At 33.9% G+C, this 232,166-nt stretch overlaps 5 protein-coding genes across 8 annotated transcripts; 2 read left to right on the plus strand and 3 right to left on the minus strand.

The window, feature by feature from the left end:
• Window positions 1-51,016: 51,016 nt before the first annotated feature.
• On the plus strand, window positions 51,017-113,598 carry LOC140450290 (LIM/homeobox protein LMX-1.2-like). Of its 3 annotated transcripts, none has more exons than XM_072543831.1 (6): window positions 51,017-51,228; window positions 77,231-77,293; window positions 83,421-83,619; window positions 90,246-90,491; window positions 93,216-93,610; window positions 101,735-113,598. In XM_072543831.1, exons 1-6 carry the CDS (start codon window positions 51,138-51,140, stop codon window positions 101,971-101,973), a joined length of 1,233 nt encoding a protein of 410 aa, XP_072399932.1. In that variant the 5' UTR covers window positions 51,017-51,137; the 3' UTR covers window positions 101,974-113,598. The 3 variants fall into 3 exon arrangements, with proteins under 3 accessions (XP_072399932.1, XP_072399934.1, XP_072399933.1); XM_072543833.1 differs by having other exon boundaries at window positions 93,216-93,469; XM_072543832.1 differs by having other exon boundaries at window positions 93,219-93,610.
• A 121-nt stretch (window positions 113,599-113,719) lies between these two features.
• Window positions 113,720-114,604, minus strand: LOC140450292 (U6 snRNA-associated Sm-like protein LSm2). Its single transcript, XM_072543835.1, has 4 exons — window positions 114,452-114,604; window positions 114,312-114,379; window positions 114,159-114,249; window positions 113,720-113,931 (listed from the first exon to the last, which is right to left on the minus strand). The coding sequence occupies exons 1-4, from the start codon at window positions 114,452-114,454 to the stop codon at window positions 113,806-113,808; spliced, it is 288 nt and encodes a 95-aa protein (XP_072399936.1). The 5' UTR covers window positions 114,455-114,604; the 3' UTR covers window positions 113,720-113,805.
• Window positions 114,605-114,853: 249 nt separating this feature from the next.
• On the plus strand, window positions 114,854-172,521 carry ida (anaphase promoting complex subunit 5 ida). 2 transcript variants are annotated; one of them, XM_072543817.1, is made up of 11 exons: window positions 114,854-115,186; window positions 118,121-118,423; window positions 123,635-123,782; window positions 123,994-124,153; window positions 134,355-134,536; window positions 138,299-138,542; window positions 141,783-142,063; window positions 146,715-146,969; window positions 147,076-147,307; window positions 158,939-159,139; window positions 164,235-164,484. In XM_072543817.1, the coding sequence occupies exons 1-11, from the start codon at window positions 115,072-115,074 to the stop codon at window positions 164,352-164,354; spliced, it is 2,241 nt and encodes a 746-aa protein (XP_072399918.1). In that variant the 5' UTR covers window positions 114,854-115,071; the 3' UTR covers window positions 164,355-164,484. The 2 variants fall into 2 exon arrangements, with proteins under 2 accessions (XP_072399918.1, XP_072399919.1); XM_072543818.1 differs by lacking the exon at window positions 164,235-164,484 and adding an exon at window positions 172,215-172,521 and having other exon boundaries at window positions 114,855-115,186.
• A 3,315-nt stretch (window positions 172,522-175,836) lies between these two features.
• Window positions 175,837-211,496, minus strand: LOC140450291 (uncharacterized). Its single transcript, XM_072543834.1, has 4 exons — window positions 211,282-211,496; window positions 193,752-193,979; window positions 184,666-184,936; window positions 175,837-176,142 (listed from the first exon to the last, which is right to left on the minus strand). The coding sequence occupies exons 1-4, from the start codon at window positions 211,392-211,394 to the stop codon at window positions 175,933-175,935; spliced, it is 822 nt and encodes a 273-aa protein (XP_072399935.1). The 5' UTR covers window positions 211,395-211,496; the 3' UTR covers window positions 175,837-175,932.
• Window positions 211,497-215,492: 3,996 nt separating this feature from the next.
• Window positions 215,493-216,614, minus strand: LOC140451230 (uncharacterized). Its single transcript, XM_072544964.1, has one exon. It carries the CDS (start codon window positions 216,612-216,614, stop codon window positions 215,493-215,495), a length of 1,122 nt encoding a protein of 373 aa, XP_072401065.1.
• Between the last annotated feature and the right edge of the window lie 15,552 nt (window positions 216,615-232,166).

Genomic DNA, 232,166 nt, shown 5'->3' on the forward strand with positions numbered 1-232,166 from the left:
TATTACGATTTAAGCCAACTTCCTCTAATAAAATGTTGATATTAAGAAAGATACAGGGGGTTAAAGTGGAAATTTAAAATTTTATTCTTAGCTATAACTTTTACGTTTGAAAATATTTTTGGACAAAAATTTATAATTGGATGGTCTTAAGTAGAATAAATTATAATTTCATACATACTTTAATGTAACTGATAGAGGGCGACACATGTGCCTCATAGGTGGCATAGATTTGCGCTTAACTTTTTTGCTCTTTAAGATAGCTCTATTTGTGTAAAAAAATATTAAAGATACATTATTTTTACAAAGAAAAGGTATACTTGTTAGTAACCACAAAATTTAACCGTTTTCGAGATAATGACATTTTATAAGTCAGCTGCATAATAATTCTTAGTTGTGATATTTGTGAAGTAAAGCACTGAATACCTGTAGATAAGCATAATTCATAGTTTATTCTTATTAAAACAACTCAAAGTTGATAATGTAACATTACAAAATTTTTGTTACGGCTGCTTAATGTCTTATTGGAGAAAATGTTCTTCATCTTCTTCTTTAGGTGCCGTGTCTGTATTCAGACGTTGACCGTCATCATGTTTACAATTTCCTTTTTCTATCGCTTCTTAAGTTTCTATATCTACTGGCGTTGTATTACCTTTTCCCTATTGTAAAATGCTGAAAATCCAAAATATGTGGTTTATGTAAGATGGTACACCACCACATTCTAGAGAGAAGGCAGTGAGAACATACTTAAATATAACTTTTCTGGACGTTAGATTGGTCGTGGCAGTCATATTCCTTGGCAATGTGGTGAGATATTAATATAATTATTTAATTTATAAAAAATCCCAAAAGAATACTTATTATTCATTACATAAATTGTTTAACCATTTTTATTAGGACAATTAGAAACTAAAGCGCAGGTATTGAATAACACATATGTGTCTTGTTTTATAATACTTTTGCTACAAATTTAACCTTAAAGACTCAGCATTTTTACAAAATCATCATCGTTGGCCTAATAACCGATATTGTTAAAAAAATAGTAAACACACAGGCAATTTAGTTCAGCATATTATTAGTTCATTAGTTAATCATGATAGTCCATTTGTTCGATATGTAATTACAGTTACTCGTAAGCTGTAACGTAATCATATAAATAAGTAATGTCATTGATAGGTTATTCCGTGTGTATATAACAAACCAATGAATGAGAACCTTTCTTTGTTGTCGGGATATAAGGTTAGAACTACGCCTAAGAATGCTTCGATGTTACGTGTTCTTTACTCTTCTTTATGGCTTGGAAGCGTGACACTAAAACAAGTCCATCTGAGTAAGTTGAGTACTTAGGACATGTGATGAGAAGGCAAAAATACGCATTATTACAACTTATTATGCAATGCAAAATCCGAGGAAAGCGAAATGTGGGTAGACGAAGAATATCCTGGCTTAAGAACTTAAGGGAATGGTTTGAATGCATCAGTGCAGAACTTTCTAGAGCGACAGTCAACAGAGTCCGCAGAGCCATGATGATTTCCAACCTTCGATAGAAGGGAAAGATCTTTTGGTGGTATTTCTGTTGTTCTCTGTTGCAAACATTGCTATCACATTCAGAGGTTAGACATCCAATTTAACTTATACACATACTATTCTTTCAGAGATATATTTACATTGGTGTAAAAATTTTCTGTGTACTCTGTCTGCAGTTTTGTTGGGTGGATCAAGTAGCTCAACAGAACTTCAGCCAGAACTATCTCAAGCCCGGATAACGGAAAAGGGCTCCACAGCCATGTTGGGAGCCTACTGATAGACTTTAAAACCATACAGCTCATAGAAACAAGATTATGCCTCGAAACAGGAGACTATCACGACGACATGAATTCTGAAAACTATATAAGAAGTGGTTGATAGAAAAATTACCTGTAAATTTATCACCCAATAGTGTTATCGTTGTTGGTAATGCATTATATTACAACTAACAGGCGCACAAACTTTCTACTTCAAGTAGTAAAAAAGAAGACATGAAAATATGGTTAAGAGATAGAAATGTTTCACTTGATGATAATATGCTCCGGCGTAACCTATAGCATCATAATAAATAAGCCCAAGTTTTGATCCTATCTCAAGACAATGTGGCATGAGGTATTAAGACTGCCACCTTATCATCCTCATCTCAATCCAACGTTACTGAATCAAATTAAAAATGGCGTTACAACTTAGTAACCCTAAACTCTTAACGGAAGAGAATAATTTGTGATAACTCGATTACGAATTGGACACACGAGTATTACTCACTCATATTTATTCTTTAAAAGTGACCCACCTATATATGAAACAAGTAATGTACAAGTTACAGCTAACTATTTTTTAATTGTATACACTCGTTTTGCTAATTCTGTTTGTTAGAAATGAAAGGGCGGGAGTCACTTTCACTTTGTTTTACAGTAGATCAAAATTAGTGCTTTTAATTTGTACACCATAATTTAAAATGCCTTTAAAATCATGAAATAATGATGTTGTAGATTTCGGTTTTTAAAGAAAGTGGTGAAGCATGCTTTGTATTTTATTTTACAGTAACATAATCGGAGTTAAGTTGTTTTATATTGAAATAACAGATAATTTAGAACTAGCACCTTTTTGTTTTGTGGTACTATTTTAATAAAAAAACAGTTGGTATGATTTTATTAGGAAAAGAACCTTATAATCAGAACTTAACATTATAAGAATAATATAAAACTTAAATTAAAAAGCAGTTAATCATTTCCGGTATATGAAGAATTGTCTTCGTTAACGACAACTTTATTTTTTGTTATTTCTAAAGATTTATAGAAGGAATGCTAAATAGAAGGTACCCATTAAAGCAATTCCATTAGGTGATTCCATTAGACTTTAAACTATCAATTGGAATTGATTTTTCAGTATTTATTTGGTCCAATATCTTTGGTAGACCATAGTGATAACTTCACATTTTCCTTTTAAAATGGACAGTTTTAAAATTTTCCTGGAAAAATGTTGTTTTATAAAAGTTAATGCCAGGGTGGTCTCTTTCGACTTAAAAGGGAGCAATTTTAGAGGATAGACAGGGTTCATTGTCCTGTGTTCCGTTTCCTATTAATAAACGGACTTGTCGATTCTTTGCCCATTTTTTTAAAGTTGAAAGTGACTTGTTTTCAGCTCATAAACAATAAGCGGTTTTAAAGAACTGCAGGTTCTTATTGGACCCATTCACAGTGTATATAAATACTCATAGTAGGCAGTCTTTTCTTCTTATTCTCAATCAGTGCATGTATTGGGTCTGCTTCGTGCTTCGTTGTGTGTATGCCCCTTGGGTAAATATTTATGACAAATTCTAACTACTGAGGTGTTATGGACATTCCTTATATACATACAACATTTAAAAAAAAATCGGTTTTGGCCAGAGCAATTATCTGACCAAAATGTTATCCTTTTTGTTGTAGAAAGTAAATTTTTTAACCACATTATTACAGCGTAAGCTATCTCGTTACCACCACTCTTTGCAATAGACTCGTCCCACATGAAGCATGAACCTTCGGCAGTACTATCATTATAGACAGTAAAATTAAATGTCCATAACTGCTTTAAATAAAACAATTTTCTATTAGTTAACATAGGTGTGGGAATGCATTTTTACAAATCCATCACTGCTACGACTTCTTTTAAATTCTGCTTGCATCTTATCTTATCCTGCTTTTTTTACTTGTATCTGTTTTTTGCGTCATTCAAATCATCTACTTTTTTCTTTAAAATATCTTTAACTCCATACTTTTCTTTACGGCAAGTTCTTTTGCATACTCCTTCTCATTAATCCACTCTAAATATTGTAAAACTTGTACATTATTGTTACGTTTAGTTCTGGATTTAAATATTCTGTTCCAGACCTATTGCGACAATAATGACTCTCAATTTTTGGAAATCAATGTATGTATTCCATAACCAATTGTTTTGCCTCTTCTGAAATTTGGTCGTTAGGTACATGGTGCCTGATTACAAACCCAGCGGCATCATTAATTTTCTTCTTTATTAAATTTCTGACTATTTTCTCAGAAATAGCAAGTGTAGTTAAAAAAATGACTTGCACACCCTTCTTTTAGATCCGTTTGGGAGGAAAATGTAAGTGTAAGAATGCTGTCTTCGGTCCTTTTGATTGTCATTTCTTGGACGTCTTCTGCTGACAGTACCCATATCTATTGCTGAATATTAGTAGTGCATGTAGACTTACTTCTTTAGCTTTTTCAATTTAGTTTTAAAACCTACCTATTCCTCTAGTAATCGTCTTTTTTCCTTCACGAAAAAAATTTCATTGGCATCGTCAGAATATCTACTACAAGAAGGTTTAGCAAATATGTTTTCACTCAGTTTCTTCATCCATGGAGAAATTTCCATTGGCAACATCAGGCTTTAACTGACAGTAGGTTTTATGGTTCTCATGAACAGAAACATGGTTATGTTCATAAGATGAATCAGATTCAGGTACATAAGTAGAGTACCTAAACATCAGGAATGTCTGAAAAATAACAATGCTTTAATTATTGCGATACTCCTTAAATAGTTTTATTAAAATTTCAGCTCTTGTTAGTAAGCATGGAAAAGTAGGTTAAACTCTGCAAGATATTACACTTCACAACAATTGTGTACCTATTTTAAGTTATGTGTAGAAAAGATAAGTACAAAATTTTCACAGTACATAGAAAAAAGTTCACTTACCTTCATTGTTTTCTTGTAAACACATTGTTACCATATTCAGTGCTCTTGATTCATACATTTCTGGTTGTTCTTTATTATCACATTAATCTCGATAAATAAAAAAGTTACTTTTATCTAGAAACCATACAAAAACATTATCTCATAACCTCAATTTTTACACAGCTGACAGGCGGTTGCCCATACAGATTGGACTACCGTCTTTTTAATAATCAGTGTGCCATGCAAAAAACACCTATGTACCACATAGGGCTTTTTGCAACAAATATCATAGTGGACATCCGATTTGCAATTTTAGTAATATTACCTGGACAACAGGACCCGGACTATAAAGCGCTCAACAGAAGCGTTAAATAATATTTGAACTACCTCAGAGTTTATAGAACAAACCAGGTTCTTGAAACCATACAGAATAATAAGAACATAAAAGTACTAAAAACATGTAAATCCACTGGCAGAAATAAAATCATAAAGATAAAACATGACCGTGGAACATTGTGCTCGCATAAGGAAGAGATCATTAGAGAAATCCGAAAATTTTATGAGAAGCTGTATACTTCTACTATTCCGAATCCCGGTATATCAACAAAACATATCTTAAATGTGGGCTCAGAGGATCTCCCTGAAATAATAACATCAGAAATTAGAGCCGCCCTAAAACAAATGAAAAATGGGAAAACACCAGGAAAAGATAAAATTACTTCAGAGATGCTAAAAATGGGAGGCAATGTATTAGAAGAGGTAATGAGAGCATTACTGAATAAATGCCTACTGGAAGGACAAATATCAAAAGCATGGAAAAATGCGGAAGTCATTCTCCTCCATAAAAAAGGGGACGTCGCAAATATAGAAAACTACCGACCAATAGGCTTATTGTCACACCTTTACAAACTACTAACCCAAATAATAACAAATAGATTGACAGCTAAGCTAGATGCATACCAACCAGTGAAGCAAGCAGACTTTCGTAAGGGTTTTAGCACTATCGATCACTTGCAAACAATCCGGACAGTTATTGAAAAAACAGTAGAGTACAACATACCACTACATCTGGCATTTGTCGATTATCACAAAGGATTCGACAGTATCGAAAAATGGGCTTTATTAACAGCATTGGACGACGCCAGAGTAGATTCAAGATATGCTGCCCTCCTTAAGAATATATACGATGATGCTACTTTTCACGTAAAAATAGATGATGATCTGGAAACTATGAAAATAGGCAAAGGTGTGAGACAAGGCGACACCATCTCACCCAAGTTATTTACTTTGGCATTAGAAAATGTCTTCAAAAAATTGGTCCGAAAAGGGATTAAAAATAGATGGAGTATATCTTAACCATTTGCGTTTCGCAGACGAGATAGTACTAATAAGCACAGATATCCATGAACTAAAATCCATGCTACAAGATTTAAATCAAAAATCGAATCAAATAGTATTAAAATTAATCTCGACAAAACAAAGATATTAAGCAACAGCCTAGAAAACATCACGATAAATAACATCAATATAGAAAAGGTAGAACACATGCAATTAAAAACGAAAAGGAAAATCAAACCCTAGAAATTAAAAGAAGGACACAATTTTGTCATGGGCTGCTTTTGGTAAGTTGAGCTTCATTTTAAAAGACAGAAAAATCCCAATACACTTAAAACGAAAAACCTATGACACTTGTATACTACCATTGCGATATGATGTGCCCTCCAAGTATAAAAACCTGGCAGGACCCTGGGCTACCTACCTTTCGATATACGCCCATAGTGAAACCTCTGCCCCTACGAGTCCGACACCAAAGTGAAGGTGCCACGCAACGTATACAAGACACGCCGCGTGGGGGCTTCACCCTCCCCGTAGTACCTGTGTTGCGAGTACCTCACCTACCCGTTATTCCACGGGCAGATAGGTTCGGCAGGCGGAGGAATTTCCACCTCGCACGTAGACAGGTCGCCGCCGAGGATCTCTCCTCTATCACTCTTGGATCTCCCGATGGGTACGTGCCGGGGCACCCACACCACGCCTGACACAAGGTCAGGAGAGGTATGTACGGGCCCAGCTCGTTCAACCTCACCAGGCTCTTTTGGAATGAGAGTAGAGTGGTCCCACGAGAGTCTCGTCTCGGATACTAGGAGTGTAGACCGGTGACCGTGTCGCCAAAGCGACCGTGTGCGTTTCTACAAACCCGACACCTCAAGCGACGGCTCTCCACCTCCCAATTCCTACCCATTAGTCGCCTCTTACGACAGGCAGGGCTTTCTGACCCCGGCCGTATTCTTATCTCCGCGAGCCGGACGGAGCTTGTATACTACCAGTTGCAACTTATGGATTGGAAACTATAGCAATAACAAGAAAAATGGCAGAACAATTAAGAGTAACTCAACGGGCCATGGAGAGGGCCATGTTAAATATAAGCCTCAGAGTCAAAATTCCTAACACCGAAATACGTCGAAGAACTAAAGTAACCGACATCATGGTAAAAGTAGCGACATTGAGATGGCAATGGGTAGCATATGTAGCAAGACAAGACACCAACAGATGGTCTCATAAAGTGACATTCTGGAGACCTCGAGAAACAAAAAGAAGCATGGGCAGACCCAAAAAGAGATGGATAGACGATATAACAGCTGTAGCTGGAAAGCAGTGGATGAGAATTGCAAAAGATAGAAACTGTGGAAGCAATTGGAGGAGGCCTATGTCCAACAATAGATAAATAAAGGCTGAATAAGAAGAAGAAGAAGACTTACACAACCAGCAATTAAGCACCATTCGAAAGATAATACCTTTAAGTGTATTATTGGCTGCACACCTCCATTACTATGAAAATGGACTTCTGCCCTTTCAATTCTAACGAACAGAATTATCGTTAACATACCTAACAGTATAAGTGATTTATTGTCCACTCATTTTATAACGGATAATATTGTAAATTTTTCTATCTATAGAATCTGTAGAAATATTTTATAAAATTTAGTTCTGTATTCTGTAGCCGCCATCAAATATACTTCTACTAGCCGCATTATGGTAAATGCGGCTGTATTTTCTCAATAAAAAATTAGTTTCTTATAAAGCACAAAAATGAATATTTTTTGGTAGTTATTTTTTATAAAAATGGACTCATATAAAAAAAATATTGACTCTATCAAAAATTATTAAGATTTTGTACACTCAGGAAAAGATTTTTAATTCGTCCCTGATCAGCTTCGAATTCGTACTTACCAATCGCGGGAGTCACCATGACAATTGATTCGTTCCGGAAAGCTTTAAGTTTGAGCTTTGATCTGAACAGTTTCAAATTTCAATAGCGAACGTTTTCTAATCAAATGTTTTTCAGCATTCGACTGTAGTTTTTTCAGCCGTTTTTCTGCATCATTCTACCTTTGAAATTAAATTTTAAATTGCCTTTATATGAGTTTTGTACGTATTACACTCCACTGTGATGTTTTTGGGGGGAACTCAAACTCTCGTTTGTTTGTTTATTAGCCATGTTTTAGGCAAAACTGATATTGATGTCAGCGGCGTCGACAAAAATTAAAAATATTTCATATTTTATGTCAAAATTTGTCAAGATTTTTTAAATTTTTTATTGGCTATGGATTGCTTGATGCATTCAGCCAGGATATATAAATAATACTGTTTGCTACAATATTAAATACAAGGATATTATATACATACGCGCACATATACACACTGGTGCACGCACATACATTTATAAAATAAATAAAATAAATAAATATAAATAAAAAGATAAAAATATAATAAATAAAAAAGATAAAAAAAATACAAAAAGGAAGTGGAAACATTAAATTAACCTGTGTGTTTAATCTTCATCCAAGGCCCTAACCAACTTAAATTAACTTACAAATAAGGAATAGACAAATAATACTAAATGCTAATACTAAATACTAATCATAATATTTGTCGATTTTCACAAAGCCTTTCACACAGTTGTGCTAAGTAAAATATTACGGGCGCTTAATGACTGCAGGGTAGACTATAAGTATACAAAATTATTATTATACAATATATACCTACAGGCAACAATCACTGTCAAATTACATACTAATAGTAATGGCATAAAAATAGAGCGGGAGGTTAGACAAGGAAACTCAATGTCACCTAAATTTTTTAACACTGTGCTAGAACATGCTTTTAAGAATTTGGATTGGCTGACAAAGGGAATAAAAATAGATGGAGAATATCTAAACAACCTACGTTTCGCCGATGACACAGTCATAACAGCTGAGGACTTAGGAATGGCAAGGGAGATGGTACAGGAACTCGTTGTGGTTAAAGAAAATGTAGGTTTAAATATAAACATCTCGAAAACAAAAATAATGACAAATTTGGTACCCAACCAGAACATCAGTATTGGTGAATAGGAAGTAGAACTCATAAATATAATTAGCAGGGATAATCAGATCTATGAACTGAAGAGAAGAATCGGTGTTGGGTGGGCAGCATATGGAAAACTAAGAGAAACTTTTAAAAGTGAACTGCTCACATGCCTGAAGAGACAACTATTTGATCAATGCGTCCTCCCAGTGTTGACAAATTATAAAACGAAGAGGTCAGGAGACGACCAAGGTAACTGACTTCATCGAAAGGATTTTTTTAAGCCCTTTTGTCTATTCCGATTGCCAAATATAGGCCTCTCCTAATTCTCGCCATTCATCTCTGTTGTTTGTAAGACGTTTCCACATTGGCCCTGCAGTTCTTTTAAAATCGTCGCTCCATCGCATTTGCTTCGTCGGAAAGGATAGCCAGACTAAAATGAAGATGTGCAAGATACATAGCTAGAATGATAGATGGACGATGGACAAAGAGGTTATTGAAATGGAGACCAAAAGAGGACAAGAGAAGCATCGATCGACTACCTACACGATGGGCTGACAATTTAAGCAGAAAAAATAAAAACTGGATGAGAGTGGCGTAAGATAGACGATGTTGGAAACATGAGGAAGAGGCCTATGTTTAACAGTGGACTTTTAAGGCTGAATGATGATGAATACTTCTTCTTCTTCTTCTTTCTTGTATGTAAGCTTTAAAGCCTGTTTCTTCTTTAATATTAGCCTACTAAATTGTTTAAGTTATCGCACCATCTTTTTCTTGGTCTGCCAATACTTCTTCGTCCATTTGATGACTTATCTCATGCTATTCGTACTATCTTATCCTCTGCCATTCTACTAATGTGTTCGCTCCACTCCTGTTTCCGTTTTGTCACCCATCCATTTATGTCCTCTCTATTGCATGCTCTTCTTATGTTTTCTTCTTGTTGTGTCTTGTCTTAGGTGTTTATTTTTCCAGATTGTATCATTAAGAGATCCCGCCGCTTTACTTGCTTTTAAGCTTTGTTGTCGCAATTCTTCTTCAACATCTCCGTAACTAGTTAAATGTATTCCCAGATATCTAAACCTTGATTCCTGCTTTATTATTTTCCCATCAATTTCGATTTTACATCGTAGTGGGTATTTAGATGCTGTCATACATTTGGTTTTTTCTTCTAATATTATCCTATTGTATTTTTTGGCTGTTGTATTGAAGAAGTGTGTTAATCTTTGGAGCTCATCTTCTATCTCGGCGATTAATGCGGCGTCGTCTACATAACATAAATGATGGATGCTAAATACTAATACTAAATCCTAATAAATATTAGGATTTTAAGTTTAACACCTTGGAGGCTTAGGCCCTCTTTGTGTATTTTATTTCCTTTTTTTTATTGTTTTTTGTTTGTTTTTTTTTTCTTTTATTTTTCTTTTTATTTTTTAAGATGAAGATCCATAGTGTATAGATTAAACAACAAGGGGCTAAGTCATAGAGCATTGTGGTACACCTTGATGCACTGCGCTCGAGCCAATCAATATATCATAATATCGAATGAATACCTGTCTATTAAGGATTAACTTTACTAACATATATGCATACAAAGGTGGAATACCTATGTGCTTTAGCTTTTCGAATAATAGATTTAATTCATGTAGTCATAAACTCCTGAAATGTCAAAGAATATGGCAGATATATTATAATTATTATTTGAGTAAGATAACTGAATATCAGTCGTTAATTGAGACACATAATTCATAGTTTCGTTATTCCTACGAAAGCAAATTTTGCTCTGCAAATTTTACTAATGTTAGATAATAGTTTGTTGGTAAATCAGGCGTATACCTATATCAAGTAAAGGATCGTTTTGAGAATACTACACTGAGGTACATTAGATAGGATGGAGTAGAGTTTTGTGAAGTATTCGCTATAAGGTAAACCGAGCTTATAATGACCCAGTTACGGAATATTTCACTTTATTTTTTGTACACAAATTTTTTTGTAAATATTTATTTTAATATTTTCAAATTAGGTATAGAAAATACAAAGGCATAAAAACATCATGTTTATATAGAAGAGTCATAGAAAAACTAAATAACATAAAACGATGTACATACGTAATACATTTTGAACCTAAATTAAATATTCTCGAAGTAAAAAAACAACAAAAAATACTTTCATAAGTTACTTAGCAACAGTATTTTTTTCCATTTATTGCATAATAGCAAAGAGCTATGAACGACCTACAAATTATTTATCTCAGGTTGTAGCGTTTTAAATTTTTTTTAACTACGAAATATTTATATGGTAAAAATTTGTAAAGACGCCCTGTTTGTTTGTTTGCAACGAAGTTAAAATTCCCCATTTCGTACATGTTATTTCGAACTATAATATTTCAAGATTTTTTTGTCGCTGAACTACGATTTGTTTACATTCAAATCCCCCAAATCTCTGAATACATTGTGAGGTAGAAAAATCAATTTAATACGTGTTATTTCTTCATATTTGGAAGTAGTTTGTTTGAGGGTCGCTTTGTAACATAGTTGAGGCCTGTTTTAAAAACAAGAAATTTATGTTGTGGACGTAAGAAGGGTCGCCCACACCAGTATTAGATTTAGGTCAAGAGGGGAATTTATTTTGCGTTGAATTTTGGAAAATGTAAGGCATTGAAGAGTGAAGCAATAGATCTGAGACAGAATAGATGTTTGGGCGATTTTGAATCGCGAGTCGATTCAATTTTTTTGTGTTATGTCTTAAGACCGGTTAAGGTGATAATACTCTTTGCATAATGGCAGTTTAGAACAGAGTAATCATCGTAAGATTTGTGCAGTACACCGGCACTGAAGAAATTTTGAAAATATATAATAATAATATATATAGGATGTCCCCGTCGTCAGCTTGCTTCCTCCACCGATCCTAATTTTACATCTCTTGATTGTTCGTGCCTGAGTATGGAAATGGTTGTTTTGTCCCTGTTGGAGAATATGTCCAGATAGATGTTCCATAGATGTTTAACAAGTTTTTTTGAAAGTTAAGTGCGAAACAGTGAAATCAAGGTAACAATTATCATTTTCATTTTTCCAAATCAAATAGACATTTTTTTGCTAAAAGTAATAATTGCTTTCGTTAAAATTTAAAAGGATTTGTAATAATTAATCAATTGTAAATTTTATGGTTTAACTTAGCTGTCATTTTAATTTTATTTATTTAATGTTACCATGACAGCTAACTTTATTATTTTCGATATTTATTTGTTTTGTTTGTTTCAAAAAAAGGTTAATCTCTGTGAGGTAACATTTGTAAGTTTTTGTAGTATCTCCAACCCCTTTGTAAACGGAGTTTGTAAACGGATACATGTAAGTTTTTTTATTCTGTATTTGGCAACTATTTATATAGTATATTTTTTGTGCCATTTATATGTTTGATAACTGTTTGTATGAGACAAAAATAAACGTTTGATTTGTTTCTCTGATCTATTTTTTTGTTTTTATTTAGAAAATCTCCTAACCCTTTATGTGTTTTTTATTTTAGGATTTTTCTTCTAAATCCAGCAAATTTAGGATTCTTCGAAGCGGCGTTGTTCCTTTAAAATAGCTAGAAGCCCTTTCTTGTTGTCTTAATCCAGTTGTCCAGGAGATTTATGTAAGTATCCCTTTGTTTCATATTTTGGTAGTTACTCCAATCCGACCCCCTTGTCGTTCACTTATCCACGACCCCAGCTCTCCAACAACCCCCTGAGTGCCGTTCGCACATATAACGATTGTTTTGCTTGCCCTATATTCGCCCCCATAGTTTCTGCCCCCTATTTCTACCCCTATGTTCTTACCCTGAGGTAGGCAAAATAATATCGTTACAAGGTACAGAAAAAGACCCATTTATGAATTGACTGAGGCGGTGCAATTAAGCAAACAATTTCCTCAGGATCATATCAAATATCATCTGTCTCTGGCGATCTCCAATAATATACTATTTTTTCAATAGCTTTAATTTTAAATTTATCTTCTGTTATTGCTTCTACTACTCCTGTAAAATGTTTCTTCTCATAAACTACAATAACGTAGTTACCTAGTTCGTAGTCGCCCACCTCTAAATAAATCCATAGAATTGTAAGCTTTCGGCTTTCTAGTTCTTTCACCTGTTTTTCTGCCAGAACCAACATTTTTGTTTGAAAATTCGTTTTCTTTTTTATCTGCTCTATCTATCTCTCCTCATTGTTTTTCTTCATTCTTAACGTTTAAGTTTAATTTGAGAGCTTTGTAAATTAAATTTTTTTTCTCAAGTTTTTGTTTTTTCATTGCTTCCTTTTCATTTTTTCAGCTTCTACTTTTCTCAGGTACTCCATGAAATCATCAGAAATCGTTACTACAGGTATTAATTTTTTATGAAAATGTGAAAATTAATCATGTGTCAGCTCTACTGTAGATGTTTTTGATGGTAAGTTTTTCTTAAATGGTGAGGTATTAAACTTCTTCTTCTTAACGTGCCCTATCAAGTCCCCTTGACGTTGGCGATTAACATGGCGAAACTGTCTCTGTCTTGAGCTATTCTAAAGAGTTGCTCAGCTTTCCTCATTCCTGTCCACTCCCTGATATTCTTCAACCAAGAGGCCTGCTTTCTACCAATTCCTCTGCGTCCTTTGATTTTACCCATCATAATAAATTGAAGAATATTATATCAGTCTCCCCTTACTACGTGTCCAAAATAGGTCATCTTTCTACATTTGATGTTATCAAGCAGCTATTAGCAGGTATTAAACATTTTGTCAAAATCTGGAGTTGAGAAAGGAACGTCATTTTCTTGCAAATGAGAATCTGTATCAATAATCTTTCCTCTAGTAGCTGCGAAATTGTAATTTTTTTCAAAATTGTTGAAAGTTGATGGGTAACTTCTAGCAGGAGATGATCATTCACCATATATGTATATCCTCGAAATAATATAGGTGTAGCATTTTTTATATAAAAATGCGTGCACGTCACAATTTATGTAAAGTGACGTCACTTATATTTAAAATTTCCAGAACGTCAACTTTAAAATTAAAATTTTCCTAACACAGCTAATAATACGAAACCCATACGGAACTGCTCGATCTTTCATAGGCGTCAACATAGTATAATAATCAGAAAAATGTAATCATCATTATATTGGGAATTTTAGAATTATATTGATTAAATAACCAAAAACATTTGTTATTATTAATAATATAAATTTTATGAAATAAGTCTTTAAGTCTAATACTCCACAAAATAATAATTTAAATTAAATAGATTAGACAATTGTACGCAACTGATACAGGAATACTTCAAATTTTATTGACAGTTTAGCGTGTGGCAAAAGTGTATAAAATGTTGCAGCTTTTTTAGAGTAAGAATTTTGTTTATGTTTGATTTCTTGCACAATCTGATCATAATATAATATATATTAATAAATTGTATTTATAAATACATATTAAATTTGGATTAATAGCTTTAAAAACTAATTATTGTTGTGTATTGTGATTGTGCTATACCAAAACAAATAAATAGGCTGTAGAAAACTGATAAGGTTTCATATAAGATAGATTATTTTAAACAAGAAATAATGGCGGGACGTTTTTACTATTAATGCTCGGAAAGAGGTAAGTTTAAAATTTAGAATATATAATTTTGTATTAAAATGCTTTCTAATGGATTTTAGTGTTTTGCGGTACTATTAAAACTAAGTCTATTTACTGTTAATATAATAGTTTGACAAATAGTTGACATTTTAAAAATTCCTCACTTACTAACTATTCTGATGTTTTGGCAACGCTGTGGGGTTCTGACGTCGTAAATCTTGAATGACGTGCACGCATTTATCCACGAGGATTCCTTTATTGCTAACTGCATCTTTTACATGCCTAGTTTTTAAGATTGAAATGTTCAATTTTCAAAATTTTCACGTTGCAAGTGTCTTCCGTCACAATACAACTTTTGTCAATATTTAATCTGTCTTTCTCATCTAAATCCAAGATAGTAAAATTTTCGTTTTCGGGGTAATTGTTCACAAATGATGAATCGCCCAACTTGTCACTGTCATCAATAAGTTCGTCTGATATGTCATTATTCTTCATTTGAAGTGAAAACACTCCCTGACTGCATATTAATTGGAATTGAATTCTTTTTTCAAATCTTTCAATCATGCATATTTTTTTCCAGAGATCATACAGTTTCTGATATTTTGAATCTTCTTGCCACGATGGAGCTGTATTAGATCTAAATGCTTTAATAGTCTCTGGAGAGAGTTTATCTTCAAATTCCTTCTCAAAAATGTCCTGAGTTTCTATTTCAGTTTCTGGTTGCATGTTTTTTTTTTGTTTTCACTAGTTTTTGAAATGGCAAGTTTTCCACAATATATGGAAACAGTCTACATTTAAAATTTTTTTATTGTTTTAATCTTAAGAGTGGAATCAAAGCATTCTTTGACTAATTGGGCAAAATCACTGCGCTTATCTTTTTCGTTATTTTTTTTTTTTTTGTTTTGAAATCATGAACTGTTTTGCGCCATGTAGCTTTAACAGATCAGAATACAGTAACATCAAGCGGCTGTATGATATGTCTGGAATTTGGAAGCAGTGCTTCCAAGACAATTCCATTTTCACGACAAAAGTCGCTTAATGCCAAGAGATATATGGCTAATACGTCCATCCAAAAATAGCAGGTCGCTTAATGATTTTATCGTTCAACCGTTTATTAAAGTAGTTTGCAACATACTTTTATGTATTCATCCATCCACTTTTATTGTATCCGATACCCCAATCTATTGCATAGTTGGAACTAAATGTTTTGGTAGCCTTGTCTAGGGAAACAAAACCATTGGTGGTGGTATATCTCCACTAACTGATATTGTTGCTAATACGGTCAGACATTTTTTTATCGGCGTTAGCAGTTTTGTTATATACAGTTTTAGATCCTCTTTTAACTTACACTTATTAAGTGGAGCCATGAAAAAGGCTGTCTCGTCACAGTTGAATATTCGGCTTGGATCTTCTAACACATCTGTGATGCAATTTTGACTGAAATAATATATACTTTCTTAAACCAATTTCTTATCATTTCCTCTGTAACGGAGAAATGGCTAGCTGTCAGATTTTGCGATATACGAGGTCTTATTTCCGGATGTCGGGTTAGAAAATGTCGGTACCATCTATTTCCAGAAATTCCATTCTTAAATGGATTGGCTCTCTTTAGATTTTTAATAAGCACTGCTACGGTGTTAATAAACTAATCCCGTGTCACGAGAAAACCGCGGCAGTCTAAAAAAGAAAAACATTAACAAAAAAATATCCATTTTACAATTACTTTCTCATCGCTAGTTAAAACTGGTTGTCTTCCAATATTTTCGTGCACGGACTTTTGCATTCTTTTATCTTTCAATGTACTTTTTGGTACATCATACGTTTTGCATGCTTTATTAGTATCATAGGCATAGACAGTAGCTCCAGTAAAGCCGCGTTTACATGATGACACTTGGCGAGACAATTGTCAGAAGACAACTGACTGGCATGAAATTATTGTCTTCGTCTAAACACTTCAGGCTAATTACCTTGCCAACTGCTCTCACAATTGGCCCAAAACTCAGTTGTCTCCGGGAGTAGACTAAGGACAATGAGTTGCGCCCAGTGAGCCCCCCCCCCCACCACTCGAAATCTCAATTGTCGCGATAATTGGCGCCGTGTGAACGGTGAGGCCAGTAGTGCTGTCTTGTTTTTTGCCAGTTCCCTCACCGGACACAACAGATGACGAGCAGTCGGCCATGTATTAACTGTCTACTACCATGGCAATAGTTGGCCCCGTATAAACATCTCGTTCAACTGGACTGGCCTCCGACAATCCGCAACCACGTGATGACAATTGTCCAATGACAATTTCTCGCCAATTGTCATCGTGTAAATGCAGCTTAATTTCTTTGAAGTTGTTTATTATGTTTTGTGTCATCAGTCAGAAGCGTAAACAAATGATTTGTAAAATAAATAAATAGAAAATAATATATCGACTAAAGTATCGAGTATAACATGTTGTTGTTAATTTTAATAGTTATTTAGAAATATTTACATCAATTTTACTTAAAAATTTGACTTTGTTCAATTCAATTTTTTTAATATTTACTAATTATCTAAAAATTGTCTACTATTGACAAAAATATTTAATTGACGCCACTGCATTATACCTAACCGTACATATTATAAATCGTATGGAGTTATGGAGGTCCACTTTACCGATATTGCGAAAACTTTTTTGTACCTAGTCCAAATTAAATTGAAAGAGAAGTTAATATTCTGTAAATTAGTTGAAATGTAATATGTAGACCCTCACAAGTGAAGTTGTAAACTTGAAAACAAAAAGGCAGGTAAATAGATTTGACTGCAAGCAATATTGCCGTATTTGCATCAAACGAAACAAAATTGCTGTTGTTGAAATGTTTGTCGGATATGTCAGGTTTATTGGAGTTGCCTAATTACGTTGCTGCGTATATTTTTATTTTGAGCTCGAACAGTAGTAAACTCATTTACAGACATGTCTAAATGTGGCCCACACTATATTTAACTTTTCTGTGATACTGCTTCCAGGAACTTAACACCCAGCGATTGTTCTTATTGGGTGATTATCGGACCAGACCAATAACAGATCAGAAATACTGCTATCAGAGTTGTAATGCACAATATGCAGATAAGCAGATCACAAAACGAGCAATAGTTTTGTAATATTAAATCAAATTAATTACTATTTTAATGCGAATAAGCCACAATTAAAGTTTAAAATAAGTTTATTAACGTTTCAATTTCCACTTCGGAAATCATTCTCAAAACACAAACATTAATAAATTAAACAAGTCTTGTTGTTTTTTAAACTTTAAAACTTATTTTAATCGCAGTTACGTTAATTACCAACATTAAGGGCTGAAATAAATCAAGCTTTTATGAGAAAAGTCAAAGTTTTTAACAAAACTTTTTACTTAAGTCGTCAGAGACGAAAATGCCACTGAACCTCTAAAAATCATACGAACGAGCTGAATTTTGCTGAGAATGTCAATTTTGGGACCTAAAAAATCATGCAGAAAATTTACTACTTTTACCCCACAGCTTTCCACTCAAACTCCCTATTAGGGGGATAAAAACACAAACAAATCGATTTACCAAGAATCTTCTTCTTCTTCTAGTGCCGTCTCCACTAATGAAGGTTGGCTATAACCATTGCAAATTCATCTCTATCTTCTGCTTTTCTTAAGAGCGTCTGTGTATTTAACCCTTTCCAGTCGGGAATGTTTTTCAGCCAGGATATTTTCGTCTACCAGGACCCCATTTTCCTTCGATTTTACCCTTCATAATCAGCTGCAACAACTCGTACTTATCATTTCTAAGTATGTGCCCTAAATATGCTGTCTTTCACCTTTTAATGGTGGTCGTAAGTTATCTGTCCCTTCCCATTCTGTGCAACACCATTTCGTTCGTAATATGATCGGTCCATGGTATCTTCAAAATTCTCCTAAAAAGCCACATCTCAAAAGCTTCCAGTTTTCTCATTAAGTCAACATTAACAATCCAGGCTTCGACACCATAAAGAAAAATAGAGTGAATATAACATTTTACCATCCGATATCGGATTTGCAGATTGAGTCTTTGGTTCCTCAGAAATTTCCTCATCTTCAAAAAGGCTGCTCTTGATTGCTCTATTCTTGAGCGAATTTCTGATTTCGGATTCAGATCTTCCGCAATCCAGACTCCTAAGTATTTCATTTTGTCCATTTGCTCAATATCTTCATTTTTTATCTGGATCCTTGTAATGACTTTGCCCCTCTTACTGATAACCATGGTTTTTGTTTTCTTTATGTTTATTGTTAAACCAAACTCTTCCCCAGTATCACAAATTGTGTTTACTAACATCTGCAGGTATGTCTCACTTTCAGCGATAATAACTGTATCGTCAGCATCACGGATGTTATTTATATTTTCACCATTTATCTTGATCCCTTCTGTACAGTTTTCACGTGCTTGCGAAAATAACTCTTCGGAATATAAATTAAATAGTAATAGTGAAAGTACACAGCCATGTGTCACTCCTCTACTTATTTGTTGTGCATCCGTGCTATTTCCATCTAATGTTATCACAGCCTGTTGGTTCCAATAGAGATTTCTCACTATGTTAATGTCATTTTTGTCGAGACCTTTTCTCTTTAAACATTCCATGAGAATGTTATATTTAACTTTGTAGAAAGCTTTCTCATAGTCTATAAACGCAACGAAAAGATCTTTTTGTTGGTCTCGTCATTTTTATGCAAGAGTTGTGAAGCCATACAGAGCTTACACTGTTCCGAAGCCGTTACGAAAGCCAAACTGTCTATTACTCATATCCGTTTCGCACTTTCTGAATATTCTTGCATGTATAATCTTTAAAAATGTTTTTAATAAGTGTGACATTAAGCTGATTAATCTATCGTCATTACAGTGTTTGAACTTCTTGGTTTTTGGTAGCGGAACAAAGGTCGATAGTAGCCATTCTGTAGGTATCTCACCAGATTTGTATATGTTGTTAAAGAGTATAGTTATTGCACTTAAATTGTCTTCGTCTATAAGTTTAATCAGCTCGATATGAACTTCATCTGGCCCATGGGCTCTGCCAGATTTTGAGTTGTTTATAGCATGTTGGACTTCAGATTTTAATATTATTGGAGCTTCCTCGTTATCAATTTGTGTTGGTTCCGTTCTTGTGTCTATGAAAAGATCTTCAATATATTTAGTCCATACTTGTTTTATTTGAATTGGGTTATTAAGAGGTTTATTGTTTTTGTCAATTAATCGGTTAGGTGTATTTGTTCGTGATTTTTTCACTTTTTTATGTAAATTATAATTATCATGCTTTATCTGCAATTCTTACACTTCAATGTATGTTTCCATTATCCACTTTTCCTTAGCCTCTTTTATTTTGTTTCTTATTAATTTATGTTTTTCTCTGTACTTATTTGGGTTTTGTTTTCGGTTTCGGCTTTCTGTTTTCTTTTGTAGAGTTTATTTCTGTGTTTTTGTAACAGAATCTTTTATTTTGCTTCACATAATGTTCACATTCTCAGTGTTTTTCATTTCTGATGTTAATTTCTTCATTTCTTGACTGATAGGAGTGTCACCTCGGGGGAACAAATAAAGGTCTAACCACCTTCTGATATCCTTGGGTGCTCTGTAGAGGGGTTCGAATATACTATCAAGAGCTCCTCTACTTAAGTCTATTTTCGGGTTCTGGACTTGGAAAATATTTATCTTCGGTGTCTTGCCTAGAAAAAGGCAAGATATTTCTTACATGAGAATTTCTTCGTCGAAATAAAACACCAAGTTAAGTTAAAACAATTCTCAACCACAGAGTATTGAAAATAAATGCAGGAAGCAGAGCCCCGAGAGCACTAAGCTCTCGGAGAGCCCGTGAGGGACTGACCTGAAAATCGCCAATATTTATATGCGCTGTTCGAGCGATAAATAGGGATTTCCAGGTCAAAAGCCAATGGAAAAATTCGAGGCGGGGCGATGCGCATCGAAATGCGTACTAGTCCACAGACTATTGCATTCGATGACATCCCCCCTCCTCTGGAGACTCTGCGGCTGGGAAAAATATGTATTGAATAAAAAATACAATAAAAATACATGTGAAAATACACAAAAAAATATGCATAAAAATACAAGTAAAAATGTTCAAAAGAATTCACAGAACACTGCACTACTTACAGGGGGAGGTCGGTGGTGATGACGGCATCTCAAGCTCCTACAGGTCCATCCTCGGTCGGTGTGCCAACTCCTCCAACGGGCTCGTCTTCTTCTCGGTCGTCCGGATCCCATCTGCCATATTAAACGGGGTTTCGTAGAGTACCAGTGTGCTGAAGCCTACGTGGTCGTCCAACCACTTTCGGTAGGGGGGCGATGACTGGGTCTACTCCGGGACTTCCATCGGCATCTGGGGTTCTAACTTCGAATAAGCCTGGCTCGTTAAAGGTATCTGCACGTCGAAGGCGTCAGGTCTGCAGAAGGCCTCGATGTCGGAGTGTTAGAGTATTGCTTTCTAACACTACGTGGTTCTCCCCATTCTTCTCTTGACTTCAACCTATGTTGAAGTCAATGGTGTGTTGCCTTCTGTGAATTCGAGCTGGGTCGTGGGTTCGGATTTTAACCACGTTCTCGGGCGCCATGTCGCCTCGGGGGAACAAATAAGGGTCTAACCACCTTCTGATATCCCCGGGTGCTCTGTAGAGGGCTTCGAATATACTGTCAAAAGCTCCTCTACTTAAGTCTATTTTCTGGTTCTGGACTTGGAAAATATTTATCTTCGGTGTCTTGCCTTGAAAAAGGCAAGATATTTCTTACATGACAATTTCTTCGTCGAAATAAAACACCAAGTTAAGTTAAAACAATTCTCAACCACAGAGTATTGAAAATAAATGCAGGAAGCAGAGCCCCGAGAGCACTAAGCTCTCGGAGAGCCCGTGAGGGACTGACCTGAAAATCGCCAATATTTATATGCGCTGTTCGAGCGATAAATAGGGATTTCCAGGTCAAGAGCCAATGGGAAAATTCGAGGCGGGGCGATGCGCATCGAAATGCGTACTAGTCCACAGACTATTGCATTCGATGACAGGAGTTGAAGCCTCAGCACGGATTTCATTTATCTTGAGTAACTGAGTATTCACTTTAGAACTTTTGGATTTTATTATCTTTTTTACCCTCAGTTTCATTTTTGAGATAAGAAGGTTATGGTCTGAGTGGACATCTGCTCCAGGAAAAGTCTTAACGCTCACAATGGAATTTCTAAATCTTAGATTGGTTAGAATAAAGTCGATCTGATTTCTAATGCAATTTTTTGTTCATTATCCCTTGGTGACCTCCATGTATACAGTCTACGAGGTGGTAATCTAAACCATGTGTTCATAATCGTTAAGTTTCCTTCTTGACAAAATTGATCCAATCTGTCGCCTCTAGCATTCCTTATTCCTAAACCATAATCACCTATTATATTGTCGACTCGGCCTTTTCCTATTTTTTCATTTAAATCATCCATTAATATAGTAATTTCTTCCTTTCTTGTATATTGTAGAAGTTGTTTGAGTTGTTCATAAAAATGTTTTATTTCAGCTTCTAATTTATCTGCAATTGGAGCATACACTTGTATTACATTAATGTTCACTGGCTTACTCTGTATTTGTAATAATAGCATTCTATCCGAAAAGGGAACAAAATTTACAACGGCTGCTTGGATTCTCCTGGAAATAACCATTCCAACTCCATATAGATGATCTTGGATGTCATTCCAAGACTAGTATATCGTTTTATCCATGACCAATGTTTTACCGGAACCAAGCCAGTGCATTTCGCTTATGCCTAATATTTCTAGGTTCAGTCTGTTCATTTCCTGAATCGTGTTGTACGTCTTTCCTTGTTCGAACAAACTCCTCACATTCCATGTCCCGAAATTTAAAAAGGATTTGTTCTCTATATAGTTAGTTGCCACATGCAAGTGGCTCCCCCTCGCGGAGATTATTAGCACCCCTCGACCATTAAAGGTCCGCCGAGGACTAGGGGTCATGTGATTGACCGTACTTTGCATGGTTATTGTAGAAAAAAATGTTTCAAATAAAAAATGTAGCTGAGATAATTTTAAACAAAAAGGTTTATTATCACTTTTTTGTGTAGAATGAACCGTTCTCTCAGAAGCAACGCTTGAAGCGACCGTCGATTTTGAATGTCATTTATGTGCGTGTTTGTATCAACTCAACGGTAAAAATTCGATATCTTTTGATCCAAGTGTCCCATCGACAAAAATCGAGATGTGTTTTAAAGGTAAGGAGTTTAGCTTTCGTATGCAGTTTTTGTATTTTGCCGCAACTAAAATTAGATTTTATAAAGTTGTTAAATAAATAAACGTGACGCGATTTTTGCCATTTTTTAACAAAAATGGATCAATACAATCTATCCCTTTTATTGACTGGCCACTATAAAGTTTCGATTACTAGTGCCTAACCTTCCAAAACCTTCAGCATGAAATTTTAGTTTTAAGTTTTGGCAACAAATGTGACGCATTTGAAATATGCTTAAGAAGCGCTGGATTTATACTTTCACATAACAAACAATCTTAACCGTTTAAAACTGTTTTTAATAAAACTAGTACATTTTTCAAAAGAACCAAACCTCTGCTATAAACTACACCCTAAACCGTCTTCTTGGAGGCATTTCCCGTGACGTGCGATCGTTTGAAATGTAAACAGTAAATTCTGCGTTTTCATTTGATATTTCAAATGTCTCACATTTGTTGCAACAACTCAAAATTGAAATGTCATGTCATAGGTTTTAAAGATCGATCTCTAAAAATGAAAATTTTGCTACGACTTGTTAATGAAAGTGATCAATTTTATTGATCTCCCAAAAATCTTAGAAAATAGTAAGCCTCCAGTCCTAATTAATAACCAAACAAACTGGAATATATTTCGAAGTGCACTTTCAGAACAAATATCAATGAACTTGCCACTCAAAAGAGAAACAGAAATTGAAAACGCTTTACAATATCTTCCTACTTTAAGAAAAAGCACGAAGCCTTCAACATGAGATCAAAGATGACCGGCGACCAAGCATTAATGAATTTATGTCAAATTACGCAGAGAGAAAGAGTGCTAGATTCGGCGTGACCACAGAAGTTCAGCAGGATCTTTTTAGTCTTCCGCATAACGTCTCTCTAGCCCACTGTGTTGCCCAAGATCTTGAAAGAACTAAATGAATCTCATCCGTATTTTATAAAATGTTCGGTCGTTTGGACGAGTTAAAAAATCAGCGGCCTAAAGTTGGAAGTATACTGAAATTAGAAGATAATCCTCGACCTTTGCTGTATATGGTGACCAGGAAGTCGTATACAAACAGGGCAAGCTATAAGGATATATGGCGTGCTCTAACTAATTTGAAGAAAATCGTGTGCAATTACGACATCAAGAAGTTGGCCTTACCCAAGATAGACCATGCACTAGATAATCTGGATTGGAAGATTGTCAAAAGCATGCTTGAAGTGATCTTCCGAGAAACCGGCGGACGAATTACTGTGTGTTGCATTAACCCGAAGAGATCGTGTCCTTCAAAGTCAGTAGACTGTTATTTCTTCTTGAGGGGATCATGCAGAGCTGGAGAGTCCTGTAGATTCTGCCATTCTGGGGTTACATATAGAGTTGCTGATCGGGACGCTCAGATTTAAAAGAGGAGCAGTGTTACGAACATGCATTCGACGTAGCCCATATAACGGTTGCATCTCGAGACGAGTATGATCTGTCCTTCTAGAAGCGACCGGAACTATCGACCGCGGGAGAGTTTGACCCGTCAAACAAACGAATTAGAGGTGGACTACTCCAGAATATTCTAGTACATAATAACTTGCATATATAAGTAGACCTTTTAGGAGTTAAAGATAGCTGATAAGATATTTTCGAGCTGTTAACTTATAAATAAATATATTTTTATAAATTAAAACCACTCGTTTTATTTAAAAACGGTACAATAATATTTATTTTGAATAAATAAATAAATATTTAAAAAATAACAATAAAAATCGACTTAAGAAAGGGTTTATCCATTCCGTAGTTATTAGCTGCTTTGTTTTGGATAATTTTGCAATGAAAATACGATAAATGTTATTATTTTAACGTTGTACCCCATTTAAAAAAAAAGCAGATTTAGTCCAGTAGAATCCTCGAATATCATTTTTCCGAGCGCTCTATCTTAAAACTGTGTTGAATTTTTTGAAGAGCACGGCTGGCCCGTCATTCGGCAGCCTCGCCTCTTTTACTCTAGTTTCGAAAAATATCGAGAAAATTGTTTTTCAAAAAAAAAATCGCGATAGGAGACCCATAAGGTCTCCTAGAGAGCTAAAAATTTGGCTAAATATGTTCCATCACTGAGAGCCCTCTCAAACAGTAAGTCTTTTCTCGCTTTGAAAACTCTACATCGTTGTCGGATGGTATTATTTTTTACGCATAGAGCGTAATAGTGACATTTACAATTATCGTTTTACCTTTTCAGTGTAATTGTTAAATAAAATTATTAATTTACTGAGCCGAACTAATTTAGCGTGTTTTTTCGGACATAGCTCACCAGTTCAAAAACCATAATTAGACGAGCAATATTGGCGGCAAAAATACAAATACAAATGTCGATGATTTGAATGCAACTATTCTAAATTTTCTTCAAAGAAAGTTGTTTTTGTTTAAATCAGTTAACACAGTTATAAATCAAGATGACATAGTCAACTATCCTATAGAGATATGGAATTCATTGGAATTTCCTGGACTCTTACCTAACAATTTACAATTAAAGTAGGATCAGTTATCATTATGCTGCGTAACATTAATCAACCTCGACTGTGCAATGTAAAGAAACTGACTGTGAAAAGGCTCATGAATAATATCATTGAGACAACGATCATCAAAGAAAAATACAGGAGGGCACATACTAATAATTCCAATGGACGTACCATTTGATTTTATAAGTTCACTTATGCGTTTGGCTTTTGCAATAAACAATAAACAAATTACAAAGCCAGCCGTTGGAAGTTTGCGAAATTAAATTAAATTAAATTCTTTATTTTCTTTCTGACAAACATAGTTTGTATAGAATTAGTCATAAATATACATTGCTAAAAACTAAACACTAAACTAGACTAAACAAGACATGAACTGAATTTAAAAGCTAAATGAAATACAGCTAATATCTAAGATCTAAAAAATTCTTCGACTGTATAAAACACTTTTTCACATAAAAATTGCCTAAGATTCCTCTTAAATACATTTATTGAACTAGTGGACTTTACAACTGTAGGTAAATGATTAAACACCTGTAGCCCGTATACTCTGGGCGATTTAAATTTAATGTTACCTTTTGAAAATGGCATATAAAGTTTATTACAATATCTAGTATTGAAATTATGCATATCACCACTCGTTTTAAACTGATGTAAGTTATTAAAAATAAAAACACATAATTCAAAAATGTATAGACACGCCAATGTTAAAATTTTATATTTTTTAAAATATTCTCTACAACTAGTTGGTCGGGAGACACCAGCGACACAACGCAATATCTTCTTTTGAATGACGAAAATACCATTTGCATAACCAGACATACCCCAAAAACATATCCCGTATCTTAGCCTGGACTCTACGAGTGCATAATAAATCATAATTAGCTGATTTTCCGTCAGAAAATATTTTAAATTTCTAATTAGATAGTTAATGGAACTCAACTTCGAAACAACCGCTCCACAATGCAACTTCCAATCCAAACTTTCGTCAATCGTTATTCCCAAAAACTTGCCTGACGACACCGTAGCTATTTGCGTGTTGTTAAAAATAAGCTGAAGATTTTCCAAGTATTTTTGTTTATTGTGGAAATGTATAACTTGCGTTTTTTCTGCATTAAGATGCAACGAGTTATCGCAAAACCAAGAATATAAAGATGAAAGAAAATCATTACATTGATGTTGTAGGATTACGTTGGATTTGTTAGATAGAATAATGGACGTATCATCCGCATATATAGTGAAATTTACCGCTCTGTTCACTTGTACGATGTCGTTAATGTAGACTACAAAGAGAATTGGTCCTATTATAGATCCTTGGGGAACACCCATGTTTGTAGTAACAAGACTAGATCTACAACTGGTCACACAATCCTCGATCCTCGTCTGCAGGCTCACATATTGTTGTCTATTGTTTAGAAATGACATAATCCACTGTAAAGAGTTTCCTGTAATACCTATCTGTTTTAGTTTTTTAAATAATATTTCATGGTTGACACAGTCAAATGCCCTACTAAGATCACAAAATATTCCAATAGGACATTCGCCTGCATCAATCAAACTGGTTAAATGAGCATAAAATGCATGGACTGCCGTATTAGTAGATTTATTTTCTTGAAATCCATGTTGATTTATAGTTATGATATTATTGTTTTTTAGATAACCATTTAATCTCTTTAAATATCCATACTCAAATACCTTTAAAAATATACTGGGAATTGTTATAGGCCTATAATTGCTGACCAGTTTTGGATCTCCTTTTTTAAAAATGGGAACTACTTTGCCTGTCTTTAAGTAATTAGGAAAATCCCCATTGCAAAAAGACAAATTGGTGAGATAAGTTAAAGGATTGATTATAAAAGGTAAAACTTTTTTCACCAAAAATGCAGGTATCTCGTCAAAACCACTAGAGGATTTGTTTTTAAGTTTACTTTGCAAGAGTTCGATCAGTTCCTGCCCAGTAAATGGGTACAATTGAAAGAAATTTTCATGATCTATAATAATTGACTGACTTTTGTCTACCATATTACCTGGAATTTTCGACACGATATCAATGGGTGCATTTTTAAAAAATGTGTTAAAAGTGCATGCTACCTCTTGAGGATCTGTTATTATATTATTGTCATCATACATTAAAAAAGTATTAGCATTGTTATTAGCACTTTTTGAAAAATCATTGACAATCTTCCACGTGATTTTATTGGGATTATCAGATTAAAAATTATTAAAATTAACTTTCCATGTTTCGCGAATGGACGATTATTCGTGCGCTGAAAAACCATTAGCATTTTATATTTATGCAAAGCAAAAAAAACTCATGCTGTTTATCAAAAAGTATCAAATTGGTTCAACTTTTTACATAATATCTTTGATTCTTTCATAATATCTTTGATATTTTTTTGTCTTTTTTTTTATTTTTAGTTTTTTAACCCGTATCATGATTAACCCGTACATTTTGATTTTATTTTAATTGATCAGGCTACAAATACCAATAATTCAAAATTCGTAATCAATAGGTATAAATAATATAAAACGGCTAAATTAGTACTTCCAATATAATGGTCTTCCAATAAGGACTTCCGAAGTTTGACAGTTAAAGCATCTATCAAATTAGCTGGAATTCATTTAATCTGTTTTGCCAAATCAACCATGGCTGGGTATAACATAAGTACAATACGTGCAAATGTTAAAATTGTTTGCTATTCGCGCAACGTTCGGCGTGCTTCGATCATTTTACCGGCGCCATCATCGTTCGTCACATTTTCCATGTGGTGGGCAAATTTGAGTAAAACCGTACGTCGAAGAAACGCTAGATCTGTCGAAAACATCAAACGAATGAGTCAATCGCACGTCGCTCACAATAACTCTACCCTTCACAGACCACATCTTGGTGAATTTTATTTACGTCTTGGGCCTGCATCTGACTGACCGAAACACAAATTAAAAGGTCCTCAGGAAAATAAAGAAAAACCAAGAAGTACTGGTCACCACCAAATCACGAAAGTTGCAATACTTATAAAATACTAATAAAACGGAAACATTATGAGAAACGAATCCAGATATGCCCTCCTACAAGCCATCCTGCAAGGAAAAATATTTAGAAAGCAAGGTCCAGAAATAAGAAGGACATCCTGGTTAAAGAACCTCAGAACCTGGTTTCAAGACAACATCTTTGCAGCTTTTCGGTGCTGCTGCAGATAAGATAAAGATTGCCATGATGATCCACATCAAGAAGCAGCATTGTAAACAGTTTTGAGATGTTATCAACTTTTCGTATTATCCGTTCCAAATTAAATGATGATATTACTGCAAAGTTTTACACTTGCTTTTTTTTCTTTTATATATTGTTATGATTCACAAATATGCATAAAGTTTTTAAAATCCAGAGAACAAGAAAATTTTGACAAAGATTGTATATCTGGAATTTTTAGATGTAAGCAAGTGACCAGTGCATATTAAAAGATTCTTTCCGGTGAAAGTGGTTTGCGTATATAAATTTCAGTGAACAAACATTAGAGTGTAATCTAAAATAGATATTAGGTAGAAATTTAAGGATAAATGGAATATGATTTCGTTTCAAAAATTCAAAGAATCGATTAAGATTTAACAATGTTTGGAAAGTCCAGGGCGACTTCTTCTTCTTCTTAGCCTTCTGTCGTCCATGTTTGGACATAGGCCTCTCCCAACTCCTTCCATCGGTCTCTATCCTGAGCAACATATTTCCAATTTGTTCCGGCTATTCTTTTAATATCATCAACCCATCTCATCTGTGGTCTTCCTCTTGGTCGTTTACTTTCGTAAGGTCTCCAATGTTGTATTGTAGTATTCCAACGTTGGTCTTTTTGTCTAGCAGTGTGGTCCGCGAAGCTCCATTTAAGTTTGGCAATTTTTGTTGCTATGTCCTCGACTTTTGTTTTGGATCTTACCCAGTCGTTTCTCTTTTTATCTGACAGTTGTATATCTAACATTGCTCTTTCCATTGTTCTTTCTGTTATGGCTAGTTTATTCATGTTTGCCTTGGTTAGGGTCCAGGTTTGACATCCATATGTTATGATAGGAAGGATGCATTGGTTGAACACTTTGCTCCTCAAGTATTGGGGTATTTTGCGGTTCTTAAGTATCCAACTAAGTTTTCCAAATCCTGCCATGCTAGTCTTGCTCTTCTAGTAATTTCCGCACTTTGGTTCTCTTTGTCAAGTCTCAGGATTTGGCCTAGGTAGATATATTCCTGGATTTGTTCTATCTCACTGCCATTTATAGTTATACGTCTGGGGTCATCTGTGTTTGTCGTTATTTTTGTTTTTTTCATATTTATTTTTAGACCGACGTATTGGGATCTGGCTGCTAGTTCCCCCATCATAATTTGCAGTCCCTCGAATGTGCTCGCTATAATCACTACGTCGTCAGCGAATCTGAGGTGGTTTAACTTGTTGCGATTAACGTTAATGCCATAGGTTGCCCAATTTGTAGTTTTGAAGACGTCTTCTAGGGCTAGGTTGAAAAGCTTTGGCGATATTACATCTCCTTGTCTCACTCCTCTTTTAATGGGGATGGGATTTGTATTTTCGTCTAGTTGTACGATCATAGTTGCATTTTCATATATATTATGTATTATTTGCCTATATCTCGAATCTATTCTAAAATTATTAATAGCTTGTTCTATGGCCCACATCTGGATACTATCAAACGCCTTTTCATAGTCGATGAAAGCAAGAAATACGGGTAGTTGGTATTCATTTGCCTTCTCTATCAATGTTCTCATTGTCAGCAGATGGTCTGATGTACTATATCCTTTGCTGAAGCCAGCCTGTTCAACCGGTTGGTAATTGTCCATTTTGTAGGTTAACCGGTTGTTAATAATTCTTATAAATAGTTTGTATACTTGACTGAGCAACGATATAGGTCTATAATTCTGTAGATCACATTTGTCCCCTTTTTTGTGTAAGAGTATTACTACACTCTCGTTCCAGTCTTTAGGGATCTTGCTATTATGGAGACATCTATTAAATAGCTCTGTTAGTACAGGGATTGTTAATGTCTTGCTTGTTTTCAAGAGCTCGGCAATTATACCGTCGTGTCCTGGAGCTTTATTATTTTTTAGCTCTGTTAAAGCTCTTTTTATTTCGAATCCCTTTATATTTGGTAGTACTTCTGAACCCACGTTTTTTATTTTTCTTTCGACGTTCTCCTTTGTTGTTTCAATAGGCTGGCCTTGCGAGCTGTACAAGGATGTGTAGAATTCTTCGACAATATTTGGTATTTTATATTTGTCCTTCTCTACCTTATTGTTGGCGTCTTTAATTTTGGTGATTTTTTGAACTCCCAGTGCGGGTCTTAGACATTTTAAGCCTGTTATTTTCAATGACTCACTCTATTAAGTTCTCGTTCCATTTTTGTATGTCGCGTTTTAGTTCTTTTCTAATTGTTTTATTAAGTTCTCTGTATTCTTGAGTATGGCGTTTGTTTTGCGCTAGTAGTTGTCTTCTTTCCGTCATTAGCTGTTTAGTTTCATTGCTTATTTTGTCTCCTTTAGTCCTTGTTTTCTTTGCGACCTGTAGTCCTGCTGCGGGAAGGTTTTTATTTAGGTTTTTATTAATCTCGTCAATTTGATCTTGATTATGTGAAGGATCAGATTCGAACTTATCCGCTAAGACCTCTCGGAATAGCTCTTCATTTGTTCTTATTTTAAAGGCATCTATCCTCGTTGTTTTTTTAAAAATCCTTTTTCTCTCTTCTTTCATGTTAATATTTATTTTTGCTCTAAATACTTTACGATCTTACGACGGCGAAGGGCGACTTACGATCTTTTATTGTCGGAATCCGATAGAAAGATAATCTATGCAATGTTGTTTGTTGGAGGCTTAATAGAAAAAACTAAAATAAAAAAAGTATAATATGGGCATTTAATACAAATTAAATAAATGAAATTTTAAATATTTGAAAATGCTAGAACGTGATTAGTAGAAAAAGAGAGAGTGGAAAGGGAATTGCTAGGAGAAGCTTATTTTGAAGAGGAGAGTTGGGTTATCTGTATCTGTACCATAAAACGAACAAAATCAAAGTCGAGAGAGTTATATACAGAAAGGTTCTTACCGTTTTTGTTTTAATTGTGCATTTAGAAAGAAAATAATCTTATTTTTGGAAGTGTTTAATTTAAAAGAAAAATGAAAGCAGTTTTGGTTTATTGTATGTTGACTAAGACGTGGATAGCAGGTTCGATAGTAACAGTATCTGTAAGTGGAACCAAATTTATACTTGCATTAGTATCCAGACGCTATAGGAGTTTTGTTTCGGTACGAGATATCTATGTTAGGTTTTGGTAGCAAATCAAGACAGGCGGTTAGCGAACGAGTTCTATCGTTCTATACAAAATCGTTAATAAAATGTTATAAAGTTTGTGTAATTCTTTAGAAGCTCAAACAGTTAGTAGGAAAATAATTCAGGGAAGTTAAATTTGAACTGCGCAGTATTGTTTTCAAGTTTATCAGTGTAGAGCATACCGATATCCATATTTGATATTATTTTTTTTTGTATGTAATGAAATAAAAGATATTTAATCAATATATTTAAATAATTTTTATATAACATTTCTTTTATTTTTCTTGTACTCCTGTTGCATATTTTTACACTATTAGAAGGTGAAGGTATTTCAGAACCTAGAAAAAACCCCGAGATAAAATTTAAACAATAGAATTAAAATTTGCCATGTATAATTAAAGCTTTTATAATATATTTGAGTATAAGTAACAACTGTTTATATTTCTTTAAATTAACTCAAAGTACAATATCATAATAATATATTTCTATATATTGATTATTTTATTATTAATAATTAAATTATATTATTATTATTACAATTATTTTATTCGTGGTATCAGCATAATTCATTATATTTCACGATATAATTGATGAGAGCGGAAACTAAATTGCTTCTAAATGATAATTTTACCGATTTGTTTTTTATAGTTTGGTGTACATATATATATATATATATATATATATATATATATATATATATATATATATATATATATATATATATATATATTGTTATGTTTCTTCTTTCCCAACCAAAGAAATATAAATAAAAAAATCCATCGAAATAAAATTTTAAGATATCAATAGAAACAAATTGTATATAGTAATTTAAGATAAGATTTAGTGTAGATAAGAATAGAAATTTGTTTGGCAAACGACCTTTTTCCGTTTCAAACAAAATTATCAAAAAACCTTTGTTTAGAATTAGAAGACATTTTACCTGTAAGTTAATCTTTTCATTGTTTGTATAATCGAGTATTAAATGACCATATTCTAATCTTTTTAAATATGTATAAATTGTGTATTGACAAAACCAATTTTAAAGTAAGCTATTGAGTTTTTCTCTGAAACCGAAATTAGGCTTTTCCAAAATCATGGTAAACACAATTTGAGCTTTTGATTGGACCGTCGTTTTTAAATGGGAATTTGTGAGCCGATCATGAGACGGGAGAAGTTAGTGATATTTTGGTCATCGAAAGTAAACAGTCGTTTGTCTCAAGATAGGGTGTGGTTCGTGAGTTTGGATACCGGCGTAACGAAAAGAAGTGAATAGTTTGCAGAAGGAGATAACAAGTAGATTAAAAGAGGTCCTTGTATCTACCGTGGGCATTTTATAAAGTATATGTGAAAGTATTCTTACGGCATCAAGTTGACAAAAGGAGGTCCTAGTGTCATAAATAAGTAGCTGAGTTTGGAGAAGTGAATCAGGTGTTTTTTGTGTAGTCTGCAGGAGGTTTGCAGAGACGTTAAGAAGGAGCCGAGGTGCCAAAGAGGAGAGATCACATCGTTGAGGAGACTGGACTTTTCTGGGTATGTTCCAACATACAACTCAAGAAGAAAATAAGCTGTAAGTGTTTGTACAATTGAATTTTATATCTGTGAAGGATCGGTTTGACATCATGGTCATTAGCATTCAAATTTAAGAACTGAGGTTTGTTAGGCTAATCAAAAGTTTAAAGTTTTGTTGTTTCTTGTTTCAAGTAAAGAAAATTTTAAGTAAAATTGGTTTTCACGTAATATAAATGTATGTAGCTTTATAATCTTATTGTTATAAAAATTTGATTTATTTTTTTTGTATGCTGATTGATAAGATAACTACAGAATTTAATAATTGTTTTATTCGTTCATAAAAAATAAAGAAACGTAAATCTTTGTAATATAATATATTTGTATTCTTATCCTTTCTTCTCTATCCCGATAAAAGACAACTAGAAAATCTTTTGAATCCATCGAACACAGGTAATATAAGGATTATTTTACTTTTGATAACAAATAAGTTATAATTCTTTTTTATTGGCTCAATAAACTAAGATTAAAGTCAAAATAAACAATCATAACAATATATATAGATTTGTTAACTGCGCTTTTATATGTCGTACTTATAAAGAAGTTCCAAAATGACCAATTTCGTTTAAATTCATTTTTCAATGATGATGCGCACTTAACTTGCAAAATAACACGAATTCATTAATTTGTTGATGCTATTGTGGAGGTACAAAGGTAAATAAAAGTTTTGAGTACAAAACCATGCGCAAACTTTTATGTCCCAATTTATCCACCAGCAAACTGTTCTTTTATGAGCTTTAGATAGGGTGTTTTATATAGGAGCTTAATTATCGCAAAAATAATTCTGGTTAATTTTACAACTAACTTTAATTAAAATATATTACGAAGATAAAAACGATATTATTTATCTGGATGGATCTAGTGCAACGTATTATAAACTAGTGATTTTGCCCGTCACTATGCAACGGGAGATCCAATCCATTGCCATCTACAGTTGTTGTACAGTACAGTATTTGTTCTGGTTTCCTCCTAATTAAGGCTAGGACGACAACTTTTAGTTTGTTGTACAACTTTTACAAAAAATAAGTCAATTTTTTAGAATCGCTGAACTTTTGCGTAAAGTCGTCTTATAAAATCGATCTACGTACAAAAACCAGTGTAATTCTAGTTTGGGATTTATTTGTTGAAAAGAGGACATAGATCAATGATAGATTATGTGGTCACAAACAGAAATATTCACCATAAACAGATAGTGGATGTGAAAAGTTTGACGTCACCCAATGTGGGAAGCGATCACTATTTGGTACTTGGTAAAATTAGATTCAATGAAAGATGGAAAGAGAAGCTTAAACAAACCAATGCAGAGGAAATAATAAAAATAGAGATGACTCCATAAAATCATTATATCAAAAAAGGCTAGAACCGAAAATACAAATGGAGAATATCGAAAATGAAAGTAATGTAGACACTAGCTGGAGAAAACTTAAGAAAAATATTCTAGATGCTGCCCGAGAAGCCCTTGGAACGAAAATAATAAACAAAAAGTGGTCAACGAAAACACCATGGTTTACACTAGAGGTTAAACAAAAATGTCACCAAAAAAAAAGAAAGCTTTCCTAAAATATAAGTCAGAAAAAACGAATGAATCATATGAAGAATATAAAAGAATAAGAACTGAAACTCATCAAATGGTAAGAAAAACAAAAACAGATTACTGCGAAAGATTCACAAAAGGACTAGAGATGGATTTCTTTGGACAACAGAAACAAGCATATCGCTTCATAAGACAACAAAGAAGCGAAATGAAAGAACTAGTTGAAATAGAACACATACAAGAGGATACATGGGTGGCCTCCCTGACAGAAATGTTTAAAAAACAAAACGAAGAACCTTTACCAGAAACGCCAAATATAATAACTGAGGAAAAGACCGAAATCTCCCAAAACGATGTAAAAGAAGGAATAAACAAATTAAAAAAACAGAAAGTCACCAGGAGAAGATTAAATACCAAATGAACTCTTAAAATGAAAATAAAATATGGAGGTGATCACCTTGTACAACAACTGCAACTTCTTATTAATAAAATAATAAATAATACAACACTCAAATTGACAACAAGAATAATACCGACAAAAATAAACGAACCAATATCTCTGCAAGAACAGCAAGGATTTCGGACAGGAAGATCATGCACGGATGCAGATTTTGTAATAAGACAAATTAAAGAAAAGTCGCTGGAATACAACAAACCAGCATATATGTGTCTGATAGATTTGAAGAAAGCGTTTGATAGAGTGAGAATTCGGGACGCGATACATTTATTATATGAAAAGGGAATATCACTGGATTTAGTAAAAACCATTGAGAATATATATAAAGATAACATAGCTATGGTAAGATGTACAGGAAAACTATCGCAACCTATCAAATATGAAACTGGCATTAGACAAGGAGATTCGCTAAGCCCATTAATATTTAATCTGATAATGGATGAAATCATAAAGAAAGTTAAAAAGAAAAGGATATAGAATGGAGAGAAAAGGAAATAAGGATAATATGCTACGCCGACGATGCCTTAATAACAGCCGAAAATGAAGATGACCTACAAAGATTAATTAAAGAATTCGAAGATACGGCGCTCATATACAACATGGAGATCTCAACAGAGAAAACTAAAACGATAGTGATATCAGCGGAACCTAGACGATGTAAACTAGTCGTAAATAACAAAATAATAGAGCAAGTGTTGGAAACTGAATACTTGGGAATAAAACTGTCAAGCTACGGAAAAGTGGAAGAAGAAGTACAAAAACAAGTGAACATGGCAAACAGAGCAGCAGGTTGTCTCAACAACACAATCTGGAGAAACAAATACCTCACGACGGAAACGAAAACCAGGATATATAAATCAACAACAAGACACGTACACAGCGGAAACAAGAGCAGATACGGCGAAAACACAAAGATTACTGGAAACAACAGAAATGAAAGTCTTACGAAAAATAACAAACCAAACTCTAAGAGACAGAGTAAGAAGTGAGGAAATACGAGCGAGATGTGATATAGAGGAAATAAACGCGTGGACCAAAAGAAGAAAAGTGGAATGGAATCAACACATCGAAAGAATGACAGAAAATAGAATAGTGCGAATAGCAAGAGACAAATCGCCAAATGGAAGATCATTGGGACGACCGAGGAAAAGATGGTCAGACAACGTCAATTGAGGCTAAAAACCGAAGTAAAACAGGCATTAAGCCTATTTATAAAGTAGGAAGAAGAAGAAGAAAAAGGATTTATTTGTTGGAAAAGCTCGAGTTTTGTATTATATTTTTTACCGATCACAAAATTTGCTCCGAATTCACAAAAAATTAAAAATTAAATTTTTAAAATAATAAACTTCTTGCATGAAAGGACCAGTCTTTTCACGTCCAGATAAATATTGTCCTATCTGACAGATAGTTATCTGAAGGATAGAAATTTATTAATAGAATACAATGTGCCCGCCTTTTCACATCAAATTATGTTGTGGCTATTTCCCTGTAAGACAAACGTAAAATTTATTTCGGAACTCATCCCTATTTAATTAATTGTCACAGAAATCACACTAATGTTTTAAAATCTCTTTTGATTATAAAAATTGTGGTGGCAGGAATAAATTAAATTATGTAAGAAAAATTTAATAACGAATAAAAAAATAATACATGTAGAGTAAGTCCGGGAGAGATGGCTCGTCGGGTGAGATAACTCAGTCAAATATATCACCGGTCATTGGTGGTAGAATAAATTGATTGTGAGTAAGTCTTATTCTTACTTCTTTTTACCTATTTGCAATGGACTCACATAGGCAACATATTCCAGATTATCTGATTTAGTTTTGGAATATTGTGTCGAGTACAGATACTAATACTTGATTTCTACAATTATCGTATTTTTTTGAGGACGAATACATAAGAAAGTCATTAGCATACTGTATTATTTTAAAACTGATATTTTTTTCAAAATCTCCTGAAAACTTTTTTAAAAATTATACATAAAAGAATATATAAAAAGTGTGAAGAACACATGACAAACACACAATTCGGTTTCAGGGAAGCATTGGGTACGCGAGAGGCACTTTTTGCAATACAAGTTCTCTTTCAAAGATGTAGAGACGTGAATTGTGATGTATATGTGTGTTTTGTTGATTACCAGAAAGCGTTTAATAGAATAAAACATGACGAACTGATGAAAATATTAAATTCAATTGGTCTAGACAGCAGAGATCGCCGTATAATAAACAATATCTATTACGAACAAACTGCAGCTGTTAGAGTTGGGGATCAGTTAACAGACGACATAAAGATAAAAAGAGGTGTGCGAAAGGGATGTATATTGTCTCCATTATTGTTCAATACATATTCAGAGCACATTATGAAACTAGCGCTAACGGACATAGACGAGAGAATTCTTATAAACGGAGAACGATTGAACAACATAAGATACGCTGATAATACTGTCATTTTTGCAGACAGTCTTGAAGGTCTGCAGACACTTGTCTCCAGGGTGGCAGAAGTAAGTAGCAGGTTTGGGCTTGATTTTAACATCAAAAACCCAAATACATGGTTATAACCAAAGATAGGATACCACCTGGTCAATTACTAGTTAACCAACAACCTATAACATAAATCACCAACTTTTGTTATCTGGGTGCAAACTTAAATGAACAATGGAACCAATCGACGGAAATTAAGATAAGGATCAAGAACTCAAGATCAGCTTTCGTCAAAATGAAAAAAATCTTTAACAGCTACGATATGAAATTGGAAATAAAAGTTCGTTTACTAAAATGCTACGTATTCTCCGTTCTTTTATATGGCGTGGAGTCATGGACCTTAACTGAAGCATCACTGAAGAGACTCGAAGCAATTGAGATGTGGTGCTATAGACTCATGTTGAGGATTTCTTGGATAGACAGAGTTGCCAACGAAGAAGTACTACATAGAATGGGTAAAGAGCGAGAACTAGTCGTAACCATAAAACGTCGCCAACTAGAATACCTGGGCTATGTAATGCGCAATGAACAACGATATGACCTACTTCGGACCATACTTCAAGGTAAAGTGCATGGGAAAAGAGGTCCAGGACGAAGAAGAACATCCTGGCTGCATAACCTGCGAAAATGGTTTAACTTAACCACTACCGGACTTTTCAGGGCAGTAGTCAACAAAGTCAGAATAGCCATGTTAGTGTCCAAGATCCGTAACGGATAGGCACCATAAGAAGAAGTTATGTAAATCTGCAGTACAGATATTAAATAATAGAGGGCTTAAAACCGATCCCTGTGGTAGTCCCTGTTTATTATAAAAATGACATAAGTTTATTATTGTTTGTTCTCAGATAAATTTTTCTGCAGGAAGAAAATTGAAAAATAGTATATAACCAATTGTGGTGGTATATGAAAATTGTTGATTAATTTTTTCATTAAAATATCGAGACGAACACTATCATAATATGTTTCTTCTATATCTAATACTATTGTCGGTAAATAAATATTACTTAAAAAGGAGTTTTAAATGTCCGTTAATAATGTGGCAAATGCGTCTATGATACCGTAACCTTTTCTGTATTCAAACTGTAAATTTGGAAGTAACTTCTTTTTATCTATTCACCAAAGTTTTCAGTATACAAGATATAAGTAAGATAGGTCTGCATGAATTAACGGAATTAGGATCTTTCCCTTGTTTGAGTATGGGATAATGATAATATCTTGAAATTGAGGTATTACTGAATTATTAATGATTATATCATTAAATATTTCCAATAGTAAAGTTTTGGCACTTTTGGGAAGACAATAACACTGGATATTTCATATATTATCTAAACCTGGACTAACACTACTTCGATTTTAAAAAAAATCCAAATCTGGAGGAATCAAAAGGTTACAACAAAAATGATATTGCTTATTGAAAGAATAAGTACGAGTTTTGCAATTTTTTACAGATGGTGAAGCAATTTGGTTAAAAAATTGTTATTCTAAGGAATCGTCAAAACATTTTATGGTAGAAATTGGTTTTCTTTTTATTTTTCTAGATTGATTCTATAAACTTGCTGATGGCTTATTTTTATTTAACTTTGAGCACAAATCAATTCAGCTCTTTTTGACTTTATTTTTTAGAAATATTTTGGCTTCTGATACAATTTTTTGTTAATTATTCTTATGAAAATAAAAAAAGAAAAAGAATTATCAAATCAATGACTTAATATTAAAAAAATCATTAATAAAAAATTTTAATGACTAAACTAGGATTTACGGCCTGAGCACCTGCATGAAAAAAATCCTAAACACACCTATGTTTGTACTTAATCTAGGTTAAATTAATAATGAAAATATTCAAAAGGTTTACAAAAGTTTTTTCAAGTCGTTTTCGGTCTTATCAATCATCATCAATAGGATAATACCTACTTGAACTTTTGCAAAAAGTCACTTTCAAAATTTTTGATTTACATAGGTATAAAATATTATTTGAACTTAAAATTTTATGACATAATGTCGGTGATTATGGATTTTAATTAAAATGGAACATACTTAACCCTTACTCAAAAATTATGACCACGTCTGGGTCATACCAAAGTTACCAGACAACTACAATTTTATATTAAAATAACACAACTAAATAGTTAAAAATTAAAAGTTTTTAAAAAGTGGACTTTTGCAAATGTTCAAGTATCACTGATAATGGTCTAATACAGGGATCCTCACTAGAATTTCTTTGAGAGCCTAATAGTTTGAATGAAATTTTCCTCAGGGCCGCAAGTACAAGTGGTGGTATCAAATAACTTTAAAACTAGTTGACTATAACATAAGTTTATTACAAGTTACGTAAAAACAATATAATTATAAATTATATGGACTATATAATTATAAATTCTATGGACTGTTTTGCATGTAAAAAGTAGGAAAATGTCTTTTACTTGACTCCAGGAATGTCAATTCCTGAAGTTGTTAATTCTTTGAAGTCGAGGGGTGAAATCTTTCACTTTTCTCTAGAATGGCATCTATGTTAGCAGGTTGGGAAGAAACTAAAATTCTCAAAATGTTTTCAACTTTCTCACTAGTTGGCCTAGATCTGTACTTGTTTTTTATAAACTTCAGCTTACTGAATGTAGATTCACAGACATATGTAGATGCAAAAATACACAAAATCTTCTGAGCACAGTCAATGAAGTTAGGAACTGTCATTTTCAACTGCTTCCCAAAACTTATAGTGAGCTTTTTCCTTCTTTTTTTCTTCAAAAATACTTTTGAGCTCTGTATCATTCTGAAGATCAATTAACTCATTTTTTAAATCCCTAGCTTCGTATCCAAAAATAGAAAGATGATCTACATTTGCTGTTGTTATTGCTCATGGATTTTCCACCAAGCGAAATGGTTCTTGGAACTTCCTGAAGTCACTAAACCTCACAGATATTTCATCCTTTAGGTCTGCTAATAGCTTCAGTAGGTCAGAAAGCTCTTGACTTTTATCTAGATTTTCATCAGACAGTGCTTTAACGGAAGGAAAGCTGGAATAATCTTCATTTGACAATTCTTCAATATATATATTCAACTTCTGCTCCAGTGAAAACACAATACTCATCATTTTCGTTACAATGTTATTGTAGTCTCCTTGCAATTTGGTCAATTTTTCGTCCATAATGCTCATTGTATCAGAGAGAAGCGCTACTTTAAGCCACCAACTAAAATGATGAATATCAGGAAACTCTTTATTCTTTGTAGCCAAAAACAGAGTAATCTCATGTCGAATACTGAAGAAACGTTCCAAAACTTTACCCTTACTCAGCCATCTCACTTCTGTGTGGTAAAGAATGTCCCCATAATATTGCGACATAAGTTCTTTCAAAAATTCTTGAAACTCTCTATGGTTTAGTTCATTTGATCTTATGACATTCACAATCTTTACAAGTGTTTTCATAACACAGCTGAAATTTTCACCAAATTTACCAAATGACTATTGTCATATATGTTTATTGGAAATACTCGACATCATTAGCACGTGCAAATCCTACCCTGTCGCCTAATTTCCTATGAAATTAAAATGGTAAATGTTTTTAGGGTCTATTTATTTGTGCCACTGTGCTGGGGGTAAAGATGACTAATACGAAATGCGGTTCAATGCATGGCACCGCTCTACACTAATGTAATCTGATTAAATACATAAATTGAAACATATTATAATTCGCAAATTTTGTTTTACTTCCTAGCAGTCTGAGGGCCGCGAAAAATCTCTACGAGGGCCGCATGCGGCCCACGGGCCGTGTAGTGAGTATGGCTGGTCTAATAGGTAAGACCGAAAACGTTTTGAAACAAAATTTTTAATCCTTTTGGATATCTTCATTATAAATTTACTATAGGTACCAATTTTACAAGAAATTTGACATCCTTGTAAGCTTTTTTTATATATATATATACATCGGTTTAGAACGTCTTTCGAAGTTGTCCGATACCTAAACACCATCTCTTCCTATCTTCGCAGTCGTTTGTTGTTAAATTTCTTTCGCTCATGGATTTGTTTACGCCGTGTTGCCATTCTAATCTGGGTCTTTCTCTTTTCCGTCGACCTATCGGTTGCCATTCTACTACTTTTTTGGGGAGTCTTGTTGCTGGCATCCTTTGAACATGCCCATACCACCTTAATTGTTTCTTCTCTATATCTTGAGTTATATTTCCTTCTATTCCCATACGTTGTTTTATTACATCATTTCTGATTCGGTCTCGTCTGGAAATACCTAAAGATCTTCTCATTGCATCCATCACTACTGCTTCTATTCGCTTTTTGTTCTTTTCATTAATTCTCCATGTTTCAGCGCCATAAAGAAGAGTAGTTTTAATCATGGTCTCATATATATTAAATTTTCTTCCTTTCGTTATCTCTTTACTCCACAGTATACAATTGAGACATCCTAAGACTTTCTTTGCTTGAGTGATTCGTTTTTCTATTTCCCATGTATCAGTTCCTGTATTGTCAAAGGCAACACCCAAGTAGTCATAGCTCTGACAGCAGGAAATATGTTGTCCGTTTTCGAGGTCTATGTTATCTGACTCGTTTCCAATACAAAGATATTTGGTTTTTGTTGTATTGACATTCATTCCCCAGTCGTTATATTCTTCAATCAGTTTTCTAAGCATGTACTGCATGTCTTCCCTGTCGGTCGCTAGCACTACCTGGTCATCAGCGAACTGGAGTGTATATATGCATTCATTGCTAAGCTCTATACCCATCCTATGCACCTTTCTTTTCCATCTTTCCAATGCCGCTGCAACATATATCTTGAATAAGGTTGGTGAGATACAGCATCCCTGTCGCAAGCCTTTTGTAACCAGGAATTCTTCCGTTAGATATTTTCCTGTTTTTATCCGGGCATTTGAGTCTCTATATAGTTCTTGTACAGCATTTATCAATGTGTGGTTGATGTTAGATCTTTTCAACGTTGTCCACAGTTTTGTTAAGGGGATGTTGTCATATGCTTTTTGCAGGTCTACAAAAGTAATATGAGTTTCTAGATTCTTAGCCGATCTTTTTTCTATTATTTGTTTAAGACAGAATACGTTATCGGTGCACGATTTTCCTGCACGGAACCCGCTTTGTTCTTCCTCTTCATTGTGCTTATATTCTTCCTCGATCATATTTCTCAAAATTCGTCCATACAGTCTGCTCAGGGGGCTGGTTACCGATATGCCTCTATAATTATTACAATTCCTTTTGTCCCCCTTTTTGTGTATTGAGGACATGTATGCCGTTCTCCATTGTTCTGGTACTGGGTGTCCATTTAGACACTGATTGATCAAATAAGTTAATTTTTCAAATAGTTTATGAGTTCCATTCTTAAGCATTTCAGCATAGATTCCCTCAGATCCAGCGGATTTACCATTCTTTAGGGTCATTACAGCCTTCCTTACTGTTTCGATGTCTACCCTCGCTTCCTCTCCTTGTATATGTACTGACTGTGGAATGGGAATTTTCACTTTTCACTAATATTTTATATATGGTAATATATCCAAATGAATTGTAAATTGTAATACAAATTACTTTTTTTAGAATATTTATTACAATTCATTGTAGTTTCTTCCATGTACCTACCTATATCTAAAATATTCACTGAAAAACATGCCACAAGAAAATAGTTTCAGAATTGATTAAACATGTGCGAATATATCGATAAGTATAATGAACTTTCGAATATTACCACAATTTTGAATCTAAGAATACTACGTTTATTATATACAAAATCTATTTCTTTAATAAGTATATAATATTGTATCTACCTATATCACGTTTAATGCATCACGTAAGCCGTGTCGGACTTACGCTAAAGCGGGCCCTAGGCAACATTGTAATTCTGGGCCTATTTTTCAGTCGTAACACATACTTTGCGTTTGGTATTTTGGTTTTAAACTAATAAAATTAAATAAACATAGTTTATTAAAACAAACAATAATCTTCTTCTTTGTCAACCATTTTCCATCCACTCCTGAATGTAGGTCTCCCCCAATTGCTTTCATCTTTCTCTATCTTGCGCCAATCTAATCCGCTGTTTGCCTGCCACTGTTCTTATGTCATCTACCCATCTTTTTTGAGGTCTTCCCATGCTTCTTGTTGTCGTCCTTGGTCTCCATTCTAGAATTCTCCGTGTCCACCTGTTAAACATTATATCGGGCTACGTGACCTGCCCAGCGCCATTTCATTTTTGTAATTTCTTCCATAATATCCCTAATCTTCGTTCTACGTCTTATCTCGGTGTTTCTAATCTTGTCTCTTAGTGATATTCCAACCATGATTCGTTCCATTGCTCTTTGCGTTGTTTCTAATTTTTTAGCAGATTTTTTGGTGAGGGCTACTGTCTCCAAGCCGTAAGTACAAACTGGTAGTATGCATGTGTTATACACCTTTTTCTTTAAGTCTACAGGAATGGAGGTGTTTTTCAAGATATATGCTAATTTGCCGAAAGCGCCCCATGCCAGTTGTGTTCTTCTTTTAATTTCAGCATCTTGATTTGGGTTACCTAGTTTGATAACATGACCTAGATATACATAATGTTCAACATTTTTTATGGTATGATTTTGTATTGTTATATTTGTCTGGTCTCGGCTCAGTATTTTTGTTTTGCTGCAGTTCATTTTTAAGCTTACCGCTCCTGAAACTGCATTTAATTGTTGTAACATATCATTTAGTTCTTGGATATTATCGGCTATTAAAACTATGTCATCTGCGAATCGCAAGTGGTTTAAGTATGATCCGTCGACGTTGATACCCTTATTGTTCCATTCTAGTTTCTTAAAAATGTCTTCTAGAGCAAGGGTAAATCAGTGGCGGCTGGTGTGGTAAAATTTTGGGTAGGCCAAGCCACCAAATTACATAGCTATGGTCACGGGGTCATGACCCCCCCCCCCCCCAACTAATTTTCATTTTAACTTCTGCGTTGTATCTAATTTTTGCGATTTTTGATTTTTCATCTAGCAAATCGCGAACAGAAAACGCCCTCTTCTGTACATCCTTAACGGACAGCAAATTACTGAAATGTTCCTTGCAACTGGAATGTTTTTTTAAGGAGGTAGACATATTTTTTAAATCAAAGTATCCTTCACAATTCTATACATATTTCTTATTAGAAAATAACAAACACGGCCAACAATATAGTCTGTTTTTCGTAATACTTCCAGACAACCATTTGTAGATATCATACCAAGAGCAATTAAAAGTACGCACCTTTTTCCCATCTTTTTGGTCAATTCGCAATGTTGGAGTAGGCCTTTCATTCATAATAATTTTTTTTTTCTATCAATTTCAGTTCTTCTAGATAATGACGATTCCAATAGTGAAACAACAATGTCCAAACACTCACTATCAACATTACTATTACTGCAACCTGGTAAAGCGTCATAAAAACTCATTTTTATGTATCAGTTATAAAACAATCTCACATATATAAGTTGCATACAATCAGGCGATATAGAAATCACGCAAATGTGATTTTTTTTCTTCGAATTTTACGAATTTTTTTAAATTTATTTGGGCAACCGTGCACTTGTTTGTAATTGTGTTGTTTGTTTAAAAATATGTTACAATTAAAGATTATGTTACATATTTTGTTATCATAATTTAAAAGAAAATTTATATTACAATTCGATAATTACGTTACAAGTGACAACGATGGTCATCGTAGGCCCGATCGTCTGGTGCCTAAACAGCAAGCGTAAACACGACAATATAATTCGTTGTCCGGCAAGCTGCTTAACTTCAAACGCTTTTTGAACGGGGATCTTATGTGAGCTGGATCGGCCAGTTCCGATAGGGCCTATTAATGATATTTAAAATGCCTGAATACGATTCGATGCTTACTGTGGTAATATAATAACTTGTTTTAACGGACGGTAATGTATTGAGTGATTTAGTACATTTAAAAGTTATTTACATGCATTAACATAATTTTTAAATATATGTTTTTCAATTTTAAAGCTCTTAAAATTATTGGGTAGGCCCGGCCTATCCTGCCTACCCCCAAAAGCCGCCACTGGGGTAAATAGTTTGGGAGAGATGGTGTCTCCTTGTCTTACTCCCCGTTGTAATCTTATGGGATTAGTTTTTGTGCTTTCGTCCAGCTTTATCTGCATGGTGGCATTTTCATAAATGTTTTTAATTATGTTAGTGTATCTTGAATCTATACGTGCATTTTCTAGAGATTCAAGCACTGCTCATAATTCGATGGAATCGAATGCTTTATGGAAATCGACGAACGCCATATGAATTGGAACATTATACTCGGTACATTTTTCTATTAGTGTTTTTACGGTGTGCAAGTGGTCTATAAAATAATATAAACAATAATACTTAAACAAATATACCCAGATTGATCGATAATTTTTGTTGGCCTAATGTGGATCCTTAATTTTTTTATTCATTCTGTTACTAACAGTGATCTTTCACTGCTTGAATTGCTTATTGAAAGGGTTAAATAAATGATTCGAATTGTTTTTAAATTTGGAAATGTTGCAATAATAATATTTTCCTGAATAAATGACTAAATGGATACAGGCGAAATAACATTTTCTTTACTTATAAAAGTCTTAAATTTGAATAGATACTTCAAGTACAACAACAAAAATATTAACTTTAAAATGATATTTGCCACTGAATCTTATTTCATGTTCTGAAATTTCTTCATGACATAGTTTTCGTACTTTCTGTCGTTGTTTATCATTAGTATAATGCAATATCTTATTTTTCTGCTTCTTTTTCCAAATTGTTAAAATCATCTCTAACAGTTTGTATAAAATCTATCAATGAATCATATATTTAAACTGCTGTATTTATGTATTCGACTTTTTGTTGAAGAGTCTTGTTTGAAGCATTTATCTATTATCTCTCAAATCTTATCCCATGTAGTAAGTCAGTACATACTCAAATTTATCAAGTTTTTTCTGTAAACCGGCAGCCTCGGACCTTGTTAACTGTTTTTCATCTTTGTTTAAGGAAAAATGACGTAAACAATGTTTAATTTCTTTATAATTTTCCTTTAAGGATTTCATAGCATCGGAACGAGCAGACTACCCTGGTAGCACAAATAGATTTAATACTCAAGTGTTTGCTCTTACAATTTTTTTAATGCATTCCACTTCCATAATTAATTATAAAAATTAAAAGAATTATAAAGTTAATTTTCAGGACCCAAAAATTACTGGCCCTAGGCACGTGCCTATGTTGCCTAGGCCTTAGTCCATTCCTGCACGCAGGCAGTGGCGGCCGGTCAGGGTCGGCAGGGTCGGCAGTGCCGACCCACAGCTTTATAGATATTATAGATTTTGACGTGACAACGTCTTAAATTAGGTTGTGGCTCGGAGTCATTCATGAAAAAGTGTAACGCCCGCTCACGTCTGTTACGATGAGTCACCGAACGAGAGAGAGGCCCGCCGGACCGGCGAATGCCTTGCGTCTCTCTCCCACTCAAACATGATCGGTCCGCTGCGCGCGCAGCACTAGAGAATTAGGCGCGTTGAATCGGTGCGTGTTTGTGTCTCTGTCTTTCTCGAGCGTTCTTGGCGTTCAAGACACATTACAGCAGAAACACTTCCTTTCATTTCATATTTCTCCTATCATCGTCCCATCCTCAACAAAATCACTCAAATAGAAATTAGTTAAGTTTAAGTTTACATGTACAATGTTTTAGTAAACAAAATATATTTCTATAGTTAAAATTTGTGCAATTCTTATTTTCATTCAATTCCTTGTTCCTATTGTGCAATTTAATAATATTCATATCAATAAATATTCTACCGAGAAAAAGACGTTGTCACGTAAAATCTTCGCCCGTAAAACCGACTTTACAGGCAACCGATTTTTTTTTTAATATTTAATTTAATCAGTATTTCAATAAATAATTGTGGCAAGTAATCAGTTGGTGTCATTTGTTTTTGTGAAATAAAAAAATATCTGTGAGATAATAAAGGCTAAATTTTATTCATGGTTTTTAAAAGAATTCGTCCAATCTGAGCGTTAAGTGATCCCTGCGTAGACACTTTTCAAATTGATGATCCGATATCGGAGACATCCATCCGCCTGTGATTTCTTAAAAGGCACATTTTGTTTTTTCGGCAAGCCGATCCCAACCTTGACGATTTACTTGTAAAAATCAACGGAATATTAGTTGATTAGCAACCAAATATACATTTCTTTCCATATGAACTTAATTACCAAGTACGGCAAATTTAAATTTGCCGATGCTTCATTTGGATTGGTGATTGGTAGCGAACTGTACATTGCGAGCGCGGGATGAAATGTTATTTCATATAAGAACGTAAGTAGTAAAGTAAAGTGATATTCAGTGCACGAACTAGCCTTTCTTTTTGTGATTTATTTTTACTTTCTAAAGTAATACTGTGATACGTTACGTCTGCCGTATAATAATAGTTAAAGGTTAAAGGGTTTTTTTACATAGAAGTTTTTTTTTAATTAAAGTGTAAACAAATTCAGGTAAATTAACCTAAAGAATGCAAGCCATGGGAGAAACTGTAAGTATTGATAAGTCTGATATTGTAAATTATATTTTGCATAATGGGTTTTCATCTATTCCATACGAAGAACAAATTGTTGTTAAAAATAAGGGGCGTCCTTTGCCTAAAATGTCCCAGCTTATAAATATTAGTGCGGGTAAGGGAAGTAATAGATCATTTTCAGATAATTGGTACAGCAAGTACTCATGGCTTACCGGGAGTGAAATAAAAAACAAACTTTTCTGTTGGCCTTGCATTTTATTTTCGACAAATAGGGGTAAACATCAAAATCCGTGGTGTGAATCTGGTTACGATAATTTAAAGGAATTATTTAGGGCTTTACATAAACATGATATTTCGAAAGATCATACTTACAGCCAGATTAAATTAGATTTTTTTGGAAAACAAAATATCTATGTTTCATTAGATAATGCCCAACGTGAAAATGCTATTAAACATAACGAAATTGTAAAAAATAATCACGCAGTTTTACGGCGTTTAATTGATATTGTAATTTTTTTTAAGTTGTCAGGAATTATCTTTTAGGGGACACGATGAATCGGAGTATTCGTTAAATCAAGGTAATTATAAAGAACTAATAAAAATGTTTAAGAAATACGATTTGAAATTTTCTAATTTACTTTCTGATTCGAAGACATTTAGCAGTGTATCTAAAATAATCCAGAATGAATTAATAGAATCAATTAGTTACATTTTGAGTAACGTTATTGAATCTGTGAGTAAAAGCCATAAGGCAGAATATATTTTTGGTGTTTTAAAGGACAGATTAAAATTTTTTGATATCAAAAATAAATTGGTAGGTCAAACTTATAACGGGGCTGCCGTGATGTCTGGTGAATTAAATGGTCTCCAGGTAAAAGTTAAAACTATTGCACCACAAGCTTTATTTACTCACTGTCATGCGCATAAAATGAATTTAGTTTTGCAGGATACAGGTAAAAAAATTAAAGAATGTCGTCTTTTTTTTGCCAGTTTAAGCGGATTTGCTTCATTTTTCTCAAGCTCGCCTAAACGGACTAATATTTTAGAACGGTTTGTTTCGAAAAAAATGCCAACAGTTTGTCAGACGCGATGGAATTTTAAATCTCGGTTAGTTTTCACTGTAGCAGATTTTCGTAAACAGCTTTTGGAAGTTTTTGATTTTATTATTGAATGTGACGATTTTGAAAGTGATGATATCTCGATCCGTGAAGCAATCGGTTTGAAAACTTTATTAAATGATTACTCTTTTAACATACTTTTAAATATTTTTAAAAAAGTGTTTACCCAAACCGATTTGATATTCAATGTTGTTCAAAATCAGTTAACTGACATTATTCATTCCAAAAATAGAATAACAAGACTGGTGCAAAATCTCAGAGATTTTCGTAATGATAGTAATTTCCAATATATACGCAGTGACGTTTTGGACTCGCTTGATATTTCCGAACCCAAAAAAAAAGACAAACGCATGACACAGAAACAGATCTCGAAAAACGAGTATATTTTGAAATTTTGGATACTATTATTATGCAAATAGATACTCGTTGTTCGAATTTTGAATATTTGCAAATTTTTGACCTCTTTGGCGGTTTAAAATTTAAAAGTTACGCCAAAGAATTTCCAAGATATTTATTAGACAGGTTAATTAAAAATTATCCATCATTCTTTAATAAAATAAAATTAGAAAATGAATTAAAAGTTTTATATGCTGATCCAAATATTTTCGGAAGATGGGATAAGTTACAAGATATGTATAATTTTATATACTGCAATTCATTACAACAAACTGTTGGCGAAATTAATAAATTATTGTCATTAATTCTCTCATTACTACCAACGTCTGCCTCAAATGAACGAGATTTCTCTTGCCTCAAAAGAATCAAAACGTATTGTCGAAATACCATGAAACAAGAGAGAATGTCAAGCTTGTCTTAAATGTCAATAGACAAAAAAACTTTTAAAATCTCTCCAAAACTCTAATAAATTTTACGATGACGTTATTACCCATTTTGCTACTTCCCAACAACGTAGAGTAGAGTTAATTTATAAACATGTTTAGGTTCTAAATTTATAGTAAAAACAAAAAAAAACAAATAACAAAAAAACAAAAAATCTCCTATGATGATTGAAGTCTTTATTAGACGGTATACCTATCTGAGGAGACAAAAAATATCTTGCCGACCTTGTCTCTCAAGCCACGAGTCGCCACTGCACGCAGGTACCTACCTAAATATCTTAATTAACATTTTTTTAAGTTTTTACTACAAAAACTAGATATACAATTCTCCTTTTTAAAAAATAACAACCTATTTCACTTCACAAGAAATGAATTGGAAATTGTAATAGAAATTATTTTTTTACAATACACAATTCATTGTGGTTTCTTCTATCTACCTACCTATATCTAATATATTCATTGAAAAATATGCTATAAGAAAATAGTTTCAGAATCGATTAAACATGTAAGTACGAATATATCGATATTTATACATCACGTAGGTAGGTACCTACCTAAATGTCATATTTAATATTTTTTAAGTTTTTACTACAAAGACTAAAAATATACTTTTCTCCTTTTTAAAAAATAATAACCTCTTTCAAAGACTTCACCATATAAATACCCATTCTTAAGATAACAACTTCACATGTCCGTGACTCATTCTCTTACACCAAAGTGGTAGGGAAACCGGCGAGGGTCCCACCCCGCGCAATCGCATCACCGACGGGAGGAGCCAATTCTCTGATTCTTCGAGTGGGCGGGACATATTGACTGGCTCACAAACTGTCAGCAACTACAAACAACAGTAGCAAGCTTAACCTAGTAGAAAAAGCTCATGGCATGTAGGGTTGGTGCTTGTGCGTAGCTGAAAACGTGTCTTGTGATCTCGCTAATTCTTATGTGACAGTTTTTTGAGTTTGTTTGTATCGACAAGATGTTGGAGTTTTATCCCAATTTGAATTTGAACCCGGCGATGATGCAGGAGAGGAACGGGATTGGAGGTCCGGATTGCAATGGACGACCAGGTTGGTTACCAATAGATTAGATACTGTAGTTACTCTAATATAGTAGAGTTAATGTGGTTTTATTTAGTCATTTTAATGCGGTGATAAAAGCGCACATGTTTCCTTTACTGATACCTAGTTAATACCTATAAGACTTCTAAATAGTTCAAACTGTACACTGTTTAACTATCACGTGGAATCTCTGAGTTTGATTTCTGACACCGGTAAAAAAATCGAGGTAATAAAAATATATTTAAAGACATCAGGTCTACTGAGGCTGAATAAAATGGGTACATTTGTATTAATACGTGGTTAATCCATAACTGACCCTTTAGCTTCAAAGCTTACCGTAGGTCCAAGAAATAACGGATTGTGTATAGGTCTACGAAGTATAGATACTCCTAAGCTAATCCGGTGATGTTGAAGGTAAAACGTTAGATACTTTATTAATATAATATTTCCATCACGTGCAATAAACGTGGCAGATACTTATATCATTTCTGTTTTTTGACACTTAAAATCTGGACATGATGTCTGCTTTCTCAGCAATTAGGTGTAGGTATATTCACTGTAAAATCGTATTGAAAAAATTTGTAATAATTCGTAGATTGCAGTGGCGGTTTAATACTAAAGGGGGCAACATTGTAATTTCGGGTCTATTTTTCAGTCCTGACACATACTTTGCGTTTGGTAGTTTCGTTTTAAAGCATTTCGATGTAGTCCAATTTAATTATCGGATTTCAAGGAAACAAATAATATACGTGTACAAAAATTAAATAAATATAATGTATTAAAACAAACAAAAAATATAAGTACCCAGATTGATTAGTTATATTGCCTTTTTTCTCACGTTTAATTCTGCAAACTACTTAATTAGTTTGTCATAATTAATAGAGTTATTTAATAACTCTTGTTCTATATGAAGAAATGATAAACTACCTATTTATTTTTGGTGACCTAATGAGTTCCATATATTTTTTTTTGTTCTGGCCTTTAGGCCAGACTAAGGTTTAAATAAATTCTCATAATTGTATTTAAATTTGGAAATGATGCAATTATATTATTTTTCGAAATAAATGACCACACAGATACATGCGAACTAATATTTTATATATTTATAAAAGTCTTAACTTTTAATACTTCATTTTTCAGTGCTACTAGGTTTAAATCTTATTCATAACATTTTAATTCCTCTATTAAAGAATTACCATTTAAATGGGAATAAGCCACAATTAAAGGTTAAAGTTAGTTTATTGACGTTTCAATTTCCACTTCGGAAATCGTTCTCAAAATACAAACGTTAGTAAATTAAACAAATTTTGTTTTTTTTTTGTTACTTAGTGAAAAATTCTTCTAATAATTTAATTTTATCTGACTCACTTGTATTGTCAATTCAGACATACATTATACATTTTAAAGTAGATGACTTTAAAATGATATTGCCAATATTGTTGAGTTGCGTTCCTGGGACGACTTTACTTGTAAGATAGCTCACTCAACTTAACTTGAGAATATCCGTCAGAATAAATGATAGCATGTAATTCGTCTTTAAAAAGACAAACACATGCCATGATGACAGTAAAAATCTCCTGTTAGTGATTCCATAGTTAATTATGAGGGAAAAAACTTAATAATACTATACCGACATGGAAAGTATTTGATCGTGCATTTAGTTTACTTTCAATAAACACCAAATTCTGATTTTATATGTTTGTTATTTAAAAAACATAAATAATGTATCCTCTATATGTTACTGACTTAACTAATACTGGTATTTTCCTTTTAATAACTTCCTCTTTTAATATGGGTAACCAGATCCGACTACATTCTGCCGAGGAATTCGCGACACTATTGATCTCATTTAGCATAATTAGAGCCGCTTCTTTGATTTTTCTCTTTTTACCATCAGTTTCTTTTAGGACTATATTTGAATCACTCCGTTGAACCCTATGTTCATTATCCCATGCGTGTTTACATATTTGAGATCTATCAAATTCTCTATTTTTAATATAAGATTGATGTTCACTTATTCTAACATTTAATGGCCTTGATGTTCCACCTAAATAAAACTGATCGCATTCACAAGGTATTTTATAAATGCAATTTTTTGTCCTTTCTTATTCATTGTTAGGTTTGGTTTTAGACAAAATAGATCTCAATGTTTTGAAATTTTGAATTTATTTCCTATCCTTTTTAAGTTTTTCTGATAATCCTTTTATGTATGGTATTGTTATTTTCCTCGTATTATTTCTTGTGTATGCTGTAGGATACACGTTCCAAGTTGTTCTGTTCTATTCAGTCGATTGTTGAAAATTCCTTATTTATAAACGATAAAGGATAATCATTTTTTAATAAAACAGATGTTAACAAATGTTTTTCCTCCAAGAACGAATTTTCGTTAGAACCAGTAACTTTGGCTCTATCATATAAGGATTTAATGATTCCCATTTTAATAATAATATTGTTTTGATTTGAAATTTAAATATCTGTTGGTGTGTGTTGGTTTTCTATACACATGAATCTCACATCCAGTATTGTTCTTAGAGATTAAAACATCCAGGAAAGGTAGTGTGTTATTATATTCCTTTTCCATGGTAAATGTTATGTCTCTTCTTTATCGTTTATATCATTCAAGAATGTGTCCGACAACTCTGATCCATGAGGCCGTATTGAGAATACGTCATATCTCCACCATACTGTGGGTTTTAAATTTTGTTTAGAAATAATATTTGTTTCAAAATTTTCCATAAATATATCGGCTAATAATGGAGATAACTTAGAACCCATTGCTATACCAAAATTTTGTTTAGGTGTATAATTCATTATTTAGTTAAAAATATGTATTATCAGTTGATAAATATGCATGGTAAAAAGAGAAAAATCAAAGAACCGGCTCTAATTATGCTAAATGAGACCAATTGTGTCGCAAATTCCTCGGCAGAATGTAGTAGTATCTAGTTACCCATATTAAAAGAGGAAGTTATTAAAAGGAAAATACCAGTATTAGTAAGTCGGTAACATATAAAGGATACGTCATTAATGTTTTTTAAATAACAAAAATATAAAATCAGAATTTGGTGTTTATTGAAAATAAACTAAATGCACGACCAAATACTTACCATGTCGGGATAGTATTATGAGGTTTTTTTCCTGGTTTTTCCCTCAGAATTTACTATGGAATCACTAACAGGACATTTTTACTGTCATAATGGCATGTGTTTGTCTTTTTAAAGACGAATTACATGCTATGCTTTTTTCTGACGGATATTCTCAAGTTAAAGTTGATTTCATGTAATCGAATGAACTATCTTACAAGTAAAGTCGTCCCAAGAACGCAACTCAACAATATTGGCTATATCATTTTAAAGTCGTCTACTTTAAAATGTATACCTAATGTATGTCTGAATTGTCAATATAAATAAGTCAGACAAAATTAAATTATTAGAAGAATTTTTCACCAAGTAACAAAAAAACAAAATTTGTTTAATTTACTAATGTTTGTATTTTGAGAACGATTTCCGAAGTGGAAATTGAAACGCCAATAAACGTACTTTAACCTTAATTGTGGCTTATTCCCATTTAAATAGTAATTACTTTAACATGCCACCAGAAAATAGCTTCAGAACTCTATTAAAGAGTCAATAACATCAGTATAATGAAAAATTGTTTTGAATTTATTGTTAATAGTTTTATATCCCTCAGATCTTTTTAATGTTGATAATTAAAGAATCGTATAAAACAAAACAAAAATTAGCTTTCGCGACTGAATCTTATTTCATGTTTTGGAATTTCATCATGAAATAGTTTTCTTATTATCTGCCGTTTTTTATCATTAGTATATGCAATATATTTAACTTTTTCTGCTTCGTTTTCTAATTTGTCAAAATCATCTGTAACAGTTTGTATAAAATCCATCAATGGACCATATATTAAAACTGATGTATTTAGGGATTCGTCTTTTTGTTGAGTTGTCTTTTCTTAACAGCATTTATTCTCTCTAAAATCTTTTCCCGTATATAGCACATTTGAAAATGATTAATAGCACAAATTTTATAGCAAAGGTCTAAATGCAAGGTTTATCAATGCAGAAAACCCGCAATAATTGATATCTTATCTGAATTTTTACTCGATTTTAATATGACCACTCCGGCAAAACAAAAATATAATACATCATAAATTTTAATAAGCAAACCCTAAAGGATTAAGCAATAACTGAACGCATCAGTGGCTAAGAACATAAAATTACTTTAATATAAAAAAAATAAAATATCAATATTACGTACCAAATAAAATATAAAATATCAATATTAACAGCGTGGAGAGATTCTATTATAATACCAATTGTAAAACCGAAATGTCCCAAAACAGATCCTGAGTCTTTTAGACCAATTGCACTAACATGTACTGCATGCAAACTGTTAGAAAAAATGGTCAATCGTCGTCTTCTCTGGACACTTAAAGATCGAAATATTATTATTTGAGAACAAAGTGGTTTCCGACAAAATAGATCAACTCTAGACAATATTATAGACCTAAAAACAGTGTACATGAAGCCTTCTCTCTTAATAAAAAATATATTGGAAAATTCTTCGACATTGAAAGAGCCTTTGATACAGCTCGGCACCACCGTATTATCATATTACTGTACGATTTAGAAATTAAAGGACACTGCCTTGCATTTATAAAAAAACTTCTTATATAAAAGGTATATGCAAGTTAGAGTAAATGGTAACTTGTCGTCAAAAGTGGAATTAGAAAACGGAATTCCTCAGGGATCTGTTTTACGAAATTTAAAACTTCCACTTAAAGGCCGCTTATATGCTGACGATCTCATAATATTTCGTCAAAGCAAAAACTTAAACAACCTCTCACAACTTGCACAGAGTTTCTTGTTTAATATTGAAAAATGGTCACAGGAAACTGGATATAACAACCAAAACTAAATATATGGTATTTTCTAAAAACAAAATCAGTACACCAATCCCATTATATCTATACAACCAATCCCTACAACAAAAAGATTCGCTAAAATTGCTAGGAGTTACTTTTGACAGAAAATTGAATTGGAAAGAACATATCAATAATCTAACATGTAAATCTTACAGAAGATTTAACTTACTAAAAATTCTAGCACACAAGAATTGGGGTTCAGACAGGAGTACATTGTTAATTATATACAGAACTATTATACGATCGCAACTAGACTACGCGGCTATAGCTTACGACTCAGCATCGAAATCAGTACTTAAAAATCTCGACACTATTCACACTCAGAATATGTCTGGGAGCCTTTTGTACAACACCGATTGAAAGTTTACTTTGCGAAGCAAATGTCGTTAATTGTCGTTAAATAATAGAAGAGCTTACCTTAGTCTAACGTATGCAACAAAAATTAAGGATAGTGCAAAAAATCCTGTCTATAGAAATACTTTTCTATAGCGCACCTAGAAAAAACTACAGGGGGTGGTTTTGGGGGTTAACCCCCCCCCCCCAGGACCCTATTCCAACACTGTTACTCACACATTTTAAAGACTCAAAATGGAGGTAACATCATAAAAAAAGATTTCGGTGACCAACCGAACCCCAACCCCCAGGGGGAAATTCAAGGTGCGCTATTGCGTTTCCGAAATCTTAAACACATCGGTATCAACGGATATAAAAGCTTACATAAAAAAAAATCGGTTGCCTGTAAAGTCGGTTTTACGGGCGAAGATTTTACGTGACAACGTCTTTTTCTCGGTAGAATATTTATTGATATGAATATTATTAAATTGCACAATAGGAACAAGGAATTGAATGAAAATAAGAATTGCACAAATTTTAACTATAGAAATATATTTTGTTTACTAAAACATTGTACATGTAAACTTAAACTTAACTAATTTCTATTTGAGTGATTTTGTTGAGGATAGGACGATGATAGGAGAAATATGAAATCTAATTCTCTAGTGCTGCGCGCGCAGCGGACCGATCATGTTTGAGTGGGAGAGAGACGCAAGGCATTCGCCGGTCCGGCGGGCCTCTCTCTCGTTCGGTGACTCATCGTAACAGACGTGAGCGGGCGTTACACTTTTTCATGAGTGACTCCGAGCCACAACCTAATTTAAGACGTTGTCACGTCAAAAAGTCAATATTAAGTGCGTGGAAAAATAAATGGAATGTGCCGAATTCAAAATTAAGACAAGTGAAACCCAGCATAGAGATATGGAATGTGTTACCTACGTCAAGAAGCCAAGAAATAATAGTAACGCGCCTCAGACTTGGACATACTAGGTTAACGCATGATTACTTAATTAAAAAGTGCGAACCGCCGCGATGTGAAACGTGTAATACGACACTAAAGATAATGCACATACTATGTGAATGTCCCCTCTACAATCAACAACGAAGTAACAACAAGATACCAGGAGCAGTTCTAGAAGCTCTAGGTGCAGACTGTAACTTTAACAATACTCTGAATTTCTTGAAAGACATTAATAAGTACCACAATATTAATAAACCAAATTGTAATGCAGTAATTGTACCTAATGTAATCCATTAATTTTTCGCTAATGGCCATTTGATCGATGATATTTTCTAAATAAAAAAAAATATTACGTACCCACGTTAATTTTTATAAAAATACTAAATATTGGTTTAGGACATCTTACAATTTAATAATAAATATATTTAGGGTACTAGCGTCATATAAACTTATAATTAATAATATAATTACATACATAATGTCTACATTGTCTCCAGAATGTTTCTTACTCTGATATATCACAGTGATATAGTTCACAGTAGTATTGCCCAAAATCAGTCTTGGTCTTGCAGTCTTGGTCTTGTTCTTGCGTTTTTTGCCAGACCAAGACCGCCTAATTTTAGCAAGACCAAGACTGACCGTGCAAAATTTAAGCAAGAACAAAACTAAGCCTGCGATACTCCTGCGTCTTGCAGTTAGGACTGAGTGTCGTTTTAGCGAGTATAGTAGTTCGGGTATTATGCTTAAAGACTCTATGAGACGTAAAATAATATGTAATAAAAATTTGAAAAACTGTATTTAAGCGCATTACGAACAACACCATAAATATACATACCGAATCATTCATTATAATATATAAATATTCATTACAAGAACACATTTGACACGTGGTCAGAGGTCATAATTACAATGTAAAAATAAAATTTTTTGTATATTATGAGACACCCTGAAAAATATGATCTTTTATATCTGATCATTCAGGGAAAGATCCAAGGTAATCGTGGTCCTGGTAGAAGAAGAACATCATGGCTGAAAAATCTAAGGCAATGGTATGGAAAATCAACTACATCGTTATTTAGAGCTGTCAATAAAGTCACGATAGCGAATATGTTAGCCAACATGATATCCAGCGATCGATAACGGTCATGGAACTAGAAGAAGAAGACTCATAAAATAATCTTCTTGCATTGCCGACAGTAATATCGTATCGAAATTTTTTAAAAATATGTCACCTTAGCTAATAAAAAAATATAATACTTATTGTTAAGAACACCCACCTAATAGTTCATTTTTTTTTTCATTATAATTTATAAAAGTTACGAGGAATCTAAATAAACAAATCTTATCGGCCTAAGACTAAACATCGTTTCTGCTGAGTGTGCGATGAGATCATTCGGTTAAACATTCGCTCAAACAAAATTTGCTGAAATAGCGCGGCTAATATTCAAAAGTACCGAGACAAATTAATAACAGATAATGTCGGCTACCGTGTAAACAAAATACCGAAATATTTAGAATAACGATTCTCTGTTTGTTATTCGGTACTTAGGGTATTGGAAAGTAAAGAACATAAAGTATAGTTTGGTTCAAGATATAAAAAATTTGGCCTGAGGCTGGTGGCATGACCCAGTCGACTGCTGTATTATAATAAAAAACAACACCGATTGATGTTACTAACCCCTCAATTGTCTTTGCGACGGGTAGCAGTAGTTTTGGAACAGTTTATATTATTTACAGAACTGACTTGTCACCTATCAGTGCAAATAAATTGTTCAAATTAAAATTTCTACACAATGCTTCGTATTGAAAAAAAAATTTGCTATACACGAATTAGTCATCTTTGCTTACTCATCTGATTTTAAGTTGCTTGGAATCAATTATTATTAACGATCACAAACCATTTTCATGTTCAACGGGCTTATTACTTGAATTTTATGGAGTTAGAATATTATGTTTTATGTCGTTTTCACTTTAAATAAAATGGACTTTCGATAATGAAGCTTTCTTCTTCTTCTTCTTCTGGTTCCTATCCGTTTCGGATGTTGGAAATCATATTGGCAATCATGACCTTGCTCGCTGCGGCTCGAAACAGCTCCGTTGAGGTTTTCTTAAACCATGTTCTTAAATTCCGCAGCCATGATATTCTCCTTCTACCGGGTCCTCGCTTACCTTTGACTTTACCTTGCAATATAGACTGCAGCAGGGAGTAACGGTGCTGATTTCTCATAACGTGTCCAGGATATTGCAATTTTATGCATTTGATCGTAAACACAATCTCTGGTTCCTTCTTCATTTTTTCTAGAACTTCCTTGTTCGTGATCCTTGCTGTCCATGATATTCTCAGCATTCTTCTATAAAGACACATCTCAAATGCTTCAAGTTTTTTAATAGTGGTGTCTGTAAGCGTCCATGCCTCCGCCCCGTACAACAACACAGAGAAAACATAGCATCTCAAGCTTTCTATCTTTAAATAAAAGAAAATTAAAAAATCATTAGCAAGTATATTAGTTAAAGATAAAGTATACTCTTATTATTATCCTATAGCTTTGCACATTATAATTCTCATGCTAATAGGTATTTAGGTATCATTTATTTATCTAGACAACATAATTAATGAAACATTATGAAAGGGGGCAAACATATTTAAGTTTGACATTTGGTGTTAGTTTTTGGTCGAATATCATTCCGAGAAAATTAATTTTGTCTGAGAATGATCGTCATACAGTTTTAAAGGTGTTCTTTGTGGCCGGTGCCTTCTCGGAAACCAGGCATCTTGTTTTTAGTGGATAGAATTGCACGCCTACTGACGGCAGTCCCAGTTTGGAGTTCAATAGCGGAGACCAACTGGAGGAGACTTGAAGCCACAGAGACATCATGCTACCGAATCATAGACGGATCAACATGGGAAGAAAGAATATCCAATGCAACTATCAAAGAAAGGCTCCAGTACACACCACTGAGGGAGGTGGCTGAGAAAAGGACAAGATACTTGTTCCACCAGGCCACAAGAAGACCCCGAAAGACCAGGGACATCCTCGAGAAAAACAGGAACCAGAGGATATACAGAAGCACCCATAAGCTGATCGACCACCTGATCAGGGTCTAGCCGGATGGTTGCCGAAGAACAGCCAACCAGGGAAGTAGGTACGATGCCACAAAAAGTACCTACAGAAGAAGACGTCAGGATGCCACCAGCAGAAGTCCAGGAATCCGAGAGGAAAAATGACCAATATCAGGCGGTGCAAGAGCGGGACGTCGTGAAGAAGAAAATGAAATATAAACAATTTGAAATGTAGACTAATAATGGCAATAAACGTTTTTATTTTATATTTTTATTTTTATTTTATAGCCTACTGACGTGGTCCATATCCTTGCCCTTTGCAAATAGAACCAGATCGTCGGCATGCAGTCTTACCTTAACGAGCGGTTAGGATGTACACCTTTGAATATATTAATTAGCGTCAAAAATATGATTTTTGGAAACAGAAACGCATATTTTCAATACACATATGAACTAATTTCACTAAATTTGAAATTTAATTAACATTTTTTATTAGTGGTATCGATTTAATCAAAATTAATTTGTATACCTGATATTTATTTAATTATATCTAATGTTGGTTAAATGATTAATTTTGAGGTAACAAAAATATTGAATTTATTTAATTTTAATTACAGATATAATACAATGCCCGCCTTATAAATTACTCTATGATGGTTGATAAAGTTTGAGACAGATAAATATATACGTATCTTGACAAATAGAAGCAAATCAAAAAAAGTATTTTTTTGAGCTAATCTCTGTGAAGAGAAGACCTCCACTTTATTCGCAAAAAACATTTATTCTTCATTTCAAGAACTTGATTCTATAGCCAACCAAAGCATTAATAAATTTATTAATGTTTTTATAACTGCTACGCACAACTATCCAGATGACAATAATGACAATACAATATATAATGATAAAAACTTCTTGTAGTATTCTACTTATTATGCGACACTTGCGATTCACGTTGTAACGTATAACTTGCGCGAATATTGGGGATAGAATTCGAAATTATATGGCCTGCTTCACAGACCCTGTTTGTTAACTCCATCATATATGGTCCTGAATACTTTTCTTTTAAACATTGGTAGTAACTCTTCATCTTGGGTCGTCATCGCCCATGTTTCCGATTCGTAAGTGAGCACTGGGTGTATTATTGTTTTATCAAGTTTGCACTTTGTTGCTCTTGACGTTCTTCTCGCTCTTAGTTGAGGACTTAGGTTAAAATAACAGCGGTTATCTGCACATATTTTTTTTCTTATTGAAATGGGTGGACCGTTTCGATAGTTTCGTGTTGCACCTCTTAAGTTATTTTGTTGCACATTTTTGATAGAGCCGACATAGATTTAGTTTTCTGGGTGTTAATCAGAATTTCGATGTTTTCTGTGGTGTTTTAGTATGTTTAAAGGCTTCAACTGCTTCATTTCGGGTTCTTCCAATGACCACGATATCATCAGCATATGCCATTATTTGTATAGGTACGGGTATATAGCGCATTTTTCTGGCCCAGTCCACTGTTAGTTGTAAATGATTCTGAAAGATCCCCTTGTACCCGCACTTTACATTCAACTTTCCTCATTGCCATGTTAATTAGCTCTACCAATTCTTTTGGTATTCCCAATTTGATGATAGGCGAATATAATTGGGGCTTGTTAACAGTAGAGTACGCTGCCTTAAAATCTAAGAAGATGTAATGGCAGTTTATGTCGTACTTCGTCTCTTTTTTCTAATATTTGTCTGATGGATGATATGTGAACAATGGTAGATCTGTTTTTCAAAAAGCCTCTTTGGTAGGATTCTATTATATTGTCAGTATACTGTGCCAGTCGTTCGTTAAGTATCAAGGACAAAATTTTGTACGCCGGATTAAGAAGGAAAATCACTCTAAAGTTGGAACAGTCTTTCCCCATTACGTAGCGTACTAAAGTATTCCTGTCACTTTTTCAGTACTTTTACTCTAACGTTCAAATAAATTCCACTATGAGCCTTGACTTGGTTCGCTTGTTGCTTAAAAACTTATTTTTGTGTTAACGTATTTGTAAAATTTTCTGTATTCCTGATCTCTATTTAATTTTTGCGTTTCTTTGAACACTTTATTGATTTGTTGCTGCTTTTGTTTTTCCTCTCTTTTCTTTACTCGATATTCTCCAATATTCCTCCTAGTCCTTCTGTTGATCATCTTCAGACCCGCGTCATTCTTCTCTTTTGTTACGCGTTTGTAACTGTCATTCCTCATCAAACCAGTTGTTTCGCTGCCCTTTGGGTACCTCACCTGATACTTCATCTGCGGTCTTGTGTAGCGTGGTTTTTATAGACTTCAAATTTGTTAATTTCAGTGGGATCTACTTCACTTCTGGAATGTTCTGATAGTTTACGATCAAAGCATATTTGAAAGTTTCTTACGACGTCAGTACACTTTAATTTATCAGTGTTATATTTGAATGTTTTTAGCTTATTCTTATCGTTTGATATACGTGTTGCCATCACAGATAACGAAATTGCACTAAATCTAATTAAAAAAAAAAAAGTTATTATTAGATAGGTATTATTTTTATCATTAACAACAAAAAACCGTATTTAATAAATTTAATAACCAGAGATAGGGTTCAGCTAATATCCAAAATATTTGAAGGATCTTTAAACCTAGATTATTGGCACAGGGAACATTGGAATGCATCTACTGTCTATCTACCTAATTTTTTTTTTCAATTACCTACCGAACACGAACTGTATTTTGTATCAATAAGTTTAGTCACAGGCCAACTACCAAGATTAATTTATTATTTATTATATGAACGATAACATTAACAAAAACTAACATTATACTTTATCCTACGTAGATTATAAAGTGACAGTTACAATCCAATACCTCACTGTAATGTTTTATTATAATAATTTAAAGTTATGTCTAGGTTATGTCAAAACACAAATCAAGGTATGAGTACTTAATTGAGTTAATGAAAAATTACAAAATTAATATGAGAATTTTTTAGGATGCATGTTTAAACAAATTTAATGTGACTGACTGATCGAGAATGCTCGATGTTTTAGTTTTTAGAATACTCAAAACTGGCGGTCTGTCACACAGTCCTGCTTTTAGCTGATTTCATATAATATTTTCGTTGAACTGGCAACAGTGCCCTAGAAATTAGAATGACACATGTGACAAGATCAACTTACACAACTTAAAAAACATGATTTTCGGTAATACGAGTTGTACCAGTTTTTTATGACGCGAACGGTACGTGGTTTATCTGATTTTGGGTATGTTGATCTAGGGATGTCCACGTTACTTTATGTATTCGCTTATATTGGAAGTGTATGCTACTGATTGTCATAATCTGAGATGCTGCAAAATTAACGTTACGTTAATTCTCCTTACATTATCATTACATTCTTCGTGTATGCTTTGAGTTCCTATGGTTGGTCTGTAGATCTCTTCTTATCCTATCGTAGCCTTTATGTCCCCAAAATTCAACTTAACGTCATTATTGAGACATTGTTTATATGTTTGTTTTCATTGCTCACTACGACTACTACTACACCAAAGATATGTTGCATTTAATGGCAGCTACAGTGTATTGTATTCAAATTCTTCTGGATAGTACCGGTCCCTTTCCGTCGTACCTCCTGTATAACTGCTATATCCATATTATATTTGTTAAGAGTATCTAAGAGGCATCTCATCGCTCCTGCATCATTTTTTCGTTTGCCAGATCGTCTACATAAGGTCCATCCGATTTTGTTTTTTCAGATCAATTTTTTTTTAAGGTAGCCATACCTTAGTCTGTTTTAGTTCGGGAGTGGCATTTTATTACCTACCTACCCACCAGTCCTAGAACCGGTTAGGGCATCCACCTATCCACCACCTGGGGACGGGTCCGATGGGAGACAGACAACTAAACACGGCTTCCAATTTTTCTTATTTTCAAAAATTACGCAAATAAGTTGTTCATATGTTATGGCACATAGTTATAAATATCGAAACAGCTAAACGGCTCAGGTCTCCCCTACCGTTTATATGATAACGGAGAATCCGCCAAAAATGTAAGTAATCGTCCGTTGGTTATTAAAAACTTATTTTTCATAATTCTGTATATAAATATCGCTCCAAAAAGAAAAAAGGGATTGAAACTTACTTTTATTGATTTTTTCGACTTTCCTATGATTAGTCGCATCCACAATTTCTTTTGTTTTATTTTATTAGTCTTTATTACTTCATATTTGATAGTTTAATGTAATATTGGATGTTTACCAATTGTCATAAATTGTGTCTTTTTATGTTAAGGTCATATCTGTTCCTGACTTCAGTTACCTAGTTCATTAGTGTTTGTAAATCGTCCAAATTATCTACAAAAATCTATGGTGTAATCTGTATATCTGATGTTGTTCATCTATTCATCATTTTTTGGTTTATCGTACTCTTCCGAAACTGCCTTAAAGATGCATTCAGAATAAATGTTCAATAGTAATGGAGATAATATACATCCTTGTATTAATGTTCGTCTTATTGTGATTTTAACAGTTAGCTGATCTATTTTGAATTTGGTCGTTTGATTGTAATAAAAGTGTTTGCAGGTCAACTGGTCTTTTCGTTCTATTCCAATTTCCCTCATTTTCAAAAATTACGCTAACAACTTATTCATATTCATAAAATGCAAATATTTTACACCAATAATTGTTTTACAATATTTATAAATATTGCACATATTTATAAATCTCGAAACTCTAAACGACCCAAGTCTATAAAACCGTTTATGCGACAAGGGAGACTCCGCCAAAATTTTAAAAAATCGCCGTTGGTTATCAAAAATTTATTTTTTGATAATTGTACACAAATATCACTATAAAAAAAAATAAAACTAAGTGAAACGTAATTTTACCGATTTCTTAGACTTCTCTATATTACGTCACATCCACAATTTCTGTTGTTTTATTTTATTAATCTTAATAACTATATTAATCTAAATAAAAATTATTTTTCGTTTTAATAATTACATTCGTTTGTCCAAGATATGTTTAACAATTTTCATAAAGCCACATTTTAAATGCTTTAATCCCAATATGTTTATTTTGTACAAGCTCCAAGATATATGATTACAATTTAAACACAAAATATATTAGATATATTTTACTACATTTGTACTAAAAGCTATATAGTATCTGTTATACTTGATATTTTTATTTAATATCTGTTAACTCATTCCATTCTTTGGTTAATTAAGAAAGGATCAAAATATTTTTGGTTTTATTGTTTTTTTATAGATTTTAGTTTTACTTCCTACGAAGAAGAAAATATTTACAGATTGTCTCAAATAACTATCATATCATCAAAATTATAGTATATTTAAGGATTATCTCCTAATTTTTATGTTTTGTTTAATGGATTGTTTTTTATTTAGATCTAAGTTTACCTGATATATCTCTTTAGTGGTATAAGTGAACTCTTGTGATTAGTTTACAAGCGTTTATAGTGAGAGTTTTAAGTTTTCATGGATCTTTCATTAAACTTTCGACAAATCATCTTATGTTGTTTATTGTCTCTTTGTGGATTCTAATTTCTTTATTCTATTCTGACAAATTTTCTTTGGCAGTCTCAAAACTAAAAGACAAGAGGAATAACACAAAAAGAATACTTTAAATTTAGTAATTACAAATGGAACAAAACGCAAAAATACATACTTTTATACTAAATATTGAAAAAGAAGTTCGTAGGCTCCAAGGGAATTCTAAACTGTGTAATTATGAAGTATTAAAGAAATAAAAACATAAAGAACTTATCAAAAATGTTAATATCGCATGTAGTTCTATGGTTCGAATACGCAGAAACGTTTCTGCAAACCGAAGAAATAAAAATATATACTAAATCAAACAATGATAGGAAAGAAGTGTTGAAGAACAAAAAATAGGTCACTAAAGTTTGCAGAGGAACTAATACTACTAAATGTCGGAAATAGAGAAGCAAAGCTCAAACTGCTTTGCTTTTGAAAAAAGTGGAGAATTTTTTTGACCACAACCTTGAACTTAAAAGGTCTCTTGAATTCTACCGCAAAGAGGTTATAGATTAAGTAGGAAAACAATTTACCAATACATTATTTTAATACGAACAGTTTTGTTTAGATATCGTATTATTTTTTCCAGATAAGAGGATATCCAGATTTAAGGGTGTATTTTATCACCCTTGTTATTCAATTTATACAGTGAAGCCATCTCAGAATTAGCGCTTGCCAAGGTCAGTGTGGGAAGTGTGGGAAGAAGAAAAATATCGTGGCTTCGTAATCTACGTGAATGGTTCGGGTGTAGTTCGATTGAACTTTTTAGGCGCGCTGCTAACAAAGTCGCAGTGGCCATGATGATTTCCAATCTCCGCTAGGAGTGGCACGAGAAGAAGAAGGTCAGTGAGGGTCTTATAATAAACGGTGAGCCACTTAATAACATAAGATATGTTGACGACACCGTCCTTCTGGCAGGAACACTAGAAGAACTGCAACACCTTGCTGAACAACTAAATATATATTGCAACGATTATGGACTAAAAATAAATTTGAAGAAAACCAAGTTCATGGTATTTACAAAAGCACAAAACATTAAAGTTAAGCTAGTACTAGATAATACAGAAATTGAACAAATATCTTCGTACAAATACCTTGGAGCGTGGATCACAGAAGATACTGATCAGACAAAAGAAATAAGATGCCGCATTGAAATTGCACGGTTAACTTTTAATAGAATGAGAAAACTATTTGTAATCGCGATATCAATATATCGCTCCGAATAAGAATGCTTCGATGTTATATTTTCTCTTCACTTTTGTATGAGGTTGAAGCTTAGACACTTAAAAAATCCAACATTAAAAACCGAGAAGCATTCGAAATGTGGTGTTACCGACGTATTTTGAAAATATCATGGATGGATCGCAAAACAAACGAACAAGTTCTCGAACAACTAGAAAAACAATGCGAAGTTTTAAATTCTATAAAAATCAGGAAATTGGAATACTTAGGGCACATCATGAGAGGTGAAAAATACGAACTACTAACGAATATAATGCAGGGTAAAATCAAAGGCAGAAGAAGCGTAGGAAGACGTAAAATCTCGTGGCTACCCAATCTCCGTGAATGGTTTGGATACAGTTCAATTAAACTATTCAGGCGCGTAACCAACAAAATTACAATTGCCAGAATAATTTCAAATCTCTGATAGGAGCGAAACTTGAAGAAGAAGAATTATTTTTTGATTTTACACGAATTGTTTAAAAACTATAGTTATAAGAGATATACCAATTAAACCAAATAATGGTAAAAAAAATTAAATTTTCATAAAAAGAGATCACACAAATGCACACAAGAGATTTCTTTATTAAAAAAGGTTTGTACTAAGTTAGTGACATTTAAGGAGGACAAGAAAGAAGTCTTTCGTAAAGAGTAATGTAAGTAGGTCATTTTCGGTCATCCTCTGTAAGCGATTTTTTCTTATCGGCTAATCTTTTCATATACAAAAGCATCAGTAAGCATAGAAATGCCTAGCGAAATCTCAATCAGATTCTTTTCAGAGCCGACCCTGACAATAATATCTGTGAATATAGAACGTCTTTCATCTAAATAACAGTTACTGCATAATCTATTTTAAACGACTAAATGCAACGTGCCCTGTATACAAGAAACCCACAGGGACACAAATTATCGACGTCCATATTCCAGAATAATTGTAGATAGACTGGACCTTTCCAGTATGCTCGGCAGCCTTTGAGAAGATAAATGCAGGGAAACCCTCACGCTGGAACTAACAGATTAAACAGTAACTTTAAATATCACTTTAAATTTATCACTCCACAAAAACTAAATGGCCATAAGGTATGTGGCATTATAGTAGACTTCAATAGTTACAGTCATGTATGGGGATGTATACAGGATGACAGAAATGTAGACGATGTCTTAAGCTGAGCTGAAAATCACCATATATCGTTCAATTATGACAGTAAGATACCTCATACTTATACAGTAGAAGACAGTAACGTGAATATAACTTAGACTCACTCTTTGTGAGCAATATTATAGCAAATCAAAGTAACAAATCAGTATGTACACCCATCCCAAATACACAACATCGACCTATAATATACTAAACACCCAGCTATTTGACTACAGAAAATAAATTGTCGCTGCAGATAAATTTTAAGAAAGCAGACTGACCTAGTTTTATAAAGCTGTTAGAAGAAAAAGTGCAATATATAAGACCTGTGCCAGAGGAATATGAATACTTTGTAAAAGCTGCTTTCCCAGAAAATACTGTGCAACTTGAGAAATATTACAGTGTCTTTAAAAACTAAAAAGCGAAAGGAGAACAAATAACCTTTCAGATCATAGAAACCAATAGGGAGCGATGAAAAACATTAATGTACATGGAGAGAAATGACCAAAAGACCTGGTCACTTTTAAGGTGCTGACCTAATTGGTCACCAACTGCTTTAAAAGTGAAAAAATCATGGGCTCAACAAATTCTGGAAAGACAAAATCAAAGGTCAGTGGGGAGAGCAGACTGAGCAACTGTCAAGATCCTTTACCTTGGTGGAGACCAACAACGCTATCAATCTCTGTAAAAATGACAAAGCAGCTGACTTTGATGATATAAGAATGGAGCAAATAAAGAAATTTGGCACAATAAGGAGGTAATGGCTAGCAGAACTAATGAAAAATTACTCTAAATCTGATAAACTGACAAAAATTTGGAAAAAAGCCAAAGTCATAGCCTTATTGAAACCTGGAAAGAACATAGATGATCCCAAGGGGTGTAGACTAATATCGCTGCAGTGCCACCCATATATGGCCCTTGAACGAATGATCCAGAATAGGCTGACAGCTTCTATTAAATCTCTTATCACCCAAAAAGATGAATTTAGGCCTGAGAAAAGCAGCAACTCGCAAATACTTAAACTAATTTAATACAAAACATGGTTTAAAAAATCGTCAAATCACTGGGGCCGTTTTAATAGATCTTACAGCTAACTATGACATGGTTAACTATAAACTGCTTTTCGAGAAACTTTATAGCATTACCAAAGAGTTCAATCTTATGTGTTTAATAAATTATTTGTTCCAAAATCGCAGATTTTTCGTAGAAATACAAGGAAATAAGACACAAAAGAATGGGTTACCTTAACTCTATAAGCAAAATCACCTAAAACCAATCACCAAAACAAGTTTTTTATCTAAAATCCAGATAGCGTGAAAGAGAACACTTTTGAAACATTGCCCTACACCAAAATATTTGGGCGTAACTGTAGACTGAGACCCTACTTACATAAAATACTGTCATAACACAAAACAGAAAGTTGCTTTCAGAAACAATTTAATACGGAAACTAATAGATACTTCTTGAGAGGCGCAACTACAGACACTGAAAACTAGCTCTATGGCTTTATGTTACTCAGCAGCGGATTATGCTTACCCGGTATGTTACAGATCATGCCACGTCGGTCAGGTAGATAAATTTCTAAATGAAACTAATCTGAAACTGACTGTAATCAACAAGATCTACTGTTTGACCGGCATAGTACTGCCCAACATTAGACCGAAAGTAGCAGCTCGGAAGCAAAAACATAAAGCATCTACCTCACTACCGAAGATCTCACTAAACTAGTCCCAGAGAGTAGACTAAGTTTGTGGAGAGTTCAAGGTGACAACAGTAATAAGTGGGTAATGCCCTCTGAGAACCTTCAACCTGGACACAAAAAAGGAATGGAAGGTCCTCAATAGACTTCGTGCTGGGCTGACCAGATCCAGAGCCATCCAAATAAAATGGGGTTTCTTCAGTAAGTCGGCCCTATGCGACTGTAGATAACAGCAAACTACAGAACATCTGCTAGTCTGTCCTGTATGCCTAGCTACATGCTTAATGGAGGACCTGATTTGGGTGTACTAAATGCTTTTGATGTCGCCAATTTTTGCTAACAAATGTGTAGCAGTGCTATTTTTATTTTTGTCTTATCCTAATTTTATATATTGAAATAAATAAATAAAGTGACATTTAAGAAAATCAGATATTATTCTGATGTTGCTAAAAAGTAGGTTTTCATTTGTTTTTTATGTAAACTACAAGATGGTTTCATATTTAAAATAGCGAGTCTTAACTATCTTTTCTTGTTGACAAAAAAGTATATGAAATATAGTATACATCGGTTAAAGATATCTTTTGTTTTACGAAACTCTTTAATGCCAATTTTGATCAGATCCGTCTTTTAAACGAAAGAAGGGAGATTAAAATGTCGATTGGTATTCAAAATCGAGAAACTGTATTTACGTGATCCGTCAATTAGGCAAGTGAGCCGCTGTGTGTTTAAACATCAGCCACCAGCTCAGAAAGCACTGAAGCACTTAACTCCGTCTGTAGCTCTAAAAGCTTGTACCGGCCGAAGATTAGGCAGAGTCGGAAACTGAGCGACGACAGATCTGGCTGGGAACACGGAAAACGTTTTCTGGCTGCCTATAATTCTGGTGATTAGCGGTGCAGTGAAGATTACATTAGCAACCGCTACCATGGCATGCTCGATTTGGCAAGTCCTCGAGAACACGGCGTCTCCATTTTCTATTGAGGAGCTTTTAAACGCTCGACAGATTTTTGCAAGTGGTTTTGTCGAATAGAGTGCGGGTTTTTTAATATGACAGGAATCGCTGAAGGAACTTAATGGGATGGAGTTTTATACAGCGTGAGTCATGAGGAACTGTACATACTCACACTTCGTATGGGAGCCACTAAGGGGAATAACAAATGAAGATTAAAAAGTGTCTGATCCCATTGTTTAATAATATGGGGGGTGAGTTATGAATTTTGACTTAAATTTAACTAATCAACTGATTTACTTAATCTTGAAAAAATCAGGTAGAAAATCGTTGAAAAGTAGCTATTATTTTCAAAGTCTCTATAACTCTATGTATCTGTTGTTTTATGAACCCAAATTGGTGTGATAGATCTTATTTTTTGTTTTCTAGTATAGGCAATGGCCTAGTAAGTGTAAACTTTTCAAAGACTTCGGAAACCACTGAAAGACGACTAATTTTAGACGATTTTCTGGTTTTTTTCCTGGCTTAGGTATCATTGTTATCTGTGCTAATTTCCATTGTAATGAAAAATGAGCTAATCTCATTATACAGTTAAATAACTGTGTCAAGAATTAACAGCATTTCTCTGAGAGTTGCTGAAGTGTGTTTCCAGTAATAAGATCGTGTCCTGGACCACTTTTAGATCGATGCTGTGTTGTTTAATATTTTTTACCTCATATTTTGTGAATTTTTTTTCAGGAAGTTCTAGTTGAGTAGATTTTGCGAGTATTGAAATAATCTTTTATTCAGTTTGTAGTGAGTACTTTCCATTATTTGGCGCATAAACTCTTTTAAGGTCTGTCGCAATTGTGTCAGCTCTTTCTAGTGGACTTTTAGCCTTGTAGCCTTCCGTAACGAGTAGTCAGAGGCTTGGGTTTATCTATTTTTTGTATTACTAAAAAATTGCATCTTTTTTGCTATTATTAATTTTTTAGTTCTTTTTGTGCTTTATGAGGTATGTTTTACTCTGAGTAGATCTTGTTAATCGTCATTGTTTCTGATCCATCTTTTCTCAAATATTTTTTCATGTTTTTTATTTTAACAGTTTTATTCGTATGTGAATTTGTACGTAATGGTTGTGTTCGGTGCTGCTTACTGTACAAGTGTATTAAAATTTTCTACTACATGTTCGATCTGTTTATCCCTCTTTACTGGAATGTGTAAATTAATTTAATTGTTTACTTGACGTCTAAAATAACTCCAATTTAGTTTATTGTTGTGTAATATATAGCTACTTTCGGTTGTTGATATATTTTTAGATACGGTTATGATAATCGTATATGAAAATTTAGCCATATCTGTACTAGCGTCATCTAGCGAAAAAACTGTAAAGAAAGCAATCCCGAGCAGCTCAAGTTCTACCAGTCAAGATTCCATAAAATTCTCATTAAACAAAAATACAAGTCTACCTCATTTACACATGAGTGATAAACAGAACGAAAATACAAACAATCTAAAAACAAGACACTCAACTTGGAATACCCAATCGAAAAAAAAAAACAAATACAAACCCATTATTGAAAGCAACAAATCGTCTACTGCAAACACTATTTCTAGACAAGGTGTGAATATGTCACGCATAGGTGTTGATGTGAAACTCGATGATCTTCTAAAACTTTTGGGTGAGACGGTACCCGAAATTACTTTTAACTAAGTGGAATGGCATAGAACTGACATATACTCTACATATAAGATATCTTTTCTTTTCTATAAAACTAACGAAGTCTACAGACCTCATACCTGGATCAAAAAAACCGCAGCAGCTAGGAGATTTAACTTCAAAACAAATTTTCAGCACATAAAGAAGACGAAAGAAGAAATCTAGAAACTTCTACAAATTTTAATTAAAATAACCTAATTCGACAAGTATGTTTCTTGTAAATTTGCAGTGTATTTCAAATAGGTCAATGTGATCAATGCTTTTATGATATGAAGTTATATGTTTTCTAAGCACTATTAAACTGAAGAAAATGTAAAATTAATTAGCATCTCTGACTATCTTAGCTAATCTGTTTTGTAGAGTAAAGAAGAAACAAAGTGGAGTTGCAATTTATGTGAAAGAAAATCTTATATATTCTTCTCTTAATCTAAATGAATAATTATAATGTAGAGCAAAGTTCAGAGTTTTGTTCAATGTATTACCTTCAATAAAAACCAATATTTTAACTGTATACAGATCAGGTAAGGGTGACTTTGACTTATTTTTGGTGAATTTTGAGAATGTTATAACGTCCTTGCTTAGTAAAGCAGACAAACTGATTATAATTGCTGATTTTAATATGAATTTTAAAATTGAATATGACCCATCTTTTGATATCCACAACCTATTAATATCTTTTGGTCAAAAAGTAATTATAAACTTCTACAATTTTTTCTGAAAATATCTACAGGGCGTATTTGAACTAGTTTATAATTAATTATAATGCATACAACTCATGTATGTGTTAAGACATTAACATTTCATAGTTCAAATTTTAGTGTGTTAGTCATTAGTTTATTTTTGAGACAAGTTTTGTGAGTAAATTTAACATGGTGCTCATTTTTTCCATAAGTCCTTTCATCATATATTCTGTAACTCCGATAAGTCATTTGTCTGAGTGACCGTTGGAATATCTTGTTGGTTGGTATTTACTATTTGAGCGTATGCAGGTCTTTGTGTTGTACTTTTATTTGTTACAGACACTGGTAGTTATTGGTTTTGTAATTGATTCAGCGACTCTTTCTTTCTTTTAAAGTTGGAAATCTTGCTTCCTGCAGTTGTTTATGTACACTGCATTCTCTGTAATTCGGTGGGTAATTATTACAATCTTGTTTCATTGATTACAACAAGGCGTTTGATAACGTCAAGCATGACCAACTTTTAGAGATCTTGGAAGCTAAACAGTTAGACTCTTGCGATATAATAATAATATCTACTCTGTATTATGATCAGAAGCCAGTCGTACGCATCGAAAATAGCACAACAAATGAAATTCAAATTAAAAAAGGAGTTAGACAAGGTGTGTGCTGTCACCAATGCTATTTAATCTCTATTCGGAAGAAATTATGAAAAAAACATTGGAGGAAGAAGAGATTGGGATAAAAGTTAACGGCCAACCAACTAATAATATTAGATACGCAGATGATATGGTTTTGATGGCGGAGACAGTAGAAGAAGACCTGCAAGCCATTTTAAACAAGGTAGTCACAGCTAGTGAAGAGAAAGGGTTAACAATGAACGTCAAGAAGACGAAATTCATGATTATTTCAAAAAAAAAGATTGAATGCAAACCTGTACATTCACAATAACGAAATCGAATGGGTGCACAAATATAAATATTTGGGAACAAGCGTTAATAACAACAATGACATCACAGAAGAAATAAAAACTAGAATTGGAAAGGCTCGAGCTGCTTTTGTTAATATGAAGGACATTCTGGGAAGTCTTGACATTAACTTAAACCTGAAAATGAGATTGGTTAGATGCTACATCTTCTCGATACTGCTGTACGGAGTAGAGACTTGGACTTTAAACAAGAGCAATACCGAAAAACTAGAGGCCTTCGAAATGTGGATATACAGAAGAATTTTGAAAATACCTTGGACAGACAAAGTAACAAATAGTGTAGTTCTTCGAAGAATGAACAAAGAACGGGAGATGTTGATCACCATCAAGAGAAGAAAGTTGGAATATCTTGGTCATGTGATGAGAGGGAAAAGTACCGATTACTCCAGTTAATTATCCAAGGAAAGATTCAGGGCAAACGAAGCGTGGGGAGACAACGTATATCTTGGCTGCGCAATTTAAGACACTGGTTCCAGTGTACATCTAACCAATCATTTAGAGCAACAGCTTCAAAGATACGAATAGCAATGATGACTGCCAAACTCCGTAGCGGAGAGGGCACTTGAAGAAGAAAAACAATTTGTTTAAGTACAGTACACATTTTACTGGATCAGATCCAATTTTTCTAGGACATTCAGCTGTTAGGTGATTTAGAGAACGTTTTATTGATTTATATTGGTGATGGCAGAATTTTATTATCTTTGATATCTAGTAGATTGTCTTAATTATCTTTTTAGTCCTGGAGATTCGACAGAAATTTTTGCGATGAATAAATATTCTACATTGTAGATTTCTTTATTATTTTCTTGAATTGTTAAGTCCACAAAAGACAGTGGAAGGCACTGGTAGGAGTGTTTTTGTAGTTTCTTTTAGTGTATTAGTTATTTATAGAACGATATGTCCTTGGCTCCCTATTTTTTTTTAATTTCTTGTGTATCCATTGTGGGATGCATATATGATAAATCACTACTCTAAATGGTTTTTCTTACATTTTATAATATGTATGATATTCGGTTTTTTCTCATCAAGTGCTTTTACTATACTGACGTATATTTCATTTTTTGGACATGTACCTTTGACAGGGCGGAAAGAGGTTTAGACTCCTGACAGTCTTCTTCTTCTTAGGGTGCCTGTCCGTTCCGAACGTTGGCGATCATTCTGGCTATGATGACTTTGTTAGTTGCTATACCAAATAGCTGTGTTAAGATCTTTCTATACCATGCTCTCAGCAAGCCAGGATATTCTTCTTTGTCCTGGGGCCCTTTTTCCTTAAATTTTACCTTAAAAAATGCATTGAAGTAGCTCGTATCTGCCTTGATTTCTCATTATATGTCCCAAGTAGTGCAAGTTACGGCTCTTCACGATGTTGACCAAATCCGCAGTTGTGTTCATCCTCCCCAGTACTTCTTTATTGGTGACTTTGTCTGTCCATGGTATCTTCAGGATCCTTCTGTATAACCATAGCTCAAGGCAGTGCTAGCCGGTAAATTGGCAGGACGTCATCTAACACACTATTGCACACCTATAAAACATTCATTAGATCTATTATCGAATACAAGGCATGCATCTACGCCTCCCTTAAGCCATACGAAATCAATGCCATCACGGCTACTGAAAAAAATTCTCAGATTCTGCAGGAGGAAGAGCAGGCTCTATCCATCAGCACATATATACGTTCTGGCAAATATAACACCTATTTAGGACAGAATCCTATCCCTCAGCAGGAGGTATGTCCTTCGAACCATAGCAGGCTCGAATAACAGAGCAAAGCAAATATTAAAGACACCTTGCAATCGCCGAGGGCAAATACTAACCAGGTTTCCTCAAAGAAAAGTTCCGTTCCCTCCAGCTAAACTTCTTCACAACACTGGACACGAACTTCCTGATCAGTATTTTGAAATCTTAGAAACATTCCAAATTAAATATCGCAGTTAACAACTGCACGCCAAAAATGCTGATTAAGAGCAGTTTCTATTATATGGCTGGTAACCCCTGAAGTACCACCTTCGACATGTTTGGCATAGCTCACGTAAATTCCTCTTGTGCGTTTCTTAATATATTCACATCGTCCACATATACACCACCTTCTGAACCCCTGTTCCTTAGTAGTCCACTACTTCTCCACATTTAACTTCATTATCACGTTTTATCATACCTCCATTACTCCGAAAAAAAAAGGAGTACCCCTACCTTGAAGAAGCGAAAAGCTTAAACAAGGTTAAAACTCTGGTTCCTGTACCTTGACTTGCTCTTCATTCAGTGTTTAATGGTTGGTTTTAATGGTTGGGTTTTAACACGGGTAAGAAATATCGGTGGGGGTTTCTCTTCCTGTTTTTTGCCTCCTTGGTCTCTGCTTCTTCATTATTTAAGGCAATAAATTTATTTATTGTTGTGTCCAGCCAGCAGTACGGACTAGTTCTCGCACGTTTTTTATTTTGGACTATTCCTTGCGCCATTCTTCAAATAATTTCTTCAACGTAAAGTTATAGAATGACTACTAAATAGAACAATCTGTTTAGCTTAATATATTCACTATTTAAAAATTAATATTATGTTTTTATAGTATATGTTATTTTTATTGAGTGGCATCTCGCAGATACTACAGAGTAAGGGTAAGACTTGGCAGGAAGCAACACAGATGGCATCCAATAGGAAGGAATGGAGAAAGTTCGTTAAGAGCTAGGACACCTCAGAAGACCGTCAAATAGTGTAATGTAATGAATTGTAATTTAAACGGCCCAACACCGAAAGGTACAAATGGGTCTACTGATTAAGTAAGTAAGTAAGTTATTTTTATTTATTTGTTACAGATAATGGACTGATCAAATGTGAAAAGGCGTGGTGTGACAATAACAATTTACATAATCCTTTAGGTGAGTACAGACATTATATTCTTATAATGTTTTATCATTATTATTAATTTGATGTGAGCTAAACCAGCGGAAGAACTTTGATTAGTAATGAGTGTTAAGATTAAGTGAAGGATGAGCTTCAAAAGCTTGGGGATTTGAGGAAACGTTTAGTTTCTTCAAAGAGGGAAGGGGAACTCCTACCTTTGAGCGAGTTTTTAGTGAATAAGTTAATCGAATTATGTAAACTCTCCCTAGTGACCCAACAAGTAATATTCAAAATAAATCTAATGCCTTAATAAAACGCCTTTGGCAAAAGAAACAAATAAATTCAAACACTAAAAAGAAACTCTCATCCTATAAATGTGTTGTTGCAAAATTCTGCACCCTTCCTAAAATCCATTAATTTACCTTAAGTATGAGACCTATAGTTTCCTCCATAGGCTCACCAACTAAACATATTGCGAGCTTTCTCACTAATATTTTAATTGAAGCTTATGATTCGAATAATGATTACTACATCAGAGACTCTTTCCAAGTTGTCAAGTTGTTTAACAGAACTGTCTTACCACATAATTATGTTCTCGTCAGTCTGGATGTGGTCTCTGAAGTAATGTTTACTTAAATGCCATTCTATGGTCTACTCATAAACACTTGGATAAAATTTCTGCAGTATGTGACATTGATTATGGTATGTTTATTGAGATGATAGATTTCTTGTTTACTTCCACTTGTTTTTCTTTTAAGAACAAATATAAACAAATTTTTGCCACTCCTATAGGAACTAATATCTCCCCAATTCTGGCTACATATTAAGTAATGGGCGATCTGTTGGATATTGTTCTCCAGGTTGTTCCTTTAACGTTCCTTTTATAAAAAATATTATGTGCTGTCCACTAGGTTTAGAGACTGAGTTTTTAGACATTTTCAATAGGTATGACCCCACATTCAATTTATTCTTGAAAACGAGGATCAAAATTACAATGTTTACTAGAGAACTAGATAACATCAATAAAATTGATTGGTATAGAAAAACGTGTAACTCTGGGAGATACCTCAACGACCATTCTTACCACAAGTCAAGCATGAAAGTTAGTCTAGTGAAACAAATGACTACAAGAGTTTGTGAACTGGCTGACCCTGTTTTTGGAAAGAAGAATCTCAACATTCTTTTACAATTATTCCATTAATATAGATAATTCTTACCCGAAATCCTTACTCAGAAGAATTATCTTCAACACATCCTCTGTTATACTTAACACACAAGAAAACCCTTCCCAAAGTACGGGTGCTATAAAAGTTAGCTCTGAATCCCATTAACCCACATATGATTTTTTTAAAATCTTTTGTATCACTTTCATTTATTGAGGATGTCACTCATTTTTGATGTGATGTCACACCACAAAATTGTTGCTCGATACTTACCAATTGTAAAAATTGCTTATAAAAGCACTCTAGATGTGTAATCTTTGTACAAGTCATTGAAAGACAAAGTATCAAACTCAGATAAAAGTGATGTATACAAATTTAGTTGTTTAGGCTGTAAAGCTTCTTATAGAGGTCACAAATTCCAAAAAGTTTCCAGCTGTTTGACTCTTCACAAGAGTGACATTAGATTACACGCTGATAGATGTTGCCTAGCCACACAAGAGGGCACTCTTTCGGTTTTCCGAATGTAAAAATCCTATCCACGGAGAGTAATTATTCAAAAATATTGTTTCTCGAGATGACATTCATTTTTCAAGAGATAAACTATTAATAAAAAGACAGATACCTACAATTTAATCATCTAATACCTACTCATTATTGTTACCTTCAGATAACTACAAATCTATTAATAAAGACAATTCATCGTCAATTATATAAGTTTTATTATATATCGCTCCTTAAATACAAAAGCACCACAAGTCAAAATAAGCAAATTGTACAGGAGAGGCATTTACAAAAATAATTTGGATTACTTTATGATTTTTGTATAAACTATGTTTATTAGGTAGATTTTTTTGGTATCAAAAGATGCGTAATTAAATAGCCTATATATTAATAAAGCAATCTTAACCATAGCTCGAATGGACTGTCGAAAAAATGCAAATAAGTTAGTTTTGTATATAGACTTTGTCGTCGAGAACATTAAAATTTTAAAAATTAAACCACCATAATTAGGAAAATTTGAGTTTTATTTTCAGTTGTCAACCTTACAAAATGTCAATTTATTAAAAAAAAGGCACATACTAACTTACTACATACTAAACTTGCTAAGGGAAAACAAATAATTGTTAATTTTATCATGAGATCATCAATTAAGTCTTTAATATTACCTATAGTAGTAGATAAGAGGAATAAATTTACGTTAAAAACAAAATTTAACCTTTTAAGCAAAAACCTTTAAGAGAAACAGAGGTAACTTTATCTTAAAATAGTATTATTAGCAGTTATAGTCTTATAAAATAAGGCACTAAGGAGAAAGACACCTTCAAAATAATCATTTCCATGATCTACACTAATCACAACCGTATGAAGCACATAAACGTGGTTCTTACAAAAATATTTTTATAAAACGTTTTCTTAAAACTACATTGAGCGTAATGCTCGTAAAGAACAAAAAAAACTTAACGAAAACATTAAAAATCAGTTAACAACAGTAACTTGTGCACTAATTTAGAGATTATCATAAAAAGATTCATAAAATCTTGGCACTACGTTTTTTTGGATTAGCTTTAGAATGCCTTGCTTCTTTGCTTCAGGAACTGTAAATTTTTCAGTGTAAAGTTGGTTTAGAGTAAAATTATTATCAGGCACTGCCGTTGACTTCGTGCGGCGTGTTCTCAACGTAAATACCGACCTGAACTCTTCCTCTTCGTAGGAACTTTTAAAGAAAAATATGCCATTGCTTACTTTATCCGCCTTCAGAATCTTTATATCGGTCCATTTGAATTTATTGCCATCATCATCTATATTGTAGTTTCCTGTACACAGAGGTTTGAGGTCAAAAAAATTCTCATGTGTCAGTTCTTCAACAGTATAAGGCTTTCCAGTTTTCTTTGCTGTTTTAATCAGAGTGATATACTGGTCTGGAACGTAAATTGGAAATGATTTCAATGCTCTAGTAATGTTACGTTGGATGACAGAATGAACAGAGTCTCCTTCGTTTTGGGTGTGCCCTTTTATTAGGCACTTATGAGTAATACTCTTGATGTTTGGCAATTCTTGAGTTGCGTATTGGTACATTGCCAGCATGAATTTGTTCTTTTGTTGGCCACAGCAATTATCGCTATAGAAAGTGACATCACAAGGTTCCGTGACATTGTCATTCAATTTTCTAAGATACATTAGAACACAGGAGCCAATTTCATTAATACCTCGGGCTCCTTCTCCCTCGTGCCATACAAAACAAGTTGTGTCCTTTGTACCGAGCTCGGTTACTGTGAAATTAAGTAGATTTAATTTAGACGTATAATAGAAGCTCGACACATCACCCCGTGGACAAGGCATCGCCGCTTGGAGGTCGTACACAGCCACTACGAAGGTATTACTCACAAGCTCTTTATCTCTATCTTTTTCAGCTCTAGCGAGAGTCTTTTGCTTCAGGTGCTCGTCGTAAGTTTCTTATATTAACGATTTATCTTCAGCGTTTTGGTAAGCCATGCAATCTTCGCATTGATCCTTCTTGATGAAGTATCTGCCAGAAAGATAAGTTAAAATCATGTATAAATATGTTGTAGTATACTTGATATGAAACGTGTCGTCTACCTTCAGATTCACATTTGTCTACGTAATGTCGATGTAGTGCCGCGACTGTTAACCCGCCCTCAATATACTCCCGAGTCGATCGCGATTAACAGTAATGACTTTCTATGCGGGGTATTGAATTGATGTGTGCTTTGACACCATCGGTCAGCTCTGAGTCTAGTGTCTTATGGTTGTTATGTTTTCCCCTGTTATCTTTAAAGTGCACACCAGTTTCGGACTGTTTTTTGACAACGGTTCTGATCATAGTATCTGAGATTGCAAGGGTATTCATGAAGAATACTTTACATACCCAAGTTTTTTATTATTCCGAGTCAGATAAAATGAGTGATTGTAATTTTTGCGACTGCTACCTTCACGAACGTATCTATATTTTGGTTCTACCTTGGTCATGTGATCGTGAATAAACTGTCGTTGGATTTCCAGATCACCGCACTCCCAGAACCTTTCAAAGATGTGTATTCTTTCTTCAAACGTAAACTCTGTAGAACATTTTAATTTACATTTATCGAAACATACAGGACCCATTTTTTTGGCATCATAAACTTTCTTAGTGTGAATATCTTCGTTGTTTTCAACGGAGTTCAGAATTTCTAAAGATAACTGACTGTCCGGTAGAGAGCTAATGCCATTAGCATCATATTCATGATAAATAATATTGTCAGTCTGAATGTCAATTGAATCCAGTTCACTAGGTCGTATTGTTGAAGAAGATTGCTGTTCATCTCGAGGGTCATTTATTGGTGGTATCATGTCCAAAATACGTTGCGCTCTTCTTGCCATTCTGAAAATAAAAATTAATTATAAGTACCTACCTGTATCAAACAACTTACTTTCTCGTAAATAGGCGTTATAATGTATCTATATGGGTAAGTAAAATTTAATTGGTTTTAAAATTTCTAAATTATTTTGTTTAACCCATAAGATTACTCCAAAAACTACAAAAACTTTCCGATAAAACAACAGTAAAACTAAAAATTGCTTTTTAATATATAAAATAAAATCTATTTAGAGATCACTTTCAAATACAAAGATACCATATTTCGAAATATGTAACTTTAGAATAAAGAAATAAGAAAATAATTCCAATTATTTTTTGCAAAACTAACATAATTCAAAATATGGTAGTATTGCATACAAAAATAAGCGAGAATATGAAATTTATAAACGAAAAACTAACCTATTTTAAAATATTGTACTATTGCACATAAAAATGATAAGATACTTACGTGTATGTGATCTGCAATACGAATGTATTTTTGAATGTGGCACTTTTGAATATATAATTTCACCTGTCTTTTAGCAGTTTTTTGGAATGTGTTAGTTTTTCATAAAAAATGCGTGCACTCGTGCCGAATGTCTGATGGCAACTGAGGATGTGGTAGTTTTGCACGGAACTCAGTTACAGAAACGGTACAAAACAAAACTTAACGTATGTGGGTTTACGGGTGCTTTTGATCATAAAACGACGGCTGGTTGAGCGAAATATTAAAGTTTCATCGGTTAAGATGCATTTTATGCAAAAAAATCAGTTTTGATATTTTTTGGAATGTGTGACTTTTGTATTTAAGGAGCGATATGTGATATATAATATCGCTTTTACTTCATAAAATAAGTCTTCACTTCTTCTTTTTCAGAAAATCCAGCTCCTATTAGGTATACTATTATATTAATTTGATATATGTTATCATTTTAAGACTAACATCTAACGTTCTGCCGGTTTAAGTTAATAATTATGAATTCACAACCAATTGTTTTGTTTCTAGTTAAGTGTACGTATAACCTATAATTTTTATAGAAATGACTACATTTTCTGTGATGATTTTACAACATAATTTTACTTAAATGTTTGTTTGTTAAATTTTTTTTTTAAATACGTTTTTGTGAAAAAAACGTTTTTTAAAACAAACAATTTTTTGGATAGTTTTCGCTATTATTTGTAGGAACCACATAAGTTTCACTAAAATCCTAATCTTTACTAATCATATCTTCATAGGTAAAATCGCTTACAAATAAATTTTAATTTTAGGAAAAACCCAAAACCGTATTTTAATTTTCAATGGTAATTGTTTCGTAAAACTCTTATACCTATATTTGTCCTTTCAAATCTATGGAAGATTAACAGTTCTTGAAATCACTTTAAACAATATGACGCACTTTTCCTTTATATCCTTTAAAAGATTTTTCTAAATTTAATAATCCAGAATCATAACAATATATATATATATATATATATATATATATATATATATATATATATATATATATATATATATATATATTAACGTTTGTAGTTAACGTAAAGGGTACAAATGATGGTGATTTACATGGGTAAAATATATATTTTAATTATGTTATACTTACTGTCAGGTATATCCTAAACACTATTAATTTTTTGATGCAGATAGCAGTATAATAAAATGCGAAAAGACTTACGAAATGTGCGAAGGATGCGGCCACAAAATCCACGATAGGTACCTGATGCGAGTAGCAGAATCAAGCTGGCACGAACATTGTCTCTGCTGTTCGATATGTGGAGTACTGCTGTCCCATTCGTGTTACACTAGGAATACCAAACTTTATTGCAAGGCTGATTATGATAGGTAAGCATAGGCATAAGCAAGATATTTTTTAACCGGCTCTAATGTAGATAATCTACGACTGTTTTTGAGCAATTAGTAGTATCCATAAATCAACAGCGTGAGTCATAATAATCCACTAGTGAGATATTCTCTTAACTCTCCGGGTTCCTACTATAATTCGGTATAAAAATAGTGTGTATCAAATTCTTGAAAATTTGAATCCGATAAATACATTTAATTGACTTGGAAATGTTAAAAAGATTTTCGGAAAACTGGAAAGGAATATATCATTAAAATATTTTAGAATTATTAAATTGGCAAAGCACCACAGTCTACATTACGGAAAAGATTCTTGGAATTTACTGTACACTTTTTAGAAACCGGATATCAAGATGGTTCTATATAAGCCTCTTGTATATACAAATATGTATAACTCTGAAGGACGTTTTTAATTTGTAAGAAGTAACACATTACTGTTATTTCAAGTTGTTTTTCTTTATCTTATCTCGATGTGAATTTGAGACATTGAAGGATTAAAGGTAGTACAAGGGTATATAACTATATAAGGGATATATGCAGAAGTATATAAGAGATAGTAAAAAGGTTGTAGAATTGGATAAACCTTAATCAATAACCAAGCACCATGTTATAGAGAACATATTTCATTTATTTGCGAGAGTTATCTTTTAAATACCGATCAAACATTTAGGAACATTTTATCACAAAACAGACGATATATAAAGAGATTAAGTAGTTTACGTTCAAATTCATCATCAATATAATTGGCTCGATGATCCTCAGAGGATCTTGGCTTGCTCGTAGATAAATCTTAAGGTCTTCCTCTATATCGTAAATCCATCTTCTGCGCTGTTGTTCTCTACTTTTTCTGCCTTCTGAGTTTAAAAATATCAATCTTTTTGTGTCCTTGTTATTTGACATCCTAGCAATGTATCCAGCTCAGCTTGCTGTACTTGAAATATTTCACTGTATCTGGATATATTTATAGCTGGTATAATTAAGTTATATCTTCGACGTCATAGCCCATTTTCATTTGGGGCCCCAAAAATCCTTTGAAGTATTTTTCTTTCAAGGATACCAAGTAATCTGTCGTATTTTTGGACTCCATATATCAATATATATGCTTATTAAGGTTGATCACCCTTTTTATGGAGCGGGCATATTATTCCCTTTAGCCACTCCTCTGGTATCAATTAATTCTGCAGTATAAGTGCTAGATATATAAGATCTAAGATATATAGGATCTATACATCCTTAATGTCAGACAGCTAATCGAAAAAACTCGTGAATTCAATAATCCTATGCTTATGTGCTTTGTGGATTACACAAAGACCTTCGATAAAGTCAAATGGCAGCAGCTATGGTTCCTATTAGCGGAAATGGGAACACCCCACCACTTAATTCAACTAATCAGAAGTCTATATGAAAATAATAAGTGCACAGTAAAAATAAACAACACCTATTCCGATCATTTCAGAACAGAGGCAGGTGTCAGGCAGGGATGCATAATCTCGCCAACTCTGTTTAATATCTACAGCGAACATATTATGCGAAGATACTAGACGGATGGAAGGGCGGAATATCAGTAGGAGGTCAAAAAATCAATAACTTGAGATATGCAGATGACACTTTAATAATTGCGGCAAATCAAGAAGAAATGGAAGACATAATGAGACATCTGGAGGAAAAAAGCAAAACATATGGACTACAGCTAAATAGGAGTACGACAAAGATCATAGTAATGATAGTAAACAGAGCTCGGAATAATCTTCAACACATTAAAAAAATTGGGGGCTTTGAAGTAGTAAATAGTTTCATATACCTGGGTTCCTAATAACAAATGACGGAGGGTGTGACAGAGAGATACGTAGAAGGTTGACTATTGCCAGAACAGCTATGATGAAACTGGTAGCAATTTGGAAAAATTCTAGCATAACAATACATACAAAACTAAGGCTGGTAAGGGCGCTCATTTTTCCCATAGCGACATATGCATCCGAAACGTGGACCTTAAAGAAAGCGGATAAAAATAAACTGGACGCTTTTAAAATGTGGGTATACCGCCGCATGTTGAGAATATCCTGGATTGATCATCGCACTAACGTATCGATATTAGAACAACTTAATGTAAAGAATAGATTGCTTAAACAAATACAACAGAGATATTTGCAGTATTTTGGACACATTGCTAGAAGAACAGGCACGATGGAAAAACTGATAGTCGAGGGTAGAGTTGAAGGAAAGGGACCTAGGGGAAGATCTCCAAACCGTTGGGTAGATCAAACAAAAATACTGATTAACCAAGGGTTACACGAAGCCAAACAACTAGCCCAGGACAGAGAAGGATGGACAGAAATCGTGCAAAAACCGTAAAGGCCTGATGGTGTCACCATACCCCAAAAGGGATTAGGACCGAGGAAGAGGAGGAGAATAAGTGCTATTAGTTTATGAATTGTTGCCAAAAGTTTGTCACCACCTTCCTTGTACATTTTTGAACAGATTTTTTTGATTCACAAGGCTTTTATTTTTAAGTTTATTTATTATTTTTAAGTTTGTGAATGGCATTTGACACTTCTTCTCTTGCTGGTCTTCTTCTTCTTAGCCTTCTGTCGTCCATATTTGGACATAGGCCTCTCCCAACTTCTTCCATCGGTCTCTATCCTAACATATTTCCAATTTGTTCCGGCTATTCTTTTAATATCACCAACCCATCTCATCTGTGGTCTTCCTCTTGGTCGTTTACTTTCGTAAGGTCTCCAATGTTGTATTGTAGTATTCCAACGTTTGTCTTTTTGTCTAGCAGTGTGGCCCGCGAAGCTCCATTTAAGTTTGGCAATTTTTGTTGCTATGTTGCTCTCTTGCTGGTGCTTCAGTGCTTCAACTGTATATTATTTAACGTTTTCTGTTCATTACGGTTTTCCTCTCTTCTGAGGCGTCTTTACTCTCTTTTTTTCTCCGTACGTAACCTGCTTTAAGAGTTTTTTGATATTGTATCGTGTTTAAGATAAAACGAGTGGTTCTAATTATTAAGTCCTGTTCTGAAACTTTCAAGTAAAGAAATCCATCTTTCCTTGTTCTTATAAAGTTTGACAATTACAAGTAGTAGTGACAGTGCCTTCAATCAATTTACTTTATTGAAAAAGTTAGTGGATAAATTGAACAAGTACGGTTTGAAGATAAGAAAAACAAAGGAAAAGGCAAAAATAGCAGTAGGGTGTATAGAACAAGATTTACGCAAATATGGAAAGCTAAAACCTTTTCAAAATGTAGCCAGAAAGATTTGTTATATATACCCTACATATATGCTTTTGTCCAAAAGATCTGAACTTCTAAGAAAGAATATTATCCGTTTCGGAGCTACTTTTGTTAGCTAATCAGGTTCTAAAAAGACATGTTCCATGTATTTAGTGCGTTGACGAACAATTACTCTGATATGTTCAACCATTTTCTCTACATTTTCGCAGAATCTGCATGATGTTTTATCCACTTTGCCCGCCCATTTTACAGAGATAATAACCGAGTGAGCAGTGTTTAGTGAAAACGTCTGGCAATTACTCAAATTACCTATTGGGTTGTCACTTTTCTGAAGTACTGCGAGTATTTTTGCATTGCGAGGAAAAAGTTACAAGTTGTTTGTTTGCATTTGACCTGGAATGTTTTCCCAGCAGTCTGTACCAAGTTCATTTTCTTTTTTCTGATATTCTTTACATCAAGGCTCTTTTGGAATAAGGTAAAATAGTTTTGTAGGATAAAAGAAGCACTATAATATTTATAGTTATCTATGACCAATATATCATTTTAGGTTCCATACTTAATGTCTTGTCACACGGCCTATGGCAAGTCAAAAGAACCCTTGTTACGTGGATAGTGATATTTGCTAGGTGTACATTCCAAGTTATCTATCAAGGATAATTCTGAGATTCGTAACCATTTCTGAATTCTGAATCTGAATTAAGAAGATAATTTATGTTCTTTACTTTTTTACTATTAAAGTTATTTAGTTCTCAATAAATTATACTATAAATTTCATGTGTGTGAGGTAAATGCTAGATGATGGGACACCAATGAAAAATTAAAGTAAATGTCCAAAAGACAGAGAACATCTCTTCAACTGAAACTGTTACAAGAGAAAAATAAATTAAAGAATAGTTGTGACAAGTTAATAAATAAGGCATTACAATTGCGAAAAGGACAAATGAGCAGATGTGACAAATAAACGATCATCTGTTAGAGTAAAAAGCTCATCCTGAATACATTTTTCTCTGAATCTGCCACAAAAGCAATTTTTAATATCCGGCTACAAAATAACGCAGGAATTGAAGAAAAGAAAAAGCGAAAGAAAAATCATTTGCTATTTCCATAAAATACAACAAAAAGAGAAAATCGAAACGGCGAGGCTTTTTTGAAAAGAAAAACGCGGAAAACTCTATTCTTTATTACAATCGACTAGGGAGCTTTCTATATACACGCTACGCCGTTCGCTCTCCCCTTTACCCCCTTTTTGCTCGCGATATGAGTTCGGAAAAGCGTTGAAGCGGATCCAATAAAGGCCTTCTATGGCCTTTAAGGGATCTCCGAGATAAATCGGGGGATGCGGATGTTGCCTCGCGGTGTGTATATACATTGTATATATTGTATAGACTTTCTGGCATTATGGCTTGTTATAAAATGAAAAATTTTGTCCCGGTAGGTTTTTTTGGTGCTTCAATTCATCTAGTTACAATGTCAATGCTTGTTTTATTGCTAGATATTATATTTACAGAGTTTGTATGTATTGTTTGACAATGTATTAAAATACGTAAACAATTTGAGCACACTTATATTTATAATAATCATGAATAGAATAATTGGAAGAATTATGGGCAAAAACCAGATAAATATAGAAACAGTATCTGTGTACAAAAACAATGAATATGTTTAACAATTTATATAAAATACAGGGCACATCATGAAATTATGAATAAAGGTAATTGACAGACTAATACGTAAGTAAACGGAAATAGGTACTCGAAAACCAGTTTGAATTTATACAACCCAGATCAACAGTACAGCCAGATCAAGAGATGTAGTATTCATTAGGAATAAAAATTTTATTTTTACTAAATATTTAACAAAGTATCTAAAATGCTTATTTAAAGGAGTTACTTTTACATTCTTCTTCTTCTTTAAGTTCCATCTTCTATCGAAGGTTGGAATTTAAATCAGATCTACCCATATGCGTCAAAAGGAAAATCTTTAACCAATGTGTGTTACCAATACTCACATATGGAGCGGAAACATTAACACTCACAAAAAAGGTAGTTAATAAGATTCGCGTGACTCAGATGGCTATGAAGCGACAGATGTTGGGTGTCTCTCTGAGAGACCGAATCCCAAACGAAGAAATACGTCGTATAACAAAAACAACAAACGTCATCGAAAAAATCGCGCCGTTAAAATGGAAATGGGCAAGACACGTCGCCAGATTATCAGACAACTGATGGGCAAGACGTATCTTAGAGTGGAGACCAAGACAAGAAAGAATAGGGAGCAGAGGACGCCCACCAATTAGGTGGACTGACGACCTGAAGCGTGTTAGCTATAACTGGATGGAAGCCGCACAAGACACAGACAGGTGGAAAGATCTGGGGGAGACCTATGTCGAGTAGTGGACGGATACAGGTTGATAATGATGATGAATAATTATTTCTAGGTTTTCAGTGAGAATTTTACATGATTTACTCAAAAAGTTTTTACTTCATACTAAGTTTTTTAAAATAGAAAGTGTTCTAATTATTAATGATAAAATAATTTTTATTTTATCATTTTTTTTATTAGTTTTTCTTTATTTATTGCATGTCGTACATAATTGGACCATATTTTAGGTATGATGTTTGCATCATCTGCTTGAATCAGCTCTATTGTGCTAACACTGAATGTTTGCTTTTTATTGAGAGTTTTGGATACGTTGTATTGACACATTGCCTTTTATAATTCGCGAGGAACCGCAAAAAGGGCGATGCCTGGTGGTAGATTTCAAAAGCATTCACTTTGGGAAAACCTTGAAATTGTCATTAATTTGTATACATATTAGCGACCGGTTTATATTGTAATTAACAATGACTTCGTTTTCAAAAAACTATTGCAGTGTTCATCAATGTTCATCCTATTATAATTCACAAAAAAAAACTTCCATACATAAGTTTCCGCTGCACGAGAATATGAAAAAAGTTTGGCAATGCATTTTACGAATTGGCAAACCTATAACCAAGTACATGACTGTGTGCAGTTTACATTTTACTGAGAACGATTACTTTCCAAGTGTTGATTAAATATTTATATTACATTTACTTCTATTTGTATTCGGGTTTGGGAGACAATTGCCGTATGTATAAACTGGAATCACAAACAAATAAACTGTGAAGAACGTACTCCAACTTTTCGCCAACTTCGCCAAATGACAAAATGATTTGTTTTCCCGAAGTGATCGTCCATCTTTGAAATCTTGAGCGCCCCCTGTCAGAATTGGCTATCGCGAATACGAGTACAGTTTCAGTTGAAACACAATGAACAAATAATTAGAGATGACAGCCTGTAAACTCCGAAAATAATTTGGCGTTATATTTATTTTTTTCTTTTTTCTTTTCTAGGATATTTGGAGTGAAGTGTTCGAGATGTGGAGACCGATTACTTCCTCACGAAATGGTGATGAGGGCCCAACAGCACGTATTCCACTTACCTTGTTTCGCCTGTGTAGCTTGCGGTCAACCTCTCCAGAAAGGAGAACAGTTCGTTCTTAGAGCTGGGCAGCTATTTTGTAGAGGAGACTTTGAGAAGGAGCTGTATCTTTTACAACAGGCTAGTTCGGGAGACGATGATCTGCTGGATGAAAATAGGTAAGATATTTATCAATATAAGTATTATGCAAATTAGCAAATAAGGAAAACTCAGAATCCTAGATGTTGAAGTTGGTTTAATAAGAAAAAAAAAATAATAAATACGTTAAACCTTTTTCCAAATAATTATAATAACAAAAGGAAATAAAAACAATCACACTTACCTTATAGTCTTTTGGTAGACCTGTCAGAATGATTTATTCATTATCCAAGTGAAGGAAACCTTTAAGAAAAATAAGAAAATACAATGTTATTACTTACTTTTCTTCTTCTTATAGTGCCATGCACCTATAGTACGTTGGCGAATTATCTTAAGGCCAGACGTCTGTCTTTTGCGGCATGCAAAAGATCGCCAGTGTTATTTATGCCTGTCCAGTTCTTTATGTTCCGTAGCCACGACATTTGTTTGCGACCTACTCCCCTCTTGCCTTCAATCTTTCCCTGGATGATTAGTTGAGTGATTGCGTACTTTTTTCCTATCAGAATATGGCCGAAGTATCCAATTTTTCGTACCTTGACCAAATTGAGTAGTTCTCTCTCAGTATTTGCCTTTCTTAAGACTTTCTCGTTTCTCACCCTATCTGTCCATGATATGCGGAACACTATTCGCAACATTTCGAAGGCCTCCAACTTATTAATGGAAGGTACTATTAACGTTCATGTTTCCATGCCGTATAACAATATGGACCATACATAGCATTTAACCATCCTGTAGCGGAGATTGAAGGAAAGATTGCGGTTACATAGTAGCGGTTTAAATTTGATAAAAGCTTGTCTTGCTTGTTCGGTACGGCATTTTATTTCTTATTGAGGATCCCATTGGTCATTCATCATCATTCCCAAGTATTTAAATGTTTTCACTTGATCGATTGGAGCATTATCTACTTGCAGTTGTATTCTTAAAAGTGCGTTTTTTCTTATTGCCATGCATTTAGTTTTTCCAGCATTTATCTTCAAGCCATACATTTTTCCTATGGTGTTTATTTTATTTAACATCAACTGCATATCATGTTCGTTGTCTGTTATTATCGCGGTGTCGTCGGCGTAACGAATGTTATTTATCGGGAACTTGTTTACCTTTATTCCACATTATTTATTACTTACTACATATACATACTTATATTTATTACTGGTTAAATCAAAAGCTCATTTTAATAAGATGGACAGATTTTAAAATACATATTAGAAAAACAGAAATCTCAATTTAAAAAAATTCGATATTCAGTTAGATTTAAAAAATATATATATTTATATGATTTAATTTCCCTTAACAACCGGGTAAATACTGTATTTTAAAATTAGCTCTATAATAAATGTCATTCTAAACAAAATATGAAAATAAACAAATCTGGTATATCAATAAAACAATAGTGGTTATAGTTTGAATACTAAATTACTAGACATAAGAAAGTCCTACTATAATAATCCTGAAAGAAATGGTAATACATACATCAAAAACATACTACATCGAAGAAGTGGTTTCGTGTTTGAAACAAACTTTTGTAAAGGAGAAGACTGAGAGTTCTCATCAGTCCATCGACGAATCAATGACTAAGTTCAAAGGGAGATCTGCTCTGAAGCAGTATCTTCCTATGAAGCCAGTAAAAAGAGGTAAAAATGTGGCAGCGAAGTGATTTTTTCACAGGATATATATACGATTTCAATATTTACTCGGGAAAAAAATCCACATCAACTACTGTAACACTAGGAGAACAAGTTGTTGAAACTGTAGCCAACACCATACGGTCACCAGATGTGTGTCTATGCTTTAATAGATTTTTCACACTCTAATTTTTTGTGTTTAGGAACCTATATGTCCAATCGGGTAAACGTAGCCAAATTTAGAAAGATAGGAAATAAGTGATGCTGATGTCCAATTTGTCACAGTACAACTGTTGAAATTATCAACAAAAAGCTGAAAACTGAAGAAAAAGCTGAGTTCACTTGTCCAGAAGCAATTACTTTTTACAATAATTTTATGGACGAGTAGATTTCGCCGATCAAAACGTTAGCACATATGATATGGACCGAAAATCTGCGAAATCGTGGAGAAAAGTTTTTATAGATTAGTTATGTACGCTATTGTAAATTCTTGGATTATTTACAAGGATTTGCATAAAAGAAGTTTACAAGATAATACAAAATTTTCACTTTTGAATTTTCTAATGCCACTAACAACAGCACAGCTAATTGAATTAGGAAGATCGAAATCAAAAGTAAAAAGACGAATTAGTGGCCGTTCTGGAAGAATATCTAAACTACAGACACAGATGATCAACTTTGAAGACCATTTGCCACAACAAATATCTAATAGGATAAGGTGTTCACAAAATAAATCAGCAACTCGAACTACGGCTATTTGTACAGCGTGCAATGTGCCTTTATGCAAAAATTGATTTTTTACATCATTCATAAGAAGTAATGTTTTTTTTTGTGTAATGTATTTTTTTTATTTTGAATATAAGTTTGTTTCTTTACTGATGGGATTTATTTATCCCACCATTCAACACTAATGGCACATATATGTAAAATGTCCTTTCTAAGGATACAAGGACTCGCAACAATGTAAAAAAAATCAATCGCTTTGTTAGGTCTCTAGGTATCAACAAATACCATTAAAGTCATTTTAAACAGTTTTATTTAGCTACAATGAAATCAGTAATGAAAGCGTTAAGTAAAGTTTTTGAGTGTTCGGCTAAGTTAATATTAATTTTTTGCTTTCAGCAGACCCAGAGATGGCAGAAGAGGTCCCAAACGACCGAGAACAATCCTCACATCTGCTCAACGACGCCAGTTTAAAGCATCCTTCGAAGTCAGCCCCAAACCCTGCCGCAAAGTTCGAGAAGCGCTGGCGAAAGAAACCGGCCTCAGCGTACGGGTAGTACAGGTATGGTTCCAAAACCAGAGAGCCAAAATGAAGAAGATCCAAAGAAAAGCCAAACAGGACGACGGGAAATCGTCGAGTGATAAAGAAAAAGGTGATAAGGATGATAAAGTTATTAAGCAAGAATCGCCAAGTAGTGAGCACGGTCATTATATGAGTTTGGGCAATTTGGGTGATGGCCATTTTCAAACTTCTAGTCAACCCCTAAATCCCAACGTTCCGTACTCACCTGATGGTAAATAGTTTGATTTTTTATGGTAAATTCACAGTAGCTGGAGGATGAATTATCATTACCTTTAGAACTGTCATAGTTATTGTTTTAAAATTGGCTATTACTTTGAGTAGCATCACTTTTGGTCAGATAGACAAATAATTAAGGCGATTCTTTTAATTATACCTTAAAAATAGTAGTATACATAACTTTAATACTTTTTCGGTGCAAATTATGGTGTCCCAAAAATTACGTCTAATGGGAACTTGGTTCCAATTGTGTTGTGTTGTGACAAGCAACGCCATGGAGGCCATTTTCCCAATATGATAATCCATGTGTATTTCTAAAGCGTATATTTTATAACTCAATGAAACGTTTTTGCTGTTTAATGAAAGGAATGAAAAGCGTGTTATTTACGGAAATAACTTATTGCGTAATTTTTGCGATACCCCATATTTGTTTTTACCTTAAAAATTAGTTTTAAAAGAAGGTACAAGTGTTATATATTTTATATATTATACAGGGTGTGCCACGATAAGCTTACATTATTTATATCGGAAACTACTTAAACGATATTTATGAAAATTGGTTTGTGGGGATTACAAGTTATGACGAACTTAAAGAAAATATTTTTACAGATATGCCACTTTCGGTTATATCGGAAGTGTACAGCAACTTTACTATTTTAAATGAAACACGCTGTATATTGTTGCATTGTTAGATTTTGTATAAAATTATAGATAAAATTTGTATCAGGTATTATATGTTAAAACCTTATATTTCTTGAGTTATTCATCTTTTTTCAAAAATTTTGACAGCCAGAGACAAACTTTTTAAAGTTAGTATCTTATTAATTTGCAATTAAAATATCTTGAAATTCTTTGCACACTAAGAGTATGTAATCTACTTTCAGGAATTTATATCGAAATTTCTTTAAACTTCGAACCCAGTATGTCAATAAAACTGTCTTTCTAACTAAAAGGTAAAGGTTGGAAATAATCTGTCAAGTGGATTCCAAATAAATAAAGGCCTTAAGCAGGGCAGGTCTCTCCCCGACATTATTTAAAATTTTTCTAGAACAGGCTCTAAAACTGTGGAAGCGCAAATGTAGAAATATGGGAATGCCGATTAACAACAATAGCATATACACTTTGTCATTTGCAGATGATCAACTAGTGATAGCACAAGATTATGAAGATATTGAGTATATGACTCGAAAATTAATCGAGGAGTATAAAAAATGGGGACTTGAAATCAATATCCAAAAAACCGAGTATATGTATATCGGCGGGAAACAACAGGACCTCATATTGGAAGATGGAGAAGTTATCAAACATTGCAACACATATAAATATTTAGGTATGATCATCACAAAAGAAGGCAACGTAGACGACACAATCGAGGAGAAAAACAACCAAGCAAGAAAAGCAATTTCCCTTCTCAATAGTATCCTTTGGGATCAATCAATCTCTAATAATAACAAGCACAAGATATACAATACAATCATTAAAAGTATAATTACCTACAGTAGTGAAGTATGACAAATAAAGGAAAGATACAAGAGAAAACTTGAGACAACAGAAATGGATTTCTGGAGACGTTCAGCTGGAAAATCTAGACTAGAAAGAGTAACGAACGACAGAATAAGACAAATTATGAAAGTAAAACATACAATAGTAGACGATATTGGTACCCAACAACTCCGATGGTACGGTCATGTCCAGAGAATGTCTGAAGAACGTCTCCCAAAACAAGACTTGTGGACGCCTCACGGTAGAAAAAAAAAAGATGAAGACCCCGCCTTAGTTGGAGAGGAGGCATCAATAGAGAAATGAAAGACAGAGACATAGAAGAAGACTTATGGATGAATCGAGAGGAGTGGCAACTGGGTATCGGAAGACGTAGGAGAATGTTTTAAACCGATCTATATATAATAAATTGTCTTTCAAGTAGTTGAGGTTCTTTATACCTAAATCTAAAGTTAATACTTTTGGAGATAAACAAAGATTTCAAAAGCGAAAGACAAAAAATTATAGACTATGTTAAATATAAAGTAGATGTGGAAGATATACACTGGTTATTTATTTCATTTTAAATTAATTAATTATTTTATTATTTATAACATTTAAAAAAATAAAAGAAAACAACATAATGTATTAAAAAAATATATATTAACGGCGGGTCTGTAGAAGTGTGGGAAGAAATTTTTTGTTTTTTTTTAAATCCATTATGTTTTTATCTTTTTTAATTCTTATAAGTGATAAAACAATCAATTAAGTTAAAATGAAATAAGCAACAGGTGTATATCTTCGACATCTAATTTATATTTCACTTAGCCTGTAATTTTTTTGTCTTTCTCTTTTGAAGTATATGTTTATCATCAAAAGTATTAATTTTAGGTATAGGGAACCCTAATAGTATTTGAAAGATAATTTATTAATTTTTTCAATAAAGTTATAAAATACAGGGTGTTTCATTTAAAATTATTGACTTACTGGGCTTTGAAGTTTAAAGACATAGCGTATTATTTGTGAACACCCTGTATTTAGAAATTCGATTTCGATATAAATTCCTAAAAGTAAATTACATACTCTTTGTGTGCAACCAATTTCAAGACATTGTAACTATTAACGGATGAGATATTAAATTTGAAAATTTGTCTCTCTGTCAAAATTTTTGCAAAAAGATGAATAACTCAAAAAATATAAAGTTTTGACCTATGGTATTTTTTACAAATTTTATCTATAATCTTATGTAGAATCTAAAAATTCAATAATATACAGGGTGTTCCATTTAAAATAACAAAGTTGCTGTTCACTTCAGGTATAACCGGAAGTGCCATTGTCAAAATATTTTCTTTAAGTTTGTCATAACATGTAATACCTATAAACCAATTTTCATAAATATCGTATAAGTAGTTTCCGATATATAGATAGTGTAAGCTTGTTATGGCACATCCTGTATAATTTACAGTGTATTATTATACTCTTAAAAAAAGTCTGAAAGTGTGCCAGACGGAAGACGGGTAAATCGTTTATTTAGTCGTTGATGCAGATATGGATATCACGGGTTGACTGCTTTTTCGCCAATTCATATCTTTCATCCTTCATACACATTCTTATAATGGAGTGATGACTGTTGCAATAATAGTCGCAATGTCGCAAGGAAACCTATAAATGACGATTTTATAAAAAAATTTAAACATTATAAAAGAACAGTAAAAGCTAACAACATTAAGACAAGCCTACATGATCAAGAAACATAAGGCTGGATGATGACATTAACTTCATTTTTGGGGTTTATAACATTCTCTAAGGCCTTTTGTAAGGCCTTATTTTTATTTCTCTTTATCATCATCTATCAGTCGGTCAGATAGCCAAGCGGGCTGGGCGGCCGGTTCTCATTCGCTTCACTGCGAGTGGTTCAGTGGATGTGAGTTCGATCCCCAGCTCGGTGTACAGAAAACAAAAAGGCTAACGCAGCAGTTTAAAATTCTAAATGAATCTGCGGCTTAGACTAGAATATGCTGGTGTCTGATCAGCCTATGGTGGAGCAGTACGGCAAGAGATAAGGGCTTGCGGCTCGGTGATACTCCTCCATAGATCCCTACCGGAAGGGCGTACCACCTAAAATAGTGTATATGTGTATGTATATCATCTATCCTCAATCGTCTATTGCTGAGCATAGGGCTCCCTTCTTCTAACCCGATCTATCCTGAGTTACTTTTGCAATTTTTGTTAAGTTTGTTCAAGTCGTTCTTGCATCATGTTGGTGATCGTACCGCACTTCTATTGTCCTCAGCCGATCATCAGTCTAGTAACATTTTGGTCCATTGGTTGCTCTTCATTGCCCTGACAAAGGTATTCATTGGTAAATGAATAGCTTTTTCAAACTACCTAAACGGAGATTATATAACTCGAAATCTCCAGCAGATAACTACATAACCATCAGTGAGCGTTACAGAAATGAAGTAAAATATGTAAAAACTTTTCCTGGTGTCGATGTTTCATGTGCCACAGTCTGTTGTTGGCGAAAGCTTAAACGGATAAAACACCAGTGATCTTCTAACAAACTGTTTATGGATTGATTAGAAACAACAGTCAGGTGATTGTAACCATAATTTTGAGAACAACAAACAACAAGAATCCATGGATCATTGGAACCAAATCAAAACGATAATAAGCAGCTTAACTTAAGAAACAAAACGTCAAAATATATAAACGAATAAATAAGGAGATAAGGACTCAAAATAAGCAAAACAAATATACTTCGAAACCCAATGTTTGGAAATTGAAGAGTTAGGTACTTACAGGGAAAACATGATGCATTTATATATATAACAAAATTAATAAAGTAACAGGTCAGTACAAAAAACATATAAATTTGAAATTAAAGAAGTAGTGACAGGACCTGAAATAACTATGGATGAAATTGAACAAGCAATAAGATAAGCAAAGACTAGAAAAGCGACGGAAACGGTAGAAATAATAAAGCTCTTTGCAAGTTCAGGTAAAAGATCTCTCCTTAATCTTTTTAATAAAATTTGTGAAGCTGGTTATTATACTAACGGATTGGCTGTTGTCGAGTTTTGTGATGATATCTAAAAAAGCAAATGTGAAAAGATGTAGTTACTACCAAACCATCAGCTTGATGAACAATGTTTTAAAAATATTTCTTCCAATTTTGTACTCAAAAATGTACCAAAAATCGAAGAACAACTTAGTGACCCATTGTTTGGGTTTCGCAATAACCTTGGAACCAGAGAAGCACTATTTAGTATTCAGGTTATCGTACAGAGATGCAGAGATGTCGACCATCCAGTTTATATACGTTTTATTGACTTTCACAAGGCCTTTGATCCAGTAAAACATGCTGAAATGATAGCCACTCTTCAGCAGGCAGGTATTGATGATAAAGACCTACGTATGTATTAGAATTTCAGAAAATCCAACCGTTGGAAAACATGTAACACGTTATTAATCGGTTGGGCCTCCACGATGCCTTCCGTACTCAAAAATTTATCTGGGCTAACTCCTAATTGGATGATCGATTTTCTTTTAAGGTATGTCATCCCAGGATACTTTTTCTTCGTTTCGCTGGAATCTGAGGAGGATGAGGTAAACGGAGTACTCTTCTTCCCATAAAATACCAGATGTGTTCAATGGGTGAAAGATCGGGATAGCTAGGGGGCCAAGGCAACAAATCATGCAATGGGCCAACCTAACTCTGGCTGTATTTTGTTGCGTATTATCTTGCTGAAAATGTGGTTTTGGGAAGCGTCCATATATAAGGCAAAACATGTAGGTTTATCAATTCCTAGATGTAACGCATGGTGGTCATGTTGCCTTTGATGAACACCAAAGGTGACCGGCTTCCATAAACAATAGCCCCCATACCAAAACTGTAACAGTGTGCAATTTATTAGAAAATTGAGGATCTCATGTTTCACCACGTCGTCTTTTCATCCTCGCACGGCCATCATGTATGCTCCTCAAACAGAATATGAATTAATCACTAAATACAACGTTATTTCATTCGAGATTCCAGTTCATTCGTTCTCTGCAATATACCTGAATACTTCTGCAATATACTTCTGATCTAGCGATAAAAAGTTCACATTGTAATAGACCTTCTATGCCTATCTACATTGGTCAAACAATTGGTCTGATCAAAGCCACTTTATCGGTAAATTGATTGTTTTTGGTCCCAAATTAAACAAACATATTCCTAGAAATTAGTTGTAATAAATTCAGTCTTATTGGGTGTTCCTTTTTCTATATCACTTAGTATATGTTTCAATTAAACTCTTTATTGAATTTTGTGATAAGGATATGTCGGAAATATAGGGTATCATAGGCAATACATACGGTTTTAGTTGCTTAACAAAAGACTTACCTACTTTGATAACTGATATCTCAACCTAATGTCTTTACTTATATGACGCATATATTTTTCATCACATGCTTGTCCAAACTCACTTTTATTCACTACTATGTTACCCTTATTTACTAAAATAGATATGCCTTTAGCAGAAATTATACGCTATCAAGGTAATATTTTCCGAGAATCGATAAAAGCTCTATTGATATTCATATACTTTACAATAGTTGGATTTTAACGCTAGTACTAGTCACTTCATCAATTTTTGGTATCAATAATAAAAACTATACTTTTAATAGATTTATAGCTGATGCGTGGAAACCATACGTCATAATTTTCCACGGATCAAAAAACAGAAGCCTATTATCTTCCTGAAATGCTCCTTGTTGTCAAGTGAATTATGATTTAAACTAGATCAAATTAAAGCAAATGTTGAATCCTACCTTGAAGAAAACACGAATCTTAATCTGAAGATCAACTCCTCAACACACTTGTGCAAAAAGCGGCACGGCAATTTACGCCACGAACTGAACACAAACCAACACATACCAAAAATGTTCTCTTGCACATTCGCCAACTCATTGCTGAAAAACGCCATACGAGGAAGACCTGACAAAGATGTAGAAACAACAAAGATCTACAGTAAATTACCAGTGTTATGGAAGACGACTAAGAAGCTTAATAAACCATACACAACTATCCCTTCCATCCATAAACCAAATGACGAATGGGTACGTACAAGAAAGAAATAAACAAACTCAACTCACGAAAGGGTCCAGTTTATAATTTAATCTCGGCCCAAGTACTAAAATAACCTCTTCGCAAGACCATTACTATGCTAACAGTTATATTTAACCGCATGCTAAACTTATCATACTTTCCAAAAATATGAACATTCGCTGAAACCATTATGACCCTTAAGCAAGGAAAAGAGCCAAATGAAGTAACATATTATCGACCCATCAGCTACTCCCAACCGCAAGCAAAGTTTTTGAAAGATTGCTGTTACAAACGATATACGCCGATTATGAATTTCTACTACCGAAACATCAGATTGGTTTTCGAGAAAATCACGGCACTACCCAACAAGTCAATCAAATAATAAATGAAATATCAAAAAGTCTTGAAGAAAAGAACTACTGGAACGCTATATTCCTAGAAATCTCACAAGCGTTTGATAAATTCTGGCACAGAGGTCTGCTTTGAAAAGTTAAAATAGCACTATTTGGTAACTATTTCCTAATACTCAAATCCTACAAATCAAATAAATATTTCTCTGTAAAATTCAATGACCAACAATTCAACCTCTGTCCTCTCAACTCCCGAGTCCCGCAGGGTAGTGTTTTTCCCCCTACACAGCCGATATACCAGAGACTAATAACACTAAAATCGCTGTAAATGAAAATCCCATACAAAACCTGCAACATCATCTGGACATACTCAGCGATTAGAGCATAAAATGGCGAACAAAAGTAAACAAAATCAACTCAAATAACATTTACTAACCGCCACAACACATGCCCACTTGTAAAAATTGACAATGTAAGAATACCAACAGTAACAGACGCTAAATACCTTGGCCTTAATCTTGACCAACATCTCACTTGAAAGAAACATATCCAGACCAAAAGAAGAGAGCTGACTGAAAATTTCGGCATATGTATTGGCTCCTTGGACGTAAATCAAAACTCAACATCCAAAACAAAATTCTTCTATACAAAGCCATACTCAAACCTATCTGGTACTACGAACTACATCTATGAGGCTGTGCAAAGCCAACTTCGCTGAATATCATCCAAAGATTTCAGTCTAAAGTGCTAAGATCAATTGTAGATGCACCCTGGTACGTAAGTAATCAAACACTTCACTAAGACTCAAAGATTACTTTCATTAGAGAAGAAATCAAATAAGAGTCGCAAAATTAACGTACAATTAACCACGAAAATAAGCTAGTAAGGATATTATTCAACACTGGTCCAGTCACAAGGAGACTAGATAGAACCTGGCCCCAAGACCTACTTCAAAACTAAACCAAAATATAGTAAGGTGGGACATCATTGAATGTCTCTTCGTTACGCTCAAAACGAATAACATATTTACTTAATACTCTATAATGATGTAGATTGTAAATAAACATAGTTATAAAAAAAATTTAAGCAATCGCTTGAGGCTGATTTACCTATTATTATCAAAGTTAATGTATAAATTTTATTACACCTCATAAATTATTATAAAAATACTCTATTTACAACATTTATATTTTTACAGATAACTATCCAGCCCACTCTGGCGAAAGTTTCTGCAGTTCAGATATCTCTTTGGACGACAGTACAAACTTCGATCAGCTGGATGAAGCTACATCGGATACCATGTCTCTCCAAAACCTCGAACTTCAGTCACATTCCCACCACAACGAAGCAGGCTCGACGTCTACGTCGACCTCCATAGCTAATCCCATAGACAAACTCTACCTCATGCAGAACTCATACTTTAGCACAGAACAGTAGACAAGGAGGAGTAGATCACGGGTAAATTTTCTCAACAGGTTTTACACAAGTGTAATTAATTAAAGTTTTACTAATTTGGTCAAATTTTGAGTTCAAAATTACGAAGATAATTTTAAAAACTAGAGTCGTCTCTCGCCATCTTTACTAGTTTATTTGTTGTCATTCGGCTTATACGATCGATACATTCTACTCTTCTATTTCTTACCCAGTCCCTGATGTTCTCTAGCTTGAAATTACGCCGTGTATCTCTACTTCTAGCTCTTTCCCATAGTGTCTTACCATCAATCAAGAGTTTGCATCTGCTGTTTCTAACATTATTTGTGACCTCTCTGTGTCAGGTCGTGTCTCTGTCGCATATGCTATTATTGATCTGATGACTGTTTTGTACTTCTGCCTCGATATTTTTATATATATTCTCCATATCGTTTCATTCAGGAACCTGCGGCTCTATTTGCTCTATTTACTTGGGCGTTTTAGAAAGTTAATACATATTAAATAAAAGAAAAGATAATTAATACACATCCTAGTTTACACCTCGCTTAATATTTATAAAATTAATTGTCTCGTTTAGCAACTATAACGCAGGAAGATTTATTGACAAACTCTTTGTTGACTTATAAAAACTTTAATTAATAATTATTATATTTTATATGGAATAAGAATATTATTCCGTAAATAGAGGCTTAGATTTTATATAAAAGATAACCCACTGAGAAAGTTTATCTTAATCGTAAATATGTAAAAAGTACATATAGAGCGGAGAAAAGTTGAAAACATGAAAAAATGTATAAACTTCACTCGAATATTTTATTATTTACCAAAAGTATGTTAAATATTTATTTATTTTATATTTCCACACTTGACAATTTTCTATTATTTTCAAATTAAATAGGGTGAGACAAATTATGATACTATTTGGTACCTTTCTTATCTTAAGAAAAATGTTAACGCAAGATGTTTCTATTATAAATAATACATTAAGTATTTTAATGTTAAAGAAGTTTTCATTTATTAATAATAATTAATAAATCAAGAAAAGTTAATTTTAAACTAGTCCCGAGGATAAAAGAACTTGTATTTTTTCATTTTCTTCTTTATTTATTAGAGATATAGTCTAAAAATGAACTAGGTTTGTTATTTCAGCTACTGAAACAATTTTTAAATTCAATCATTTTAGTCTATATAAGTTTGATTGGAGAACATTTACAGTACGTCTGCTTCTTCTTACTGTGCCGTACCACTTCTAAGATTGGCGATTAAATCTAGCTATAGCTGCTCGCGCAACAGCGGCTCTGAAGATCTCGGTCGATATTTTACCGAGTCAACGTCGCAAGTCTTTGAGCTAAGAATTTTGTCTTCTTCCTATTGACCTTTTCCCCTGAATTTGTCATTCAATAATCACCCTAGGTATTTTGTATCCGTCTCTCTGTCAGTTATCTCTGTGAGGGCGAAATAGTGAACGCGGGTAGGAGTAACGTCCCGACCTAGTGCGTTGGACAGCTCACCGCCAAGGAGCCTACTCCTCTACAACTCATCATTAAAGTGAGTTTGTACTACAGGCGCACGTCCAGCTTGGGACTAGACGTTTATGAGCTTGCAGTCCTCCGCACAGAGTTATATGCTTACAGTCCTTCACACAGAGGATATATGGAATGAGAGCAGAGTGGTTCCACGTGAGCTCGTTTATGATACTAAGGGTGTTGACCAGTATGACTAATGGACTCATCTTGCTTTTAGCACCCCTATACAGACTACCGACACCTTAAACTACGACCAGGTTACTGTACTTACATTCATTGAAGTAAACCGACAGTTCGCGTCCTGCGTTCGTTTCCGCGGGAACAAGGCAGAGTTCAGGACCCTAGCAGTATTTGGTTAGTCCGTTTCTTTCGGTAAGGCAGATGCTTGGATACGGCCGCCGCTACACAACCGATCCACAGCTTTCTTGTTCTTCTGTATTCTGTTAAGAACTTCGATGTTTGTTATTTTTTGGCCCAGGGAATATCTAGTATTCTTATATATATGTTAAGGTTTTCTATTAAGAATCCAGCTCTCACAACCGTAGGGAAGAATTGGGAATACATAACAGCGCAGCATTCTCATTCGAAGACTTATGTCTAGATCCCACCTGATGCAGGTTTTCATTCCGATGAATGTCTTCCTAACCTGTTCAATTATCTTCCGTCCAATCGCATTTACTATTCATTATTGCACCCGGGTATCTAATGGATTACACCTATTCAACGATTCTGTCACGTATTCAGAGTACAGCTTATGTTTGTAATTTGGAGAAAAGAGTTTCGTTTTGGTGATGTTTATATATATTGCCATAACGTTCGCTATATTCTATAATGGACCATTAGTGGACCTATAATCTAGAATCTATAATCCTAGAACCTATAATCTATAGTGGACCATGTCACCAACGTTGAGGTCCTACAGCGCATGACAAAAGAAAAAGAAGTGCTTAATTTAATTAAACAACGTAAGCTTGAGTACCTCGGCCACGTGATGCGGAACGAAGAAAAATATCGAATTCTTCAACTTGTTATGCAGGGTAAAGTATTTGGCAGAAGAGGACCGGGACGCCGTCGTATCTCGTGGTTGAAAAATCTCCGACAATGGTTTGGGATGACCTCAGCGGAGCTGTTTCGCAGAGCAGTCAACAAAACCATGATAGCCTTGATGATCGCCAACATCCGGACCGGATAAGGCACTGAAGAAGAAGAAGATATTCTATAATGTCGTCTATAAGTTTCTGTAATTCCGGCAGGCTGCTGGCAAGAACAACTGTATCATCGGCATATCTTATATTATTGATTGGTTTGCCGTTGGTTATGATTCCTGCGCTATTACCTTTAGGAGCCTCTGCCAAGAAGTTTTCCGCATACAGATTAAAGAGAAATGAGTACAATATACATCCATGTCGTACACCTTTTCTTATGGCTATCTTCTCCACACTTACTTAATCTATCTTATGCCGATACAGTTCTGTGACGATTCGTAAGTCACTCTCATCTATGTCCGTTGCTCTGAATATCTCTGCTAGTTTCTAATGTTAAATTCAATCTAAAGCTTTGCGATAGTCTATAAAACAGCCGTATATTTGCACATTCATGCCACGGGCTCTATGAGCGAGAATAAAGCCTCACAAGTTCCCTCTCCGTTTCTGAAGTCGCTTGCACTTCTTGTATATATGCGTGTATAAGACGAATGGAGAAGTATCATTGATCAGCTTATAATAGCTGCTGAAGCTCAATGATGAACCACAACATATTTGCCAAGATGTTAATGACTATGATGATGAGGACTCTCAAGAACGTTTTTTAATATGTGAGACATCAAGTTTATCATGCAATAATCATATCATATTTAGATGCATTAGCTTTTTTGAACCTGATGCAACCTGAAGGTATTTTCCCAGTTCTATAGATAGTGTTGAACAAATCTGCCCAAAGACTTAACCGCAAACCTTTCTGTTTCAAAATCTTCGTGTTTCTGGAGCCGGTTTCGCGTACATCTGCTGTTCATTTGTTTGATTTTGTTGCTTCAAAACCAATTTTTCGTTGAACCACCTTATGCTGCTGCGAATGTAGATCGTGTAGCTTCTCGGTTGTTGTCAGCTGCTGAAACTGTTCCTTGACGAGTTTGTTCACATCTCTCTCATCCACCTCCAGACCCATGGACTTTCCCAGAGAAACAATCTCGTCTACCACTGACACTTTGGGTTCCAATTTTTCGAAGACCCTTTCAGCTACAGCCTCAGACCATAGCTTCTTCCATGCAGAGGTTAAGGTCCTTATTGTAACACCCAGCCAGGCATGATCAATTATTCTTAGGCACATCATGATGTTAGAGAAGTGGTCCTTCCAGAATTCTCGAAGGATAAGGTTTCTATTCCCCGTCAACTTAAAACAGCATCGAAAAATGTGTTTGGTGTACAAATTCTTAAAATTAGAAATCCCCTGCTGATTTGTCAGCAAGGTTCAACAAGGTTTGTCCACTCCAAAAAGGATTTCATAGTGACACAAGCCTTCAGATTCGCAAGACGCTTAGATGTAAACCTCAGCTGCCTTGACATTCAAACTTGCTGCCTCACCATACCTGATGACTAAGTGCATGATAATCCCTTTCCTAAAGTTGTCAAACCAGCTCCAACAAGCGAAAGTGCACAGACTGAGATCTAGTCTGAGATGCGAGAAACTGTTAGACGCTGCATATGACCTCAACATGCGGGGCGCATGTTAGGGTCGTGTGCAGCGGTGTAGTAAACCGCCGTGTCCAAAGTAAAACATGAATCGCTTAACTTGTTGTATCTCAAAACACTCGTAAATTAGGTCACCCATATATCTAGGTACTACTGTAGTTAAAAACAGTGATTAATATTTTTAGCAAAACAGTCACACCGTAAAGGTAGAAATACCTAGAAATTACAGGAACATTTCGTGTATCTCATTGGTATCCCCCCATTTCAATTTCTTTGTCTCTATTTTCCATGTTTGTTTCCTTATATAAAACATGTACATATTAAGATAAGGTACATATCAAATTTTATCAAAAATGTCTCACATACCTTATTTGAGAAACACTGACTGAAAAATTCTAGTCACATTTTTGTTATTGTTATATGTTTGTTTTTGTTTTTATTTATTTTTTTTAGAACTTTATGAATAGCATAGTGTATGTTAAAGACATGTTTAAGTAAATATATTTTCGAATCAAATTAATAGTCAATTCTCTAAAAATGTACAGTTCAAAAAATGTAACAATTATAAATTATATCTATTCATGAAGATCTTTTACTATATGTTGGTATTTTATTATAAATTAATAAGCTGATTTTAATATGTATGTTCATTTATTGCCAAGATTCTGTTATTGGGCGTTTTAAGACGTCCCTATCAAACACACAAGTAAAGAAATGAGTACGTTTCTTTTATGTGCCTGATCAACAGGTACTAGAACAGTTTTTCGGCGATAGATGAACATTCAAACGATCAAATGTAAACATACGAAGGGAGTTTTTAGAAGATTTGCCGGATATTTAAAAACCCTCAATTCTCATTTGTATATTTTGTGCTGCGTGTCAATGGATCCCTGAAAGATGTGACGTATTGATACTACTTTCTCTGACCAGATCAAAGAGGGAAAAATGGCATAGCCGGATCACGGGATAAATCGTTTAAAAACCCCTTCGTATATAACTACGCAACAAGATTGTTAAAAATATACTTTATTTTACACATTTTTATATTAAAGATAAGTTGGATATTCTTTTGGGTTTGCAAATTTTTTACTTTATATATATATCTATTTCTTCTTGGTCATAAATTTCAATGGTCCTTAGTATTTGCTCTCCACTTTGTAACATCCTTTATGTTAAAGATTATTTTTTGCTTCATCGGGTTATCATCACTTTCTCGACCAACTCTTTTTTTACTATCCATCCTTATAGTGTCAATATTTTCTTGAAAATGTATATATGTAATATATATATATATATATATATATATATATATATATATATATATATATATATATATATATATATATTCTTGCATGGTTTCTTTACTTACTCGGTAAGGCAAAATGCGTGCGTCGTTCGCACAGAGTGACGTTTCGTTGTGCCGTTCGTCGGTTACGTTTCTGAAAGGCAAGCTGATAGGGCTTGCTCGGCTAACGTTCGTGTGCTTCGTTTAGAGCGGTAACTTATCTCCAGCCTGATTCGATTCGAGGACACGGCCAGACGGAGAATTTGACTGGGCGGTACATCTGTCAAAGAATAACGCAAATGACCTGTCCTAAGGACAGAAATCTCGCGTAGAGTAAGAAATAAGTGGATCCTGATGTTCACAACAGTATAGATGCTATGTACGTTTGAGCACAACCCCTAAATCGCAACCACAACCCCTAGCCGTAAATGCCAAATGTCACGCGTCACGTCAAAATGTCACGTTTTCACGTCAAAACGTTACGTTTTTACGTCAAAATGTCACGCCTCACCCCAAATCGTCACATTTTCTTGTTAAATCATAATCAAAACGTAACATTTTCTCGTCAAAAACACTCGTAACACTTCAAGAGTCAAAACGTCACCTTTTACGTCAAAATGGGAATTTTTTCGTGATGCGAAAAACTTTGCCGTAAAAATGTGACGTTTTGATGAGAAAATGTGACGTTTTGACGTGCCGCGTGACATTTTGATGTGAAAACGTGATGTTTTGACGTGACACGTAACGCTTTGACGTGAAAATGTGACTTTTTGATGTGACGCGTGACGTTTGGCATTACCGATCGGGGGTAGGGGTTCATAGCATATCTACTCACAACCTATTTATAGGTACTAAGAAACGGCCTCTTGAACCTTTTGACTTGAAGAGGTTTCAGCAAGAGGTGTCAGAAAAGTTACTACAGAGATAACTGGCTTGTGGCAGCCAAGGGTTCAAAGCGGCATCGCTCTTTGATCCTCCCATGTCGGCTCCACCTATCATTGTAAAGCAGAATTCCCGTGGACTGCACTCAGAGCATCGTAAGACTGTTTGGTTTATCCCTAATAATGTCTCGTCGTTAAAATAGTAATCCTGCTCAGTGCAAGAGAAACCGCAGGTTCGGACATTTGGTCGACACACTTACTCGAGCGGGTAATGCTGCGAAGCTACCATCCGTTGAATTATGCCGGAATGCCTTTAAGGCCGTATCCTTTCTAGTCAAAGGTGACAATGGCAATCGCAGTTTGCTACGAATTTCGCACGACCCCTTATTTCCATTGAGATTATTGTTTTATGGTGTCATTTTGTGCCATAATTCTAGTAAAATATGTTTGTATAAATGTTTATCTTTAATGAGCGTTTTTACTACAAAACAATATCGAATAAAATAAAAATGTGTAAAAACAACACTTGCGAAAGAAATTTCCTTTAATTTTTTAAAAACATTGTAAAAACTTGTACAGAAAATTTATTTGTGCACTTAATTGAGAAAAAATGTATAATACATGAATTTACTTAGAAAATACAAATTGTAACTGTACATACATTATAATATAAAATTAGTCAACCTCAAATTACGAATAAAAATAGTAAATAATAGAAATGTAGTTGTATTGTTTACTATTTACATTCAAAATGAGTCGAATTATTACTTGTGATGAAATGTTTATGCCAAATATAGGGATTTAATATTGTCTAGATTTTATTATGTATATTTTAAATAAAAGAATATAATAAGTAAGATAATTTTTCTTTTGCCTCAACCTTATTCAGCTACTTATTTTTCTCAATAAAACGATTAAATATAATATTTCATTACTAGATTTCATATATGTATTGACTTATCAGTTTCACTCGATGAACTACTCCATACTTAATCCATCCAATATCAGTAAAGGCGAAATTTGCTATACATAACATAACACGCAACAATTATAGCGGAAACCGAGGACGACTTACAGAGACAATTTCTCGAAAAAGTAGTATAAGTATTGTAAACACATCAAACATGTTTAAGGAACACAAAGTTTTTTCCTATAGACACAAAATTTATTTATTTAACACTTATAGAAACTGACGTGAATTGCGACAAAATACAAAAATTACATAAGAAAGCTCTTCACTTTTAAAACGCTTTTTGATTTTTATCGATACGACACCCGGATAAAAAGTTATAGAATTTTTACCGTCGAATTTATATTAAAACAAAATGGCATTGTAAAAACCATATTTAAGAGTTTAATCAAAAACTGAATTCAGTATGTTATACTTTTCGTGTTTAAAAAACACTTATTATTAGAAATACTAAAATATTTAATTCATAAACACAAACATTGAATTACAAAATTCATATAAACTCATTAAGTTTGATATAGAAACTACCAACAATTGTCAGCATCACCAGTTTCTACCTGAGGAAGACATACTCATGCTAAAGTCAACCAGATCTATATAAGACAGCCAAGTTTTGTGAGAAATGTGAAGGTTGGGACATCTGCAGTGTATGCCTGAAGACACAAGTGCAAAAAAAGTTTAACAGTAAATACAAAAGGAAGGTGTCTGCTAGGTAGACTAAGAAGTAGCTGGTTAGATAAATACAAGCTGAAAGGACTAGAGCGCCATTGCATACTGATGTTGAAATATTTCTATGTAATAATGGAGTATTTGTGCTTTCTTCTTTCCTTTGGGAATAGAGCTAGTATCAAAATTAGACTTTAATCCGTGGAATAAGACAAATTTTGTCTGTGTGCGGAAGAAACAAGTTGAATTAGAGGACGATATTAAAACGGTAGAAAGTTTCACATATTTAGGAGTTGCATTAAACACGAATGGAACAGAAGAAACAGAAATCCAAAGAAGAATAGTAAAGGGAAACAAAGCTTATTTTTCACTCGATCATGTGTTTCGCTCCAAAAACACACACTGGAGATCGAAAATCAGGGTCTACAAAACTATTCTCAAACCAATAGTATGTTATACATGCGAGACATGGGTGATGACAGAATAGACAAAAAGAAAACTGGAAGTCTTCGAAAGAAAAGTCCTAAGAAAGATATTTGGACCTATTAACGAAAACGGAATATGGAGATCCAGGTATAACCATGAACTCTACCAACTGTTCAAAGAGACACCGATCTCAGAATTCGTTAAACTTCAGAGACTTCGCTGGGCTGGATGTAGTAAGAATGGAGACAGAAAGATTGCCGAAAAGAGCCCTAGATAGTAAAATGCAGGGCAAAAGACCAAAAGGAAGGCCACGGAAAAGATGGGAGGATGAAGTGGCACCGGACGCGCAAAATTTGCTAGACGTAAGAACCTGGAGAAGATCGGCGCGGGACCGACAATGTTGGAGGCATATTTTGGAGGAGGCCAAGGCCCGATTTGGGCTGTAGCGCCATTGGAGAGAGAGCGGAAGAAACAACTCAAACAACTTTTACAATTCATCAGGAAGGAAGAAATTACAATAATAATCAGCGATTTAAATGCAAAGATAGGAAAAGGTCGAGTGGACTATATACTAGGTGATTATGGTTTAAAAACAAGAAATGTTAGAGGCGACTGAATGGCTCAATTTTGTCAATAAGAAAACCTGGTTTATGAACACATGGTTTCGATTACCAACCCGTAGACTGTATACCTGGAGGTCACCATAGGATAATAAACAAAATTGCATTAGAAATCAGATCGACTTTATACTAACCAATCTAAGATTTGGAAATTCCATTATAAGCGTTAAAATTTACCCTGAAACAGATGTGCTCTCAAACCATAACCTCCTTGTCTCAAAAATAAAACTGAGGGTAAAAAAGATAATAAAATCCAAAAGTTCTAAGGTGAATACTCAGTTGCTTAAGATAAACGAAATATTATGTGCTGAGGCGTCAACTTGTATAAATCAAGAAATAAACACATTAACATTAGAAATGAAAAACACTGAGAATGTGAATATTATGTCAAGCAAAATCAAAGATTCTGTTATAAAGACACAAAACGAAACTCTACAAAAGAAAGAATAAAGCTGAAAACCTTGGATGACTCAAGAAATACTGGAAATCATGGAGCAAAGAAAATATAGAAACAAAAATCCATATAAATACAGAGAAAAACCATAAATAAGGAACAAAATAAAAGAGGCTAAGGAAAAGTGGATAATGGAAACATGCATTAAATAGAGGAATTGCAGAAAAAAACATGATCATTATAATTTACATAAAAAAGAGAATTTTCTGGAAAATCACGAACAAACACACCTAACTAATTAATTGACAAAAACAATAAACCTATTAATAATCCAATTCAAATAAAACAAGTAAGTATGGACTATATTATATTGAAGATCTTTTCATGGACACAAGAATGGAACCATCACAAATTGATAGCGAGGAAACAAAATCTGCCAGAACCCCTGGGCCAGGGCCAAGACAATTTAAGTGCAATAGCTCTTTAACAACATATACAAATCTGGTGAGATACCTCCTCCTCGTTCCTTGAGCTCTTGGCAGGGCGTGACTCAGTGATGGTAATTATTTTGACTTCATTCTTGACTTGAAAACCCAAGAATCTCAAACAATGTAATGGCCATAGATTAATCAGCTTAATGTCACAACTATTGAAAACATTTTTAAAGGTTATGCATGCAAGAATATTCAGATAGTGTGAAGTGGATATGAGTTAAGACAGTTTGGCTTTCTTAATAGCTTCAGAAGAGTAGAAGCTGTTTTTTTAGTTTTACAACTCTTGCTCAAAAATGTTGAAACCAACAAAATGATTTTTTTGTCGCATTTATAGACTATGAGAAAGCTTTCGACAAAGTTAAACATAACATTCTCGTGGAATGTCTAAAGGCAAAAGGACTAGACAAAAATGATATGATATTAGATGGAAATAGCATGGATGCGCAACAGATAAGTGGAGGTGTGAGACAAGGCTGTGTACTTTCACAATTACTATTTAATATATACTCCAAAGATTTATTATTACAAGCTATTGAAAACTATACAGAAGGGATCAAGATAAATGGTGAAAATATAAATAACATTTGTTATGCCAATGATACAGTCAGCATCGCTGAAAGTGAGAAAGACTTGTAGAAGCTACTAAATACAATTTGTGATATTGGGAAACAGTTTGGTTTAACAATAAACATAAAGAAAACAAAAGGTTATCAGTAGGAGGGATAAAGTCATAACTAGGATCCAGTTAAAAATGAAGATATTGAACAAGTGGACAAAATGAAGTACTTTGGATTCTGAATTACTCTAGATCTAAATCCAAAATAGAGCAATCAAGAGCAGCCTTTTTGAAGAAGAGTAAATTTCTCAGTAAACAAAGTTTCAATCTATAAATCTGATATTGTATGGTAAAATGTTATATCCACTAAATTCTTCTTTATGGTGTCGAAGCTTTGACTGTTAATGTTGACTTGATGAAAAAGCCGCAAGCTTTTGAGATGTGGATTTTTAGAATTATGAAAATACTATGGACCAATCATATATTACAAATGAAATGGTGTTGCACAAAATGGGAAGAGTGATGGAAACTTTTGACCAACATTAAATGAATAAAGACAGCATATTTGGGACACATACTTAGAAATGTGAAGTACGAGTTAGTGCAACTGATTATGAAAGGTAAAATAGACTGAAAAAAGGGACCTGGTAGACGACAAATATCCTGGCTGAAAAACATTCCCGACTAGACTGGTTTGAATACACAGATGTTTTTAAGAAAAGCAGAAGATAGAGACGAATTTGCAATGGTTATAGCCAACCTTCATTAGTAGAGTTGGCACTAGAAGAAGCTGAAGGAATAATTAATTAACATACCAGATGAATATCTATATAGATAATATGATTTTGTGTTTATGAAAGTAGTGATGTTAACTTCAACCACTGCTTTCCTAAACAGTCACAACTAATAGAGGACATATACTGTATTACATGATTCTTAACTTAAAACAGTGGTAGATTGCAACATTTATATTTGAAGCACAGATATGTAGCTACGTAGGGTAATGAATGATTATCAACTGATATTTGGAAACATTGATTGGTAAATTGTTTACTTTGTTAACATCAGTTTATTAGTTCTCTAGGGTGGCAAATTCCATCAACGTTGATATTTTGAAAACTTTAATTTATATTATTTGAAATCATCTCTAAGGTGAAAGTAGCAAGAACAGAAAGGAGACTGTATCTAACAGATATGTAAATATTGTATTAAATTTTATACCTCTATCACTCAAAAAATACAATATGAATTCTAAAATTAGTTTATTCTGTAAATGCAGTTCGCAGACACTTAAAAATACCTTAAAAGTAATGCTTAGGTACCCTAGTATAACTTATCTAGTAGGTGCAGAGGCTTCTTTTCGAGCTGCATCTTGCAATAGTTGTGTATCAACTTCATCTGCTGGTAATTGAACATATCGAACCACAGATCCTCTGATAAAACAATTTTTGACTGACAGCTAAAAAGGAAAATATAATTTGATAGCATCATATAATTGTCCTAAAATTGTTTTTAATGTATTTTAATTACTATTTTTATTGGGAATAATTTGGAATCAATGTTTTGTATTTTTCGAAAAGTCTTATTTTAAACTAAATTGTGGCTTATTCCTAATAAAAATATTTGCATTAAGATGCCACAAGAAAATAGCTTCAGAACAATACTATATTTTAGTAAATTACTTACCATGTGAGGATATTTATCTGTATCCGTTACACTTATATCTGTTAATTTTATATTTAGATATTGGTCTACAGAGTGTAATGTTCCACATATACTAAAACAAATAAAAATATTTACAATGCTCCAATTTGCAAAAAGCCGAAAGTATAGCTATACCTCAAATCGTTTTTTAGTTCAACAACAACGTCTTTTCCAACTAGAGATTTGAAGAATGAGTAAAACAGCTAAAACATAGAGAACATATTTATAATATGTTATAACAACTATTATATTATATTTTATCAAAAATATATTACCATTTTGAACGTTAATTTAACGAGCGAAAGCAAGGTTAGGAAAATATTTATCTGTCAATCTTTAGTTCTCTAGCCAATATTGCGGCGCGACCTGCTGGTTACAATCGTTACAAATTTATATTTGTAGAAGATTTCTTCTTACGAGATAATTGTATCATAGCATTCAATGATCATAGTATAAAAATTGTATTCCTAAAAAATTCATAATGTACAAAAATAATTTATATATAATTTATTAGAATCTACAATTATTTAATCTAGTCACAAGTCTTCTCAATTCGTAATATGTAAGAATTTTAAATATTATATTTATGTATTTATTTACATTTTTTCTTCTTGACTAGATCTTGACTTGAATACCCAAAAGAAAAAGAAGTGGAAGAAGGAATTTGAAAAATCATTCAGTTTAGAGGAATGTCGGCTAAAATGACAGGATGTTGTCAACATCATTTTTTTAAACAATAAAAAAGAAAAAGGTTATGTGTTGTTCTGTTATGCGCCAAAGTGAACAAAGATTATAATAACTAAACGATTTTAAAATTGCAAACACACTTAATTATCCGGGCTACTACAGCCACGGTTAGTTTTAAATGCTAATGATATAGTAAACAAAGAAAAAGATGGCTTCAAAAGAAACTACACCAACCACAAAAAAAGTGAATAATGATTTAATAACACCTCATAGACTAACAGTTTCAATATTGATCAAAGGTTTTTGTCTCTTCAGAGATGATGGTAAGTTCTTTTTTTATTTTTTGGGGGTTTTAATCAGGTAATAAATATATTCCTTTTCACATGCTTCATTTGAAATCATTATTATTTAATGCAACATTAACTGCCACATATAATCCAATGAAGTTTATAGTACCATTATTCTTATTCTAATTGTAATTCTTTACATGTTGAATTAATATGATTCCGAAACTGTTTCTGTGTTAGTCCAGCATTTGAGGCTTTGGCAAGCAATTCTAAAGAATATATTTTTATTATAGCCTATTAGCAGTTTTAAAGTTGTTTGTATTTTACTTTAAATTTTAACACTTAAGAATAGCTCGGCTACATTTGTAAAAAATCTAAAGTTTAAGGTTTTAGAAGTCTATGCTATATGAAGCCCTTAGAAGTCAAGGGATCTAAGTAACAAAATCAACATTTAGAGAAAACTCAAGCCAAAATCAGAAGATTATTGTAAGAGGGAAAATTAAAATTGCATCATTGTGACCATGTAAGAGGGATAATCAGATCTTTGTGTTTTATTGCCAATAGCGGAAAGTATTACAATATTGGGTTATTGTGAACATAGATCCTTTTATGTCTTATTAATTTTGTGAGAATGGAAATGCTCAATGTGCACAAAAATACATAAATGGTTTTATTATTATTTAAACAACTATTTTGTATGTTCTTTTTACACAACAGTATTAAAACAGAAAATATTAGATATTGGCACTTTAAAACTATTTGATTGCTGTCATCTGTGTCATAAATGTTGTTATCAAAGTGATTATCATCATTTTCATTGCCTACAAAAGTACATTTGTTTTGTGAGATAGGCTTAGGTAAAATTCATGGTATAGCAGTGGGACAAATTACAAGAGTTTCATCACATCTTCATACTTTGTGTATTTAAGCTTGGGCTTTTTAACTACCAATTGAAACATAGCTGATAAGGAACTCTACCTACTTACTCATTGTATCTTCATTGGCAATTTTTGATAAGGCATAATACCCTCTGCTGATGTTGTCTTATAAAAAAGAGTGTCTGGGTTTGCCTTTTCATAATGCAATATCCGCATTCCTGATATTCCTAGCATATTTTTCTGGAAGTACTGATTTAGTAATTGAAGATCAATAAAGTCTGCATCCATTAACTTAGTTACATTAAATTTTCTACTTGCTAAGACAGCCAGATTTATCCAGTCTTCTGGTACATAGATATCATGTTGGTTCTTCTTCTTTTTAAGTCCTATTATTCCAAAATCTTGATCACATTCTTTGTAAGAATGTCCAGAGACTGGAAAGTGATGATCAACAGTTTCAATTTGGGTATTTTTACCAATATAAAGCTAAAATTTGACAATTAGGTGACTTTTGTATTGCCTTTCACAGGCAAATTTTAACAAACAAGAAGCTTTCTCCTAGCAGCCTCTACCTGCCTGTCGTTCATACCACATATTTGTGTGGGCGGTTTCACTTGTTGTTAGGTTGTGAATATTGTATGTCCAGAGTTAGAGCAAATAATAGGCAAATCGGTAAGATAGTTTCGAAACAAATTCAGATTTCTGCTTTAATCTGGAGCCTTCTAAAAATTGCAAATTTGTTTCTCGTACTCATAATTAGTTTTCACGTTAAGAACGGCTATGAATAACTATTCTGATGAGACTTTTTAAGTCGAAATACGTATCAATAGATACATAGACGCTTTGAACGTGAAATCAAATCTTTTCTGTCTTTTTCATTTTATTCGGATCTACTCTGTATGAGTACGAGAAACAAATTCGTTAGGATTTCTGCCTAGATGAATAGACATGTCGTGGAATGCAAATTTTAGATTCCCCATGTCTCTTTTAACATCTTTATCATCGTCTGGTCATGCTTTGCAATTTTTAGAAGGCTCCAGATTAAAGCAGAAATCTGAATTTGTTTCGAAACTATCTTACCGATTTTTCTATCAGATGTCGCTATTGCGTCCATAACTAAGCCATGTTATTGTTGCTTCTAATAAGACAGAGATGATTAATTTTCACGCTAAGAACGGCTATGAATAACTATTGTGATGAGACTTTTTAAGTCGAAATACGTATCAATAGATACATAGACGCTTTGAACGTGAAATCAAATCTTTTCTGTCTTTTTCATCTTTTTCATCAAATAATAGGCCTTTGAATTTATCACATAAGGTGTTGGCATCATCTTTTGCAAATCAAAGCATATCACAACATGACTGTCATTCTTTAATAATTTGCACTTTATTTTAGCTTCTATAGCTGCCTCTGCCTTCTTTAAATAAAGTTCTTTTCAGCTGCTTACTTCTTACAAGGCTTGCAGTGGCTAATTTTCATCTGTAACTTGTCACAAGTGACACAGGTGTCAGTGTGAGGTCTGTGGAAGCTTAGATTGAATTTTGTTTTGAATATAAATCTGTTCAAGCTTTCGTAATAATGCAATTACCTGGGTCGCCTTCACTAGCGAAGTATCCATCTCTAAAAATATTCACTTACTGCACTTTGAAGTGTACACACACGTCAACATTTGAAAAGTGACTAGACGCCCACCAGCAAACTCATGTTGGTCCACGTTGCCAATTTGCATAAAACAATTATTTTTTGGAAGCTCTATAATAGACAATATTTTTTTGCATTAATTATTTTAATTCAAAGTAACACAACATAAAATTACTAAGTATAAAATCCAATTCATCAAGTGAGTCAATTTTTTTTGCTCGTAAGTGTAGTTAAAAGAAACTTGGAAAAAGACATTTATTCTTAAACTATAAATATTGTGATAGCTAGATCAATTTTGATAATCGTCATCATCTCTATGAAAAAACGCATCTAAATGATATACAATATTCAAATTTATGAGTTATCTATGTTGGGACAGACTTATTTTGATTGTTACACTTTTATTAAATTTAATATTGTCACCCTTATAGTTTTCTTTTATTTCTAGAAAAATTTAAGGAGATGGAAGATCAAGCACTCATGTGCAAATACAGAAGAGACTTCTGTGTTTTAACTCTAAGATTAATACAAAGCCCTGACCTACCATTATTTGATCTGAGGAAATTATTAACATCCAAAAAATATGTGATACCTGATAGTTTGATAGAGTCTTTTGACCAAACATTGGCCACATTAAATGAAGAGGGAATTGGCAATTTACTGGATATTGTGGATAGTTTACTGAAAATTATGGATAAATCTGATGATCCCCTAAACAGTAATAGTTCCATAGCTAAAACTAGTATTGCAGGTAAGAGTTTATTGTATTACTTATTACTGTTAGTAATAATTATCTGGTTTATAAGACAAATATCTCTGATTTTATTATCAGTGCAAAGCATGGTAAACCTTTTCCTGTCTCATTTTCCAATGCAACATGCTTCCAATGCCTGGTTTTTATCAATTTTTTTTTTAATTTAATAACTACAGACTTCCAAACTTCTACAACTGATATTGTTACTCTCTGGGTATGTTTGGTATAAATAATAAAGTTGTTATTTCTCTACATTTTCTTGGGGATAGTTCAAAAATGTTACCTGCATTAAAAAACCATTTTGAATTTGAATAATTATTTACTTAAAATCTTTGGATGAAATTAAGTATTAAGTCAATAACGAATGTCACTTACTTGTTCATTATATACAGTATGAACAGTAATAATGTTCAAAAAATGATCAAAAAATATGATGTGATCTTGACAACCAACTGTGTTTTACAACACATTTTTGAAAAATAATGCAGCACAACAGGTTTGTTATTCTTACAAGTTTTACTCCGGACAGATCAATTTAAAATTAGGAATACCACAAGGGAGCATCTTGGGCCTTTTGTTTTTGGTCTATTAAAGCAACCTTCCAAATGCGGTGGTTAGTGGTTCCTCAAACCTTGTAAATTTCACTAATGACTCAAATGTGTTGTTCTGAGGAAAACATTAGAAACACTCCTTACAGTGGCAGAGTAAACTCTAAGCAAGACTGAACAGTGGATCAGTGAAATAGGCTGTTGCTTAATACTGATAAGACAGTTTTTGATAATACTTTAGAACCAGCCAGTCACAAGAATAGTTCTCAGATACAGTCAATTTTATATCAAAAAACACAGAACCTGCTAGATCAGTTAATTTCTTGATCTTCATATCAACCAGAACCTGAATTGGGGGGAACAAATACAAAATATCACAAAAAACTGGATAGAGGCTACTAATTAAGGGTATTGAAGAGCTATCTAGACCAGGGGATTCTACTATCAGTATATTATGCAAACTTTTATTCTGTTATGTGATATGAAGTAATCTGCTAGAGTGCTGCAGTGGATAGCTGAACAACTGTTTTTACAGTTCAAAAAAAGGCTGTCGGGGTGATCTTAGGACTAAAGGCAGTAAAGTCAAGGGAGGCTGATTCAGATCACTCAATATTTCAAATCACTCACTTTCTCAGCCATCTATATATTTGAAAGTATTAACTTACTTAATCAGTAGATCCATTTGTACCTTTCGGTGTTGGGCCGTTTATAATACAATTCATTAAATTACTACTACCTTAAATATTTGACGTCTTCTGAGGTGTCCTAGCTCTTAACAAACTTTCTCCATTCCTTCCTATTGGATGCCATCTGTGTTGCTTCCTGCCAAGTCTTACCCTTACTCTGCAGTATCTGCGAGATGTCACTGTTCCATTCTTTAATGGGTCTTCCTCTTCTGTTCTTCCCTATTGGTTTGGCGTCCCACACTCTTTTTACTTGTCTATTATGGTCCATCCGGGTTAGATGTCCAAACCATGCCAATTTTTTCTCCTTGATTGAGTCGAGTATCGGTTTGATTTTGAGTCTTTCTCTTATTTCTTCATTTCTGATTCTATCAGTTCTTTTTACTCCGATCGTTCTTCTGAGGTATTTCATCTCTGCTGCCTGAATTCTGCTCTAATGTCTTTTGTTTAATATCCAATTTTCTGCTCCATATGTCACTGTAGGTCTATATATTGTCATCTTGGTCTAAAATAATTTTACATTTTCTGTGCTGTTTTCTTCCATTTTTTCCCCGAATTTTTCCCAACTCTTCTTTTTCTCTTTCTTAACTATCTGTTTAACTTTTGTTCTTTGTCTCTTATAATTTCCATATTTTTGTTGCGTTTTGTCTTGTATGTATTCTCTCCGTAATTTCTTCTTTTCTTTTATTTTTCTTTTCACTTCATCGTTCCACCAAGATGTTCGTTTCCCTCTGTTGTTATTTCTTGTAGTTCCACATATTGATATAGCTGTTTTTATCATTGCATTTTTAAATTTTCCCCATTCTTCTTCTATTGTTTCTGTTATTTCATGTTCATTGTCCATCTCTTTCTCTAGCCCTTCTAAGTATCTTATTTTCGTTGTTTCTTCCCTTAGTTTATAAATTTTTATTATTTCTTTGTGTTTTATGTTTATGTTCTCATTTCTTTTTATTTCTTTTCTTTTGGTTTCTTTTGGTTTTGAATGTGGTTTCTAGTAGATAGTGGTCACTACCAATTTCATAACTCCTTTTTACCCTTACGTCTCTTATCCAGTTTTTTGCACTATAGTATAGTCTATAATTGATTGTTCGTCTCTTGATTTGACTTCTCTTGTGATCTTGTGTATCCTTTTATGTTGGAAGTGTGTGTTCATAATCACCAGGTTATTGTCTAGACAGAATTCGAGTAGTAATTTTCCATTTTTGTTTATTTTTTGCCTCCCCATAAGGTCCGATGACATTGTTCCATTTTTCTGCTTCTTTCTCCACTCTACTGTTCATGTCTCCTGTGATCACAATTTTCCCTGTACAATCATTTACCACTTCTTGCAATTTGTCCCAGAATTCATTCTTTTCGTTTTTTTTTGCGTCTTTATCTGGTCAGTAGGATATTGAAATGATATTTATTTAACTGTTGTCTTTATTCAATGTATTATATTGTCCCTACTTTAATTTATTAAAAAGCACGATAATTTATATAAGTTTATTAATCACTAAAAATACATAATTTATTTAAAGGCGAGCGTAACAATTAAAATCGCGGCCGCGGGTCTTCAGAATTAACTAACTCCTTCAATGAAAAATCCATTATTATATATGAAACCACAACTGGCCTAGAATTCAGGAGAACCCCTCTGATTTATACTAGAAGGTCATCGTCTGACCGGTTTTCTTTCTGCCAGCTGGTAGAATTCTCTCGTACAATCTACAACATATTAGTGAATTAGTCATAATATTGAAATGAAATTAATTTATGTCTTTTGTGTCTTTATTTAATTTATAATGTCTTTATTAATTTATTATATTGTTCTTATTCTAGTTTATTAAAAAGCACGATAATTTATATAAGTTTATTAATCACTAAAACTACATAATTTATTTAAAAGCGAACGTGACAATTAAAAATCGCGGGCGCGGTCTTCGGATCTTAACTAACTGGTACTCTCCATATAAAATTTCTCCTTTATATAAACCTCCGTTAGTTCCGGAATTCCCTATAGCAGACTCGAATATTGTTGGTGGTGTTGACAAGAATAACGGGAACGTCATCGAATAAACTAGAAGGAGGTCAACAGCTAAAACTAGTTTTTCAACTGCTTGGAAACCCTCGAGTCGTGGCCCATGACTCATCATTTCAGGTAAATTTCTGCCGGTTAATCGAAGGCTCTCGTAAAATCTAAAACAGAAGTGAATAAACAAGATGTTTACATGCTTTTTAATATGACTCATAATGTTTTACGTAACAATATATGTACGGTTATTTTTAGGCCATGATATTTATCGTAACAATATGATTAGCTTTGTATTGGTTTCCTCTGTATCCATATCTATGTCTACTCTTAGTATATGTTAGTTGTAATATATCCAATTTTTTACTTTGTTGATACTCTCCTTCTTTACCATGCACGCTACTCCTGCCTGAGCTCTCTTCGTTTCTCCCACTCCACTGTATATTAGTAACATTCCGTTTTCTAATATTATTGATCCTTTTCCTTTTTTCTTTGTCTCTGTTATAGCTACTATTTCAATGTTCTTATCTCTAATTTCTTCCCCCAGTTCTATTTTCTTCCCATTTATACCTCTCATATTCCATGATGCCATTTTCCAAATTGTTTTGTTCTTTTCTGCGTTTAAGTTGTACTTCAATTTGTTTTTACTTCCGTTTGTGTTATTATCTTTAGATCTGCTCATGTCCCTGTTCTGTGCCTGTTTTGTTTCTCGGTCCGTCATTGTGTTTTTGAAAGTATTAAGTTCCTCTTTAAAAATTTGACTTTATTTTATCACCTGCTTCCAGTCATGAATATAATACAAGACGCCTTAATTTGAATTTTCCACTTCAGATTGTCTCTAACAGAGAGAAGTACTTTGTATGTTTTGTATGTTTGTGTTAAATTTTACAGTGGTCTACCATCTGACATTCAACAGGAAACACACTATAGAGCTTTTAAAAGAAAGGTTTTTCAATACCCAGTTAACATTGAGCCCTATACTGTGGTGAAGTGCCTGGCCTATCCGTTTCCCTGATCATCATATTTAATTTGTTAATAAATTTTAATCTGTGATGTTAATATATATTTTTTATCTGTGATTAATAATTGTGACATTGTTTGCTCAATTATGTTAAAACATTAAATGCAAATAAAAATTTACTCTGCTCTACTCTACTATTTTTAGGTCAACTGATTCATTCTTTTCTTCAATCTCAAACAGCATTTCTTATACAAGGTCTCAAATAATTTCTTCCACATAATTGCATGTCGCCTTTGATGTACATACTATGGTTTTACCTATTTTCAGTCCTTTTACTGCCACATGAAGTAAACATGTTAAGGTCACCAGACAGAGAATTCTCCTCCTGTATTTATTAAAAAGGGCTTCATTTGGTAGTCTCCCAATGTTCATTGTCACAAGCCTTATGAGTTTCATCAATACTACAAAGATTTACATTATGTATAGCAGTTGACTTCATATTATGCAATCAAATGCTTTAGGAAATGTATAAACAGCATGTGCAAGTCTGCATCATATTCCAAGCATATTTTCGTTGTATGACACATAAGAAAGATCTGATCTACAGTGTCTCTATCAGGACAATATCTACACTGGTACGCTTCTAATACCTCTTCTTTATATACAAACAATCTTATATTTAGTAGATCATTGAGCAGTGTAACTCTCCTGAAGTTTATATACTTTAATTCATCCTAATCTCTTTTTCTTATTTCCATCACTTATTTTAAATTCGGCGCACCTTGATAACCATTTCTATATGTATTATGAACACTTATTCCTCCTGAGACCTATTTTTACTCCTAACCACAACCAATGTTCGTTACATAACTAGTAACATAACTAGTTACATAATGATATGCCTGTATGTTTTATTTAAATTCTATTATTAATAAGCATATTTTTGAGGGCTTTTATTTGATTTTCTTATTAATTATAGATAATATATTGTGGGAATATATTTTTAAGGGTATTATTTAAGAAGATTTATAGTATTTTTTGAAAAACTAACCTTCTCAGAAGTTGCGAAAGTGTACGAGGACTTCCAAACATACTACAATGAATTAGAAAAAAGTGCTAAACATATACAAACGGATGAGGAACCTGCAGATAATTGGTAAGCTATATACCATCTTTTATATTAAATCTTTTCAAAATACAAATGGGCATAGTATATTTGTGATAATTAATTATTGGAATTATTGGAATATATTGAATATGCATATTTTCTGTCTTTTTTTGTCTGTTGTTATTTTCTGGGTTTATTGAGCAAAATACTGTCTTCATTTATGTGAGACTGTTGTAACATTAAGTATATTTTGTTTTAGGTTGAATACTAAAGAAAACTGGTCTAGAAGACAGGCAGAGCTATTTGTAGCTACCCAGGCTGCTTTGTTGTCTAATGACGAAGAAAAAGCTTTGCCTCCACCTGAATTACAGAAAAGAATTGTGAATATTTTGAAATCAAATCCAGATTTGTCAGGAGCAGTAAGTTTTTTAATTCACGGTGTCTATATTCCCTTCTATATTTAGTTCTTTTTTAGAATTTTTCCCTTTCATATAAATGTTATATATTTATAAATTATTTTTGTCTCTAGTGTTTTTCTATACATTTTAATTTATTTTCATTTTATCTTCTTTTTTTTTCATTTTTTAATTATTTTGGTCCGTTTTCTCTGTTCAGCATATTCTTTTTCTGTCTTCCTTGTTTTTTGAAACCACCCTTTATATTCATTATTTGTATTTATATTACTAGTTGATTTGAGAGATACATAGTCTTATAGTTGCCACATTCATTTTTATCCCATTTCTTATGTATTGGTATTAACATATTCAATAATCACTCTCTTGGTATAGTATATATTATCCATGCTTCTTTCATTGTCTAATTGACGTTTAACATTTTTTATCTATAGTTCGCGTCACGTTTTATATTCAGTACAGACTCTTATTGACTATGTGCCTCTTTTACTATTCTTTGAATTTTTCAATTATTCTCTCCTTATTTAATGTTGGTTTGCTGTCAGTCGTATTTTCTGTCAATCGTCTCAATCTTGTGTTGTGTGGTATCATCAGTTATTCAGTTAACTGAACTATTCTACTATTATACTACAAATCACAATGGGAGGTACTAGGTTTTCGGGATACAGTTTCATATTGAATCCGAATGTCACTTATGTATTAGTAAGGTCAATATAACTTGATACAAATCACAAAAGTTATTCCAAGCTTGGCTTGATACATTTAATGTTCAATACACTGTTACATATTCCAGTCATGACGATAGTTTTTGCTTTGCTGAATGAGTTTCATGAGCCTGAATAAATTTAAAATGTAAAATTTAAGTGGGGTGATTTTATTTGAATCAATAATAACAAATAACATAATATATAATTGCATTGACACGGTTATAATATAATAACATATAGATGCATTGACACAGAACATAAATACAGACAGAAGTGGTTAGTAATAGTTACATCAAGCAATTTTTCTATTTCCCCATTTAACCCATACTGAAATAAACCGTGAAACGGAGTTATATTTATAACCATATTATCATTTACAGAGCTATGTCTTCCATACAATCTGATATTCCTACGTTTATTCTTGCTATGCCTTCTTCAAGGTCTGTGATATTAATTTCCTGTTCATTTTCCTCTTCTCTGTCTTGTCATTATCAATTCTCCTTGTTGTTCTTTTTTGTACTCCCAAATTTTTATTTAGTGCTTATGCCGCAGTTTCCGTATGGAAACTTATATTGTATGTGTCATTAATTGATTTCTTTTGTTTCTAATTCCTAATCTCTTTTCTTTTTCTGCCCTTCAAATGACGTATTTTGTTCCAAGATTGTTCTTTTCTTAATTACTTCCAGTTATTATCTTTTGCTTCTTTTCGCATAAGTTTTGTGTTGTATAGTCGTTTATCATCTTTCGTTCTTCGTTCGTATTTATACAGTGTCATTCTTTGGTAGTTCTAATTAGACGTTTTAGAAAATGACAAAATAAATGACTTGAAATAATTAATATCTGGAAATTTAGGGCTCAGGGTGTGTGCATAAAATGTTTACAGTCTCCTACCCTACCTCCTTCCGGTTATACCGAAAGTTAAATAAAAAATATTTATTTTTAATATAACGTCCTGTATATTATTACTGATTTAGATAGACCAGTTCTTGCGAATTTTCTGAATATAAGCTTGTGCTGCCATATACCGAGTGTTTTACGAGATAAGACCAATTTTATTTTGAAACATTCCCCAATTTGACAACTTGTATCTTTATAAATAATAAAATTACAAAAATTTTGTTTAGTACAATTGTTTTAATATTGTATATTTTAATGAAACTTTATCATTAGATAATATGTAGATAAAATAGTATTCACTTTATCATCTAATATGTAGATAAAATAGTATTCAACGAACTTAAAAATTTCTCAACTTTCTTAAAGGAATCAACCTATATATGAGGCGGTTAAAGGAAAACTGGTGTAAGTCATCTGAGCATCATTTTACGATACAAAAGGTTTTATTAGAAATATTGTAATTAAATCTTCGTAACATTTATAAACATGCTTGTGGTATTTTTTATTTATTAACAACATATGTAACTCTACTAACATTTGTGTACAAATAAAACTATGTTAAGGGTAGTTTTTAAGGGGTGAAATGACTTACACCACTTTTCCTTTAAGAGTTTAAAGGGAATGTACAGAAAGCAAAACATGTTTATTGTTTTTACATTAGAAGATCAAAAATAAATTCACTAGTTTATTAGTCATCATTTTCTTTTACATCAGGAAGTGGTCCAGCTTCGTCATTGACTTCATCAGATGATATAAGATTTCTAAAATAAGAATGGTGGACTGGAGGAATGTATGGTAGTGAATCACACATAACCCGTTTTTTGGCTGGCATGACTGGTCGAGGTGCTGCGTACAGGCAATCCAGTTGAAGATTTTTTAACAATGTTGGTCTTCCCTTTTGCTTTCTTCGAAGGATATTAATTTGTGAAAAGTAAAAAATCTTCATTTAGCGTTTCTTTATAGAACAGTGAAAGTGGCTCATCTTTTTCTTTTTGTAATCGATTTATTGAGTTGTGTCAGATCTTTAAAGTCTTCTCTAAGCATTTTTGTGAAAGTTAAAGCTTTTTTCTTTCTACAACGAACTACGACTGAAAACCAATCTTCAGGCGCATAAATCTTTTTACCTTTAGAGTGAGTTTCAATTGAACCGAAGTCTGATCCGTTTGGTAAGTAAGAGTGTTGTGATAAACTATTTCGATACTATTATTTTCACTTTGAACTAACTGTAACAAGGCAAAATTCCAGTTTCTATTTTGGCCAGTGCAGCTGTCACTGTACAACATGTTTTGAATTTGCTGAACATAATTCTATGTGCTTTGTGACAGGCACTGATTTTCTGAGATCCTCTCGAAGCTGTTATTTCATCCCATCCATACATGTAGCCTAAGCCAGATGATAGCTCATGGCAGCCCGAGTTGTAAATGTACATATTACGTTTATAGTATGCGATATAAGTATGTGGTTAGTTTTGGGAACGCTAAAGCTTTCTCTAGGTCAAAAGTGAATGCATAGTAAGAATCGTCAGTCTGGGCCTTTTCTGTATCATTTTTCATAGAAGTACGTGCAAACTCGGCCTTTCTAAGATGAAATTCGTGCTCTACTTCAATCTGTCTTATCTCATTATCATCTGTTATTTCAGCATATTTTAATTTGTAAGCTTCACAGTTAGAACACGTATTTTTTTGTGGTACATGAAAATGAATGTTGTACTCATTATTGAACGTACGGCGATAAATATCACAGAAAACGGGGACAGTGCCTTGTTCCTGACAGTACTCACTGTACAAGCGATACAGAAGGGTAACATTAAGGTCAGAAGATGGATACCTACGATTGGGATTCTTATTCTTTGTATAGTGCGATTGGTAAAATGGAAAATTTTCAATATGTTTCCTGACACAGTTCATACGTTCTTCAGATATTTTATTAGTTGGTATACCATCGCCTCGATTATCTGAACCAGATGGTTCCCCTTGTTTTATCTTATTAATGGCGCGTGTCAATCGCCCATCAAATATCTTAAAGGTTCCAAGAAAGTATTTTTTACATACTTTCGTGGTTTTGCCTTGTTTTTGAATGAAATATTGGTTAGACACTCTTTTACCAGGCCGTGACTGATCCTTAGGACGTTTTACTTCAGGTTTCTTTTGTTTGATCAAACCACAAATAAAGGCATTCTATGCTGTTAATGATTTAAATTTCCAGAATGATTCAAATGTTTTTTTGTTCTATCTTCACATAATATCTTTTCAAAACATTTTTTATTGCAAAACCAGCAAGGCCAGCAAAACCACAATATTTATAAATTTGCACATGGAATGTGAAAACTATGGCAAGGAGTGGAAAAATAGACAATGCCATTCAGGAAATGGAAAGAATGACCATTGACATAATGGGAATAAGCGAGATGAGATGGCCCGGAACAGGAAGCATTGACAAAAAAGATCACAGAATATTCTACTCAGGGTCACTAGATGGAAAACTAGAGCATGGAGTTGGTGTGATAATAACGGGAAAAATTAGTAGATGTATTTTAAATTTTATCCCAGTGTCCAACAGAGTAATACTACTGCAAATAAGAGCCAATCCAGTGAATGTAAACATAATACAAATATACGCTCCCACTGCAGATAAACACGACGAGGAAGTAGAGACTCTCTACCAAAGCATAGAGGATATATTAGAACGAATACCTAAACGCGAAGTCAGCATCATAATGGGGGATTTCAATGTAAAACTTGGGGCCGAACGGAAAACGTCTCTAATCGGACCTTTTGGGTTAGGACAAAAAAACGAAAGAGGTGACAGACTAGAAATATTCGCAGAAGATAACAAGCTAGTGGTTCTAAACACATTTTATAAACTACCACCGAGGAGATTGTATACATGGAAGGCACCAGCAGATAAACCCCATAACGTAATTAGAAACCAGATAGATTATATATTGGTAAATAGAAGATTCAGAAACAGTTTTAAATCTGTCAAAACATATCCAGGAGCGGACATTGAATCTGACCACATACCTTTAGTGGGAGTCATGGATGTGAGACTGAAGACAATAAAGAAAAAGTCTAGACCTAACTACGGCCCTGCCACATCCGGAAGTTAAAAAGCAAGTGGGGGAATATATTAACAACCAAGTTAAACAACTAAAAGAAGAAAATAACATCCAACGAGAAATCAATCAATTCGAAGAAATAATTAAGAAAACTAAGCAAGAACTGCTAAAACCAAACAAAGAAACAAAGAAGAAATCTTGGATGACTCCAGAAATCCTTCACTTAATGGAACGCAGAAGGTTAATTAAAGGAAATAAAGATGAATATAAAAAAAATGCAGGCTTACATCAGAAGAAAAGTAAGAGAAGCTAAAGAAAAAGAAGCTGTAGAGAAATGTAAAGAAATAGAAAGACTACAAGCCAAGCATGACAATTTTAATGTACACAAAAAGGTAAAAGAAATAACGGGTACTTTTAAAAAGCGAACACAAATGAAACTCATAGACACCAATGGAAAATTAATCATTGACACCCAAGAGATGAAAGACAAATGGAGAATATATTTGGAGACACTTTTTCAAGATCAAAGAACGGACTATAGGCATCCATTTTCAGAGAGGATGACGGGCCCGGACATACTTAAATCCGAGAAGAAGCAATAAAACGGATGAAAAGCAGGAAAGCTGTAGGGCCTGATAATATCGAAGCTGAATTTTTAAAACTCTTGGAGGAAGAAGGAATAAATTGGATCACGGCTGTCTTCAATAAAATATACAATACAGGAATCATCCCTGATAAATGGCTATAATCAGAATTCATAGCGATACCTAAAAAACAGGGGGCTAAAAAGTGCGAAGAATATCGAACAATCAGCCTAATGAGCCACATGTTGAAACTGTTTCTTAGAGTCATCCATGGAAGAATTTATAAGAAGTGCGAGGAACAAATATCGGACAGACAGTTCGGCTTCATTGACGCAGTGGGTACCAGAGAGGCACTTTTCGGAGTACAGGTACTGATTCAAAGATCCAGGGACGTTAACTGCGACGTATACGCGTGCTTGATCGACTATGAAAAGGCATTTGACAGAGTTCAACATCAAAAGATGATAAACATTTTAAAAGAAGCAGACCTGGATGACAAAGACCTCAGAATAATTTTAGAACTATACTGGAATCAGACCGCTTACATGAAAATTAACGGAGAAGAAACAGATCACATAAAAATACTACGTGGAGTTAGACAGGGATGTATCCTATCGCCGTTGATATTTAATATGTACTCAGAGAAAATTTTTAACGAGGCTCTTTACGGAATAGACGAAGGCATCCTTCTAAATGGTGAAAGAGTAAACAATGTTAGATATGCCGACGACACCATGGTGATAGCAGATAGTTTAGAGGGACTTCAGAGACTAATGGACAGAATAAACGAGTACAGTCAACAGTACAGACTAAACATTAATACCCACAAAACGAAACAAATGATTATCAGCAAGGAGAATATAAATGGAGCTAAATCATCTATACATTAATGGGACGCAGATAGAGCGAGTAAAACAGTATTGCTACCTGGGAACTATTATAAACGAACAGTGGAGCAATGTACAGGAAATAAAGTGCCGCATAGGAAAGGCAAGAACGGTCTTTAACAAAATGAGCGCCATCTTCAAAAGTCACAACATATCCCTAGATACAAAAATGAGACATTTGAGATGCTATGTTTTCTCTGTGTTGTTGTACGGGGCGGAGGCATGGACGCTTACAGACACCACTATTAAAAAACTTGAATCATTTGAGATGTGGCTTTATAGAAGAATGCTGAGAATATCATGGACAGCAAGGATCACGAACAAGGAAGTTCTAGAAAAAATGAAGAAGGAACCAGAGATTGTGTTTACGATCAAACGCATAAAATTGCAATATCTGGGACACGTTATGAGAAATCAGCACCGTTACTCCCTGCTGCAGTCTATATTGCAAGGTAAAGTCAAAGGTAAGCGAGGACCCGGTAGAAGGAGAATATCATGGCTGCGGAATTTAAGAACGTGGTTTAAGAAAACCTCAACGGAGCTGTTTCGAGCCGCAGCGAGCAAGGTCACGATTGCCAATATGATTTCCAACGTCCGAAACGGATAGGAACCAGAAGAAGAAGAAGAAGTACAGAGACTTAATTGCGCATTCTTTCTTCTTGGTGAATGGGGACCTTAACACTGCTGTCAGCTTTTAGCCTTTTTTGAATGGTGGATTCATCATAACCAAAAGTTCAATCTATTTCTTTTATTGATATCTCTACTTTAACTATTTAACCTGCTTAAAAACATCTCTGTAAATGGCTTCAGGGTTTTTTTTCTTTTAGGCCCTAAAACAATTATTATACCCCAAAGTTCACTATTAATTCCAGCACAGCTTGTTTAGAAAGACCTAAACTCAATTAAAGATTTTGTTCCTAAAAATTATTCATAATAAACCTGCCTAATCAAATTAGTTAAAATACTTTTCAGAAAGAATCCATTTTGAATTCAGCTGAAGAGGTGCTAGGACAGAGGGAAATAAAAAGAAGGAAAGAGTGGTTTGATGCAGAATGCGAAATCAAAATCAAACAGAAAAACCAAGCAAGAGATAAATGGTTATCAACTAAAGAAGAACATCATCGAAACGAATATAAAGAAAAAAAGAAAGCAGCGGATAATTGTTGCAAGAACAAAAAAAAACTGTGGATGGAAGAGCTGTTAAAGGACATAGAAAAGAATAGTAAAGAGAGCGCCAAACTATTTGAATACCTAAAAGCTCAACAAAGAAAAGCCAGAACAGTAGTTAAAATTGACAATAGATCATGGGAAACACACTTCACAGAACTATATAGATGCAAAGAAAGCCCGGAAGAGGAAGTAGGCGCAATGGAAGACATTAGAGATAATGAAATAAGGATACCAACATACGATTTAGGCATCATTCAAAAAATGAAACAGTAAAAAACACCCGGCCCAGATGAAATTCCCAATGAGCTGATTAAAAACGGGGGGGGGGAGTTATTAACAAGCATCTATAACCTAATAGTTAGAATATGGGAAGCAGAAGAAATGCCCGAGGATTGGAAAGAAGGCAGAATTATACCAATATTTAAGAAAGGAGAAGTAACAAACTGTAACAACTATAGAGCAATATCTCTAGTGAGCACAACATATAAAATACTAACAGCCCTCATCAAGCAAAAACTCACTCAATTCACAGAGAAAAAAATTGGGGACTACCAGCAAGGATTCAGAGAAGGCAGATCCACTACAGATTCGATCCACATAGTTACACAAACAATCGAAAAATGCCACGAACACAACATAGAACTCCACAAAATGACCATGGATGCTCGAGCTAAAGTAACAACAAAAGAAGGTAGCACAAAATTAATTGCAATAGAAACAGGAGTGCGGCAAGGCGATTCCCTGTCAACCACATTATTCAACAGCAGTAGAAGGAACAGTCAAGGCCAGCAAAATTAAAGGAACTATTGCCCACTCCTTAACACAAATAGTTGCATATGCAGATGATTTAGTTCTTATGGGAAGAGACAAGGAAAGATTAAAGGAAGCAGTAACAATCCTGGCAAAAGAAGCACGGAAAAAGAGGTCTAGAAAAAGAGAAATGAAGAAGTAACGGAACGAATACTAGCAGGCAACAAAACATACTGGAGATATCATAGGCCCATGAAGGACAAAATCTTATAATGTGCCTCACGGAAAAAGATGAAGAAAAATTGAGAATTTTCGAAAGGAAAATCCTCAGACGTATTATGTGCCCGATAAGAATGGACAACGGAGAAATGGGAAGAATAATGAACCATGAACTAAGAGACATAATGAAGGTAGAAGATATAGTTAGATTTATTAAAGCACATAGGCTGAGATGGCTGGGACACATAGAGAGAAGAAAAAACGACCTACTGATTAAGAAGATCACCAGATGGAAACCAGCAACTGAAAGACCAAGGGAAAGACCCAGAAAGAGATGGGAGGAACAGGTCATGAGAGATATCAAAATTCTGGAAGTGAGAAACTGGAGGGAACTATGCACATATCGAAATGAGTGGAAAAAAATTGTAACGAAAGCCAAGTCATACAACAAACTTTGACAACATACAAGTGGAATTCGGAGTGATTCACTGCAATAAGCGAATCAGAGAGCTCTAAGTAAGACCGGCAAACATTCCACCCGGAATGAAAAGCCCTGATGATGATGATGACTGTTCAGAAAAAATAGTTTTGCTCATACAATCTTTAAAAGAATGATTAAAAAGTTAGATTAGAACATCAAAATTTAAAACTTACCACATATTTTCGATAATTTATCCCGCGCGAAGAGTGTGTACACTGTGTACAGCTTTTCGGAAGGTACTGACCGATGCATCGATGCATGCATGAATCAAATTAATGTGTGTTTTCTATAAAGCACGTGCGGATTTTTACTCCATGCATAGTTTAAGTTCGCGTTCGCACATGAAAAATTTTTAAGTTCGCGTTTTGAATCACCTTGTGTATTAAATAATATTTTATCCTAAAAATGTTAAAGTTTCATTAAAATAGATAATATTTAAAAAATTGCAATAAACAAACTGTGTTTGTTTAAAAAAAAAGATACATGATGTCAAATATGAGACTGTCTCAAAGTACGTAATAATAGGATTTGAAGTTTGTAATAATATACAGGGCATTATATTTAAAATAAGGAAGTTTTAGTTCACTTCCGGTATAACCGGAAGTGGTAGTAGGCTCTAAATATTTTAGAAGAATTGGGCATATCCAAAAACCCTATATCCTGAATTTTCAGATAATTATTATGTTGAGTTTCTCTAAAACATCTAATTAGAACTCCCAAAGAATCAGCTTGTATATTGTTTTTAATAATTCTTTCATTGATTTTAAATTTTCCTAATCGTTTTTATTCTACTTACCTATTTCGCTTTATTTCACATTATATCACTGAAGTTTTTCACTTCTCTATCACATTTCACAAATTCCAGCTTTTTTCAACTTTTTCTAGTTTTTTATCCTGATTTTGATATAGTCTCATCTTTATATAGTTTTCTCACTTATACCTTCTTTAATATGTGTGCTTCCTTTTTCCTGTTCTCTGCTATCACTAATCTGTGCTAAGTTTCTAATTCAGCTGTACTGCCTGTTTTTTTATTTTTTTTTATTTCTCGTGAATTCCCTTGAATATACTTGAATTTCTTTATTCCGCTACAGACATATATTTCGCATTTATTGATTGATGCTAGATCGAGCTGCCTATTAAATTCATTTATTTCATCATTCGATTTCCATTTGTTTTCATTGTGTCTTCACCGTATTTCCCTAGATATTCTAGCTATATAGAGAAATTATGGCATAATTATTGTCATAAATAAGTCCTATATTTTCATCATTTCTTATCTCCATCCACTCATATTTTATACTTTGTCCTTTCTCTACTACCAACTAGTATAAGATGTGTATCCTTCCTATATTTACAATTCCATTTGCCACTTACTTCGTCTCACTTATCCGTATCAACTGTAGGAAATCTAATAAAGTTTTTTTTAATGCATTTTAAATTTTTTTCACTTTTAGCATTTTCTTTCTTATTTGAACTATCTACGTGTGGATGAATACTGTGGATCAGTTGATAGTTTGTTTCATTGCTTTGATAGAAATGTTGATCCAGATGTTAAATGCTATAATGATGAAAAGAGCAAGAGGCATCGATTTGCTGCACTAAATTTAGCAATTTTGCACTACCATTTTGGACACATGTAAGTATGCCTACTGATAAGATTGTAAATTTTGGACTTTAGACTATATAAGATTTGTTCTAATTTCGCAATTGTTATAACATAACACGTAGTGTAAACCGGATCGCTTAGTGTATTTGCTTCTTTGGTAAATTCTTCTTCTTCATGTACCATGTCCTTTCGGAACGTTGGTTACCATCAAAACTATCTTAATTTTATTCACTGCCACCCTAAATAGCATGCTTGTATCAACACCATACCAATCTCTAGTTTTCCTTGCATGATATTTTGTAGCAACCTATATTTGGGACCTCTCATTACATGTCCGAAATACTCCAGCTTTCTCAGCTTGATGCTTTTTATGATCTCAGTAGTCTTGCTGAGACGTTCTAGTATTGTGGAGTTTCGAATCTTCTCCACCCAGGAAACTTTTAAAATTCTTCTACAGCACCACATTTCGAAAGCCTCAAGGCGATTTAGATCGATTTTATTCACAGTCCAGGACTCGACACCATAAAGTAGTAATACTGAGAACACGTAGCAGCGAAGTAGGCGGATCCTGAATGCCAATTTTAGGTCTCTGTTACATAACACCTTGGACATACTTCTAAAAGCCGTTCTAGCCTGCTGTATCCTAGATCTAATTTCGCCGTGACTTTCTGCGTTACAATTTAATTGCTGTCCGAGGTAAATGATTTTATCAACTTGCTTCAGTTTGGTATTATTTACATATATAGACAAATTTACAATCTTTGGTAAATATACAAATAAAAAAGTGAAAAACGATATGCTATACAGTTGTAAGTCCTCATTCCCCTTGATATTGCGGTTATGTTGTTCTCTCTACTGCACTGCTTGGATGGTGTTTTTGCACCTTTGTGAGAAGTGTTGTTACTTTTCGCTGAAGACTCTGTATCCGTTTTTGACCACTTTATAATACCAAATTAGTAGCTAAGCGCGGAACAGGCGTACGTATTTAATGCCTTAAACAAGTTTTCCGCGCTTGCTTTACTCCGAGATATTTGTACATATCATTTTCGCATATAGCCTCGATGTTTTGGCCATTTTGCATATCGAAGCCTCCGGGCTCATCCTTTCCTATGACTGTATTTAGTATACGGCAATTGTATAGTCCCAAATGGTTTTCATACCATATCATCTTATTATTTGTGAAAGTTTCTACAGTTTTTATGTGTTTTTATCTGATCTTGATGGTTTCGAGTGGAAGCCATTCATTTCAAATTATCCATATACAACAGATTATTAAGCTGCGCCACAATAGTATTGTTATTTTTTATGCTAAATCCTGAATCAGTGGATTTCAGTAGCTGAGATAGTGGGTTCATAGCTAGACAGAACCAAAGTGGATTCAACGAGTCCCTCTGGAAAAGACCGCGGTAAATTGGGATATCTTTAGTTTCGATATTGGTTTCACCAGGTATTTGAAGGTGAATTTTAGTCTTCCACTCTGCCATTATATGCTTCAAAACGGTCACTAGATTATCATCGACTTTATATATTTTCAATATATCTATAAGCCATTCATGCGGCACTGAATCAAAGGCCTTCTTGTAGTCAATGAAGGCAGTAAAAAGGTTCGATAATAAGTTGTTCTTTGCAATCAATGGAGCACTTAGCGCTTGCTTTCTGTTGAGGCTGTATAATATTGTTTAGAGCACTGTGGCAGTATATACGCCGGGCTACACAGGATGTGACCAATTTGTACAAAGTTGGAAGACAAGTAATTGGGCGGTACTTGGTTGGATCTTGGATGTTATTTTAATCCTTCGGTATTAGATAAGTGGTTCCTTGTGTAAGAAATGATCATATTTTCTGCGAATTAGAGATAACATGATTAATCAATACTGACAAACACTTATGAACACTCCAAAACTTCTTTAACCAGAAGTTTTGAACTCCGTCTGGTCCAGGAGATTTCCAATTATGAAGTTTACGTTATGAAGTAAGTTCTTTGATAGTATTTGAGACTTCTTCAATATTATTGTAATGTTGACAGTTGTTCGTTGTGTCGTCAATCCATTCAGCATTGGTGTTATGAGTAGCTGGCGTTGAAAGTTGGTTTCTATTTGTTGGTTGTTACTATCTTTGTATCTCCTTAGGTAACTTGAATAAACGGAGAGTTTTTGTTTTAATGTGTCTAGGCAGTGTTGTTTTCTGGATCATGTTGTGAGTGTCTTGGAGTGTTCAGAATTATTTCTTCAGCTCTTTTAATTACTTTTCGACTTCTTACTCCTCGGATGTATTCCATAATTTGTGCAATATCCCTGCGCAATAATTCAATTTTCCTCAGCAGTCTTTTTCCCAGGGTGCAATTCTGTTTTCAGTCCTTCCGATATTAGTTCCCCGTCATTTATAGACACAATCCATTTCATGCACTGCCTCGGTCGTCCCGCTTGAGTGAGCGCCGGCTGATATTCCAGCTCCACCTAGTGCCAGGTGTCAGTTTTTGTTCCACGGCAGGTAACCCTGCTACCCTCTGGGTATCAGTGCTAAAAATATCCCGAGATCCCCCATTCGCAGGGGGCCGCGCCTGATAGAAGAACTGATAAAAACTCCCAGAGGTAATGAGTAATGATTATTATTATTTAGTATCCAGATTTAGCCATACGGCTCACACTCCCTCTAAGGGGAAAATTCACTCATCCCAGATACCTACGGCATTAAAAGGATTGAGCTCTGGTGGGACTCTTTTCGTGTTATCGAGCCCTAGATGCCAAAATTTTCGTACACATCTGGACGTCGCGAGGAGTACAGCTTTCTGCATGGCCCTATAAAGATGTTCATTTAGACCCAGCTGTTTGATGTTCGCTAGGAGGTTTTTGGGAATAACACCAGTAGTAGATAGAATAATAGGTACTGTCTGGATACTTTCCATTCTCCATTCTCTCCTGATTTGTATTTCTAGATCTCTATACTTGGCAATCTTTTCGTTGTATTTAACACGCAAATTATTGGTGTTAGGTATCGCCACATCAATAAAAGTGTTGTTTGCCTGGTAAGTTTATTAACTAGTATTAGATCCGGTCTATTATGTGCCACTGGTTGGTCTGTGAGCACAGTGCGGTCCCAGTATAGCTTGTAGTTGTCATTTTCAAGCATTCTGTCAGGGACATATTGATAATAAGGAAGATGGTCGGTTTGGAGAAGTCCCAGTTTGTCAGCTAGTTCTTGGTGGATAATCTTTATAACCTGATCCTGAATAGCAAGTAGAAAGCCCTCAGTCTCGGGAAACATCTTTCCTGATGTCAACCAATAGTTCGACGCTGTATTGTCGACATATTCTTGGCTGATCTCATTGAGATGTCGCCCATGCAGAGGTTTACTCATCCAGGTGCGCATTTTTTCTTGCTTAGTCAGATGGTTTATGCGCATTTCTTGTTCCCTCAGTTTTAGCGGCGTTGTATCATCTACTGCGCAAATTGCTCGATGTAAGGTAGATGTCTCAGCCTGCACCTGAAAATAAGTTCTTAAATTAGCAACCTGTTTATCCAATTGCTCACCTATGTCCGTAAGTCCTCTTCCCCCTTGATATCGCGGTAATGTTGTTCTCTTATTATTATTATTATTATTATTGTTATTAGGTCATCCGTGAAAGTTAAACATTGTCCTTTTAAAAATTATTTCTTTTGTTTTTATCATTTATCTTCTAATTATTTCTAGTGGCAGGTTAGTGGTAAACAATGACAAACTGTATACTGAAATTTTAATTTGTAGCTTAAAAAATAATTTGCAAGTTGTTATATACAATTACAATTTTTTTAGTGAAGAAGCTCTTGCAGCACTTAGAGAATCTATCAAGGTATCACAAGAAGCGAACGACAATGTTTGCCTTCAACATGCTTTGTCCTGGCTGTATCGCCTTACTACAGTCAACGAAGATAAACTCATCATCCATTGTATACTAAAGAGTTCCGAACTGAAGTTGAGTTACAATGCTTCACTGGGATTGCAAACGTTTGGACAGTACGAATGCTTAAATACGGGAAAAACCTACGCTATATTTGAGGTAAGACAAACAAATATAGAGTTTTTGTGCAAGCAAATACGTATACGTAACATATCTTTTTGACATATAAGCATGCGCATTAATGGTTAAACTAACGTATCTAAATACGTATTACCTAACGTAACGGGCTGGTACGTTACATTCATACGCATCCCTATCGAGCCGAAGGTAACCGAATGCACAAGGGGATCTTACCCGATTACCAAAATATCAACATTCAACATCCACATTTCATAAGCACACATGGTACGTGTTTTTTCACATTTGTTGTTAAGTATATTTGTTTTCATTTTTATAAATAATGGAAAGCAGTAGAAAACGACTTCACTTCAGCAATGAAGATGATTTGTTCTTATTGAAGGAAGTCGTAGGCAAGAACCCTTACGACCATCCAGACAGGTGGAATTTAATCCAAAAGCGAAAAATATTTTTACATTTTATATCAGACATGGTATCAAAATTAAAGCGGCCGTATAGTCGTGCAAGATGTGGAGAAGAAGGGCATCTTCTATGTCTTCGTCTTCTTCATCATCAATAAAGGCACCTACGAAGGGTGGGCCACGTGCAGTAGGGGGTTTCAAGCCTGTAGGGAGTCCACGAACAAATAAAATAAATCAGTCAACATAACCTCAAAATGTGACGTATTTGATTTTAATTAAATATTTGATTACAATTAAGTTTTGATTAGCGTTCGAATAATCGGCCCTTAGTCTAGCACCTTTTAAACATCCTGCCAAATATACAAGGCCCAATAAAGCCTTTATTTCAGTTTTATCTGTGGGTCATGCCGTTCCTAAAGATAATTCATAAGAGAATCTACAAGCTGTGTGAAAGTCAAATTTCCCCCAACCGTTCCGGTTCATAAATGCTGTTGGTACTAGAGAGGCTTTGTTCTCAGTACAAGTCTTATTCCAGAGATGCATAGACGTCAACTGCGACGTATACGCATGCCTGGTTGATTACGAGAAAGCGTTTGATCAAGTACAGCACGCCAAGATGATGCAAATACAGAAAGAAGCAGGAATTAACAACCAAAATCTGAAAATAATTAGAAATCTTTAATGGAATCAGACAGCAAATCTCAGAAGGTGAACACACTGACTATGTGAAAACCATGCGTGAAGTTAGGCAAGGCTGTATTTTCCTCCTCTAATCTTCAATCTGTACTCTGAAAGAATATGTATCGAAGCTTTGCACGAAACTGAAAAAGGTATTCTACTAAATGGTTACCGGCTAAACAACATCAGATATGCAAATGACACCATAGTATTTGCGGACAACTTAGATAACCTACAAGTTCTTATGAAAAAAATCACGTATTACAGTCAACAATATGGACTCAATATAAACGTTAACAAGACAAAGCTTATGATAATTAGCAAGAAAAGGATAACAGAAGGTCTACTCTACGTCAACCAATCCTCTGTAGAAAAAGTGACGCGCTACAACTACCTCGGCACCATAATAAATGAAGAATGGACCAATAATCAGGATATTAGAGCACGCATCGGAAAAGCTAGATCCACCTTCAATCGGATGGGGGCCTTCTTCAAGAGTCACAACCTCTCTCTTGACACAAAAGTAAGAATGCTGCGATGCTACGTCTTCTCTGTCCTTTTTTATGGTGTTGAATCGTGGACCTTGAACGAAGATATGTGCAGAAAACTGGAAGCATTTGAGATGTGGCTATATCGGAGAATACTTAATATCCCGTGGACTGACCGAGTCACAAATGAGGAGGTCCTCAGAAGAATGAATAAGAACCGAGAGGTTCTGACTACCATCAAATCTCGAAAGTTACAATTCTTCAGACATATTATGCGAAATGAATCCAGATATGCTCTCCTTCAAGCCATCCTGCAAGGTAAAACATTTGGAAAACGAGGTCCAGGAAGAAGAACATCTTTGTTAAAGAACCGTAGAATCTGATTCAATACAACATCTGTGCAGCTTTTTCGCGCTGCTGCAGATAAGATAAAGATTGCCATGATGATCGCCAACATTTGTAACGGATAGGCACATCACGAAGAAGAAGATGCCGATCTTTCTCGGGTGTATGTAACATTTTCAATAAATTTGTTTGTAAATTCAACTATTGTATCTAGCATATCGTCGGAAATAAATAAACACCAGCATTCTGCAGGAGTTTTTGCCTTCTTCGCCACTCCTCTATCTCCAGGTAAATGAGTAATTATATCTTTCCTACGGTTTTTTTCTCTTATCGAAGCCAAACTGTGTTTCCACCACACTGTCTGTGTTTCGGTTCACAATTTTCATCATCAGAAATGGAAGAAGATGCATCCTGTTTGGTATTCGATGACTCAGATTGGATTTCGCAATGGCTGAAGTTGTCGGTCTCCGAACAATCATCTTCTGAATCAATCTCTATTTCACTGTCAGATGGTACGTCTTCCAGTAGATGAAGAAGTCTGGCTTGCTAGGCCTCGAAATCCATTATCTGCAAATAATTATTGTCATAAGTTATAAAATACAATGTAAAGAAATTATTCAAGAATATAGCATACTATTTAATCAAGTTGTAACAGTAAATAAACAAATAAAAGTTAAAATTTTCACCAAAAAATTACTGATTTGGTGGCGCTGGGTCTCCTGAACCCGACATATCCACTTTACAAAAAGCAAAAGATCGTAGTACCCTGTTCGAACGCCTAAGTTGTACTGCCGGAGAAGATAGAAACGTAGCTGGATGGTTTTGTTCACATTGCTGTTGTCAACGTACAGGAGTTCTGTGCAGTTAAAAGTAGGTTTGGGTTTCACAGACACGGCGCTACCTCCGCACGATTAAATTGAGCTAATACGTACGGCCGATAACTTCGAGGTCGAGATGTAGGTCTCTTCGACTTTAATTCAGTACTATTTTAAATATTAACAATTAGTATAAGTTTTTTTTTATGTAAGAGAAATATATCTCGAGTTATAGGCGAAAATATGCTTGCAAAAAGCAAAAAATTTCGATTTTTTCAGATTTTATTAAATAAAAAATTTAGCTTAAGTTTTGCGACCGGCGCATACCGTGATTATTGATACAAGATCGATCCTGAAGTAATTTCAGCAAAAAAATAGACTGCTGTGGAAAATGTACCATTCAAAACAGATCACGCCTGGACTGGTTAGTGATATAATGTCTCATATTTTTTATAACCTACTACTGACGTAAAGTTGTATGTTTTAAACGTGATTAAATAAAAAGTTTACTACTGGTATCTGTCGTTTTTTCAGACTTTAGGTAGAAGTGATATGTTAAACTGCCAACACAACTACAAGGACCTCACATCAAACAATTATGCAATGAAGGCATCCCTTTGGCAGCTTTATGGCAAAAACGAGATGTGTTCTCTTTGGAGCCAGCTTTTACTATACCAAAACATGGATTCTCTTACGCCCAGTAAAGGTTACTATGGAGAGGGATTCTGTCTTGCAGTCTGTAATATTGCCAATAATCTAATGGTCGAAGGGGAATATACACTGGGTCATTGTGTCTTAAATTTTGCTAAATCAAGGTAAGTTTATATTTTAGATATTGACCACACTGAAATCAATCTTACGCGAACTTTAAACCAAAAATAAATTGTCTAGGTATTGTTTCTATTTATTGAAACTATATAACTATATAAACTTTTTTTTATTTAAATTAATGTGTATAGGCTGCAATGGCCATTTACACAAACAATATTATTAATTTCTGCAGTTAATCTAAAAGCCTTAAAGAAGAACCTATGACTAAATACTAGAGTTTTATCACTAATCTATAAATTAGAACTAATGTAAATGGAAAACAAGGTGTCATATTCTGTTAAATCACTGAATGTCTTTCAAGAAACCATTTAGGTTAAAGACTTAATAGGTTAAGTTTAAATGTCTTTAATATTTGACTTAAGTTTGTGTTGCATTTTGTGTTTCACGTACCGAGGACACTCGGTAAGGATGGGGTCCACAATTAACCCTGAACTACTATATATAATCGTTTTTATCTTTCTTGGCGTGTGCGTGTAAAAACACTTGCAATAAGTGTCATCTGTCTGTCCTTGTCTAAGCTCTTTTCGTTTACCTCCTCCAGTGGCGGAGCAAAATGTAGCATGTCAAACGAAATAATAGTTATAAAAGAAAATTATAAATTATTTTTCATTAAATCTCTAATAACGGAATATACGTATAAATTGCGAAAAAGTATTTTTCTAGCTTGCAGTATAATAGGACAGGATATAACGAAAAGTACATTTTAAAAGGATTTTGAAATATAGGTACCCAAAAAAGTGTTAATTATTTAACCCACTTTAATTAAAAAATGATACAGATTTTTTAAGTTTTAAGCACTGTAGCGAATTCTGAACTGTTACAACGTACTGATCTTGATTAATTAGCTAATCAGTCAGCGTCTTCACTGGAAATGTCTTCATCATTGGAATCTTCCGCCAAATCGATGATAATCCTACTTTCATTTTCATCATATGTGACCATATTTGCCCAGTCGTCCTGAATTAATTTTTCAGTATGGTTAACACAACTCGCCCACACTGCAGGTGTTGCCTCAGCTAATGCATCGCCCCAAACTTTTTTCACTGTTTCATCGCCACGTCCATGTTCTCCAATATGTCGATCATAGTATTATTTAGAAATGCCCCAGACCAACTCAATCGGATTATATTGACAGTGATATGGAGGCAATCTCAAAACCTGCTGCCCATGTTCTTGGAGTAGCTCGTCTATAACGTACCTGGTATTTTGTGGTTTATTCTGGCGACAAAGACTCAATAGCTCTGTCTTGCCCGAATCGTCGTCAAAAATTATTTTTTTCGCTCGTAACCATTCTTGTAAGTCCGATTTTTTCCAACTGGCATTCGGTAACTTTTCTATTAAAGAGCTATGGTATGAGGCATTATCCATAATAATTAGAGATGGTTCCTCCAACATTGGTATCAGCTTTTCGGAGACCCACTTTTTAAAAGACTCTATCCATAGAATCATGATAGTCTGCACTCTTCGATTTCGTAGAAAACAGTAATCCAGCATCTTTAACAAATCCTTGCCTACTTCCGGCATGTAAAACAACAAAGCGTTTACCTGTATTTTCGTGTCCTTTTCTGATGCTTTTCACACAGTCATCTTGCCAAGTACGTTTATATGCCCCTTTTAGGAATATCCATGTTTCATCTAAAAAAACGAACTGAAGTGGGCTTGGACTTAAAAAATTTCTCATATAATGCCTCAAAAAATACAGTCGTTTGGAGACAATACATGGTTTCTCACATAGCACTCGTCTACTATTTTCTAGTTTGTATAAAAACCCACAATTTTTCATAAGACGCCACAAACTTGTATCAGAACCGTCATAGAGATGCTTGTTTCTTAATTGTGTATTTAGAACTTTAATTGTAACGTACTCTCCTTTTGCTTTCATGCCATACAGTACATTTCTAATCTCTCCTTTTATAGTATCGCTGACATCATTAGTCTTTTTTTTTTGTACATTACGTGACTCTCCTGGTGTAGTACGAGGGGCCTATGTCTTGTATTCACTCTTTATTCTTGTCACTGTGCGAAGACCGATTTTCAAAGCGTCCGCTACTCGTTCATGTACCGATGATAACGAAAGCAAAAGTCCGTTGTTTTCTTTTTCTTGGTCCTGCACAGATCAGGGTAACATGTTATAATAAAAAAAAACACGTCACTGCCAGCTATCTGTATTCGTAAAGAGGCCGAACTTATCACCGACACCGTATCGGCCAAACGCATCGGTGTTATTGCTACAATACTGGGAGACGTGAGTGGTCTCTTCATTCCCTTTTCATCGCACTTTACCATGACGAACGTCACTCGCACAATTGAATTACGCATCTGTGTATCAGAGAGAGACGAATATTAAAAATTCCGTAGTAGCTTATTTCAGGCACACGCCAAGAAGGATGAAAACGAGTTTAATATATTATTTGAAGGCCAGACAGTTATTGCCATGGCCTTCAAATTGGTAGTTAGGATATAATGTAAAGAAAATGTAAATCTTTAGACACGATGATAGATGTTTCTCCACTTACTTTTGTAAACGTTGTCCGAAGAAAATGGTAACCTTCAAATTTTTGGAGAACGTTGGGAGGTCAAAGAAGAGTCGGTAAGATAATCGTCATCATTATTTGTAGATTGCGATGTGGTACTTTCAATTTCTATAAATATTCAGGGATTCTACAGTATTCACTGCCTTCCTTCGCTCAACCGTTTCCATCTCTCTCTCTGTTGTCCAATTCTCCATCGTTTAGGCCTCTCTTAGTCATGGCGTCGTCTACTTCGTTCCTCCAGGATCTTCGGGGTCGTCCTCTTTTCCTCCTTCCTATGGGGCTCCATTCGGTTATTCTCTTTATCCATCTGCTGTCGCTAGTTCTTCTTACATGTCCATACCACTTAGTCTTTTTTGTTCTATATATGTTAGTATGTCTGTTTCTATTGAAGTTCTTCGCTTTATTTCTTTATTACTTCTCCTATCCATTCTTGTTACTCTGCGGCATCTTATCAGGCATTCCATCTCTGTTGCTACTATCTTTCTGCTGTTTTTCTTTTTTATAATCCAATTTTCAGCCCCATATGTCATAATACTTCGCACTAATATTTATAAATCTGTGTTTTTGTCTTCATATTTAGGTGTCTATCCCACCAAACTGAGTTAAGTTGTCGGATTGCTGTTCTTGTTTCTCCTAACCTTTGCTTAATTGCTTCCTCTTTTGTTGCCTTTTTCGTGATTATAAATCCCAAGTATTTGAATTTATCCTTTCTTTTGATTGTTACGTTGTCGTTAATCTATAGATCTTCTGGTTTCTTCACTTGTAGATAGGTACTCTGTTTTCGCGAGGTTAATATCTAGGCCAGCCTTGGTATAATCTTTTTGTAGTTTCTTCATCATGTAACAGGTCTTCTTGGTCTTGTGAAATCACTACTTGATCGTCTGCAAAGCTTAACGTATATAGGTATTCGTTCCGTACCGGTACTCCCATGCCTTCGCATTTTCTTTTCCATGTAATCAAAGCTTTCTCTAAGTATGTTTTGAATAGAGTTGCAGATGTGGAACAACCCTGCAGGAGCCCTTTTGTTGTGGTTAAGTCTCCTATGATTCTTGTTCCCATTGTAATTGTAATGGACACTTTATTTTGTTTATACAGAGCTTTTGTAGCATCTATAAGTTCCGACTGCATTTCTAATTTGTACATTGCCTCCCATAGTTCTGACCTTGGTACAGAGTCATACGCCTTTCTCAGGTTCACAAATGCTAAATGTATATCTGTATTTTTTGCCTTTTTCTGTTCCAACAGTTGTTCCAGTGTGTATATGTGGTCTATGCATGATCTTCCTGCCGTGAAGCCTGCCTGATCCCCCCCCCCCCCGATTTTGCCTTTTATCGCTTTTATTTTTAATTAATTATTAATGTTTTATCAATTTTATACTTTAGATAGATACATTACAGAAAATTAAGGGCCGGTTGTTCGACCGCTAATCAAAACTTGATTGTAATCAAATATTTAATTACAAGCAAATACGTCACAGCAGCTGTCAAAATTATTAAAAATTGCTTATTATTATTATTGATTTGTAAATAAAAATATGAAATTAACATCAGAAAGAGTTTAATTATGGTTTATTTTAAATTAAAACACAAAATAATAAAATTGAATAAAATAAATCAGTCAACATAACCTCAAAATGTGACGTATTTGATTTTAATTAAATATTTGAGTTTTGATTAGCGTTCGAACAACCGGCCCTAATTGTAATAATCTAATGATAAAAACGATTCATAGTTGCTTAACTTGATTTAACCCGTAATAATAGGCAGCAATTGTAACGCATATCTGTATAACTGGTTGCCTGCATATAACACAGCTAAATGTTTTAGTTAAAAAATTATTAATCAACAGTTTCTTACTAAATAATATTACAGCTCACTATTGATGTTAAAAACGCTACACAACAATTACTAATCACTTTTTGATGGTTAAATACTTTTAAAAGCTGGTATTTACTGTGATAAAAAACCAATTTCTACATTGATTCACAGAGCGGCGGTATGTACTCGTTCGAATCATCGACAATAATACCTTTGTTGTTGTTTCAAATGTATGTTTTGTTTTCTTGTAAACATAAATCATAATTGCAATATTTTTGTTCCAGATTTCCCAACGAACCGCACTCCATCGTTTGGAAACTCTGCGAGAACATGTTCCACTACATGATGGCTCTGTATCATGAGCAATTTGAAGAAGCTGAAGCAGCTGCTCAGAAGATCATGGTGTTTGATAAGTGGGAAGGGTACCTGAGATTGGGAGAGGTGCATTTCTACCAAAGGAACTACGTACAAGCTGATACTTATGTTGAAACTTTACTTAACCAGTACGAGAATGATAATACTTACAAATTTAGTGACAGGTAAGAGATTGTGAACCATTTTGACATTAAATATTGGCTGTACGTCCCCGATAGGTGTTAAAATTTAAGTAGAATATTTTTAAAATGCCAAAACATTTTATTTTAGATATTACTACGTCCGAGCCAAAGTTCTTAAGATGGAAATTCAGTTTGCTACCACTTATCCAGACAGTATCTCTTCAGGAATTATGACGGTGCTTAACAATTGCCTAATTGAGTCACAGGCTTCTCAGTTGGACTACCAATCAGCAATAATTCATCTTCATTTGGCCAACTGTATGCTTCACGTCGGGATGGTTTCACAAGCCTTAGCTGTTTTGGATAAGTGTCTAATTCAGGTAAAGTATTATTAGCGTAGTAGGATTAGTCGAAATATATTGGAATATTCTATAATTAATTCATTTTCCAATTCCGGCCACTGCCGGCTGGTCCTCTCTCTGTACGCCAAAACTCTCCGTCCGGCTCGCGGAGATAAGAATACGGCCGGGGTCAGAAAGCCCTGCCTGTCGTAAGAGGCGACTAATGGGTAGGAATCGGGAGGTGGAGAGCCGTCGCTTGAGGTGTCGGGTTGGTAGAAACGCACACGGTCGCTTCGGCGACACGGTCACCGGTCTACATTCCTAGTATCCGAGACGAGACTCTCGTGGGACCACTCTACTCTCATTCCAAAAGAGCCTGGTGAGGTTGAACGAGCTGGGCCCGTACCTCTCCTGACCTCGATCAGGCGTGGTGTGGGTGCCCCGGCACGTACCCACCGGGAGATCCAAGAGTGGTAGAGGAGAGATCCTCGGCGGCGACCTGTCTATGCGTGAGGTGGAAATTCCTCCGCCTGCCGAACCTATCCGCCCGTGGTGTGGGAATAACGGGTAGGCAAGGTACTCACAACACAGGTACTACGGGGAAGGTGGAGCCCCACGGGACGTGTGTAGTAAACGTGTCGTGGTAACCCCACGGGACGTTTTTGGTATGCGTGGCGTGGCACCTTCACTTTGGTGTCGGACTCGTAGGGGCAGAGGTTTCACTACGGGCGTATGTCGAGAGATAGGTAGCCCAGGGTCCTGCCAGGTTTTTATACTTGGAGGGCACGCAACTTTAGCAATGTACGCCAAAACTACCACTACTATCGATTTACGCGTGTCTTTTTACTGATTGTGTTTTATTTTTATTTATTGTTTTCAGGATTAGTCATAAATGTCTTTTCACTATGTTTATTTTGGATTTTGCGTTGGGAATAGGTTGCATTGTGTCTGGTAGAAGTAAACGAACATTTATCCAACAAATTAGTATGGCGATCTTCCTACCATTTGGAGCGTACTAAGTCAAGTAATTACTTCCAAATCGAAGGACCACCCACTAGCGTGGGAAATAAGAACACAAGCAATTCAAACAATACGTAATTTAATAATTGAATGTTACTACAACTAAGTTAATATCTAGCCAAAGTTTTAGCGCAAGTTCTTTTATTGAAACCGCCGATCACTGTCCATACACTAGTCTGCGACACACAACACTAGCACTAATACAGACTCAAATGTTACTAATAATTATTATACTAAATAATAATTATCACTTCAACTAAGGACGTTTTCTTCAATATGATTATACTTGATTAATAATGAGCGTTCAGTAATTATCAAGGTTAACTTTATTTAAAAGAAAAACTAAAGTATGACAATTAGCTGATCGATAAAACTTATATTTATTTATAACCTTTTAAACTAAAATGAGAGCAAATCTTAGTATATTAAAGATAAATGTTTATTTGGAAAAATTTAACTAAACTACTTTGCTTCTCTGGCTTATATTTCTTTTTAAGTTATTAAGAAAGTTTGTTACCTTAGATTTGAATAAAAAACATTGTCCCACACAAACTTCAAACGATCTAGATCCGACCCATAGGAGACACTATATGGAAGCTGACAAACACCAAACATTGGGCCTCAGGTTATCCTGGATGACAACTATATAATTCTTCAAAACTCAGCTGCTTATTTTTCACTTAAAACCACGTAAGCCACTTAGCCCTCAGAAACGGTGTTATCAGATCTCTTGACACGGAATACAGCAACAAACCGGTGATTATCTCACTTTACAAAGATTTCTGCATAGCATTTGAGCCTAATTATCTTCTTTCTAAACTAAAACTCATGGAATTAAACGTTTTAACTAAGACTCATGGACAATTTGCCGGTTTTTAAAATTTTAACGATGTTTCACCGTACAGATACCAATTTGTTCTCTTTGACTGCTGCACTATCGAATTCCCGATGTGACCAAATTCTTTATGGCTTCGACAATAGCCGCTCCATCATCCTTCCAAATTAGTTGCCACCTTCGCGAATGATACAGCCGTCCTAGCGATAGGAGACACTAGTGAAGAAGCGACTGATAAGTTGCAACTATCAGTAAATACGATACATACCTGGACCAGAAAAGGGCGAATAATATTAAATGAGACTAAATCTGCACACATTAACTTTACAAATAAAAAAATAGAAAATTTCCCAGTTAGAATAAATGATACCCAAATTCCTTATGCAACATCAGCAAAATACTTGGGCATCACCCTAGACGCGAAGTTGCGCTGGAAAGTCCATGTCAAAAAGAAAAGAGGAGCTTGATAATAAATATAAGAAATTGTATTGGCTAATTGGAAAAAATTCATTATTCATTCACAATAAATTATCAATTTACAAGCAAGTACTGAGTCTAGTATGGGTATATTGGTGCCAACTTTGGGGGTGTACCAAAGCTAGTAATCTACAATTCCAGAGATTGCAAAACAAAGTACTGAGGAAAATTGGTGATGCTCCTTGGTATATCCGTAACAGCAACCTTCACCAGGACCTGGGTATGGAAACTGTGACCGAAGTAATCAAAATAACAGCAACAAGTCACTTGCAGAGGTTGCATAGTCATGTAAATGTCGAAGCAATCCAGCTTCTTGAACACTGAACTAAAGAGAAGACTCGTAAGGATAAAATCATTTGAGTTAGTGTAAATGTGTAACAGTTTAGTATAAAAAGCAGAGTATAGTGCTGTGATGTTATTGCATGTTCGTTGTAGTGCATTAGTTGATAGATAAAATAAGAGTAAGCCATAGGGTAGGCCGTTAGATTTAAGTTTTTACTGTTTATTAAGTTAGGTCAGAAAATAACTGATAATTGGTGATTTGTGACTAGATAGCAGTATACAAACACCGTACAGACTACAGGTGTTCAAAAAAAAATTATAGGTATAATAAGTGTGCAGCAGTAAGCTTATTTCAGCTATAAATAAGGTGTGGGAAAAATTTTTGTCTTGTATGTTTCGGACAATGATTCTGTCAAAATATTCCCAAGCTGAGTGAATCGGCTTTAGCAGGTTTTTTCCTTCCTGAAATGGATCGGAAATCGAAACGTCAAAGCAAATATAAAATGTAATTTTTATTACAATCAAATGTGGTTTAACCCCATATAAAAATATCTATGCAAAAACATAATAGAATAGAAATATGCTTTATTGTCACTGAAAATTGTACAATTTTATGGACAAAGCTTACAAAACATCAAAATAAAAATGACAATAACAATTAAAATTTACTAAAATTACAGAAATCGTCAATATCACAGAATCATAAAATAAAATATACAATCGATTGCAAAATTTAACTAAAATGGAAATTGCATAATAAAATCTAACGAACCCTAAGATCTAAGACGAATCTTACGAATAAGTTTAAGTTGCTGCATGTGATACCCAAATATGATGTAAAAATACATTAGTTACTTTTCTGCAATGTAAAGGTTCTGCAATTTTTTAGTTATTCGTTAAGAAACTCTTCCACCGAATAATATGGTCTTTCAGATAGATAGGTTTTTGTCAATTTACGGAACTTAAGGAAAGAAGTTGTAGATTTAAGTTGCAAAGGGTTGTATAATTTTTTTGCCGAATATAATATAGATTTCTTTACTAACTCAGTGGACGTGATCGGTAAATACACATCAAAGTTTGAATTTCTGCTGGAGTAGTCATGATTAAGTCTTACTGGAAAAACATGTAGGTCTTGACGAATTAAGCAAACAGTTTCTAGAATATATAAAGAGGGAAGAGTTTCAAAATGATTTTTGAAGTAGCTTCTGCTGTTTTATTCTAATGAGGCGAAAAGATACCGTTTTGCTCTTTTTTGTAATTTAAAAATAACATCAGATTGGGCAGCTGTACTAGAACAACAAAAAGGAAGGCCATATCGAAGATGAGACTCGAACAAAGAAAAATATGTTATTTTGGAAGATGCTAAATTGATTTTTTTCGAAACAGATCTTTTTGCAATTCAGGCTGACGCTAGTTTCTTACTTAACAAATCGATATGAAGGGACCATTTAAGGTTGCTGTCTATAAAAATACCAAGAAATTTTACAGAATCAACGATACTGATCTGGCTGTTATTAAGAAGCAAGGGTTGAAGGGCTCCTTTATAGGATATTGCTACTGGTCCACGTTAAAAAAGAGTACATTAGAGTCGGACCAGGTTTTTATTTTAAGTAGATCACAAGTTATAATTGCATGAAGAGTTGTAATATTAGAGTTCCTCCAGGTAATACTGGTATCATCAGCAAAAAGAAAAATTTGTCCATCGATTTTTAAGTTAGTGATGTCATTTATAAAGATAAGAAAAAGTAGAGGACCCAGTACTGAACCGTGTGGTGCTCCACATACAATACTTTTGTAACTAGAGTCAGTATCATTTGCTCTAACGTTGTTTCCTATTTTTTAAGTAAGATTGGAACCAATTCAAATAAATAGCTCGAATTCCGTAGAAATTTAGTTTTTTTAGCAAAATGTCGTGATTTACACAAAAGCTTTGGCATAGTCACAAAAAACAGTCGCAGTATAAATATTATTGTTTAATGTCTGATATACTTCATGTAGTACAGAAAACATAGCATAGCTGGTACATTTATTAGATAAAAAGCCGAACTGACTTTGTGATAAAATGTTGTTTTTAACGAGAAAGGACATAAGTCGGGCTTTTATAAGTCTCTCAATAATTTTGGATAGGACCGGTAGTAAAGCAATAGGTCTATAGTTGCAGACATTAGATTTTTTATCACCCATGAAGAGGAATAATAATGGCTGTCTTTAGGCACTCTGGAAATATACCTTTTTCAACGGAATCGTTAATTAGTGAGACCAGGACTTCCAATACATTTTTTGGAAGATTCAAGAAAGTTTTTATGGATAGTCCATCAGTACTACAGGAAGATTTGCTTTTGATACTGCTGATTGTTTGGATCAGTTCAGATTTATCAACTGGTCTTATAAAGAATAAATTCGAGAGTGGATGTTATATTTTTACTCACATTAACGAAATGTTCATTTAGATTTTCAGGGATTGGCAGAGAAAATGTTTGAACTGTGTTAGTTTTATTTCGAAGATCGTTTATTATGGACCAAGTTTCTCTTGCAACATTTTTAGAGCTTCCCAGACGATTCTGATAGTACATTTTTTTAGCTGTTTTAATAAGTTTTAGATAGGTTCCTCTGCTCTTAGAGATATATTCAGTGACAAAGACGTTGGTAGTAAATTTTTTGATGTACAGTAGTGAACGCATATTCTTGGCTGATATGCGGATACCTTTGGTAGTCCAGGGTTTGTGATGTTTTAACTTAATTGTAATTGAAGGAAATGCCTTATTGAAAATACAGACAAACCTATTTAAAAAATCACTGAAATTATAGTCCACATCCACAGAGGGAAAGTGCCACCCAGAAGTCAACCACAAATTTTGGATTTTACGAACGTTCTGAGCGGAAAAAATTCTACTTAAACGTTGGGTTTTCGAGGATTGTTTGTTAACAGTGATACAATTGGTATATACTGCTTCGTGATCAGACAGTCATCCATTAATAATTTTAGAAGAGTGTACATCAAGGGGTGAGAAATTTAAGACAATATAATCGATTATGGTAGATGTTGATTTAGTAATTCTTGTAGGAGAATTAACGTGCATTGTGAAAACATACGATTCGAATATATTGACCAAGGATAATTGGGTAACACAAGCAACAGCGTAATTAATATTTAAGTCACCGCATAGAATCTTTCTGCTTTTATTGGGCAGGTCGTCTAACAAAATTAACAATTAACAAGGTTAAGTAAATCGTACATATTTCTATTATATTTTACACTTGAAATATGACAAATACAAGGGATCTAGTTTTAGTTTTGAATGACTAAGCCTGATGACTTTGCTTATTTGTTGCTGGTCCATTCTTGTCTCAACAGAAGCTAGGGAATGCCTCAGCACTCTAAGCATGACGGGGGAATGTTAATAAACTAAGTTGTCGACTGATACCCGGAGTTCATATAGTAAGCAACGCATTTAATACTAACCTGTTAGCTCTGCAGCGTTTTTTGTTGTTGCTTCTTGATTCATGCCGCAACCTTGAAGTATAGTCCAGTTAGTACTGCATTTACCCGTCCACAACACTTACTTTTCAAGCTATCTATCTCTGCATTAGCATACGCCAGAACTCGTCTGCCACTATCAAATCTAGTTTTCTAAAACAAACAAATCTGAAGTTTGATTTTGTGTAGCAAAGTTTGACATATTAGAAGCTGTAGTTATTTTCGGTACATATTTATAAAACCGAATAGGGATGTTCACTAATTTTTAAATATTGTTAAATTCAATAGGTTATAACATATATAAAAACATAGCAAACATAAAATTGTTTAAAAATATATATTTCGTAAGATAAATCAATTCTTAATTTTAATTCTGATGGAGGCTAGAAAAACGGCTCCTCGCAGCGAGGCTACGGTGTGTGACGTCAGCAGTCGTATCGACAACTTGTTTTGTATACGTATTTACGAAGTGTGACCAGTTCTTTAAGTATTTAATCACTGATAATGAAGCCAAATAAGTGGTGTTTTGTTCCTGGGTGTCTAAATACATCTAAAAACAATTCTGAGAAGATTTTTATTACAGTTCCAAACAATTTAACACCATATTCACATAAAATTGTCAAACCACAGGTTTTCATATCTGAACCTCGGAGGGATACAACACTATGTCCATTTTTTCAATTTTGACACTTTTACAGACTAATAATTAACTTTTTTAACTTTATTTAAAGGAATAGAGCACTAGGTCCTAAACCATTTGCTGATAAAGAAAGTGACCTTTAAAAGAACACCAAGTCAATTTTTACTTAGAGGGATAAAACAGTGGACTTAATGTTTTGTCCCTCTACGCATGTGAATTACTGCCGCGCATATCTCTATGATGAGAGGTAGACTGTTAGTGATCTAATAATAATACGTTTGCCATTTATGGTGTGTTTACAGTGGTTTGTTACTAATAAAGAACAATGAACCATAATTCTCGTAGGAGAAAGATTCTTAAAGTACCTACTAAAAAGTTCTGCGAATTCTTCTACTGCATTTACAGGTAAGCTACCTTTTTGCTCATTATTTTTAAATTATTAAAAAAAACATAACATCAAAAGGGTAATGTAGTGATTTGATACCAACCTTAGACTAGCAATATTATTAAATCTTTTACAACCAATATTATACGCCTTGTTTAATTTCAGAATCAAATAATACACCAAGCAATGATGTTTTAAATGAAGAGCATATTATTAGAGATGCCTTGAGTTTTGATAATGAAGATCAGTCTGATATAGACAAATGTTCTGATAAACTATTCGTAGTGGAAATGAAATAAGATCTGCATTACTAAAATGGGCAGATACCATCATTTTTGGCAATAACATAGAAGAAATCATACTACGGTCTTACAAATGTTACGGCCAGAATAAAAATGGTAGCATTAATACTTGTTTAAAAAAGTAAAAATTATCATCCAGAAGTTTCTACTAAAGAGTAATACCCACATGGAGGCGGACACTGTCCATGCGCTGATAGAGTGAAAGAGAAAAAACTTAACATTTCTATTTACACACCCTGGGACTGGCAGCAATTAGTCAGACAAACCTCAATGAAATATACCGTACATACTATGGAACTAGAAGATTTTAAAAACTTAAGGTCTTTATATGATGTCAAAACATCTTAAAATCCGCCTTTGATTAATAGAAAAGAGACATTAACAAACAACAAGTTCTTCTGTCAAACTGTGTTTAACTGCAAGTTAAACAAAACAGCATTGGAACTCTATTTTTAAAAAGTAATTTTCATGACGAAAACCAGGAGATTGACCTTGTTAGGTTTCGAAGGCGACACCTTACATTGCCAAAAGATTTGCAACTGGTATCACAAAGTCCAATACTTATATCACAACAAAAGTATAACGATCTATTCGCATTACTGTCAAATGTTCCTACATTTTGCCATCATTTTTATCAAAACTTAAAGCACACCTACTAGTAATACTAATAGTGACTATCCAGAAGGAGACTTACTTGAGGATGACTGAGTGGTTTGTACCTAAAATGCCATTTTTACATACATATTTGTATGTGTAAAGGAAAATTGTATGGTTAAATAAATTTTGTCAGTAAAAGTCAAATAGGATTGTAGTTGTTATTGAATACCCCATACTAACTCTTACAGTACAATAACTTTATTAGATGGATACAACTCCATGTCCGTTAAAAGGGTTAAAAAACACAGGAACAAATTTGTTTTTGATTATAATAAATGTATTATGTAAATAACAATAAACAGAATGTTCTAGTAAAATATTGTTTCGATATCTCAATAAATAGCTGCAGCAATAATACTTTTTGTTGAAAAAAAGTTTAAAACTGCTCTCCTGTAAAGTTTTAAAAATGAACCTAGTGTTGATTCCTTCCGAGGTACAGATATTTGCATTTATTTTTTTTTTTTTTTTAACTTGCATAATAACTACCTTTTCTAGTTTTTCCCTCTCTTTGTAGCAAACACCACTTATTTGGCTTCATTATCACTGTATAAATACTTAAAGAACTGGTTACACTTCGTAAATACGTATACACAACAAGTTGTCGATACGACTGCTGACGTCACACACCGTAGCCTCGCTGCGAGGAGCCGTTTTTCTAGCCTCCATCAAAATTAAAATTAAGAATTGATTTATCTTAAAAAATATATATTTTTAAACAATTTCATGTTTACTATATTTTTATATAGTTTATAGTTTATAATCTATTGAATTTAATTGAATTTAACTATATTTAAAAATTTGTGCACATCCCTATTACAAAATGACTGGACTAATGGTGCAAAATTAAAAAATAAACATCAGGATTTTTTAGTGATTTGTTAATTTCAGCAATATCTTTAACTGTAGTAAAAATTTGAATGTTTATATATATATATATATATATATATATATATATATATATATATATATATATATATATCCTATGCAAACTTCCATAAAAATATGTAAAATTACAAATGTTTGCATTAAATGGGCGTGCAAAAAATTTGAAATTATGTAAACGATCCAGTTTTAATATTTACCCAAATCTAGTTTTTAACTAACTATGTGTCTTAACCCATTCGCTGCCATATTCCAAATTTGGAACGATTGTTAGTTTCGCTGCTGGTTACAAGATGTCACTGTTGGTCTTAAATCTGATAAACTATTTTTGTTGGGTAGTGTCAAAACAACACGTCCATACTGAATTTACTCACTGGTTTCGTATAAGTGGCATTTGTTTTGTGATTCATATCAAACTTTCAAGGAAGGTGCAGTTGTATAACTTCTAGTTCGATTATATCTATTTTCTGTCGTGAAATATTACGATCGGGGTAAGTTTAAGCAATATTATATGCCTATACAATGTACCTGTATCGTTTAAATGCTTAACCTCAAATTGAATATACCGAGTAACCTCTAGTTTTTGCATGTTCCAAAAATGGAACTTGGCGGTATATGTTGCTAATTGAGGTTTTTCTTTTTAGTTTGGTATTATGGATGTGAAAACATTTTATGGAAAGAAAACCAGCGGAAGATTCTGATGGAGATTCTGAATTATCGGATTATGTGAATTTCAATGATTTTTCTGATAAGTTTTCATCAAAGATACTGAACGCCCCAGCTGAGGCAACTCTTATTTCACAATGTGAGACACAAGAAGCTGAAGATATGTTCTCGACGAGCGATGATAAACTTCCAATAAATGTGGGTCAATATAATAAAAGAGCAAATAAATCCAATAGACAAAACGACTGGAAAAGAGGTGACTTGTTCCTAGATAATCATCAAGAAAATATCTCACTTTCAAATCAAAATAATGTTCACTGTGAAAGTGCAGTCGATTTCTTTACACTTTTTTGGTGTGATAATTTCTTTGAATACATAAAAGACGAGACTATAAAGTATGCCCGACACAAAAATGCAAATACATCATTTGAGGTTACGATTGAAGAACTCAAAGTATTCTTTGCAATCCTACTGATTTCTGGTTATTCCCAAAGGCCTTGGAAAGATATGTACTGGAGTTTGGATTTGGATCTCAGAAACGAAGCAATCGCCAACGCAATGCCCGAGAAATAGGTTTAGAGAAATTTTGCAAAATTTACATTTTTCAGATAATTCTAAGCTACAAAAAAATGATAAGTTTGCTAAAATAAGACCACTCATAGAACATTTAAACAGTTCATTTATAAAATATGTGCCGGTTGGTGAAACCATATCAGTATCTGTTGATGAATCCATGGTACCGTACTACAGCCACCATAGCTGTAGACAGCGTATTCAAGGGAAACCTATTAGATATGGGTTTAAATTTTGGTCTCAGAATGTATCAAATGGTTATCTTGTGGATACCGAACCTTACCAAGGGAAAGGAACCTTACTAGGAGAGAGTAACTTGCGGCTAGGTGGATCTGTAGTTGCAACTTTTGCCGAGAGGGTGAAGCATAATTTTCCAGATCAAAAATTTTACTTTTTTATTGACAACTTTTTTACCGGACTTCCACTGATAAAGGCTATGAGTGAATTGGGATATGGTTGCACGGGCACCATTAGACATAATCGAATTGGGAAATGCGCGTTGAATAAAAACGCAATGAAAAAATCAGTTAGAGGATCCGTTGATTTATACACAAGTTCTGATATAATAATTATCCAGTGGAAGGATAATGCCATCCTTCACGTGGCTTCAAATTGTTATGGCGTTCAACCTGAAAAATCGGTACGTTGTTATTCTGCAGCAGAAAAAAAATATATAATGGTAGACGTTCTCTAAGCAATTCAGCAGTATAATACTCATATGGGAGGTACTGATTTAATGGATAGAAATATCGCTAACTATAGACCAAAACTGCGTAACAATAAATGGTGGTGGCAAATTTTTGTTCACCTTTTGTCTGCTTCAATCTCTAATGCATGGATTTTATATAGAATTCAACACCACAATAACATTCAATCTAACGCTGATGAATTCGTTGAAAGTATGCGTCCATTGGATTTATTAGGGTTTACAAGAAGCATTGTGGCAACATATCTACTACTCAACCCTCGACAACAAAACCTGATAAGACAAAATTAGGAACATTATTACGAAAAATTCTTGGATCTGTTTCACAAAATATGTCGGTTCTGCATTACCCAATTTCTTTAAAACAAAACAGATGCAAAATTTGTAAAACAAACACAACTTTTGTATGCGGTATTTGTAAAATTAATGTACATCCTATTAATTGCTTCAAACCACTTCATGAAAAAAATTAATAGATCCTCTCAAAATGTTATCATTTTTTTATCAATAAATGTTTAAGTTTAAATTGACGTTGTTGATTTTTTATTACCTATTTATGGCCATGTTCCAAAATTGGAACAAAAAATTTTTTTAGACACGGGGCTATTGTGAAAAGATTAAGAATTTTTTAAATATTTTTCTATAGTTTAGAACATAAAATTGACCTGTAGAAGCTATAAAATTTAAAAAAAGAAGTTTGGCAGCGAATGGGTTAATTATGTTTACAATATATTTGCTAACTTATGTATCGAATCTTTCGTTTCTAGATTCTTGCACATGGAGGATGTTTCGACAGAGCCAGGGCTCTCTTCTTATATATTAAGTGTGTAATAGCGGACTCTAGTCGACTGGAAGACAAGAAGAGAAGAAAATTGCTCGAAAAATGTACAGATACATTGGAAAGGTGTAAAGCTGAGTTTCTCAGGGTAGAGGCCTACTACAGGGTGTCAGATGTTCTAATATTACAGGTATGTTACGTATAATAAAGTTTATAATTTAATCGGTCATTTTAAAAACCACGTATATCCGCATCGTTGTGATGTAGTTTGTGTCAACCTATACCATTTCCTGAACAAATTACACTAATCTGATCCTCAGGTAGTGATATAAGCGTTCCATGAATATTCAGTTCATTTTGAAAACTATAGCTTTGTTCGCTGAGACAATCCATGACTGGTTTCTGATTGATTCGCATGCCAAGTTGCGTTTTAAGCGTCCGTGGTGATGAAAATCTGTGATTGACAGAGAGTTGGATGTTCGAGGAGTTTTTCTAACTGGTACATGGTCGGTCAGAAACAGGTCCAATGGGTTCGTGGATTAGAGTGCGGATTTTTACACGGAAACTGTAAATTTTGTAACTGTAAAACTTGTTTGTTGTTGGTTAATCCAACACACTGGTTAATTTTCGAAATCAATAATCGAGTTTTATTTTTTACCTACCCATTTCGACAATTTTGTCTAGAAAATAAAATCTTACGTAAATAAACACTAAAAAAATTCACTTTTTCTTGTATATATAATAGAAAACTATAAGGTAATTATTGGTGCTCTACGCTGTTTGTCTGGTCAGAAATGTTTTTGTATTTTGAGGTTAGAAACAGTAAGAAATGTCGGTCAGAAACAGGCCCAATGGGTTCGTGGATTAGAGTGCGGATTTTTAGTCAGCGCAAGCGCTATGCTCACGGAAACTGTAAATTTTGTATAGTCGGTTCGCTATATTTACGCGGGTTTCGGATTAAAAATTTTATTGTAAGTACCCAGTTTTAATTACCTGCTCTTTGGGGAAATATCAATTGGTCAAATGAAATGAAAAATAATCCATAACTTTTTTTAATTAAATAATAATGGAAAATCTTTTATATAATTGACAGTATAATAAGGAGAATCACTTCATTAATGGAGTCTAATGTGGCTAATATAAACCTAATAATAATTTTATATTACACTTCACACAGAAAATATGGTCTATGTATATTTGTTCCATGGAGAGAATTTCTAATTAAAAATAAAAAATTTAACTTGCCAACAAAAATGAAAATCAGTCATTATCATCAAAAATATCATAATCGTCATCATCATCACTGTCATCACCATTAATTGTTATTATGATTGGACTTATTTCGTTTATTTTATTTTCACGAGTCCACCAATCTTCTATTAGTTTCTCGCACTTGAATATACAGTTGCACCACACTTTTGGAGTTACAATTGAAAGTGCCTTTCACCAAGTTTCCCGAACTGCGTCGTCGCTATAACCGTTAGGCCCAATATGGTTGTCATAATATTGTTTTGCTATTCCCCATATATATTCGATGGGATTAAACTGGCAATGATACGGTGGCAGACGTAAAACTTGACCGTAACTTTCAATAATCTGATCCACAACAAAGGTTTTTGGTTTTGCGTGGATATTTGCCAAGCGTAATAATTCTGATTTTAAAATATGTTGTGTAAATGGTATATGTTCCTTTGTCAACCATTCTTTAATTTTATTAACAGTCCAAAAATTCGTTGGACTTTTGTTTAATACTTCAGAATGGTAAGGTGCATTGTCTAAAATAATTACGCTGGGCTCACTTAAACCTGGGAGAAGTTTTTCATGTGACCATTTTACAAACATTTCTGCGTTCATATTATCGTGATAGTCACTTGATTTTGATTTAGATGAAAATATTAAATCAGCACCTTCTATAAAACCCGATTTCCCTCCTGCATGTAAAATTATGTGTCGTTTCCCTTCTCCATCAGTATGTTTGATAGACTTTACGTTATCATCTTGCCATATTCTCTTGGTTGCACCCCTAGAAAATATCCATGTTTCGTCTAAATATATAAAATTTGCCCTTTCTTCTTTTAATTTAGAATATTTTCTTAGAAAGTTAATTCTTTTATGCACAACAGAACTTCTTTCACAAAGGGCTTTTCTGTTATCCTCCTTTTGAAATTTGAAACCCAAATTATGTATCACTTGCCATAGACTTGTTCTGCCAATTTCGTCAAATTTTCTATCTTTTAATTCCGAGAGAATTGTATTTAAGGTCACATGTTCCTTGTTGGCTCGCATTCGATAAATGGTATCACAAATTTCAAATTTTTTTCCATCTGGAATATCTTTCGTTTTCAATGATAGGCGAGTTTTTCGGTGATCTTCTTTCGGCCGTTCATTATTGCGATTTTGTAATACTCCTCTTAGTTTGGTTTCACTAATTCCTAGAGCATCACATACGCGTTGTTGAACAGACATTACCGATTTTAAAGGACCGCCATTTTCTTTTTCATCCTTAAAATCCTTACGTACACTACAAATTAGACTATCTACATCTAACACACGTCTAGGCATTTTTAAATATTTCTACCAAACATACAATGTCAACACTGGCAAAGAATCAATTCAACTGCAATATTGTAACAAATTTATACCTACCCTAATGTTATTTTAATGTATTTTAAAATATGACCATTAATGCAGTTTTTACCTAATTTTCTGGGAAGTCGTTTACTGCAACTGGTTATTAATGAGTCATTAGCATAATTTTGTTAATCCGAAACCCGCGTAAATATAGCGAACCGACTATAACTGTAAAACTTGTTTGTTGTTGGTTAATCCAACACACTGGTTAATTTTCGAAATCAATAATTTTATTTATTTTTTACCTACCCATTTCGACAATTTTGTCTAGAAAATAAAATCTTACGTAAATAAACACTAAAAAAATTCACTTTTTCTTGTATATATAATAGAAAAGTATAAGGTAATTATTGGTGCTCTACGCTGTTTGTCTGGTCAGAAATGTTTGTGTATTTTGAGGTTAGAAACAGTAAGAAATGTCTGAAAATCGTTGAAAGCTGTATCAGAAATAAAATTTCAGATTGTTCTGAGTACATTTTTCAGTAAGTATTTGAGAAGTCTCGTCGAATCTTCTAGAAACATTTTCAAATTTCTCGTCGTTTTGTCTAGCTAGTTCTTTAATAATTTGAGACGTTTCATCGAATCCTTCATCATTTTTTGTAGAAGTTTCTTCAATCATTTGAGAAACATTTTCGAATGTATGATCATTCTTTTTAGAAGTTTCCTTAATCATTTAAGAAATATTTTCGAATTGATCATCATTATTTTTGAACATCTACCTAATTTTTCTAGAACTACACTGCATAGACTAATTAAGGACATGGGATTTGTGTACACAAAACGGGACAGAAAGTCAATGTTGATAGAAAAAGTCGAAATTATTTCTTGGCGCCATCGATATTTGCGAGAAATTCGTACATTTCGGGAACAAAACTGCAACATTGTATATTTGGACGAATCATGGGTAAATATTGGTCACAGTGTCAATTATGAATAGAAGGACACTTCCGTATGCATTTGTTCGTGGACTCACTACAGGCTTGAAACCCCCTACTGCACGTGGCCCACGCTTCGTTTTACTGCATGCAGGAAATAAAGATGGCTTTATTAATGGAGCCGAACTAACTTTTTTAGCAAAGAAAAATACAGCAGACTATCATGACGAAAGTTTAAAACTGTAATAGTAACGGACAATGCGTCGTATCACTCCAGGAAGTTGGAAAGAATTCCGAACAATTCTGACAATAAGGAAGAAATGAAGGAGTGGTTGCGTTCAAAGGATATTTGTTTTGAAGATTACCTAAAATCCGAACTGTTGGACGTTGTAGCTCATTTTAAATCGCAGTATGATGAGTTTATCGTAGATGACATTGCAAAAAGTAAGAATGTTAAGTTGCTAAGATTACTTCCATATCACTGTGTACTAAATCCGATAGAGCTGGTATGGAGTGAAATAAAAAGATTCGTGGCACTACATAACACAAACTTTAAGAAGGAACAAGGAGAAAATCTAATACATGAAGCGTACTCTCAAGTTACTCCACAAAAATGGAATAATCACGTGCAACACGTAATTAGCATTGAAAAGCAGATGTGGAATATCGATAATTTATTGGAAATTATCGACCCATCTTACATCGATTATTTTTAATGCATGTATGTTGGTTATAACGTAATTCTGTCATAGATCTTTGTCCACGGGTGTTATTGAATGTATATTTGTGTTGTTTATTCTAAATTCGTTATTCGTGCAGAAGTTTATCATCAGTTCTCCATTTTCGTTTGTTTTTCTGAGGCTTGTTATTTTCTGGGGCGTATACTCCGATGATGTTTAGGTCTTCTTTCCCCATTCTTATATTGCTGTCACAATCCTTTCTGATATGTATTGACACTCTTTGATGTGATTTTGGTACCTTTGGTGTATTAGCAAGGCTACACCTTCTTTGGCCCTGTTTTCTTTTGCTACTCTACTGTAGATTGGTATGTATTCACCTAATTTTTATTGTCCTATGACAATTTAAATGTCAGCTTACTATTTTTATTGGGAATAAGCCTCAATTTTATTTTAAAATAAGTTCCTTTTCAGAAATCGTTCTCAAAATACAAAACATTGATAAATAAAATTTGAGGCTCTCCATTTTTTTTATGATTCCTTATCGGCCACTTCTGAACCTCGTTTCTTACAGCATCTTTGTACACTGTGGTTCGAAGCCTACAGAGGTTTCTCTCGAGCCTGGTTTTGCAAACAAATTGGTCGTTCATTCCCATGGACTCCTTCATGACCAGGCATCCATATTAAATACAATTTATTGTTTTTTTACCTGGTTGTTGAAGAGATCTCTGCAGTTCCTCACCAGTTTTGATTTGGTGAGGGGGTTCTTTACGAGCATACATTGGTACACAGGTCACCACTAAGGTAGTTTTGCGGTGTTGCCAATATATGTGATTTTGCTACATTTGAAGATTAAAGCGACCATATTTTACCTCGTTTTAACACATTTCTCTCACTGATAACATAACCCAATGCGAAATATTACATAGGGTCTTAAAAATCAGCTTAAGATCGTTAGAATCATGTATGAAAGAAATATTGAGAACTCTTTAGTGTTCTCTTAATAATATTCGCGTTAGTTTTAATTGGCTTCATTCCTGAACTCTAAAATGTCGCCGAATCATAGTGAAACTGGTTTTGTTTAGTGTCTCTTTTATTTCAGAGTCAATTGTGCCACTGGCTGAATTTGAAAAATCGAAGAAACAATTACGCTGCAGAGTTTAAAACTTTGGAGGAGGAGCGTCCCCGAAAAAACATTTATACTTTAGTAAAATACGTGTAAACGTTTTTTCACATTTTATAAATGTGAACGTCTTAAAAATACTGCTTATGTTTCAATAATCTCTTTGATATTTTGTTTTATTAAAAGTATTTATTATCGGTAAGACGTAATAAATTTTTAATATAAGAAAGTGTTTTTATTTAGCCAGCTGCACATTATTGCGGAATGCAAATCTCTGATATCCCGTGTAAACAAAAGTATATAATATTCGATAATAACACAATTGGTTATTATTTTTTTTTTTGAGAATTTTTAGCATCCGTTTCGCCACAAACACAAAAGTGAGGGTTAATGTAAAGTCAATATATTGATATTTTTTCCTATTTGAAACAGAAAAATAATCTTAATATTCTTTGCGCATGTTTTTTTTTTCGTAAATATTCTTGGAATTACGGAAAAATTCGCATAATTCATTCGATCCATTCATAGATCCCTTCAGAGTTGTTTACTTCCATTTCATTCCGTTCCGCGATAATGTGCTGCCTGCGTCCACTGACACCAGTGGATGCCAACCTTTTTAATAGTTATTTGTTGTGGCAGCAGTGAGTTAACTACTCGTAACCGAATAAGCGAAACTAAGGGAAATAGTGCGCTGGTATAATGGAACAATAATTTAATAGACCCATTATTATTGACTGCTCATGAAAGAAACAAGTATTTGAGAAGATCGAGTGAAGTCAGGCCCGCACTTGGAAACAGCATGTGTATAAAAAATACGGTATTTATTATTATATTATATATCTATCTCTACATCTTTATTTCCATCTCTTCTTGTGGAATATTGGGTGCTTATGCGTTTCTTGGCTAAACTGGCTGGCCGGGTCAGCGCATCTTCCTTCTTGTTTATTTTCTGGATAAACTGTGTACTAGTTCCTTCCATTATATTCTATTTCTTGTTTTGATTTTGACTTCACATCTTAATCCAATTTTTTCGTGTTTTATCCTTCTAGTTTTTTTTTCAGCTGTTGTCTGGTCTTCCCCTCTTTCCTTTCCCCTATAGTTTGTATACAAGTGCTTGTCTCGCTATGTTGCTTTGATTTTTCCTCAAAGTACGGCCATTCCATTTCCATTTTGTTCCTTGACTGTAATAGATATGTTAGTTTGCTTTGTCTTTCCCATAGTTTTGTATTAGTTATTCTGTTGGGCCAGTATATTTTCAGTCAGAATTTTCCTTAAAGATTTGGGTACAAAAGTTTAGAGTTTTTTAGTTATAGTTTCGTCCTGTTTCTATGTTTTTTTATTTTTTATTATAAAAGATATATTCGAGATAGTGTAACGATATCTTTCTTGAATCATATTTACCACAATTTGTTCACGCCTGTTAAACGACGATGGAAGCCACTGGGAAACATGATTCTTGAACTTATTCAGCTTAGAATTAGTTTGAGACCACTCATTTCGCCACCAACACAGAACTTTATTTTTAAAATAAGCTTTTTAAGTCACTGGAAACACATTTGTCTATTGGATCCAAATAATCGCTTAAAATTGCCTGTTGTGCAGTCCTGTCAGTTTCTTCGTTTCCCGTTATTCTCACGTGTGATGGTACCCACAAAAATTGAACTCTTCCTCCATCTTGATGAGCTTGGGATAACTTATATTTTAGTAACTTTTCAAAAGGATGTTTCGAAAAAATATGTTTTAATGGGTTTAGAGAGCTAAGGAAATCTGTTATGATCAGGGCCTTTGTGAAGCTAAGCTCGTTAAAAAGTTTCATAGCACGGTATATAACGTAGAGCTCAGCTGAATATGTGCTACATACTGGGGGTAGACGGAAAAGAAGATTGTTTTCTAAGGAAACGATTGATGCCCACACTCCGTCTTCGGACTTGCATGCGTCTGTGTAGATTTTATAGTGTCGGGGTACTTTTCTAAGAGGGCTTCGAACTTGAGCTGAATCAGGGAATTTTTTGTACTGGATTTATCGAAATAGACCAGAGATGTATCACATATTGGTAAATCGATCAGCCAAGGCTCAGGATATTTAATATCCGAGGAGAAAACATCCGGAAAATTAGTGTTTAGATTTTGAAGTATGGATTTAATTCTTCTTTCATAATAGTTTTTTAGTATAGCAAATATCTTGGAATTTATTTACATATTTATTTGTAAAAGTATTTTGATATATTGGTTTTGAAATATTACATGCGACTGAGGCTGCATGTGATAGCGGTGGTTCGCCTAAAAGAGCATAAATGCTGGGTACCGGGGAACTTGGAAAAGCCCCTGTGATTAATCTAAGACTTTTATTATGAATAATATCTAATCATTTAAGAAGAGAATGATTATCAGTGGAATAAGCCATTGCTCCATAATCTCGCTTAGAATATATTGAAGATTTGTACAAAAGAAGTAGAGTGGAATGGTCTGAGCCCTAGTTTTTGTTACAAACAGATCTTAACACATTTAATCTTTTATTAGAAGAGAGGATGAGTTGTGAGATGTGATGTAAATATTAAATCCAAGAATTTGTGATGATCTCTAAACTCGAGCTGTTTCTCATAGATTCTCAGGGTTGAGGGTTGTGACAAGGAGCTTGAAAAGAATACAACTCCTATTGATTTTTCTCTTGAAAATTGAAAACCTGTAATGTGGGACCAATTTTCGAGAGTATCTAAAAAGCTGTGAAATTGAGGACATTAAGGATATATTTTTGCCTTTAATAGATACGAGTAGGTCGTCAGCGTATAAACGGGCTTGTAAAGGTGCTTGAATATTTTTTGATTATATCATTTATTGCAACTAGAAATAATGTTGGACTGAGCAGGGATCCTTGGGTGTACCGTTTTCCTAACGGTAAATATTTGAATAAATATTATTTATTTTCACTTGAAAAGAGCTGTTGTTTAAAAAGTTTTGGATGAAGACAAGGCAGTGCCCTTGAATATTGCAGTTACGAAGTTGTCTCAAAATGTACTTTCAAGCTTTATTAAATGCACTTTCTAAATAAAAAAATATAGCATGTATCTCACTTTTCAAGTCTAAAATGTTGTCTGTGGTTGACCGATTTTTGCTAAAGCCAGTTTTCTCGGAGATTAAGAAATTGAAATTTTGTATAACCCATAAGAGCCTGGAGTTAGCAAATTGGCTGTATACTCTTGATTCTATGTGGCCGTGATAGATTCTCTCAAAAATGTTTGCAATATCACTGCTCGATATTATGAAATTATTATTTTCTTTTAAATCCGTGAAATTGTGTGAAGTATGCAAACCAGATATGTTTCTAACTTTGTTCCAGAAATCAGAGAGAGGGGTATATTAATTTCAGATACGTACTTATTGCATGAAAATGTTTTAGCAGTTTTGACAGTTAGCTGTGCCCTTGCTTTTAGCATTTTAAACTTTACTTTATTTTTGAGTGTTTTATGCTTTTTGTATTGGTTTAGGGCTATTTACTTTCGCGGATTGCTGTAGCACAAAGTTTATTCCACCACGGTACAGGACATCGACCGTTACAGACTTAGATTTACCAATAACTTTCTGGTCAGCGTTTAAGATAAGTTGATTAAACTGCTCCATACTTGAGTTTATATCGTCTGTTGTTTCCAAATTGGAAATATTATTATCGATATATTCGGAGAATGTTTGCCAAGTTGCATTTTTTATTCTCCACTTTGATATAAATATGGGACCTGATGAGGAAAAATTATGGTTTCTAATAAGGATTGGGAAATGGTCACTACCATATGTATAGACTAGAGCCTCTTAACTGAGGCAATGAGCTAAATTTGGGTCGCATAGAGTTAAATCAATTCATGAGGAATACCCTCTTAAAATGTTGCTCTAATAACCTGCAAAGTCTATCAGAATTTACTTGTATGTCACAAGTAAGGTAACCATCGCAAATAGACACTAAACTGGTAGTTGAGATTCTGACAGCGACAGGCTCCAAATCATTAACTATTGAAATTTGCTCCGCCTCGATGGATTTATTTACTAGTATCGCTACACCACCGCTTGCACGACTTGCATCTGTACGGTCTTTGCGAAAACAAGTGAAATGTTTAAAATTGTATAATTGATTGGTCTTTAAGTTTGTCTCCTGTAAACAAATAATATCTGGAGAATGTTCAGATAAAAAATCAACGTCATATCAACGACATCAATCATTCTTAAAACAGCTTGTAATCCTAAAGGCAACGCCGAGACTTTCGGTTTATCCATTGATGCTCCACAATATGTATCAAAATTGTGGCAATAACCAGTTGAATTACAAAGCATCCAAATGGCCAAAATACTTTATGATCGCTTCATCGATTAAAAAGTCTTTGTGGAATACGCCAAATTGTTGAAATTTGTTATTTAGTTTTTTCATGAAAGGCCTCACTTTATACATTTTGTCCCTTGTATGGGTACATTTTGAGAATCATCTGCCAAATGTAGCCATTTTTAAATTTCTTGGAAACGTTTTCTTGAAATTACATTAGTCACTAGGGAAACCTAAAGATCCTCATCTAAACACCAATAATTGCGCTCTCGTTGCAATTTATGATATCCAGTAAAAGGTAAAATAGGCAGTAATATATTTATCTCTTCCTATCTCAATATCTTTATTTACATGAAATTGATGATTGTTATTTTGAGCGGCCTATACATTTGTCTGCTCTGTAACGTATTCAATAATTTCATGGTCGAAAAATTGTCTCAAATAGTTCGATAGGAGATTTACCTACAATTTACTCTTTCATATCATCCAGACGACCCTTGTAACCTGTTGTAGTTGTCATACTAGTATCAGTCATTTCGTCTGTCCAGTCAGATTCTTTGGTTTTATTTTGACCCTTCATTAATTTTTTTCTTCTAATAGCAAGAGGAAGATTGTCTTCTTCGTTGTCAGAGTCATCACTCATGTAATGAACCTTTATTTCTCTGGGAGCATCATACGGAAAATTTTGGCATGAAAGATCATCCTCATTTATGTCCTCATTGTCAGTTTGCTAGTTAATCTCGGAGGAATAACTACCCCCGATACATCTTATGAATGGAACTCGCTAGGTCATCTGAAGCTAAGCAAGTGTTTTATAAGGTTTTCCATAAAATTCAACTGGACTCTTCTTCTTCTTTTAATATAGACATGACTCTGTCTGTTTTTCAATGTGCTTCCAGTAAGTTGTCGTTCCATCATTTTCGTGGTCTTCCTACTGATCGTCTTCCTATTGGGGAACCCTCTCTTGCCGTCTTTACTACTCTATTTGTTGTCATTAGGCTTATGCGATTGTTCCATTCTACTTTTCTATTTTTTACTCAGCTCTTGACGTTCTCCTCCTTGCATCTACGTCGTATATCTGTGCTTCTAGCTATGTCATCAATTTTTCTAAGCGTTTTCATCTTTGCTGCTTCTAACATCCTTTTTGTCCTCTCTGTGTCAGGTCTTGTTTCTGCCATTATTGGTCTGATGACTGTTTTGTAAATTATGCCCTTCATTTCTTTCCCGATATTTTTATTCCTCTTCAGTTTCGAGCTTTCCGTAGCTAGATAATGTGATGCCTAGATATTTAAAATCCATCACTTGTTCTGTTATCTGACCTTACAGATCCAATTTACATCTTAGTAAATTTACTGTTGTGACCATGCATTTTGTCTTTTTGGGGAAATCAACATGTTAAATTTTCTGGCGGTTATATTAAATTGGTGCAGCATACGTTGTAAATCGTCTTCACTTTCATAGGGTAGTATTGCGTCGTCTGTATAGCAGATTATTTTAAGTTGTTTTTCTCCCATTTGGTATCCTTTTTTAGTTCTTACTTTTTTTATTATTTCATCCATGATCAGGTTGAACAATAAAGAACACAGGGAATCTTCCTGTCTTATCCCATTGCCAGCTGCAATAGGGTCGGTTAGTTCTTCTTCCACTTTTACTTTTATTGTGTTGTTTTGGTATATATTTTCGATTGTTTTGATTATTCCTAGAGGTATCTCCCTTGCTTACAATAAATGGATACCGTCCTTTAATTTGACACGGTCAAATGCCTTCTTAAGGTCCACGTAACATAGATATGCCGGTTTGTTGTATTCTAATGATTTCTCTTGCTCTTGACTCATTATAAATATAGCGTCAGTGCATGATCTTCCCGACCTAAAACCTTGTTGTTCTTCTGCTAGTGTTATAATTTCATTCAGTGTATTTATTATCACTTTGGTTGCTTATGTTACTGTTGTGTTTAATAAATTAATTCCTCTGTAATTTTCCGGGTCCGATTTTTCTCCTTTTTTGAAGAGAGATATTAGGATGCTTGATCTCCATTCTTGAGGAATTCTGTTTTGTTCTATTATTTTTTGGATTAGTTTTAATAGTTGTTTGGTCAGATCTGGTCCTCCGTACATTAGGAGTTCGTTCGGTATTCTTTGATCTCCTGGTGATTTTATATTTTTTAATTTCCTTAATGCTTTCTTTACCTCTTTCTCCTCAATATTTGTTTCTTCGTTTGTCGTCACCTCTAGTGTTGGTGGTTCACTATCGTCACTTTTAGCAAATGGGGATCGTCTATCCATGTTTTCTTATGAATTTGTTTCGTTTATATTAATTCGTTCATCCCTTTTTTGTTTGTCTTCTGATCATTATCCATATGTCTTTTTGTGTTCCGTAGAAGTCGTGTTCCATCTGAGAAGCTCTGCCAGTGTTCCTTTTTTATTTGTCTAACTAAAGTATTTGTTTCACAATGGGACTCATAGGCGACAATTCTTGAAGATCCATTCCAATACACATATGGAACCTGAATGAATAAAAGTCAAATAAATATATTTGATTTCATACAAACTTACTGTACTCAAATAAGTACATGTCTATTTTGTAATATAAAAAGAACACTAATAAAAAATTCTAATACTGTATAAATAAACATTACTAGTACTTACCCTTCCAACAATAAAAGTTAAAAAAAATGGTAAATAATATCAAAATAGCTAACACTTCATTGATCCAACAGAAATATGGAGGTTGGCTTCTAATTACTACGGCAAAGGTTAGGAAGAGAAGCGCCACCTAGGTTATAATTTGTGAAAATCTAGTAGAACAGTTCTTACAGCTAAACAGATTTAACTGCAACGGTGACGATTTGACACGACCAGACACGACAGACGTTACCTAATCGAATATTATTTTAGAGATATTGAACTGTAATATTAATACTCAAAAATTACTGTAATGAGTTTATAATTATATTTATTATCAGAGCACTAATATCAAAGTTAAAATGTTGTAGGTAATTGATAAAATATGTTATTTGCTGAAGTTATTAGTCATAATCATTAAAATGAACTGAATGAATGGAAGTCTAATAAATTAGAAAGCTAAATTTGTTTCATGTTGAGAATTGCGATATTTAGTTAAAATAAATTGTTTCCAATGGTTGTGGAAATAAGCTTATAAAAATAGATTCTCTTAGAACCTCTTAGTTTTTAATATGAAAATTCAACAAACAACCATTTCACGAATTACGAAGTTATCTGACAACGTAGCAAACGCACTAAAATTTATGTTCAATGTTAAGTATATGGATGTTTACGCTTCGGGTGCTTGCATACAACTGATTATTGGCTCCTCCCTTTATCGATGAAGTGACCTTGAACGTTGCAGTTATATCTTTTAAGTTATAATAGAATTGGACTGCAAGATGTGTCACTACACTAGACCATTTTTGCTGTTGTACTCACACGAGTACAGTGGGACCAAAAGTTAGTTTCCGATATATAGATAGTGTAAGCTCGTCATGAAATACCTTGAAGGAACAATGTTTCGTTTATTTCAACGTATCTCTCACCTGCCAGTCTAAACCATTAAAAACAATCTTACCTTATTTTCTGATATTATTGTAATAAAACTGTAGAAAAGTGTATTATCTAGTTTCTGTTTGTTTTCAGAGTCAATTATGTCACTGGTTGAGTATAAGAAGTCGAAGGAAAAATACAGAACCAAAAACACTAGAAGAGGAACGTCCGGCTAAAAATATCTACACTCTAGTAAAATACCTTTGATCCTCCTGTTTGATGACTGAGCGTAACGACTGACCTGGCACAGATACGCTTGCCATTCTAGATTACAAGGATCATACATGTTGATATCTCAGATAATGTTTATATTTTAATAAATGTGAATTTTTAAGTTATTTTTTAGGGATTACAACATTTTTATTGAATAGATAAGATCAAATAAAGTTTAATGAAAGAAGATACCCTTTATTTAAAATGCCTTATGGTTTGAGTACTTACTCTTTAATGAGAAGATCTCATTTTCAGAGACTCGGTTCTCTACTTGGGAGTTCGTTTACGAGGACTCTCAACTGGAAGGCCGACGTTTAGGAAACCTTAAACAGGATGAGACGGAGGTTTAACCTCCTGAAAGTGCTGTCCGGAAAACTGGGCGGGACATCTTCAAAAACCTTGTTGCACACCTACAAAACTTTTGTTAGACCGATCGTCGAATACAAGGCATGCGTCCATGCCTCTCTAGAGACCCACCTACTTAACGCCATCATGGCTACTGAACGCCGAATACTAAGATACTGCATGAGAAAGGACTGGTCGTATCCATTAGCTCATATATATATATATATATATATATATATATATATATATATATATATATATATATATATATATATATATATATATATATTGTGATGATGTTTTATTTGTGAATATTTTAATGAGCAATGAGTGTTTTTTAATAATATATATATATATATATATATATATATATATATATATATATATATATATATATATATAGGGTTTTTATCGCGGTTCTCAAAGAATTAGTTTGTAAGCACTTTTTAAAATTATCTTTATTATATCTATTATGAAACACACATATATATCTAACATAGCCAATGTAGATTTAAAACAAACTATCTTTAAATTGAAATTCTTATGAAACTAATTAAATTATATAGACAATGTAAATTTTAAACAAACTATCTTTAAAATTGAAATTCTTACTACACTGACACTAATTAAATTATATTAACAAAATTTTGTACCTTTCTGTCACCGAATGCCTAAATGAAACTGTTCTCCAAAATAAAGATTTTAATCACCACTCAATGTCTTCGTTCTCAGCCTCAGTTATCTTTCTTTTGTAAACTTTCCTTGCCAAATACTCCACAATGTTTTAATTATCAGCTTCCACCATTTTAGAATATTTTTCTTCTTAATAGTATTTAAAAATCAGTAAAATATTGTTCTTTCCTCTTTTCTATTTATTCTTCTTTCTAATAATCTTTTTTTTTTCTTCCAATCACCATATATTAACTCCAATCCAACATACATTAACTCCAATAAATATATCTTCAATCACAATATACATAACATAATTTTTAATCTTCAATAATATTCTCTTTGTTCTGTTTCTTAATCTGCATTGAACTTACTATATTGAACGTCTGGACCTTCTGACTAACTATCTTGAAAATCTGACTAACTGACTGACTTTCTGTCCTTACTATCTTAAAATTACTGAACAACTGAATTCACTATATTGAAAATATGACCGACTGACTTCATACTGACTTCATACTAACTGTGTCTGTCCTCTCATTTTCTATCTTTTTTTTGTAGACATTCCGTATATTTTTTATTTCATTTGCTACTTTTTTCTCTGCAGCTTCAAGTTTTTTATCCATTTGTTTTTCTATTTGTTTTATAATTTTATTATTATTATCTTCTATTTTCTTTTCTAATTTTCTATAATTCTGTTCCAATTTCTGTTCCATTTTTTTCATGTCTTCTTTTGATTTCTTTTGAATATATATATATATATATATATATATATATATATATATATATATATATATATATATATATATATATTAGCCAATATAAAACCAATCAAGGACAGAATCCTAACCCTCAGCAGGAGGTATGTCCTAAGAACCATAGCTGGCTCGAACAACAGAGCAAAACGAACATTAAGGACTCCTTGCAACCATAGAGGGCAAATACTCACCAGGCTTCCCATTATAAAAGTTCCTTTTCCTCCAGCTAAACTTCTTCACAACACTGGACACGAACTTCCTGATGAGTATTTTGATATTTTAGAATCATTCCCCATCCAATATCGCAGATAAAGACTGCGCGCCAACAACGCTGATAAATAGCCGTTCCAACCACTTGGCTGGTAACCCCTGAAGGACCTTTACTGGCATACTAGGCAATTCCCACTTCCTCTTGTGCGTTCGTAGATCGACCACACAAACACAGCCACCTTCTGCTCCCCCCCGCTTCTTAGTAGTCCACTACTTCTTGACAACCACATCACGTAATTGACGTTTATCACACCCCCACTACTCCGAAAAAAAATAGTTAATACTAAGGAGAAATAGTGTGCTGCTTAGGACAGACCCTTGTGGGACACCGTTTGTGGTTTTATGTTGTGAGGAAGTTTTGCCATTAGTAATTACTTTAAAGGATCGCTCTGTGAGAAATTTTTTTATAAACGCATATATATTACCGGATGGCTTGTTCTGGTTTAGTTTGTTTAGTATCGGAGAAATCGGTATAGAGTCAAAAGCGCTTTCGATGACAAGGGAGATTGCAATGACTTCATTCTTGTTAGATAGCGCAGTCGCAATTGTTGATTGCAGAAGTATAAGATTGTCCATGGTGCATCGATTTGGTCTGAAGCCTGATTGAAATTGGTCGAGAATATTATTTTGTTCAAGGTACCAAAGTAATCTTTGGTACCATTTTTTCTAGAAGTTTACATAATGTACAGGTGAGAGAGATTGGCCTGTATGAGTTTAGCGTGTCTAGGGATTGATCGCCTTTTTTGATAGGAATCGTTATGGATTGTTTCCATAGTGATGGGAATTTTCCTTTCAGGATATCTTCTTTAATTTCTTGCCTTATCTGGCTCAGCAATTTTTTAATCTGTTCCATGTCCGTTAGATCCACCACCGAACCTGAGGTCTTATATGTAGCATCCTAGCTATTAAAACTTTTCAACTTGTTCAATTAGTTTGTCAGATACTAATATGTTAATGACTGAAACATTTTCTAGTTCTTGTTCGCTTTCGGCAATTAATCGCGTATCATCGGCATATCGGATGTGATCAAAAATTCTCCAATTTACTTTACTACCTTCTTTGTTTCATCCAGAGCTCGTGTAAAGATTTTCTCCGTGTACAGGTTGAATAATAATGGCAAGAGAATACAACCTGATCAATAACTTCTCTTTGAATTTTTAAGATTAGGATTATGAATCAATTTACACTTATGTTCTTTTTTGTAAATATTCTATTAGTTTGACGTGCTTGAGATTATCAAAGGCCTTTTTATAATTATTGAAACACAAATATGCTTCTTTTTCTTAATCGCGACACTTTTTCATGACCACAATGAAACTAAACAAGGTCCTTTTGGTTTTCATACCGTTTCTGAAACTAAATTGGGAGGGGTACAAACGTACCTATCTGTTTGGCAAGTAGATTTAACTTTTGTTTTCGCTTAATATAAATTTTATTTACTAGAAATAATGATACCATGCTTATAAAAATAAATATATTAAAAAAGTCAATAAGTTACTAGAACAAAATAAAAGATATCACTGGTAGTTCGGGAAAAACTGTATAAGTTTAGCGAACTAACGAGTGGAGCGAGGCTTTTTAATTTCACTATATGAAATTGAAGATCCTGACCTCGTCCTCATCATACCAGTTTGTTGCTCTTTTGAAGAAGGAAAAATATCTCGCTTGCTTGTTCCGTCCAAGCCTTCATAGTCGATGTGGTCTTCATGTTTAGCCTTTTTACTTTCATCTAGCAATCGCTTATGGCGCGTCCTTATTTGTGAAATCTAAAAACGAAATAAGTTTACATTATTTTATTTAGTGTAAGCAAAAATTAAAAAAATATATGAAATATATTATATTTTCTATACCCTGATTTTTCAATCAGGGTATTCCCAACTTTATTTAAGTACTCCTATTGATTGATCCTAAGATTGTTCCTATTTTTAAAAAGGGCGATCGTTACCTTGTAGACAATTATAGACCGATTTCCATCGTTTCAATATTCAGTAAAATAATCGAAAAAATTCTGAACAAGCGTCTTGTGTCGTACTTCGAAACAAATAACTTTTTTACTAGGTCACAATATGGGTTTAGAAAGGATCGTTCCACAACACATGCACTTTTAGATGTGATAAGTGCCATAGTTGATGGCCTTGAGAAGCATAATCACTCTGTCATAACGCTGTGTGATCTTTCAAAGGCCTTCGACTGTGTTTCTTATGATATTTTGCTAAAAAACTGCATTTTTACGGTGTAAGAGGTACTCCTTTGGAACTAATTTCATCGTGTCTAAAGGATAGATACCAAGCAGTCAAGTACGGAAATTGGCTCTCTGAATTTAAGCAGATAAAGCATGGAGTTCCACAAGGATCAGTTCTGGGCCCTCTATTATTTATAATATATGTTAACGACTTGCCCAAAATTATGGCTCCATTAAAACAGTTTTATTTGCAGATGACACTACTTTTGTTTTTTCTGATAAAAATTGTTCAGTTTTAGAAACCACGTCTGAGTATGTAAATTCCAATGCTCAATTATGGTTCTTAGCAAATAAACTTAAACTGAATGATAACAAAACTCAAAATTTAATTTTTTCGTCTACCTTCGATGTGAGTGTTGAAAAAAATAATGTCAAATTGTTGGGCATAACAGTTGACAACACATTGACTTATACCTTATTTTAACTCAGACAATTAAAACTTGTTACAAGTGTTGATATTTTGAAAATAACGTACTTTTCTCTTTTCCATTTATTTTTAAGCTATGGTGTTATTCTGTGGGGAAACTCTTGCAATGCCCTAACAGTATTTAAATTGCAAAAAAAAAAGCAATAGGAATAATTGCAAAAGTTAGCTACTTGGAATCTTGCAAACCGTAGTTTATTAAATATAAGCTAATGCCCTTGCCAACATTATGGCTATATAGCGTTAATGTAGAAATACATAAAAACGCTGATACTTTAATTAAACACTCTGACTTACATAACTATAGCACAAGAGGTGTAAATAACATCAGAACAGTTAAGTATCGTTTGAGTAAATCACAAAAAACTCAATTGACTATAATATATACAATGTCCTACCTAAGGATTTAAAACAACTCTCGATGAATAAATTTTAAGTAAGTCTGAAAAGATACCTTTTGAGATTTGCTTTTTACTCTGTTAGTGAATACTTCGATCACTTCAAAGCAGTAACATGAACATGGATGTACTGACTATGTTGGTATATGTCTTATTTTGTATATTTTATGTTATATTTTATGTTAAGTGCATTAATGTATTTTCATCTCCTATTGTATTTTGTGCATGTTATATATTATCTTTTTTACTTATACATATAATTGACTTGCTACAAACAAATGTAAAATTTGTAAACGTAGTTAAATAAATAATCATGAATCTTTGAATCTTTAGAGTAAATGATAAAGTATACAGGGACATCGATTCCTTGGACGAAAATCACAAGGAAATAATAAAAAATTTAAAACATCAGACGAAGATAATGTTACAAACGATATCTTTGATTAATTCTACTGAAAAAAGAATAAATGGACATTTAAATAGGTTCCGAGAAGCACCGATAAAAGGAAACAAGGAAATATCTAAAGGCGTAAGTGATGTCTCATATAGAGCTGACGCATTAGAAAAGAGAACATATGACTGAAAGTGGAAGCGGCGTATGACCGTGCAATGGAATATGTAAGAGAATATACGAACACATACGAAACAATATTAAACCTTTTTCTTCCACAGTTTCTTCCACAAGGAGTAAATATAAGAAGAGAGCCAATAATAGATACGGTTGTACAAAATGAAGGAGACATTGTCATTATTGGTTATTTCCTAATAATTGACAACACTAGATACAACCTACTGAGAGTTACAGCTCTTCCATTGTCGGTGACAAGTGGCACTATTCGCTCATTGTTGGTCCCAACAGAATGCCAAGAGAACCAAAAAACAAAGGTATCCTGCATCCAACCTCATCCAACGCCTCGAAGACATACGATATCACAACCAAATTTACGTAGAACTTTTGGGACAGTCCCACCTAAATCAGTTTCACTCAATGATTTGAGTAACTCAGTATAACTGAATCATAAATTCTAAATATTCAAGTTATAGGTAGCACTAGTCGAGTGAGATAATAATTCAAAAATAATAATTAGTATTATTTTGTATTTTATGTATTTAGATATTTCCTATTTGTCGTCTGGTGCTTATAGACTGGCCAATATACAATCACAATTCAAATCATTCAGATACAAGAAAGGAAACACAAAACACAATCTGCTACTGCGTATAAAATTGATCGAATCTTCTCAACGACTCATCAATTGACTCTACTTCTTGTTAAAATCTCCAACTAAACTGTGGTATACGAAACACCGTCAAAGATAGGCTTAGAAGAACAAACACAACTACACACTCTTCAGCTCAAACAAAATTCATTCGAAAAATACACACATTTACTCAAAACGACCGAACAAACAAAATTACTAAATCCGATCATTCTGTAAAGCCTGTCAAATCAATTAAAAATAATTTCGATATTAAACAAACTCAAATGTTATTAAATTGTCTGTCTGTCTACACACTTAAAATTCATATGTAAATATTCAATCTCAGAATATTTGCTTTTATTACCAATAAATTAAATCTACATTTGTCCATATACAAACACTTCTGTAGGACATTAAATCAAAATACAACAATACATTATGTTAATACACAACAATACATATAAAATCATTATATTTGTGCGACACTATGGGGGTTTCGGAACCGAAACATTGTAAAATTTTTGTTTTGGCCACTGTAAGAGTCACAAAAGATCCTTAGGTGTCTTGTACTTCGTCGCATAATATTGTACATGAAGTGGTGAACAAAAGAACAAACGTCATCACTACGTTTGTTCTTTGATAGATTCTGAAAAATTTGCGTTATTTTTACTGTTAATTCGAGACTGTCGTTTTCTGTCATAGAAAGTGCCTGCTTTTAGTTTATGTATTTTGTTTTCTACATGTAATTTGTGAATCTCACGATCAAGGGATGTTGAGCGATTCGGATGATTTGTACCTTTTTTTTAGCGTCTAATGCTTTAACTTTAATTTGATATTCGTCACATATACTACAAGTATCTGTGCGTGGATAACCAAAACTTATATTAAAATCTGTGCAAAATATACTCCAGTATATTTCATAAGATACTGTCCCGTCTTTGTTGTCCTCTAGAAACATCCTGTACATTTTTTTTACGTTTACTTCTTCTGGTAGATACAGCTTGGTTGAGTCGTGAAGACTATAATGGCTGGTCCATCCCTTGAATGAGTTGATGTGTCCTCGTACTTTACTTTTAATTTCCTCGTCAAGTAGGTATGTGGTGGTTTCCATGTTTTCCCCTTTTATCACTTGGGGCGATCCCTGTTTTCTTCAGACTACTGACTAAATATTAAATTTTCTTCTTAGTTATACCATGAATCGACATAAAAGCTTTCTTACATACGGTAACCTCTGTCGCCTGAGGCTCTATCATAGCAAGAACCCTATACTTGTAGACAGTGTCATATTGGCGTGCATCTTCATTCTTCGACGGTCTTTGAACTGGCATAACTGAGATCAAACCACTCAAATAGCTATTTTGTACATCATGAAATTCAAGAATATTAAAGTCTTGCAGTATAGTTTGTCGAGCTTGTTCTGGTATTTGCTCGAAACACTTCCTTTTACACTCACATCACAGCGGCGGCTCGTGGCCTAAAAAAGTGGTGAAGATGAGGAAAGCTTGCCGGACCAAAAGGAGTTTTGGTACCTACGTCGCGCCCAAAACTCATTAAAAATTTGTTAAAAAAATGTATAGAGTTTAGGGCCCTAATAACTTGAAAACAGTTTTTTAGGGCACTTATACTAGATACGATTCGTTCTGCTTGCCTGGGGTATTTTAGTTCTGAACCTTGACATTTTATTGAGGGTTTTTTTGGCGATTAAAACACCACGCCTGCTTAAACGGATTGGTGAGTTTCGATTCAGCTGCCCACTCTGAGTCAGATGCTGATTGCAGCAGACCACTCTGGATCAGACGCAGATGTTTAAAATACTGGTTGGTCGACCATGTAAAAGAACATCCCTTTTATCTTCATTTTTCCAATGCCTAAACGGAGTCTCTAATATATTACACACCAAGTCATTAATTTAGCCACCATTTAATATAGTCTTCTGCAGGTCATCATGTAGGGTAGAGTCGATGGCAAAAAGGGAATAAGTAGAAAGAGGAAATCATGGCTGCGAAATATTCGAGATTGGACAAACATGACTGTAGACGAATTATTCCACGTTGCAAAAGACAGAGAAACTTTTAGAAATGTGGTCGCCAACCTCCGTTAATTTCCGAAAAATAGGATTACCAAATACACATCCAACAGTGGGTGAAGACGAATAATATATTTATAGACGGAACTGCACTCACCAGTTTTCTCAGCTATCACTAAGGATAGGCTGACGTCACGTTGCCATGGCAAAGGTGAACGCTCATGCAGATGCATTTCGCATTTCAAAAATTATATTCACCTATTCCTGAATACTAAGATTCAGTACACGGCTAGTGACACAGGTCAGGACTTGACTGTCAAGTACGTACCACTAATAAAGCTAGTTGTCTTTTTAATTTATAGATTAATTAAAAGAGAATAAATAATTGATTTCAGAATTTAGATATGATAATGTTGCTTTCATTTTTTATTTATTTGTCTCAATTTAATTATATTTTTTTGGTGAACCTCACCTTCACCTACTTCACCTGGCCGGCCGCTGCTGTCACATCATAGTTCCGGTTCATTACTCGTGAGTTTTATTTTTTTTTACGTCTGCCATCCGTCCGTGTGACTTCCTTTCCTTAGTTTTTGGCTCTACACCCACTCCCATACTATCAATACTACTTTCATTAATCATTTTAATTCCTACCAACATTATTTTAGCTAAACAACACAAACATCAAAAACGTATAATTTCTCTTCAAAGAACGTGTATGAGTAAAGTATGACACAACAATGAACAGTTGTTACTGAAGGTATGGCGAATTTCTCAGAAGGTCAGGTAATGGGCGCGTTCTTTCGCTGAACACACATAAACAGCCCCTTCTATCGCTTGTTAGCCTGCAATGTGCCCCTTATTTACTAGTTTTTATCGCAGTCAGCACCTTTTATTTCTGTACGGGATTATAATGTTATGAAATATAACCGGAATGAGCCCCGTTTATCAACTTTTAAAAGCACTGGATGATTCGCCATAAAATTTGAAACAACTTAGCATAATAATGTGTAAAACTCAAAAAATGTCGATGAATTCCTTTTATTCCTGTACCCTTCATATAAGAAAAACGAAATGCTACAATTAAAGTGAAGCAAAAGTGAAAATATCTAAATACATATAATAAAGTAAATTATCAATAAAGAGCAATTAATGATGGAATGAATAAACCTTCTTAATAAAGGCATAGAAAATTAATCAGCGATAAATATACTAATAATAATGAAATTAATACAATTACAATTACAGTGATACACTGCAAAAGGGGACGGCTACTAGTGTCAATGTTACTTAATTCTCGCAGTTGTCAGTGTATCCTTCTCCTTTGATTCGTACCTACCACAATTAGATGGAGTTGCCGGTACGACATAGAGATAATTCTCATTTAATATTTAATGTAATATTTTATGAAAAGTTGTGAAACTGCAACAAGAGTTAAAGTTGTACGAGGAGTTGTAGAACCGACAATACAGGACTGAAGCTGCAAGAATTATTTTGGTACAGCTTGTCAAATTTAAGGTGATACTTGACAAATTTGTCCACTTGCGTAGACAATTAAGTGAGAACGCATTCGGAGGAAAAGAGATACATAATGCGCTCGGTCTCTTCGCCTCGTTGGTACACTCCATACTACAAGTTTACAGAGAGTGCCCTTATTTATTAATGGAACTTCTATGATATGTCTATATTTTATGTTATTTTGACGTTTCAATTTTTCCTTCGGAAATTTTTCTCAAAATACAAAATATTTTGTTTTGTTACTTCGTAAAAAAATTCTTCTAATAATTATATTTTATTTGACTCATTAATATTGACCATTCAGTCATGTTGAAGCGGCAGTTTTTTCGAACACTTCTATAAATGTCTCGTTCTGTAATTTAATAAGAGGAATATTGGCAGAGATGAAAGCTTTACATTTGCGTTAAAGTAAACTGTATAAGAATAAAAGAACAGTAGTTAATCTTATACCTAGAATATACCGACGAAACATTTATTACTTAATTTTTATACTAGAGTTGTCGTAATATTTTATATTATAGTCATATACTTTTATTCTTCGAATGTTTGGCATTTTAGCTTATTCCCAATAAAAATAGTAAATTACATTATTATGCCACAAGAAAATAGCATAAGAATAATTTTTATTTTAAATAAAAACACACACACAAGCGTACAACCCAGCTCCTGCAGAGATATGTGTTCCAATGGAATAGTGGGACCCACATGTCTGAAGATCAAACCGGTCACACTCCCTTCGAGTGGTACCTATCTGACCCACAAGCTATCCTTCCACCCCTTCCCCTCGCAGCACATAACGAAAGAGGAGACTGTACTCATTTTTTACTTTGGAGACCCTGTTTAATAGAACATCTTCCGTATGTGGTTAAGCCACCTAATTTTAGGGGTAGCTGGAAGAGCTTTTCTCCCTTTGGATGACTAAAAACTGAATGACTACTTAGGACTCATGTTCCCTAAATGTGTTGTCCAGACATTGGGCCATCGCCCATCGACCTGGGTCGATGTCTCGCTGTCCAAACTGTGTGTGTTCGGACACTCAGTCGTCGAATTGACAAAATGAATGTTGTTCTCCTCGGCGACTGGGTACCCAAAAGGCCTGTCCATCCGCCTACGTTTGTCGGTACGTGACCTCAATGCTCAGTTTACGCGTCCTTCAGAAAGGTGTTTCGGTGCCACTGGTGCTCAAACTCGCTGATTAGTCTGATGTCTAATACTACTTTTAGATACAAATTACTTGACTACACAAGACACTTGAGGAGATAATTTAATTTATAACTCACCACAAAAGACACGGTTAAAATTAAAGTTCGTCTTCTGTCTCCGAACTACTATTTTCTAGAGAATCCACACTATCAGTGTCACTATCTTTCTGCAAATGTATTATTAAATCGTCTACAATTAAGTCTAGAGCTGGTTCCTTTTCCATTTAATAACGCTCATAAGAAATAGCATGCTCGCAATATTTTTTTCACTCATCTTGGGAAAATTTGCAGAAAAACTCATCACTATATGTTTCAACATTTTTAAATGTAAAATCTACATTTTTATTTGCCACACATTGTTTTAGAGCAGCCCTAAGTCAATTGGATTTAAGTCCGGGTGGTAGGGAGGTAGTCTTAAGACAGAGTGACCTGTATTGTTCATAATTTGATCTATTTCATAAGTTTTATTTCTGGGTTATCTCTCATCACTTTTTTCAAAGTTTCATGTGACCCTGTATAAATATTGTCTTTATTAATTTTTTTTTGTAATATGTCGCAATGTAGGAACTCGTTTTTCCGTTACATAATTTATTATTATACGCCGAAGTTAACCTTTGTCAAAGTTGGATTTTGGGGCAGATCTCATTCTTTTGTTAGGCGTCGAAAATTATGTAGAAGCAGCTTCTTCTATATTTTTCATTTCACGGGAGATCAGTTTTATAGTGGCTATACTTACTCCCGTTGCTAAGGAAGCACGCTCTTGAACTTTTTTAAAATCTTTAACATGCGGATTTTGCATCGCTTCTCTTTGCATAAAAATAATTACATTTGCTATTACCTCCCTCGTTTGTCCAGACAAGACTTTGCCTTCTAATTTTGAATGAAAATCCATGTTTATAATTTAAAATACTTAACAATAATTATTTAAAAAGTCAAATCTATTGTAATACGATATTTCTTCAACACACAGTAACTTTAAACATAAGTAAAATAAAAAAACTTTGTCGCAGACTATACAAGTACCTTTCACTTCGAAGGGCCAAGAAATAATAAGGACGAATTGTGTTGTGGTCGAATGCGCATCGTGGGTGGAGCCTAATTTCAAATCGGCCAAGTATCCCGTTAAATTTGACAAGCAATACGAAAATGTTGATACAAAAGTGAATCGGTTTTTGGATTTTTCCCAAAACGTTTATTTTGCCGAGTTTTAGGGGGGGGTACAAATTTTCGTTGGGACACCGTGTATAAATAAAGATGTTATATTTTAACATAATACTTACGACAGACATTGTTGCGCTTGCAAGTGATGTATCTTCCTGATTGTAAGATTTTTCATTATGTGAAGAATTAGAACCAACAATGTTCTGAATCCGCTGCAAACTATTTGTTTGTCTGTCACATTCCAATTTTAATTCCTGAATTTTTCGGTTTAATTTTGCAATTTTGTATTTTTGATATGCTTTTTCTTTTTTCTGTTTATATGTTTCGTTTTGTGCTCTCTTTAGATTATACTTTAAGTTTCTTGTCTTTTCCTTATAATCAGAACGTGCTCTTAAAATATAATTAATTGTTTATAAAATTTTGTATGTCAAATTTTTTAATATAAAAATAAGTTACCCATAATGTGTTTGTGATTTTGGAAAATTAGGTAGCTTGGAAACTAGTCCTAAAGCCACAGAAATTTTAAATACAAAATAGCGATTTTCATAATATTTCATAATAATATAACCATCTTTAAAAAAAGTTACATAATAAATCATACAGTGTGTAAAAGCCAAATGGAATAAATTCATTATTTAGGTTACTGTACATATTTATAAAAAATCCCGAAACACGTCAAATTTAAATTATAACTTGACATTCTTTAACGTGAAAATGCAACCCCTACCTTCAACCCCCTTAGAATGACAGGTACAACCCCCAATTTTTAAAATAGGAAGTATAGGCTTGTGATATATCATTTGAAAGGTCTTTTCATTCTTCATTCAAAAATGTTGTCGCTTTCAAGTTTATTAAGATTAATTAAGATAAAATAAATTAAAATCATGTGGTTACCAAAATTCGCTAAAATATATTCAAAACTTATTTCCCGTTTAGGTCTTGATAATGAGAAAGTGAACAAAAACCATAGCAATGTGGTTTTTAGATGGTAACCATTAAAAAACTTTAAAGAATTTCCGTGGCAACGTTATTTTAACACGCATTAGTAAATTGTTTTATTTAAGTTGTCAGTATTTTAATTTAAGTAAAAAGTTCGTTCAATTCAATTCTGAAAAATGGTTCGATTAACGGAAATGCATAAAATAACAGTTTTACTAATGATTGGTTACGGAGATAACACCCGAACACAACAGGAAGTAACTCGCCTATTTCATGAGAAATTTCCTAATTTACCTCCTATATCCCAAGGAACAATAAGTAAAATAGAGAAGCAGTTTCGCGAGTTTGGTCATGTAAGGCAGATAAAAAAAGCAGCTGCCAATGCACTGAGTGATGAACTCAAATTAGATGTGTTGCTTGAGTTTCAGGACAATCCACATACATCGAGTAGACAGGCATCCACTACATTCAATGCTAGTCATACATCGATAGTAAACATATTAAAAGAAAATAAATTGCATCCCTATAAGATGATACCTACTCAGGAGCTCATGGAAGACGATTTTGATAGGAGAACTTTTTTTTGTGAGCAAATGATGGACATGTTGGATAACAATATTATCCAATTAGAAGACGTTATGTTTTCTGATGAGTGTACTTTTTCACTTAACGGTCATGCTAATCGGCAAAATTTCCGCTACTGGGCCACGAAAATCCTCACTGGATGAGAGAAGAACACACTCAATACCCTCAAAAGGTTAATGTTTGGGCAGGGATTGTAGAAAACAATATCATTGGTCCCTTTTTCATTGAGGGCAACTTGAATGGCAACAATTATTTGGCACTACTTCAAAATGATGTCATTCCAACGTTGACAAATTTATATCCTGATCCCGGAAGCCCTCAAGTTCCAGCGAATACGATATGGTTTCAGCAGGATGGAGCACCATCACATTACCAACTTCATGTCCGGCAGTACCTCGATACAATATTTCCCAATCGGTGGATAGGGAGGCCAGCGCGATCACCTGATCTTACATTATTAGATTTCTTTTTATGGGGATATTCGAAGAGCCATGTGTACAAAACTAAACCTTCTGATTTAAATGACTTAAAAAACGAATAACGCTTGCGATTAGGTCGATAACGCCTGTTATGTTAAATAATGTTAGAAGACAGTTTTATTTGAGATTAGGATGTTGCCAAGACGTTCGCGGTGAACATTTTGAACATCTACTTCATTAACATTCATAGTTATTTTTCGTGTTCTACATTTTATTACGATTTGCATTACATTTTAGTTTTTGATTGTATTGTAGCGAATTTCGGTAACCACATGATTTTAATTTATTTTATCTTAATTAATCTTAATAAACTTGAAAGCGACAACATTTTTGAATGGAGAATGAAAAGACCTTTCAAACAATATATCACAAGCCTATACTTTCGATTTTAAAAATTGGGGATTGTACCTGTCATTCTAAGGGGGTTGAAGGTAGGGGTTGCATATTTACGTTAAAGAATGTCAAGTTATAATTTAAATTTGACGTGTTTCGGGATTTTTTATAAATATGTACAGTAACCTAAATAATGAATTTATTCCATTTGGCTTTTACACACTGTATACAGGGTAAAAACTTATGGAATAAAATTATTTCTGTCTCTGTTTTTTTAAGTATAACCAACGCTGCAGAAGTTACAGAGGGGCAGATACCAACAGTGACTATACACTAATAATAGCAAAGCTAAAAGAAAAACTACCAATAATTCCAAAACCTTTAGAGATAGATTCAATTACCAATTAGAGCGCATTCAAGAGAAGCAGGTTATAAACAGACTGGAGGAAGAAATAAATAAAAAAGTAGAGAATCCAGTGAAACAGTATATAGAAGAAGAGTGACATACCATACAGACAGCCATGTCGGAAGCAGCGGAAAAGTGTATAGGAAGAGAGCATATAAAAAGACGACAAGACTGGTTCGATGAAGAATGTAGGAATCCTTTGACAAGAAGAAACAGGGCAAAACTACAAAGAGATATATAAAATAAATAGAAATACCTAAAATGCGATTAAAAACTATGTGGCAAGAAGAGAAGTGAAAAGAATTTGCAGAAAAAAGAAAAGAGATTAGCTAGAAAAGCAATTAAAAACATAGAAGAAGCCTACATAAACAAAGAGGTAAAGAATTTCTACCAAGAAGTTAAGAAATCCAGAGAAACTACAAAGAATAATCCACAGTATTGCAGAAATAAAAAAATTCTAAATTCTACCCTATTGTCTTTATTCACTGTACAAGTCCATTTGGAAAACCCAGTCGTATTGTTCAATTCACTACGTTCACTCAAATATATTTTACAAAGAAAATAATTTATGCATATCGTAAATTTTGTTTACTACAGGTAATCCAAAGATAATGGACTTTCATTTCTTTGAAATATCTTTCATAGTTTATCAGTTGAATTATTTTGAATTATTATGTTTTATAATTTGAAATATATTAAGAGCAAACCAATATTATTTTTAATTTTACATAGCATAACAACTCTCCAGGATATCTTGAAAATTTATTTAGATGGTCTATTTAGTAATTTTAATTTTATCTTTGGCAGATAAAATGAATCATAACAATATATATACATTGTAACCTCGGAAACCTTTTTTGGATGGTGCTAGAAAGGTCACCAATGAAGACACTGCGGACGGCAGCCAGATGGTTGGTGGAGAGCGAGTCGTGGGTTCGAAACTAGCTTTTGGAACCGGGAATGGGTCCAACGGACGAAATAAGTAAAGATAGGATAAGAGATATTAGAAAAGATACAGAAATAAACAAAAAGATAGATGGGTAAAATTACCAAAGATACGATAAGATAGAAACAGGGCGCCACTCAATGTTTTGGGGTTTAAGGAAAAAATTAAGAAACCTTAGAAAAGAAAAGAGATAAGGAAATATATTTAGGTTCAGAGACCAAACCCAAGAAAAGATATTAAGAGTTAATTATTAAATAAATTTGGTCAACACACTATATAAACAAATAGTAAACATATTAGTTAGACTTCGTCCACCTACTTACCTACAAAACTTAATCAGCCTGATTTTTCTTCTGGTCGAAGGCATAATAATAATTTAATATAATAAGCAAATATTATTTTATTAATATATCAGGAAACTTGTTAGGAGTCGACAAATAAAATACATACATAAAACAAAAACAATATATTCAACAACACAATGATGTCGGTAGCTGAATGTACATACAAGTAATAAAAATACACTATCAATTATCAAATGGTGGTGTACACATAAAAATAAGCAGTGCACTTCGAGGACCTAACATGTTTTAATTGCATTTTAAATGGCAGTTTCTACAAGGTTCTCGCACCTTTCTTTCCTTTATAGTATTTTTAGTCTTGGAACATTATGTAGGACATAATATTTTTTGTTGGACATAATATGGTTTTGCCGTGGGAAATGGATTTTTTGGATAATCCAAAATGGACCATTTTGGATCTAATACATTTGAAATGCAGAAGATACTGCTTTGCTCTAAGCGCAGTGTGTACTTAATACTGTTTATAAAAGTCGAAAATTTTAGTCGAAACAGCGAATAAAAAACACCAATAGAATGAATAGAGTGAACATTTTAATCCCAGTGAGTCAAAAAAGTAGAAAATTGACATTTTGGACATAATACAGTTTTGCTCTGGGGTACGGATATGAATTCTTTATGAATTCTATGTGAATTCTGTATGACTTCGTCATACAACATTCCATATTGTAGAAAAACTATTGAGAGATACGGATGATACAATCCTTTTACCCTATGACGGCCGATATGTAATTAAGATATGATCAGTGGGCCTCAAACAGTGGGGCGTTAATATTTAATTCCGATCGCTTGAAAAGTAAAAATATTTAATTTCCTGTATTTTATGTTCAGTAAAATATTGGATTTACTTTATCAAAGGCAAACAAAATGAATATAATATGTATATACAGGGCGTGTTAAAAGAAATGGGACGGAATATTTCGAATACTCGAAATTATTTGTCATCAAATGTTCATCAAGGTCTCTATAAGTCTCTATTTTGCGTAGAGTGAAAATTATACGAAAGGTTTTGCATGCAGTTAAATTGGAAACAACTTGCCAAATTGCTGGTATGTCCAAATTTGAATAAAATACATCCAAGACTTTACTTTCTGCAGCCACTGTATTAAATATAACCTTGAAACAAATTGGCACTAAATCACTTCCGAGTTTTCAGCAAAACAAAATGTTTAAACATGTGTAGTCTAGTAATTAATACCAAAGCTATTGAGAATATGCAGTCCAGTAATTAGACCGAAAGTACTTTATCGTTTAATTAAAACACACCATAAAGTCCGAATTGAATTCCCGAAACACTTTTTTGTTACTTCTTTTTAGCAAACGATTTGTCCTATTCACTGTCTGATATTTCACTGTCAGAGTCGTCACTATCTGAATTGTCTATCCGAATAATTAGAGTCCGGACTTCATCTATAACTCAGTTTGAAAAGACTGAACGATTATGTCTTCCGTATGTCTAATACAATTTTGCCATTGTTCTGTCTTTATTTGTTCTAGCGATTCTTTCCATAAACTAAGAACGTCATCTGTTGTTTTGGATGCATGTTTATCATAAAAATTTTTGACTATACCCCAAACTAACTCAATTGCATTATAGTGGCAATGGTATGGCGGAAGTCGAAGAACTTCATGGCCATATTTAAGAGCCATTTGGTCATTAACAAATTTCTTTTGAATTTTGTGATCTCCACACCTTTGAAGTAAATCGACTTTTAAAAATATGCCACCGTGATAAATTTTCTTTTCTATCAATCACAACTTTATTTCTTCTTTTGTCAAGCTGCTTGAAGGACATCTCTCTTCTACTCTAAATTTTTTTAACAAATTTTCTTCAAGTCATTTTTCAAAAATATTTGCATCCATATTGCCATGGTAATTACCTGTATTCTTTGTGGACGCAAAAATTAAACTAACGTCAGGAATAAAACCCTCATTATTTCCAGCATGAAGTATAATGTACTGTTTACCATTACCGGAACGACTAGAAGAATAACATTTCGTGGTGCCATCTTGCCAGGATGATTTTGACATATTTCCTTTGGCGAAAATCCAAGTTTCATCTAAAAATACTACTTGCCTCGGACTATCACACGTTTTAGTGTTCATGTATTTTCTTAAAACATGCCACCGTTTTGAAACAACATAAGAGAGTTGACGCAATATTTGTCTATTATTTGTCTTTTTGGGAACGGACAATTCCTGATTGATTTCGCAAGAGAAAAAAATATGATCATAATGAGCACATATTTCGAAAGAAAAGAAATACACAAGAAAACATGGATATCGCCAGATAGAAAGACTAAAAACCAAATAGACCACGTGCTCATCGAAAAAGAAGAACAGCAATGTATAAAGAAGATAAAAACATACAGAGGACCAGACGCTGACTCAGATCATTACATGGTGGGCATCAAAATTAAGCAACTGATACCAGAAAACAAAAACAAAATAAAAAAAAAGAAATGTATACATAACCCAATTCGATTAGCAACAAAGAAAGAGCAAGAAATATACGAGGAAACAATGGAAAGAGAACTAAAAAAGATACAAATAGAAGAACAAACTGAGAACAAATGGGAAAACATAAAGCAAATAATGAACAAAGCAGCAAAAGAATGTAATAAACAAGAGAATAAAAAGAGGAAAGACTGGTTCGACATAAAGTGCTAAAAATAAATAGAAAGAGACAAAGAATAGAGATAGGGAGCAAAGACAAAAAGTAAAGAGGGTGCTGAGAGAAAAGAAGAGAAAACACATAGAAAATAAGCTAAAAGAAATAGAAGAGAATTACAGAAATAAAAAAATAAAAAACCTATATCAAGGTGCTAGAAATGAAAAAAAAAAGGTTTTCAACAAAAATCCATATTCGTTAAAAACAAAGCGGGGAAGCAGAAATAGTCGAAAGATGGAAAGAGTATTTTGATGAATTACTAAATGGCAATAATAAGTCAAACCAAAGAGAATGTATGGAAGCAGAAGCAAGAATCGAACACTTAGAAGACATAGAAGATAATTCACCCAGCAAAGAACAAACCGAGGAAATCATAAAATAATCTGAAAAACAACAAATCCCCTGGAAGCGATAACATGACAGCAGAGATGATGAAATATGGTGGAAAACTGCTAAATAATTGGATATACAAGATCATAAAGGAGATAAGGATAAAAGAACGAATACCAGAAGATTGGAAGGAAGCCATTATTTGCCCATTACACAAAAAAGGAGACAAAATAGAATGCAGTAATTACAGAGGAGTAGCGTTACTAAATACCGCATATAAAATCCTATCAAAATCCATAAAAGATAAGCTAGAAAAAGAAGTTGAAAATATAATAGGCGAATATCAGTGCAGATTTAGACGAGGGAGAAGCACAACGGACCAAGTATTCATAATCTGAGAATTACAAGCAGAAAGCTATGAACACAACTTACCAACGATAGCGCTATTCATCGACTTCCAGCAAGCATACGATAGAATAAAAAGGAAGGAATTAAAAGAGACCCTTGAGGAACTGGGAATTAGCAGAAAGTTGCGTAACATGATATACTTACTTTAGAGAATACAGAAAACAGAGTCAAAGTAAACAATCATGCATCGGACAAATTTATAGTAAACGAAGGAGGACTCCAAAAAGGGTACTAAACTACACTATAACTTTAAAAAAGAGAAAAGGAAGGCCAAAAAATAGATGGAATGAGGAGGTAGAAAAAGATATGGAAGAAATTGGACTAGAAGGCTAGAAAAGAAAAATGAATAACAAGAAGGAATGGAGAAAAATCACATATCGAGCTAGAGAAGATCTCAGTACATAAAGGAAAGCGAAAATGAAGAAAGAACAAACTTTTTAAGCCATGGGCCTCTAAGGCCTTTAGTGCTATTGTATATATATTTGTCTTTTTATATCGAAAACCTAAATGTTTCAGCACTCTTCACAAACTTGTTAAACTTATATCACACAGTTCCTTGTCTTTTATTTTTTGTACCACAACACTAATAGTTACATGTTCTTTGGCTTTATACATGTTATATTATATAATATTTTTAATTGCAAGTTAAATTGACTGTTGCAAATCTAAAGTTTTTGGATGTCGACGATTTCTCTTTCTTACTTTATTTATTTCATCCTCACTCATGTTATTAATTCTTCGGAATGTCCTCTTTGAGATACCGCAAGCATCACATGTGCGTTTCTGAACTGGCATAACAGATGTCAATGGACTCATATTATTTTTTTTTTTCAAATTGAAATAACTTTCGACTTTTAGAACTAAACGTCGTTCTTCTGGAGATAACCCACTACGTTTCGACTGTATTTTATTTTCTTTCAAATTACTCATTTTGCTTTATAGTACCGCTTTACTACACTACTATAAAAAATAGGTACTTATATACAACTACTACACCCTAAAAAGGACGAGGGTTGTACAACAGACGAAACAATCGAACACAAATGATTTAATAGCCAATGCTAAACAAACATAAACACTGCATTGATTGTGATTGCAAAAACCGTTCGCATGTTTTAAATAAGATTTTTGCTGATTATGTATTTTGTTAAATTATTAAATAACACCAATACAACCCACGACCATCAATTAATTTTTAACGATAAACAGAAGAGAAATATGATGACGTTTGAATTTGATCTACTTTGTCGATGGCAGTAACAGAAAGATATTTTTAAACAACATGAATCATTTTTCAATGATTGTGTGGATTTAAGAAATACATTACTAAATAAATTTTTAAAGCGTGTATAAAGGAGATTACAATTATTATGACACATGGTATTTACTCCTTATTTTTCAAATAATATGTTCTTGTAAAGGCATAACTTTGATTATTGGGTAAACCTACATTATACGATACGTCAGAAGAAATTAAAAAAAATTGACATGTAATAAAGTTTAAATAAATATTCCGTACTCGTACTATTGCAATAAAATATTAAAACCAATAAATGATAACTTGTTGAGCAGTGTTGATTGAAGTTATATCGCCGCTTATCTGGTCCGCTAGTAATAAAGTTACCAGCATTTAATTGCAAAGTGGTCTTCTTAGGAGGAAAATATTTTAGAGAAGTAACGGACATACCTGTTATGTTACATTAGCTACTTACTTAATTAACTATTACTTAATTAAATACTACTACTAACATGTTCATTTCTATATGTAATTTTGCGTTCTGTTCTTTAAGTTCTTCTAGGGATTTCCTTAAGTTTTTTAGTTCATTTTCTTTTAACTCCAAAGTAAAATTGGCATTTTCTAATTTGACAAACAGTGTAACACAATCCTCAGTAATGTCTCTATCGTCAATGTTAAAAAACACTTTGTAAATATTTTGTTCAGTTACACTACTTCGGCATATCGGGCAACTTTTGGTTCTAAAAATTTTAGAAACTGCTAAATACCGTCGAACCCGCTTATTGAAATAGCCTTCGTGCCAAGAAAAAATATTTCTATAACGAGGATATTATAATAACCGATTATTGGTGGCTAGTAGAAATAAGGGAACCGAATATACGTAATAATAGTACATAGGTACTATACAGTGTGTAAAAGCTAAATGGAATACATTCATTATTTAGGTTACTGTACATATTTATAAAAAATCCCGAAACACGTCAAATTTAAATTATAACTTGACATTCTTTAACGTGAAAATGCAACCCCTACGTTCAACCCCCTTAGAATGACAGGTACAACCCCCAATTTTTAAAATAGGAAGTATAGGCTTGGGATATATCGTTTGAAAGGTCTTTTCATTCTCCATTCAAAAATGTTGTCGCTTTCAAGTTTATTAAGATAAATTAAGATAAAATAAATTAAAATCATGTGGTTACCGAAATTCGCTAAAATATTCTCAAAACTTATTTCCCGTTTAGGTCTTGATAATGAGAAAGTGAACAAAAACCATAGCAATGGGGTTTTTAGATGGTAACCTTTAAAAAACTAAAGAATTTCCTTGGCAACGTTATTTTAACACGCATTAGTAAATTGCTTTATTTAAGTTGTCAGTATTTTAATTTAAGTAAAAAGTTCGTTCAATTCAATTCTGAAAAATGGTTAGATTAACGGAAATGCATAAAATAACAGTTTTACAAATGATTGGTTACGGAGATAACACCCGAACACAACAGGAAGTAACTCGCCTATTTCATGAGAAATTTCCTAATTTACCGCCTATATCCCAAGGAACAATAAGTAAAATAGAGAAGCAGTTTCGCGAGTTTGGTCATGTAAGGTAGATAAAAAAAAGCAGCTGCCAATGCACTGAGTGATGAACTCAAATTAGATGTGTTGCTTGAGTTTCAGGAAAATCCACATACATCGAGTAGACAGGCATCCACTACATTCAATGCTAGCCATACATCGATAGTAAACATATTAAAAGAAAATAAATTGCATCCCTATAAGATGATACCTACTCAGGAGCTCATGGAAGACGATTTTGATAGGAGAACTTTTTTTGTGAGCAAATGATGGACATGTTGGATAACAATATTATCCAATTAGAAGACGTTATGTTTTCTGATGAGTGTACTTTTTCACTTAACGGTCATGCTAATCGGCAAAATTGCCGCTACTGGGCCACGGAAAATCCTCACTGGATGAGAGAAGAACACACTCAATACCCTCAAAAGGGTAATGTGTGGGCAGGGATTGTAGGAAACAATATCATTGGTCCCTTTTTCATTGAGGGCAACTTGAATGGCAACAATTATTTGGCACTACTTCAAAATGATATTCCAACGTTGGCAAATTCATATCCTGATCCAGGAAACCCTCAAGTTCCAGCGAATACGATATGGTTTCAGCAGGATGGAGCACCACCAGATTACCGACTTAATGTCCGGCAGTACCTCGATACAATATTTCCCAATCGGTGCATAGGGAGGCGAGGATCGATTGAATGGCCAGCGCGATCACCTGATCTTACAATATTAGATTTCTTTTTATGGGGATATGTGAAGAGCCATGTGTACAAAACTAAACCTTCTGATTTAAATGACTTAAACGAACGAATAACGCTTGCGATTAGGTCGATCACGCCTGTTATGTTAAATAATGTTAGAAGACAGTTTTATTTGAGATTAGGATGTTGCCAAGACGTTCGCGGTGAACATTTTGAACATCTACTTCATTAATATTCATAGTTCTTTTTCGTGTTCTATATTTTATTACGTTTTGCATTACATTTTAGTTTTTGATTGTATTGTAGCGAATTTCGGTAACCACATGATTTTAATTTATTTTATCTTAATTAATCTTAATAAACTTGAAAGCGACAACATTTTTGAATGGAGAATGAAAAGACCTTTCAAACGATATATCACAAGCCTATACTTCCTATTTTAAAAATTAGGGGTTGTACCTGTCATTCTAAGGGGGTTAAAGGTAGGGGTTGCATTTTCACGTTAAAGAATGTCAAGTTATAATTTAAATTTGACGTGTTTCGGGATTTTTTATAAATATGTACAGTAACCTAAATAATGAATTTATTCCATTTGGCTTTTACACACTGTATGTACATACATACGTACAGGTATATGGTGTTAGGTCTTTTTATGTCAATAATATAGTAGTCTAACTATTAATTCAAGCCTGAAAATGAAGTAAAACAATCGTAAAGAGAGATTAAGGAGTTAATGAAACTGATCAAGAAGAACCAGACACTTATAATCATGGGAGATTTCAATGCGAAGGTAGGGCGAGGACGCGTTGAAGATGTCGTGGGTGACTTTGGCTTAGGAGATCGAAACGAGAGAGGTAAAATGCTAATCCAGTTCTGTCAAGAAGAAAAATTAGTCATTGCGAATACCTGCTACAAACTGCCACCTCGGAGACTCTACACCTGGCAGTCTCCACAACATACGCATGACGACATCGTAAGAAATCAAATTGATTTTTTATTGATTAATCAGTAGGAGATAAAATCAAGGAGTAAAAACGTACCCTGGAACAGATATCGGATCTGATCATAATCCGGTAGTAGGAAAATTGTAAATTAAGCTTAAGAAAATTAAAAGAAAATCCATAAAGAAAATTGATATAAACAGCTTAAAACAACCAAACGTTAAACTAAAGGTCACAGAAAAATTAAATGAGACAATAGCGGATATCACAGCAAGATCTAAACAACCGGCCAGTATAGGAGACAAATGGAATTGTATTAAAAAAGCTATCGTAATCACCACCAAGTCTCTGATCGCTTCCCAAAAGTACAAAAAGAAGAATTGGATGACTGACCAAATATTATCAATGATGGACGACCGTAGATTATTTAAAAACAAAGACCGAACCAAACATCAGCAGATTAACCGACAAATACGAAAAGAGTGTCGCAAAGCTAAAGAACAGTGGCTGCTAGACAGGTATTGAGTAATGGAGGAGTTGGAAGAAAAACATGATCATTTTAACGTATATAAACTTGTTAAAGAAGTGACAGGTCATACAAAACCTTGCAGTTTTAACAGTATTGTGAAGGACAATAAATTAATTACTGATCCCAAGGATCTACTTCAACATTGGAGAAACTACACACAGCAACTATACTCAGACAACGCTAGAAGAAACTCTGAAAATGAATATAAAAGTAAACCATCCCCCAAAATATTGAAGTCAAAAGTTGTAAGGGCAATCAATTAGAGCAAATGGGGAAAAGCACCAGGTCCAGACAACATATACATAGAGGTTCTAACAATGTTGCGAGAAGACAATATAGACGCCTTGGTAGATCTTTTTAACGACATTTATGGATCCGGTCAAATAACACAAAATTGGCTTCAATCAACCTTTATATTAATCCCAAAAAAGCCAAACGCTAATAGTTGCGACCAATTCCGAATGATGAGCTTATTGAGCCAGGTCCTAAAACTCTTCTTAAAGATAATTCACACAAGAATATACAACAGATGTGAAAGAGACATTAGCCCCACACAGTTCGGTTTCAGACAAGGACTTGGCGCAAGAGAAGCACTTTATAGCTTAACTGTCCTACTTCAGAAATGCAGAGATCAACAAAAAGATGTCTTCCTATGCTTTATAGATTGCCAGAAAGCGTTCGATTCTGTTAATCATTCAGAATTAGTAAGATTGCTCCAGGAACGTTCGATATATGAGAATGGCCTTAAAATCATAAAGAACCTTTACATGAATCAAGTGGCATTCGTGGAATCGACTGGAATCTACATCATACTTCTAAATCGAAAAAGGTGTAGACAGGGTTGTGTTCTGTTACCCCTCCTTTTTGATCTTTACTCTGAAACGATTTTCTATAGAGCTTTAAGTGACACTATTAGACAGACTATTAGTCATCTTCGCTATGCTGATAATACAGTCATAATAGCTGATAGCCAAAAAGCGCTACAACGACTATTAGATAGAATAAATACTGAAGGAGAACGACTGGGCTTAAAGATTAATATAGAAAAGACGGTAGTTGAATACCTGAAGATCTAGAGCCAGACATAGAGATACGTAGCAGGATTGAGCAAGCCAGAACAGCATTTACTAATAAGAGAACCTTGCTAAGCAACAGCAGCCTTAACTTAACGCTTCGATATCGCTTTGTAAAATGGTACATTTACTCCATACTGCTATATATTGTAGAAACCTGGACCATATAGGCCAATGTGATGAACCGATTGTAGGCCTTTGAAATGTGGGTATTTAGAAGACTATTTAAAATTCTCTGGACAGACCACACAACAAATGTCGAAGTATTAAATCGAATGGGCAGAAAACAAGAATTTTTGCCAATAATAAAAAGAAGAAAAAGTGCTTATCTGGGTCATATATTTCGAAATTCCAATTAAAGCTTTTTATGGAAGGGAAGATAAAACATAAGGGATTGGACAAACCTCGATGCCCATGCACTCTTTAGAGCACACACAAGACCGAGAAGAGTATGCTAGAATTGTCGCCAACATCCACTAATTGGATATGGCACCATAAGAAGAAGAACTATTAATTACTTTATTAAGAAACCAAATTACATTACCTATCTGTGCATGTATACAATAAGTATAAAATATATAGATATTTACAAATTTTCTTAAAAAAAAACACACAACAGAATTATACGAAAATGGTTGCGTTTCGATTTAATTTGAGCTTCTTACCACTCCCTGACACGTGTTTCTGGGTCTTCCCGTCATCAGAGAGAGCTTGTAAGAAAACTCAAACTAAACCAAAACGCACCGACTACTCTAGCAATTATAGAAAAAATAATTACCAGAGTATGCTACTAGAGACATCTAGTGATGAAAGATGAAGTTAAATGTGTCGATAGCAATTAAAGTAAATTGTATACTCACGCTTAATCAAGCCATTAAGAGCGATGCTGGGAATATTTATATTCCACTATGCATCAACAATTTACTCATATAAATTACCATCTTTCTTGTACTCATTGCGTCGAGTAAGAACGATAAATATACGAAAATGGTTGCGTTTCGATTTAATTTGAGCTTCTTACCACTCCCTGACACGTGTTTCTGGGTCTTCCCGTCATCAGAGAGAGCTTGTAAGAAAACTCAAACTAAACCAAAACGCACCGACTACTCTAGCAATTATAGAAAAAATAATTACCAGAGTATGCTACTAGAGACATCTAGTGATGAAAGATGAAGTTAAATGTGTCGATAGCAATTAAAGTAAATTGTATACTCACGCTTAATCAAGCCATTAAGAGCAATGTTGGGAATATTAATATTCCACTATGCATCAACAATTTACTCATATAAATTACCATCTTTCTTGTACTCATTGCGTCGAGTAAGAACGATAAATATACGAAAATGGTTGCGTTTTGATTTAATTTGAGCTTCTTACCACTCCCTGACACGTGTTTCTGGGTCTTCCCGTCATCAGAGAGAGCTTGTAAGAAAACTCAAACTAAACCAAAACGCACCGACTACTCTAGCAATTATAGAAAAAATAGTTACCAGAGTATGCTACTAGAGACATCTTGTGATGAAAGATGAAGTTAAATGTGTCGATAGCAATTAAAGTAAATTGAATACTCACGCTTAATCAAGCCATTAAGAGCGATGCTGGGAATATTTATATTCCACTATGCATCAACAATTTACTCATATAAATTACCATCTTTCTTGTACTCATTGCGTCGAGTAAGAACGATAAATATACGAAAATGGTTGCGTTTCGATTTAATTTGAGCTTCTTACCACTCCCTGACACGTGTTTCTGGGTCTTCCCGTCATCAGAGAGAGCTTGTAAGAAGAAAGGTTAATGGCTTGATTAAGCGTGAGTATATAATTTACTTTAATTGCTATCGACACATTTAACTTCATCTTTCATCACTAGATGTCTCTAGTAGCATACTCTGGTAATTATTTTTTCTATAATTGCTAGAGTAGTCGGTGCGTTTTGGTTTAGTTTGCGTTTTCTTACAAGCTCTCTCTGATGACGGGAAGACCCAGAAACACGTGTCAGGGAGTGGTAAGAAGCTCAAATTAAATCGAAACGCAACCATTTTCGTATATTTATCGTTCTTACTCGACGCAATGAGTACAAGAAAGATGGTAATTTATATGAGTAAATTGTTGATGCATAGTGGAATATAAATATTCCCAGCATCGCTCTTAATGGCTTGATTAAGCGTGAGTATACAATTTACTTTAATTGCTATCGACACATTTAACTACAACAGAATTACTTATTTTTTATTGAAAAATAATCGGAAATGTTCGCCTGATTTTTTTTGTCACATAAAATATTAGTCACTTGTTGCTCTAAACTAAATTATAATAATTAGAAAAATTGACATTGGATTGGCCCTCCAGAAAACTTCTTATTCTTCTTCTTATGTTTCTCCTTATGATTCATTGTTTGTCTGATGATCTTCAGTATCTTGTGCATGTCATTGGAGCTAGCTGAAGACGTTGTGTCATATAAATCCATATTTGTTATAATTTTTCGTAAAACTTGTTTATTTAATTCCTCTTAAAAGCAGAAATTATTTCTTGATCCATCGGTTGAATAAGTAAAGTTGTATTGGCGGGCAAAAAATGGATTGTTATATTATTCAGCCTCACGTCAAGTTTATGACCAGAGCAGTTATCAACAAATAACAGAACTTTTCTATTTTTTTTTCTGTTATTTTCTTGTCGAAGCCATTCTTTTTAATTAAAACTGTATTTTACGGGTAATGATCTTACGGATTTAAAACACCTTGGACTTTTTGATTTTTCAATAACATATAAATTATAATTTACATAAAAAAATGAAAGAATTATGTATCTGGAAATTCACGAACAAACACACCTAACCGATTAATTGACAAAAACAATAAACCTATTAATAACCCAATTGAAATAACACAAGTATGGACTAAATATATTGAAGATCTTTTCATGGGCACAAGAACGGAACCAACACAAATTGATAACGAGGAAGCTCCAATAATATTAAAATCTGAAGTCCAACATGCCATAAACAACTCAAAATCTAGCAGAGCCCCTGGGCCAGATGAAGTTCATATCGAGCTGATTAAACTTATAAACGAAGACAATTTAAGTGCAATAACTATACTCTTTAACAACATATACAAATCTGGTGAGATACCTACAGAATGGCTGTTATTGACCTTTGTTCCGCTACCAAAAACCAAGAACCCCAAACACTGTAATGTCTATAGATTAATCAGCTTAATGTCACACTTATTAAAAACATTTTTAAAGATTAAACATGCAATAATATTCAGAAAGTGCGAATGGGATATGAGTAATAAACAGTTTGGCTTTCGTAACGGCTTCGGAACAGTGGAAGCTCTGTATAGTTTCACAACTCTTGTCCAAAAATGTCGAAACCAACAAAAATATCTTTTCGTTGCGTTTATAGACTATGAGAAAGCTTTCGACAAAGTTAAACATAACATTCTCATGGAATGTCTAAATAGAAAAGGACTCGACAAAAATGACATTAGCATAGTGAGAAATCTCTATTGGAATCAACAGGCTGTGGAAACATTAGATGGAAATAGCACGGATGCGCAACAGATAAGTAGAGGTGTGTACTTTCATAATTACTATTTAATATATATTCCGAAGAGTTATCTACGCAAGCACTTGAAAACTGTACACAAGGGATCAAGATAAATGGTGAAAATATAACATCTTGCACAGAATGGAAAGAGACAGAGAACTTTCTACCACCATTAAAATGCGAAAGACAGCATATTTGGAGCACATACTTAGAAATGATAAATACGAATTGTTGCAGCTGATTATGAAGGGTAAAATCGAAGGAAAAAGGGGTCCTGGTGGACGACAAATACCCTGGCTGAAAAACATTTGCGACTGGACTGGGTTAAACACACAGACGCTCTTAAGAAAAGCAGAAGATAGAGACGAATTTGCAATGGGTATAGCCAACCTTCATTAGTGGACACGGCACTAGAAGAATAATAACAAAAAGTGGCAATTTTTGACTTCCATCGGAATTAGCACAACACATAATCGTTAATCTGTCCTTTGAAACTTTTCCGCATACATCTTTGTCCTCTGGGAAACAAAAGGTGCCGTCTGGAGTAGCTGGAAGCGCAAGTTGGTTACAATTGTACACGCACGCTGGTTCATATTTTTTAGTTAATGAAGGCAACACATCCGTTATCCATGAACTTGCGGCAGATACATCGGCATCTTTTGCTTCTCCAACAATTAAAAAAAACTTGTGAACGACTTTTCCATCTGCAAATTTTCAGCTATTTCTTTAGCTTTTTCTTTTAAAACTGGACCGCTGATAGAAATATTTCGGGCCCTCTTCTCAGTAAACCAATGGGCTAATGCCTGAATATTTCCCACTGCGTTTTAGTTTTTGAGTTAATTTTAAATTAGCTCTTCAATCGTTGATGAAACTGTCTTGGTTTCTTAAAAGGTTACCTGAACTTGTAAAATTTGAAGCTTTCTAGCAATTCCGATTTGGCTGCACTTGGATTGTTTCACGTATTCAATTACATTAACCTTTTTTTTTAACATAAGATCTTGTCTCCATGAATTTAACAATGCCTAGATTCTCTTGCAAAAAGGTGGGTGAATTCTAAATGAACTGTTTCTTAAAAATCGATCTGGGACTCCTAACAAAGTAATTAAGTATTTTATTACCTGACAGACCCTAGTCATTTAAATTTTCAGAAAATTATACATAACAAGTTATTGGTTTATTTAAAAATATTCTATTACGCGGTATTCTCTTATTCCTATAAACGGATAAATTTATTAAGAAGTAAATGGAAATGTTTTGGGCCTTAAATTGTTAACAGGAATATTCCTATAACCGGTATTCCAATAAGCGGGTTCGACTGTATATAGTTAAGAAAAACAATACATCGTTAAGAAATATGCTTTCTTTTGGTATAATTTTATATTTAACAATTTATAATTTATAATTTGTAAAAGTTTTTTTCAGCTACAAACTCGTGGCTGTGAAACTATAAAATAAAAAAAAAATTGATAAAATTAAAATAGTGGAAAGTTTATTGATGATTCTCTAAGACATACCAGTGATGATATATAGAAAGATTTAGCCTGTAAAAGTAGTACTATAAGTTAGTACAACATTAATAAAAGCAAATTCAACAAGCAAAGATACATAGACAAAAAACAATAAAATAGTTAATGTATCACCATCATCTTCGTGAACACCTTCGTCTACCTGGGCACGCTGCTGACCAAAGACAGCAATGTCAGCGAAGAAATTAAAAGAAGAATAGTGCTTGCCAATAAGTGCTATTATGGCTTGAGGAAACATATGGCCCCAAAACTACAAAGAAAAATTAAAGTTACCATATATAAAACACTAATAAGGCCAGTGTTAACATACGGGTCTGAAACGTGGTCACTTACACAGAACGACCAAGAATTGCTTAAACGTTTCGAGAGAAAAATTCTAAGAAAAATATATGGAGAAATCCAAGATCAGGGTTTGTGGCGTAGGCGCTACAACTTCGAGTTATATAGAAGTTTTGGGGAACCTGACGTTAAAGATATTAAATTAGCACGCCTTCGATGGGTAAGACATGTAATTAGGCGAGATGAAGATGCAACGATCAGAAACATTTTCGACCGAAGGGGACCAGTGGGAAGACGAGCCAGAGGAAGACCAAAACTTAGGTATCAAGATAACATAGAGGATGATCTAAAATCCATCGGAGTTAAAGCATGGAGAAGAGTTGCCAGAGACAGGGGCAAATGGAAGATTGTTCTGGATATTCCTCTTCTTCTCTAACCAATGAGTCTATCAAGGAGTGTTTTTCTAGCTAGGTCATTTTGTTCTATTCGCATAGAACTGGACGTATTATTGTTTTGTATAGTTTTTTCTTTTCTCGATATACTTGTGGATTTAAGGAGGAGATTAAGCCCAAAATAGCATATGTTGGTCGTGCAAATTCTGCGGTTTATCTCTGCGGTAGTATTATTATTATTATTTAAATAGTATTATTTTCAGTATTAAGGAGCGCCCACAGTTATACAAATTCGTTCACTGCTTCAATGACGTCGTTTTCTATAACAAGTGATTGTAGGATTTGTGGTGTTTATTATTAAACCTGTTTTTGTAGCTGATTCATCTAATGCTACATATGCCTCTCGTACAGCGTTATCCGTTCTCCCAACAATATTGATATCATCGTCATAGGCAAGGATTTGCAATGATTTATTATATATTGAACCGATGGTTGTGATTTGTGATATACGTTTTACTTTTTCCAGAGCCAGATTAAACACTATACAGGTGAGAGTCTCTTCATGGCCAGCCCGTTTGGCTGTTTTAAAAGGTTCAGACAGATCCCCCTGAATTCGTACTCTATATTCAACTTTTTCAAGAGTTGGTTTTGCTAAATTCACCAATTGATTTGGTATTCCTAGCTCTTGTATTGCTTTGAACATTTCTCTTCTACTTACAGAGTCGTAATCTGCTTTGTAGTCTATATATATATATATATATATATATATATATATATATATATATATATATATATATATATATATGAGTGTTTTTTCTAAAATTTGTTTCAGGATTACAATCTGATGAATTGTCGATTTAACATCTCTGAAACCAGCCTGGTATTTTCCTATTATCCGTTCTGCATATGATACCATATGGTGCCATAGTACTGTGGAAAATATTTTATACGCTGCTATATAGTTCAGCTGGGAGATTATTTATTTCAGGTGATTTGTTTCTGGCTAGTTTTTTAACTGCATCTTTAACTTTAAGAATTATTGGTGGTTCCTCTTCCCTCTCGTCTGTTCCCCTTACCTCATCTCTGTCGTCTTCCAGGTTTTCTTTTTCTTCCTCTATATTAAGTGCCTGGTTAAAATATTCCACCCATCTATTCAATAAAATCTTTCCTTGTTGTTGTTCTTCTTCTTTTGGCATCATAACCCTGGATGGGTCTTTGCCTGTCTGGCTATGTCCTTCCATTCAGATCTCTCTTGTGCCCTTCTTCTCCATTGTCTTATGTTCATTGTTTTCAGGTCGTCTTCCACGTCATCCAACCATCTCGTTCTGGGCCTTCCTTTTTTTCGCCTTCCTATGGGCTTCCATTGTAACATTTTCTTTGTTGTTTTTGCATCGTTTTGTCTCTGCACATGTCCCAGCCATGACAGTCTTTGACTTTTCACAAATCTTACAATGTCATAACCTTCATTTAACTCATTAACCTCGTCGTTTCTCCTGATTCTCCATGTGCCATCTTCCTCTTGTACCGGGCCATATACTTTCCTCAGTATTTTTCTCTCGAATGTCCTGAGTTGGGCTTTTTTCGTCATTACCCAAGTTTCACATCCATAGATTACTACGGGTCTAATCAGTGTTCTGTAGATAGTCATTTTGGTTCTTTTGTCTAATAATTTCGATGTCATCAATCTTTTATTAGCATAGTATGTACGATTCCCGCTGGAAATACGTGCATTAATTTCGCTACTTACGGAGTTCTTCTGATTGATTTCTGTGCCGAGATATGTAAAGGCATCCACTCGTTCGATAGTATAGTTGTCTATTGTGATATTATTTTCATTGTCAGTTATTCTTTTGACTGTCATATACTTCGTTTTTGCTTCGTTTATTTTGAGACCTCTTTTTCTTGCTTCAGGATCAATTTGTTTCCTTGTTGTTAATAGGTCGCTATTCCGACTTCTGCATTGTCTTGTGGTTGTCTTGAATTCTTTTCTGTTGATGTCATCTTTCCTGTATAATGCTCTGAAGTCTGTCTCTCTGTTAAGATTTTCTATATATTTAGGTTCCTCATTTAAGTGATTTCTTTTTTTTTCTTTTGTGTATTCCCTTTTCTTCCATTCTCTTTGTCTGGTAATTGTCTACAGTTGTTCTAGTTTGTCGGGTAAACTTTTTTCTGTAGGCTTCATTTTTTTATTTTGTTGCATTCTGGCTTTCATCGTCAAACCAATCACTTTTGGGGACACAAATTCCTGTTCGTTCCTATTTCGTCTTTCGCTGCTGCTTCAATGGTTTATTAGGAGTCTATATCTGTCTGACCATCTTTATTTACATTATGATTCCTTAGCCTGTTGGCATCTCTCAGTCTTTGCACACTCCATTTTTTTTCTATTATTTTATTTTCTTTACTGGTGTTTCAAATTCTAGCCCTCCATGTTAAGATCACTAGGCAATGATCTGAGTCTATGATTGCGCTTCTATAACTTCTGCAGTTTATTATGTCTGTTCCATGCGTTGATTCTATTAAGATGTTATTAATCTGACTCGTCGTTCTTCCATCAGGAGAGGTCCAGATTACCTTGTGTATGTTCTTGTTTCAAAATAGGTGCTAGCGACTGTTATATTTAGTGCTGCTGCTAAGTTTATCAGTCGTAATCCGTTATAACTACTGATGTTGAGTAGGCAATGCTTTCCTATCGTGGCCAAAAACTTACTATCGTCCTATTCTTGAATTCATGTCACCTAATACAATCTTAATGTCATTTCTGGGTCATCTTCTGTAGGCTTGCTCTAGGTCTTCGAAGAACTGTTCTCTTATTTCCTCTGATTTGTCATCAGTTGAGGCATCTACATTGATTAAACTGTAATTAAAAAATTACCCTTTTAAGCGCAAATAGCACATTCTTTGACTGTGGAGTTTAAAGTTGATGTATTCGATAGAATAATTGTTTGGTTCGTATTTCGTCTGTGATATAATGTTTTGCCTCCATAATTTGCCTGATTTTTTTATTTGTGATCCTTTCTCGTCTTGATTTTTTCACTGCTCATCTTCACGAGGATGTGGCATCTCTGTGGCTCTTATTCTCTTATCTGTTTTGTATTTTAAAGGCCATACTTCGCAGTTATACATGATTATGCTCTTTACTATAGTATTATGAATTTGATTTTTATTCTGAACGTCTGTTTGGGAAATTATTTAATATTTATTTACATATTGTAACACTTCTTGAAAATAACTTTATTCAGAATACCAACTATATTACAATACTTGTTTACAGTAACTCAATCATACGACTATTAGGAATAGATTGGAGCCAGCAGGGTAGATTAGTTCCATGGTAAGGAGCTAGTCTCTCGATATGGACTACCTTGGGTTTACTTCTAGTTGAAAACTGGATGCGGTAGATTAGATCTTTTTTTTGTGCAGAACAGTGTAAGGGTTGCGTTGAAGTTTGTGTAGTGCGAGTTTTCTTAATAGCTAAGATTTTCATTAGGTAATTCTTCTGATTCAAAATTTTGCCCTTGATCAGAATGTAACTCTAAACGAATTTCATGTCTTGATACGACGTCTAAATACTGTAGCCGCTTTTTGATTAGGAAGGGGTACAATTTCTGGACATTTTAAAAAATCATCCATTGCGACCATTAAGTACCGGGTGGTCCAATAAGCCGATCTCTCGGCTATATATCAGAAACTATTCATGTTATAACTTTTCCTTAGGAGAAAAAATTCCTTAGTAAAAGTGGCCAAGAGAAATCGCTAAAAATAACTTTCAAGTTTCTGGGTTAACCGCTAGGGAGCGTAACCTGTAAAGAAAACTTAGGAAACCAGTTTTTTGGGAAATATGCCCAAATATACCAAGTGTTAAATAAGTTAACTAGAAAGAGGCCTAAATTCTGCACAAAGCTGTTCCAGTACTTTTTTTTATTTTTTCAAATAAAGGGTGGGGGAGAGTGGGAAAGAATTTGTGGATAAATGCCTATAACTTTGGTTTGGATTAACCGATTTTAACGAAATTAGTGTCGTTAGAAAGAGTATGGATAATTTAATTTATATCTACTATAAAACAATTGCATTTAGCTGTAATTGTCATGAGTAGAGGTTACTTTCGAATAGAAAAAATTTAAATTTGTTTTTCTTCAAAATATTTAATGGAAACACCTATTTATTGTAAATTATAATGGAACTGGATTAAATTCGTAACAAAATGGCGCATGTTGATAACTTTTGTCGAACTCGAGATACGAATAAAAACGCATAAACATAAGTACCTAAGTATAGTATTGACTCACCCTGTATTATAAATTAAATTAAAAAATAAGTCAGTAGATACTTTAAAAATTTTTTATGGCAAAAGAATCTTAATCTTGATGTCTATTTTGACCATTGTTATTTCATATGATTAGAAATAGTTTTTTCGAAAATAAGTAGGTTACGACAATGAATTTGACGGGGAGTTCATATTCGAATTGAAGATTGCACTTTTTTCAATAGATATTAATATTGGTAATATTAGTAATTAATTATCAGTACTAATAATTCGTGATGAGTATATCAAATGCAGAATTGTATAATATGATTGGGGTTTATTTCGAATGTCACCAAAATGCCGCTATTGCCTCACGTATATATTCTGTAAGATATCCTGACAGGAGACATTATGGCAAAGAAGTATTTGAAAGAAAGGCAAGAATATTAAGATAAACTGGTAGTTTTCATCGTCCTTGTTTTAAACAACGTAGTAGAGGTATGAACGAAGATAATTTAATCAATGTTCTTACTTTAATTCAACAGAATCCACATTTATAAGTGGTCGGCAAATCTCTATAGAATTAAACATACCCAAAACTACTGTTCTAAGGATTTTAAAACACCACAGGTTGGTTTTTCATATTATAAAGTGAACGTTTAGGTGAGAAACTTGGAATTCCCTTTAAACTTTAGATTCAACTGTTATTTTAATATTCCGATAAAAACGGCAACACGGCGCTTTTATCCTTTTATCTGTTTCTTAAAAATACTTAGGCACGATTTATCTTGCGAAACAATGGTGGATTTTTCAATATTTTTTTAGTTTTTATAAATATAGTGGTTTCTTTTTCACCAATATTTGTTGTTCTGTTTTTTAGACTACATCCTTATCATGTAGTTCTTCACCAGCGAGACAGATTTTGATGCAAGGCTGGATTACTGCAATTGGATGTAAGGTCTGCTAGAAGAACAACCGCATAATATCATGTCAAAGATTTTGTGGACAGACAATCCTACGTTTAATAGTGCGTGTGGTGTTAATCTGCATAATATGCATTATTGGGCTGAAGAAAATCCACACTGGATACATGAGGTGCAGGTTCAAAGTAGATGGAGTCTTAATGTTTGGTTTGGTATAGTTGATGGAAAGATCGTAGGTCCGTATTTCTTTGATAGAACTTTAAATGGCGAAACATATTTGAATTTTCTGGAAAATCAGTTGCTTGTTTTATTGGAAGATATTTCCTTACAAACAAGAAGAGATATAATATTACAACATGACGGGTGTCCTGCGCACTTTTCCAGACGAGTTCGAGATTATTTGTATGCAAGTTATCCAAATAAATGGATTGGAAGGGGAAGTATATTTTCATCGCCAGCTAGATCTCCAGACTTAACATGTCTGGACTTTTATCTGTGGGGAAGATTGAAGGACTTAATGTACCAAACTCAACCAACCACGCGAGATGATGTGAAACAGCGCGTTGTAAACGCAATAAATAGTATATCAAAAGCTGAGATTGAAGCAGCTGTTATGTCTACGTGCGAAAGATTACATCTTTGTGTGGACAACGATGAAAAACAATTTGAACATTTAATTGGACATTAAGTTTTTATGATCGAGCTATCAACATGTGGTTTGCACCATTTTGTTACGAATTTAATCCAGTTCCATTATAGTTTACAATAAATAGGTGTTGCCATTAAACATTTTTTGTTAAAACAAAAAAAACAAATTTTATTTTTTTCTATTTGAAAGTACCCTCTACTCATGACAATTACAACTAAATTCAATTGTTTTATAGTAGATGTAAATTAAATTATCCACACTCTTTCTAATGACACCAATTTCGTTATAATTGGTTGATCCAAACCAAAGTTTCAGGTATGTATCCACAAATACGTTCCCACTCTCCCCCACCATTTATTTGAAAAAATAAAAAAAAGTACTTGAACAACTTTGTGCGGAATTTAGGCCTCTTTCTAGTTTACTTATTTAAAACTTGGTATAATTGAACATATTTCACAAAAAACTAGTTTTCAAGTTTTTCTTCACAGGTTTCGCCCCCTAGCGGTTAACCCAGAAACTTGAAAGTTATTTTCAGCGATTTCTCTTGACCACTTTTACTAAGGAATTTTTTCTCCCAAGGAAAAGTTATAACATGAATAGTTTCTGATATATAGCCGAGAGATCGGCTTATTGGACCATCCGGTACTTGTTCCCTCTCTCTGTCATCGGAAGTCGACCAAGAATATCCACTGCAAGTCGTTCAAAAGGCTCTCCCGAAAGATATTGAGCCATTTATCATGGTTTCTTGTTTTATGGCCTTTTCTACCGTTACATAAATCACATTTCTTAGACCAATCTTTTACATCTCGGCGACAATTGAGCCACCAAATCTGTCTCATACTTGAATCAAACTTCTATCGTAAAAATTGGAGACAATTGCACCGACGAAATCTATCTATAACGAGAAGTCGGACAAGGTTGCATTTTGTACCCAACTGTGTTTAATATTTATTTGGATCAGCTATTTAAAAAGGCACTTTAGAGACAGCCATATGGAATAAAAATCAACGGGGAACTACTAAGTAATTAGACACGCAGACAATACAGTAATTCTGTTAGAAAATATTAATGGTCTCCAAATTATTCTTGATCATACTCACGAAGTAGAAGAGGAAATGTGGTTTCATAGGCGGATGCGCAAGATACCTTGAACCGCAAGAAAAACTAATGAGGAAGTACTAAGGAGGGTTAACAAAGATAAAGAATTACTAAACACTGTTAAACACCGGATATGTCTTACCTGGGATATATAGTGAGGGAAAATCAATATAGACTACTAAAACTGATTGTTAAAGGCAAAATAGAAGACCATAGAAGTCTTGGTTAAATAACTTTCGTGAATGGGATCAGAGATCAAATGCAGAATAATTATTGCATGTGGCAGAAGAGCGAGAAGCCTTTGCAATGGTGATCGCCCACGTCGGATAATTATGATATGGTACTTAAAGACGAAAGAGAAGGGTCATTGATCGAGAAAAAAACATCCAATCACTTTAGTTTCAATAAATGATACGCTTTCACAAAATTTCAGCTCTAAAATTTGTCAACACTAAGAAGTTTAAAGACGACAAACAAGAATATTGCTATATGCTATTTCCGCAACTTCGTACAACTAATTCTATTACGCTATTACTTTATTTGTCAATTTTGGAGAAATATTTACCTTTTTATCCAGTTCGTTAAACACGAAAAATGAAATACATGTCCACATGGTGTAAAATAAATGTCTGCTCCCCTAATGAACAGTTCACTACAAACAGTACACACAATATTCATATTCTTCAATGTATATATTATATCGTAACACAATTATAAATCAAATAAAAACGATTTAAATCTAACAGACATTTCATTGAAGGGAGACAGATTGATGACAGTATAAATCTTAACTATTTGAGCTGAAAAAGTACTCACGAATAATACGACCTAGTCACAGAATAACAAACAATCAGAATGCCCACTCTGCTTGGAAAGATAAGTACGACGCGCATCTCGTTCGCGCAGATGGAATCAGCCATGTTTTAGACGGAACCAGTGCTGTTCAGTGACATTTTATCTTGTGTGCATAGAAAAATTAACCAAGTTTAATTCATGCCGCGGAAACTTATATGAATGACCTTGGATCATTCCCCCATCACTTTAACCCCAGCGAGTTAATAAAGAGAAATGACAGCCTATCTCTCTCACGAAGACTTTAACCAATCATTTAAAAAGCTACAATTTTTAGCTAAAAACTACAATTTTTGTATTGTGCTAGTAAAAAAACTAAACATGGTGAATTATTGTATTTTCCCTTTGTGTACAAATTATTTTGGTAATAGTAAGTTGTCAGGAAGCAAACAATAATAGTATTTAACATTTGTTTCTGAAAATATCAGTGTAATACATATTATGTAATTAGTTTATAACTGTTTTATCTTAAACAACAAATAAATATACGTATATCTAGAAAAAATTGTGCATTTTATATTATATCCTTTTATTTTTTAATAATACATGTGAGATTATTTCATCGGAAAATAATAACATATTTTCAAGTAAATTTTAATTAGTAACGAAATAGCCCGCAAGAGGCGCTAAAGGGTATGTATGTAAGGGGTGTCCATTTGTGGGTGAATTGTCTAGAACATAGCCCAAAAGAAGAATAAGAAGAAGAAGAAGGGGTGTCCATTTGAATTTCCCGCCAAAAGATGATTAGTAATGACCCCAGCCGCAAGGGGTCCGAATGAACGAAATTTATACATTGAGTTGCCTATCTATTTCTAATATTATATTATTTATCTATGGTTTAATTTATTTACGGCAACTATAGACACAATATGCACTATTTTATTCGTACTTTTAGTTGAAGAATAGATGAAATTATTTCAAATGTACTAAATTATTAATTTCTAAAAGTTAAAATTACAGTTCTGTCGTAGCTTGCCACAAATTTATCAATTCGAGTCTATGTTTCCGTTTAAAATATGGCGATCGCGTGCTGACAAATTTCAAAGGCGGCATCTGAGAGTGGGTATTCTGATTATTATTTATTCTGTGACCTAGTGAAGAAAAGTTTTTGTTCAAAAATTCATAAAAAATTCTACTGGACTGTTTATATGGAGCAGATATTATTTTTGGAATTTTATTTCCATCCTTTTAGTTAGAAAATATACGAAAATACCAGCGTATCAATCTTAAAATACAACATAAAACCACAAAGAAGAGCTTAATCATGGTCTATTAATGTTCAGATGGCTATGTATTACAATATAAAACTAATATGGAGATGATGCGATGGAAGTGCCCATCTTTGATGTGATATTAACCTCCTTGGTAATGAATTGGCTGTAGACTTCGAATATTTATTTAGTAGACATATTTATTCTGTCAGTGTTTAATATAAGCAAGTGTCACTGCCAAGTTATTCTCCCACAATTTTTGTTTGGAGTATTGAAATGATAAAGCAAAACCTAGGATATAAGGTTTTAATCAACATAAATTGTACATATAATGTTAACAAAACAATAGAAATTAATATGGCAGTGACAGTGACTTCTTTCAAACACTGACAGCATAAAGTTGCCTACAATATTAGAAGTCTACAGCCAAAGCAATACTAAGGAGGTTAATATCACATCATTCTCCCACACCATAATCTTCCAAATACCTTGGTAAATGACGAATTCTTTCAGATCTTCTAGGTAGTGCTGAAGGAGGCGATAAGCTCTGTTCAGAACTCATTGGGGGTTCTTCAAGAAGTAATGAATCCGGTGGAGGGGGAGATGTAGATGTATCTGCCAGGGGCTGCATGTTTTGTGTGGTTGTATTGGATGAGGAATCATTAAGACTCGAATGTAACTCATGTGGGTCTTATACGAACACTGATTATTGACCTGGTATATCTAGTATTTCCCCTTCACCTCGTCCACACGGAGCCAGATGACGATTAGACACTGTGGTCTCCCGTCCGTCTTTCAGTTTAACAAAGGAGTATTCAGGATTTGCCTCTATTACCTCCACTTCCTCTACGATAGGCTGGTACTTGTTCTTCCGATCGAACCTTTTCATCAAGACATGCCCAGATTCTGCTAGCCATGACGGTATTGTATTCCCATTTGGAGATCGACGTGTGTGCACGAACATCCTTTCATGCGGCGAACAGTTAGTTGCGGTACACAACAGTGAAGGAATGGAATGCAGCACGACAGGTAGGTATTGTTCCCAATTCTCAATAGGTGCTTCATGTGATTCACAGGCCAATTGAATAGCTTTCCAGACAGTAGAATTCAACTTCTCCACTTGACCATTTCCTTGAGGATTATAAGCAGTAGTTCTACTTGTTGCGATTCCTCTGGAGTTGAGAAACTCTTTGACTTCAGCTGACAGAAATTGAGTCCCCCTATCCGAATGAATGTATGCAGGCATTCCAAACATCATGAATAAGTTATTTAAATTCTTGATTACTGTTTTGGCACTAATGTCACTGCATGGGAAAGCAAATGGGAATCTGGAATACTCATCTATTACCGTAAGAATATAACGATTATTGGTATTCGAAGGCACTGGTCCTTTAAAGTCAATACTAAGGTGTTCGAAGGGAGATGTGGCTTTTATAAGCTTTGGAAAAAGCCCCTCATTCTTAAAGTATCTCGGCTTAATTTTAGCACATACCCCACAGTCACGAGTCATAGTCTTGACTTCATTGAGAGAGAAAGGCAAATTCTTTGATTTTATCCAATGAAACATACGTGTTACCCCTGGATGACAAAGTGCAGTGTGAAGGGACTTGAGTTTTGATGCACCTGCCGCCGTGGTAGTAGCACAAGAGCAGATGCGCGATAAAGCATCCGCTGCTTGGTTGTCTTTTCCTGGTCGATACACAATGTCATATTTATAAGGTGCCAATTCAAGTCGCCATATTTGTATTTTCTCATTTTTAATCTTGCTGGAATGCTTCGTGTTGAACATAAATGTTACAGATTTTTGATCAGTAATGATTGTGAAAGGCTTTCCTATAAGAAAATGGCGCCACTTCTTTAGAGATTCAACAATAGCATATGCTTCTTTCTCCACAGCAGAATGGTTCAGCTCACTAGAGTTAAGTGATCTTGAAAAGAAAGCAACGGGTCTGGAATCCTGACTTAAGGTAGCAGCAATTGAGTGTTCTGAAGCATCAGTTTCAACAACAAATGGCATATTTTCGTTGATAGCGTAAACAGATGACTTTGCAACTATAGATTTCAGATTTTCAAAACAAGATAAAGCATCTTCGTTCAATGGAAAATTGTTGACATGAGCTAATGTGTGGACCCTTTCGGAAAATTTGGGAATCCATTTTGAATAATGGGCAAACATACCTAATACCCTTCTGAGAGATGCAGTGTCATTCGGTGGAGGCATTTTTAATAAGGGTTGTAGTCTGCTAGCATCGGGCTTTATGACATGGTTTGGTCCTATAGTATAACCAAGTAAGTTTATTACTGTTTGATTGAATTTGCTCTTGGTTTTGTTTAGTGTCAAGCCATATTTGTCTGTGGCCTTCAGAAAGTTCTCAAGATTTTTGTCATGTTCTACCTTCTTCTTACCACAAACAGTTATATCATCAAGATAGGCATATATCCCTTCAAGGTTTTCTGTGCGTATGAGCCAGTCGATTGTTCTTTAGAAACTGGCTACACCATTGGTAACACCAAACGGAATGCGACAAAATTGGTACAGTTTCCCAGCGGCTTCAAAAGCTGTGTACATCTTTTCATGTGGAAGTATTGGAACCTGATGGTATGCACTTTGGAAATCTATTGCACTAAAGACAGTGAACTGTGATACATTGGAAACCATTTCCTCGATATTTGGCAGTGGATAGGCATCAAGTTGAGTGAATTGATTAATTGTTTAAGAATAATCAATGACAAGCCGCTTCTTGTGAGTTTCGTTTTTGGTGATAAGCACTTGCGCTCTCCAAGGGGACTGACTTTCTTCAATAATGCCATCATTTAAAAGCTTCTTTACCTCATTTTTAATAAAAATCTGATCTTCAGCACTATGCCTGCGCGATTTTACTGCGATAGGTTTACAATTTGAAGTCAGGTTACAAAATAAAGGAACTGCAGGTACTGAGGCTTCAACTACACTACATACCTTGAATACTTCTTTAGGTCTTCCAAATTCAAACTCTAGACTTGAGTGGTTAGATAGAACATCATGACCAATTATAATATCAGCACAGAGATTTTTAACTATAAATAAATTAATGTTGTCGTAGGAGTGGTCACCAATTTTAATATTTTGAGTAGTCACACCTTTAACTTCAGAGGTGTGTGATAATGAGACCATAGAAACAGTCTGAATACAAGGCTTCCTAGGGAGTTTGCACAGGTTAGCAAAGTCTTCATTAATAAAACTGACAGAGCTACCAGTATCTATAAGGGCATCAGCACGAAGACCTTTTATAGATGCAGGCACTATAGCTTTTTTTAATGAAGCAGGAGTAGCAGCAATAATGCAGGCTGTGCAGTTTTCATAGCCTTCAAATACGTTGGCAGATGCACTAGTGCTCTTGGAGCGGCAAACCTTTGCAAAGTGTCCCTTTTTATTACAGTATTTGCAAATGGATTCTCGAGCAGGACAGTTCTTCCTTGAATGTATTGGCCCACCACAGAAAAAACATTTGTGTCCTGACCTAGAAGAGTTAGTAGAGTTGGTAGCAGCTGTTACAGTGACACATTCAGAATTTGTTGAAGAGCTCTGTGACTCAAATTGATAGTTACCAGGTAGCGCACTAAGTGTCGAATGTCGATTTGAATAAACTTGAGAGTTGAGTTCTGCCATTTCCATTGAAATAGCTATATTGTAAGTTTCTTTTAAAGTTAGTGTTAAACTCTCTAACAGTCTCGATTGTATCTTTGTGGATGTCATTCCAGCGATAAAAGCTCCACGGATTGTATCATTTTTATTAGTATCAGCATCTACAGCAGTAAAATTGCAGTCTTTTGCTAACTCTTTTAAAAATTTCATGTAAGAATCGATAGACTCATCTGTCTGTTGTCGTCTAGTGGTTAGTATGTGACGAGCATGAATAGTATTGTTTGGTTTGATGTATATTTTGTCAAGAGTTTGAATGGATTCGTTGTACGTGTTACAATCACTTATATATGTATATACTCGTGGCGAAATATGATTTATTAACAGTTATAGCTTAGTATCATTAATATCTAGGGGTGGTACAGCAGCACTATCAGCAGAAACAGCGGGAGTGACAATATGGGCAGCTAAAAAGTTCATAAAAGTTCTTTTCCAATGGTCCCATTCCTTTGCTGTTGATTTCACAGATGGATCCCCGTAGAACCTCTCGGGTCTTAGATACTTCTCCATTTATGTTGATTAAATTGAAATGATAAAGCAAAACCTAGGATATAAAGTTTTAGTCAACATAAATTGTACATATAATGTTAACAAAACAATAGAAATTAATATGGCAGTGACAGTGACTTCTTTCAAACACTGACAGTATAAAGTTGCCTACAATATTAGAAGTCTACAGCCAAAGCAATACTAAGGAGGTTAATATCACATCAAGTATATACAATTTTATGTTGATTAAAACCTTATCATATGCATTTTGATTTCTTATTTTAATTTAATAAACATAATGGAGAAATATATAAGATCCGAGAAGTTCGAAGGGGATCCATCTTGTGGGTGAAATCAATAGCAAAGGAATGGGATCATTAGAAAAGAACTTGTATGAATGTTTTGGCTGTTCAGGGTGTCACTTCTACTGTTTGTGCTGATGATGCTGCTGTATAACCCCTAGGCACTGATAATATTATGCTACAACTGTTAGTTAATCATATTTGGCCACAAGTATATACCTATATAAGCGATTGTGAAACTTACAATGAACCACATTTAAAGTTATTAGTGGTCTGTGATTAAAACGCTTTATAAAATATACATAAAACCAAGTAATATCATTCATACTAACCACTAAACAACAGACAAACGAGACTATCGATGCATACATGCAATCTTTAAAATAGTTAGCTAAAAACTACAATGTTACTGCTGTAGATGCTAAAACTAACAAAAATTATACGATCCGTGGAGCTTTCATCGCTGAAATAACGTTCACAAAGATTCGATCAACTTTGTTAGAGAGTTTAACGTTAACTTTGGAAGAAACTTACAATATAGCTATTTCGACAGATTTGGCAGAACTCAACCCTCAGATTTATGCAAATCAAAATCCAACACTCTGTGCTTTACCTGATAACTATTAGTTTGAGTCACAAAGCTTTTCAATGAATTCTGAATTTTTTTTCTGCTATGGGCCAATATATCCAAGAAAGAACTGCCTTGCTCCGGAATTCATCTGCAAATCCTATGATAAGTGGCACTTCCCAAAAGTTTGTCGCTCCAAGAACACTAGTGAATTTATATTTGAAGTCTACGATCACTGCACAGCTTGCATTATTGCTACTTACCATTATTGCTACTTACTATTATTGCTACTACTCCTGCTTCATAGAAGAAAGCTAAAGTACCTGCGTTTATAAAAGGCCTTCGTGCTGATGTGAGGTTAAAAGTGTGATTAGTCGGAACATTAAAATTGGTGATCACTCCTACGACAACATTAACTTACTTAAGTATAGTTTAAAATCTCTGTGCTGATATAATAATTGGTCATGATATTCTATCTTACCACTTAAGTCTAGAGTTTGAATTTGGAGGACATAAAGAAGTATTTAAGGTATGTAATGATATGAAGTAGTAGAATAAACAATCCATTTTTTGACCACAAAGACCAACACAAATATACATTTAATAACACCCGTGGACAAAGATCTATGAAAGATTATGTTATAACCAATAGAGGTATATATCCATCAAAAATAATTGACGTAAGATGCCTCAACTCAGCAGATGTAGGTAGCTACCAGAGCGATGTAAAACAAAAATCATCATGAAATACTTCACACCCAATAGAGGGCGCCAACACAAACAAAAATCAGAGTGGAAGGACTACACGGAATCCACGAAATACTTATACAAAAAAAAGAATATCAGAGAAGATTGCTGGTAATGAAATATTAAAAAAATATAATATCGAGGAAAGCTGGGAAAACACAAAAACAACCTAATTAACGCAGCAACAGGATCACTTAGAGAAAGAAAAGTAACGAACACTAACATATCAAAAAAGAAATCCCCATGGTTTAGAGAGGAAGGAAGGAGAAACGAATCAGAAATGAAACAAATAGTTTAGTTGAACAAATAAAAAGCAAACACTGGCAGACCTTCTCAAAACAGATGGAGCACGACATCTACAGAACACAAAAAGAAATATGGAGATTGATCAAAGGACAAAGAAAAGAGATGAACGAACTAATAAAAACGAAACACATTCAGAAAGAAACATAGGGAGGCTACTTTCGATCCCTATTTGCTAAAGCTGACGATAATGAACAACACCAGAGGAGACCAAAAACGAAGAAATAAATATTGAGGAGAAAGAGGTAAAAGAAGCATTAAGAAAATTAAAAAATAGAAAATCACCAGGAGAGGACGGAATACCAATCGAACTCCTACCGTACGAAGGATAAGACGTGACTTAATAACTATTAAAATTAATTAAAAAAATAATAGAAAAAAACTGAATTCCTTAAGAATAGAGATCAAGCATCCTAATACCTATTTGCAAAAGGGGACAAAAATCGAACCCGGAAAATAACAGAGAAATTGATTTATAAAACACAGCACTAAAATTAACAACCAAAGTAATAACAAATAAATTTAATGAAATTATAATACTAGCAGCAGAACAACAAGGTTTAGGTCGGGAAAATCATGCACCGATGCTACATTTATAATAAGACAAGTGCAAGAGAAATCATTAGAATACAATAATCCAGCATATCTATGGTTTGTGGACCTTAAGATGGCATTTCATTGGGTCAAATTAAAAGACGTTATCCACTTATTATACATAAGAGACATACTTCTAGGAATAATCAAAACGATCAAAAATATCTATCAAAGCAACAATAAACGACTTTGCCCCGTGAGACGAACCACCGTCATTAATGATCAATAGCAGCCTCAACAGTTACAAGACGCTCAAGCAGATGATCCATGTATAAAAAGAGTATTGGATTCGATGCGTCGAAGTGAAAGATCTTATTATTAGAAACACAATATTATCATATTGTGTTTCTTGGCTGTTGTATTGAAAATGTGTGTTAATCTTTGGAGCTCGTCTTCTGTCTCGGCAATTAATGCGTCGTTTGCATAACGTAATATTTGGATTTCTTTGTTTCCCATTCTGTAATCATGTACTGGTATACACTGTTAGTTTTCCATTTATGTTTGCCTGTATTCGATTATGGAAGTAAATGTTTTCGATGGTTTGTATAATATTGATAGGTATGTTTCTTTTATAAAGTAGGTGTAAGACATCTTCGACTTGGATGCGATCGAAAGCCTTTGTCAGGTCTATAAAACATGGATATGCTGGTTTATTGTACTCGATGGCCTTTTCTGTGATTTGCCTTAGTATAAGTACAGTGTCTATGCAGGATCTTCCGGATCTGAATTCTTGTTGTTCACCTGATAAAGTTGTTAGTTTATTGATTTTGTTGGTTAGGACTTTTGTGGTAAGCTTAAGTGCGGTGTTCAGTAGATTTATACCTCTATAATTGTTGGGGTCTTCTTTATTTCTGGAACATTAGTATCATTATGCTGTTTCTTTATGCGTCTGGTATCTTGCAGTGCATTATTAATTGTTGTATAAGTTTTGCCATCTCTAGGGTTATACTTTCTCCTCCGTGTTTTAGAAGCTTGTTGGTTATTCCGCCTGGTCCTGATGACTTTCTATTTTTGAGTGAATTTATGGCTATCTCTACTTCCTGAAAACTGATTTCTATTTCGTGTCTTAATTCAGGTACGTTATTGTGTTGATTATTATTTTCCTTTGCTTTAAACAGTTCCGTCAGGTATCTTTCCAATTCGTTTGTTGGTATGTTATTGTATTCCTTCAATTCTGCCATTTGTTTTCGTTGGTTTTACATTCTGTACTTACGTTTTACTATCGTTGTATTTATTCCATGTATTAAGCCATACGCTAAATAAATTAAGAGAATACCTACCCTATGTCTATATCGAAGATCATTTGTCTCAGTTCAAGAATATTGGGCAATTTAGTTTCGCTAATACAGTATTGCCCAAAATAAACAGTACTGAAACTGAAATATAGATATCTCTTTGTCTGCGCTGTCATATTCAAATTAACGAGAAAGTCTTTCTTGTAGAGCATTATTTTTGCCCATACGGAATCGGTCGACGTAATAGTGCAAGTCTGCAATACGTGTGTGATCAATTCACACAACGGTTTAATAAAAGTATGTATAATGCTGTAATTTTGAAGGTTGTTGTAAAGTTTAGAAATACGTGTAATGTATTGTGCCAACGAAAAGGAAACTGAGAGCGTCCCAGGACAGTTAACAACAACGATAACCATGAACGTGTTTTTGAGCGAATCTTGGAAAATCCGAAAGCCAGGCGGACAAGAATAGGGTTGTATCTTGGCTTAAAAGAAACTTCCTTCCAAAGAATCCTGAAGGAGCTTAGTGCATTTTCGTATGTGATTCAGTTACATCAACAATTACATCCCAGGGATTATCACAGTAGAGTGGAATATTGTGCCAGAATTATTGCATTATAGTATGAAAATCCTAAATTTTTAAAAAACGTATGGTTTTCAGACTAAGCACATTTTCATTTGTCAGGCCATGTAAATCGTCGCACAAATCGATTTCTGGGCTTTGCCAGACCAGATGTAGTTCAAGAAGTTCTCTTACATAGCGAAAAAGTGGGTGTCTGGTGTGCAGTGTCAATTTTTCTAGCAGGATGGTGCAACTTGCCATACTGCTGTCGCAGTTCGTCAATTTCTTCAGGGACATTTTTCAAATAAATTTATTTCACGATTTACTGACTTCCCATATCCTGCACATTCTCCAGACTTAACATCTCCAGACGCATACATTTGGGGCATGGCTAAAACTGCCGTTTTTAAACGGGCACCACAAACCATCAATGAGGTAAAGGATGCCGTTAGACCCTTCTTCGCGGACTTGAGTCAACCTTTATTCCGTAACATTTCAAGGAATCTGGAATATCGGTATGAAGTATGTGTTGAGCGAGGAGGAACACATTTAGAACATGTAATAAAGTGTCAATAATATGTATTTTTTAAAACAATAAAATCATTACAAGTTCAGTACTGTTTATTTTGGGCTATACTATACTAACGATGTCGATGATCATCCTTTGCATCTCTTTATCTGTATTAGCAAGCTTTCCTGCGGCAAATAGCGTTATTACGTTAGCTTAACAAGATGCAATTTTTCGGAAAAAAAAAATAATAAAATTGCCTAACGATAATTATTATTTTTAAACAGACATCAATTATTTTAAAAACATGCATGTCTACTTCAAAATTGCTAATTTATCAATCTAATCAACCACTTATAACATAATTATATAAAACAAAAGCCAAATGTCGTGTATCACAATATCCGACATGATTATAGTATGAAAAGATAAAAAATGCATCTGCTTGGCAAAAAGTAAATATTCAATTAGCCATTCGCGATATTACTCTATTGTTGTATGAATTGAACAAAAAGGTTTTAATTGAGTTATCTTGCAGTTGTGGCATTAGAGCACACGATGGCAATAAATTAAAAATGAACGCTGGCTGTCGTGAGATATTATGTATTATTTTAAGTAATAGTAGTCATTTGTTAAGACTACGTCATGGAGAAAGAATTTATAAAAGGGAATCGCGCGATAGAAACTTTGTGATACTAGTGAAGGTTCTTAAGTTAGTTTGATAAGTTAACTTTAAGTTTTGGTAAGTATTGACAATATATCTTTATTGTTTATATTATATTTCGTTTAATGTAATGAGTTATGTGGACCATTTCTAATCTCCAAAATTTTTTTGTTGATTTATTGAAGCCAGTTTATTATCTACTGTGAAATACAAGTCAATATTAAAATAAATTGAAAAATGATGAGATTAATTTTAGAGGGGTCACTATATATTACTATTTTTGCGTAAGTATTATTATTAAGTTTTTTAGAAAATATTTTTAACGTGTTATATATTGCTGGAGGGATAAGCATACACGCTATTTGATCTTCTTCTTCTTCCTCCTCTTTATAAGCAATTCTGCTTGTTCATTGGCGGATTAATACCTCTATGGAAGGTTGTCAGTTGTCACTACATCTTTTGCGCGGTCGTCCGACACTTCTTTTGCCGATTGGTGACTTATCTATTGCTATTTTGACGACACGGGTCTCCTTCATTCTGCTTATGTGGTTATTCCATTCTTTTTTTCTATTTTGTGCCCATTTCTGTATTTGAGTATGTTGCTAAGTTGAGTGAATCAATTAACTGTCTGAGAATAATCAATGACAAGGCACTTCTTGCGAGCTTCGTTTTTGGTGATAATGACACACTCTGCAATGGGATTGACTTTCTTCAATGATGGTGAGGTGTGTGATAACTAGGCTTAGTTGCTTACGAACAGTACATTACTTTCTGGGGAACTCGCACAGGTTAGCGAAGTTTTTATTATCAAAATTGACTTAGCTAAAAGCATCTCTAAAAGCATCAACACGAAAGCTTTTTATAAACTCAGGTACTATAGCTTTCTTCAAAGAAGCATGAGTAGCAGAAATATTGCATGCTGTCTAGTGATCGTAGCCTTCAAATATGTTGGTAGACCCACTAAAGTTCTTGGAACATCAAAACTTTGCATAGTGCCCCTTTTTATTACAGGATTTGCAGATGAATTCCCGAATAGGACAGTTCTTTCTTTGATGTATTGGTGCACCGCAGAAGAAACATTTGACAAACACTTACCTTTGAAAAATTAGCAGTAGAGTTAGTAGCAACTGTCACAGTGAGATTTTCAGAATGTGTTGGAGAGCTTTGTGACTCGAATTGATAGTCAACATATGACACACTGATAGTTACACACTGAGTGTTAAATTTTGATTTGCATAAACCTGGGAGGTATAGTTTTATCTAACTCTTTTATCTTACCATCTAAATAGCTTTATTGTAGGTTTCTAACAATCTTGATCGTATCTTTGTCATTTCACCGATTATAGCTCAACGGATCATTTATTTTTGTTAGTTTCGGGAAATTGTCTACAATATCAGCAATATAGTGTCACTTGGTGTTCAATTTCCAGAGTTATCGAACTTGTCCCGTTTAATTTTGATTATTCTTCTTACTAACACTTTCACATTCTACTAGAATGTGGAAACTACCGTGAAAGCTCGCTGCTGAATGCAGCATACAAAATAATGTCCAACATCATTTATGAAAGACTTAGACCACACGCTGAAAAAATAGTTGGCAAATACCAAAATGGCTTCTGTAGACAGAAATCAACAATAGACCAGATATTTGTTCTGCGACAGATCCTCGAAAAAACAAGTGAATATAACATCGACACACAACATCTATTCATAGACTTTGAAAGCGCATATGACAATATAAACCGAGAATTCTTAATAAAAGCAATGAAAGAATTTAATATACCAACACAACTAATAGAACTGATAAAAAAATCATAAACTGATAAAGAATAATATAAACCGAGAATTCGTAATAAAAGCAATGAAAGAATTTAATATACCAACACAACTAATAGAACTGATAAAAGAATCTCTAAAACTAGAAAGTAGAATCCGGATACAAAATGAATTAACGGAAACAATAGATGTGAAAAAGGGACTACGCCAGGGAGACGCTCTATCATGCATCTTGTTCAACATCGTACTCGAGAAAATACTGAGGGACACAACAGTCAATACACGAGGAACAATCATTAATAAAAACGTGCAAATACTAGCATTTGCAGATGATGTTGACATAATCGCAAAATCAAGAAGAGAAATGATAGAGGCAAACAACCAAATAGAACTAGCTGCACAAAATAGTGGTCTTAAAATCAATCAGACCAAAACAAAATATATGCAGGTAAGTATAAACGCAGAAATAAGGCAGCCACAAAATATAACAATAGGAGAATACAACATAGAGGGGGTAAAAAACTTTATATACTTGGGATCCCTAGTCACGTCTGATAATAACGTTACGGAGAAAGTGAAGAGGCGAATATTTATTGCAAATAAATGTTACCATGGCTTAATTAGACAACTAAGATCAGATAACGTCGCAAGAAAAACAAAATGCCAAATATATAAAACCCTAATGAGACCGGTACTCATATTGCTCAGAAACCTGGACACTCACTAAAAGAGAGAAAACGTTGTTAGCCACCTTTGAAAGAAAAATCTTGCGACACATATATAAGGGCACAAAAGAAAACGGAATATGGCGAAGAAGATACAACTCTGAACTATACAAAATATACCAGGATCCGGATATTATAACATTCATTAAAATAGGACGGCTGCGTTGGATAGGACATGTAGAAAGAATGGAAGAAAGCGAAATACCAAACAAAATATTCAAACAGATGCCAGTAGGAAAAAGAATAAGAGGAAGACCGAAGCTGAGATACTTAGAACAAATAGAAAATGATATAACAACCTTAAAAATAAAAAACTGGAGAAAAAAAGCACGAAACAGATCAGAATGGAGAAGAATCCTGGAACAGGCCAAGACCCAAATGGGTTGTCGAGCCAGTGATGATGATGATGATGAACACTTTCACAAAAAGATTATTCTTTTGTTTAGAGTTTAAAAAATTAAAAACGCATTTGCGGGATTCTTTAAGCTAAGAAAGTTTGTCCTATTAATTATTAATTAAAGAGTGGTCGAGCTAAACAATCTAAAAGCAAAAATTAAACTTTACTTTACTTAATTAGTAGACCCATTTGTACCTTTCGGTGTTGGGCCGTTTAAAATACAATTCATTACATTACACTATTTGACAGTCTTCAGAGGTGTCCTAGCTCTTAACGAACTTTCTCCATTCCTTCCTATTGGATGCCATCTGTGTTGCTTCCTGCCAAGTCTTACCCTTACTCTGTAGTATCTGCGAGATGTCACTGTTCCATTCTTTAATGGGTCTTCCTCTTCTGTTCTTCCCTATTGGTTTGGCGTCCCACACTCTTTTAACTTGTCTATTATTGTCCATCCGGGTTAGATGTCCGAACCATGCCAATTTTTTCTCTTTGATTGACTCGAGTATCGGTTTGATTTTGAGTCTTTCTCTTATTTCTTCGTTTCTGATTCTATCAGTTCTTTTTACTCCTATCGTTCTTCTGAGGTATTTCATCTCTGCTGCCTGAATTCTGCTCTGATGTCTTTTGTTTAATATCCAATTTTCTGCTCCATATGTCACTGTAGGTCTATATATTGTTTTGTATATTGTCATCTTGGTCTTTGTTGATATTTCTTTGTTATTAAGGAATCCTCTATTTAGTGCTTGGTATAGTTTTCCTGTGTTTTCCATTCTGTTGTTAAGATCATCCTCGATGTCTCCTTTGTTGTTGATTACTGTTCCTAAGTATTTGTATGAATTTGTCTGTATTATTTTTTGTTGGTCTATCATTACTTCTATTTGATCTTCCGTCCCTTGTTTCCTTGATATTTTCATTATTTGAGTCTTCTCTTTGTTTACGTTTAAGTTGTATTTGCTTGCTTCTAGGTTCCATTTCTCTAAGTTGTATTTCAGTTTTTCTGCAGTTTCCGCAATTAATACTATCTTGTCTGCAAATATACACATCTCAGCATTTATCATTTGCATTCTGTTCCAACCGATGCAGTATTTCTTGAATGTTTTCTTACATTCTTTCACTATCTCATCTATTACATTTATGAATAGTACTGGGCTGAGACTTCCCCCTTGTCTAACTCCTTGGGTTGTTTCAAATGGTTCTGACTGTATATTTAACATTCTTACTGTATTTGTTGTTTTCATGTATATACTCTTTGTTGCTTCTATCAGTTCTTCACTTACTTGTTTCTTCTTTAGGCTTTCCCATATATCTTTTCTTTTGACTGAGTCGAATGCTTTTTCCATGTCTATAAAGCTCAGATGTATTTCTTTATTTTTCTTTAAGGCTTTTTCTATTACTTGTTGCATGGTGAATATATGGTCTTGTGTGTTGTGTCCTTTCCTGAATCCACTTTGTACATCCTCTAATTTATGTTCTATTTCTTTTCTAATTTTCCTTTCTATTATGGTTTCGTATATTTTTGCTGCTACACATAGTAGTGATATACCTCTATAGTTCCTACAGTCTCTTGTGTTTCCTTTCTTGTATATAGGTATAATTACTGCATTTGTCCATTCTCTGGGTATTACTTTTCTCTTCCATATTAGGTTATATATGTATAACAATTTTTCTTTTGCTTTTACTCCTATATATTTCATCATTTCTGGTGCTACTTCATCGCTTCCTGGTGCTTTTCCAATCTTTATCTTTCTTATTGCTTCTTCCATTTCTTCTTTTTCTATAGTTTCTGTATTTTCCGTGTTTCTCATGGATACTCTCCTGTTGTGGCTTTCCTTCTCCATTGTATTCGCTTGATTTCCATTCAGTATCAGCTGAAAATGTTCCCTCCATCTTTCCATTATTGTCTTATAGTCGTTTAATATTGTTCCTTCCTTGTTCATTATTTGTTTCAGTTTCGTTTCTTTGTTGCTTCTTAGGTTTTTCAGTGTTCTGTAAAACAATTTTACGTTTTCTGTGCTGTTTTCTTCCATTTTTTCCCCGAATTTTTCCCAACTTTTCTTTTTCTCTTTCTTAACTATCTCTTTAACTTTTGTTCTTTGTCTCTTGTAATTTTCATATTTTTGTTGTGTTTTGTCTTGGATGTATTCTTACCATAATTTCTTCTTTTCTTTTATTTCTCTTTTCACTTCATCGTTCCACCAAGATGTTCGTTTTCCTCTGTTGTTATTTCTTGTGGTTCCACATATTGATTTAGCTGTTTTTATCATCGCATTTTTAAATTTTCCCCATTCTTCTTCTATTGTTTCTGTTATTTCATGTTCATTATCCATCTCTTTCTCTAGTCCTTCTGAGTATCTTATTCTCGTTGTTTCTTCCCTTAGTTTATAAATTTTTATTATTTCTTTGTGTTTTCTGTTTATGTTCTCATTTCTTTTTATTTCTTTTCTTTTGCTATTGAATGTGGTTTCTAGTAGATAGTGGTCACTACCAATTTCATAACTTCTTTTTACCCTTACGTCTCTTATCCAGTTCTTCTCTGTTTTTTGCACTATAGTATAGTCTATAATTGATTGTTCGTCTCTTGATTTGACTTCTCTTGTGATCTTGTGTATCCTTTTATGTTGGAAGTGTGTGTTCATAATCACCAGGTTATTGTCTAGACAGAATTCGAGTAGTAATTTTCCATTTTTGTTTAGTTTGTCCTCCCCATAAGGTCCGATGACATTGTTCCATTTTTCTGTTTCTTTCCCCACTCTACTGTTCATGTCTCCTGTGATCACAATTTTCTCTGTACAGTCATTTATCAGTTCTTGTAATTTGTCCCAGAATTCATTCTTTTCGTTTTTTGTTGCGTCTTCATCTGGTCCATAACATATGATTAGGTTTGTATTGGTTTCCTCTGTATCCATATCTATGTCTACTCTTAGTATACGTTCGTTGTAATATATCCAATTTTTTATTTTGTTGACACTCTCCTTCTTTATCATGCACGCCTGCCTGAGCTCTCTTCGTTTCTTCCACTCCACTGTATATTAGTAACATTCCGTTTTCTAATATTATTGATCCTTTTCCTTTTTTCTTTGTCTCTGTTATAGCTACTATTTCAATGTTCTTATCTCTAATTTCTTCCCCCAGTTCTATTTCCTTCCCATTTATACCTCTCACATTCCATGATGCCATTTTCCAAATTGTTTTGTTCTTTTCTGTGTTTAAGTTGTACTTCAATTTGTTTTTACTCCCGTTTGTGTTATTATCTTTAGATCTGCTCATGTCCCTGTTCTGTGCCTGTTTTGTTTCTCGGTCCGTTATTGTGTTTTCTTCAGCTAGTTTTTTGAACTAGTTGGTTCTGTATTGTATGTTATTTTTTCTATCTGGCTTGTTTTTTGATTCCATTTCCACTTAATGCCTTCAATAATTATGAAACCATATCCAATTTTTGTCCTTTTTCCATTAGTCTTTTCATCTGCTGCTATCTTCCTAAGATTTCTTTGTATCTCTATCTCTTTTAATGTTAGGTCACATTCTATATATACTCTATGTTGCTTATAGTTTATTAGTTTACCCTTGGCTTTCAGTATTTTCATTTTATCTTCGAATTTTTTACATTCGATAACACACATTGTTTCATTTATCTTTTGTACCCTATTTATTTCTGATTTTACTCCCATTTTTGTTTCTATGAAGTTCTCCAGTTGCTCTGCTTCTATTGTGTCTATTGGTAAACCTCTCATAATTAGGTTATTTTTCTTCTTTTCTTTCTGGCATGCTTCCAATGCTATTTCTATTTTTTCTATTTTTTGTTTCATCGCTGTCATTTCTTTCTTTAGATTTTCATTTTCTCTTATTATTTCTTTCATTTGCAATTTGTATTCACTATTTTCCTTCCTAATTTCTTTTAGTTCCTCAATCATATTACCCATTGTATTTTTTATCTCTTCCAGGTCGTTGTTTTTCTTTTTATTATCGCTTGCTATTTGTCTCATTAGTTCCATCATTTCGTTCTGGCTGCTGGTTTCATTCGTTGTTGGTTTCGACCTGTCTGGCATTCGGCTCACTTTTCTGCTCCTGCTAAATATATCTATCTCCTCTTTGCTTTTTCTTTTACCATCTTCATCAACCTTACCATCCGCCATTTTTCTTCTTATTCAAGTAATTAAAGTATTTATAAATATAAATATTATAAATAACGGTTACGGATCTCGACAAGCGCCGCGCCTGCCTCTACAGTTAAATCTTAGCAATTATTCTCGATCCTAATCAGTTTCGACTTCTACCACTTGTAAATACAAAATATAATAAATATCAAAACAGTAAATATTTCTGTCCTATAAACATCATAGGTACCAACAAAGCTTTCGCTTCTTGTTGGGTGATGTATTCTGTGATCATATCAACAAAGCCAAAGTAACAGTAAAAAAAGTTTTAAATTGTAATTTTGAATAGCACTGGTAGTTACGAGTATAAGTTAGACTATACGGTACGGTCTAAATTGGTCTGTGGTCTAAATATCTGTTTAAAATCTCGTATTAACCTCATTTTTTCGATCGGCTTTTCCAGGTTTTTGCAGCTTACATTTTTGTTTAACATAGGGCTTTCCACTCAATCCAGCTTCACTCTGTTTTTTTCTTGTTGATTTCGTTTTTTTTTATCACCAGACGCATTAAAATCCATTGTACACTCTGGGCCAAAATTAACCGGCCATCTTAAAAATGGGTAATTTTTGATTTCTTATATCTTCTAAACCTGTTGTCCGATTTAAGTGATTTTTTTAATATGTTATAGCCTTATTCTTTGACAATATCTTTATAATAATATTGTTGCTATACAGGCTAAATTTTCATTGTATACCGGGTGTACGAATCAAACTGTGTTTTTTTCTTAAAGTTCGCATCACCCTGTGAAATATTCTAGTATATATAGAATACTGATATTAAATCGTAACTATAGTCTCATACTTTCTCAACATTTTTTTTTGATTGATTTGCTTATGTTGGATAATACAAAAGTTCGGGGCTTTAACAACTAGATATGTTTTTTATCAATTTTTATCTCCGTGCAAGAGAAAAAATAATCTTTTTAAAAAAAAGTCATTTGTTACAGTAAAAATCCAATGAATAAAATCTTTGAAGAAAATTCAGATTAACAATATTTTGGAAATGAAAGTCTAATTGAAAAAAAATTGGGTATCAATAATGGGTGTTGCCGGCTCTAACCCTTAGGACTTCTTGGATCCGGTTTGGCAATCCATTCATGATATCCTGGATATCAGATTGGGGGATATTGTGCCACTCCTCTACCGCAGCTGTCTTCAGCTCTTCAAAGGATGCAGGTGTTGGTATTCTTGCTCTTACCCGTCTTTTGAGGTTGTTCCAGATATGCTCAATTGGGTTATGATCGGGACTGTGTGCTGGCCATGGTAGAACTTGAATCCCGACCTCTATAAGGTACTCACGGGTAGATTTTGCTGTATGGCAACGTGCATTGTCCTGCATTAGTATGAAGTTATCACCAATGAATGGTGCAAAAGGCATGACATAGTTTGGAGAACCTCTTGCACGTATACTTGGGTATTCACATTGCCTCTACCGAACACAACAAGATCAGTTCGCGTTTCGTAAGAAATCCCCAAATCATTATTGACCCTTCTTGGTAAGCCACTGTTTCGGTTATAGCGCATGCAGCAAACTTTTCATTTTAAAGCCTATAGACACGTTGGCGTTCATCTGGACCTTTTAGGGATATTCTCCTCTCATCTGAGAACAGTATATTCTTCCATTCCGCCATAGTCCATTTAGCATATTCTCGCGCAAAATTAAGTCTAGCCCTACGGTGTTGTGGGAGAAGTTGTGGTGCGCGAGCTGGACGAAAAGCCCTCAAGTTTATTTCTGACAGTCTTCTTCTAATCGTTGTCTACTCACCCTAACGTTTCTCACCTCAAGAAGATACCTACGAGCTTCAGGAGCGGCGCAAAAGCGATTTCTCCATACTTTAGTGACAATGAAGCAGTCATCTCGAACTGAAGTGCATCGTTTTCGGCTTTGACCTGGTCTGCGTTTGTACGATCCTGTTTCCTGAAATCGTCTGATGGCATCTTGTACCGTAGTTCTGGGTACATTGAGTATACTAGCGATATAACGTTGACTGTAACCAGCATCAACTAAAGCCACTGCCCTAGCAGCATCAGTTAGAACGAGTGGCATTTTTAAAATCACAAACAATAAATAAGCACTAAAGTTTTAACTTAAACAATATTCGCGCACAATGATATAAAATTACAATTTTAATTGTTAATTGTAATTACAAATTTAATTTTAATTACAAATTGTTCAAGAATTGTTATTAACACGGAAACAGATTTGCAACAATGTCGTACAACGACTATATATCAAAAATCCTTCGATGACACAAATTTAGGAAACAAACTGTCACAGGTAATGTAAACAAAAAAATAATGAAGGTGGTGGGGTTAATTTTGCTGGTGAGTTAAATCGTCTGTATTGATGAAAAACAGTTGTTAAACTACCTAACTTTTGTATTATCCAACATAAGCGAATGAATCAAAAAACAAAATGTTGAGAAAACATGAGGCTATAGTTAGGTTTTAATATAAATGCCAGAATATTCCATAGGGTAATTCAAACTTGAAAAAAAAACAATTTAATTCGTACAGCCGGTATACAATTAAAATTTACCTGTTTAGCAACCATATTATTATAATAGTCTAGGCGGGATCTGTTTTGGATTGGACATTTTCCATAGGAAGCTATTTTTTTGCACCAGTCGCAAACCCTGTGCTAAATTTTTTATTTAACAAAATCTGAAAACAATTGAAAATTTCT

This window comes from Diabrotica undecimpunctata, chromosome 9 (genome assembly GCF_040954645.1).
Source record: "Diabrotica undecimpunctata isolate CICGRU chromosome 9, icDiaUnde3, whole genome shotgun sequence".
In the NCBI taxonomy this organism is placed as follows: Eukaryota; Metazoa; Arthropoda; class Insecta; order Coleoptera; family Chrysomelidae; genus Diabrotica; species Diabrotica undecimpunctata.

Excerpts from the sequence above, each read along its gene's own strand:
- LOC140450291 (XM_072543834.1), bottom strand. The coding sequence starts at position 211,394 with ATGAATATTGTGTGTACTGTTTGTAGTGAACTGTTCATTAGGGGAGCA. Across the intron at positions 193,980-211,281 it reads TTAACGAACTGGATAAAAAG|AACCAAAAGTTGCCCGATAT; the intron begins GTAAATATTTCT and ends TAAAATTTTTAG. Across the intron at positions 184,937-193,751 it reads TTACATATAGAAATGAACAT|AGCACGTTCTGATTATAAGG; the intron begins GTTAGTAGTAGT and ends TTATATTTTAAG.
- LOC140450290 (XM_072543831.1), top strand. The coding sequence starts at position 51,138 with ATGTTGGAGTTTTATCCCAATTTGAATTTGAACCCGGCGATGATGCAG. Across the intron at positions 83,620-90,245 it reads TGCAAGGCTGATTATGATAG|GATATTTGGAGTGAAGTGTT; the intron begins GTAAGCATAGGC and ends TTTCTTTTCTAG. Across the intron at positions 93,611-101,734 it reads CGTTCCGTACTCACCTGATG|ATAACTATCCAGCCCACTCT; the intron begins GTAAATAGTTTG and ends ATATTTTTACAG.
- LOC140451230 (XM_072544964.1), bottom strand. The coding sequence starts at position 216,614 with ATGAAATTTTTAAAAGAGTTAGCAAAAGACTGCAATTTTACTGCTGTA.
- LOC140450292 (XM_072543835.1), bottom strand. Across the intron at positions 114,250-114,311 it reads GAACTAAAAAACGATTTGAG|TATATGTGGAACATTACACT; the intron begins GTATAGCTATAC and ends TATTTGTTTTAG. Across the intron at positions 113,932-114,158 it reads CAGATAAATATCCTCACATG|CTGTCAGTCAAAAATTGTTT; the intron begins GTAAGTAATTTA and ends TTTCCTTTTTAG.
- ida (XM_072543817.1), top strand. The coding sequence starts at position 115,072 with ATGGCTTCAAAAGAAACTACACCAACCACAAAAAAAGTGAATAATGAT. Across the intron at positions 123,783-123,993 it reads GAGGAACCTGCAGATAATTG|GTTGAATACTAAAGAAAACT; the intron begins GTAAGCTATATA and ends ATTTTGTTTTAG. Across the intron at positions 147,308-158,938 it reads TGGATAAGTGTCTAATTCAG|ATTCTTGCACATGGAGGATG; the intron begins GTAAAGTATTAT and ends TTTCGTTTCTAG.